The sequence below is a fragment of the Lissotriton vulgaris genome, chromosome 10 (genome assembly GCF_964263255.1).
Source record: "Lissotriton vulgaris chromosome 10, aLisVul1.2, whole genome shotgun sequence".
In the NCBI taxonomy this organism is placed as follows: domain Eukaryota; kingdom Metazoa; phylum Chordata; class Amphibia; order Caudata; family Salamandridae; genus Lissotriton; species Lissotriton vulgaris.
The window spans coordinates 425,625,042-425,913,399 of NC_141698.1; the positions used below are offsets into that span (position 1 = coordinate 425,625,042).

A 288,358-nucleotide genomic window follows, 5' to 3' on the forward strand; every position below is an offset into this window, starting at 1 on the left:
TGCTTTCTGCCACAATGAAGTAGGAATGAGTTACCTGAAAGATAACATTTCACTACAACCGCTGCAGCATTGGTTAACAATTTTGAAAAACCCGGAGGCCACCCTTTGTAGGACAATACTGATTGATTGTATGGAGCTGGATAAGAGCCTAGATATACCATGGGTAAGATATGTCAAAATAAATTTCATTAAAATGGGTGTCACAGAATATTATACAAACCCTGTCACCCTAAAGAATGTTTTGTTCACCTCTATTAAATATCTTTTCCACCAAAGTCATGAGAGGATAGATATTACTAGTAACACGACTGACCATCCAGAGCCTTTTTCCCAGCTACAAAGAGAACCAGTACTTTATTTACAAATTGATTTAAATGAAAGGCGAAAATTTCTGCTAACTAGGCTGCAGTTAAAAACAATCGATTACCTAGATGCTTTCCCTACTCAAGGTTTATGGTTCACATCACTTTCAGTATGCCCTTGCGATAGTCGTCCATGCCTAAGCACTATGCACTTTATTTTATTTTGTCGTTTTTATACCACACAGACGAAACAGGGTATTCACCCACTTTTGCTTGCTGCTTGAATCAAAAATTGGAATTGGAATATTTATTGGATTTGGAATAATTTTGGTTGTTTCTCCTTGGAAACAACCAAATTTATATCCAGTCATTTAAACAATCTTTTTACAACTTTTAAGATTTGTAGCAAATATTAACTACTGATTATAATTAAGGCTCCCTGTTTTCCATTTTTATGGATTTTCACAGATAAATACAGACAGAAAACAATGTGTTTTTGTCTGAATTTATTTTTAAAAGTGGATAAATAGCAAAAATTGTGCTTCTTTTAAGGGACTCTTCATACTATTTTTCATGAATTGAAGCCCAACAGCTGAGCAGATGGACAGCATGAGAAATGAAAATGCAGGAGGAAATTTCTTTAAATGATGGCATATGTCAACATACATTTGTGGTATAATGCTAATATTTAGTGGATGTACTGTTACGTAATATTTGGCGGCTTAAATAGCTACGTCACGACAGAAATCAAAGGATCTGTAGGCATGTATCAGTTACATATATGTGGAAATGTACAGTTTTACAACTTCAATTATACACAAAACACAAAATAAATGCTGATAAATACAAATAAAGTGGCCAAAAAATAAATATGGATACATACAGACGGAAATGCTAAAAAAATAAATACCATAAAAACCGGGAGCACTAATTACGATGTATAATTATTGTGTAAGTGGACCTGTTGGCTTTTCTTGTTTTTAAATGAAAATATGTATGTGCAATCTTTTATGGCTCTCTCGAGAGTCGAATAAAGAATTTCTTGCCTTGACCTGACGGACGATGAATTATTGGATCACTTGACCCTGTTCCAGGCAGGTCGCTCTCCACGCCGCACAGCTCCACCCAGCTGCGCCGATGCTCACACCCTCGCTGCCGTGAGTTCGAGCTACCTGTGTTGCCGCCCGCCTCCCTGATGCCGTATTTCTCTGCCTTTCCTTTTGCCCTCTTGCCTGTAGTTTTACTCCATTCTGTCTACTTGCACTGTTTTAGCAGCTTTCTGCCTTTTCTCACATTTGTCCTATCTCGGCCTACTGCCATCCACTCGTCCCACTGCTGCGTCCCTTGTGGCCCCGCCCCACGCTCACCCATTGGCCCTGCACCCGCCTCCCAGCTGCTCCTCCCTCCCAACACCCCTTCTTCATGGCGACCGTTCGCAAGCCGTTCTGCCCCCGGGCAATGGATTGACGACTGCTCCAACACTCTCGTCCCAAGAAAGAAGCCCTCAAACAGACGCACCAACAGAAGGGCTGTCTGGTTCACCGCCGACTTCCAGGCTTCCAAACAGACCTGCCGTAGACTAGAGAAGAAATGGTGCCACAAGCAAACACCGGACAACCCTGAAGCCCTCAAGAACCACCAGCTCATTCGATCCATCGAAAGGACCTCCTACAAGGAACGCATCTACAACAACGCACACAACAGCAAAGAGCTCTTCAACGTAGGAACTCGCCAACCCCATCTCCAACGGCATCCCGCTGTCACAAGACCTCTGCGACTCTCTAGCCACCTTCTTTCACCGCAAGATCATAGACATCCACAACAGCTTCAACATCCAGACCCCTGTTGTGTGTCGATTTAGATACCGTCTTTAGATTTCCCGATTTATGCCCTTATATAGGTATAATTCACATTGCCCTTATTTAGGCATTGCTCATGCTAACCAAATACAGGCATGGTCAACTACATCCGATCCTCTTCGTCATAACGAGTTCTTGGAAACCCAGACTCTTAAGCCTTTAGGACTTCCCCTTGCCTGGATATTGATTTCTCCAAGAACTCATTTATTATGCCTGAACATCTATTCTTTAGGGGTTCATTCATGACGTTCATATGCCCAACTTGTACGTCAATACAGGCATTCCTAAACACCTTTAAGGTATAAATATACCTTCACTTGCTATGGCAAGGCACGGTGCGGTTTGGCTACCTACTTGCACAACGCAGCTCACCACAGCAAGTCCCGAAGGAAGTCATCTCCGCAACTGATGCACTGACCAGACGCTGTCATCCTCCTTGTCGAGAATCCAGCTCCAGTGTTTCTGACTCCCCTTGCGGGATGTTAGAGATTGAGTCCCGGGAAGGAGATACCAACTCTCTCATTTTAAGGTATGGAGCGGATTAGAACCTAGAGAAATCTTTTGGCAATTCCTGGCAGTACTAGACTTAGGTTAGGTACACTGGGGTAGGATTATTTTAGAAGCACCCGTTGAGTATTTTAGCCTGTGTTATTTATGTATGTATTTTTATATATGTCATAGCAACAGACCATGCTATTACAGTATTATTTTATATTACTGTTTACGCTGTACGCATTATACTTTGCATTCTGTCTTACAATTGTAGCAGTTCATATCTCTTGCATGAGAAAGAAGACTGTTCAATAAACCCTTTTTATTGAAACGCCCGTCTCTCTATTTCTGTGCAACTCTGTAGAAACAAAGCATGCACGATTGACGACTGAGCGAAACTGTAATCTATTGTTTCCACGACTCTGGAGATATTGTTCAGACTCTAAGGGAAACAAAGTTGTCATGTTTATGCGGTTGTCAGAAACAAATCCTTTCTTGTTCATTCGAGAAGTTTCTAGTGACCTCTGAGTTAGCTGGCACACACAAGTAATTAAGTTTAATGTACTCGATAGAGACATACTGACCTCGGTCATATGTCAAATCTATAGTGTATATTATTCCAATGCGCAGAGCCTATCAGGGATATAGTAACTACACTACATGGCGCCCAACGGTTTGGTAAGGCATTAATTTAACGCTAGATACTGAAGTAACTCAGTCGTGCTTTTCTCAGAGACCCCTTTACTCCTATTACTCCAATAGACGTCTGGAGTGGGTAAGGGATGAGATCCGCTATAGCTGAGTAGGACGAAAAATCCTATGTATTAGCTTTTTGGTTTGTTCAACGTTGAAGGATAGAGTGTTCCAAAATAATAATATTATGCACCTTATCTTTGTTCCCTTGAAACTTGCTCTGCAATTTTCATTAAACAATGTCTAATAATGACAATAGCACTGAAGCCGATGGAGCTGCAGCTGATCTAGCCGAAACAGCTTTTAACTTTACAGGTTTCCAAAAAAACGATGAGAATGCTATAAACATTCCTCCAAATTTAAGGAGAGCCGTCACTAAAACGTATAAAACATGGCCTAACATCAAGAGGTGGTAGAGCAGTTTTTGTGATAGAGGCACATGAATATTACCAGACAAAGATATTATATTCATGAATAGTATTCCCTGAATCAAATCCAGTAACACATATGTTTCTCTTCTACAAAGAAGATGATCCACTAGAGGAATATATTCATTTCGAGGATATTGAAAATCCACTCACATACCAGGAGCATGAGCTCTGGTTTAAAGGTACCCTAAAACATTTAAATCACATTACCAGGCTCGGTCCACTAGCTAGAACAGGAGCAACATGGCCGGTTTTAGCCGGCTATACACCTCATCCTGACATTAATGACATGTCAGACGTAGAGTTACTAGCTCAACTCAATGAGATAATCAAAATGTTTAGACAATTGGTTCAATATGTCATGCGGACTTTGACAGTTTAACCTCCAGTAGTTATTCCACAACAAACCTCTCTCCAGGGAAATACACTGAAAATTACACCATAGACTTTACACGCAGTCATGTGTAAACTACCCGCAAAACGTGAACAAATTCCGTTGTGGATAGCTCAGAAATTTACTCACATCAAAGCAGTATTTCACAGAATTCTAACAATCTGTTTACCAATAGGGATCACACCACACCTGGAGGACTGTACCACTTGGGGTACGGTCTTCGCTGCAATCTACACTAAACCTCATGGTGTTACGTCCATGGCGGTAATACCTGACGTCCTGAAACAGATTCAAAATTAATATGGGTCAGAGCCTGCTCTAAATTTAGGTTTGAAACTACTGAAATTTTTTAGCTAGGTCTCATCAATAATATTATCTAATATTAAAGGAGAAGCAGCATCAGTGGCGATCCGCCAGAAATTAAGGGAATTTGATGCAACAGAACAACCACAAGAACTAGCACGAATAATTGAAAAATCCTATGAAGAATTAGGCAGAGACAGTTTGGGTGGGAAACCAGTGTAACCACAACTCTCTGAAAGTCCTGAAAAGGTCTTCACTAAAAACACTCCTATCACTTCTAAAAAGAAGTGGGAAAACAGAAAACAACCTTCCAAAGAGAAGCGTTCTCATTCCAGAGGTAGGTCTCCTCCAAAGGAGTCCTCTGAAAGGAGGTACAACCTCAGGAATAGGCATAATTTGAGAAAACCTGACTGGTATCAAGATACTGATACATGTTCTCTCGTACCTTTCAGATCTTGTCACAGACATCCGAAAGTAGGGGACAGTCAGACAACAAGGAAGAAAGCGTGAAGTCAAGATGATCAACAAGTACAGAAAAGCAAACCAAAACCTCAATACACCAAAAAGAAGGTAGCAGGTGTAAAAATCAGACATGCCGAGGATCTTGAGGACACTACTCAAGAATGGAGAATGGGCTGTCAGGTTGTCAGCAGCACAGGTATGTAGAACAATGCCTCTAACCTTTTTCTTTTCACTAGCAGAGACGATGGTAGATGCTTAATTACCCCAATTCCCTTGAATGCAACCCCCAACAGAGGAACAGGAATCCTGCTGTGTGGAATAGAATCCAGGGGAAAAAGGGAAAGGGATAAAATAATAAACTTGCTGCAGGCTCTCAGGTCTCTTCAGGGTCTGATCTAGGAGGTTGTATGGCACCAGTATAGAAGTGACCCTGCAGGATAGGAGAAGAAAACACAACAGAATGAATGGTAGCTTACTCTAATGCACAATGTCAAACTAAGACTGTTATACCCACTCACCAGAAGCTCAGCAGCTAGAATACCTATAATTAGTCACCATATCTTAGATATCAGAAATGGTGAGTATTAATCAAGAGGTCTGACAGAAAACAGCTCAATATAGAAAAAAGTCTCCAGGAAATTTTGGTCACTGAATACGTAGCAAACGGATCACTGAAATATTATCGACGGACAATATATCGAATGGCCAAAATATCGTTGACAAATTATCGACAGCAATATTATCGAGTTTCTACACTTATTTAACAAACTACTAAAATATCGAGTAAAAAATATTGAGTCTAAAAAATATCGACATACCTAATATAGACAACCAATATATCGACTACAAATATATCGTTTTTCAACTAAATAAACCTAACACTACAAAAATATCGACAGCACATATATAGACAACAAAAATATCGTCTTTTGATGATTATCGACTTAGGATTATAAACATTAAACATGAAAAATACAATATAAATCTTCTTGTAAAATACATTACACATTCCAAAATAAATATAACATGTTACATAACATTTTTTAAAGACATTTAAAGGTGTAAACATTTTTCCAACATATCATGAAAACATTGCAATTAATATATAAATATTTCTAAATCAGTCTACATATATTATCACATTATTATGACATACATTTAAAATAAATTAAATAACTAACCAGCTTTAATGCAGAACTCTTCACAGATCACCATTCCCACATCAACAAACAAACCAATTAATTGTAAAAGAAATTCAAACTAGCCAATAAAATGCTCCCTTTCCTAAAACATCCAATCAAATGAGAGAACACAAAAAATACACACTATAAAATGAGTACATGCCTACTACCATTTGTTGCTGCTAACTCTATAGAAAGAAGAAGGCAACACTTTGTCCAAGTGGTTCCTGATGAATCTACATTCCAAATCAAGATTGCTACCAAATTAATCAAGTAAGTTAAACTGTATCTTTATAATACACAGGTACTAGGCTAAAAATGTAACTATATCTCCTAACTGTTTAAATAGCATTTATTTCTCTAATTCTACATTTCTTATATAGACATCTCCTAAACACATCAAATAACCTGCTCCTATTTCTTTACCAGTAATTACTGATTGTAAGTATATGTACATGTTTTCTAATACACCACCTGCTGTTATTAAAAACTATTTTGTTATAGCCATTCATTTTTTACTCTATCTTCTTAACAGAAAATCAGAAAACATCCTAATTCTACTCAACTAAATGTAAAGACTACACAAGTTTAACAAGTAAGTATATGTGTTAATTTCTAAAAGGCCCTAAAATACTAAAGCAATTTTCTAAACACCATTTCTTGTTTATTCTATCTTCCTTACAGATATTCTAAAGACATCCTACATCTACTATACCAAAGACAAAGACTACACAATTTAAAAAAGTAAGTATATTTGTAGAATTCCTAAAAAGCCCTAAAATGCTAAAGCTATCTTCTAAACACCATTTAATATTTATTCTATCTTCTCTACAGATATTCAGAATACATCCTACATCTACTCTACCTAAAGCAAACACTACACAATTTAAACAAGTAAGTATATGTATTTTTTTCCTCAAAGTCCCTAAAATTATAAATCTATTTACTAATAAGCATTTCTTTTTTATTCTATCCTTCATCTACTCCACCAAAGACAAACACTCAACAATTTAAACAAGTAAGTATATCTAATTATTTCCTAAAATACCCTAAAAAGCTAAATATAATACAGCTTTCTCCTACAAAAAATTCAAAACATTTTTTTTAAATCGCTTATAATTTTTTACTTTTCCTACCAATAGGAAAACAAGAAGAACATACAAGAAATAAATTGTAAACACAGTTTCTGCATTTCTCAAAACAAGATTTACCAACTGTAAGTATAAATAGTGAAATATAAATGTGTAAAACAAAAACAAAATTATTTAACATTTAAACATGTATCTTTCTAATCTTTCCTAGAACAAGTAATACAAAATGACTGAAGGTGTAGAATTTGTATTGTCACAGAAAAATAAATTGTTGTTATGTTATATGGGGTATGTTTATAATCAAGAAAGACAAACAGGATGAAAAGTATTCTGGAAATGTACCAAATACTATTCAAACAAATGCTATGGTAGGGATACTACTGAAGAGACAAATGTATTATTTACCAGGGAACACAATCACCCCCCCCACCCAATGTCACTGAGATAGAGATAAGGGATGCTTTGGAAAGTATAAAAACAGCTAGCACACAGAGTGACAAACCTACCACACAAATCCTAAAAGAAGAACTATTAAAAATTCCAGCCCATGCTTCAGGGCAGCTACCCTCAATTGACTCCCTTAAACGCACAATAGCACGCACAAAAAGACTAACTACCACAACACAACCTAACCCTACAACCTTTGAAGAAATTGTAATTTCCCCAGAAATGAGCGTAACACACAGTAATGAAAAAATTGTATTTTTTGACAATGAAAGCCCCACCAACAGAATTATAATGTTTGCAACTGCTACAAATTTAAGGAAAATACAACAATGCGAACAATGGATGATGGATGGGACTTTTAAACCATGTCCCAAACCATTTTATCAGCTATATACCATACATGGATTATACCATCACTACAATATCCCTTTTATTTACTGTTTGTTACCTAACAAACAACAAAATACATATACTGAAATATTAAATGTAATCAAAAATGAAATCAATAATTATTTCCCCCAGAAAATAATTTATTGATTTCGATCTAGCTATGATCAATAGCATTTTGAAAACATTTCCCCACACAGCCATTCAAGGTTGCTACTATCACTTCAATCAAAGTATATGGAGACATCTCCAGAAATCCACCTTAAGCATTCAATACTCAACTGATAGCAACTTTGCATACCAAAAAAAAAAATTAATAGCACTAGCCTATGTTCCAGTTACTGATGTAGCGGAACACTATAACTTACTAATTGTCAGCGCATACTACAAAAAGTATGAAGAAAAACTGGCCCACTACTAGACTATTTTGAGGATACTTGGGTGGGAAGGTTACATAGATCTGGGCACCGACGCCAACCAAAATTCCACATACCTTGGTGGAATGTATATCTAAGTACATTAAACCAAGAGGCAAAAACTAATAACAGTGTTGAAGGATGGCACAATGCATTCCAAGCTACCACTAGCAGAGCCAAACCCACCTTCCAAAATCTATTAGAAGCTTTACAAAAAGAACAAAGCTACCAAGAGCTAAGGATAGAACAATCTGTTACACAAATTGGACCTAAACTAACAAAACAAACCAAACAAATGTTCAGACTCCTGCAAAGCCACGTGACACTATATCCTTCAACCAGAGGTCTAGAGTACCTATCACTAATAGCTAAAAGCCTACTATAAAGTATCAGACCAAAATTAACAACAGCTTCTGATAATTACTTAAACGGTAAAAAAATCACCATTTTGAATTAATAAAAAATAATACATATTTGTTTAACATATTTATAAAAATTTTAATAACATTTTGTTGACAAATATGCAATATTTATAATAACATCAAACATGCCAATGACATTTAAATCGACATTTCCCACCCAAATAAAATAAATTATAAACACTTACAATTTATGTAGCAGAAGAAGACGCCATCCAGCCACGTAAAATCCATCAATCCCTTACAATCCAGTACAAATTCAATTTTCTAAACCCTCAAAAACCCGAAAATAAATTACATTGGTAAAAAACGCTCCAGGAAATCCCGATAAAACAAGTGTGGACACTTTTTAATTTAAAGTGATATACACACACCTTGTAAAAAATATCTAACGCATATTCTTCTCCCAATCCAATGCGACACCCTACAAAAACCCGATTAATAGTAAAATATTATAAAATTCGCTCCAGGAAACGTGGACTAAACGAAGTGTGTTGAAATCATTTAAAATATGAACATACACACACTTATTTTAAAAAAAAACGCACTATGTTCTCCTAATCCATTCCAAACAAACAACCATAAAAACCCGAAAAATAGTGAAAAAGAATAAAAATCGCTCCAGGAAATCACGAAAAAAGGACAGAGATGTTAAAATACATTTATGAGTAATACACTCTTTTCTCCCAAAAAAAAACGCATCCTTCCATGGAATTATACTGCGAAGTTCCGGAACCTGTAAAAAAGGCATACATAAAGTAACCCATCCACACAAACCCCCAAAGATTTCAAAATACACATTAAAATTAATGTAAAACATTTAAAAACACATATAACACTAGGGGCTCCATTAGGATGTCGGGCGGATCGCCACCGCCATGGTGGCGGTGGCGATCCGCCCGACAGAAATGCCCGCCCGCCACTCTTTTCCCCCCCGCCACATTACAATGGCGTGGGGGAACGCAACAGAGGGAAACACCGCCCGCCACTTTTCCAACCCGGTCGCCTTGCGGCCGGGGCGGAAAAGGAATAATATGGTGGGGGTGTCTAATAGACACCGCCAGACATATTATGATGGTTGGTGTTCAGTGCCTTTCCGCGGCCGCGATGCCGCCACGGAAAGGCATGCGGTCTTCGCTCTGGGGGCCCCCTGCGGGCCCCCAGAGTGAAGTACAGGTGGGGGGGTGCACGTGGGGGGGGGGTACCTGTGGTACCCCCCTTCATTGTCATTTGCAAAGCGGCAGGCACCGCGCGGTGCCTGCCGCTTTGCACATGACAATGTTAAAGTGCATTTTCAGCATTGTGGCGGGCGGTGCAGAGAGCACCGCCCGCCACAATGCTGAAAATAGAGGATGTGCCCGCCACTGTGGCGGGCACATCCTAATGGCACCCCTGGGACCCCCGCCCTTATGGCGGGCGGTCCCGAATTACGATGGGATGACGGGCGGGCAAAGTCCGCCCGTCATCCTAATGGAGCCCTAGGTATCAAACATACACGACACCTCAGTAACAACAAAGTTTCACCTAAAACATACCAAAACCACGACTACATACACACAATAACACTACAAACTTCTAATATACCCTCAAGCACTACTACTCTGTAAGAAATATTAGTTAAAATTCACCTTACCTTTCTCAACGCGAAGCACCTCCCAACCGCGAGCTTCTCCAGTCCTGAATGAAGCAAAATAACCTTACGCGGTAAAAAAGTAGTCCCCTTAAACCATATTAGAACCGTAAACATACTAAATACAATGTTCTAATAAGAAATAAAATACATACCCACACTTATAATTTCTAAGTAAATTTTGTAACACAAATTACAATTAATTAGCTTAAATATCCTTTCTTAATTAATATTAAATATTTTTAGAATAATATTTAATATTAGTATTACAAAAAATATATAAACATTTTAATAAATATATATTAAATATATTAATGTTAGTGTATATTTATTATAAATAATGTTTCCTTTATTTAAGTGAATGTAGATTTGTATTGCATTTGTAAATTAATAATATAAATAAATAATAAATATTATTTATTTTTATTAATAATATCATTTAAATATGTCAATAGAAAATAAATACAATTACAACTATAACATTGAGTTACTATTTGCAGAATGTATTTTTTTTAATTTGTAAAAAATGTTATAATTAGTAAACAATTGTAAATTTATTTGAATAATTAATATAAAATATTAATTATTATTATTAATTATTCGAACCATGTATGTAAATAATAAAAATTTAATCATAAACATTATATCCAACTAAGTCATTGTTTTACTATTTGATATAGTGTTAGGAATAATGTTTTTTGCCAAACTAATTGTATACATATAACAATAATTAATGTTTATTTTTTGTTTATTAATAACATTGTATTTAATGTCTATCAAAGTATTTTACAGTGTTTTTTGTATTAAATCTTAAAAACATATATTTACTTTCTTATTAGTTTATTATAATGTATATATCAAACATGTATATTTAATAATATTAATATAAAATATATCAACATTATTAAATAAATATTTAACAGGCTGTTAAAAAATGTGATTATAATTTTTTATAAATATTACTTATTGTTGCCCAAATATAATTATGAAAACTTTTCTTATTTTTTGTATAAATACCGTGAAAAATATAATTTTGGAAAATGTACATTTATAAATCAAAATAAATGTAATTCAATACATCCTATTTTCCTAACTACTTATATTAAATGTACATTTTTTCAAATATTGTACTGTACATGTTATAAATACAAGTTGACAATAAACATTTTTAAAAACATCCATGTGTACTTATTTTTCTAAGATTATGACACAGTTATGTTAAAATTTCTGGGAGGGTGCTGGACACTGACCAATTATAATTTACTATTCCAACTCCAGTCAAGCAAATATCAGGGAAGGTGCTGGACACTGAACAATTATAATTTACTATTCCAACTCCAGTCAGGCAAATATCATGGAAGATGCTGGACACTGACCAATTATAATTTACTATTCCAACTCCAGTCAGGCAAATATCAGGGAAGGTGCTGAACACTGACCAATTATAATATACTATTCCAACTCCAGTCAAGCAAATATCAGGGAAGGTGCTGGACACTGACCAATTATAATTTACTATTACAACTCCAGTCAGGCAAATATCAGGGAAGGTGCTGGGCACTGATCAATTATAATGTACTATTACAACTCCAGCCAGGCAAATATCAGGGAAGGTGCTGGACACTGACCAATTATAATTTACTATTCCAACTCCAGTCAGGCAAATATCAGGGAAGATGCTGGACACTGACCAATTATAATTTACTATTCCAACTCCAGTCAGGCAAATATCAGGGAAGGTGCTGGACACTGACCAATTATAATTTACTATTCCAACTCCAGTCAAGCAAATATCAGGGAAGGTGCTGGACACTGACCAATTATAATTTACTATTCCAACTCCAGTCAGGCAAATATCAGGGAAGGTGCTGGACACTGACCAATTATAATTTACTATTCCAACTCCAGTCAAACAAATATCAGGGAAGGTGCTGGACACTGAACAATTATAATTTACTATTCCAACTCCAGTCAGGCAAATATCAGGGAAGGTGCTGGACACTGACCAATTATAATTTACTATTCCAACTCCAGTCAAGCAACTATCAGGGAAGGTGCTGGACACTGACCAATTATAATTTACTATTCCAACTCCAGTCAGGCAAATATCAGGGAAGGTGCTGGACACTGACCAATTATAATTTACTATTCCAACTCCAGTCAGGCAAATATCAGGGAAGGTGCTAGACACTGACCAATTATAATTTACTATTCCAACTCCAATCAGGCAAATATCAGTGAAGGTGCTGAACACTGACCAATTATAATTTACTATTCCAACTCCAGTCAGTCATATATCAAAGTAGGTGGTGGACACTAATCCAATATAAATGTTACCACATATTATTTTTTCTTACCATTTTTTAATAAATTATTTATGTATTTATATATTTATATATAATTTTGTTTGTAAAATTATACATTTTAATGATTGTTTTAATTTAAATATAATGTTTTAATAAAAAATCTAAATTCGTTTTAACTATTTGTACATTTTTTAAAAATTAATTAATTACAAAATTAAATTTTTACATTGTATTTATGAGAATTGTTTTTATTTAAAATATTGTTTACATTTTTAATTATAAATTAATATATTTATATATATATATTTTAATTTATTTGTATATTCTATATTTGAAAAACAAAAATAATGTTATTTATTTTTTTAGTATATTTATATATTTATTATTTTACGAATTTTAAATTTTTTAAATTTAGTAATATTTTTTATTTTATATAAATGTTATAATTTCTAAAAAAATTATGTAATATTTTGTTTAAAAAAAATTAAAATATATTTTTTAATTATTTTTAATGATTTAAAAAAAAAATTTAAATATTTTTTATAAAAAATTCCCATTTTTTTATATTTTATTTCTAAATTTGTGTTAATTTATTATTATTTATTTCCTAAATTGAAATACCTAAATATATATATGTTTTTTAATTTTTTTATTTTTTGGGAAATATCTAAATATTAAAATATTATTTTTCAATTTTATTTCATATTTTTAATTTACTCCCCACCCTTATCCCCTATTAACCCAACATCCCGCTCCTAAACATAGACATACATTTAATTTCCCATTATTTTTTTATATTTTATTTCTAAATTTGTGTTAATTTTTGATAGATTTATTTTCTAAATTGAAATACCTAAAAAATATATATTTATTTTTTATTTTTTTGGAAATATCTAAATATTAAAATAATATTTTAAATTTTTTTATGATATTTTTAAATTATTCCCCATCCTTATCCCCTATTAACCCAACATCTCGCTCCTAAACATAGACATAAATTTCAATATTTATATAATTAATATACTGAACAAATAATAATACAATAATATTCTTTATTATTTATTTACAATTTTAACATTTTTTATATTTTATTTTACTCATTATTTACATTTTCGATATTTTATCCTATTACTAAAAATCGATATTAATACTACGCAATATTTTTGACACGATATTTTTGTTCTCGATATTTTTTTACCATTAAATATAACGATATTTTCTTCCTCGATATTCTTACTGTCAATATTTACCTGTACTCGATATTTTTTACTCGATATTTTGTCCATTCGATATTTTGGATTCGATATTATGACTAGTTACCGTAGCAAACAGGTCTCTCCGGTGCTAATAAATGGTGTGTCTGTATTGCCAAATAAAGAATACAAATAAATATTAAGCACTGTTAGTACAGCACAGTACTAAGCATCACCAGCCGGGAATGTTACCAGGAAGATGGTTCCGCCCTCCGCTGCAGCAAAGCCCAGGTTATGAGAGGCAGGCAAGGCAAATGTAACCATGAACAAAAATAGCAATGGTATACCGGAGCAGCAGGAGCACTCTCCTGTGTTTCTTTGGAACAAGCGAAAACAAAAACAAGGAAATGAAAAACAGGAGCCGCCGAACAAAAAGAAAAATGCAACTGTGTTTTTTTTCTGATACAGGTAGCTTTGAGCAGAAGTAGCAGAGTCACTGGGAGACACGGGCATGAAGCATACGCTTCTACCCGATTTTACCTGCACCGCCCAAGTCCTCGGATATGATTCAGAACACGGGTACAACTCCGGTCCAACTTGCAAGAGGAAAAACGATCCTTGGAAGGTTTCAGGAAATGCCTAAAGTGCTACACGCTGGGATCCGGCGGGGAGTACCATCCGCCATGACGAGCAATCCAAACTTGATTGTCAAGCGGAGTGGAGAAGTGTGGCTCACTGGTTAGAGCAGGCAGACCCTGAAGCAGAGGTCAGACCCGGGACCAGGGTTCAATTCCCGACGCGGCGGGGTCTTGAGCTCAAATGTCCATGGACTCGATGATTCTCGCTTCGGTGCCTGACTTATCATGGGTTCACACTCTGCAACTCTGGGCATTAAGCTTGTTTAATCTCCACAACGGCCCCCCGCGGCGGGATGCCTGGCTTTCTCCTTGGGGATGCCCTGTAGGGGCTATCTCACAGGGAAAAACCAGGACGGGTTCCCAAGGCAAGCGCGGAGATACCCCTTCGGGGGTCGATTCTGGCGCTATATAAGAAATATAATAATAATAATAATAATAAAGCGCCGGTCTAGGACAAAGGAGGGGCTTATGAATGGCTTGCCCTCAGCCTTTCTCGAACTTGCCCCGCTGCCTGCTGGGAATTGAAGTACATTGGGCGCCTTCTTACTTTAAACCCTGGAGCTGATGTGTAATTTTTGCGGTGAATAGCCTGTCTCCCTATCTTCAGGTGGGTAATCACTACAGTACCCCCTCTCAAGGACCGTTGACTCGGCGGTCGCCAAGGTTTACCAGGATGTATAGCATGGAATTGTTCTACCAATTCAGGGCAATGGAGATTGTCTTCAGGTTCCCATGTCCTGTCTTCCACCCCAAAACCCTTCCAATCTACCAGGTATTGAACCCGACCCCTTACCAACCGGGAATCAAGGACTTCCTGCACCTCATACTCTTCCTCATGGTCAATATCAATGGGAAGAGGCCTATCGGGTAGTCTAGTGCTGGCGGGACATGGTTGGAGTAGGGACACATGGAAGACAGGATGGATACACCATGCTTGAGGTAGAGACAACCTCATGGCTACAGGGTTGATAACCTCCTTGATACTGTAGAGTCCTATGTATTTTGGTTTTAGTCTATTTACACCCCTTAAATGCAGGTTCTTTGTGGATAACCATACTTTATCCCCCACTTGGTAGTCAGGTTCTTTGGTTCTTTTCCTATCTGCAAAGTGTTTCTGTGCAATTCGAGCAGTGGCATGACTACATTTGGCGTCTGTCATTACAGCCCTGAGGTGTGCGTGATGTTCATGTATGCTGGGGTAATGGGGATCGTATAGGCCAGTCAAATGGGAGAATATTAGGATAATGACCATAGGCACAAAAGAAAGGAGAACAGCCTAATGTGGTGTGAGTAGCGTTATTTTGGACGAACTCTGCCATCCATACCAAAGTGGACCAGTCGAGGGTGTTTTGCAGAGTGAAACAGCGAAGATACTGCTCTAATGTTTGATTTAGACGTTCTGTTTTGCCATCCATCTGGAGATGGTAGCTAGATGAGTCGAGCATCAATGTCCATGGTTTTACAAAGGGCTTTCCAAAAACGGGATGTAAATTGAGTACCCCGATCAGTGACCAAAAAGCAAGGTATCCCATGGGCTCTGACGATGTGTTGGAGGAGAACCAAGGCCAGCTCTGAAGATGTGGGAAGACCCTTCACAGGTAAAAATGTCCCATCTTCGTTAGGTGATCGACTATCACCAATACTACAGTCTTTCCTTCACATGGGGGCATTTCTACGATGAAATCCATCGATATGGTATGCCAAGGTCGAGGAGGAGTAGTCAAGGATCAAAGTAGTCCCGTAGGTTTAACATGACTGGCTTTCCCTTGCACACATATTGCACAGTTCTTGATGTAGTCCTTAACATCTTTTCTTAACACGGGCCACCAAAAGGAACGTTCCACATTGCCAATAGTTTGTATGTTCCCATGTGTCCTCCCAATGCTGAGTCATGAGCCCATGTAAGGACTTGTTGTAGTGTCTTGTGGGGAATATACAGTGTGTGGTAATGGTAGGCTAATTTCCCTGTTTCTGAGCGATGTTCTGGTTCTTCTTGAATCCAGGCTTGTATGTCCAGGTTAGCCAGAGACACTCGTGCGTCTTCTAGAAAGTCCTGGGAGGAGAGTAGACCAATGGTTTGCTTAGGAAGGAGTGCTTCAGAGAGAATGTAGGGTGGTTCAGGTTGGTCTATTGAGGTTTCATCTTCTGGTTCGTCCATGCAGGAAAGGGCATCTGCTTTCCCATTTTGTGGTCCTGGTCGATACTTGATCACAAAGTCATAATCGGAAAAGAACAGGGTTTATCGAAACTGACGGGTGTCAGGGCTTTTGCGGTCTTTAAGAAGAGCAGATTTCTATGTAGAGCACCCAAAAGTTAGTGCCGCCATTCTTCACAAGCTCTTTTGATCGCCAGTAATTCCTTGTCGGCAATGGTGTGATTAAGTTCACATGGGGTGAGTTTCTTTGAGTAGTATGCTACAGGGTGTAACTGTCCCGTTTCAGGATGTCGTTGGACAACACCCCTCCCACTGCATATTGCGAGGCGTCTGTTTCTAAGACAAAAGGGAGCTGTGAATAAGGATGGCATAAGATAGCAGCCTGAGTAAACTTGTCTTTCAATAGTTGAAAGGACTGAGTCGCCTCTTCCCCCCACACGAACGGGACGTTCTTTCGCAATAAACTGGAGATGGGATGTATCAGTCTTGAAAAGTACTTGATGAATCGCCGGTAGTAATTGGCAAAGCCGAGAAAGCTTTGTATGGATTTTACATTTTGGGGGGTTTTCCATTTGGTGATTGCATCGACTTTGCTCATGTCCATCTGAAAACCATGAGCACTGATAATGTAACCTAAAAAGGCTACTTCCTGGATGTGAAAAAGGCATTTCCCGAGTTTAGCGTATAACAAATGTTGTAGGGGCCAATCCAAAACTGCCTTATCGTGGGCCACATGTTCCTGGAGTGTGGGTGAATGGATTAAAATATCATCGATATATACCACACAGAAAGATTCCAAATAGCCACTTAGTACTTCGTCCATAAAAAATTGAAAGGACGCGGGGGCATTACAGAGCCCAAAAGGCATCACCCTGTATTCAAAAAGACCGAACTTGGTTCTAAAGGCAGTCTTCCACTCATCCCCCTTCTGTACTCGTACTAAGTGATACGCTCCTCTGAGGTCGAGCATTGTAATCGCTACATGAGCTCAGACAATGCTGGACAGCGCAGCAGAAGTAACAATAGCTCGCCAGAACCTGAAGGGACTTTACCTGGACCACTGCAGTCCCTTACAAAGGGATGGTAACTATAATTATATCATGGTTGCCGTGGATTCGTGTTCAAGGTTCCTTTGGATGCTGTTGCAGCGCTCGGCTGACGCTCGAACTGTTATAAAAGATTTTCGAGTCTTTATCGGCACAAATGCAATAGGCACGCTACATTCTGACCAGGGTCCTGCGTTTAGCTCTCGAGCTTACAAAGATGCCATGGCCAGTTTGGGCGTTGCATTGCAGTACTCTTCTCCATTCCATCCTGAAGGAAATTTGGTTGTGGAAAGAAAAAACCGGGACATAAAGCAGTCTATAACAGCTAGGGTATTAGGTTGGGTCAAACATCTAATTGGGGTCCAACGTAGTCTTAACAACTTGGCAAGAAGTTCTCTAGGGGGTGTCACTCCATATGAGGTCCTATTTGGGACAAGAATGTTGGTTACGGACCTTGATTGTCACACAACAGTGGTGGATAATAGGAAATTTGATATCAAAGATCGTTTGGCTGTTTTACAGAACTTAAATGAACTAAGAACGAAACAAAGCAACGTGTTCCTGAAGTCAACCACCTCTGGGGAAAAACCAGCTGTCCCAGCAAGGCCTGTCTGGATCCCAAAGCTTGGTGATCTAGTCAGAGAAAAGATCGCGGACAAGAAGAAATTTGGGCCTTCTTACAGACAACCAGTACCTGTCCTAGCAATCCACAGTACAAGAACAGTGCTACTGCCGCCCCTTGCTGGAAAAAAGGAGAACAGGTTTGTGTCTTATCGACCTGATCAAACCACATTATGTGGCCGATACTAAACAGTAGGCCAAGTGGACTCTGCCAATATAGCGGATGCACTCCTCTAGCTGCAATCCAAGAGGTTCAAACTGAGAGACTCATCACCATTGAGGAATTTGCAGTGAGAAAAGAAGGACTATGCAACAAAGCTATGGCACTCATTCCTCTTGAGACCCAAATAACAGTTCGTTCTGATTCACCTGTCTACACAAACATAACAAGTGTTCCAGTGGTTCCAGCGATTTCAACAAATCCGGATGCAATCCCAACCATTGACAGAACTGCCTCTGGGTATTTTATTAACTTTGATACGTTTTCTGAGGATCCCAGCGAACCTGAAACGACTCCAGCAAAAAGAACTTTCAAAGAACAAGCAACTGACTTTTTTCATAACTTGGAAAAGACTTATCTGGTTTCACCATGGAATGAACTTTGGATTGTGTTGGGAATATTTTTTCTTCTACTTTGGTTAGCTCTGGTAATAACTCTGGGTATGCTGATACATGGAAGATATGTAAGAATGGACACAGCAAGTAAGAAAGTCAACTTACTCCTCAAGCCACACAAATCATCTCATCGTGAACAAAGAGACTTGTCAGCAGTGAACATCATAGCCGTTCCTATACCTGATGGTATAGCTTGGGACAAAACAGAATGACATTTTTGGCCCGTCGGAGCTGTTGAAGATGCCACACTTATTCAAGATTTCATTAAGTGAGTTTATTACCTCTAGAACCGTTTCTGATGATTGGGACTTCGAGACTGTTAATAATATGATGTCTGATCTAGAGATGTCTGCAGTATTCACAAATCATGAATATTTAGAGGGTTCATCAGACTATGAAAAAATGTATTCTTATAACCATTATGGTCATCATTTCTTGCACAAATCTGTAATGCCTAGAAATGTATATTCGTATAATCAATGGGAACATTGTTCTACACCTCCAAAGGGTAGCGCAAAAACTTTAGACAATAGGTTTCCATATTTTTCAGGGTTCAATGTATCCAATGCTGAAACATTTTACTTTAGAAATGTAAACAGAACAGGAATGAAAAGTATGTTGACCAACACAAAACAGATTTATTCTTCAGCCTTTTATGCCTAACTGCCTAGACAGGGTTTCAACTTTTGGAAAGACAACATTGAGACAAAAACTGTCTGGGGTTCAAAATATTGGCAAGTGCAGGGGGTAGAAGCTTTGTTTAGAGCCTGTATAATCCCTGAGCAAATTATGTTTTTGAATGACACTGTCCAACAAACGTCTTGCCTTGGGTTAGCCAACATTAAGGACATGAACACATCAACCATACCAATACCTGCGAGTAATAGCTCTACACGAGGGAGATCAACGTACATATTATTTTGCATCACAACAGATCAGATCCAGATTGGAACAAATGGTTGCTCTGGCCCATAGACACAAACAGCTGTCAAAATCGATTAATAACTCAAGGTTTCAAAGTTGATAGGTCGGACCCAAGATATGTTCAAAAACAGCATCCTGGGATAATAACAACATACAGTGTAGGGAAGCTGTGCCTTGATTGGCTACAGAAAGCTACACTACAGGATGTAAAACAGCACTTATCTTTACTTAAAGATGGTGCAGACCTTAGGGAATTCTTGTTGGGACCAAGAAAACTGCGTCAAAAACGTTTCATATATGCCGGTATATATGCTGCATATAACGAAATATGGAAGATTAGGCATGCAGAGACTGCAGAAGGAATACGAGAAATTGATTGTATTAATTTAGAGAAATCTCTCTCTGTAGTAGAAAATGGGTTAACGACTCTGTTGTCCAGGATATATTCATTGGACAGCATTGCGTCTTCTGCCCTAGACATCATGGAACAATACTTGGTCATGTTACAACATGGTCAGTCTCAGCTACGTTCTATCATGCTATTAGGTTGGACGCTCCAAAACTTACCTTCAGGCTATGTGCCTTGGCGTTTAATCAATACTACGTCACTGTTTTCAGAATTCAATCTCACTGATAAACAGATCAAACTGGCACAAAGGGGAGCAGACTAAATGGTGCTGAGCATTGAAAAACTGGAAAGATTACCATTCACAGGGGCAGAAAAAACAGCTACGGAGTGGATAATACATGGAACAATCACTCTGCCGGTTACAATTTTCCATTTTCAGTATTGCCTAAAACACATACCAGCAAGCAAATAAAATGTTGGGTAAAGAATACATCAAGACATCCTGGGATTTACCATACACACACAGATGTTGGAGTGGGGGCGTGAAGTGTTTCTTAGCGGTTCAAACTGTGAAAACGCACTAAGCGATACTCTCCTTTGTCAGGGTATTAACTTACACGGGGCCTCCGATGGTTCCTCTAACAACTTATCCTGTCACCTGCAAGGTTCACCAGCTGCAGTGATTGATCCAATTTTTGGACAACTTTCAAATGGAAGTTACCTCATGTTGAACGATCACAACTGCTGTGGCATGTTGCTAGGTATTCCATATCTAGTAACTGTGTCATCCAGGGTCACTTGATGTATGCAAGTATTGTTTCCACAAACCAAAGCAGCCAGGGAGTCGCCTTTATAGCCTTCACTGAACATCTCTTCTATACGAATTGATACTCTAAGCAGAATGAAAGCCATTCTTTTGCAAACAACTGTGCCACTGACCTCGGCCAAAGAAACCTATGATCTACAAGTCGCAATGACTTCTGCCAAGATACATTCTTTGAATACAAACTTCCCAATACATTTCTCAGAAATGTTAAGTCGTATCTTAAACATGTTTGATACGACCGGTATTGTACATGTATTTAAAACTGTGTTTTCAGGACGGTTAGCACCTTTTCAAGCAGTCCTAGAATAATTCCAAACTTCGTGCACTCTGTGTTTGGTGGACTGCCCCTCCTTTTGGGACTCATTGCAGGGATACTATTTTTGCTGCGATATGGAAAGTCAAATAACCATCGACACCCAATTCGCAGAGGAGAGAGCTCTGCAGGAGATGAAGTGCCGTGAGCGCATTGTCCACATTTTGGGGTTACCTCGTCGACGAGAATTAAATACCACATGGTTTCTGTTATTCAGACCAATCTGGAAGGATTTCATCTTACCTGTTCTACGCTGCCTGCTATGTGGTGAAGAATGCCTGCTAGACATCTGTCTAACACTCCCATCAGTCATGCCAACAGATGTTGATACTGTGCTGGACCCCGTAACGGCCCATGCTCTGTGTTGTCCCCAACGGGTACCAATTCTGATGACGGCATTCATTGAGATCTCACAGACGCAAATTGCAAATGCTGAGGTACGAGAGGAATCAACAGGTGCACAGGTAACATCCGATTCGAACATTGCTGATGCGACCAATGCTGAAGGCAATAGTTCACATCTATGTGCGGTTAATCTTCTAAACTAGGTATTCCAACTTTCACCTACAACGGTAGATTAATTTTTGTCTACAGAAATAGAAGATGTCATGTTTTCTCCAAGCCCTAACACTGACTTTTGATTTTGGTACACAGTGTACTGAGAGACTCTAAATTTGACCTTCATTTTTCAAAACAGGGTACTAACTTTGAAACTATTTCCTATGATTAATTTTTTTCCCCAAATTTGTATTTTTCATTTTTGGCACAAGTAATCTGCTTATAGTAGAACTATTCATATAGAACAAGAATTATTTGAATACTTCCAGAGACAATATATTGTAGTGTAGTTCCTATATTCCCAATAGGCTATACGCATTGGAATAATATATCCTATAGATTTGACGTAGGACTTATGTCAATAGGTCTCTATCGAATATACTAAACTTAATTGTGTGTGTGCCAGCTAACTCAAAGGTGACTAGAAACTTTCTCGAATACACAAGAAATGATTAGTTTCTGACAACCGCATAAACATGACAACAAAGTTTCCCAAGAATAAGAATATATCTCTCAGAGTCGTGGAAACAATAGATAACTAGTTCACTCAGTCAATCGTGCATGCTTCGTTTCTTCAGAGTTGCAGAAAAATAGTTAGACAGGCGTTTTTTAATAAAAAGGGTTTATTGAACAGTCTTCTTTCTCATGCAAGAGAAGTGAACTGCTACAATTGGTAGGCAGACTGTAAAGTATAATGCTTACAGCATAAACAGTAATATGAAATAATACTGTAAGAGCATTGTATGGTTTCTAAGCCATATAAAAATACATACATAAATAACAGACTAAAATACTCAACTGGTGCTTCTAAAATACGCCTACCCCAATGTACCTAACCTAGTACGAGGGAAGAAGTAAGTATGTTCTTTTGCATAGGTTTAGTTTTGCCAAGAATCTACCAAAGGTTTCTCTAGGTTCTAATCAGCTCCATACCTTGTTAGAATGAAGGAGGTCTGGTATCTCTGTCTTGGGACTCGATTTCCCAACACCCCGCAAGGGAAGCCGGAAACACTGGAGCTGGATTCTCGGCAGGAGAAAGGCAGCTTCCTGATCAGTGCGTCAGCTGGAGAGTCGGCTTCCTTCGGCACTTGCTGTAGCGAGCTGCGTCGGGCAAGTAGGTCTTCGAACTGCTCCGAACCACTGAATCTTGCTATAGCAAGTGAAGGTATATTTAAACCTTGAAGGTGTTTAGGAATGCCATAATTTGACTTAAAGTCGGGCATATGAACGTCATGAATGAACCCCTGGGGAATAGTTGTTCTTTGTAAAATAACTGAGTTCTTGGAGAAATCAATATTCAAGCAAGAGGAAGTTCCCTAACGGCTTAAGTTGGTTTTCCAAGAAATCATTGTGACGTTTGGTGAACGGATGGAAGTAGTCATGCCTGTATTTGGTTAGCATGGGCTATGCCTAAATAAGGGCTTGATTTCTATGCCCATATAAGGGCAACGTGAATTGTACCTATATAAGGGCATGAATCGGGAAAATTCAATTGGAGCCTAAAACGCCCACAACAATATGACCTTGTCCACATACAAACAGTTTTATGTAATCTGACATGAAATGGTTTCGGCTCTTTTTCTTCTGTATTTACGAGCCATTTCATAAATCTATATTTTCGTGATTCATTTAGTTAGCATTCAGAAATGTCAACATGTGCTTATAATGAATACATGCTTTAATGTGTACAGCACCAATGCAAATGTAAATGTAAATTGATATGTAAATGTAAATTGATACTTGTATAGCGCACCACTCACCCGCAAGGGTCTCAAGGCGCTTGTATGAATACCGCCGTGGAACCCATCCTGGCTTTCCCTGTGAGGCGTCCACTCCTGGGCACCCCCAAGGTGGAGGCCAGGCATCCTTAGCGTTGTGGGGGCCATTGTGCAGATTAAGCAAGCTATTGCCCAGAGTTGCAGAGTGGGACTCCATGATTGGAATAGGCACCGAGGCGAGAATTATCAGGTCAGTGGAATTTTGAGCCCAAGAGCCGCCGAGGCGGGGAATTGAACCCTGGTCCCGGGCTAGACCTCTGAATCAGGGTCTGCCGCTCTAATCATTGAGCCACACTTCTTATGCTTACAACTAGTTTTGATGAATTATTTACAATGTGTTTGAAACATGTTTTTCGCACTGTGTGTAGATATATATTTTGTTTTTTTTAAATAATTTTTTTTATTGCAGATGCACAGATACATGTGGGATCACTTTGGCAATATCAAGCGTACAGGAAATCAATACATATAGAAACAAAGAAGGCCAGAAACCCCCCAATTAGGCGGGGCCCCGCCTCAGCATAGAGGGTGTCCATAGTAGTCATCCGGGCATCTGCTTTTGTATCTTTTTTTTCTCCTTTCTTTATTTGTAAACCAAACCCCCCCCCCCCCCCCCCTCCCCCAGAGCACAACTGAACAATGTGAGGGAAATTAGGAAGACTTCTTCACAGGTAACACGAGTCCGGATAATCTTGAGAATAGTGTATGCGGTTCCCATCAGCCTCAGCCCGCCCTCCCGCGCCCAGTATGCAATTAGCCCCAGGACCGCCACATAGATGATGCAGGCCCAGCACAGTGGATCCATTCCAAACCTTACCCGCCGCCCGTCCCAACATTTCTCCAAACTCTGGGTCAACACGTAGGTCTCCCTACCCCGGCTCACTCTCCAGCCCATGATACTGCCTCCTTTTTGACCAAACCCTTTTAAACTTTTTTGGGCAGCCCCTCGATTTATATGTCACCCGCTCCGCCGCCATGTAGAGGTCCATACCCCTCCTCCATTCCTCCAGGGTAGGTACGGACTCCACCCCCCAATACTTTGCAATGTCTCGTTTCGCGACCACTAGGGCCAGGGTTAGGAACGTCAGCAGGGGGCGGGGGAGGTCAACATCGTTGGTCATTCCTAGGATGGCCAGTTTAGGCTCCTGGTCAAGTGGTACTGCCAGGACCTCCCTCAGCTCAGCAAAGACATGCGTCCAGTATGATTGTATTTTGCCACACGCCCATAGAATATGAAAGAAGTCCCCCCCTCGTGTAGGCAACGTAGGCACCTGTCATCTGATGTTTTCCCCATCTTAAACAACCTGACCCTATCAAAGTACGTCCTGTGGAGCACATTGTACTGGATCAGGCGGAGTCGGGACTTAATGGCCACTTCCCTCGGGTGCATCAGGATTAAGTCCCAATCAACCTCTTCGAATGCGCCCACGTCATTTTCCCATGTGGCCCTGAGTTTTGCCAGATCCCCAACATGTTGTTTGTGAGTGTCTTGTATGTAAGGGATACAGCCTTGTTGGGTATTTGCTCCTGTATCAGTCTGCCTTCCAGGGGTGCATATTCCGGGAGACCTTCTAAAGGTATAGCCTGTGCCCTCCACGCATGTCGCAACCGGATGTATTTAAAGAACTGCGAGCGGTGGAGCCCATATTCCGCCCTCAGGGTATCGAACGACTTGAGCTCCCCCCTGGCGATGACATCCCCCACCGTGGAGATCCCGATGTCATCCCACTGCTTAAACCAACAAAGTTTACTCAATTTGTGGAGCCATGCGCAATGCCAAAGTGGAGTTTGCCGTGTGGGCTTCCGTACGTTTCGTGGCCAATTTCCAGGCTCGGAGCGTGATATTAGTGGCCGGAGCAGGGGTTTTCTTCGCGGGCCACCGTATAAGTACGTAAGCAAATTATGGGGGGATAACTTTGTGCGTTCCAGCACATACGTGGGGTGGCTCGCCGGGGCATGGAGCCAATCATTTATAGGGGAGAGATGCTCCGCCCAATAATAGGCCTCCAGGTTCGGCAAGGAGATGCCACCGCTATATTGGTGTCGTTGAAGGGTAGTGAGCGCCACCCGTGGCTGTTTACCCAGCCAAATAAAGGACCGAAGATCAGCATGTATTTTGAGCAGGAAGACGCTTGGAATGGGGTAATACTCATTCTGCAGGGCGTACAAGTATTTGGGCAATATCACCATTTTGTACATCGCTGCTCTGCCCAAAAGGGTCAAAGGGAGCTGGCGCCACTGTGTCATATCAGCAGCAGAGTTCAGAAGTATTCTGTCCACATTCTTAGAGCGTGACAATTCCATGTCCAGTGTTATGAACACCCCCAAATACTGAAAGCCCTCCGTAGACACCACCAGTCTATCCGGGAGGGCGCCATCACACGTGGCCCCCCTGGGGTCAAAAAGGACAGACTTGTGCCAATTTATGGCATACCCGGAGTAGCCACCATAACCATCTATTTCCCGGAACAGTTCGGGCACAGTGGTGTGCGGGTCAGTGATATAAAGCAAAACATCATCGGCATATAGGGGCAGATTTCCTTGTGTGTCATAGGCGGGTGTAACTTTGAAGCCGGTGATACTCTGGTTCTGCCGGATCCTGGCCGCCAGTACCTCGATTGTCAGGGTGAAGAGAAGAGGGGACAGGGGACATCCCAGCCTGGTGCCTCTCTGGATCTGAATTTCGCGCGAGAGCGTCCCTTTCACCCTGGCCCTCTGGTTAGTGTAAAGCAGGCGCACCCAGGAACGGAATTTGGGGCCAAAACCAAATTTATATAAGGTGGCTTCGAGGAACGGCCAGTGTACGGAGTCGAAGGCCTTTTCAGCATCTAGGGAAAGGAACCAGTGTGGCGGTTCCCTATCCCTCACCTCCTGTAACCAGTTGTGCGTGCGACGGAGGTTGAATTTCGTGGCCCTATCCGGCAAGAAGCCCGTTTGGTCCAGGTGTATCAGATCAGGCAGAACCGCCCTAAGGCGACGCGCTAGGACCGTAGCGAGGAGCTTCACCTCCGTGTTCAGTAGAGAGATCGGACAATAGGAGGCACAATCCTCCCGCGGCTTGCCCTCCTTGTGAATAGGGATTATGGTGGCCCATGTGAGGTCGGGGGGGCAACCCCCCCTCTGCGTAAGCCTCAAGGAAGAGGTTCCGCAGGTGTGGGGCCACAATGTCGGCTGTACATTTAAATAATTCCGGGGGAAATCCATTCGGCCCCGGGACCTTGCCCGGTTTCAGCCCAGCAATGGCAGACTTTACTTCATCTAGAGAGATGTCGGCTTCTAGTTGGGGCATGGCCTCATCATCTACGCTGGGAAGATCTACCTCTAGCATATAAAGGAGTGAGTCATCGCATGATCCTAATTGCCTGGCCCTGTAGAAGCCCTCGTAGTATGTTGCGAACGTGTCTGCAATAAGCGGGTCCGAGCGCATGGTCTTCCCCTGTTCACCAGTAACTTCATCCACCCACCTCGCCAATCGCTCTCTGCCACTAAGCCAGGCTAAGAGTTTACCAGATTTATCCCCCACGTCGTAGAGGCGGTGCAGGGTGGCCAGATTCTGTGTTCTCGCTTCATCCGACACCAATTCCCGGTAACGTCTCTGGGCATCCAATAGCTTACGCAAGGTCGTCGCACATTTAGTACGTAGGCATTCCTTATCCAGCTCTACAATAGTGCGCTCAACAGTCCTAACCTCTTCCACTAGTTTCTTCCGCTCCTCCCCCAGTCTGCCACCTATCCTGTCTCTCAGCACCGGTTTCATCGCTTCCCACAGGGTCACCGCCGATTCCACCGACCCCTCGTTTTCAGCCATGTACACTCGTGTATCCGCTCTAACGCCCTTAAGGATCAATTTGTTCGCCAAATCCCAGGCGGTGAGTCGCCACGTGGCCTCCCGCCTGCCCCCAGGCCGGCCCATTGACAGCAACAAGGGCGAGTGGTCCGACAGCCCCCTAGCCAAGTATGTCGCCGTGTCCTCTGCCATGAATGTCTGTCGCGGCATAAAAATGTAGTCCAGCCTGGAGAACACTTTGTGAGCTGTCGAGTAAAAGGAGTAGGCCACAGTCTGCGGGTGTAGCAACCTCCAGACGTCAGACAGGCCCATCTCAGACATTAATTGGGCCAAGGGAGTCTGAGTAACTCGGGTATTGACCACCCCGGATCTATCCAAAGCCCGGTCCATCACGTCGTTGAAATCACCCCCCACTATCTGTATGGTATCGGGGGGATCTAGAAGTATGGATGCAAGTAGCTTTAATGCATTTGCTTGCAGTTTGGGTGGAGCGTATACTGATATCAAAGTGTAAGTGCGCCTGCGCCATGTCCCCTGCACTCCCAAGCATGTTCCTAATGGGTCCCCCCACGTGCGTGTAATGTGGAAGGGGAAGGTATTCTTGACAACAATCGTACACCCCTTTAATCAGTAGTGTATCCTGCATGGCCTAGTACCTTATACCTTCCTCTCGCTATGAATGGACAGGCCGTGCCTCTCAAGTGTGTCTCCTGCAGGAAGATGACGTCTGGGCCTATTCTCTTCAAAAAATTGTTTACCAAACCCCGCTTGATCTTGTTCCCCAGACCGTTCACATTCCATGTCAGGACCTTCAGCGTGTCAGCGGTCATGGTCACAGCAGTAGGACAAGTGCACCCCAGGACGCGGGGTTAAGTTGGCGGGCATGCATTCCCAGCGATAGAACCACAAAATTCTCCAGAGCTCATGACAGGAATCCCTCCGCAACCCCTCCAGAAACAACCAAACAACACAAACAAGCCCCACCCCCCCATCCCACCTGCACCACCCAGCCATCCCGCCCGTGCAACCATCGACGGTTCAGAATACCAGGGGGCTAGGTCTGTCGCCCACCCTTCAAACAATCCCACCTAGGAAAGACCTAGTTGTCCAAAGTCACGTTTCAATGTGGAGTGTTCCCACCCCGCAGAACAAGAAAAACAGTACTTGCGTGTCCCAAGCAGGGAACTGCCAAAGCAGTATCTCAGGTCTTTAGCCCCTCAGGAGTGAGAGTCTTGCGTTTCAGGGTCAGTGCCTTCCGTGGTGTGCGGCTCACCCTGTTCCAATTCGCGGATGGCCACAGCCAGAGGGTGAAGGGATGGCTCCGTGCGTCCTTCCATGTCCGACGCGGTTATATCGTCTTCCTGATCCGTCCCGTTACCAGACCCAGGCAGCAGGCACCGGAATCTTGATCCCCTGTCGGGGTCCCGGGTCGCCGCTGCAGCTGCATCACCCCGGCTCTCACCAGCTGCACCTTGGCGTGACGGATATGGAGTCCGTTGAGATTGCCTGTCTGCTCTCTGGTGGCGGAAACGCTGTGACCCGTTTGGGCTGCGCCTGAAGTTGGCCACCGCGAGTTCGTCCCGGATCCTACGACCCTCCTCCTCCGCCTCTCTCAGCAGGGGTCGTTCCTCCAGCCAGTGCCAGGCCTCCTCCGGTCGAGTGAAGAAATGCGCTTTTCCCTTGTAGAGGACTTTTAGTTTGGCAGGAAAGAGTAGCATATACGATATGTTCAGCGCCCGCAGCTTGGCCTTCACCGTATCGTAAGAGCGTCTCTGCTTTTGCACGTCCTGGCTATAATCAGGGAAGATCATAACAACTGTGTTCTCAAACTTAAGTTCCCCCATTTTCCGGGCTTCCCTCAGGATAAGGTCTCTGTCTGCGTAATTCAGAAATCGAGCTATAATCGGGCGGGGTCTCGCCCCTTCTGGAGGCCTGGCCAGAAGTGCCCTGTGCGCTCTCTCAATCATGAAACAAGTAGAGAAGGAAGCCTGTGGGAACATGGTCTTGAGCCAAGAGTGAAGGAAGGCCTCAATTTCATTCTTCTCAATCCCTTCCCTCAGGCCCACGAAGCGCAGGTTGTTCCGGCGGGCCCTGTTCTCTGCATCGTCCACCCGCCATAGCAGTTGCCTGTGTGAGGCCTGTAGTTCCGCCATATCTTTCTTGAGGGAAGAAACAGATTCTTCTGTCTCCGTGATTCTAGTCTCCGTTGCGCCCACCCGGTCCGACAGGTTCCGAAAGTCTTGGCGCAGTAAGAGGACTTCCGACCCCACTTCCCCGATCTTGGTTTCAAGGGCAGCTCTGGAGTCTTGAATGTCAGTTCTGGAGGCCTGGATCGCCTCCAGGAGCATGGCGGTATCCGCGTGCGGTTCCCGAGCCCCCGCGGTCGCATCTCTGTGAGTGCGTGTGGTGGTGAAGTTCTCAATGGACTCCTGCCTGGTGGAGCGCGGTACCGGATCCCTCTTGCCCATAGTGTTCACGTGGGGATCCCCAATGCCCGCAGTCCGGCAACAGGGGTGCCGGGGCAACACAGGTTCTGGGTCCGGCCTCGTGTCTCGCCAACTCCGCTTCGGTGCCTCAGCTCCCCGCCCCTTCCCGTGGGTCTGCCACCGGGTGGGGACTGCCGATCCGGCTCCTTCCCCAAAGCAATGCCTTTGGAGGTTCTCTGGGCGCCCCGGATGGGGGGAAGCAGCAGGCCCGCACGATACCAAGGCAGGGCCACTATCCAGCCAGCGGGCCTAGTTCTTCGCTCAGGGCCTCGTGTGCCATTGTCGTCGGAGTCGCCAGGGGGGGGGGGGGGGGGGGGGGATCAGAACACTCAGCAGCCCCTCAGCGGCCCCCACAGGATGACATTGGGCTCAGGCGCAAGCTCCTCTCACCGGTCTCACAGGCCGGGGTTAACGGTCGGCGGCAGGCAGCCGCAAATCCAGTCCCCGGCTTCACAGGCCCCGATCCGCTACAGCCTCCGAGGTTCGCCAGAGAGGGCCCCCAGGCGCCAAACGGAGGATCAGGATGAACCGCGCTCGCGGGGGAGGAAGTAGCTCGTCGCTCCAGCAGCCCAGCGCTTGCTTCAGCCAAGGATCTCGGCGCCGCCAGTCGCCGCCGCCAGTCGCCGCCATCTTGGGCGCCTCAGGTCTCGGGGGAGAATCTTCCGAATAATTCGCCTCCACAGCGACACAGAGTCGAGCCGGAGGGCTGTGCAGATGCCTCACACCTTCCTCCACCTTTTCATCCAAATTTCATGAAGTTTTGCGGGCTATTAGGTAGTTAGATCGCCGGATCAAATGCAGTTTTGCCGGGAGCTACGCCGAGGCACGTCTTACTCAGCCATGCAGCTGGCCACGCCCCCGATATATTTTAGATAAGTTATCATGTTTAGGATCTAGTAATGTCGTTCATTCAACAGTGGAGTAGGGGTTGTGTGTCAATTTAGATACCGTCTTTAGATTTCCCGAGTTATGCCCTTATATAGGTATAATTCACATTGCCCTTATTTAGGCATAGAAATCCAGCCCTTATTTAGGCATTGCTCATGCTAACCAAATACAGGCATGGTCAACTAAATCCGATCCTCTTCGTCACAACGAGTTCTTGGAAACCCAGACTCTTAAGCCTTTAGGACTTCCCCTTGCCTGGATATTGATTTCTCCAAGAACTCATTTATTATGCATGAACATCTATTCCTCAGGGGTTAATTCATGACGTTCATATGCCCGACTTGTACGTCAATACAGGCATTCCTAAACACCTTCAAGGTATAAATATCCCTTCACTTGCTATGGCAAGGCACAGTGCGGTTCAGCTACCTACTTGCACGACGCGACTCGCCCCAGCAAGTCCCGAAGGAGGTCATCTCCCCCAACTGATGCACTGACCAGACGCTGTCATCCTCCTTGCCGAGAATCCAGCTGCAGTGTTTCTGACTCCCCTTGCTGGGTGTTAGAGATCGAGTCCCGGGTAAGAGATACCAACCTCTCTCATTCTAAGGTATGGAGCTGACTAGAACCTAGAGAAACTTTTGTCAATTTTTGGCAAAACTAAACTTAAGCTAAAACAGCCCCTACTTCTTCCCTCGTACTAGACTTAGGTTAGGTACACTGGGGTAGGATTATTTTAGAAGCACCAGTTGAGTATTTTAGCCTGTGTTATTTATTTATTTATTTTTTATTGCAGTGTGTATAGAGAATGCAATCAGGCAAATCCACATACAGGCACTTAAAGATTAGGAGTAACCAAAATGAACGTATAGGATGTTACACAGCCATTTAGCCCACAACCCGGAGGTCGGGCGGCGTAGAGCTGCAAAGTGCCAGAAATATAAAAGCATAAATGTTTGCAACAAATAAAGGTGTATCTTCAGGTACCGCTTTTCCCCCTTTTCATACCCTACTTAAAAAGAACGAAATTCAAACAGACCAAAGGTGCAATCAAGTTATTGCAAACGCATGTCCCCAAATGGCATAGCAGCGGACACGCCAGGCGGACGAACCCCGCCAGCCAGGTCCGGGAGTAGTGTGCCTGGGCGTCCATCCCAGGTGGTTGCGCAGTATATATATAGGGGTATTTATTCTGTTATTGCCATGTCCGCCTCACTGCCTCCCTCATTCTCCCCTTCAGATCTCGCAACCTCCTCTTCTACCGCCCGCCTCCTGTCTGTGCTTGTAGTCAAAGAATAAACCTCAAAGGTTCTTAGGCCTGCTCTTGGGAGGGAGGAGCTTGCTATAGTTTTCTGATTGTGTGCAGCAGTGTGTCAAGTCACAAATCCACTACTCAGACTTAGGGAGGGGACCCCTCATCCAGCACATCGCCACTCACCTCTTAGCAAGCAGACGCCCCAGTTCCACAATCTTACGCTGTGCTTTGGGGAGTGATCTAGAGTAGCCAAGTAGCGTCAAGCAACGGCGACAGGGAAATCTCAGTTTGGACAATGTCGCTCAGTGTTTGGAACACCTTCCCCCAGAAGAGCTGAACCCCCCGGGCACACCCAGGTGAGGTGAAAGAACCCCGCTTCGAGAGCATTGTATCTAGCACAAGACACATTGTCGCGCAGCCCAAATCTGTGCAGCCTTGACAGGGTATGATACACCCTATTGACGTATTTGAAGTGTACCAACCTGTGTCTACCATTTAGGGACACAGATCTCGAACTGGAGCAACAGTAGTGCCAGATTTCATCCGAGATAGGAGTATTAACATCCCTTTGCCACGCTAATCATGCCTTATTGTACCCATCAGCTTGTTCTGACATAGTGATCTTGTAGAGATTGGTTACCATTTTTCTCAGGTCCTCTGTTTTGATGACATGCGTGAGTTCAAGTAGTTCCGGGGGCTCCAGCAATTCGTCACCTAGCTGTTTGCGCCAAGCCTCCCTTACTCTATGGAATTGGAAGCGCTGTAGCATGGAAGGGCGTGGTTCCTGCGTGTAATGCTACTCAGTGTTCTAACGGTCCCCTCCACAAACATGTCTCCCGCTGTGTGTATGCCTAGCGCCTTCAGGGCAGTAGTGACACCTTTGTCTCTGCAAGGGGGCAGCCATACCATCCACTCAATGGGCATCGACGGGGCATATAGCGGCGCCCCGGCGTGATACTGCAGCAGCGAGTGCCATGCATGTCTAGGCGAATTCAAAGAGTCTAGTAGGCCCGTGCGTCTGTCCAGTGTATCGGAAGGCAACCACCGGAAGCGGCAGCGGGGCCGCAAATAGTTTCACCAGCTTAATATATGGTGCCTTCTCCCTGTCGTGTACCCACTGATGTAAATGGGCTCCCTGCGCCACCCGGTAAAACAGCTCAAAATCTGGGGCGCCCAGGCCTCCCAGTTGATATGGTAACACTAGAACCTTCCATTGCACTCTGGCCTGTTTGTCTGCCCACGCTAGCTTAGTCATCAGTGTAGTGAGTCGCGCGAAAAAGCTCAGCAGAAGAACCAACAGGATGTTGGTGAACAAAAAGAGCAATCTGGGTAACACAATCATTTTCATTATGGAAATTCTACCCAGTAGCGAGAGGGGTAATCCAATTCATTTATCCACGTTATCTTCCAATCTATCTATAGTTCTGCCATAGTTTTCATGGAAGACCAACTCAGCGTCTCTATGCAAGCGGATCCCTAGGTACTGTACAGGCTCCTCCATCCACTTCAGTGGATACTCCATCTCAAATTGTACAGTGGACTCCGTGAGGGAGAATGCTATTGACTTATCCCAATTAACTTTTATGCCTGAGAGGGCACCAAAGCGCACCACTTCTCGTAGTAGTGGAGCAAGATTCGACTCAGGGTCGCGGGCGTAGAGGAGTGTATCACCCGCATACGTAGTTATCACTAATTTGTATGTGGGAAAGTTAAGACCCCTATGTGCGTGATATTCGCACATAGCGCATGCCAGAGGTTCCGCCACCAAAGCATAAAGGGTAGGGGACAATAGGCAACCTTGTCTTGTGCCCCTGCGGATCTTAATAGGTTCAGTGATGTTGCTGCCTATTCTTATGCGGGCGGTTGGGTCATTGTAAAGGACCGAGATCATCTGGATGAACATTGGGCCTAGCCCGAGTCTCGTGAGCACTGCTCTCATGAAAGGCCATTCCATAGAGTCGAAAGCTTTCTCCATGTCTAGAAAGACCGCGATCACTCTCGACTCCGGTCTTGTATGTTGGATTGCGCCGAAAACCGTTTATAAATTATAGGTGATATTTCTGCCCGCCACAAACCCCGCCTGCTCCGGGACTACAAGTTCCGGCGTGAGTAGGGCCAGACGAGTCGCAAGAATCTTAGCGTATATTTTCGTGTCCACGTTGAGTAGGGACAATGGTCTATAAGCACTGCACTCGTCAGTGGGTTTATCTGGTTTGGGGATGAGGGAGTGCTTCCCTCATAGTGCTCGGCATCTGCCCTGTCTCGATAATGTCTGTAAACAGAGTTGAGAGATGTGGCAGCAGGAGTTCCAAGTATGTTTTGTAGAACCCAACTGTAAGGCCATCGGTGCCCGGCGCACTGCCTGTCTTCATCCCTCCTAGGGCCTCACGGATCTCATCGAATTCTATAGGTTGCGATAAAAACTCTCGTTGTGAGTTCGTAAGGAACGGCATACATATATGGTCTAAGTAGTCCCCAATCTATTCCTCGCTTCCTGTAGGGCGTGCCGCGTATAATTTGGAATAGTACTCTAGGAATCTCCGCGCTACTCCCTCTTCCCCAGTGATAAGTGTGCCTTCCTTCGACTTGATCGCTGTGATCGATACTCTCGTTCTTTGTTGTTTCACCATGTTGGCCAATACTCTCCCAGGCCTGTCCTGTTCCCCATATGTTCTCGCAATTGTGTACTTCCCCATATGCCTGACCTCCGCAGGTGCCTCTTCAAGGTATTCAGCCAGGAGCCCTTTTAGTTCCTCAATTGCTGCAGCAGAGTCCCCTGTCAAAAGGCGAGCCTCACAATCCGCCAATTGGCGCTCGAGAAGCGCCAGTTTCTGTCGGATCGAGCGCAATGCGCCTGAATGTTTACTCATGGCCACCCCCCTGACATAGACCTTGAACACCTCCCAGATTGTCTGGAAGCTATCCACCGTGCCTATATTAGTGTCGAAATAGGTCTCAATTGCCTCATGTAACTCCTCCCGAAACACAGGGTCTAGCAGGGAGACCGGGGGTACCTCCATGAGAATGGTGGGAGGGACATCCGCGGCAGTGAAAAACCGAGGAATATAGGCGAGTGGTCCGAGAGGGTGCGAGGGTGCACCCGACAGCAGCGGACCAAAGATAACAGCCCCGGAGTAGCTAACCAGTAAGCGATGCGAGTGTGAATGTTGTGGAAGGCAGAGTAATGCGTGTATCCCCCTTGCGACGTGTGCAAGCTGCGCCAGACACCCGCCAGGTCCTCACTTAAGAGTATCCCCTCTAGTTCTCTAGCAGCCTTCGATGGATGCCTATGTGGGCCGCTCGAACGGTCCAGGGCAGGGTTCTGGTCATATTGAAGTCCCCGCCCCACAATACGTGCCTACTAGGGAACTCCCGCGTTACGCTGGCTAGCTTACCATAGAACTCAGGACAGTCAAATTTAGGCCCATAAACATTAACAACCACAACATCTAGCCCTCTCCCCGTCAGTTTGGATATGACGTATCTGCCATCTGGGTCAGCCGTCAGCTTACTAAAAGCGTAATCCGATTTCGGATTAACCCAAGTGAGTACCCCCCTGGCATGTGTTGTAAAACCAGCAGAGTTGATGTGGTCGTGTAGCCCCCTGGTCTGTAATCTGGTGCAGCCCTCCGGCAGATGTGTCTCCTGGATCAGGGCTAGGTCTACCTAGGGTCTATTTAGATATTATTCAAAATCACCAGGTAGGGGGGAGGAAATCTATGTGTCCATTCAGTTTCCTCGTGTAAGTACTCAACAAATCAAAAGAAGGGGGAGAATGGACAACTTGTAACTGCGTTACCACGGTTTTACTATAAAAACCCTCATACACGCATTAATAGGAACGTTGGCGGTACATCTTGATTCTCCGCCTACATATATGCGTTATTGCATCATCATTGGGTTTTATTGTGTTGTATGCAAGCCTGAGGCAACCACTGGAATGTGCAGTAGTGTCCAGGGATAGATGTTCTCACACACTCAGGTATGAAGTGGGATAAAAAACATCCACTCATCCCAAAATAAAAAATAACTTTAATTAAGGCCTGGATGAGGAATGTTGTTAAAAACTTTTATGGGTATGTATGTGGATCGTGTTACTGGATCCTCTATACCACTATTCAGATTTGGTCGACATGTTTCTGCCCCACTGTGCCCAGCCGGGTCTATGGGGCATTCATCAGGACATAAAAAATAGTACTTACACAATGTGTGCATTAAAATAGTGGATCTTGTGTTACCACTGTGTTTCTGAGCGAGGTTATGTTGCACCTGTAGTTGTAGAAACACAAACAAGAAATGCACAATATACACATACAACATACAATTTAACATAATTACACGCTATACTTAAGCTGTGTTTCGTGGGGCTTATATTGGCCTCTAATCTGACTAGGATATACTATAGAATTTGTGGACAACCTTGGTTAAACTAGGAAAGTGGTGACTATCAGCAGAAGCTGCTGCTGTTTATATCATACAGAGCTCCGTTAATCTGTGCTCATTTGTAGCGGAAATGTTATGGTTAAAACTAGTCCGCTATCTTAAGAGAATAAGGGATCGCCAAACGCGATCTGTTGTTGTTATCACAATGCCCTTTGCAATCTCTTGTCACAGCTGTGAATGCATGCTTAAAAGATCACTATGGCCGTTGTGACTCGACACAGTGGGGCAGAAACATGTCGACCAAATCTGAATAGTGGTATAGAGGATCCAGTAACACGATCCATATACATGCCCATAAAAGTTTTTAACAACATTCCTCATCCAGACCTTAATTAAAGTTATTTTTTATTTTGAGATGAGTGGATGTTTTTTATCCCACTTCATACCTGAGTGTGTGAGAACATCTATTCCTGGACACTACTGCGCTTTCCAGTGGTTGCCTCAGGCTTGAGGCTTGCATACAACACAATAAAACCTAATGATGATGCAATAATGCATATATGTAGGCGGAGAAACAAGATATACCGCCAACGTTCCTATTAATGCGTGTATGAGGGTTTTTATAGTAAAACCGTGGTAACGCAGTTACAAGTTGTCCATTCTCCCCCTTCTTTTGATTTTTTGTCTATTTAGATATGACAGTACATTGAGCATTTTACGATGGTCGTTAAGGCCCCGCACGTTCCACGTCAGAGCATAAGGCCCCTCATCAATGTGTTCCCAACTGGTATCTCAGATGGACCTCCCATGGTTAGGTGTGCATAGCATTATCCTGCGGGCAACGGGCATTTGCAAAGTGTAATCAGCAGTAAAGAACATATCATGCACCCCTTGGCCTCAACCCCCAGAAACACCAATACCCGAACCCCACCCTACCCACCCACAGCAGACCACCCCCAACTAGGTTGCAGAGAATACAACATTCTGACATCCACCACCCCCATTCCCACACCCAAAATGGAGAAAGAAAACCAAAGAAAGCTAGGTGTTCCCACATGAGGGCAGAGGTAGCGTTGAACCATCTAGCAAAGTTAAAAAAAAATCATAGTGTCCACCTCACCTCCCGCCTCCTGTCAGCCGGCAAGTAGTTGTCCCTCAAACCTTGTAGTCATCATGACATAGTTCTGCTAGCACAGTTTCTCAGTCCTGGTCCTCTAGTCCGCCTCCATCTTCGTCTTCCAATTGGTCCCGTTCCGGCGACTTTTTGCGTTCCTTCGCCCAGTCTTTAAGCGCTTTGTGCAGTGTCTTGGGCTCTGTAAAGAAGGTCTGACTGTTTCTGTTGACTTTTAGTTTCGCCGGGTATAGCATTGCGTAGTCTAGGCCTTGTTCCCGTAGTTGACGCTTCATCGGGACAAAATGTTTCCTTGCCTCCTGACCCTTCGCCGTGAAATCAGGGTATAGAGAAATGGAGGAACCCTCATAGGACAATGATTGCTTATCCCTAGCCGCCCTGAGGGCAGCGTCTGTCCCTCTAGTTAAGGAACTTGGCGATTATCAGTCTCGGTGGAGCGCCCGGCTTCGGGCGCGGGGACAATGTCCGGTGTGCTCTTTCAATGATGAACATGTTGGAGAAGATTTCCGTGCCGAGCAAGGAACCTAATAGGCGTTCTATGAATGTCTCCATCTTCCCGTCTCCACCGTTTCTGACAGGCCCAAAATGCGAATGTTGCAGCGTCTCGAACGGGCCTCCAAGTCCTCCGCTTTGGTCTTGGAGTACCTGCAGTACCCTACCCAATTGCTTATGGTCCCTGTCTATGGTCGTTTGAGCTTCTTTGACTTCCGTTATCCGTCTCTCCGACATGTCCATACGTTCAGCATGCTTATCCAGCCTTTCACCCATTCTGTCCATCCTATACGTCAGTTCGTCCATTTTTACCCCCAATGAGGTGATACCTTCCTGTAGGCCTTTTTCCATTGATCTCAGCATGCTCTTCAAGTCTTGGTCTGGATCCGTGAAAGCAGAGCCTCCTCCCTCGGCGCCAGCACTATCATCTTGAGATTTGGACCTGGTCTGCGTAAAGGGGAGTTTCGATTGCCCCCGGTCAGTCTTCCCCATCGTGGTGGCTTGTCGTCCCCAACCGCGAAGCAGCAGGAAGGAGCAGGCTGTCCCATCACCAGGGCCAGTGGGTACCCCCAGCAAACTTGGTGCAATCAGATGCCCAGTTCTAGCGGTCCAGCAAAGCTTTCCGTATGCTGGGGTGTTCCTCTGGGCGAGCGCAGCAACGTCAGTGTCCATACTGCACCGTAGCACTGGGAGTATAGCCCGCAGGTAAGGGAAAGCTATACCTGTCGATCTGCGCTGTGAGCCTCCCTCCACTCAACACATCACGGGCGGCCTGCTCCCCAAGCTACTGCTGTGCTGCACAGCGCTTCTCGAGGGGGGTGCACCCAAGCACCGAGATTCTGGCACCGCGAGGCCCCGCAGCGTCCCACCAAGAATCGCCGCGAGGGCCCCGTGTTGCCGGCGCCCACGGTGTGGGTGTCTCTCCTCACCGGATTGCGTTTCCGTTGATGACGCCTCCAAGTTTTGCCCCAATGATGTCTCCAGCGCCGCAGGAAAGCAGTGGCCCCTTATCGCTGGGCACCCTTCCCATACGGCCTCCAAGAGACGTTCCACAGCTGCAGCGCCGCACCCCTCTGCCTTCTGCGCGCTCCTCGCTCTGGACCGGCCGCAGCGGGCCACGCCCTCCAGTCGTGCCCGCACGTAGGGCGACGCAGCCGGATCGGTCAGCTATGCGAGGTCGGTGTCGCGAGGCCCAGCTCCGGTGCAATGTCACCACAGTTCGGATCTTCCCCACCGGGCGCACGATCGACACCTCAATTCAGCAGCCGGTGGCGGACCTCTCAGGTATACTGTGTGAGCAATTTCAGAGCGCATAGCACTCGAGGATATGTAGGATTATGTCGTTTCTTCTGCCGGCTCGACGGAGCACAGGATTCAGGCAAGCTCCGCCCCAGCCTGTGTTATTTATGTATATATTTTTATATATGTCATAGTAACTGAACATGCTATTACAGTATTATTTTATATTACTGTTTACGCTGTACCCATTATACTTCGCATGTGTCTTACAATTGTAGCAGTTCATATCTCTTGCATGAGGAAGAAGACTGTTCAATAAACCCTTTTTTTTTAAACCCCCGTCTCTCTATTTCTGTGCAACTCTGTGGAAACTAAGCATGCACGATTGACTGAGTGAAACTGTAATCTATTGTTTCCACGACTCTGGAGATAATGTTCCGACTTTAAGGGAAACAAAGTTGTCATGGTTAAGCGGTTGTCAGAAACGAATCCCTTCTTGTTCATTCGAGAAGTTTCTAGGGACCTCTGAGTTAGCTGGTACACACAAGTAACTAAAGTTTAATGTACTCAACAGAGACATACTGACCTCAGTCCTATGTCAAATCTATAGTGTATATTATTCCAGTGCGCATGAGCCTATCAGGGACATATGAACTACATAACACCCCTCCCCACCGACAGCTCCCGACACCTTAGACTCACCGCCCCCCAGACACACCGGCCTCCTGATCTGGAACCACGTGAATGACAAAGACACCATCAAAACCATGAACTCCATCCACTCCGGATCAGGGTCAGACCCCTGCCCCCACCACATCTTCAACAAAGCAAGCTCAATAATTGCACCCCAACTCCAAAAGATCTTCAACAACTCATTCGAGACCGCCGGCTTCCCGGAAAGCTGGGAACACGCAGAGATCAACGCCCTACTCAAGAAACCCAAGGCGGACCCAAAGGACCTCAAGAACTTCCGGTCCCATCTCCCTGCTCCCGTTTCCGGCGAAAGTCATCGAGAAGATAGTCAGCAGACAACTGACCCGCTTCCTCGAAGAGAACAACACCTTGGACTCGTCCCAATCCGGATTCCGCAGAAATCACAGCACCAAAAGTGCCCTCATTGCCGCCACCGACGACATCATTACCCTGCTGGACACCAGCAAAACCGCGGCCCTCATCCTCCTAGACCTCTTAGCAGCCTTCAACACCGTCTGTTACCACACCCTTTGCACACGCTTCTAAAACGCAGGTATCTGCAACAAAGCCCTGGACTGGACCACCTCCTTCCTCACTGACAGAACACAGAGAATCCGCCTCCCTCCATTCCGATCCGAAGCCGCTAAGATCACCTGCGGCGTACCTCAAGGATCATCCCTCAGCCCGACCCTCTTCAACGTCTACTTGACACCGCTCGCCACCATCGCCCGATTGCACAACCTCAACATCATCTCATATGCCGATGACACCGAGCTGATCCTCTCCCTCACAAAAGACCCAGCCAAAACAAACCTCCACGAAGGAATGAAGGCAGTCGCCGAATGGATGAAGAGCAGATGCCTGAAACTGAACTCTGACAAGATGGAGGTTCTCCTCCTCTACCCCACCCCCTCTGCCTGGGATGACTCCTGGTGGCCGACCTCGCTGGGAGCCACGCCGACACCCACCAACCACACATGCAACCTAATGTTCATCCTGGACTCATCCCTGGCAAGGACCCAGCAAATCAACGTTGTCTCCTCCTCCTGCTTCAACACCCTCTGCATGCTTCACAATATCTTCAGATGAATCCCCACCGGAACCAGAAGGACAGTCACCCAGGCCCTCATCACCAGCAGGCTGTACTAAGGCAACGCAGGAACCACTGCTAAACTCCAGAGGAGACTTCAACGCATACAGAACGCCTCTGCACGCCTCATCCTCGACATCCCCCGCCACAGCCACATCACCGCATACCTGAGGGACCTGCACTGGCTCCCCGTCAACAAGAAGATCACCTTCAAGCTCCTCACTCACACACAAAGCACTCCACCTCGCCGGACCAGCATACGTCAACAAACGACTCACCTTCTACACTCCCAACTGCTAGCTTCGCTTCGCAAACCTCGCCCTAGCCACCATCCCACGCATCCACCGAACGATCACCGGCGGCAGATCCTTCTCTCACCTCGCCGCCAAGACGTGGAACACCCCGCCCATCCACCTGCGACAGACCCAGGACCTGCTGACCTTCAGGAGACTTCTCAAGTCCTGGTTGTTCGAACAGTAGCAGTCCAACTCCCCCTCCCCCCCCCCTCCCCTCAGCGCCTTGAGACCCTCACGGGTGATTAGCGAGCTCTACAAATATCTGATTGATTGATTGCACAGGGTGAACAACATAGTTTTGGTGTTCACCACTGTGGGCTACAAATTTTAATTAAAAAATCTCAAATTGCCTACCTCAATGTCCTATTTTTAGGTTATGAGTTAACAAGTGAAGGAAAAAGACTGGCAGCTAATTCTTTTTATAAAAACGTGCACTGCTATAACTTCCAAAGACTCTGTAAGGATTACAGTCCATTTTAGGATTCCTAAATCTTGGCAAAACACATTTTGGATTACGCAGAAAAGGTACAACTTTTTTACAACTTCACTAGACCAGATTTTTCAGTTCAACATTGGACACAGGAACAAACCGAAATTCTCCATTACGTACAAGCTCACATGATCGCTTCCAAACACCTACACACATGTATAAACACCTCGAATTTGGTGATCCGTGTACTTTCAGGTAAATCAAGGTACACTTACCTAACCTTCAATGAAGGCGAAACAGTACCCACTGCATACAAATCTCATTTGTACACAAATGCAGAGATACATGTTGCATCCACTGAAAAGATACTGACAGCAGTGAGAGAAAGAGCACTAGCTCATGGGAAACGCATAATTGTCTCCACTACCAATCTTAGAGGCCGTTACTAAAGCAAGCGTTCCAAACGCAAAAGCACTGCATCCACAATGGATACAATGGGCCAATTCTCTCACAGCTACAGATGTAGACTACAAATTTGATTTTACATTAAAAACACAAGCATTTCTGCAGTATGAACAAGAATAGCCTCTCTTGAATATAATGCTTCTAGATAAGTATGAATATATGATTTACACTGACAGGTCTGCCCAGCCCGTAGGAAGTAAACAGCAATACAGAGCAGCATGTGCAATTATAAAGGGACATATACAGGACGGCAAGTCCTGTGCTAGCAATACACAGATACAGTCACTAGGAGATTGCACAGCACAGCTGGCAAAACTTAAAGCCCTGATACTGGCACTAAAAAATACAGATCTAGAATTCTCCATATACTTTGTGTGCGATTCACTTTACTTCACTATTGGGGCCAAAATGGGTTTAGAGATTCCAAAGGTTGCACAATGAAGTACAAGTTGCATTGGGAACAAGTGGCAGAGCTGAAAAGATGCTTGCCACAGGCTCATGTAATTTACACATTGAGCCATCAGCATGTTGTGGTGCACGCTTGAAGGATATTCACTGGCTGATGAAGACACCAAGGCAACAGTGAGAACTGCTGCTGTTGCTGCAATCACTCATTCTTGCATGAGGAGAGACGGACAGATCATGGTAGCTGTGAACGCTACGCGCAACTATAGCTCAGCCTTGCCAAAAGGTTTTCCACTCAAATACTCCTAAAAGTTATGTGCGTAATGCATTCCATATCCTCAAATTCCTGGAGTGGGGTAATAGAGTAATACCAAACAAGGATCGCAGTTTAGGATTCATTTAGTTGCACACTAGGGTCTGGATTCAGCACACGCAGGTATTGCTGCAACCATTTCATTACTGAAGCAGTGTTATTGGTGGCCAGGTCTCACTAAACAGACCAAGGGTTATGTCCTTAAGTGAGACATCTGTCAGCATACGAAAGGTTCCACCTTAGCACGTCCACCTCAAACACCATTATCGATTTTGACCACTGTGGCCCCTTACAATTTGACGGGGTTACAGGAACATCCTGGTGACAGTGGATTCATGCTCGAATCCTGTGGGTTTGGCCTCAGTGCTCGACTGGCGCCCAAAATGTTATAAAAGATTAATGAGTCTTCATAGGGACATACACAATTGGCACGTTGCATTCAGACTGTGCATTTAACTTACTGGCTTACATAGAAGCCGTGGGATGTTTGGGTGTTGCATTGAAGTACTCCTCTATGTATCATCCCAAGGGAAATTCTATTGTGGAGAAGAAAAACCGGGACTTAAAGCAATCCTGCACAGCTAGGGCAGGAGGCTCGGGTAGCAGTTGGGTCAATCGCTTATAAGCAGGGCATTCAATAACATGGCAAGAAGTTTCCTGGGGGAGGCGTACTCCATTCAAAGTCCTGTTCGGGATTAGAATGTGGGTACCTTACCTCAACTATGGCAGCACAGTGGTGGATGAAAAACAATTTCCCATCAATGATCCATTTAGCTGTTTTACAGGAACTCAATGAATTCTGGGCATTACAAAGCAACATCCAAGTAAAACGCACGGCAACTGGGGAAGTGAAAGCTGTTCCGGTAAGATCTGCCAGGGTCCCGAAGATTGGGAACCTGGTCAGAGAAAGCGTTGTGGACAAAAAATACTTTGGGCAATCTCACAGAGCACCTGTACCTTTCCTGGCTGTCGAAGGAACAAGAGCAGTACTTCTTCCGCCCCTTGTCAGTTAGAAAGAAAAGAGATTCTTCTTAATTGATCTTATCAAACCACACTATGTGGCTGATACTGAATAGTAGGCCGCATGGGCTCCTGGGTAGACATCGAACTCCTCTTGCTACCATAAAGGAAGTTTGAAAGATTAATAACCTCTGAAGATTCTACTCTACCAAGTAAAGGAGTTACCAACAATGGAATGAACTCATGCCGGTTGAAAATTGAACAGCAACAAAGTAAACTACAAATGAGAAACAGAGTAGCACGTGTGCTGTGTGATATTTTAAAGTTGATTACGAACTTTTAAAGTGTATTTGTGTCTAGGGCTGATGTCAACTTGCTCTTGAACATTGCTTTCTGTCTGTCCCTCACGCTCGTGATTTGTATACTGGAAAAGTTGATTCACTAACTTTTTTAATACTGATATTGACGCTGCTGCTAAATTGTTATTTTGCACATTGTCCTCTCCTTGTCCTCCATGCTCCCCGGTCCGTTGCTGCTCATTAGCGCCGATTGCACAGAGGGATGTGACTCCTCCCCACAATTGCATCATTTCCGCTTGCAAGGGGTAAAAACAGATGGGGCCCGGCCGCGCAGCAGTGAGTGTGTTGTGTGATATTTTAAAGTTGATTACGAACTTTTAAAGTGTATTTGTGTCTGGTGCTGATGTCAACTTGCTCTTGAACATTGCTTTCTGTCTGTCCCTCACGCTCGTGATTTTTATACTGGAAAAGTTGATTCACTAACTTTTTTAATACCGATATTGACACTGCTGTTAAATTGTTATTTTGCACATTGTCCTCTCCTTGTCCTCCACGATCCCCGGTCTGTCGCGGCTCATTCGTGCAGGGAGGGACGCGACTCCTCCCCACAATTGCATTACTTCGGCTTGCAGGGGGTAAAAACAGATGGGGGCCGCGCCACTGGCGCGCCGAAGGTGCGCCAAAGGCAAGCCCGTCTGCGACCAGCCATTCTGCCAATGGAGAGAGAGAAGCTGAGAGGCTTGGCTGTTCTAGAGCTGAACTAATAGCCTTTAATAAGGATAACCTCTGCTCATTACATCATATTGATCTCGCAGGTAGGGGACTGCCTCCCTACTGCCCTTTATGCGGACAGAATCTGGGTGCAGTCCTCGACAAAACATCTTCTACTCCACAAATTTTTACGGAGGAAGAGCACCCAAAGAAGACCACAAGGCTAGAACCCGGCGAGCCATTCCGAGCAGGCCTCGTGAACTGCAGATCCCTCCCTAGGCATGCTGATGATATCTGGCTGACGCTGGCGGAATCATCATGGGACACGTTGTTTCTTACTGAAACCTGGCTGAATGAAGATATTATGGCATCGATAACTCTAGCCATTCCGCCGGGTTTTAAAATGAGTTTCTCAACCAGGGTAGACAACAAAAAAGGAGGCGGTGTGGCTATTATTTATAAAGAACTATATGCTATGACCTCCTCGAGACCCCTTGATTTACAGGGAATAGAGGGGCTCTACTTTTGCCTCCAAATCAATTTGAGGGTGTCTCTAACAGGTCTGCTTATTTACAGGCCTCCGGACTATGCAGCTGCTATCACTCTTGATCTTTGCAACTACATTGTACAATATTCATTAGCTCATACACATTTTCTGGCTCTGGGTGATATTAACCTCCATGTTAACAAATCCAATTGCCCTCAAGCATCCCAATTTATTGCCACAGTAGAAGTTGCTAATTTAGCACAAATAATTATGGGACCCACTCATAGGGCAGGCCACACTTTAGACTTAATTTTTTCTAATATTCAGGCTATCACAGCAGAGGCGCCGCAACCATTGGTCTGGTCAGACCATTATTTGATCCCATTTTCAGCTAATCTGGCCAATTTCAGCTTGGCTAGAGGCAAGCGTTCCACTAGGAAGAGAAAGTGGAATAATCTAACTGCTGAAACTTTAGGTCCTATCTTAGAAAGTGCCCCACCTGCCCTCACCTCAGACCCTAATAACGATGCCCTGACATTTAACCAATGGGTCGCGTCGGCGGTGGATACTGTCGCTCCAGCTAAATTGGTGATATCACGTAGACTATCCCCAACAGCACCTTGGTTCTCAGAGGCACTTATGGAAGAAAAAAGGAAATGCAAGAGACTTTAACGTCTGTGGAGACAAAAGTACTGCGACACAGCAAAGCGGTGCTACAAAAACGCCTTGAAAAATCTACACAAATCGATAAAAATGGCGAAAGGCAATTTTTTTGCTTCCTGTATTCAGAAAGCAGATCAGCCAAGCAAAGAAGTCTTTAAAGTAGTGCAATCATTTTTTAAGCCCAGAGCAATTGAGATGGAAGCGACCTCAACACCAGTTTTGTGAGAAGATATCTCTAATTTCTTCGAAAACAACATTTTAAAGGTGTATGACACTTTCTCTGCCCCAGTCGCGACAGAGAAGTCGGACCTTCCTGTGGTCCTTAAGCTGGTCTTGTCCTTGGTTCACTTCTCCCCTACCTCGCAGCAGGAGGCTCTGGCGGAGATTGATAGGTGCAAATCAGGGGCCCCGGATGATCCTTGCCCACCCAAACTATGGAAAAGGATATCTCAGTTTATGTCAGATACACTCACCCACATCTGGAACACATCACTCGCTACCGGAGTTTTTCCTGATGTTTGGAAGCATGCCACATTGCTGCCCTTGGAAAAAAAAAACGAATGGAGCCATTAATGATTTTAGCAATCTGACCAATTTCCCTCCTCCCTGCACCAGGCAAAATGCTGGAAAAATTAGTTCAACACCAACTGAACCATTTTATTGAAAGCAATGCCATCTGGCATGAAACACAGTCGGGCTTTCAGCCTGGTTTCAGCACCAAGACTGCTCTCATTGAGGTTGCAGAGTCAGTGAGGTGGGCACTAGATTCAGGGGCATCAGCAATGCTGGTGCTCCTGGATCTATCCGCAGCCTTCGATACGGTCGATCATGCCAGACTGCTGCAGAGATTGGAAAGCATTGGCCTGGGTGGCAAGGCACTGGCCTGGACGCAGTCCTATTTCTGCGACCGTTCCCAGAAGGTTGCTCTCCGCCCTTTTACATCCAAACCCAAACCTCTCTGGTGTGGCATCCCTCAGGGCTCAGCCCTTAGCCCCTACTTTTTAATGTCTATCTGGCCCCTCTTTTTACCTTAATAGCAAACTGGGGTATCAAAGCAATTTCGTATGCTGATGACACACAGCTGGTTTTCTCCTACACAGAGCAGTCAGAGGAAGCCTTTGGCAATTTTAAGGGTTGTCTTCGTGATATTGCCATCTGGATGAACACTAACAAACTAAAATTAAATGCAGGGAAAACGGAGGTGATCGTCTTTGGAAAAGGTCAAGTGCCTGCGTCCGATCTGTGGTGGCCCACCGAAATGGGGCCCTCACCGCTCCCTAGCACTAGTGCAAAAAACATGGGAGTAAGATGGGATGATGGTCTTTCCTTCTTAGCTCATATTCAACAGGTAACATCGGGGTGCTTAAACAAACTTACAAATCTTTGAAAGTTTTTGGATTTGCTGCCGGCAGATTGCCGTAAAGCAGTAGTCCATGCTACCGTAACTTCAAGATTGAACTACGCAAACGGCCTATATCTCGGTCTGCCGAAGTATGCAATCCAAAGGCTACAGATGGTGCAGAATGCGACTGCGAGACTGATCAAGCATATTCCGTTTAAGCATTGTGTCTCTCCGCATCTATGCAATCTTCACTGGCTTCCAGTGGTAAGCAGGATCGAGTTCAAGACCTTGACCCTGGCTTACAGGGCACTCCAGGGCAAGTGCCCTAACTATCTTAAATTAAGACTCCCCCGGCATCAGCAATTGGGTCCCTACGCTCGAACACGCTCAACTTGCTCTCTGTCCCCAGATTTGCAAAGGTTCGTCTTGGGGGGAGAGCTTTCTCGGCGAGAACAGCCAAGCTGTGGAATGCCCTTCCACTTGCTATTCGCAATGCCAATTCTGAGCCCTGCTGTAGGAAACAGTTAAAAACATGGCTTTTTTAATCAGTAATCTCATCTACTGTTGCTTTCTTTTCTGTATCACTTAGTTCACGTTTGCTGTTCACTAAGCGCCGGGACACCTCCGTGTGAGGTAGCTGTTCGCGCTCTACAAAACTCAGTATTATTATTATCTCAATTCGGTCTAATACCGACATCAATATGAATATGTCTCGAAACGAAAAACGAAGTCCCAGGCACACGTTAACTCGGTGAAGGATCTTACCGGGATAACGGCGATCCATATGTACAAGCGCCTGTCAATAGTATTATGATGGGTTCGCGTAGGAAAGATTCTGGGGAGAACAAATTATGCAAAGTTTCCCAACTATCGACAAATCAATGAATAATGTAATAAAAGTGTAAGGAAACAGCACAGGACCAAGGGGTTTACCTGTAGTGGGTGCGCTTGAGAAAAATGACAGGCACGGGGACACCTCTGCTTCGGAAGTGGACAGAGAGTGAAACCGGAAGTGCCCTTAAATAGTATGGAAAAGAAAAGACTAGTGCGTGAACCGCTAGTTCCGCGACTTAATGGTGTGTTCCTACCTCCAATTTCCTTTGGGCCTTTCCCTAGTGGAGTTGGGCTTTTGCATATAAAATATGTTTATATTACCCTTTTGTATCCTTCCCAGCCCTGAAGAAGTCACAGGATACTTACCAGTGTGACGAAACACGTGTTGGCTGGTTGTGTTCATAAAGATTAAATAATTTGAAGAACAGTTGTGTCCATCATATCTACTAAACACTGTTAAATGCAGTAGACTTTGGCTAACAGAGCAATCACTGATAAAGGTAAAGTATTCCCCGACACAAGCTAAAAACAATAAGCGCATATTTGAAACATTAGTGGGGATACTTCACTATTGTTTTTAACAAGCCCAGATTAAGTAGGATGCGAGCAATGGGATCCTAAAAGGTGGGATTGGTCCATCGCACAACAGCAGGCTCATTCAAGAGATTCATACGAATTAAGAAAATTCCAAACCTCATCTATCAATGGGAGAGCCCAGAGATTAAGAATGATTATGTAACAGAGTGCCACACCCTTTACCTGCTTATTAACTTTAAATTGTCGGGAATACATAATATTACAGTCTTGATCATGGGTACTCACAAACTTTCTCTTGGGGCCAAATTTACAGTGTGGTTTGTGGCCGAGGACTGCACCAGTGGGGGCGGGGTCAGTGGGGGAGGGGGAAGCGGGGCTAGAGCAAAAAAAAACCTGTGACCATGAGGTTGAACACAGGCCCCTGCAGCAGACGCCTTTGTCCATTGAGCCACCAGACCCGGCATACACACATCTTTCTTTCTCAGTCTCCCTCCCTCTCTCTATCTCTCTCCCTCCCTCTGTCTCTCTCTCTCCCTGTCCTCCTTCCTCTGTCTGTCTCCCTCCATCTGTCGCCCTCCTCCCTCTGTCTCCCTTTCTCGGTCTCCCTCCCAGTCTCTGCCTCTATCTGTCTGTCTGTCTGTCCCTATCTCGGTCTGTCCCTGTCTCCCGCCCTCTGTCTACCTCTCAAGTATTGTGAATGTGATTAATTGTTTGTAACATAATTTTCATGATGACCCTATGGATATAAATGGTTTTAACTTGAAAAAATTATTTTTTAAACTTTGTAAAAAATAATAAACGGTTTTAATAAATTACAATCATTACTTCATGAACAATAGGTGTTTGTGCCAATACATTGTAGCCACCAGTTGAGCGGTGACCTTTATGAGCGGCGCGAGTGTGTGTATGTAGTCGGGTTTGGTTGTATGAGATAAAGTGTGAAATGAAAAATATAAAAAAGAATTCCAGAGGACGTAGTTTTTAAACTCTTTGTTGAATGTTTCCTTTATAAGGTTTGATTCTGTGAGCAGACTGAAAGCCATGCTTTTTCTAAAGGGTGTGGCCTTAACTGCAGCCCCAAAGACTTTTGATCTCCAGGTTGCAAGGTCTTCAGCTGAGATGCATGCACTAGTCCGAACATCCTGCTCTATTTCAGGGAAATGGTACATCGTATATTTAACAGGTCTGATACAAAGGGGATCGTGCACCTATTTAGGAGCATAGGTTCTGGACTACTGAGCACCTTTCAGACAATCTTCGGAGTTATTCCAGCATTTATACACTCCGTATTGGGAAATCCGCTGGTCCTACTACTTGTAGTGGGTATCCTGGTTTTAATTTTCCTGCTACGCAATGGACAGCCCAGTTCCCAAAGAGATGGAAAAAGCACTCCGGGTGAGACGTTGCCATGAATGCATGGTCCACCTCAGCTTTGGGAGCTCAGCAAGCATTGGTTTCCATCAATCAGACCAGTCTGGGTTGACTGCATCTTGCCTGTGCTCCTCTGCCTATTCTCCAGATACGAATGCGTGTTGGACATAGGTCTGACCCTGCCATTGGTTGTGCCGCCGGATGTAGACTTACTACAGGCCCCCTTAAGGTCCCACGTATTACAGTGTTCTCCATGTATTCCCATGTTGATGACAGCATTCTTAGAGCCTCCACAGGATGTTTCAGCTCCTGTCAGAACGGACACACGGGTATCAAGTGTTTCCTCAGCAGCTGCTGTGAGAACTGAAGATGATCACCTTTGGTCCATTGACCTGATACAAGAGGTGTTACAGGGACCATCATCTGCGAATGTGAGTGACAGTGATGTTGTGTGTCCCACACAGGACACAAACATTTGGCTCACATGTGATGGGAACAATTCAGCCCTTTTTCGAAACAAGCCAAATTGGAATGCAAAACAGTTTTGTTTTATTATCTGCTCTCACTGAGCATTATGACTTTCAGCCTGCTCAGTCAGTCTGATCATGTATTGAATTTCTAATGGACTTCTAGAACTTTTTGAAAATGTTATCGAGCATAATTCTTACATGTACCATGTTTTTAATTCACTGATTTTTACATAAATGTTTTTTTGCTTTTACCAGGAATATTTCAGCATTACTTGATCTTATTGACCTTCGGATGAGGAGTGGGTGTTATGAACCCCAATCTAGGCCTGTCTAGCTACACAACCGTTTATATACATTTGTCCTACCTTGCTCTGCATAACGGTTCTAGCACTAATCTTTTACCCAGTATGGGCTGAATAAATGTCAGTCAGTTTCTTCAAAACTATCCTCATTTACTATGCATGAGGATTCTTAGACAAGTCCCCTGCACGTGACATACAACACATCATGAACATACGCTACGTAAAAGTCATGGTCATCTTTATCCTATGCAAAAGAACTACTTTGCATAACTGCAAGTATTGATTTAGGCTTATGTAAGGGACCCTGAGGCTTTTCTTTTGGTATTAAAGAACCATACTGAACAATGAATAGCTAGGAGAAGCTTTCACGCTGACACAAGACCTTGAGGTCCCTGCACGCAGAAACTCCAGCATGCAGTGATCCAACATCCCTTGCAGGGTGTCCTACTCGAGACCAAGACTGGGTCCTTCGTTCCCTCCCATCAAGTAATAGGGCTGGCTCTTTCTTAGGGGATGAAAATGATAATAATGATAATTACGCACTTATATAGCGCACGACTACCTGGAGGCATCTCAGCGCTTTTACGAATACCGCCGAGGAACCCTTCCTGGCCTTTCCCTGTGAGGAGCCCACTCCTGGGCACCCCCAAGGTGAAGTCAGGCATCCTCAGCGTTGTTGGGGCCGTTGTAGAGATTAAGCAAGCTATTGCCCAGAGGTGCAGAGTGGGGCTCATGATCAGAATAGGCACCGAGGCGAGAATTATCAGGTCAGAGGAAATTGAGCCCAAGACCCGCCAAGGCGGGAATTGAACCCTGGTCCCAGCCAGACTACTGCATCAGGGTCTGCCGCTCTAACCATTGAGCCACGCTTCTCTACAATGTGGGATGTGTGGCTTTACACCCACATACATGCTAGGTACACTTTTGTAGGGTTTGCATCGTAGGAGTGCACACGATTACTGCCATGTATCTATATGCCTGCATATATTCACTGTTTTACCATGGTAGAATTCTACCTTTTATTTACTCTGTGGGTGCTTGTAATCTTATGCATCAGTTTCTCTCTAATGATTGTCGCAGCAAACGTTTTATACTAGAATGACGCTGGTTCAATAAATGCTTATTGAAAATATCCCCATTGTTTATTCTGTGCATCTCTCTGAGACCTCGTGAGCACAAACTGATTGAATGAAAGGTACTGTACTGTTTCCATGATCCCTGAAGGATTGTCATGTTCTATTGTTGCCAAATACTTTTCACTCCATTGTAAGGTTAGGGTGGCACTGTGAGGTAGCTGGTCTAAAGGCTAACCTATCCTTTGGGGGTGTCTGAAATTAGTTTGAACACCAATCGCACAAGTTACTACTTGTGTAACAATATATCTGTAAGAGACATAAGTTAGTGATAGATTCCTTACCGTAGAATATCCCCAGGCGTCAGACTGGTTCCGGAAAGTTTTTCATCAGCTGTACCCGTAGCATTTAGACAACCTGAGGAGTTGTTCGGTTGCAGGCTGCGCTAGTGCTTTACTGCTCACTCTTTTAACTAATATCTGCTTTTAATCCTTTCACGATATATATTTTCATGTGCTGTGCGCACCATTTGTAGTTTCTTTCCGACGGCCTCCCCGGTCCACCCCAGCTCATTTGTGCTGTTTGAGTGGAGGGAGCGTCAGCTCTCATTACAGCTTAGGGATTTTCACCTACTTCCGATTGGGGCACACTAGAGCGACTTCTGTGGCAAGGTGACGCTCTAGTGGTTGTGGAGCCCCTGACTATTTCTGGACAGCATGGGTCCGACGCACAGTGGGTGCGCCGCAGGCACGACAAAGGCAAGCCTGTCTGCGGCCAGACGGCGGTCAGGGCCAGAGATGCTGCTTGATCTAGCACGGCTACGAGGTACATCTATACACAGGTAGAGCTGCTCTGCCTTGGGCCCCACCTGTACCCATGCCTGCCCCCTTCAAACCTCGTAGACACCACGGTGGTCTACACTTGTTGCCACTGTGATTTCTCCATTAATGGGGCTAGTCCTCATAGCTGCACTCCACCGATGCCTCTTCAACTCCCTCCGGCCCTACAGGTAGCAACTCTCAAGGCCGGGCAGATTAATTGCAGGTCCCTGGTCAAACATGCACTGGATATTTGGCAATCCATCACTGATAACAATTGGGACTTGTTATTTTTGAGAGAGACGTGGCTTAGGGAGGACATTGTTTGCTCCAATAGGCAGAATGGGAAATGGGGGGGGTGGCCATTATTTATCAATCTAAATGGGAGATTACAGCAGCTCCCTTTGAGTTAGTGGATTCTATGGAGGGGCTAACTTTTTGTATAAAGTCCTCTGCAACTTCCTCTTTCTCAGGGCTCCTGCTATACAGACCACCTAGCTCTAGCATGTCTGAAATAGCAATGATTTAAGATCACATCGCGCAAGCAAGTATATGCTACGCTAACTTTACTGTTTTAGGGGATCTGAATTTACATGTGGACGATTCCTTATGTCCATATGGCTCTAATTTTTATCGCCACTTTAACAGGATACAACATGGCCCAACATGTCTTGGCCCCAACTCACAAAGCTGGCCCTATGTTGGGCCTCATTTGTTCTAATTTGCCTGATATCACAGTATCTGCGATCTGGTCGGATCACTTTTTGATCCTGTTTCAATTAAGGGGGCTTAGTCTTAAGAAAGTTGCCTCCTGCTCCAAAGAATTCAGAAGGAATTGGAATAACATCACTTTAGACTCAATAACGCAACTCACTCAGAATTAGAAAATCATCCCCTCCACTCATCTTGAGGTCAGCATTCTACAAGTGGGTCAGCAGGGCACTGGAAGCCCTTACACCATTGAAAGTAGTAAAATCACCTAGGTCCTCTCCTTCTGCACCATGGTTTTCGGAGGAGCTTAGACAAAAAAAAGGCGGAATGCAAAAGGCTAGAACGTAGATAGAGGCAGACGTATTCTGCTGAAAGTAAGATAGGCTATCGGATAGCCCTTAAAGAATACCGTAGATTACTTATAAAATTCAAAAGAGAGTTTCTAACAGAAAGAATAGACAATGCTAGAAACGCTTCCACTGAGATTTTTAAAACTGTCAAGTCCTTTACCGATCCTTTAGCTCTTTCCCACAATCATTCCCCCTCACAGAGCCTTTGTAACAAGTTTTTTTAGGAAAAGATTGCCGCAATATATGCATCGTTCCCGGAGCCAGGAGATTACTCCCAAATCTCTATTGATTCTGGCCCAGGAGAGCCTCCTAGCTCAGTCCTTTCTAAGTTTGCTGAGGTTTCAGAGGAAGCCTCACTCTTAGAATTACAAAAATGTAAATCGGGCTCCCCGAGTGACCCGTGGTCAGCCAAACACTATAAATCTCTAGCAGGGTTCCTTAACCCTCACTTGAATCCCATTTGGAACTCATCACTAAAGCTGGGAATATACCCAATGGCTTGGAAACATGCCTTTCTTCAGCCAATTTAAAAAAAGGTAAATGTAGATCCGGATGTGCCGGGCAACTATAGACCCATCTCCCTTCTGCCCGCCCCAGCATAGATCTTGGAGAAGCTAGCTTATCAACAACTGGCTGGCTTCATTGAGGCAAATGATCTCCTTCATGAGTCACAATCCGGCTTTAGGGCCGGCTATAGCACAGATTCAACATTAACTGAAATGGCCGACTTAATACGATGGGCGGTAGATGGGGGTTCAAATGCGGTGTTAGTGCTGTTAGACTTGTCTGCAGCATTTGACACAGTCTCACACTCTATCCTTCAGAAATGACTTAAGGCCATAGGAATCCAGGGCACGGTACTGACTTGGATTACGTCCTACCTCTCAGACCGTAAACAGCAGGTCCGGACTTATCCTTTTACATCGTCAGTTAAACCTCTTAAATGGGGTGTGCCACAGGGTTCTGCCTTGAGCCCGCTTCTTTTTAATGTCTACCTAACCCCGCTTGCAGAGATTATCTCTAAAACCGGGATCAAAATCTTTTATGCTGACGATACCCAGCTGTTATTCACTTTCAAAGAGGTATCTGTCACTACTTTTGATCCCTTAAAACGTGTCTTAAGAATATTGCGGCCTGGATGGACAGCAATTTTTTGAAACTTAATGCTGATAAGACGGAGATCTTATTCTTTAATCAACCCTTGCCATTATCCCCTAATCTTTGGTGGCCTGCGGATTTGTGTATGCCCCCTGTTCCCAAAGAATCGGTTAGGAATTTGAGTGTCAGATGGGACACACAGTTATCCCTAGGAGTGCAGGTGCAAACAGTGGCAGCTGTCTGCTTTGGAAACATCAAAACCATCAGAAAATGTATTGACTATCTGCCCAACTCTGCGCGCAAAACTGTAGTCCATGCCTTAATAACCTCCCATTTGGACTACGCGAATGGCCTATCCCAGGGGTTGATACGCAGACTACAGACAGTACAAAATGCTGCTGCCCGTTTAGTCTGTGGTGTTCCTCTCAGACAACCTATCTCCCCATTCTTGCGCCACCTCATTGGCTCCCCATCGCTAAGCGAATCAAATTCAAGGTCTTGATGCTGGCATTTCGGGCGGGCAAAGGGCTAGGTCCCGTCTATCTCAAAAGGAGACTTCGCCCTTATGCCCAGACCAGAACGTTACGATCTAACACCCAAGGCTTGCTGATTACACCCAGATTCAAAAAAGTCAGATCTGGTGGAAACTCATTCGAGGTGGGGGCCACTAAATGTTGGAACAAACTTCCCATGCACCTACAACACATCCAGGTGGAACCTCTGTTTCATAAAGCCCTTAAAACCTGGTCATTGAGCCGTCAGGACTAGTCTAGCCGGGCTGGCCTGCCCTCCTCACTGTCTGCGATAGCGCCGGGACACCCTGTTGGGGTAGCTGCGCGCTTAATAAGCGCCTGTTAATTATTATTATTACCCCTGCACATCAGAAGTTGGCGTTTCCACCCCAAGCTGTTGTGTGCACAGCAGAAAGGAGAGCGCATGTTTTGGGTCCACACGGTGGAGCCTCTCTTCCTCTTTTGAAGGATGCGGAAAGAAGGTGGGCAAGTGATGGTCTGCCCGATGTGGAAGGGCGTTACAACCTTTGGCAGGAAAGAAGGACGGGTCCTAAAACCACCTTGTCCAGATGAACAGAAAAGAAAGGAGGTTTGAACAAAGAGCCTAGCGCTCACTCACCCTTCTGGCAGAAGTGATAGCTACTAGGTAAGCCGCCTTGAGAGTGAGAAGACGTAAGGGACAGTTATGAAGGGGGCTCAAAGGAAGCGCACATCAGATAAGTCAAAACAAGATTGAAGTCCCATTGAGGCATTATGTAAGGCACAGCAGGAAATGTGTGTAAAGCCTATGAGGAAGCGATTAACAACCGAGGACTTAAATAGAAAAGGGTGATTTGGAAGTCGTAGAAAGGCAGAGATGGCCAAAAGATAACCTTTGATAGTGCCCAGAGCAAAACCCTGCTGGGCCAAAGAGAGAAGGAACAGAAGGACCTCCGAAAGAGGGACAGAAAGGGGATCCACAGCCTTTGCTCTGCACCATGCCACAAATTTGTTCCACCTCCAGGCGTATACTGTTTTAGTGGAGGGATACCTGGCTGCCAGAATGACATCACAGACTTCGAGAGGACGATCAAAAGCTGTCAACTGTCACCGCTCAATCTCCACACATGGAGGTTGTTAGACCTGACATCATTGGCTTGAGTCTCTCCTCCATTTTTTTCTGTTTGCCTCCTCTGTTTACAATGTTTTTGCTGGTATATTGCTTTGGGCACTGTGCCACTGTTGATCAGTGCCACAGTGCAAGTGCTCCCTATGTAAAATTGCTGTATTGATTGAATTCCATGTTTGGCTTATTTGGTTTACTGTCAGTCCCTAGTCTAGTGCACCAGGAGTGCCAGGGCTTGCAAATGCAAATGCAAATGCTGCTCGTGGGCTTGCAGCACATGTTGTGCCACCCACAAGAGCAGCCTAGTAAAAGTATGTCTGAAGGTCTGCCATCGCTAGACCTACGTGCAGTCTGGTACTGTTACGCTGACTGCGCAAGTACACCTAATTGCCAGTCCCCAAACCTTCTCTTAATTTCATATTAGTCACCCCTATGGTAGGCCCACGGGCAGGGTGCATTGTAAGCATAAGGCAGGACAAGCCTGACCAAGTTGGCATGTCCTAATAGTGAATTACAGCCATATTCATTTTTCACTATTGTAAGGTAACCTGCTCTCCATTAGTTAGAATGGGCTGCCAGGATTATTAATGCTATAATCCTAGCTGGCTCTGTGAGCATGGTGCAATGTCGAGTTTGGTATCCCTGAACTCGGGTTTAATCATGCATCCGTTTGTGTGGATGGTTTTTGGACTCTGGGTTTGAAAATAGCACTTTTTAGAAAGTGGCTATTTTCTTGTCTAACTATTTCTGGTTTCTGCTGGTTTGGTGTGTGTGTGTGTGTGACAGGAGCTGGGTGGCTCCAGAGGTCTGAATGAGTCAGTGTGGGGTGAGTGGTGCATTTGCATTGAGAGTAGGGGGGAGAGTAGTTCCTGATAGCCTGCCCTGCCTGATACAATGCTGGCTCCACCTCCTACCAGGCGACTGATGACTCTGTGCCTGCCAGGAACGATCCTGGCCCCACCTCCTACCAGGAGGCCGATAGCTCTGCTCCTACCAGTGACAATGCTGGCTCCACCTCCTGCTGGGCGTCTGAGGACCCAGCCCTGCACAGTGAATAGGGCAGGCGCCTCTGCCTGGCTACACTCACAACAAACCCAGGATGTGGGGAATTCCCCTGCGTGGACAAAGGGATCAAAGCCAAAAAGGGGTATAAGAGAAGGACCCCTGAACCAAGACTTTAAATCACTTCTGACAAGGAACCAAGGAAAAGAAGCCTGCTGATCCAAGGACTTGCCTACCCCTTCTGCCAGTGTGCTGTTTGCTGGGGGGAATCCTGCAATTGCTTCTTTATTTTTGCCAAGGAACCAGGAGAGAGGAACTGTGTGTGTACTCTTAAGCTTTGCTAAAGAAAATCTCCAAGGGCTGGAAGAGTGTCAGCCTCCTGTTGAAGTCACAGGGCTAAAGGACTTCATCTGCTAAAAGTGCTTGTTGCTGGAACCTGAAAGTCCAGCACCTCTGAAAGAAACCAGCAATCTCGATGCCGACGGACGCCGCCGAATCCAGCGCGACATCGTGAGTAACGGCTCCAGTGTCCCGCTTCCTCGACGCCTGCCCCCGGGCCCGATCGACGCCAGCAGCAACGCCAGTGAGTAGCGAGTTCGGCTCCAGCTCCAAGTGACCCCGTGTCTGCACCGCTGCTGATCGCATCGACTCCGAGCCCACTCGACACCGTGAGCGCTGCTCACTCTTGCAACATCCTCATTGATATCGACGACAACGCCGTATCCTGCTTCGCCTCGGGAGTGCTGCTCCTGCCTGACATCTGTCGACGCCGCTGCAGGTTGCCCCAACTCCGAGGCCCGATCGACGCCAAAGACGCGACGCCAGACATCTCAACGCCGCTGATCATCGTGTGCTTCGCTTTTCCAAGGTACTGTGTTGTGGGGGTCCGTGTGACTCCGGGCTCGACGTAGTGCTCCTCGCGGTCGACGCCGAACCTTTGGATTAACTTTGCCTCGACGTTGTGTGACTCCCGTGTGGGTTACATTGTTGCCAAGAACTGTGATTTAAAGAAGAAGAGTTGCTTTTGTTACTAAAGACTTTTGTGCTAAGAAGAAACTACACTTGAACTATTATTTTTCCTTCCAAGAGTCAGAAGTGTATACCTCTGCCAACTAGAGACCGCCAAGTCTAACAGAGGTGGAGGCTGGACAGGTTCGGTGGAGGACCGTCCCCTCCTGCTGCGACAGAAGATCCTCCCGAAGAGGCAGTCGGATCGGGAAAATCGATCGCCATGCTGAGTAGCTTGGAATACCAGTATCTGCGTGCCCAATCCGGAGCCACAAGGATGACTTGGGCCTGGTCGCGCTGAACCTTCTTCAGCACTCTGGGCAGAAGTGGTATAGGCGGAAAGGCATACAACAGACCGCAACTCCACTCACGACGAAAAGCGTCACCGAGTGAGCGCCTCCTTGGAAATTCCAACGCACAGAACTGATTACATTGCATGTTCTCTTCGGTGGCGAAGTGATCTAACCAAGGCTCTCCCCACTGCAGAAAGAGATCTTGCACCATGTCCGAGTTCAGAGGCCATTTGTGATCCATCATGCACCGACGGCTGCCAGGTGTTGAACCACCAAGGTAATGTCTTGATGTTCCAGCCATGTCCAGACGCGCAGAGCCTCCTGACATCGAGTCCACGACTCCACCCCACCCTATGTGTTGCAATACCACATGGCGGTGGTGTTGTCCGTGAACACCTGCACTACACTTCCCCTACAGAGGGAAGAAAAGCTTTCAGTGCAAGACGGACCGCCCAAAGCTCCAAAAAGGTTGATATGGAGCTGAGACTCCGCCAGAGACCAGAGGCCTCTGATCTCCGCCTCTCCCAAGTGGCTGCCCCATCCCAGGAGGGACGTAACCGTCACCACTGTGTGCTCCAATTGGGGAAGGGAGAGGTATCTGCCATTGACCCAATTGCGATTTGTGAGCCATCACCGCAATTGTTCTGCAGTGCCCTCCGAGATCTGGACATGATCGGACAGGTTGCCCTGATGCTATGCCCACTGGAACTTCAGGTCCCACTATAGAGCCCGCATATGCCATCTGGCATGTTGCTCTAGCAGGAGGCAATCAGGCCCAAGAGCCTGAGGGTCATCCTGACTGAAACCAGGGATAGAGGCTGAAAGATCAGAATCGTAGCCTGAATATCCCGGACTCGCTGCTTGGGAGGATAAACCCGAAACTGCATGTAATCCAGAACTGCTCCGATGAAGGGGAGCTTCTGAGAGGGACTCGGTGTGACTTTGGCACGTTGATGGAGAACCCCAACAAATGCAGGAGGACGGACGTAGTCTGGAGGAGGGAGACAACTGCCTGGGGCAAGCCCGCCTTCAACAACCAGTCATCGAAATAGGGGAAGACTGGACCCCTGATCTGCGCAGATGAGCTGCAACCACCGCCATCACTTTCGTGAACACCCGAGGGGCACTGGTAAGGCCGAAGGGGAGCACGGCCAACTGAAAATGCTCTTGGCTTACCGTAAACCGCAGGTGACGCCGGTGGGCCGGCAGGACGGGGATATGAAAATATGCGTCCTGCAAGTCCAATGCTACCATCCAGTCTCCAGGGTCGAGGGCAGCCAAGACCCGAGCCAGAGTCAACATCTTTAACTTCTCGATTGACGGTCCTGAGGTCCAAGATGGGGTGTAGGACCCCTTTTTCCTTTTTGGGGACCAGACAGTAGTGGAAATAACAACCACGTCCTACGTCTGGCCCAGGAACGCGCTTGATGGCCCCCTTGGCCAAGAGGGCCGTGACTTCCTGTTGGAGAAGTGCAAAGTAATCCCCTGACATGCGGTGGAACTGAGGTGGCATGGCTGGAGGGGCATACTCAAAGGGGAGGGAGTAGCCCCTTCAGGCGATTTGCAGCACCCACCTGTCCGAGGAGGGGAGGTGATGTTGAATCCTGCCGCCCACCGATGTGGGGTGCACCCCAAAGCTCGGACTAGGAAGGCTTTAAGGAGGATGCGGAGATGGGCTGACCCACACGCTGGCCCCCTGTGCCGCCGCAGCGGCCACCACATCCATGCCGAGGTTGGTTTTCGTGTTGGGGCACCCCTTCCGTGGCCACGAGAGGAACGAAAAGTAGACGTGGCCTGGCGTGTGTTGGAGAGACCCAAGGACTTGGCGGTAGCTCAAATCCTTAAAACGCTCCAGCGAACTGTCTGCCTTATCGCCAAACAGGAGAGTACCATCAAAGGGCATGTCCATGAGGGAACTCTGAACATCCCCTGAAAACCTAGTGGACCACAACCAGGTGTGGCGATGGAGGGCCACTGTTGTGGAGATCGCCCTACCCAGGGAGTCTGCGGTGTCCAGCCCACACAGAAAGGCGAACTTTGCTGCGTGTTTCCCCTAAGCAACAAGTTGAGAAAGCACCGTCCGATCCTTCTCTGGACACTGAGGCAGCGTCTGCGCAACCATGTCCCACACAGCGCGAGAGTAGCGGCCAAGAGGCATGCGGTGTTAACCGAACGCAGCCCCAAACTGGCAGAGGAAAACAATTGCTTGCCAAACTGTTCCAACTACTTAGATTCCTTATTCGGCGGGGCGGTAGGGAACGCGCTTTGGGAAGTGGAGGCTTGGGTGATCAGGCTCTCTGGAGTTGGGTAGGTCGTTAAAAAAGGCAGGGTCACCCGGTGCCGGGCGATGACGCCTGGCCTTGTTCTTATCCACAAGAACCCCATTGGCTTGTCAAGATCAGGTGCCCATAAACACATCAGTTAACGCCTCATTGAACGGTAGAAGAGGCTCCATAGAGCTTGCCGTCGGCTGAAGGACTTCAGTGAGGTTAGTTTTGAGTTAATGTAGGCAGATCAAGGTCAAGAGCCTCAGCTCCTCTACGGAGCACCACAGTGTATGTGGCTCTCTCCTCCATGACCACAGCAAGAGAAAGAAAACCAGGTTCAAAAAAGAGTTCAAGGCCACCTGCACCTTCCGACTCTTCCACCCATTCCTGTCCCGACTCGCACTGTCGTGCAAGAGGGTCCTCAGACCCCTCCCAGTTGTCGTCCCCTCCACTGCCTGTGGCACAGGCTGCGGCGGCAGGGGAGGACAGGGGAATATAAATGGTCACACGGCGCCGGTCGGCGCCGTTAACAGCGCTCAATTAGGGTCCCAACCTGGAGCAAAATTGTCCAGAAAACCGGGCAAGGGCGGAGGTGGAACGAATGGAACCCATGGCGGTGCCGGAAACTGAGCCTCGGGAGGCGCCGGGGGAGGACCTTGCTGCGCCGGCGGCAAGGGTGGGCTCTTAGCTGGCACTGTTAGGGCCGGCGGGAGCCCGAGGCCCGAAAAGGCAGTCCATGGCAGCAAGAAAATCTTGCACCAGGGCGAGAGTCGCCGACGGATCTGGATAAGGTGGGTCGGCAGCAGGACGCATAGACTCAAACAGAGCCGAGGGGAGGTACCGCCGGCCCCCCTCATCCGGAGACCGACGGGGGGACGTCAGAGCATAAACGCTTCTTGGACTTCTTCTTATGACGTCTCTTACCCGATTCAGAGTGTGGAGACTTCGACCCAGAGGAGCGATGGTGATGGCTCCAGCCCTTTTGTAGACCCCCGGACCTCAAACGGCACGGAGACGACTGCCGGGCCTCCAACAGCTTACGGGACTGCTCCCGCAAGGCCTTCGGAGCCATGGCCAGGCAGGCGGAACATGACTGGGAGTCATGGTCGCTCTCTAGACAGTAGAGACAGACGCCATAGGGGTCGGCCACCGACCTCGTACGGCGACAGGCCCCGCAGGATTTAAACCCAGGCATCCCTACGTGGCACCAGGAGTCAAGAACTCAAAAGAGAAGTAGAGACAAAAGACAACTAGGGTACGTGCTCTAACCGGATCTGCGCTTGATGGAAAGAACAAACTGACTTCAGCGCACATTGGTGACACCTAAGTAGTCTCCGTGGCATCATCTCGGTAAATGCGATGCCAGCGACGGAGCAGCACAACGCCACCTTCCGACGCGCAGGAGTATGGCTGACTAAAAACTTTCCGGATCCAGTCTGACGCCTGGGGATATTCTAAGGTAAGGAATCTATCACTAACGTGCCTCTTTCAGATCCTTAGTTTAGGTTATCCAAACATGCAGATCCTATGTATGATTAGGAACTACATGACACCTAGCTGCAGGTCTTATGTCAAAATGTTCTTCAACCTCAAGCATTGTAGCACACCAGAACAAAGTTGCTGTCACAGTTTGTGGCAGCAACTTTGTTCTGGTGTGCTACAGTGCTTATGAGGTTGATTAAGTTTTGGGACTACATTGTAGTCTCGAAAAGTGTAATACTTCAGGTGGATAAGTATTTGGCATTGTATTAACACCCATATTGTAAGGTTAAAAAGTGAGATATTAGAATCTTGATGACTTGTGTACAGATGATGTGCAGATCAATATAGCATATCTACCCATTCGCTTTACGTAAACATCAAAATGTTCTTCTTTACTGCTATAGAAGAGAGCTGAAGGTCCAGGGCATAGCCTGTCCTTCACACCACCATAGCACATGATGCCACATGATGCACCATAGCACATGATGACACGGTGCTCTTTATCAAGCATGTACAGCTGTCTAAAATCTTAAAACTTTAAAGATTTTAGGCAGCCGTACATGCTTGATAAGAGCACAGTCGCCCGACACACCCGCACATGTCAGCGTACATTTTTGATTTTTTTTTGGTTTCGTATGTCTGCACATGTCAGTGACTCAGTACAGTACGCGGTGCACGGAGGTAGGAGACCCCTTAGTGGAGCGTGTGCATGCGGCCTCATTCCTTCCTTTGGCGCGCGCGTGTTGATCATTGACTATGACTGCACAGTTCATGGAGCCGCCTCTGCTCCTCATCTCAAGTATTTGGTACAGCACACTTTTAGTGGAGGCAACACGGAGACAAGGAGCCCTGCCCGAAGGCTGCTGAGGGGAGCCGAGCTACGGCGCTGTCTGTTTGTGCTGCGGAGATGCCCAGGAGGTCCCACCACCATGAAATTCAGGCAGGCCTGCCTGCCTGCTGTAGGTAGGTAATTACTTTGTATTAATTATTTGATTGCACTTACAGCGTAATGTTATATTATGTTTACTGCGTTTTACATTCCGGGGCAGGAGGTAAAGTGATAGTAACTATCCCTTCACCTCCTGCTCCTCCGCGCTGGAACGTGTTGGACATATGGGACGTGTAGTTTTACTGCCGCTCATGTCACTGTTTTAAATGGCGGCAAGGGGGGTTACTTCCAGAAAAAGTTAGTCGGGGATTGAGTGGCGGGGGTGAGGGGAGACGTCCCTGGCAGCGCAAGGAGACTTTGCAAAATATTATGTGTATGGTGGTAACTTTTTTTTATGGAGGTGTTTATGAGTGGGGAAGGGGCTCGGGTCAGGCGATTGTGGAGAGTTTTCACAGACAAGGTCCTGAGACTGGGAGCTGGGTAACAGTGCTGATGGCCCCTTCAGTGACTCAGAGAGCCCCTGGGAAGCTGGCCCGCCATCTATCTTTGTGCCCTGATAAAAGCCCCGTCTTCTTGCTAGGCTGCACTCAGGCCCATAAATACCTTTGTGGGCATGTGCCTGTGAGAGGACTGGGGACACGGGCGATAGGGGGATTAATGACCCTCAAGGGAGCGCGGTGAGTGGCTTCTTTACTGGCTTCATTAGCAGTATTGACAGCTGCAGGATATAAATTTGCAGTCCATGAAAAAAAATCCCTCCCAAGCATGCTTCTTCATCCAGCAGACCAGTACAGCTTGTGAATTTGGATAAAATGTGTTTTTGCCTTTGCAGCAGATGACTTCTTTCTGACTTTAACACGCTGTGGCACTGTTAATTGCTTCAGGCATGTATCGGAATTTGCTTTTATGTTGGAAAATCTTGGATCTATCTTAGTTATCTTGTAATGGTGGGCTTGTCAACATATATGGCTGACTGTGAGGATGTTGGAGGTGTTGGCATATATAAAGTAGTTCAATGTTTTAATAAACTGTGTCAAACGTTATATTACTCTGATGGTGAGAAGAATGGGTCAATTAGTATGGTGGGGTGGGTTGGGCCCACGAGGTAAAAGTAGCACATTTCCTCATTAATTTTATTGCTTGTTAATTTTTATGACAAAGGCACTGTTAATATATTAGTCAGCCTTAACAGGGAGTACACCCATTCAACTGAAGTGTTTTTTGGGGGGAATTTACAGGAGTTTTGTTGTGATTTGTTATGTGAGGTATGGTGGTGTGTGGAGTATATCATTGTTGCTTGTGTTGATGCATTGTGTTCTTTGTGTGGCTGTATGAAGGGGGGTGTTGGCGTAACTGCTGCTATCCATCTGACTGTCTATCACTTCCCAACAATCCCTCTTTTAGCACTAAATCTTCCTGAAGCGCCAATGAGAGATGTTGTGTCCCCATACATTTTTGATATTTACAATTTCTATGGGATATGTATTTGTCCTTATATTTTACTTCCAAGGGCTGAATGGAAAAAACATATGACTCATCATGGGCGGCAATCTGAGGGATAGCCCCGGGCGCCACAAGCTCTAGCTACGCCCCTGCTCTGCTTTCGTGGATAAACTGCAGCTGTTCTGGAAACAGCAGAGGAATCTCCACCAATACCTGTGCTCCAGCTGTCAGCCTGAGAGGACAAGGAACTGCCACCTGTTCCAGTGTCTTTTCCGGCCTCCTCCACCCCCGTGGCTGCCTTCCCCAGCCAAACCATCTCAACGTAGAGAATCCCTCCTGCCGATGCCCCCTTCTCCACCCTTTCTCTCTCTATCCAGGTGTACCTCGACTTCTCCATACCTCATAGCGCCTCTGGTACATTTTACAAGCGTCACTGAAACCCATAGCTCATGCACAACATGACTCAAAAGCGCCAAACGCAGACTTTATCTGTATATAGGCATAGAAATCATAACCATATTTAGACTTGGCTCTGCCCCGTCCGGACCCCCTCTTCCGGGGCCCCCACCTACGCTCCCTGCACAGGGCCACCATGAGCCTAGAGCCGGCTAAGCCGCAGCCTCACCTACCCCCAGTACGTTCCCCTGTTCGACAAGGCCAAAGAGGAACTAGAGTGGTGGCTCTCCGATATGAAGGAGAGGAATGGTCGCAACATTTTCAGACTGCAACCGGATCTCGTGATAGTCCGATGCCAGCAGTTCCGGTTGAGAAACACGCTGTGGGGAATTTACCATCAGCAGGATGGTCCGCCGCTGAGCAGTCCATACATACCAACATGCCTGGAGCTGATTGCAGGATCTTTTCCAGTCATATATTGGGACTCCTGTGTTCTGTTGAAGATGGACAATGTAGTGGCAGTCTGCTTTATCAATCATCGGGATAAGCAGTCCAAGGCCCTCTCAAATCTGGCCAAGGACTTTTGGGAGTAGTGCCTGGAGCACCATGTTTTGGTGAACGCGAAACATCTGGGGTCAGCCAACCAGGTGGCACATTGGCAATCTTGGGATTGGAGGCTGTGGAGGCTTTTTACAGTAGTGTTCCAAGCCCTTTTCTCCCTTTGGGGACCATTCACAATCAACTTAGAAACTGGGTAGTGTTTTCAAAAAAGGAAGAAGTTTTTTCCTTTGATTGAAATCAAGATCCCTGCATTGGGGTGAACTTTGTTATGAATCTATATTTTCTGCACAAATGCTCAATTCTTTTGGAAAGCACCCAAGAAGCCACTGCTGCATTTTGTGGTTATGTTTACATATTTCTTTGGAGATTGTTATCTTCTTTTCTAGACTTCTCAGATAAATTGGAAAATGCCACTTTCCTCTGAACGGTTAGTGCTCTGATTTCATATAAAGTACTGAAATACTATCCTTTATGCATCCTAATAAACCTTCATATTCACACTTTCACAATGATATGCCTATTGGGCATATATGTTATAGGCCATCAATATGCTAGAGTAACTCTTGCACATTATAGTATGAGAACAAATATATATAATTTTAGGTAGACATTAGCACACAAGAAACATTCTTTACAAAAACATTTATATACAAAAAAAGACAATACAAAGCTTTTCATTGTCTCTGCAAAACTGAAATTACTAGGAAGAAAAAGGTTCTCCAGTGTTTCAATATTTACAGTCACCCATACACCACTATTTCAAGAAAAGTACTTGGTACTCAAGGAAAGACATGAACAGGAAATCACAGATAGACAAGGCACAGAGTAACAGTCAATGACAGTCAGAGACAGGACAATTAAAATAATTGTGATGAACATACATTTGGATTCACATTTTAAATGAAGGCAGCAAATAGGTGGGGTTTTCAAACTATAGAATCCTGGATTAGACCTGCAAGTTTTCTTTTTTTTTTTTTAAATTGAACAAATGGCACTAGTATTTTGTTAATGGTTTTTGGTTTCTGTTTACAGCATGTTTTGTAATCCAGTCTCTAGAAAGGTTCCTGATAAAAGAAAGTAAACAAAATTACAATAGAGAGAGAAACACAAGCTGCCAACACAGAGTTGCAGATATTGATCAGAAATCGTGAACTGTTTCCCTTTAGGGCAGATATCTTCAAAAAATAAGTCAGAGGTGTGGTCTGGAAGAAAAGCAATACAAATGCTATTAATTCGCCCATTCAGACTGAAATTCTGTTCAGCTCTTGGCCATTGCGACCACTAATTAAACCAGAAGCTGGAGGAAACGGTGAAGATAACACTTCATACATGTGTGAATGTATGTAAAGACTACATTTTCAACAGTTGCCGCAGAACATCATTCAGATTAAAATATGAACCAGACTCGCACAACTCCCTACACCAAGCAAACAACATTGCATGATAGCAATGTTCCGATCTGCTGGTGAAAACTGGTCCTGAGACTCAAACGATCTAAGAAAAGGCTCCATTTAAGGCTAAGCAGCAGGTAAGACCATACGGTAGGCAGAAAAGGCTAGAAAAACTGTTCTTGCTTCCGCCCTCCTCATGGAGCAGGGAACAGTGACTGATAACTTCTTTTTTCAATTTGCTTGACTTTCTACCATTTGGTAGAAATAAATGTCTAGTGAATTCAAGCTGCCTTTGAATAAGCTACCTGCCTAATTCATATATTACAAAATATTACGCAAGGCCAGTATGAGTGCAGCCTGATCGGTACCTCTAAAGAACACTTAAGGCACAAGTGGTATCTGAACTCTTAAAAACCCCAGATTCACAGAACAGTTTGCTCATGAAAGAGGTCCAAGACTTCTGATTGATACATTTCAAAGGAGAATTTGAATTAGTGTAATAGCTAGAGCTTTTAGCATAGCCAAGCCTCAAACATCCACAGGGAAAGCTTTGCACCTCCTGAAATTTACTAAAGGGCCTATCTTTATCCCCCACTACTATTCGTTGATGGCTGTAGGATGGCTAGAGGGAGGCCAGTCTCTAGCTGCCAAACATATTGAGTAAGAAGGAAATTACCCACCACATGCAATTAGCCATCCTAATCGATAGACAAACTGACCATACAAATCATCTGTCAACAATAGAAACAACAAACACTTTGGTTCAGTGGATGGGTATGGACAGATCTGACAGCAATGGTATGACTACTATATAGTAGACAGGAAGAGTGCCCAGCAATACAACATTCTCATGTATGCTCCCCAAAGGAACCTATATTGATTTTTAAGCCAATCGCCAAATAATTAATGTCTTACATTGGAAACGTGGGAAAGAGACTGAGGGCAGTGTACTCTGAATGAATTAGCCCACATGTAATGAACAGTACAATACAAATTCTATCACAGTTCAAGGATATAGATTGCAATTCATTGGCTAACACTGCTCAAGTCGCCAGTAGAATTAATTTTGCATGAAGTTTCCACACAAAGTCCAATCTTGAGTAGTTCTTTGCTTTAAGCATTGATTCATTCCATGAAGGTAAATAGGTCTTTCAATACTTCATTCATGAGAAGGATTGGTTCACATTTCAAGTCAGTCATAAGATAACCGGTGTTGCTGTGTGTAAAAAAAACAACACAAATCTCCACACAAACTAAAAAAAACAAATCTGCTTTGCTTCGTAACATTCTGTGCATCTGGTTCTCTTCAGGACAAGAAAGTTGGGAGGTTCAGTGATCTCATCTTGGGGGGGTCTGTTCTGCTGACTAGCCAATAGCACATCTGGTAAAAAGTCCAATTAGTGGACCGCTTTCCAGAACTTAGTAACAGACAGCAAAGTGAGATATGACCTTCCTAAAACAAGGTGCAGTACCCAAATGCCAACCAAAGCAGCAAGCTGCTTTGTATAATAAAATGAAGGCACAACTACTGTAGAAGCATACATTGTGGTGGCCCAGATGACCACTTGCTTTGTTTATATTAGGTCTACTACCAGCCTTAAAGTATTTCAGTGATATTTCTAGATTTAACTATTACAAAAATCAATGGCACTTCTTTCACTGCCCACATGAGAATAAATGGTTGAAGTGACCAGTCTACATAAACATATCCCTGAATGTTTCATTGATTCAAGCAGGTGCATTCATCCATAGTGCTAATCTAAATATGCTTAAAATATGAATGCCCTTGTGTCAAAAGGTCACCACACAAGAAACCTGATCAAAAGAAATTTGTGATTTAGTATATACACACTGTTTGGAACATTTTTTAAATAGCAGGTGCTCATAAGTAAAATGAATGGATTTTGTCAAATTAAATCCATTAAAGCTGAAACCCCACAATCAAGTAAAGACGTCATTCTCCTTTGGTGGCTGGTGCTTTGTATGAGGCAACATGTATACTCTTATGACTGTGCTTAGCGTGGATTGCTTGTGTTTCAGTCAATCCCTGGGCAAAGTGAAGTTCATTTGGCCATTTTGACTGCCAATGTCAATATAGAGTGCTTCTTCAGGCTTCTGTCCAAATCCTGGTGAATGAGCAGATTCAGCAATTTCAGGGAAGAAACTGGAGTGAGGCCTAATACTTAGTCTCTACACTCCAGCTAGAAAAGATGTGCAGGCAGGATACAATACAAAGACATGAATTGATTCTCCTCTTTTTAAATCCTTTGAACTCCTTTCCAAAAGGAGGATATATACAAATACTGCAGAAATGTAAACTTTAAGGCCATTTTTTCAACATTAAATTAAAGGCTTAAAACTCCTACTTTTGTGTCCTCTTCTTCACTGTGTCCTGCTATGTTTTTGCGCTTCACTTGCCGCCTGTGACCATTGTCCTCAGTTGGACTAGTGGGGACAGGGTGTAAAGATGGCTTCAAGTATTGGGTGAGGAATGGCCAGCCCTTGCCGCTGGTCCCTTGGGGCAGTGCTGAGGTAGCTGTAGTTGGTGTGGCGCAGCTGGTCTCTATAGACGATGTGGGACTGCCACTACTGACAGATGAGTAGCCAGAGGTGGCTTGGTCAGAAGGTTCCTTAGGTGTGTGGAAGGTAATCCATGGCTTCAATGAAGTTCCACCACAGACAGATATAAGGTGGTCTGGCTTTAGCATACTTGGCAAATCATGTTTCACTGGGCACTCCTCATCACTGGAGTCCTCACAACAGTGCTGGTCAGGATCAACATGTACGACTGTGATGTCCAAGATGCCACTGGGTCCTGTAACTGAACAGACAAAAAGTTAATTTTATTATTTGACTCTTATGACAGCATACTGACGGGGAAAATAAAGATTTAAAAAACAAGGTGAAGCACATTCTAGCTAGTCATCATCCAGTCAAACCTTTGCCAACAACGAAAAAATTTGAAAAGCAATGGAACTTGAATCTGAGCATAGAACCATTTCACATGGTAAACAAGATAAAACTTAACTTGCAGATTCAACCCCTGAATGAATATGCAGTCACATGTAAAAGTTAGTTACATCAATCCACTCAAATAGCCCATCAGTGAAACAGCCATGAACAATGTCGTAGGACCAAGTGATATGGAGTATTCAATACTCCCCAGAGACACAAAAGCTAGAGGAAGCCTGCACTTGAGAGCCCAGATGCAGAGGATCCCCTGCCTGCCGCTGGATGTCAAAGTACCTGCTAGGAAACTTAATTCCAACCTGCCTAAAGGGTCCCCAAGTGCATGGGACCTGTAGCAGACGTTGAAATGGACCCAGGCCCTCCTACAAGAAAGACTCACCGGTGGACAACCACCGAAGACCACTGTAACCGGAGACCAGTTGACCAGTAGCAGCTAGACCTGCAAAAGACTTCACAGAGGCATTGTGGGAGAGTTAGGAGGCGACCCCTGAAGTTTGTGGACTGCGGTGACGCCCAGGAATACTAATCACATTGCTGCTACTGCTCCAACATCTTTCCTGCATCCCCTGCATCAGGACCACTTCTTGGCTACAACCACAATCCAGCTGAAATCTTATGTAAGGACTGGAGACTGCTGGACCAGGCAAGTAACAATCTCCCATCCAGTTATTGACAACCACACCATATAATCCAATGTTCTACACAGTTGCATTGATGGACGTTAACGTGGTCTCTGTCCCTGATCTGCTCTGTGGAACAGTTGCATAAATGACCACCATCTCCAATTTATGTCATAGTGGTAAGGATCTCATAATTCATGATGAAGTGATGTACTGAAGGACATGTGGTATTTCCCTTGATAGAGGGTAGGCTCAAAATCTGCTCCCAGCTCCAGAAACCTCTCAGACTCTGGTTCAAGACGCTGTAAGCGATTTGGTATGCTTGACAATTTGGAAATAATGTGTATGGATACAAGGTACTAAGAGAGCAGACTTTCTTTCTTATGCTTTTTCAACACTGGTCTTGGCCTGATGCAGTGTCATGAATGAGCATGATCTGTAGTCATCAGGCCAAACTCAGCCTAGGCCATCAATTGTCCTGCCTTACAACACTGGAGGTAAGCCCAGGACAATCAACACGTTCACCTGGATTACTCTATAGCACCACATTAAACGGGCATGGGCACAAGCAGGTCAATAAATGTAGTGCGTTAAAAGCAGCACTTCAAACCTGAAAACCTGGCTTATGTCAAGAAAGGAACATAAAAAAACTGAAAATAGCCAGACAAGTTTAGACTGAATTACTTAGTTACAGATTAAACAGTTTGGCACAACTCTGAATGGCTACAGTTAAGACAGGTCTTGAGAAGATCTGCTAGTATCCGGTGTGGACTTCTGTACAGTGAAATATGAAGTCGGTTGGCAAGCAACCGAAGAAACAAATTGTGTCTGAATTGACAGGCTGGCTAACAGCGTCCTAACATGTAACAACCACTTGTGTTGTGGGTGATGGTGTGGATTCAACAATCTGTTTGGCAGCAATGTTACCTACATAGATTTGCATTGAACCCTTAATGGTACCAGTTTAGCTGAAGCCACAAGTTTGACCTTACTCAAGATCAAAGAAGCTGCAAAGATGACTGTTAAGGGAGGACATCTTGTCAACTGCAGAGAACGTCTGTGGGGCCATACACTATTTCAGCCGACCATCTTTTTGGTGCTGAAGATGATGCAGCAAACAACATAAATGACAACTAGGTAGTCTTGACAATCAAGAAGACTGATATCTTAGTTGAAAACCAAGAATTTCTATCACAGGCCTTTTACAGGTCTCCAATCCATGCTTTCTCGGCAGGCATGGCTGGCTTTGAAAGACCACTCTTGTCCTTAGCTGAGTGTAAACGTGACTGGCTTGAAGCCTTCATCAGAGACAATGTTGCTGTGCCATCCTTATGGGTCATCTTTGAATATGTGCCACAAATGTTTGTGGATGAGATGGGTGCCAACTATTAAGGAAAATGTTACTTGCCTTAAAGCATCTGTTTGGAGCGTGTAGTGCTGTAGATTCAAGTTACTTGGCAGCACACAGAAATGTATCTCAAGAGCAGTGTAAAAATTAAGATGAAACTGGAATAATTTGGAGAATTTTCAGCAACCCCCACCCCCGGAGTTTTATATACCCCAAACCTGACCCAATGGTATCGGAGCGCTTTACACGAGCAGCAGGTGTATTAGACAGACATTTATTTTTGTTGGGCCCGTGGAGATCAAGTGATTAGCCCAGAATCACAGGATGCTGAGCGTCTCTGCAGAGACTAGAACCTGGTTCACCAGTTTCGAGGTCAACTACTCTAGCTGTAAGGCCACATCCTGTCTTCACTTGCAAATGAAAGTCGAATTCTTCAGGAGAGATCCTGAGAATTTACACTAAAATGCAGTAAAAAAAAACTGGCTGGCAGAGCCTTATAGAGGGGTCGCTGGCAAGCCATCAGATTGATCAGACTTTGGCACTTTATGCACAACTAAATAGGTCTTACAGCTGGATCGGGTCACCAGCAATACGGGTCTAGTCTACAAACAGGTTGTTTTAGTAGGATTCACAGAATTTTAAGAGATTTAACTATGGAATTCATTGAATGGGGGACTTTGATACCTTACAGAAGCAGGTTTCACTGAGAATACAGAAAATACCATACATGCACGGGCAGAGTATTACCACAGGACGCAGGGTTACAGATGAACGGAGGGAACTTGATGGAACAAAGCAAAAATCCACTTTTTGAATCGAGTGGGGTACAGAATAATGGATAGCTTTATACAGAGAGCAGAATGTGCTAAACGCAATTTGCATCAAAAAAGGGGCACCAGGTTAGACGAAAAAATAAATAGCAAGCATTATAAATGCAATAAGTCTCGGATTATTTTGAGTTAGAGCTAATGGAATTGTAAATGGCAATGTCTTTTAGCCATGTGTTATGGAATGTATGAATGTGGTGTGTAGTGGAAATGTGTGTTGGATTGGAATGGTGGCATGCTGCGCTTTAGATGAATATGTTTAAAAGTAAAGGGCACCATATTGCGATTGCTACAATAGTTAATTGTGGATGCGTTAACAATTGATGTGTGCACTGTTGGGTGGTGGTGTGTGTGACTGTAGAAATTGTGCACTGATGGCTGGTGGTGTGTGTGCCTAGTGAAAGTGTGCACTGACGGCTGGTGGTGTGTGTGTGTTTGGTGAAAGCATGCACTGACATTTGGTGTTGTGTGTGTGGTGGAAGCCTGCACTGGCGCATGGTGGTGTTTGTGCTTGATGAAAGCGTGCACTGACGGCTGGTGGTGTGTGGTTGTGTGTACTGGTGAGTGTGTGGTGTGGTGTTTTGTGTGTGGTCTTATGTATGTGTGTGGTGGACTTAGTTTGAGTGTTCGTCTCTTGCACACTCACACAGTGCCGCTACTCACACACACACACACACTGTTCACCCTGCATAGTCGCACACGGTTTACCTTGCACACACTCACTCTGCACCTGCACTCACTCTGCACTGACACTCATTTTGCACTCACTCTGCACTGACGCTCATTTTGCACTCACTCTGCACTGACGCTCACTCTGCACTGACGCTCACCCCTGTCACTCTGCACTGGCAGTCACCCCTGTCACTCTGCAGTCACCCCTGTCACTCTGCAGTCACCCCTGTCACTCTGCAGTCACCCCTGTCACTCTGCAGTCACCCCTGTCACTCTGCAGTCACCCCTGTCACTCTGCAGTCACCCCTGTCACTCTGCAGTCACCCCTGTCACTCTGCAGTCACCCCTGTCACTCTGCAGTCACCCCTGTCACTCTGCAGTCACCCCTGTCACTCTGCAGTCACTTCTGTCACTCTGCAGTCACTTCTGTCACTCTGCAGTCACTTCTGTCACTCTGCAGTCACTTCTGTCACTCTGCAGTCACTTCTGTCACTTCTTGGACCTCTGACTGCCTTTGATTGTTTTAACTGAAAACAATGTGCCAGCATAGTAAAAGGAATCAACTTTCCAAGTTCCTGAGATACCACAGAAAACTGTTCAAAGCGAGATTGTTTCATATTTTTCACTAAAGCACACCGGGTGTGGGTCAGAGCCAAGCACGAATAGATCTACTTTAGTGTGTACTCTATAACAATGATCAGTCTAATTTCACCTAGTCACTGGCATGTCTACACTTGTTAGCTGCCTCTCACAAATCGCTCTCACACCTGGCACAAAATTTATCATTGTTCAATGCTCTGAACGCGACCATGGGGAGGCTGCCATCTCATTACTCATAAGGGACACCACCTGGAAACACTGGCTGTGAATTCAGAAGATCTAGGTTCTAATTTAGACTTCTCTACTTGAAAGCACTGTGTACTCCTAGGTCTTGGGGATGATAGAAGATTTACAGGCATGTTTTATTAGCACAGGGTCACAGAATCTACACTTCCAAGTATTGATAAACCAGGAGTCATAGCGTGGCCACTCTGGAGGAAGGGTATGCGCGCTGCTGCTCCCCCAAGACATGCGGCTATGGATCTGTCACTACGATGTTTTGGTTACACCAGTCGCCTGTGGTGTTTTAAGGAATTCATTCATCTCTGGGAGTAAGCTCCCTGGAATCCAGCAGCTGTGCTTTGTACACACTCACCCTCCCCCACGGCTAAAGCAAGGTGGGTCACCGTGAACGTGATAGAGACCCTGCTACGGTCTGACGTCTTCCACTAAATACAAACGCCCACAGCCCCTCGATGATGGGTACCACAGCGCTAACTTGCAAGAAAACGTGCATCCGTTCGGAGTACGCTCGCCACAAAGGTGTCAGTCTCATGAACCCGGTAGTTGCCTTAAAGGCAGCGGTCTGTCTCCCTTCGCACTCGTTGCTGGCCAAGGTACTCTCAGGGTTCATAACATTTCTGATACATGTAGTAAAAATCCTCATACTGCATACTCCATCTGATGTATGTTGGAGGAACCCTCCGAGTATACATAGTGTCTTTTATATGTTGTAGTAATCCTCAGGGCGAGTACTATGTCTGATATAATATTCTGTAAGACACCTCAGAGGACATACTACATCTGATATATCCTGTAAGAAGTCTCAGGGCACACACTATGTGAGGTATGCTGAAATACCCAGAGTACACACTTATGGTGTATGTTGTTGGAACCCTGATGGTCAGTACTTTGTTTGTCCCGGTAGAAACCCTCCGAGAACATACTATATAGATGAGGCTTTCAATGGATTTTGATTCTCAGACACTTTTCCAGTTATTGAAGGTTTTTAGGTCTCGCCTCTCAATGCGCATGCGCATTGAGCCAGACTATAGGCGCTTAAACAAGGTTTACCCAAGGTTTACCTAGACTGCCGATTTGATGCTGTGCCCGTGCGCTTTTAGGTCAATGCGCAAGCACATTGACCTAAAATGCGCGTGCACATCATCAAATCGCCATCTGTTCCCCAGCAGCACTCCTCCCACTCCTTTGAAGTGAAGCTTAGCTTCACTTCAAAGGCCCCTGCTGCTTCACACTCTGCCGTGTCTCTCCCTCATCGCCGCTCTTCCCCCTGCTGCGGCCGTGTCGCATTTCTCCTCCCCCCCTCCCCACATTAATGCCCTCCGTCTTGTTTGTTGCAGTCTGTCTTCCTTTTGTCTCTCCCTATCCCTCTTACTTCACCTCTTTCTCTCCCCTTCCCTCTGCCTCGCCATCTCTTCTTTCCCTCTCGATTCCCCGTGTTTCCTCCTTTCCCCCGCCTCACTCTCTTCACTATATGTCTCACTCCTTTCTTTCTCCCCTTTATCTATTTTTTCCGTTCTCTACTTCTCTCTGTCCCTTACCTATGAGTTATCCCCTCTCCCCTTTCTATCACCACACACCGCTTCCCTCCACTCGTTTGTTCTCTCCCTGCCCCCTCGGTTTCTCCACCTGCGCTTCTGGTGGTCTCTTTTTAAGGTCTCTCCTCCAAAGGGGCACAGCCCTTGCTCTGCTATTGCCATTCCGCACACCTGGCCACAGAGGCCTGCCTGCCCCCCTCCCAGGGGCCCGCATTAACACTCCTGACACTGGTAACTTGTTATATTGCGCAGACATCACTAAAGGTGCTAGAGCGCCTTACTTACATCGAGCCTACTCCTGCACAGAAAGCGGAAACTGATTTAAAATTGTAGGGGGAAATGGGTTAATATAAGCGCCGGAGTTTCTCGCACATTAGGTGGTAATTGAGGAAAGAACGTATACTTTAATAACGTAAGTACTCTGGTTATATTTGCAATGTACTACGACAATGCTTTATTTGCGTGACTTATCCTATGTGAATTGGCAACATGTTTACACTACTTATGTGTCCATTATTGCACTAAAGAAGATACTAGTTGTGTATCGTGTCTATAGGTCGTCGGGCTTTTTTGTGGTCCTGTAAGTCAGTGTGTATACGTGCACGTGAGCTAGATCGTGACGTAAAAGAGGTAGCTGGGAGATGAAGTATTGATGTGGAGGGAGGCCCTTAGTACATTATACTGAAAGACTCGGAAACAAACTACGAATGGCAACAGGTTCATCTACGCATCAGCGCATATAAAGACGAAGTACCTCACTCCACCAGCCACATAATGCTTGGTAGTCACGATTTCTCACCTGACAGCAATCTTTGATCGAGGTGGGTCGAAACGAAATGTCGCCATACATTAACATGCAGCGACGCTTTTTTTCACATGTTTTCTTTGGGTGCTGTAAAACTGTTCTTGTGGTTTTTTTTTGGTGGGGACGCATATTTTCAATTTCCATCAGCTTCAGAAAACATGCATCTCTGATTCCTACTCTTCGGATAGGACAGGAGATCGGGCCCCCATTACAGAGAATGCACACGATTGCTTCGCCGAGTTTCCAAAACTGTTAGTTGTTTCATCAGACATTTATGGTCACTAAGCCCGTTTCAGGTAGTTGTTTGTGCACGTGTATGTCACACCGATGTACGGTTTAATGTTGGGTTGTGGTTTCTGTTCAGCAACAGTCCAGTATCTCCCCCCCCATCTTTTTGGGTCTAGCATCATATAGCAAACTTTATATCAGTACATTATGATCTGCAATGGAACTTATTGCAACATTTTACTTACGGTGCTCATGCCAGGTTACAGTGGTTTCGCAACTGGTTTACATTGCTCAGTAACAGTCATAATTATCATTTAAGAATGCGGAGTTTGTATCTAACGTATTTTGGGATTTAGTCAAGCGCAAGAAATCCTTGATTTCATATTCCTCAAGCATCAGGCTTATAAAATAATTGAATTTTGAATGACGTTTTGAAGAAGAGAGTATGAATGTGCAAATTTATAATGTTTCACATCTGGCAAGGGTAAACCCCCTCCCGTTGTTGGTCTATACAGTATGTTATGTGCCAACCATGGTTCTTTATTAGCCCAGAAAAAATCCAGGAAAATGTACCCCAATATTTTGTTAAAAAAATATTGTGTGCAAAAAACATGGAAGTGCAGAATATGTATCTATAAAAAATGGAATAGTGGTAAAATCGACATTCTAATCAGATTGGATTTACTTAAACTGTGCATAATCTCCGCTAGTCCAAGAACTTGTCACTCAAAATCTAATATCTGTTCTGTTCTCACTCCTTTTCTGATACTAGTAAAGCAGTTGGTGGGGAGGATTAGGTGGATCAGCCTCTCCACCCGTTTTATTTCTGATGAGTAAAATGAGAGTTGTATCCCACCTTCACTGCAAATTAGTTTTTTTTAAAAAAAAATTGTTTTGGTATCCATATGGAGTGTGGTGCTTTCAATTGGGCTCATTTGTAGATACTTTTTTGATAAATAGTTTTTTAATGCTCATATCATAAACAGCTGAAAACTAGAATCGCTAGGCGAGCTGGTTGAAATAAAGGGTCCCAGTGGTCAAAACTCTTGATCTGGCTAGGTTTGCCACCTGGCCTTTTTTTAATTGGCATTGCCGTTTTTTTTAATATGCAGTCTGGTACGAAAATGAAGAAAATCACACAAAGTTGGTATTTTCGCCTCAGATTCATAAATACTTAAAACTGTAAATGTAATGTGAAAGCAGTATAAAATGTGGTCTAAATCTGCTTTAATGATCCGTGACTGATTAGTTAAAACTAAACAAAGCACCCTCACACACCCTCTCACCCACCACACACCCTCACCACCCCCTCTCACCCTCACCACCCCCTTTCACCCTCACCACCCCCTTTCACCCTCACCCTCGCACACCCCCCCTCACCCTCACGACACATATTGTGTCACAATAGGTGTCTCATTTGCGAAAAATAAAACTATTGGCATTGTAAATAACAAAGCTATTCATTTAGCTATTTTCAAAACAAGCACATAAATAAAAAATGTGTCCTTTACAATACCAATAGCTCAAACTTTCGTAATGCGAGACCTATTGCATTGCTGTGCTTCTCTCACCTGCTGCACTCTCCTGCTCTCTAGAGAGGTGCCCTAACGACCAGAGCTGCCATTTAAGTCACGTAAATACAAAACATGTTGCATTCCTAATGCTATACGTGTCACATTCGCGAAAGTTATAACTATTGGCATTGTAAATGACAAAGCTATCAATCTAGCTATTTTAAAAACCAACAAATAAATAAAATATTTGTCATTTACAAGACCAATATCTCCAACTTTTCTAATGCGAGACCTATTGCATTTCCAATGCTTGTTTTATGGCCGGTCATTAACTGAACCATATCCAAGGATGAATGGATTTGTATAGCGCAGGCGCTAACTTGCGAACCGCTTAAGACCACTCACCCATGATTCCTCTGCACATTAAGATTCAGTGACACTCGCACATGTCTATATTCACAAATGCAATCACGACAGAGCTTTCCTTTTCATCAGTATTGCCAGCAATAAAACATCCGCGCGGAATAAGTCTAAACCCTGTGGAAAGTGTTGCTTTTTCTGAGGTACAAGCGATTTTTGAATTTCTTACCTGAGATTTTAAGCGTCATGTCTGGCACACCTCTGCTGTGCTCAAAGCTTGTGCATCGCTTGCTTTCAGACGCCTTAAGACAGCTTGATCTGCTTTTCTCATTCGTAATTTGCATAACAGAACGCGGACGGGGCGGGAACACCCAGCTGTCAACAAGCAGCTGGAGTTTGCTATGCTCCGCATTTAGTGGGTTTGTTTTCGTGACAACTAATATCTTTTCCACTTATACTGAATTGTAAGCATATTTCCCACAGGTAGAAACCATGAATTGCCTTTTGGCGGATGTAAAAAACGTTTATAAATATAGGGAGAGACACATTTCCCAAACTCGCGGCTGCCTGCGAGAGTCAAACAGTCTTTTTTTTTTTTTAAAACATTGTGGTTTGGCAGCCGAGCATGGCGGCAGCATAGAGGGAGAACTCCGCGAGTAGGGCGGCCTTCTCCAACAATCCGAACATCTATCCGGTGATTTTCAAGCCTTAAAGGAAGATCCCGAGGCCCGGGACAGGGCGGAAGCAATTGCAGAAGAACCGGTACTGATCCGGGTGGTGTGAGGAACGTCCAGTTGTGGCCTAAATAACATCGGTGAGCCCCGTGCTGTGTTATTCGGAGAAGCCAGGCGGATGTTCATACTGCCCGGGAAGAGTCCACCGGAAGTTCTGTTGGTCGTGACATATGAAGGCGGCAGCGGAGGTGAGAGACTTCGAAATCCGGGAGCTGGTGTTGCAGCTGCAGAAGGTTTGAGCACTGTGTAGGAGAAATCGGCGGAGGGGAGGACGAGTGGCGGCGAGACCAGACTGTGGGACACGGCGACGCGAACAGTGGAGCACGCGTGCGTGAAACCGCCGGCACTGGGGGAGACGCACCAGCAGCAGTTACTCAACCGGCACCGCTTCCAGGTACAACGAAAATACATACAGGCGGTGAGACGGCGGAAGTGTATAGCCACGACCACACACAGCCCTAGAGGCGGCATAGCGTGACGCACGAGGCTCTAAACGGGGCAAGATCGACATTGAGTGCCTGTGAGGATACCTTAGCGAGAACACGTCTGGCCCATACCCACGCATCCAGACACACCAAGGGCACCCGCAAAGCGGCGAGGCAGCAAGAGACCACGGAGGCATAAGGCACAGCACAGCACAGCACAGCACAGCACAGCACAGCACAGCACAGCACTAGAACCGACACAAAGGGACAGCCGAAACGCTAACAGGAGCAGGATCTCCCTAAATACATGAAAGGGAAGACCCACTAGTATACAGTCCGGCCTCAACTGTGCGCAAGTGCACGATCTGACAGAGGGTGGCCTCCCCTAGCTTGAAAGGCGGACGCAGGTGGAACAATCCGTCAGGAGCGTTATAAGCAGCAACACCACAAAGGACCCCACAAGTGATAAAGGGCAGTGCACCCGAGTACTGTAGAACACGTGGTGCGGCGACCAACGCCAACTGAGGTCGGAACAAGTGTGGTACAGTCTAATCGGGTCCGTATAAGATTGGAGAGAGCCCTACCCCTCGCCCCATCGCTTTCCCCCGCCCCTGAAGATGGTGAACTACTCTGGTGGTAGAAAGGCTCTGCGCTAAGCATGGCGGGCAGGGGCGCAAAGGGCAACACGGCGCAGGCCCGCCTCGACAAATTCGCCTACGACAAAGCTAGCTCACCTCACGCAGAGTCAAGGACTTCCTCGGGAAAGCAAGCAGACGGACACGGTGTAGAAAAGTAACATTGGAAGATGTTATGGAGGCACTGACAAGTACAGGCCACTGCGGGTTCGATATCCACTGAAGTTACCCTGATACGCGCAGACTTTCACAAAATGTCCGAACGTGTGAAATCACTTGAAGTGGTCACAAAATCGTTAGTGGAAGATGTGGCGGAGTTACATACGGCGATGGAGAAGATGACGGCGGAGAACAAATCCCTGAAAGACAAACTGGACGACCAGGAAGGGCGCTCGAGGAAGAATAACGTCCGAATTTTTGGGGTTCCGGAGTCGGAAGGTACAAGAGCGACGGACCTATTCGTGGAAGACCTAATCAAAACGAAACTACAGCCTAAAGGCCAGTCCACTTTCTTCTCAGTCGAAAGGGCACACAGTCCCGGGAGGACGACCAAAACCGGGTGCAGCGCCAAGACCCATACTGGCGAGACTCTTCAACTTCTGCGACAGGGACGCAATCCTTCAAGCGGCGAGGGTGTTTCCTCCCATCAAAATTCAGAACTCTACACTTGCCTTCTTCCCGGACTACACGGCGGAAGTTGCCAGTCGCCGGAGAACATTTCTAGACATAAAGAAGGAGCTAAGGGCGAAAGAAATTCCATATTCAATGTTATTCCCGGCTAGGTTGCGGGTGGTAGCGGACAATAAAACCTGTTTTTTTGATACACCTGATGTGGCCCGAGACTGGTTAGATGGGTGGAGAACGGCCAATCAACCACGCCGTTCGAAAAGAGGTCCACATGGTCAGGATCCGAAGGTAGCTCAGGATCACAAATGTCAGTGCCTGAAGATGGGGAGCACTCACCGACAAGACAATGATCTCACCGACGAAACTGAAACAGGATGATAATCACCCGGTACTTACCTGCTAATTGATAGACATGATACCTGCGGGCAGACTGCTTCTGGACACTGGGCTAAGGGACTCCGAAGAGGGAAAGAGGGGCCGCCGACTCCGGGGGGTCTTTCGCCCCAACAAGCAAGTATCTTGTGTGAAGGGTGGGTTAAGCACTCTGCTGGGGGGGGAAGGGGGGTTCAATGTCCGTATAGCAGGGAGGGGGTTTAATGACAATGTGCAGCGGCACGACTCGACGGCGGCGACGCACTAATGGCGTGGCTAAGGGATAGGCCATGCGCGCTACCATCCGGAACTCACTCATGTACTCGCACTCTAATTAGGTATGGCACAAACACATCACACAGGTTAACACCCTAGATGACAGTCTCCAAGAAGCACAGCACCCCTACAGAGAATGTCGTGGAACGTAAGGGGTGGGTGACAAAATTAAGAGGGGACTAGTTATGCAGAGCATAAAGAGACGAGGCCCAGCACTGGTCCTCTTACAGGAGACGCACCTTACGGGTGCAGCTATCAGGCTTTAGATAGACGGGGCTATCACATGGTAGTACACTCGGAGTTCACTTCTGGGTCACGCGGGACGGGCTAACTATTGCGAAAGTCGTCCCCATTTATACTTAAAAACACCAAAACAGACGACCAAGGCCGCTTCGCGGCAGCACACGGACAGTGGGAGGGCAGACCTCTGACCATAGTATCAGTTTACATTCCTCCTGCGCTACATGCAATTGCTTCGCCGTCACTAGGGAACTTCCTTTTAGAACTACCAGAGGGCGACCTGATCCTTGAGGGAGATTTCAATGCGGTGGCTCATGACACACAAGATAGATTCCCGGTCCGGACATAGACACCTGGGCCCTCACGGTTTCACGACTTTCTAGAGGCACAGGGGCTCATAGACATATGGCGACGACTGCACCTTACGGCGCAGCAATATACCTACTACTCTGCACCGCAAGGCAGTTTGTCCCCGAATAGATTACTTTCTCACCTTGGGCGAGGGCCGCCTCACTATTAACGATGTCCATATTGAACCCAGGGGCATATCCGACCATTCCCCCTAAATATTGACACTGTCCTGTCAAGAGAAGACTCGTAAAAGAATATACCCGATCTACCTGGGATACCTAAAGGTCCCAGCTATACGGAAAGACCTGAAAAAAGAGACCCGGTACTATTTCACAGAAAACACAACATCAGTAGAATCCCCCTCAGTCCTGTGGGAGGCTTATAAAACAGTCCTGAGAGGGCAAGCCATCACATCCATAGCGGGTCACAAGCGTACACAGAGAAGGGAATTAGTGGAGCTGGAGCTCACCTTACAAACGGCGAACACAGCTCACATGGCGGATCCCACACCGGATACGCTTCATTCACTGCAGCTACGCCAACAACAGCATGATGATCACCTGAAGCGCTGGACTTTAGACAACATAGCAGCGACTACACATAGAATATACGATGTAGGGGACAAGGCAGGTAAACTGCTGGCCTGGTTAGACAAGAAGAGAGGGGGTAGTAAGAAGATCTTGCAGTTGTGTGCTACCGATGGAACACCCCTCACATGCCCGGCAGATATAGTTGACGAACTAGCGGATCACTTCCAAACAGTGTATACCCCAGGCGAGAAGGTAACAATAGGAATGGCTCTGACTGCCCTCCACAATGTGGCGACACACACTCTCTCACAGGAAGCGATGGCCGAGCTGGAAGCTGATTTAACAACGGAGGAGATACAACTGGCCATCAACGCAATACAATCCGGCAAGGCTATGGGCCCCAACGGGATCCCTATTGAGTGCTTCAAGATGTCGGAGGTATTGAGTGCGTCCCTACTGGCCATGTATGTCGAAAGATTAGAAAGGGCAGTTCTCCCGCTAGACCAACGCATAGCGACAATAACAATTCCAAAACCGGGCAAACCGCCGACAGAATGCACGTCGTACCGCCCGATATCGCTCCTAAACGCGGAAGCCAAAATACTGGCGAAACTTCTGGCTACCAGGTTAATGCCCACCTCTCAACTTGATCCACCCAGATCAATCAGGCTTTATGCCACCCAGGAGCACTGCCTTAAACCTTAGACGAGTACACGGAGCGGTGGCGCGTGCACCACAACTACAAGTGTCGGCGGCAATATTATCCCTGGACGCCAGAATGGCGTTTGATTTGGTCAAATGACAATATTTATTTGCAGTGCTTACCCACATGGGGTTCGGTCCCAAGTTCATATCTTGGATAAAACTCATCTATGTGAGTCTGATGGCGCAGGTGTCGGCAAACGGACATATCTCCCGCATGATACCGCTGGCTAGGGTTACGAGACAGGGTTGTCCACTGTCGCCCCTACTATTTGCACTGGTCCTGGAACCACTAGCCACCTTAATCAGAACTACGCCATTGTTGAAAGGGATCCACTGGGGGGGGGAAGGCTGGGAAGACAGTCTCCCTCTACGCTGATGACATGTTGGTCTATCTGATGGACCCAGAGGAGGGGATACCGGAACTTTTGGCGCTATGTCATTAGCACACGTGAAATTGAACAGAAGCTGGTACGAAGGAGGGATAGCCTTGCCAAACATACAGATATACTATTGGGCAACACAACTTAAAATCATTAACCAATTGTTGCACGTCCCCCAGGACGATCCAGCTTATCAAGCAGACAGAATACAATTGGGCACGCTTAGCTTACTGGCGACGCTGTACCACATGGGGCGGGCAGCGAAGTAATGGGACCTACAAAACACACAGTGGCGCTGTGGTATAGAGCACAGATGATGGTGTCATCACGAAACTCACCCCTCTATGGGACACTAAGGCGTTGGGTCACCTGCGACACAGCAAAGGGTTCACGCAGTGGGACAATATTGGTATCTCCACGGTGGGAGACATGTGGGCAGATGGGGGGAGGGTCCCTTTTCCCAACTTCAACAACAGTACGACATGGGCCCCAATGAGACTTACAGATATGTCCAAATTAGACAAGCAGTATTGACAGCCATACCTGAAGGCACAGAGGTCCCTGAAGCCTCCCCACTGGAGGATCGCTTACTCACTGACTTCATGCAGTCCAGTGCCACCTCCCTTACATACCACAAGCTGGTAAATAACCTACATGACCCCATGGACAAGCTGCGCGAGAAATGGGTGGAGGAGCTGGGAGACATGGACGAAACGGACTGGAATGGGGCTCTGGCATCCCCGAAGGAAGCAGGCATCTCGGCTAGGTTCCGACTGGTGCAGCTTAAGATACTGCACCGGATCTATTACACAAGGACCACACTACATAAGCGCCACAGGGCAGACCACCCATACTGTCTCCGTGGGTGTGGGGAGGAAGGCACTTTTCTACATACAATCTGGGAATGCCCGGTTATAATTGAATACTGGAGGCAGGTGATGCGCACCATCTTCCAAACACTAGAGGTATCCCTTTCACCGGAACCCCACGCATGCTTAGTGAATGTGTGGGAACCTAACAATCTTACACGCCAAGGTCAGCTTCGGGCCATAGTGGGTATTATGGTTGCGAAAAGAGACATAGCACAGAAGTGGGGGGGGGGAGGCGGGGGGGGCGGCAGACTCGCCTACTTTAGCGCAATGGTGTAGGAACATGGATACGATCAGGATGACGGAAAGGGCGGTGTACAAGAGGAGGGCGAACCCTCGAAAATGGAATAAAGTATGGCTACCATCTACCATGGATTAGTTACCGAGGAGAGCTGCGTGATCCATTGATGGAAGATGATATTGATAGCTCAGGTGACGAGGGGGGAGGAGGAGGAATAAATGTCTCTACCAGGTAGACATGTGAGGTGCTAGCGCAGCTAGTAACTGTTCAAAAGCGATGAAGGGCTGTGGCGACGGAGTGTTAAATGGGCCTATGCCGAGCAACCGTACATATACACATTATCGAAATCAATGTCGAACCGTCGTCGACACGGCCGCAGATACGAGTCGACGAATAGCTAAACAATTGAGTCTTTTGGTTGTTGTTATGATTGTTATAAAATAAAAGTAAGACGTACTTTGATGCTAATTGAGCGGTGCCAATACAATCGATGCTTATCCAAGGTTTCGCCGCCGGACCCATGGTTGTCGCCTGAAGGGCCGTGTATTTTTGTTCAATCATTGTTATTTTATTCTGTCGCAGCCGGCCTCAGGGTTGTAGGCTCAATGCTGTGTATCGCTATCAATTGTTAATAAAGGTCTTACGGGGAAAAAAAACAAAAAACAGGAAGTTAGTGTGATGAAAGTTTGTGCAAGTCAGAAGAGAATTTGGTTCTCTATTGAAGCCAAGAGTAAGGATGCAAGTGAGATTCCATTGCCTAGAGAAGAACAATAGTTACTTACCTGTAATCTGTGGTTCTCCAGTATTGGTGTCTTTCATAGATTCACATGCCTGAATCATTCCCCGTCGTCGGAGTGGGAGCCCAAGGTACATAAAAAAAGTAGTAAAATATACCCTTAGTACATAAGAAATAACAATATACCCAACCAGGAAGTAAAGTAGCCCCAGCTACAGTAAATAAAACTTCCACATTAGAACCTGTCCAGGTCATTATGTATGGACCAAACTGCAGCCAATCAGGCCACAGCTCCCACCAGAATGCTCTCCCCAGAGACCCAGGCTCTCAGATTTTTGTAGCACCGGAGTGTACCGGAGTAAAGTATAGAGAAACAGCCTGAGTGAGCCTCTGAGGGGAGGTGGGTGGGTGCATGTGAATCTATGAAAGACACCAATACTGGAGAACCACAGATTACAGGTAAGTAACTATTGTTCTTCTCCAGTATTAGGGGTGTCTTTCATAGATTCACATGCCTGAATCAGAGTAGTGAGCAGTAATAGCAATAACATATACATAGCTCTTGGACGCCAAGGCACATAGCAGTAATGCAAGAAAAACACAATGCAAAGCAATAACACAATAGGCGTCAAAGAGCAAGAGGAGGTGGGAGAGAAATAGCAGAGGCTCACCTTATTGGAAAAGATTACGCAGGACTGCTCTTCCCACCGAGGCATCGGTATCGCTCGAAGCTTCCAGACAGTAATGCCTCGTGAATGTGTGCCTGCTGGACCAAGTTGCAGCTCTGCAGATATGCAGGAGAGGCACACCAGCAAACAAAGCAGTCGAGGAAGCAACTGCTCTCATAGAATGTGCTCTGGGCAAGGCCTGTAAGGGTTTACCTGCCTGTTGATGGCAGAGCCCTATCGCTGAAGAGACCCATCTAGCGATAGTTTGTTTTGTCACTGCACTGCCCTGACGTGGTTTGCCATGCGCAACAAATAATTGATCAGTCTTCCTGATGGCAGCTGTCCTGGAGAGATAGAATTTGAGACACCGCTTAATATCCAGCGAGTGTAGAGTTCGTTCCGCTGGTGACTGCGGATTTGGAAAAAACGTTTTAAGGATGACTGGCTCATTCAGGTGGAAATCCGATGGTACCTTGGGTATGTACTTCGGGTTGGTGCGCAGTATCACCGAATCATTTGTGAATTGCAAGAAAGGTGGTTTAGATGTAAACGCCTGTATGTCACTGACCCTTCTGGCAGATGTCAAAGCCAGTAGTAAAGCAACTTTCCAGGTGATGAATTTTAGATCAGCTTTATGAATTGGCTCAAAAGGATGGCGCATGAGTTGAGCTAATACAATATTCAAGTGCCAGGATGGAGGTGGCCTACGGACTGGTGGAAACATGCGGAATAAACCTTTAAAGAATTGCTGGATAAGTCTTGCGGAATACAGAGAAGTTTTACCGTCCTGTCGGTATCTGGATATTGCGGCTAAAAACACTTTGAGTGTAGAGTGCGCCAAGCCCGATTTAGCAAGATGTAAAAAGAAGGGCAAAATCTTGTCTGGTTCAGCATGGATAGGATGTAAATCCATAGTCTTGCACCAAGCACAAAAACGCTTCCATTTAAGCTTTTAAGTTCTATTCGTAGAAGGTGCTCTAGCATTGTTCAGGACTTCCTGACAGTCCTGAGGAATGTTCAAATGTGCGAACTCATGGTGTTGAGGAGCCAAGCTGACAATTTTAGAGAATGAGGGTCTTGATGATATATTTTGCCGTCCTGAATAGTCCGAAGATCCGGAATTTGAGGCAGCTGAACTGGTTCGCACTCTGAGAGGAGAAGAAGCTGTGTGAACCAGTATTGTCTGGGCCACAGTGGAGCAATTAGAATCAGACGACACGGTTGTCTCCTCATTTTCTTGATGACTTTGGGAATTAGAGGAATCGGAGGGAAGGCGTAGGCAAAGATTTGTTCCCAGTTCATAGAGAGAGCGTCCCCACAAGACTCCTTGTGAGGAGTCCAGCTCGCGAAATGGATGCATTTCTTGTTGTGGTAGGTCGCGAATAGATCTAGCTCGGGGCGACCCCATCTCTGAAAAATGTGATCCAGTGCTGGCTGATGCAGTTCCCACTCGTGAGTGCTGCATTTGGATCTGCTTAGGGAATCTGCTAGTACATTGGCTACTCCCAGGACATGAACTGCTGTCAGGTTGATGTTGTGTGCCAGGGCCCAATTCCAGATTTCTTGAGCTTGCTGAGATAAACGGGCTGATCTTGTGCCCCCCTGTTTGTTCAGGTAATGCATGCTCGTCGTGTTGTCTGTTCGGATCAACACGGACGAGTTTGACAGAGTCGCTTGAAATGATTTGAGGGCGAGGAAAATGGCCCTCAACTCCAATAAATTGATGTGCCATGTCTTTTGCTGTGTGTTCCATTTGCCACTGATTGTCATCCCTTGAAGGTGAGCGCCCCAACCTTCCAGCGAGGCATCCGTGGTTACGATGAAACTGGGGACTTCTGCTAGAAAGGCGCAGCCTACTTGCAGGTTGCGTGCTTGAGTCCACCACCGAATTGCGTGTTTCATTCGAGGTGTTAAGACGATGACATCTTCGAAGGAACCGGATATTTGCACCCATTGGTGGCCGAGTTCTTCTTGTAGTGGTCTCATCCTCAGATGACAGTTCGGAGATAGGAGGATGCATGATGACAACATCCCTAGGAAAGACTTGAATTTTCGAACTGAAACGCACTTTTTTCTGAGGAGTGCTCTCGCCAGTTCCTGGATCTTTGCTTGCCTTTCGTTTGAAATGAAGACTTGAGCTTTTTTGGAATCCAGAGTCGCTCCCAGGAAAGAAGTCCTCTGAGACGGTGTTAGGTCCGATTTTTTGAAGTTTATTGAAAAACCCAACTTTTGAAATAGGGACAGGCATGTTTGGACATGACTGCTTGCGGTGGCATAGGAATTGGCCTTGATAAGGCAGTCGTCCAGATAAGGGTAAATCTGGATACCCTGCAACCGTAAGTGGGCCGCCACCGGTGCCAACATCTTGGTGAATACCCTCGGGGCTGAACGTAGCCCGAAGGGAAGGACCTTGAACTGAAAGTCCCTGCCAGCCACTCTGAATCTTAGGAACTTCCTGTGCCTGGGGAAGATGGGTACGTGGAAGTAAGCATCCTGAAGGTCCAGGGTTGCGATATGGTCGCCTTCCGTCAGAAACTGGAGGATCTCTTGGAGTGACAACATTCTGAAGGTCAACTGCTTGATAAATTTGTTGAGGGCACGCAAATCGAGGATGGGGCGCCACTCCCCCGATTTTTTGCGTATCAAGAAAAAACGAGAGTAAAACCCTTTTCCTCTCTGATGTTGAGGTACTTTCTCGATTGCCCCTTTCCGAATCATTGCATTGATTTGGACGAACAGCTCTTTGAGATGTGCTGGGGGTGGTCCTTTTGGGGGTGAATTTGGAGGGGTTTTTTACAAATTCCAATATGTGACCTTTTGAGATTACATCCAAGACCCATCTGTCTGTTGTAATATTGGACCATTGAGAGTAATGCAGGGATATTCTTCCTCCAATTCGTGGCTGGCGTAGGCAAAGTGGCGGCAGGACGCTTTTTTCACTTCTTGTTGGCGTTGTCTCTACCCCGATAGGTAGTTTTACCTCGGGATTGTGTAAAAATTACTCCGTCTTTGGCCATAAGGTTGTTGTTTGTAAGGCTGGTACCTTTGGTTGTTTTGGTTGTTCGAATATGGGCGTTGCTGGTAATAACCTCCTCTGCTGGAGAAGTTACCTCTTCCTCTTGCACCACGAAAGGAAGATTTACGGTACTGCAGAGTACCTAATGAACGTGCCGTTTCTGTATCCTTCTTAATGGACTGTAAGGCTTCGTCCACATGTGAGCCAAAAAGGAATTCGCCGTCATAAGCCATATTTAAAACTTTGGCCTGTACTTGTCGAAAGGACGTAGATTTTAACCATCCCTCTCTTCTGAGCACTGCAGCTCCTGCCAATTGTCTAAAACCTGTGGCCGCTACGTCCACTGCTGCGTCGATAATTTCAGACGACGCACATTCGCCTTCTTGTAGGATCTTGGTGGCCTCAGAGCGGTCTGGCTCAGGCAATTTCTGGATGTATGGGGATATGTCAGACCACATTTGTCTGTCATATCTACCGAGAATTGCTAACGAATTAGCAGCTCTTACAGTGGTGGCCGCGATAGTAGATACCTTTTTACCAATGGTATCGAGGCGTCTGCCGTCTCTGTCCGTTGGAATGGAGATCTGAGTTGAGGGGTTCCTAGCCCTCTTTTGTGCTGCTTGCGCAATGACTGAGTCCGTCTTTGCTTGGCCGATGAGACAAGCAGGTGAAGAGGCTGGCGCCCTATATTTCTTGTTGACTCTCGGCAATACCGCGGGAGAAGAATTTGGCGTGGCCATTATCTTAAGCCCCTCCTTCCAGATAAAGTCTATAATGGGAATAGACCAACTTTGCTTTTGAGATAAAGTCTTAAAATCATAAAGAAAGCACTCATCTTGCTTTGCTTCCATTGAAACTAGAAATCTCTTAGTGGCTTTGTCCATAATTCTATGGAAGTTCGCTATATCCACCGGCGGTGACTCAGCCTTTGGTTGTTCCTCTGGGGATGGCGTCTCAGCCTGGTAGTCTTCATACTCCGACGAGTCCGACCTAATCAATTCCCCTTCTTCATGGGTGTCCTCATCAGAATCGTCAACATCCTGTTGGTGGGGAGATAATGGCGTGGCAGGTCGGGTAGTCTGTGCCTCTTCCGACCTACTAGATCTTGGACCTCTACTCACTTGAGGTTGTGGGGAGGTAATATGTGAATCGCCCGACTCCGAAGGCGGGAATCGGCGATAATAATCGCTCAGCATATATTGCAGATTCTCGTAAAGTTCCATTGGCATCTGCATTCCTGGCGTAGAAGTGTTCACCGATGTAGGTGCCTGAATTTGCTGTTCCTCTTCCTCTTGATCCTTAACCTGTATCAATAAGTCAGAAGGACTTTCAGCCGCTTGAAACATGTCATCCCCAGATTCTGCTTCAGAATCCAATAGCCTGTCTGGCATTTGGAGTGGCGACAATGGCGTGGTTTGAGAAGACCTCTTTTGCAATAAAGCCGCAGTTGTGGCTGGAGATGGAAGAGGTATGGTAGTGGTCTTTGCTGACCATACTTGCAGGTCTGTACAAGACGACAATTTTGGTGTAGGTGGATTGTCTGGCAAATCCGAGCTCTGTGTCGTCGCCTTGGATGTTGAAGACGATGGTTCTCTCGATTTCAGAGGTGGTGTTACCTTCGTCGACGTGTTGGATCTCGCCGCCGACGAGGGAACCGTCGACGGAGCAGTTTTCATCGTCGACGGGGCCGTCGACGAGACAATCTTCACCTTCGTCGACGACGCTCTCGTCGACGCGTCCGTCGACGGGGTCTTTTTCGTCGCCGATGGGTCCGTCGACGATATCTTCGTCGACGATGGTGTCGACGACAGCAAGGTCTTCTTAGTCGACGGAGCAGCCGTCGACGACGACGAAGATTTCTTCGTCGACTGTTTCAGTGTCGTCGATGTCTGATCGTCGACGAGAGGTGTGATAACCTTCGTCGACGAGATGGGACGAATCTGAACATGAACAAAAGTTGGAGAGGAGGCTGAGGACATCACCATGGTCGATTTTGGTGAGGAGAAAGTCAATGTAGAAGTCATGGCAGAGGCAGCCTGACTGGAAATCGGCAACGTTGTTGGTGCCTTAGTCACAGGTCTCACAGGAGACACCAAAGACTCCGTTCTTTTTGAGCTTGGAAGCTTAACAGACTTCTCAGAGGATTTCTGAGCTTTTGAAGTAGAAGGCTCCCCAGTCTGTGAGGCGATCTGGTGTTTAGCCACCTTAGCTTTCGGAGTAGGCACAGCACTCTCAGCTCTCCTTTTCTTAGACCCCTTAGTAGACTCTGAGGCAAAACTTCCTACCTCAGAAAGTGGCTCATCCTTGTTCTTCATTCTCTGCAGCCACAGCAGCAGGCGACCCTCTCTGTCCCTGAGTGTTTTAGGAGAGAATTTGACAGATGCTACACTCCTTAACCTGATGGTCAGGGTACAAACAGTAGATGCAGCGAGTGTGTGGATCTTCCTTAAACAGTCTCGCCTTTCCACACGAGTCACAGGCCCTGAAAAGGGACTTAGAAGTAGACATTTTAGGAGAAATAAACTCGATCCAAGAGAAGAATTGAGCAGAGCTCAGAAGGACTCCCTATCACACGACGTGCGGTAAAAAATCTGAGAGCCTGGGTCTCTGGGGAGAGCATTCTGGTGGGAGCTGTGGCCTGATTGGCTGCAGTTTGGTCCATACATAATGACCTGGACAGGTTCTAATGTGGAAGTTTTATTTACTGTAGCTGGGGCTACTTTACTTCCTGGTTGGGTATATTGTTATTTCTTATGTACTAAGGGTATATTTTACTACTTTTTTTATGTACCGTGGGCTCCCACTCCGACGACTGGGAATGATTCAGGCATGTGAATCTATGAAAGACACCCCTAATACTGGAGAAATTAAAGTCTCTACTTCTTGGATATTACTACAGGAAGTCTTATACACATTCATGCCTAACAAAACTAAAATACCGCTAGCACTCTCTTAGAGGGTTTCTGCTGATCCAAAAAGTTTGCATTATTTGTTATTTCAGTGTCGCTTGCATATCCTATGTAAATCCATGACATTTCTTGACTATCAAATTTAAGTAGCCTTTCAGTGGGAATGCTTACAACTGTAGTATTTCATTAGTTGAGCTCAATGAACCACTGCTGCATAACATAATATAAAATATGTATTAGCACAAACTTGAATCCCCATTCAAAATGGGCCAAGATTTTAGTTTCAGTGGTACATTTAGGTCATCCTTTAGCTGACGGATGCTCAGAAAACAATATGATCATGACTAAGGTTGCCATAGATAGACTGACCATAGAAGAACAAACGCTTCGATGGTTCTTAACCTATGCACCTGGGTATGCTGAAGGGCCCTTTGTCAAATGAGGAAAAGGAAATAAGACGTGCAAATGTTTTATATTTATTATCTCAAATTTGGACATATTGTGAAAGACTGTGAGAATGACCCTAAGAATTCTTAGCATCAAGCATTCAACAGTTGGGGGAAGTTTCATCTTGCAGAAAACTGGATTTGTCATCATGCAAAATAAACTGTCAGTTCCAAAATGGGTGGAAAAAAAACAACAACAAAAAAACATTGTGGTTTCCAGCGTCTGAGTCCCTTTAACTATTTTGTAGGAAGCTACGAACTTTCACTTTCCGCCGCTTCCACAGGCAGAAAGTGCAGCTTCAAACTTGCGCCCAGCATCAAACTGGAGAGTGGTGCACGCGCGCCCAAGAGGGGCCTGGGGCGAGTGCAACAGGGGTGGCCACGCAGTCATCGTGCTCAGCTTTCCACTACACAAACCAGCATGCACGCACACACAGCTGAAAAATAAACTGGAGAGTGGTGCACGTGCGCCCTGCATCGGTCTTCAATTACCGCGGCCCCTGACAGCTGGTAATTGAAGAAATATGCCCTTCTGCTGCGCGTGTCCGCGCGGAATGTGCACTAGGCGGAGCAACTAACGCCTATTGTGTGCTCTCTTGTAGAAACACACGCATGCGAGGGCCAATTGCCATGCAGCTCGCAACAAAAAACAGCAAAAATCACGAGCTTTCAGGAATTCGGTAGGTACAATTTTCGAAGCCCTCATAAAAGGACTCTTAAGCCTCGCCCACTTCGTGGGACGTAGGCCGAGCCCTAAAAACTATGCTATTCTAAATGCTTTGGAGGTGGTGAGGGCATTACCACTGTCAACTCTGGGGACAACGAACCCGTGCATCACCAGTTTGACTTCAAAGCGCGTATAGGGGAGAATCTTGTTCAACATTTTGAGAAGAAAGTAGTGCAGTCTTATTTACTTGGTGGAATAGGGAGTTCAATATAAGGAATCATCAAAAAGGATATCAAATTTATAATATGAACTGTTAGAATGGGAGAGTTGGCAAGCGCTAGGTTGGAAGGGAACCATACGTCACATAATGCATTGGGGCAACCTCCTAGAACTAAAATCTTTCGGTACTTTAATAGTATGAAGGGCATGCAGTAGGCTACTACAATTATTCAGTCTTGAAAATGATTCTCCCCCTGTGTTATTTCCAAATCACTGAATGGAATAGGCGAATCCACAGAAACAGATAAGTTATCAGAAGCCTCAAAACAAGCCTTAAAAAGAGCAGGCATAAAATATACCCATGAGAAACCAAGGTTGCAGTACGAGGAGAAATAGGGAAAAAGGACGATAGCCTGAGTTACGATAAGACCGGACTTATCCCCTGGAGCCTAGTGAGGCACAAGATGATCGAAGGCTCATAAAAGGAATTAGTGCTACAACAGAAATAAAGATATTACCACCAGCCAGATTAAAATCAGACTGAGCAGGAACAAATGCAGACATAATATAAAGAGGAGTAGAAAGCAGAGGCTTCACATCATTCTCCAGGAGCTTGGCTGAGATAACTAAATATATTGGGGGCTCCACTATCTTTGATCAGCAGTCAGTTTTTTTAAACAAGGCAATCATCGTTGATAAGGGAAACCAGTTACTTACATAAAACAATGGTTTTGCAGTTGAAATATTAAGCCTGGAAGTTCATTTAAATAGACCCCAACCCTCCTGGGTGTTGACCATGGCAAAGTCTGGTGGACTGTAAGCCCACAGTGCCCCAATAAATTACTTTAATTTTATATTCATTTTTCACCGCCAGTGAGTTTAGAGGCGTTCGGTTAGAGACCAAGGGTGGAAGAGACTTGATCCTTTTCGGTTTTAAGTATGCAAGGTAAAACCTACTAATAATATTCCCAAAGACAATTTTTTGGGCACAAAACCCAGCAGACCAAATACAAACACTTCCTGTATTTATAGCTTGTGCCATAAGGACTAGCAATTGTCTGAATTTATGAAACTGTGCAGAAACCCTTGGAGAAATTAGAAAGGACAGCTAAGTCTCTTCTATATCAATTGCCATCACCATGTCCGTAGGTTGCATAACAGCTTCAGAGCTGGAGTGTAAGTATGTAAGAACTTCATAATTTTCTTTGCACGACCAAGCATACTCTTTCTTGCAGTGGAATAAGAATTCCATTTTGGAGTGGATCAGACTTACCATCTCCTTCCTTTTCGCCCTCGCTTTCTCGGTCACCTTCATATCCTGTGCAAGAGGAATCCAGGCTCCAGTCAAGAAAGTCTCCAAGCAGAGTTTCTTCCTGATTGGATAGCTCGGCTGTTGGTGTGGTTACAAAGCTGCCTCGATCTTCCTGGATACTGTCCTCCCTCCTCCTAAGAGATAAGGTTCAGTGGTCAGAATGATAAACCTGAAAACACTGATCTAAAAGAGGACTACAGCAAATACCAATTGCAGGAATACTCATTCAGCACATCTCATTACAATCGATCCACCGAAATCGCCTTCAACTGCCTTAAAAATTAGGAGGGTATAGCTTCTGGTGTTTATTCAAGGGAATTGTTTTTTGTGTTCTCCTATTCAGTACTCTGATTTTACACCACACATCCATTATCAACTTAATTATTCCTTCCACTACCTTATTACTTTTTTTTTTTTACCTTACTACACATAGAATCTGGTAATATTTGTCTTGACAAGTTAGGAAAACCAATTTGATTGAATTACAGCTGTGTAACAAACCAATTATTTCAGAAATATTGTATTGTGATTCCATTTATTTAGCGCTTACTACCCCATACGAGGCGCTGAAGCGATTTTTCGGAGTCGCACGCTGCTCTGGAACACAAATGATTAGTGATGAATTAGTATAATGAAATATGAAAGTAATTTGAGTGGTGGAAATGTTAGTCTGTCATTTGGATTGAGAAGGCTAGCGGAGGGATAGAAGAGGGAAGGAAAATGCTACTTACCAGTATGCATTTGTTCTTGGCATGTAGAGCTGCTGAGTTACACACTGTGCATAGATGGCCACCTAGTGCTGGGACCGGATGTTTGCAGTTTGTTTTTGTTGTAGAAAAGTCTTTGGAAGTCAAGGGACACGTGACTCCTCCTTTGGATCATACTGCGCATCGGCTCCATCCCCAGATTGTTGATGTCCATGTGATTTGTATCTGATTAAGATAATACTGGAACAGATAAAGGCAGCCGGGGAGGCGGGTGGGCGTGTGTAACTCTGCAGCTCTACATGCCAAGAACAGATGCATACTGGTAAGTAGCATTTTCCGTTCGAGGCATATGAGCTGCAGATTACACACTGTGCATAGATTGTATAGCAGTACCCACCTTTAGCGGAGACTACCTGAATCTGTTGCAGTTGTTTGAAACAGGGTTTTTAGTACAGCCTGGCCCACGGTGGCTTGTTTAGTTTGTACATCTACACAATAGTGTTTTGTGAATGTGTGCGGTGTAAACCATGTAGCTGCTTTGCATATATCATCTAGGGGAATGTTCCCTAAAAATACCATTGAAGCCCCTATTTTCCTTGTAGAATGGGCTTTTGGAGGAATTGTTAACGTACGTTTGGCTTTCTGGTAACATATTTGTATGCATTTGACAATCCACCTAGCTATCCCAGATTTTGATATGGGATTGCCTTTATGTGGTGGCGAAAAAGACACAAAAGGATGTTTAGTTTTACGAAAAGTTTGTGTTCTTTCGATGTAGTACAGTAATGCTCTTTTGACATCTAAGGTGTGTAGAGCTCTTTCTGCGACTGCGAAAAAAATACGGGCAGCTCAAAAACAGATTGATTTAGATGGAATGGTGAAATTACTTTTGGAAGGAATTTAGGATTAGTACATAGAACCACTTTGTTATGATGCATTTGCAGAAAGGGTTCTTGAATGGTAAATGCTTGTAGTTCACTAACTCTTCTGAGAGAAGTAATAGCCACTAGGAAAGCTACTTTCCAAGTTAGGAATTGCAATTCACATTTATGTAATGGTTCAAAGGGAGGTCCCATTAACCGTGTGAGAAGGAGTAGTTTGTCCTGTAACTCCAGTTCTGTAGTAGGGGTATCTCGATTAGTCATAATCTAGTGAAAAGTCCCGCCCATGTGCGTGGACCCCGGAGCAATCAAAAATAATCTCTCAAGTTGTCAAAACATGCAGAACTGCAAAGACACTTAAGAGAGAATTTAAAGACAGATAATGCAGCCTATATCCACATACTATACTGTCCAGTACTCCAACTAGAAATTCCACCAAAATAACCACACAAACAGCACAGCTTGCCCAGTTTCCTCACAGAGAAAACTTGCCTCTACCAGCAAAAGCCTCTGGAATGATAGAGAGGAAGGTATGGACAAACAAGCCCCATAGGCTGCCATTATGTGGCTCAAATAGGACACTGTGCTTTTAAGAAAACTTTCCAGAACTCTCTCAGTATCCCAGAATGCACAGCAGGTCCCTTTTACTTGCAGTTCTTTTTGAAGGCGTAACACGCCAGACCTGTAGCATTCCTTACATAAATATCTTACTCCACCGGGGAGGAGGGCGGGCGCTTATGACTAAAACAGAGATACCCCTACTACAGAACTGGAGTTACAGGACAGAAACTACTTCTTCTGTAGTAGGGGATCTCTGTGTATAGTCCTAATCTAGTGAATAGAATGGCAAGCCCATCCCCACACCAAAGCGGCGGTGGAGAAAAAGACAACACCACTACTGTGCAAACAGATTTCGCAGCGAAGCCTGCCCAACCTGAGTGTCTGTGCTGGCATCAGTGTCCAGACAGTAATGCTTAGCAAAGGTATGGACCGACTTCCAAGTGGCCGCCTTGCAGATTTCTGCAATTGGAACATTACGTAGCAAAGCAGTCGTGGCAGCTTTGCCCCTGGTGGAATGAGCCTTAGGTTTACGCCCTAAGGTCTTATTAGCCTTTTGATAACACAATTGTATACAGGACACAATCCACCTAGAGATGGACTGCTTGAAGTTAGCAAGACCGGTCCTGACTGATCCATAATTGATCAACAATTGGTCTGACCTACGAATAGCTTTGGTTTTATCCAGATAAAATTAACACCCTCCTAACATTCAGGGAATGTAAAGACCTTTCTGCTGGAGATGAAGGATTCTGAAAAAACGTAGGCAAAGTTCTAGTCTGGTTGACATGAAAATCAGAAATAACCTTGGGAAGAAATTTAGGGTGACTATGCATAACAACCTTAGCAGCATGAAATACAGTATAAGGTTCTTGGCAACACAATGCCTGAATTTCACTCACCCTGCGGGCGGATGTAATGGCCACGAGGAACGCCGCCTTTCAGGACAGGTGCTGCAACGAAGCCTTATGAATAGGTTCAAAAGGCTCAAGTCTTCCAAAAAATATTTGATCACAGGGATCTGGAAGAAGGAAGCCTGTGAAGGGCATTTCCTGTAGGCAGTCAATGCAGCGAGATGAACCCTAATGGAATGAAAATTAAGGCCAGACTGCGCCAAATGTATAAGATAAGTAAGGATGAAATCCTCCTTACACGTTGTAGGGTCATAGTTCTTGGACTTGCACCAGATGCAGAATCTCTTTCACTTGTAAGCATAAGAAGTCCTAGTGGAAGGTCGCTTAGACTCCTTCAGTATGTCCATACAATCTTCGGGTAGATTCAAATGGCCATATTGCACCATCTCAGGAGCCATGCCGCCAAACTCAAGACGAGAGGTTCGGGTGCACCATCTGCCCCCGAACTTCGTGAGAAGGTCCGGCCTGCACGGCAACCGTATGTGAGGAACGAGAGACCGGTGAAGTAGGTCCGTGAACCACCACTGTCTGGGCCAATCCGGGGCGATCAATATCATCCGCACCCTGGACCGGGACAGCTTGATGAGCACAGCCGGAATCAGGGGTATGGGTGGAAAAGCGTACAGAAAGCTGTTCGACCAGTCGATCCATAGGGCATCCCCCAACGTCCCCTGTTGGTAGTACCTGGAGGCGAAGTCTCGGCATTTGCTGTTTTCGGTGGTGGCGAACAGATCTACGTCTGGAGTCCCCCACCTTGCGAAGACTTCTCCTAGCACTTCGTCGTTTATGACCCATTCGTGGTTTTCCTGAATCAGTCTGCTCAGTGCGTCCGCCTGAACATCCTGCACACCTGGCAGATGGGTAGCCGTTATCGTCAGTCCTCTGGCCAGAAGCCAGATCGCCTGCGCCTCCTGCGACAAGAGTGCGTGATCTCGAGCCTCCCTGCTTATTGAGGCAATACATCGTGGTAGTATTGTGTGTCTGTACAAGCAGAGAGTTGGTCTGAAAGGAAGGATGAAAGGCCTTCAGTGCCAAGTGAAAAGCTCTGAGTTCCAGGAAAATGATGTGGTATGTGGACACCGACGGAGACCACGTCCCTTGAATCTGTAAGTCTCCGGAGTGTGCTCCCCAGTCATGGAGAGACGCGTCGGTCACGATCGTCTGTGCGGGAATGTCCTTGTGGAAGGGAACCCCTCTGAGGAGATTCTCCGCTGAACACCACCACTTCAGACACTGAAGAGCATGCAGAGACAGTTGTATCGTGTCATCCCAAGTACCAGTCCTCTGATCCCACTGATCTCCAAGCACTCCTGCAGAGGTCTCATGTGCAGCCGGGCGTGAGGAAGATACAAGAGGCCATCGACCCCAGTAGAGAAGACACCGTCCTCACTGTTGTAGATGGAGCGGTCATAAGAGCCTTCGCCTTCCGAAGGAGTGAATACCGTCGCTCCTCCGAAGGAGACACGCTTGCTGACAGCATATTGACGGAGGCTCCCAAGTACTGTATGCATTGGACCGGAGTCGGGACAGACTTGGACATGTTGATGTGCAACCCTAGCTTGTTCAATAGAAGGCACGTCTTCTGGAAGTGTGCTTGGGCTTCCGAGAAGGAGGAGGCCTTGATCAACCAGTCGTCCAGGTACATGTAGACAAACACCTTGTTCTTCCGGAGGTGTGCCGCTACCACTGCCATGCACTTCGAGAACGTCCTGGGCGCAGACTTCAGCCCGAATGGCAGTACTGTGTATTGATAATGATTCGTGCCGACTTGAAATCGCAGGAACTTCCTGTGTTTCTGTGCAATGGGCACATGGAAGTACGAATCCTGTAGGTCTATAGCACAAAGCCAGTCTCCCTGCTGCAGCGGAGGGTAAATCTGCTGCAACTACAGCATGCGAAATCTCTCTGCGAATCCACTTGTTTGCTTGCCGCAAGTCCAGAATGGGCCTGAACTCGTTCTTGTCCTTCTTGCGGACAAGTAAGAACCTTGAGTACAGACCTCTTCCCCTTTGAGGCCGAGGTACGTCTTCTATCGCCCTTTTCCTTAATAGGATGTCGGCCTCTGCCTGGAGCTCTCGCAGCTGAAACTGCGAGCTCACCGGCGGAATTGCTTGAGGCGGGCTGGTGAATCGAAGACTGTATCCTTGCAAACAATATTCAGCAACCACTTGTCCCGAGTAATTTTTCTCCACTCTGCCAGAAAAAATTGAACCCCCCCCCCCCCCCCCCCACCGGAGTGGGTAACGGATGTGGGGGAAGTAGACGCTCAGGGCTTAGACCCGGCCGGGTCTTTGGTCGCTGCTGCGGACGGTTTGTTTCCTCTGCCCCTCTGGCGCTTCTGGAAGGGCTTCCGGAATTGCTGCTGTTGTTGCTGCTGTCCGGAAGTCTGCCCCCGCCCTCTGCCTGAATTTCCAAACCGTCTCTGGAACGGGCGGTGATTTTTTCCTCAGGCTTCTCTAACCCGACCGCCGTCAGGGTTTCGGCTTCCGCCTTCATACGGGCCATCTCATCATCCGCATGTTTGCCGAATAGGGATTCCCCCGAGAAAGGCAGGTTGACCAACTGCTGTTGCGCCTCCGGTTTGAGTGAGGTGAGGCGAAGCCAAGCGTGGCGCCGTTGATCGATGCCATGGCAGTATCCGTGCGCTGCCAGAAGATATACATCAGCAGCCGCGCTGATGATCTGGTTAGACACCATCAACCCCTCGTTTAATATCTCCAGAAAGTCTTCTTTCTTGTCACGCGGGAGGAGCTCAGCATACTGCTGGAGGACTCCCACAGGGCACGATCATATCGCCCCAGCAGAACCCCGGCACTTGCAGCCTTCATGGTGGTAGATGCCGTCACACAGACCTTTCTGCCCGCCGAATCCAGCCACCATGCGGCACTGTCGAAGAAGGAGTGGTGGCATGCTGCTTCTTAGCTGCTGTCACAATCACAGAGTCTGGTGTTGGGTCCATTCGAAGGAAAGCCGGGTCAGATTCCGGAGCCCGGTTTTTCTTGAGGAGCCTGGAGGGGGCTGCCTTCGTCACCGCCGGAGTGAGGAACAACTCCTTGGAGGCTCCTCCAATCCGGGTACCAACGGCAGCAGCGGTCGAGAAATGTTTTTTGTGAAGTGACTCGAAGATCACAGACGTCATAGGTGTTGGCACCGTCACCGTGATCCCTAGCTTAGTCGCACCCCTCAACAGTACTTCCTGGAAGGAGACAATATCATCCACGGGCGACACCCTCGTCCCTGGAGACTCAGACAGCGTCAGTGAATATTCCCTGGTGGAAGAGCCTGTGCGGGATCTGGATCTGCGCCTCCTGTGGCGTCTAGATCGAGATGACGACCGGCCACGGCTACGCGATTTCCTCTCCGGCTGGAGCGGGAGCGCAATCTTCTCGGCCGATCCGCAGGCTTCGCAGTAGCAGGCGATGTCGGCCTGGCCGGGGCCCTCAGTCGAGGCTTCCCCTTAGGAGGAGTTGGATACCGTAGCAACGAGGCCGTCCTGGGTGGAGGCACAGGTGGAGAAACGGAGGGAAGAGGCGGTGGTTTCTGAGGCTGCGGTGACTGACGAGGAGCCAGCCCACGAGGCGACCGTGGTGGAGGGGGTGGGGTTCCGCGGAAGCGGACTCTTCGGCAAAGGAGGAGTAGGTGTCCAAAGTTTAGTAGGCGTATACACCACTGAGTACACCGTGCCCGGTGACTGTCTTCTTCCTTGGCGACGATGGCGAACCAATCGGCGACCTCCTAGCGCCAGGACTCCTCCTGCGCTTCCTTGGCGTCAAAGAACGCCTTCTCGACGTCGAGGAACGTCTTCGACGCCGACCAATAGGATCCCCTCAACGCCGATCTTCTCTTCGCATCCGGCGAGCGCAGATGCCGGGCCTTTCCATGACGTCGATGACTCGACGATGACGTCGACGAAGATGCTGTCGACGGTGGTCTTTTCAGCTCCTTCAACGCTGAACGTCGACGCCGCTTCTCCCCAGAGATGGGGAACAGACCGTTGTCATCCCCTCGACGCCGCAGTCGACGCTGGCGGACAATGGAGACGCTTGCTGGACTTTCGGCCCCTGGGGAGCCCCCCAGAGGCCTCAGCATGGGCAGATGAAGCATGCTCTGACCCACCTTGTGCCTTCTGACGTCTCTCCTCGAGGCCTTGGAGCCTGATCTTCATCCTCTCTCAGGGTCCTGGCAGAGAGGGTCTTGCAGATTTCACACTCCTCTGGGAGGTCAGAAGGAGAGGCAGACGATGCACACTCCATGTGGGTCGGATTTGGCCTTTTTTCTATCACACTCTGGGCAATTGTCAAATAAGCCAGGCATTTTGACAATATAGTGAAGAAAAAGGGCTTAGTACTTAACAACAAGCACTACACACAAGAAAAAGTGAAAAAAATCTCTAATTAAACCCTTGAAAGGGAGAGCTCAATGCTTCAGGGTCCTGCTAGCAGGAGCCGGGAAAAAGAACTGAAAGTAAAAGGGACGTGCTGTGCATTCTGGTCTACTGAGAGAGTTCTGGAAAGTTTTCTTAAAGGCACAGTATCCTATTTGAGCCACATAATGGCAGCCTATGGGGCTTGTCTGTCCATACCTGCCTCTCTATCATTCCAGAGGCTTTTGCTGGTAGAGGCAAGTTTTCTCTGTGAGGAAACTGGGCAAGCTGTGCTGTTTGTGTTGTTATTTTGGTGGAATTTCTAGTTGAAGTACTGGACAGTGTAGCCTGTGGATATAGGCTGCATTATCTGTCTTTAAATTCTCTCTTAAGTGTCTTTGCAGTTCTGGATGTTTTGACAACTTGAGAGATTATTTTTGATTGCTCCGGGGTCCACGCACATGGGCGGGACTATTCACTAGATTATGACTATACACGGAGATCCCCTACTACAGAACAACGTTTAAGTTCCACACTGGTGCAGGCGGCATTCTGGGAGGGATTATTCTTTAGAGTCCTTCCATGAAAGCCTTTATAACTGGTACTCTAAAAAGAGATAGATGTTGTCTATTCTGCAAGTATGCTGCAATGGCAGCAAGGTGTAGTCTGATGGACGTGTCAGCTAAATTACACTTTTGAGGGTGTAGTAGGTGTCCTATGATGTGTTGAATAGACAAATCTAAAGGATTTATGTGGTTGTTTTGACAGTACATCACAAACTATTTCCACTTAGCAGCATAACATGCGCTAGTAGTGGGATGTCTAGCTTCTTTGATAACTTTCATACATTCTGGAGGAAGGTTGAGGTAACCAAACTATGTCTTCAGGAGCCAGATCGCTAGGTTGAGCCGAGCTGGGTCCGGGTGTCTGATCTCTTCATGGTTCTGTGTTAATAGGCGTGGAGATCGGCTTAGTTTCTGGTGTAGTTGCAGCAGCGTGGTGTACCACGTTTGTCTGGCCCAAGTTGGAGCAACTAAAATGAGTGTTAGGGAATGTTGCTGCAGTTTGCGTACCACTAATGGAAGTAGTGGGAGAGGAGGAAAAGCATACGCAAATTGTCCTGACCAGTTCATACATATCGCATTGCCTTTGGACAGCAGGTGTGGATATCCAACGGCAACGTTTGGGCATTTAGCATTTTCGTGGGTGGCGAAGAGGTCTATCAGAGGTTGTCCCCACAATTGAAAGAACGGTTGAAGAACTTGCAGATGAAGTTCTCACTCATGAATCTGCTGGGTTTGTCGACTTAGCAGATCTGCCATGGTGTTTTGAACTCCTGGAACGTGTTGGGCTAAGAGGAAGATCTTTAGTGGTATAGCCAGAGAGCTGCAGAGAGTGTTGCCCCTTGTTTGTGTGTGTAGTACATGGCTGTCATATTGTCTGTGCGGACTAAGACAGCTTTGCCTGATACTGGTTTTTTAAATGCTTTTAGGGCTAGAAAACAGCTAGTAACTCCAAGTGGTTGATGTGGAGTAACTTTTGTTGCGGTGTCCACCTGCCTTACAAAGTTACTATCAAAGCAACAGAAGATCCCTCGAAACCGTTGGTGTCAACGAGGCGGAAAAAAGGGAACCGATGTCATCACGCAGGCGTAGGCCTATTATGGAATCGGTGACGTCAGCGGAGCTGCGTGCGATGTCGTGCTCCTGTGACGTCGTCCACACCGGCGAGCTACAAAAGTATTTTCCGAACGTTGCCGACGCAGGAGGATATTCACAAGGTGAGGAATCCACTGGCAGATGTATCCATCAGAAGCCATACTTCCTATGAGCTGCATGAACACTCTAGCTGGAAGCGAGTGTTGTAGTTTGAATCTGGTTAGGAGAGTTTGTACACTTGTTACCCTGGCTGGAGAGGGCTAGGCTAGTGTTAGTTGGGTGTTTATTGTAGCGCCGAGATATTGTTGTATGTGTGACGGTTGCAGATGTGACTTGGTGTGATTTACTGTGAATCCCAAGTCGTGGAGCAGTTGAATTGTAGCATGAGTGTGTTGTACACACTAGCTGTATGAGCTGGCTTTGATGAGCCAGTCGTCTAGGTATGGGAAGACGTGAATATGCTGTCTTAAGTGTGCTGCTACCACTGCTAGGCATTTGGTAAACCCCCTTGGTGATCTTGTGACTCCACATGGGAGCACTTTGAACTGGTAGTGCTGCCCGTCCACAACAAATCTATTTTCTGTGCGGATAGGAAGGTCAAAGTAGGCGACCTTGAGATCTAGAGTGAAAAGGAAGTCGTTTTGTAACAGGAGCCGAAGGACTTGTTGGAGTGTGACCATATAAAATGATTAGACTATGTAAATGTTTAGAGGTCTGAGGTCTAGGATAGGTCTTATCCGTCCTTTGGGATTAAGAAATATAGGGAGTATATCCTTCGCTTTGTTGATGCATTGGGACTATTTCTATTGCATTTTTGTGCAAGAGGGATATGACTTCCTGCCTGAGCAGTGACAAATGTTCCTGGGACATTGGACGCTGCCTGTGTGGTATGTTGCGGGGGATATTAGTTCTACACAGTAACCGGATTGAATTATTTGAAGCACCCACCTGTCTGATGTGATGTTTTACCAGGCTGGTAAGTATTGTTGTAGTCTTTCCCCGACAGGAGTGGAATGGGGCTGGGGAAGGGGAGGGGAGTCATTGGGCAGGGGTAGAGGCAGAGCGGGAGCCGTTTTTAGGTCTCGCGACCTATCGATGCGCGCAAGCGCATTGAGCGGAGCGAGAATTCATGTCTCGAAAATCCTCGTGAAACCAAGGGCTTCTTGCGCTGCGGTTTTCATTGAGTTCACGTGAATCACGTGACCAAACAAGCAAGCGCATTCACGGCCTACTTCTCCTCCCCTAATTATTCATGGCCGGCCGCAGGCCGGCCTTACTTTCAGTTTACCGGCCGCTCACAGCACATCAAAGGGCTTTACCCTTCATTCTGCTAAAGTCTAACCATTTGTTAACAAGCGAGACATTAACGCCCCGTTGTGTATGCCGAGATTAAATCTTGCCACCAGCGCGAGGTCACAGCTAAATGTTGCTTTTCAGTTACTGGAGATAAATATTCTCAATATAGGCAGAAGATTCTCAATATAGGCAGAAGATGTTAAAACAAATAATTATAATAACCAATGTTGATTCCGAGGCTAAACATCTCTCCAATGATGGTTCGAAAATTGATTATAAAACAGAACGGCAATACTCTTGTGCAGCCCAAGCAGATTTCGGCTTCGCAGCATTGAACAAGTAGGGTGCACGAACTTTACGAAGACTGGGCATGCCCCAGGCATGACCTTTGCTGGTAGGCGGGACATGCTTTACGTGCTCACGCACTACATGACGACTTTTCCCAGAAATGCAGTCAGCGCAGAGGAAATTGGCCACGGCATCGACTGCTAAATACAGTGTCCAAGTCTTACCAGTGAAGAGTGGGGTTCGGCATAAATGCACTTGCAAAGCTATTCGCACCGTTCCCTCCAACCCGAGTGCATCGGCCCGTGCCATGTCACATCACACCACTAACTTAATTTCTCCACACATTATAGATATTGTAATACATGCGTCACCCTCTTGTCATCCTCAGTTCTTGCATTCTACAATAAGTAGATGCAAACAAAGCTACCATAAAAACCCAGGAATCCCTTTGCACAGTATGCCCTTATCAGACCCTATATCAATACATGAACAATGTGACCTCAGAATCCTACATAGCGGCTGCTAAATGTGCAACTTTACTCAGTGAATGTGGTGTTTTCTCGCGGCCTTAATCAGTCGACATAAAAGCGTGCTCTGATTGCCGGACAGATTCTGCACACAGTGCCCCCTCACACAACCCATCACGTGAGAGTCAATGCACACACACAACCCTATATCAGGAGGGGGTCAATGCTGGAGCGGGAGCCGCGTCTTAATGAAAGTGAAACCACAATTCCTTTGCGTTCTTGCGCTAATTTAACTACAGCCATGGAAAGGCAAAGTGCGAGAAATGCGAAAGATATCTGCACTCGGCGATTAGCCTTCTCTCAGGCCTGGGTGCTTCTTCTTAAAAGACTGCAAGCACGGCTGCAAAGTTTCTCCTTAGCCATGGGCGCATACGACGTGTCCCCAGGTTTCGGTCAATACAATTTCCGCTCAGACGTGGGGCTGCTCTGTCTGTGTGCACTCATGGCTGAGGGGACTGTGTGCACCCACTATAGTTCTGTGCACACGATATATTCACAGCCACGGGTGCACACAGGCTCCTCAGAGGAATGGGTGAACGCATGTTCCTTCCTCAGAGGCATGGGCGCACAAACTGCAGAGGTATGGGTGCACAAAGGCTTCTCAGAACCGTCAAGGGTGCACACACTCACTCCTCAGAACTATAGTGGGTGCACACTGTCATCTCAGAGCAGCGGTTGCACACAGTCCCCTCAGAGACATGGGGGCATACTGTTCCCTCACAGCCTTGGATGCACAAATCCTCCTCAAAGCCTTGGCCGGCCGTACTTTCAGTTTCCTGGCCGCTCACAGCACATCAAAGGGCTTCGCCCAGCGTGTGCTCTGCGGCTTCTACTCCCCTATGCCTTTTCTTTCACATGCAGCCTCCTCTCGCCCCCTGCAACGCTCATGCCTCCCCCCTCACCCACTGTCTTCCTAGTTATTTAAACAATCCACTCTCTACCCAGCTCCCCTCTTGTGCCTACTCCCCTCCCAACTGCTCCTGTTGCTCCCTGTCCCCCCACACATCGTTGAGTTCTTTATTTTCTTAATTTTTTCTTTGTTAGAGGGCCAAGCAGGTCCGATATGCTTTTGGGTTACACCTTACTTTTAAAATAATGCACTTTTGGGCACTTGTGATATTTTTAACATTTTCTGCTGTGGTCCGCCTTATTGTCACTATGCGCTCACGCGATGACTCATGCATTTGTGTTTGTCATTACGCTTTCGTTCTTTTGCCCATACTGTTCCACATCAGCAAGCAAGATTGTTTTGTCTTTTTGAAAGGGCGGAACAGCTTCGGTAAATACATAGGCTAAGCCAATAGGTCGGGTTACGCCATTGAAAGGTGGGACGAATTTGCTTTGCCAATGCTTGTTGCTGTCTGCTGTGCCTTGCTATCTCTTCCATGACGTGTTTCAGCTCTATTCAGGGTGATGTTTGTTGGTTCTATTTGCACTGGTGGCGTGAGCTAGAAAAAGCCTCTGAGTGCTATTGTGACGCACACAAACAACTGAAAGTAAAATAATACAACCATGAGAGAACTATGCAGTGTGTTGTGTTGACAATGCTATTTCTATTTGTACCCTCATTTAAATGTGCTTATTTGCAAACTAATATGTATCCAGTCTCTTTTTAGAGAAGATGAAGTGTAAATTATTTTTAATATTAGATTTTATCTCGAGTTTTACCAACAATCTTTAGAAACGTGTATTTGTTTCTAAACAATCAAATGCTTTACACCTAGTCCAACAAGGAGTAGATCCTTCGCTGAGTTAACACCGTTTCTACAGAAATTCGTCAAAATTATGAAATTGCGAAACCTCTCCGTATGTGAATTGAGTAACAGACAGAGGTACAACACGCCCATTGACACGCCCAGGAATATATCTAAATTGTACCCTTTTTTTCCAACACAAGAAAATAGCAGAACTGCTTCATAATAACAACTTCCATGAACAAAAGTACTACCAAACTCAAAGGAGTACAGCAGACCAAATGCTACTACCAAACTGTCACACAAACCACACACCCCATTACCCTAAATAACAAGCACTGGCGTTGCCAATAGGTCTCGCAGTAGGAAAGTTGGAGCTATTACAATTGCAAACAACAATGCCTTTTATTTTTGTTTTCATTTTAAAAACATAAAGGGCTTTGTCATTTACAAAACAAATAGCTCCAACTTTCCTACTGCGAGACCTATTGGCAACGCCAGTGCTTGTTACCTTTGTCTTTATTGTTGTTACCTCTGTAACCACCCCTTTGGTAGCCCCTACTATAGGTGGATTGTGTGGGGGCTTTGTACGAGGTAGAAGGTGTATCTGAAGAGTATCCCCTGGTGGCACCTCTGTAAGATGAGCAGCAAAAGAACGTCTGCGAGCTTGCGACTGCAGGGCTCCCATAGATTTGGCTGTATCTGTATCCTTTTTCATCTTTTCAACGGATACATCTACATTGGGCCCGAATAAGTGTTGCTCATGGAAGGGTTGGTTAAGTATAGCACTTTGGACTTCAGGTTCGAACCCTGAAATGCGTAGCCAGGCATGTCTACGCAACAAAACACTGGTGTTAACTGCTCTGGAGGCAGTGTCTGCTGCATCAAGTGCACAACGAATGGAGGTGTTTGTAATATTTTTCCCTTCTTGGATGAGCTCATTTGCTCTATCTTTGTACTTATCGGGGAGGTGCTGCATTAAGGATTCTAATTAGTCATAATGAGCCCTGTCATATCTTGCCAATGATGCTTGTGTATTGGCAATACGCCACATGTTTGCTGCTTGAGACAAAGTTATTTTCCCCGATGTGTAAAGGAGCTTAGACTCTTTATCTGGTGGGGGAGCTTCACTTGATGTTAGTGAATTTGCTCTTTTGCGTGTATTGAAAACCACAAGCGAGTCTAGTGGTACTGGGCCTTTATTATATGCTGGGTCTGAAGGGGCAGCTTTATATTTCTTCTCTATTCGTGGGTCTATGACCAGAGTTCTAACTGGGTCTTTGAAGACTTCAGGAGCATGCTTAATCACTCCTTTAAGCATGGGTAAAATGGATGAGGATCTTTGTGCATTATCAAAGGTATTCATTAGGAAGTCTTCATCTACAGGGCCTGTATGCATGTCACCCCATGATACCCCGCAGCTCTGTGTACTAATTGATTGAAGCCCATAGTGTCTTCTGGTGGGGAAGGCCTAGAGGGGTATATGTCGTCTTGAGGGACATTTGGGATGTCTGGGGTGTTATAATCATTCCACGGGTCAGGTGAGCCTGGAGGAATAGATGGATCATCTGCATTACCCCCTATATCATCAGAGCTATCATCCCCCCCTATATCATCAGAGCTATCATCCCTGTTGTCATCATCTGGTATGATAAAGGATGTAGGGGAATGTTGTGGTAGGGGCACGGGTGGTAATGGCATAGGTGGAGGAGAAGGGAAGGAACTCTTAGAGGAGAGGTAGCCATGTCCTTTTTGGGATGAGGAGCCGGTGCAAGTGTATCCAGCGGTCGTTTTTTGGAACTTTGAATTAATCGACCAGTGATTGGATCTTTAACCAGAGTCTTTTGTGCAGGGTCTGGGTGAAATAAGTCCTCTGCAGGAGGCCGATCTTTTGGTGCGGAGGGAGGTTTCGGCACCGAAGTAGCTTCTTTTGGTTTCTTGGCAATGTCTTTAACAGGAGACGCAGGAGTCTTTTTTGGCTCCCATGGTTTTTTCGGCTACAATGATTCTCGGTTCCGGTGCATTTTTCGGATCCGATGTTTTTTTCGGTTCCAGTGGTCTTTTTGAATCCGAAGCGCTTGCTTGGTTCCGACCTCTGTTTCGCTGCAGAGGGACTACCGGTATGTTTCGGCACGATTCTTTCGATGCCGGCGTGGTATGTGATGTTGTCTTTTTCAGTGCCGGAAGGTATGCGCCGGCACCGTGGGGAGGCAGACTCGAGCCAGAGTCGCCAGAAGGCTTAGCTAGCTTCTTAGCCGGGCCCGAAGGTGGGGCAGTAGAAGCAGTGTCTCGGTGGGCACCCGAGGGAGAGGGTGTGACCGAAGCCTTCTTCGGATGTGTCGAGGAAAGGTCGGGTCGACGGTCTTACTTACGACCGACCCGCTGTGCTGGAGTGCATCTGCAAGATGGTGGGCACTGAAGAGTGGGCTTCACCTCTTATACCCCACCTGAGGGGTGGGGTTGGAAAAGGTGGGCACACCTTCTGGGCTGGCTCATTTTCCCCGCCGGTCTTCCGGCCGAAAGGAGGGGAGACAGTAAGGGGGCCTGCTCCTGATAGCAGGGGAGGCTGGGGTCGCATTACAAAGGCTGCAAGGCCATTGAAGCTCCCCTGCCGCAGATGGCTATTCCTGAACTGGGGGAAGTGCGAACACCTTGCCCAGGAAAGGCTTTGTTTTCTGGGCTCAGGGAGTGAAGGCACCCACCCTAGGGGTCCAGAAACATGTCTTGTGGTGGCAGGCTGGTGTGTACTAGTCAGGGAACCCACCAGAGGCTGGTCGTTTTTCAGAGGGCATCTCTAAGAGGCCCTCTGAGTGCATTTTTCATTAAATCCCACACTGGCTTCAGTGTGGGTTTAATGAGCTGATAAGTTTGATGAAACAAGTTACTTACCTGTAACTTTAGTTCTCCAGTATTGGTAACTTTCATAGATTCCCATTGCTTGTATCATTCCCAGTCGCCGGAATGGGAGCCTCGGTATGTGTGTATGTATATATATATGTGTGTGTATATATATATATATATATATATATATATATATATATATATATATATATATATATATATATATCCACCACCACTCCTACTTCTTGACAAGAAACGGGACCGACACATGCGTTTTGGAGGGGTCAGGAGATTTATTTTGCCACCTTCTTGACAAGTAGGATTAAAAACACCTGGCAGACGCGTTTCGGCGTGTGCCTTATTCATTGCCAGATCCGTGTTCTAAAACCATGTTGTTACAGTTTGGGACTTTAACTAGTGTTCGTGATGTTCCCATTGGTGCCGATGCACCCAATCACAGGCCAAAGATTTCCTTTGCAAGCAGTGTTCGCTAAGCATGCTGGTGCATGTAGTCCCAGTGAGTCAGTTAGGGTCCCACAAAGTCTGGTCACAGCCTCATATACATATATATACACACACATATATATATATATATATACACACACACACATATATATATATATATATACACACACATATATATATATACACACACATATATATATATACATATATATACACATATACACACATATATATATACACACATATATATATACATATATACACATACATATATATATATACATATATACATATATACATATACATATATACATATACATACACACACACACATTTATACACCTAGGTAAATACACTCTAATAGGTGTAAAAAAGTAAAAATTAGGCCTAGGCCTCATATTTTGCAGCCTATTGGTGTCATTATGTAAAAAGACCCAAAAGTCACATTAGCAACTAATCAGATCAGCCTCACCCTGTGGAACCTTCCTGAGAAAGCTCAGAGCCTCAGATTTTCGTAGCCGTTGCTTTGCCACCTAATCACCTAGCCCCAAAGTGAGCTTTCCCAGGGGAGGCGGGTGGGCGCATGGGAATCTATGAAAGTTACCAATACTGGAGAACTAAAGTTACAGGTAAGTAACTTGTTTCTTACTCCAGTATTGGAACTTTCATAGATTCCCATTGCTTGTATCAGAGTAGATAGCAATTAGCATACCTCAAACATTTCGTGCATAGTTACAGAACCATTATAAACCAATGATATCACAAATTATAACAACCATAAATCAGTAACCATAGCATAATAAACAAAATGTTTGAAAAAACAGGAGGAGGAAAGAGAGGAAAGCTCACCTCTTATTGGAAGAGATTTCTCAGGACTGCTTGTCCAACCGCCGAATCCTCCTTTGCAGCCGCCTCCAGGCAGTAGTGCCTCGTGAATGAGTGAGTACTGCTCCAGGTGGCCGCTCTGCAAATATCCTATCGATACTCCAGCAAACAGCGCTGTTGACGCTGAGATGGATCTTGTGGAATGTGCCTTCACCTGTCCTTGCAAAGGCTTGCCTGCCGCCTGGTGGCAGAAACTGATCGCACTTGATATTCATCTAGAAATCCCTTGCTTTGACAAAGGAAATCCTTTCCTTGGGGCTCCGAAAGCCACAAACAGCTGGGGTGTCTTCCGAAATCCAGCTGTGCGTTGTAGATAGAATTTCAAACATCTCTGAACGTCCAGAGAATGAAGTGTCCTCTCAGCCTGGGTTGAAGGCCGAGGAAAAAAGGAATTCAGAACCACCGGTTCATTAAGAGGAGTCTGTCGGTACCTTCGGAATGAACTTGGGGTTCATTCGTAGGATCAATGTATCATTCTTGAACTGCAAGAAAGGTTCTTTGATAGTTAAAGCCTGAAGTTCTCCTACTCGCCTTGCAGAGGTGAGTGCCAGAAGAAGCGCCACTTTCCATGATAGGAACTTCAGGTCCGCCCTATGTATTGGCTCAAATGGCGATCTCATCAGTTGAGCCAGGACCACATTCAAGTGCCACACCGGAGGTGGGGGCCGAACTGGCGGAAACAGTCCTTTCAGGAATTGTTTTATTACTCTTGCTGATAATAGAGAAGGGCCCGATCTTGTTCTTCTATACCTGGAAATAGCTGCCAAGTGGACCTTGATGGAAGCATGAGCCAGACCTGCCTGTGCCAAAGATAGAATGTGTGGCAAGAGTTGATGCGGAGCTGAAGAGAATGGATGCACTCCTCTCTGGCACCATAAATAGAACCTCTTCCATTTCGCTCTATATGTCTTATTAGTGCTAGGAGCTCGTGCCTGCGCCAAGATGTTCCTGCATTCTTCTGAAATGTCTAAATCCTTAAACTCTCTGTATTCAGGAGCCAAGCTGTTAATTGAAGCGAGCTCGGGTTCGGGTGGAGAACCTGGCCTTTGTACATTGACAGAAGAGTCTGTTGGGGTGCAGATGAATGGGCTGCTTCTCCGATAGAAGAAGCAACTCCGTGTACCAGAACTGGCGAGCCCAGGCAGGCGCTATTAGTATCATCCTGCACTTGTCCATCTTGAGCTTCTTGAGGACTCGAGGAATCAGGGGAAATGGCGGAAAGGCGTAAACAAACGCGCCTGACCAAGACATCGAAAGGGCATTCCCCAGTGACCCTCGATGGTGTTCCCTGCTTGCATAACACCGGCATTTCTAGTTATTTGGTGTTGCAAACAGGTCGATCGCTGGGGTCCCCCAAAGGGAGAAGATGTTCTTGACCACTGTGTTGTCCAATTCCCACTCGTGTGAGACTGCCCTCAGGCGGCTTAGCGTATCTGCCTTCGTGTTGCATACTCCTGGAAGGTGTTCTGCCACGAGCGTGATGTTCTGTGAGATCGCCCATTCCCACAGCATCTGGGCTTCCTGAGAAAGCAGTGGCGATCTTGTGCCTCCCTGCTTGTTGACGTAATGCATTGCGGTGGTGTTGTCCGTCCGCACTAGGATTGCCGAATTTGAAATCCTTGGAAGGAAAGCCAACATTGCCAACCGAATAGCCCTTAGCTCCAGAACGTTGATATGTAAGCGACGTTCTCCCGGAGTCCAGTGACCACTGACTTGGAGGTCTTGCATGACCGCTCCCCAACCCTGAAGGGAAGCGTCCGTGGTAATGACGCGAGGAGCCGGTGCCGCCCTGAAACTGAGACCCACTGTGAGGTGAGATCTTTTCATCCACCATGAAACCGTCCGTTTCATCTGCTGGGTAACCGTTACTCTGTTGTCGAACGACCCGTAAACCTGTCTCCACTGAAGGTCCAGTTCCTCCTGCAAGGGGCGCATTCGCAGCCTGCAGTGCGGAATCAATTGAATACAGGATGAAATCGACACTAGAAGAGATTTGTACATCCTGACTGTTATCCAACTTTTCTTCTGCAATCGAGCAGCTGAAGACATAAGTTTCATCTGTCTCTCTTCCGATGGAAAGGCTTTGCACACCTGAGTATCGAGTATCGCTCCCAAGAACTTCACCGTACCTGCCGGCTGAAGAACCGATTTTTCCTTGTGGAGTTGCAAACCCAGATGAATTAAGAGGTTTAAGCATGTGTTCACTGCTTCTGATGCCTCTTGTAAGCTTGGAGCCTTCAGCAGCCAGTCGTCTAAGTACGGGAATACTTCCAGCGACTGTCTTCTCAGAAATGTTGCTACCGGGGCCAGCACCTTTGTGAATATCCGAGGAGCGGATTTTAATCCAAATGGGAGCACCATGAACTGGAAGTGACTCTTGCCTACTGTAAAGCGAAGGAAACGTCTGTGAGCTGGATGGATCCGGATATGAAAATAGGCATCTTCCAGGTCTAATGTAGCCATGAAGTCGCCTGGATTCAAGAGGCGCAATATGTCCTGGAGTGAAATCATCCGAAACGACAGCTTCACGAGATAGGTGTTGAGCTCCCTTAAGTCCAGGATCGGACGCCACTTTTGTTTCGTTTTGCGGATCAGAAAAAATCTTGAATAGAAACCTTCTCTTTGTGATAGGGGAACACGTTGGATCGCCCCCTTCTGAAGCATTTGTTGAACTTCCAATTGCAGAAGGTTTAGATGTTTTGAAGTAGTGGCGTGGGGAGCTCTTGTAGGTGGAAATTCCTGGAATTCTAGCGTATGCCCATGTCGGATGATGTTCAATACCCACTGATCCGATGTTATTTCTTCGTAGCTGCTCAGATGTTGTGATATCCTGCCGCCCACTGGAGATCCCAGAAGCGGAGGAACAGTTGGCAGAGTCAGGAGGCCGCTATTGACGCTTGCCAGCGTCCTTGCCCTGACGCCCTTGTCTTCCACGAGCGTTCTGACGAGAGAACGATTGAGATTGTGACTGTCGCTGATAATACTGATTGCCATACTGAGGTCTGTACGACTGCGACTGCTGCGAGTACCGTTGCTGCGGATAGCCTCCTCTTGGTGAAGTGAAGCCTCTTCCTCTTGCTCCACGGAACGGTGTCTTTCTATATTGTAGGTTTCCCAGAGCCCTTGCTGTCTGTGTCCTTCTTTATTCCCTGTAGGGTCTCATCGACATGTTTCCCAAATAACATGTCCCCATCAAAGGGCAAGTCCAGAATCCTATTCTGGACCTCTGGTCGGAAGTAAGTCGCTCGTAGCCACCCCTAGCCACCCCTGTTGCTGAAGAACCGCCGCGCTGCCCAGAGCACGGAAAGAAATGGTGGCGATGTCCATCGCGCAGTCAATCATTTCCGAAGAAGAACGTTGTCCTTCTTCTAGAAGTTTCTGTGCTTCAGCTTTAGGGTAATCCGCTAGAAGGTCCACATAGTGTGCCACATCACTCCACATCTGGCGGTCGTATCTTGCTAGAATCGCCAAGGCATTTGCCGCTCTGACCAACAAGCTAGCCATAGACGAAAAACGCTTCCCCGCGTTGTCTAACCTTCTACCCTCCTTGTCTGGTGGAGTTGTGAGGGTGGCCAAAGGATTCCGTGATTTCTTCTGCGCCGCCTGCGATATGACCGAGTCTGGTCTAGGTTGTCCAATCAAGCAGGCGGGACGGTCATCAGGAGCTTTATATTTTTTCTCCAAGCGTGGAAGAGTTGGAATGACCGTCGCTGGGGACTGCATCACCTTCTTTCCTTCCTCCCATATGTGCTCTACAATGGGAATCGAACACACTGCCTTACGGTATGCCTCTTTAAAATCGTACAAGAAACAATCCGTAGATGTTGCAGGCATGGTTAGCTTAAAGCGTGCCGTGGCTCTTTCCATCAAACTGAAGAAACCTCCCACAGCAACCGGAGGTGAATCGACCTGGTCTGGCACTGGAGAAGCCGGAGCTATATACTGATTCCATTCGTTATCAGGATCCTGATCCTGGTTGTCCCCTGCTTCATCCTCATCCGAGGTATCTACTTGGACTTGTGTCTGCCGAGGATATTCCCTCTCCTCTTCCCCCTGTAAAGGAGGTACCGATTGAGCTGCCATCACCTGTGGTTGAACCTGCGCTTGACCTTCCACTGGTCGCAACCCTTGTCTGCTCCTATACTCTCCAGCATTGCTCTTAAGTATGTCAAAAGACTCATAGGCATCGTCACCATGCCCTGCTGTGCCTGGGTTTCCTGCTATGCGACCTGTTTTTGTGGACGCTGCTCCTGCCGATAATAATACTCCTCATCTTGGTCAGAATCATGGTATTTTAGATTCAACTGAGATGGACTGTGTGCATCCCCATACATCTCATTCTCCTCCTCCGAGTAATCCTCTTCGTCCAACAGGGCTGGAGGTAATGATGGCACCTTTCTAGGTGAAGTCCTATCCGGAGTTATCATCCTCTTCCTGGTGCCTTCTGTAGCACCTGCCGTCGACGGCGTCAAACGAATCCACCATCTCCATATTTTGAATCGTCGTCGACGGGATCGTCGACGAGAGTACCTTCACCGTCGACGGGATCGTCATCGTCGACGGATTCATCATCGTCGACGGAACTGTCATCGTCGACGGGCTAGTCTTCGTCGACGCGATCGTCGAGATTGCCACCGTCGACGGAATAGTCATCGTCGGATGGCTCGTCGACGACTGAGGAGACAAATTCACCACAGAGGCTTTAGAGCCTTTTTTGACCACTGTAGAGGCCTCTACAGTTGGTTTTTTGAAGGACTTAGATACTTTCTCCTGATGTGAAGGCCCAGCCGAGCTCTCATCCAGTTTAGCCTCCTGCACCTGAGGTGCTTGCCTTTCCCTCTCCTTTACACTCTCGTGAGGAGATTCGCTAGGCCCGGACCTATCAGAGGTCCCACGCATAGCCTTTGAGGGGGGTTCAGATGAAACCTCAACAGATGATCCACCCCTCTTCAAAGATGTCTTAGATGATGATGATCTGGCATCTTCCTCGTCACTAGATACCACTACCTCCTTCCTTTCCAATTTCCTGAGCCAAATAAGTAGCCTTCCTTCACGATCACGGGGGGTCTTCAGAGACATCATCCTGTATATTCTACAACCCTCTGCCTTATGGTCGGGGTATAAACAGTATATACAGTCATTATGTTTATCCTCAGTATAAAGTCGTTTTTTGCCATAAGTGGCACAAGGCCTGAAAAGGCTCTTTTCCTTATCAGCCATAGTAAAGCTGAAAGAAATCCTGTCAAAAAACTGCTTAAATAGTACCTCAAGTAGAAGTTAGAGCAGAGCTCTAAGGAGACTCCCTGTCACCAAAGATGCGGTAGAAAATCTGAGGCTCTGAGCTTTCTCAGGAAGGTTCCACAGGGTGAGGCTGATCTGATTGGTTGCTAATGTGACTTTTGGGTCTTTTTTACATAATGACACCAATAGGCTGCAAAATATAATGAGGCCTAGGCCTAATTTTTTACACCTATTAGGGTGTATTTACCTAGGTGTGTGTATATATATCTATATATATCTATATATATCTATATATATCTATCTATATCTATATCTATATATATATATATCCAGACTTCCAAGTTTTCAGTAAAGCCACTATGGTGCTGTGGAGTTCGTAATGACTCACTCCCAAACCCATATAATTTTAATGGTATTACTGCACTTACAATGTCTAAGAATTGGCTAAGACACTGTAGGGGTACATGGCTCATGCTCCTTTACCCTCACCACTGGTATAGTGCACCCAGCTAGAGGCGCGGCTGACCTATGCCAGGGCAGTGGGTTGTAGGCATGGGACACAGGGATGTGTGCCATGTCGACTCTTCACTATGTTCTGCACCAAAACAAGCAGCCTGCAATGGCAGTGTGTGTGTAAAGGTGCAGGGCCTCTAAGGGTGGCACAATAAGTGCTGCAGCCCTTAGAGGCCTTCCCTGTCCACAGTGCCCTTGGTACATTTCACAAGGGACTGACATATGGCCACAGAGGTCCAATCAGGGTACAAGGTAAGGTTTTGGGAAAGAACACAGGCCCCGGGAACCTGATTGGCAGGTCAAGTCAAAGTGCATTAGTACATTAGCAAACCGTGATCCGGCACTCCACTCAATGATACATAAGCTTGTAAAAAAACACATTTTCAGAAACAAATCAGCAGGTCGTTGTATAACTTCTTTATTCAAGGTTCTTTTTTTTTTTTAATTACCCGAAGTAGCCATCGCGTTTCATCCTTACGAAGCTTTTTCAGGGCCAAATTATTCTTGTAACGCCCTTCTCCAATCTCTAAGTGGAATTTTTTTCAAACGATAAAAGCCGTGGAAAGTACAAAGTGTCAATCGCTTCCAATAGCTCCCTCGGTAGAAAGGATGTAATGACAAATGCTGTGCACTATGGTGGTAAACTCGGAAGTATCGTCCATCAATGTTTATGGTATTTATACCCATCACAATTTGTAAAACAGCACCATTTCGGGCCAAGGCTGTGAACGTTCCGGACGTATTTCGCGTGCTAGTAGCAAAAAAATTCCAAGCTTATGCATCATTGAGTGGAGTGCCGGATCACTGTTTGCTAATTATTGTTTTTGTGGAGTGTTCCATAGGAGACGTAAGCGTATTGCGTCTCAGGTCCTAAACAAATGACTGTAACCCTTTTAGGGGATAGGTGCAGTCGCAATTGCCCCATACCCTGTGAGCTTTATTATTATTTTAAAATTGATTAGTAGTCCGGCAAAAAAAAAAAAAAAAAAAAAAAAAGAGGGGGGTGAAGAGTGGTTCTGCAACAGAAACCCTGCTTCCTACATCTGCAATATAAGAAACCCAAATATGGCCCTCTCCAAACAGAACAAAAGACGAGTCCGGCGTCCTGTGTCTACAATGTAGCCTTGGCAAACTCCTCCAAATTGCCATTCAATTCCTTACTTCCATCACAAGGATAGGATCAGCAGTGACACTGCAGATTGTTTTGAACGCTCAAATGTTAAAATATACACTGATTCAACCATCAAAAATACTTAAATTCTTAACTGAATTAACAGCTCAGACGGCCTTCACTGATGTGTTGGTTAACAAGAAAAGAGACGGTCATTAAAATGAGCACTCAAGCAAGATACAAGGCCTTTTTACCGTAGACCACATTTATAAAGGAACAGAGGTTCTTCCAGATATGGTTTTACTTGACTCAGTATCTCAAAATTCAGGATTTGAAAAAAATTATATATATATATATATAAAACTTCAAAAACTCTGCCCTTTATACGCAACCTCTAACAGTTATACCAGCCAAAACGAGGCAATTGCATGAACTAAAATCCCCAAAAAAAACCAGTTGGACAGAATGCAGAACAAGGTCATACATTCACCCCAGTAGTAGTAGGATTTTTTTTAATTGATTATTTAAAATCATTACAAAAAATAAAATTGCGAAATTCACCCCAGTACAGAGATCTGAGCCTTAATCCATCGTTCATTTGCTCACCCAGCCATTCCAGTTTGGTCCCAGCCACCTGCAAATCAGCCTTGACCTTGCGCCCAATGGGAAGAATCCAGAGGTCCCAGGATGCTGGTTTCCGGTCCAAGGAGGACCTGGCTTGGCAGTTCGGGCTGGACTGTTCCCACAAGGAACAGGGTCAAGACTGATTTGCATATGGCTGGGTCCAAGCTAGGATGGTGTGGTGAGCAAAAGAACAATGGATTAAACCAAGATCCTTGTGACAGGGGCTGATTGTTTGCATTGTCAAGCATTCCGTCATCAGCTGTTTTTTTTGCATATGAACTAAAATCCCACTGTAGACACTAGGTGTTCAGAACAAAAAGCAAACGCTGCAGATGGACCAAATTTTTTTACTAAATAAGTCAGACAATTGCTGTAGCCCATCTCAACTGACTTTACTAGAAGAGGGTACACTCTAGAAAGCAAAACTACTATCGAGGGTACACTCTAGAAAGCAAAAATACTATCAAGGAGAATTTTTGCAGAAAGACTGGTAAATGGATCATCCTGAGGCACATGTCCACAATAAAGAACATTTAAACTGTTGCCGAAATTTAAATGAGGCTTCTCGGAGGGGCAAACCAGAATAGTTACAAATGGAACATCTTAACAGCTCTGCAGGTTTTTTTTTTTATTTAATAGAAATTCTATCATGACTTAGGAAATCCTTCAGTTAAGAAGATAGGTTAGCAGGTGCCACGGAGTTACAGCTCATAGTCCTAGTACCCAATTAGAGAGAAACAAATTAAATGGGTTACAATGGGCACACATATGCAAAGGTTTTATTTTAATAAGAAGTGTTTCTTTTTCTGCTAATATTTTAGCAGAGCTCTCAAAGGGAAATCCGCCACATCAACTAACAGTAAATACATTAAGGTGGGTCTAGGGAAAGGAGTTAACCACCATTATCTGCCATTTGGATGAAAAACAAGGTTGTGACTACAAATTTTAATTCTGCAGTTTGGAAAATTATCAGGGATTCCCAGCCGGTATGGGATTAATGTAAGAATGCAAACAATGCTTCTCTGTAGCTTGGGCTGTGCCTTTCTCCATCCAACTATAAATGCTAGACTGAAATGCTGCCTAATAGTCACTTAGAACTTTTTTCTACAAGAGATGAGCTTTCCCCTAGTTTTTTCTAGACTCAGTTTAGCCTACTTTAATAGCACTTTGTGATATTAAGTGACAGCAATATTTTAGACCTTAATGAGCAGGAATGATTGGTTCTATTTTAAAAAATAATCCTGGTGTGCAACTTTTAAGAATAATAACCGACCTAAGCTGAATAAGAACATTTAGTCTGGTTCACATGACAGCTAAGAAATAAGAAGGCTCTTTAAATCTCCCAAAGTACATATTACTTGTTCTAAGAAAAACTTTGGACTGATTAACTTCAGTTATCAATTTATTAACCGCTTTTGTGACGGAACGGTTCCAGCACAGCCCAACCGACGCCGATGACGGAACCGTTCCGTCATGAGCGTCGAAGGGGTTAACACACTGGATCCTTCGATAAATCCCAATAAAGGGAAACTGCTAACAGATGTTACACAAAGTGGGTTGAGGCCGCAAGATCGTTAAAAACAAAACGGTAGGTATGGAAATGTGAACATAACATCTCCATATTGGATGATAACCAAATGGAACATATGCCAAGGCGATGTACAGTTGTGGTTCCCCGTCCAAAAAAGGGGCCAGTTCAAACTGCTGACCCATGCCTACAAGGCGCTGCACAATAAAGGACCAGTCTACCTCAACCACAGACGGAACTTCCACCAACCCGGCAGACAACTACGGCCTGCCTCCCTCTTCCTTGCATACATGCCCCACTTCCACAAAAGCAGGAGAGGTGGCCACAAATTCTTGGAAATGGCCTCTCACTCCACCTACGGAATTCATCCACACTACAGGTTAAGAAATGGCCCAGCAGCAGCTCCCCTGCAACCACAAAGCGCCTGGATACCCTCACAGGTGATAAGCAGCGCTCTAGAAATTGCCGATTGATAATCTTACCACCATATTTAAATGAAAAGAAGATACAACAGCCTTGATAACTTGAGTAAACATTTCTCAGATATTCACATCATTGAGAACACTACATCGGATTCCATAGCCTATCAACGTTTAATTTATTCGAAACTCATTTGGGCGGTTTTGATTCATTTATTACCACTGTACTGCATTTCTGGTTTTATCTTGACATTTAATAAAAATATTATTTAAGAACTACATTGTACATTTGAGTGTCTTTGATGTGTTACTGGTATAACATACCTAAAAGTTGAAAGAAAATCATAGAATTACACCTTGAATTAACAGTTAAATGCAACTTTGGTTGCAACAATGAAAAACCATATGTCCAAAACCAATCATGGCAGGCTGATGGGTGTCAGAAAACAATAGACAATGCACCGAAGGATCGATGGAGCCCTAACCAAGTTGTTACGGTTCAAACTAAAGTAAACCTTTACACATAGGTCTTAAAGATGTTACTAAAACATGGTCAGAATTCCAAGCCCTTGATCTCGATTTATGGAATTTGCTACAGCAAAAAACATTACATAAAACCACTGCTGAGAAAGTAGCCATCACCCGTCATTGGGCGTTGGTAGAAGACAAATGCAAAGTTAAAAAGCTTTTCAGAATGAAATACACATTTACTTGCCTTTTGGTTTTCTTTCCGGAGGGAGAGCAGAGGAAGGCCTGTACGTCAAAGGTGCTGGTGAGCGGTGCGCTGGGCTCCGGTTCCTCTTCCTGCTTTACACCAAGCAATGCACACAGCTGGCTGTAATCCATTACCTGGGCGACAACACCACAGCCCGGGTAAGCAACAGCTTTACATCAGCCATGCTCTCACTCCTAGCAAGGTATACAGCAGGCTGTAATTCATCACCTGGACGACGACAATACAGTCCAGGTAAGCTCAATCCTGCGCTAAGGGCCAGGAAATGCCAAATTATTCCCCCACCTCATACCAACATAATACAAAGGAAGACAAGCAAACTCCACCAGTGGAAGTAAACACTGCTCTCCATTTTATGCACTACACACAAATTAAAGCAAGAGTGACTATTATTAGAGATCATAATAGTAATACACTTCCTCAGGCGAAAGCCCACCCAGTCTCATCTTCCACAGCCAAAATAATGGGGAAACAACTGCATAACAATTTAAAGTAAAGCTTCACCATCTCATTTGGTGGGTAGAGCTTATGCTAAGAATATGTAGAGAACTACCAGTCTGACTTAAAGGAAAAAGGTGAATCTTTTAAATAAGAGATACATAGCAAATAACATTGGTACCACTTGTACCTTGTGAGAAAACTCCTGGGCTTTTATGGAGGATGCCAAAGCCTCCAAGTGCACCATGCGCCAGCCCAATTGGCGCACATCAAGTCTGCAGAAGCAATTAAGCTAAAAATCAACAATGGATACGGAAGCCCTGTACTCAGTTGTGTGGAGGGTAGCATTCGACAATTTAGACTTGAAGTGAGGTGTCTTGTGGAGAACACAGTCCGTGCTGTCTTACAGCTAAGGTTCGTATTTCTGCACCGTTTTATCACTAGGAGTGCTGAGAATCACATAATGTAAAGCAAACAAAGATGATGGACGGAACAATGAAACTTTGCAACACTCACCGCCTTGCTCACTTGGCCACTGGATTCAAGCTAGACTGGATTCAAGCTAGACGTTAGCCCGAAACTGGTCGCAGGATGCTTGTTTCCGGTCCAGGGAAGACATGGCTTGGAAGTTCGGGCTGGACTGTTCCCATGAGGTACATGGTCAAGTCTGATTTCCATATAGCTGTGTCCGAACTGGGGTGGCAAAGTGAGCTAAAGAATGATGAAGGATTCAACCCAGATCTGCGACTAGGGGTGAGTGTTCGAAAAGTTTCAGCACTCCGTTCATCATCTCCTTGTAATTACATAATGTAGCCTGGAGTAGTGGCCTTGCTCCACACACGAGATTTCCACATAAGTATACCATGGCAATTCTTTGTCCAGCACGTCTGTTAAAAAAAACTAACACATGTGGACTTACTGACGATTCTACATTGAAACCTGGTCATAATGCACAACATAAGAGCTGGACCATGGTGTATCTGGAACACAAGTCAGATCGATCATCTTGCCATCCAAATGAAGTCCAGCAGACCCCTCATGCCTCTCTCCCAACTTAGATTGCACAAGGTAATTAACCACATACGTCAAATTCAGCCCCTCTCCTCCCAAGCACAAGGCAGATGATCAAAGCATGCCACTAATAACCGTATTCCACGAAGGGCATTTTCAGATCAGTGCCTCCAGATGAACCTGATCTTTAGACTAATTGAAGACAGAGTGGAGAAAGGGAACCAGCAATCATGAACCAGGTTAACAGGGGCACCAACTCGCTAGTTTGAAAGTCAACCAAATTGACAATACATCAGGAGTTCTATAAAGGTTGAAGGGTTAAGAAGTTTTCACTTGGCATCTGATGGGGAAGCATATCAATACCATGAACCCAAGAGAATAATATAAGCCTATTTTAAGCATGTTGCATACAAAAAAAAACCTTTTAGGGGTGGGAGGTTCTCAGGCGCACATGCAGAGTATCCAGTAGCCAAAATGGGAAGGTCCCATTCCGAATCTAGAAGGGGCACTAGACAGTATCAGTAAATGCCCCAAAGCATGCTCATGAGCAAACTGGAGGGATGTTTGCAGCCATGACTGTACTTTGCAGATTTTGCCATTAGAAAACTACAGAATAGAACACGGGATAGGGGAAAGACATTGAGGGAGGCATGCCAGACTCACTGAGCAGGAGTTGCTTAGGCCCATGAGGGCACCTCCTGTAAAGTCTAGTACAAGACCTTCAAGGGAGCCTCAAACTAAAAACTTAGTTAACAGCCTTGACCAGCGTATGCCTGCAAATAAGCATGCTGTACGGTAACATAGGCAAATCTTTATGAAAGCCCATAGGAGCATTCAGGTCTAATTAAAGATCCAGAGTGGCCCTTGGGGTGAGACCTGAGAAACCAGTAAGGACAATGATGTCATTCTTAGAAACAAGCCTGTTGTAATAATAATTTGCCAAGGAACAGAAGCTCTATTTATGAGCCTTGAGGCAAGCAATGCCTGTGCAGTACAGTGAATAACTCAAAAGGTTAAAGAAAAAAACAGGAAAGGAACAAATGGCAAAGGCTTTTAACTTGAGCACAGAGAACTGGAGACAAGGACTAGCAGTGGCTGGGACGTTGAGTGGATGTGTGGTGGAGCCATACAAGCACCTTCTGTTTCAAAGTGTATATATAAGTACTTAAGCCAGATCATCAGAACTAGTAGTAGAGCACAACCAAGCTAGATTCATCACACCTTTTCTCCACCTCCAATCAAATCGACTAATTCTTACTGGCCCATGCTGACCACAAATTTGAATTCCAATTACCTTTTCTTTGCTGATTTCATCATAGCAATCGTCTTCAAAGCGCTGTTTTACTGCAGTCAGAGACACTTGACGATAATCTTTTGGAGCATCATCATGAAAGCTGAAAAAAAGATCCATGTGAGTAAGTCCGCTTTAGCAATAACGAGTTTCTCTTCCCAGAGTGCTTCATATTGGGGAAAGTAGTGAACGTTTTGCCTAAGTATCTACTCAATACCATTCAGAAACAAATACACTGTTTATTTGCGATTTGAAAGTCTGTTTGTGGTATTCCCAGGTATCTTCTGCATGTATTTCAAGTTAACACCCTAATCATTCATTTCTTGGACCACAATAATACCAGGTCTATGGTGAAAAAATAGTAACACATGCCTATACTCCCCTTCAAAGTGTTTAATCATCTCATAAAATGGCCCTGTAGCACAAGTTACTTTCGATAGCGCCTTACTTTGTAGGAACATGAGCTAGCCACAGATTGCCTTTAAAGTTTCCAGGCACCAGAGAGGATCTGGGAGATTTTTCAACGAGCTAAACCCATGCACACCGATAGGTGCCGTTGATAGGCTCAAAGTGGCGTTGTCCACATCATCTGCACCGGAAGTGACGTCTCGGTCACCTGTAAACGCATTAACTCAGTGAGGCGATGTCAGTTACTTTTTCACGACATTCAATGCCAGAAGTGTACTGAAATTGGTGTTTGAAAACTAGGGCCTTAAAAATGATCAGCCCTGACCCTAGAAACCTGTTTGCAATGAGTGAAACATGGGTGGGCCGGTGAGGAATCTGCAGCTAGATCATGTACCTACCAGATAAGTCGCTACCGAAGGGGAGTAACTTGTTTATCTGATAGTGACAGTCGCAGATGCCTTACCTTTGAATAGATACCCAAAGCAATACCATCCCAAGAGGTGGGACTGCAGACCACTTCAGACTAGAAAATCCTGCAGAAATGAACAGCCAAAATGGCCGTCCTGCGCACTTCACTGCCTAGGCAGTGATGTTTGGTAAACATGTGCAGGGATGCCCACGGTGCTGCCTGTCAGATGTCCAGGAATGGAACAACACAAGCCAATGCAGTGGTAGCAGCCTTCGCTCTGGTGGAATGAGTCCTTAAGCCTTAAGGAGACTGCTTTACTAGAGCGTAACAAATGTTTATGCAGTGGACGATTCATTGTGAGACGGTCCACTTCTGCACTACCCAACACTTCTTTACTCCAGCGTACCCCACTAAAAGTAGATCATCCACCCAAAACTCTTGTGCTGTCAAGGTAGAACGAGAACGCCCTTTTGGGGTCCAGGCGGCGGAGACGTGTTTCTTCTTTAAAGGGATGCAGAGGCACATAGAAAGTGGGCATGGTGACAGATTGTCCCACATAGTACGGTATAACCACTTTCAGGAGGAAAGAGGCCCTAGAGCGAAGCACCAACAAGAAGGGAGGCTTCTGGAAGGGATAATTATGCAAGGGCTCGAAAGGAGAACACGGAGGCATAATAAAAGGGGGAAGTGGAAACATATGTACGGGCGATTTAAATAATTGTTGGTTGGGCAGTCGATGAAAGGCAGACAAAGCCAAAAGATACTATTTCAGGGTGCCCAGAGGGGCAAGGGTCAAAATAAAAAGCAACACATCAGAAAGGGAAGTAGGCCGAAGGTCAGACTTTTCTGAACAATATGATCCAAATTTATTCCACGGGCAGGCATATACAGCATTGGTAGAGGGACGCCTGGCTGCCAAGATAACATTGCTGACTTCGGGAGGAAGGTCGAAAGCGGTCAACTAAGATAGTTCACTCTCCATGCAAGAAATCAGAGTTGACAGGTTTGGGTGGAGGACCCTACAAATCTGCTGCAATAGAAGATCCTCCTGAGGGGGCAGCCTGATTGATGCTCATTTGCAGAAGCTCAGGATACCAGATTTTGTGCCCAATCTGAAGTTACATGGATGACTTGGGACCGGTCGTTTGATCTTCTTGAGAACTCTGGGTAGGATTGTTCTTGGTGGAAAGGCGTACAGGATGCCTGAGCTCCACTCGAGACAAAAAGTGTCTCGGAGCAACAGCTGCCTTAAAAACTCCAGCATGCAAAACTGCTGACATTGTGCGTTCTTGGCAGAGGCGAGCATTTCTAACCATGGATCTCCCCACTGTTGAAAGAGACCTTGCACCACCTCCCGATGGAGATGCCACTCGTGATTAGCTAGGCACAACGGCTAAGTCTGTCCACCCATGGCATTCCGGGAGCCTGTCAGGTGTTGAACCACCAGGGAAATGCCCTGCTGTTCCAGCCAAGCCCAGAGGCAGATCCTCTTGGCAAAGGGTCCACAACTGCACTGATCTGCACCTCTCCTAGATGGCCGTCCCATCCAAAGAGTGATGCATTGGTCACTACTCTAAGATCTGGTTGGAGATAGTCTTCCTTGTACGCAATTGCGGTTTATTATCCACCACTGCAGGTCTTGTGCAGTTCCCTCCGAGATCTGGACCAAGTCAGAAATTTCCTATATGCTGTGCCCATCGGAACTTAAGTTCCCACTGCAGAGCCCACACATGCCATCTGGCATGTTACTAGCAGGATGCCATGAAGCCCAACAGTATCCGTCTCTTCGGAATTCAGGATAGAGGCTGAAACATCGGTATCATAGCCTGAATATCCTTGACTCGCTGCTCGGGGGAATAAGCCCGAAACTACGGTGTCTTCAGAACAGCTCCAATGAAAGGGAGCATTTCAGAACAAGTCAGTTGTGACTTTGGCATTTTGATAATGAACCCCAGCGAATGCAGGAGGTTCGCCTTAATCTGGAGGTGGGAGACAACACCTGGGGCTCACCCTCCGCTGGCACGGCTGAAAACCAATTCAATAGACACAAAGCGAGCAAAAGGCCGATGGGGGAGGTGAGAGGCCCAAGGACTTTACCATAGCCTAGGATTACTTAAGGTGCTCTAGCACCATGGCAGTTCCACAATGAGCCAGGCATCAAAGGACATGTCTATGAGCGAGGCCTATACATCCCATGAAAAGCCAGATGTTCTCAGCCAGGCGTCCAACAGCCACTATCGTGAAATTTCGCTCTGTCCAGCAAGTCCGTTGTGTCTAAACCACATTGAATAAAAAACGTTGCTATATCTTTTCCAACTGATACTGCTTGGGAGAAGATGGACCGGGAACCTTGGCAGCACTTGAGCAACAGTTTTCCACTGAGAGTGGGAATAATGGCACAATAAGCATGCAGTGTTCACTGACCAAAATGCAAGGCTGGTAAGTATCCAGCCTCTTCAATTCACTGTCCGGGTGAGTGGCAGGGAACGAGCCATGGGAAGTAGAGGCTTCGACCACCAAGCTGTCTTGGTTGGAGTGGGTAGTGAGGAGGTTTGGGTCACAGTGCAGTGGCGGGGGTGATTGTCCTGTTCAGAAGAGCCTTGTGGTGGGCTTGGACCAGGTTGCCAGAAGTATGTTTGTGAGGAGTTCAATGAATGGGAGTGAGGGTTCCAGAGAGGAAGCTCCCGGTTGTAGCGCCTTGGTCAAGAAGTTAAGTCTTGACTGCCACAAAGGGTAGCTGAAGGTTAAGGACTTCAGCTGCCCTGCACACCACCATTGCATAAGAAGCACCCCCCTACGTAGCCATGGTAGCAGGAGTAAGCATTTAAGTGTCTTTGGAGGTATCCAGACCACTGGCTTCAGCCAATTCCTCATACCAGTCTATGTCTTCGTCATACTGCTGGTATTCTAAAGGGTCCAGTGACACCCTCATTCTTCTCCCCAGCCTGGCCTTTCAGAATAAGTCTCAGAGAAGAACACAGGACCAATGTGTCCTGCCGACACCAGAATTGATGTCAGGCATTGCAGTGCTGGCTCCTTTTCACCAGGTATCAGAACAGGGCTGGTTGCAGTGGTGGGTTCATGGAGCATTAGGACCAGCATTGGAGAAGGTTCAGTGGAACAACCAGCGCAGGTACGGATCCATGCCCGGACCGGGGGAGGAGGGGTTTTGTGGCAATCAATACCAGTGACACTGGAGTCCCCACTGACCCAGTGGGGCCCAAAGGAACGCCAGAGGGGCCAGATCGCTAAAAAATGAGGCACATGGCCTCATAATTCTTTACATTGAGCAGGGGTTGCCTAGGCTCCCGGAAAGCAGGGAGGCGTGGAGTTGACGAAGGTACAGGTTCTGGAAAAGGCACCTCCAATGCCAATGTTCCTCCATCGCGTCAGCAGATGGACGAGGAGAAATCGGACCACACATCAACTTCTTTTGCTTCTTATGGCTATTCCTGAATGTCCAGAGGATTGTTAGTGGGACAAAAAGGACTTAGAACTTCAGGAGCCTTCTTCTCGACCGGGATTGCGGTCTAGCGTTTCCTTATCTACAGGGCTGCAAGCAGCTTTAGGGATAGCTCCCTCAAAGTCTTCAGAGCCATGGCCCAGCAGTTGGAGCATGACTTGGAGTCTCTTAAAGAAATAACTTCAGGACCCAGTCTGATGCCTGGGAAGTTCAAAGGTACAGAACCTGCGGCTAAATGTCTATCAGATAAGCATATATAATATAAAACTGTTATCAGTGTACCGTCAAGACAACTCTAGCCATAACCTATAATCTGGACTACTGGGGTACCCTCAAAGGAGATCTCTAAAGTACAACTGACCCTTATATATTCGGTCACTGGGCCGGGATGGACAAAAACGACATAATACCGGTCTGCTGAGCCTAGATTCATTCAAAGGCAATTGAAGGTAGTTATGGAGGCCAACATGATTCTCTACCATAACGCCACTATCTGGTTGAGCTTCACACCTAGCAAGACTAAAGGGATAGTCGCTTTACAAATCTGCACTAGAATGAAGGCTTTCTTCAGATTCCCCCCTCCAATCAGCATTCACAGACATTCAGATAAGGACTAAAGTATCGGTATGTGCTGGAATAACTCATCTATCCCATCTCATTTAGGTCACCTTGGCTGGTACCATAAACACAACTGCTACATGTTGCGCCTTAGAAATACCCTCAATAATAACATGCATATCCTTCCATGTACCCTAGATCAAATGCATGGTTATTTACTTATTTCCCATCACCCTGCAAGAGAGAATCTCTAATAGAACAGAGCTGTGGGACATCACAATTGGTGCCACCTACCTCGTCCAAACTACAAGTTTGAAGTTGTAATCTTGGCAGAGTCCTCTGTACGTTAGTCCCCAATTTGTTTCCAGTAGGTTGAATTGCGTAATTGTGCCACATATTACACGGAGCCTCCAATTTCTTAAATTTAGGGTTGAAGTGGGTGCAGGGCGATGATAGGTAGAGGAGGGGAGAATGGGTTAAGAGGCTGTGCTCTCATTACAACTGTTATATTTGTAGGCACCATCAGATTGTTCCAGGAGTGTATTGTGTCTGGAATGCATTTTGTTGGCATTGCTAATCTTCAATCAATATTGATACGGTTTCCACGAAAGATCTGGGTGGGACTGGGGGTCGGAGTTGTTCCTCAGGAAAATCAGTAATCAGTAAAGGCCCTTAACTATGTTGCCACTTAATAGAAGGGAGAAACGTATAGTTTCTTACCTGTCGGTGTAGTTTTGCAGCTTGAAGATCTTTCTGGATTCACTATGCTGTGCATATTCCGCGGTCTTGTGGTTGGGTCCGGATTCGTAGTCTTTTCTTTGTTTTTTTTTTTGTAGCCCTTGTGGGCGTCGGCGTCACACCTCCTCGGGTGCATTTCCGGTGACGTCGGCATGCTTCCTGCGGAAGCTCCCACTCTTGGGCGCCATCTTCGGATTCTTTTTTCCGTGTTTCCTTCTTTTCCGAAGCAATGGCAATGTTCTATTCAGGTGATAATTTCTTTACCACTTGTCCTTATATTCTGTTACTTCTTCTCCTCCTATCTCTTTTTTTTTTTTCTCGACCACCTCTTCTCTCTCCAGCCTCATCTTTCTGGCGGAGGTGGGTGGGTTCGCTAGTGAATCCAGAAAGATCTTCAAGCTGCAAAACTACACCGACAGGTAAGAAACTATTAGTTTTGCAGCGTGAATCTTTCTGGATTCACTATGCTGTGCATAGATTTCGTAGCGGTTTCTCATTTCCGTGGTGGCTTGGTGGAAGATGAGCTCTGGTTTCTGAATATATGCTGGAGCACCCTTTGTCCGACTTGTGCTTCCTTGTTCATCTGAACATGCACGCAATAGTGCTTCGTGAATGTGTGCACCGAAGCCCATGTTGCCGCCAGGCATATGTCTTGTATGGGTGTATTGGCCAGGAAGGCTATTGTAGCCCCCTTTTTCCTAGTGGAGTGGGCGCGTGCCCCCTCTGGCAGATCTTCTCCTGCCCTTTTGTGGCACAGTTGGATTGTTTGCGCGATCCATCGTGCAATAGTGTTCTTAGTGACTGCCTTGCCCATGTAACTGTTGGCGAACGACACAAAGAACTTTCGTTTTCCTGTGTCCTTTCGATGTAATGCATGACCGCCCTTCTGGCGTCCAGGGTATGCAGAGCTCGCGCTGCGCTAGTGGTCGGTTTTTGGAAAAAACTCGGTATCTGTATGAACTGGTTCATGTGGAACCTGGACACCACCTTCGGCATGAAGTGTGGGTCGGTCCTCATCACCACCCTGTCATTGTGTATTTGTAAGTAGGGCTCCTGTAGCGTTAGCGCTTGCAGCTCGCTCACTCTGCGTAAGGACGTAATTGCAACCAGGAAAGCAGTTTTCATAGTTAGCATCTTCAAAGAGGCCTTGTGAAGCGGCTCGAAGGGCTCCTTCATGAGTTCCGTCAGGACCACGTTTAAGTTCCATGCCGGTGGTGGCACCCGCTTGGGTGGTGCAATCCTTTTTGCTCCTTCCAGGAACCTCTTTACAACTTGTGATGTGAAGAAGCTTCTGCCCATCTCACCCCTTGTGTATGCCACTATAGCCGCCAGGTGAACTCTCAAGGAGGACGAGCTGAGCTTTTTGTCCAGTAAGTGTGTCAGGTACTTCAGCACCGTGGAGTCTTTCTTCATTTTATTGTGAAGTCTCTCCCTCCTGCACCACATCGTGAACCTTTTCCACTTTGAGACATAGCACTTCCTTGTGCTGGGCCTTCGTGCCTCCCGAAGGACCCTGAGGGTGCTCTCTGGTAGTTTCAAATGTGCGAATTCGATGTCCTCAGGAGCCATGCTACTAGGCTCATGCTCTCTGGTTCTGGGTGCAGCACCTCTCCGTTCTGCATGGAGAGCAGGTCCTTTCTCCTGCTGAATCTGTGGGGCGCACACTGCGCCATCTCCATGATCTGCGAGTACCATGTCTGCCTCGCCCACTGCGGCGCTACCAGTATCAGGGTCATGGTGCTCTCCCTGCACTTGCTCAGTACTCTGTGTATCAGTGGTATCAAATTTCCCGGACCAATCTATCCATAGGGCATTCCCAAGGGACCCTTCTTCGTGTTGTCTGGATGCGAAGTTTCGGCATTTCGCATTCTGGCGTGTTGCATACAGGTCCACTGATGGTGTTCCCAACCTGTTGAACAGCCTCCTTGTCTCCTGAGCATTGAGCTCCTACTCGTGGGATGCCGAAGTCTGTCTGCTCAGCCAGTCTGCCTGAATGTTCTCCTTCCCTGGTAGGTGTATGGCTAGCAGGTCTATCTGGAGAGGGATGGCCCACCTCCATATCTCCTGCGCCAGCGTCGAAAGCGTTGTGGACTGTGTTCCACCCTGTTTGTTGATGTAGAACATCGCCGTGGTGTTGTCTGTCTGTAGCAACACCCTCTGCCTGTACAGTCTTGTCTGGAAGGCTTTCAGTGCAAGGAAGATTGTCTTCGGTTCTAGGTAATTGATGTGCTTTGTCGCATCTGCTGGCGTCCAAAGACCCCTCACCTTGAGTTCCTCCATTTGAGCGCCCCATCCCTTCAGGGGTGCGTCCGTGGTGATGTCACTGTCGGAGTTGGGAGTGTAAGAGGCTGCCCCCTTGTTAAGTTCTCCAGGGTCCACCATGCCATCTCCTTCTGCACTGCGTGCGTCACCACCACAAGATCCTCCCAACTGCCCGAAGCCTGTGACCATTGTTCCTGCAGCCATTCTTGCATGGGTCTCATGTGGAGCCGCACATTCGGCACTAGGTGGATGCATGATGCCATCATCCCCATGATCTTGCTCGCAGTCCTCACTGTCAGAGCTTGCCCCTTCCGGTATAGGCGAGTTTCCTTGACTAGTGCCCTTGCTCTCTTCTCGCTGGGGAACACTTTGCCCTGTAAGGTGTTGATCTCTGCCCCCAGGAAGATCCTCACTTGCTCCGGCTCCATTGATGATTTCTTCCAATGGACGGAGAACCCCAAGTTTATGAGTGTGTTCGTCACTGTATGTGCGTGCTGCTTGCACTTCTGGTGCGAGTTTGCTTTCACCAGCCAGTCGTCGAGGTAAGGGTATATGTGTATCCCCTGTCTTCGTAAGTGCGCTGCGACTGCCGCGAGGCACTTCGTGAATACCCTTGGTGCTGATTTCAGTCCGAAGGCCAGCGTTGTGAACTGGTAGTGGCCTCCTCCGATTGCGAACCTGAGCATATGCTTGTGCTTCTTGTTCATCGGTATGTGTAAGTAGGCGTCCTTGAGGTCTATCGTGACCATGAAGTCTCCGACCTGCAACTGCGGCAGGACCTCCTGCAATGAGGTCATTTTTAACTTTTGTGTTCTTATGAATTTGTTGAGGAACCCTCAGGTCTAGGATGGGTCTCATTTTGTCGTCGACCTTTGGTACTAGGAAGTACGTTGAGTATATTCCCTTGTTCCTTTCCCTGAAGGGAACTCTTTCTATGGCCTTTTTTTGTAGAAGTTCTTGCACTTCTTCCTGAAGCCTCGCCAGCTGTTCCTTTGCTGGTGGCTTCCCCCTTGGTTTTCTGTTTGTTGGTTCTCTCCAACTCCAAGCAGTATCCGAATTGAATGATGTTTAGGATCCATTTGTTTGATGTTATTTCTCTCCATTCCTGGAGATAGAACTTTAATCTTCCTCCCACTGGTGTCATGTGGTCGTAGGTCATTAGATTGTCCCGACCCTATCGTACGTGGTGCCCCCTGGGATCTTTTCTGTGGTCGGGCACCCGGGGGAGTGTGAAGTCACTTCGAGGTGGGCTGCTGCCCCCCTCTTCTATTCTGGCCACGTCCATTTCTCCCTCGAAAGGACTGACCCCTTGGTTGGTATTGCCAGGACTGCTTCTGGTGACCTTGCTGAGCCTGCGAGTCTGCCTGGTGCGTCTGCTGGAAGGCCTGGTGCGATGTACCTGGCTGGTTTCCACCTCTCCCGCCGGGCCTCCGTGCCGGGGTGCCTCTTCTGTTGCCTCTGAACTGCAATGCCCCCATGGATCTTGCAGTCTCGTTATCTTTTTTTGAGTTGGCATAGTTTGTCGTCAACCGTTGCTCCAAAAAGTGTTTCGCCGTTGAACGGTGTGTTCAGGATACTGTGTTGTACCTCGGGTTTGAACCCTGGGATCCTGAGCCAGGCGTGTCTCCTTTCCGTGACACCCATCATCATTAGCCTGCTGGCGGTGTCTGCTCCGTCCAGGGCCGTCTTAAGGCAAGAATTTGCCGCGTTCTTCCCTTCTTCGATCAATTTTTCGGCCTTCTGCCTGGCATCTTGGGGTAGGTCCTTCACCAAGTGCCCCAGCCCCTCCATGATCTGGTACATGTGCCTGTTTAACAGGGTGTTGGAATTAGCCATGCGCCAGTGGGTCGCGGCATTTCGCTCGATCCTTCTCCCCACCAGATCCATCCTCTTGCTCTCCTTATCCGGCGGTGGGCCTGAGGTAGTAGATACGCTCGCCCTCTTCCTAGCTGTGGCCGTGATAATGGAGTCAGCGGAGACCTCGCCTCGAATGTAGGCCGGGTCCTTAGAGGAGTGTTTGTATTTTTTCTCTGTTCTGGGAGTCACCGCCTTGCATGTTGCGGGCTCTTTGAACGCTTCCTTTCCCTGCGCCAAGACGCTCTCGAGCATTGGGAGGAGCTGGCTTCTTGTTTGTGTTGGGAGCAATGTCTCTAGCAGGAAGTCTGCTTTCTGCTTTTCTTCGTCGAGCTTTAACTTGAATGCAGTCGCGGCAGATTGTATCGCCGAGTTGTATGCCCCGATGTCCGGCGGCGAGGGTCTCGAGGGGTATGAGTCGACCGCCTCCTCCGGGCTCTCGGTGTCGACATCTAGGTAATCCTCCTCACGTGGGTCAGAGGTGACCGACTCGGCGGCCACTCTACTGCCCTCTTCGTCCTCGTAGCTGTAATCCTCGTAGGGATTTTCTTCAGCTTCCCGGTCGTCGACCATCTCGTCGCTAGGCACATGGTCGTCGACATGTTCCTCTTTCTCCTCGGCCAGATCTAGCACGGCGTGCTTGGTCTTGTGTGGAATCGTGAAGGCACTCATCTCGGCGGCGACCTCCTTTCTCCGCTGCAAGAGGCATGCCATCTCGGCCTCCAGCCGACGTCTTTTCCTTTCCACCTCGGCCGCGTTTTCGGCTTCGGAACGTTCGGCTCCTCTCTTCGGCGCCTGGTTCGGCGTCGAGATTTTCGGCTTGGACGTCGAACTGGCTTTCGGGTCCTTGGGCGCTGCCGAGGCTTTAGGGTCTTTCTCCCTCAACGTCGATCGGTCCCTTTCGGCGACGATCTTCGACGCTTTCTGCTGGTCAACAGCCTTCAGCGCCAGGGACTCCTTCTCCGAGGATACGCTGGGCCTGCTCGTGGTCGCGGACGGCAGATGTCGCTGCATCGGCGCCTTCGGGCTCTTGGCCTCGTGCTTTCGAGACTCAGAGTCTCTCGTGTTCTTGTGGGACGTCGAGTCTCCTACCTTATCAGGTGTCTTCTTGTAATCGGTCTCTACGACCGTGTAGCCGTCGTCTTCGGCGGCAGCGTTGTCCTTCTCCTCTGAGGACATCCCCAGCTCGTACAGCGATGGCGTCGGGGATTTTCCTCCGAGGGCGGCGTGTGCTACCCTCTGTCTCTTCCTCACACGGAGGGTCTTCTGGGCGAAGACGGCGCAGGCGTTGCAGTCCTCGCTTCTGTGTTCTACCGGTAGGCAGAGGTTGCAAACCGGGTGCTGGTCCTTCTGTGCGTACTTGTGTCTGCAGTTCGGGCAGAACTTGAACTGCGTGTTGTCCATCCTCGTGCGTTCAGGCCTCCCTGAGCGCGTGGACGTCGACGATCGTCGAAGTTCGAGGTTTTCACCTTCTTTCCTCTTCATCAATGTTTTGTTAAGTCTTCTTTAGTCTTCTTCTTCCGATATCTCCTCCAACTTCCTCTTTTCAGTACTTTCTCCAAAAATGTCTGGAGCCCAACGGGAACGATCCAGACCCGACCGCGGAAAAAAGAATCTGAAGATGGCGCCCAAGAGTGGGAGCTTCCGCAGGAAGCATGCCGACGTCACCGGAAATGCACCCGAGGAGGTGTGACGCCGACGCCCACAAGGGCTACAAAAAAACAAAAAAAAAACAAAGAAAAGACTACGAATCCGGACCCAACCACAAGACCGCGGAATATGCACATCATAGTGAATCCAGAAAGATTCACGCTGCAAAACTACTGAAACTTTGGTATTCTTCATCCTGTATATGCAGCATTCGTAGTTCAATTGAGGACTTTAGTATATACAATTAAAATCACCCACAATAATAATGGGAAATTTTTAGCTGCTCAGTCCCAGCAAGAATTTAGCAAAGACTAGAAAAACCCGATCTGTATTTTCAAGATTTCTTATCTCCACTATTGCTCATCTGTCAGCAGAGTATGCCTTAAAGTTTAGAATTTAAAAGTTAAATATTACAGAGATCCCTCTATTCCCCGAATAATATGCAGCACTAGTTAGATCATAGATTCTTGGCATAGTATAGCCTTTGCAGCACTTTAATACATTAGAAATTGTAGCCTCCAATTTAGTAAGGCGTTTCCCCTGTAAGGCTTCAGAACATACTTTGGCTTTTTTCTTCCCTTTTTAATGTCATATATATTCCAGGACAGAATTTTAACCATTTCCCTTAAGTTGAATTTTTCATTAACTTTTGCTGCTCCTATTTTCTTCTTTGTAGCCCAATATTGCCCCTCTCTTCCTCCTTCACCCACCAACCCTCCTCTCTTGGTCTCCTACACCACCATGGTTCAGTATTAACAGAGTGTAAAGTCTCAGCCACGTTTGGATGTCAAACCTGACATGTTGGCAATGCTTGTGAGTGGGTATCTCCCCTCTACTCCCCATGTATAAGACCCCTCAGAAAAAGAGGAGAAGACTGGAAAGCTGGGAAAGTAAATTGCTAATGTTTCAAGTTCAAGACAGCTGGAGTTTAAGAGAACTAATATCCATCGTCCAAGGATTGGCGTGCCCTTTTGGGATCAGAAAAGATAAAGCCTGGTCAGTTAATCTTTAGGAATGCTATGCCTATGAGAATACTGGAATAGAAACCGCTTTGGATCCTGGTATGAGAACCCTCATTTATCTAACCCTGGAGGCAGTTTCCCAGGCTCAGTCTTTAAAGATAGGAACAGAGTAGCATTCTTGAATGCTAAATCTCCAACATTCTTTGGCAGTCTTTAAAGACTTTGTCCTTCATGTGCAAGTCTTGAAAAAAGGCAATAACTGTTCTAGGCTTACCATTTTTTATGGACACTCAGCACACACGGCGTCAATTCTTCTAAAGTGAAGCCAGTGCATTCAGCCAGATGACTGGGCCATGGGTGAGCTGCAGAAAATAGGAGGATCACCAACTGTGTTAAGTAAGACATCGAAAGAGGACAAAGACTATCACTGGTCTAACAGCTTTCATATTATCAATTCATAGGAAGCATCACGATAAGATGAAAGACAATACATTTCTTCAGTTCACAATATCATCCTATCCATGGATAAAGAATACAAAGATATTTAGCAGAAAAAGAAAGCCATCACATTTCTGGATACTGTCATCCAAATAGGTTAAAGTCCTAATGTAAAAGGATACTTGCTGAGATCCTCCAATGAGTATATACTATGGCAAAGTAAGGTATAGTGTGGAGAGTCCAATGGCTGCCCAAAGGCTTACAGAGGTAAAAGTAGATAATACCTTACTCTCTATTTGTGGTAGGATGGGCGAGCAGTAAGGCTTTATCAGAGGGTAGTGTTAAGAATTTATTGCACACACTCAGGCAAGAAATGTCACACTCAAAGATCAAAGACTGAACTCAAACCAATTGTTTGTATAAAAAAAGTCTTCAGTTGTATTTTGTTTGTAGAACCAAGCAGGACTTGGTACAGGTAAGTCAAATTGTATTTTCAAAACAGGCTCGATCAGATTATGCAAGCTGAATAAGATTGACTGTCACAGGTTAGTGAAAATATTTAAAGACAGTTGATACTTGTAATTACTTTGTGATTACTTTTTAGATTACCTTTTCTACCTCAGTGTGACATGCCTAGATATCACACAGGGACATTTCCTAGACAAAGGTAAGTAAAACACTTGCATTAAAACACAGTTCCTTAGGTTTCTATACAAATACAACTCAACACTTGAAACTTTTTCAAAGGAAAACAGTCAATGAAATCATATGGAGGAAAATGTGGTTATCGGTTTGCAGGTAAGCAATTGGTCTAGAGGGTTGTGATTCTGGGGTTAGAACGATTAACTCCAAGAGCGCCCTCAATGCCACTAGGGCAGCTGAGTGCACAGTACTGAGTCCCCAAGGGTTGAGGGAGTAAAGCTCCTAGGGTTATGTTCTGGGCAAAGGGGGATCAGAGTCAGCACACAAGTTGAACTAAATGGCGGCCAGGTGCTGTGTGCTGAGTTGCCATTGGGCATCCTGTTTTCAATAGGAGAACTCTGGTCGGAATAAACACTGCAGGTTTGGGCAAGGAGACTTACTGGAGACAGCCACCAGTTGGAGAAGTAAGTTGGGTTGCCTGGACATCGTCAGTTGGGGCACCCAAGGCTGTTGGGCGTAGGGTGCAGTTGAGTCTTTAGGCATTAGGTTCCCTTACCAGCTACAGTCGCTGCAGGGGAGTGGGAAAGAGACCCTCCAGAATGAGGCTGCGGGCGTTGTCTGGAGGCAGGCCAGGAATCAGCAGATCCCAGGTCAGGCGTTGGGCTACTAGGGCTATGGGCATCAGGTGCAGACTTGCGGATTTGGCCAGTGCCAGGGTCTAGTTCTTGTGCACGTCTGGTGCGCATGTGAAAAGTCTTTGCAGGGAACGCATGGCAGGTCCTCCAGGTTCTGGGAGGCTTCTGGATGCAGGGCGCACCAGGTTTCCGCTGGAGCAGGTCGAGTTTGTGACAACCCATTAGGGTAGGGCCAAGTCAGTTGGTGTCTTCTTCCTCCAGCACATCTCTCCTATCTTGGTTTCCCCACTGAATCTCTTTCCCAAAGTGGGGGTTAGAACTAATGGGGGACAGTTGCTGAGAGTAGCAAATGGCTGTCCGCTCACAAAGGCACGGGGAGGAGGCTTGGCACCTCTGACTAGATGTGCTTTGTTTCAGGACCCCTAGAGATGGAGGCTCTCGGCCCAGGGGTCCAGAAGCATGTCTGGGTGTGGCAGCTAGGGGGCAGTCACTCAGCCAGGAAACAAGAGTTATCGTTTTTCAGGGGGCATCTTTAAGATGCCCTCTGCGTGCATTTGGCATTAAATACAGCACTGACATCAATGAGGGTTTAAATTAGCTGAGACGTTTAACACCAAACTTCCCAGAATTCTGTAAAGCCATTATGGGGCTGAGGTGTTCGTAATGACAAACTCCCAGACCATATACTCTATGGCTTTACTGCACTTACAATGTCTAAGAATGGAGTTGGACACTGTAGAGGTAAAGTGCTAATGCAACTGTACCCTCACCAGTGCTATAGTGCACCCAGCTAGAGGGGTGTTTTACCTATACCATAGGAAGTGTGTTGTAGGCATCACACACAGGTATGTGTGCCATGTTGACTTCCCTTTTCTCTGCACCAAAACATACAGACTGCAATGGCAGTGTGTGGTACAATATGTGCTGCAGACCTTAGAGGCCTTCCCTGGTCACAGTGCCCTTGGTACCTTTTACAGGGTACTTACTTGGGCCAGAGAAGTGCGAATTGGTGGTACAAGTTGCAGTTTTAGGGAAAGAACACAGGCCCTGGGTATTAGATTGGCAGGAACCCAGGGCACGCTTAGTCAAGGAGCATCAAACATCAGGCAAAAAGTGGGGGGCAACCATGCAAAAAGGGCACTTTCCTACAATGCCTCCAAATTGCAAACTGAATTCAGTATTAACAAATCCCATATGTGAAGGTAGGGTGTAGTGAAGGGGCAGCGCTAGAAAGGGAGAACTAATAGTAATCTAAAATTGCACAGGGAGATACATTTTTAATGTTATTAAGTTGTTCTCACTGGCAGGATTAAAATGCAGTGAGATGAACAGTATAGATGTAAAACTGTTCGTTGAATTCGGTCCTAACTTAGTTTCCCCTTTCTAGCGCTACACCTACACTACACCCTACCTTCACATATGGGATTTAGCATCCCGGGTACACTAGAGATCATTTAAAAAACATCCCTGAGCTCCTCCCTCACAGTGAGGGAGTTGTAGCCCCCAGCAGGACTAGGATTTCCTGCTGGGAGGAGGAACCCATATGATGAAGCATGTCACCTACGGGTGAGTGAGGGTTCTAGTGCTTAAGGGATAATTCGCCCTTACTGGTTATATTTGTTTCACAATTCTGTTGAGAGAACACACACATTCATCACACACTTCTCACGTGTTGATTTCGAGACCAGAGGTAGTATAGTGTTATGACATGGATCTGTGCCATGTTGACTGTTTAGTTCTGCCCCAAGACACTCAGCCTGCAAAGGCAGTGTGTGAGAGTCAGGGTACAGGGCCTCTAAGGGTGGCACAATAAGTGCTGCAGCCCTTAGGGGCCTTCTCTGGTCCGAGTGCATTTTGCACAAAATCCCCACACTGGCATAAGTGTGGGTTTAATGTGCTGAGAAGTTTGATTTCGAACTTCCCAGATTTCAGTAAAGCCATTATGGTGCTGTACAATTCCTAATGACAAACTCCCAGACTATACAACCCTTATGGCTGTACTTGCACCCGGCCGCCCTAGTGCCGCTGTAACAAAGCCAACTACATTCTACTGTATTCAATTGTATCATCCATGAAAAGTACTATTTTACTTCTGTGCACCAAGTCCTGCTTGGTCCTAAAAATAAAATACAACTAAGAAATATTTTTACACAAAACAATTGGTCGGAGTTCAGCCTTTGAGTGTGTGAAATCATTTCTTGCCTACGCTTGTACAATGATTCTTAACAATACACTCTGATATTGCCTTACTGCTCATCCACACTACCCACAAATAGAGAGTAAGGTATCTACTTTTACCTCGAAGTCTTTGGGGAGGCACTGGACTCTGAACACTATACTTTACTTTGGTATAGTATGTACAGACTCAGCTTCCTACACAAGTTGGCTGTTGTCGGAGTCTGATCCGAAGCGGTTGTGAAGTGAATGCCTGTTCTGAGGCAATGGCAGAATTATGCCCAAATCATAAACCGGCTGTATCAATTGAGGTAAAATTGGAGCAGGGCAGAACTGCAGCCAAGGTTGTGCCGGGTTCTATATTGGATCAGAAAATGTAATATGTTCTTCCTCTTGTGTTGGGCCCGGTGTTGACGTAGGAGGAACCGATGTATGTTTTGTTTCTGGTGTTAGGACAAGCATCTGGTGTAGAGCTTGGCCAGGTTGAGTGGCATGGACAGTCCGAGAGAGATCGGCAGGAAGTAGTCTGACTGGAGACCTCCACAGATATCTGGGCCCGAAGGCACACCAGACTAAACCAGAAGGGTGTCCAAGATACAACATGGTCACCATAAAGGCTTTCATCTGTTGAGGCATCTTCCCGGAAATTGGACTTAAAGAACGAAGTTGAGGGAACCAGTTTTCGAGTAGGAGTCCATGACCAGGGTGGCACCTTAGCATCCATGCTGCTTCTCGCAATGATAGTCGAAGAATGAGAGAGTCCCATTTAAGTTCTTATGCTTCTTTTTTGACTTTGACTTAGCCAAAGATCTCGAGTGGAAAGACCTATTGTGGGAACGACCGCGGAATGGGACCATGCTCTTGACTTTGATTGGGAAATGTTTTTTTGGGTTTCTGGTGATGTTCCACTAGGTATTTTGGCTTGACACTGCAGAATCTCCTTCAGATTCATTCTCGACCAGTCTTTGCAAGCATTGGAGGCGTTAGAGGGTGAGAGACAAAAGGGACATGCCTTGTGAGGGTCTTTAACAGAGGTTTGCGACAATCCTTACTAGTCTTAAGCCCTGCAGTTTTAAGAGGAGGCCTATCCCTGGCACATTGCAAAACGTGAAGTTTTTTTTGGGACAAATGAGGGAACAAGCTCCGTATCTGAAAGCGTCAGAATAAAGGAACAGCCTATAGTGTGCAGGGGTAGTGATTATATGTGGCTCCAGTGTCCCTTCCAGGGAAGGACTAAGCATAGCCACATGACACCACTTACTGGTGAGCAAGGGGATTGCTAATAAACTCTCCGCATCCAGTCAGGTGTCCGGATGTGCTCACAAGATGACAAAAAATGCAGTTTATAGTTACCATCATAAGTCATAAATCACTAAATACTACATTCATAATCATTTCTTCAACATTAAGTGTAATGCAACATTTAATGTCATCTAGAATGTTTACATTTTTAATAGCATCTGTCACATCAAAGGTGAGGTCATAAGCGTTGTATTTGATGTACAAGCTACATTTTCTTGGCTGTTGTGCAAGTTAGTATAGTATGCATGTTATGAAAAGGAATAGTAAACTGATGTGATACCACCTGGAGAGGTAAAAACTGATTCATAACAGATACTATCTATCTCTGACAGCAATCTGAGAATCTCGCTGGCACAAAGGCTTACTACTACTTCATAATCTGCAAATTATGATATGCTGTGGAATATACTATTTGATAGAACTTGTGTTGATTTAGTACTGCTCACATATGTGTACAACCACTTAGTTACTGTTTTTCAACTGAAAAAATAAAGTTAAAAAAAATGATGCTATGCGGGAGAATGGATTGTGAATGTGCCAACACTGATGGTTATTGGCGCACTGTGCAGTTCTAGCAAAAATGATGTGACAAAGAATTGATTGCATTGCACCTTACCTTGCCTGTGCAATATCTTCGCAAGCAGTAGAGCAGCAGTCGCAAGCTGTGCAGGCGAGTAAACAGAGAGCTCGGTATAGAGCAGAGAAAGCTCGCATATATAACTGCAAAGGTGTAAAGTTTTTCTCTCTAGAGATGCAATGTTTGACAGGACATCCTTGTAGTCCACCAAGGTAGGAGTCTAAAAATAAACATGTGAACGTTAGTAATTGATACGTTAGTTGGAGGGATGATTCAAAAAATATCCCAGAACACAAATATTGAACCTCCGCCACCCTGTCAATTCAGTCATCTTAATATTTTAGGAAAAGGAAGAGCAAATTGATAAATCTGTACCCCGCAATAAGCCAGCGGAAAATAAACTTACACGTATCTTGCCCTCCAGAGCAGAAATTATTTCTCCCATCATTCGTACCAGGTCCTCATACTTGTAGGTATTATCTGTCAACCACACAGCTTCTCTGATAGTAAGAATCTCTTTGCTGATGAAGCTGCAATGAAGAGGTACATGGTTGAAGCGCATTCTAGTAACTTAAAATTATTAGTCAACCAGTACCCTCCCTGTCACATGCTTAGACAACCTTGCCTCTTCACGGAAGAGCAAAAAAATCCTGCTATGCAGTACTGCTTTCATTCTTTTTACCAGGTATATGGATGAAATCTCGTAAGAGCTCAGCAAGGATCCCATGTCAAACCATTGCAGCTTCTGCAGACTGACAGAAAATGGTCACTGCATTAGATTAATTTAACTATCAGTTTGGGAACATAAGGAGTAGTTTCTGTCCTGTAACTCCAGTTCTGTAGTAGGGGTATCTCTGTTATAGTCAATCTAGTGAATAGTCCCGCCCATGTGCGTGGACCCCGGCAATCAAAAATAATCTCTCAAGTTGTCAAATCATGCAGAAACTGCAAAGACACTTAAGAGAGAATTTAAAGACAAATAATGCAGCCTATATCCAAAGCCTACACTGTCCAGTACTTCAACTAGAAATTCCACCAAACAACACCATACACAACACAGCCTGCCCAGTTTCTACCATTGAGAAACTTGCCTCTACCAGTAAAAGACTCTGGAATGATAGAGAGGAAGGCATGGACAGACAAGCCCCATAGGCTGCCATTATGTGGCTTAAATAGGATACTGTGCCTTTAAGAGAACTTTCTCCCAGTATCCCAGAATGCACAGCAGGTCCCTTTTACTTCAGTTCTTTTTGAAGGCGTAGCACGCCAGACCTGTAGCATTCCTTACATGAATCATTATCTCCACCGGGGAGGAGAGCGGGCGCTTATGACTAAAACAGAGATACCCCTACTACAGAACTGAAGTTACAGGACAGAAACTAATCCTTCTGTAGTAGGGGATCTCTGTGTATAGTCATATTCTAGTGAATAGAATGACAAGCCCATCCCCACACCAAAGCGGCGGTGGAGAAAAGAAATTAACACCACTATTGTGCGAACAAATTCCGCAGCGAAGCCTGCCCAACCTGAGCATCTGCCCTGGCATCAGTGTCCAGACAGTAATGCTTAGCAAAGGTATGAACCGACTTCCAAGTGGCCACCTTGCAGATCTCTGCAATCGGAACATTACGAAGTAAAGCTGTTGTGGCAGCTTTTCCCCTGGTGGAATGAGCCTTAGGTTTACCCCCTAAGGTCTTATTAGCTTTTTGGTAACACAACTGTATGCAGGACACAATCCACCTAGAGATGGACTGCTTAGAGGTAGCAAGACCTGTCCTGACCGATCCATAATTGACAAATAATTGGTCTGACCTACGAATATCTTGGTTTTATCCAGATAAAACTTCAACACCCTCCTAACATCCAGGGAATGTAGAGACCTTTCCACTGGAGATGAAGGATTCTGATAGAACGTAGGCAACGTTATGGTCTGGTTGACATGAAAATCAGAAATAACCTTGGGAAGAAATTTAGGGTGAGTACGCATAACCTTAGCAGCATGAAATACAGTATAAGGTTCTTGGCAACACAACACCTGAATTTCACTCACCCTGCAGGCCGATGTAATGGCCACGAGGAACGCCGCCTTCCAGGACAGGTGCTGCAACAAAGCCTTATGAATAGGTTCAAAAGGCTCCTTCATCAATCTGGACAGCACCACATTCAATTCCCATGAAGGCGAAGGAAGCCTGACAGGAGGGAACACTTTCTTCAAGCTTTCCAAAAAATCTTTGATCACAGGGATCTGGAAGAAGGAAGTCTGTGAAGGGCATTTCCTGTAGGCAGTCAATGCAGCAATATGAACCTTAATGGAATGAACATTAAGGCCAGACTGCGCCAAATGTAGAAGGTAGGGAAGGATGACGTCTTCCTTGCACGTAGTCGGGTCATAGTTCTGGCACCAGATACAGAACCTCTTCCACTTGTAAGCATAGGAAGTCCGAGTGGAAGGTCTCTTAGACTCCTTCAGTATGTCCATGCAATCTTCGGACAGATTCAGATGGCCATATTGCACTATCTCAGGAGCCATGCCGCCAAACTCAAAGACCAGAGGTTGGGGTGCAACATCTGCCCACCGAACTTCATGAGAAGGTCCAGTCTGCACAGCAGCCGTATGTGAGGAAGGAGAGACCAGTGAAGAAAGTCCATGAACCACCACTGTCTGGGCCATTCCGGGGCAATGAAAATCATCCGAGCCCTGGACCGGGCCAGCTTGATGAGCACCGCCGGAATCGGGGGAATGGGTGGAAAAGCGTACAGAAAGCTGTTCGACCAGTTGATCCACAACGCACTCCCCAGCGTCCCCTGCTGGTAGTACCTGGAGGCGAAGTCTCGGCATTTGCTGTTTTCGGCGGTGGCGAACAGACCTACGTCTGGAGTCCCCCACCATGCGAAGATGTCTCTTAGTACTTCGTCGTTTATGACCCATTCGTGGTTTTCCTGAATCAGTATGCTCAGTGAGTCCGCCTGAACATTCTGTACACCTGGCAGATGGGTGGCCGTTATCGTCAGTCCTCTAGCCAGAAGCCAGTGCCAGATCGTCTGCGCCTCCTGCGACAAGAGTGCGTGATCTCGAGCCTCCCTGCTTGTTGAGGTAATACATCGTGGTCGTATTGTCGGCCTGTACAAGCAGAGAGTTGGTCTGGAAGGACGGATGAAAGGCCTTCAGTGCCAAGTGAACAGCTCTGAGTTCCAGGAAATTGATGTGATACGTGGCCTTCATCGGGGACCACGTTCCTTGAATCTGTAGGTTTCCGGAGTGAGCTCCCCAGCAGTGGAGAGACGCACCGTCACGATAGTCTGCGTGGGAATGTCCTTGTGGAAGGGAACCCCTCTGAGGAGATTCTACGCTGAACACCCCCACTTCAGAGACTGAAGAGCATGCAGAGACAGTCTTATCTTGTCGTTCCAAGATCCTTTCCTCTGATCCCACTGGTCTTCCAAGCACTCCTGCATCGGGCTCATGTGCAGCCGTGCGTGTGGCTTCAGGAAGATACAAGAGGCCATCGATCCCAGTAGAGAAGACACCGTCCTCACTGTTGTAGATGGAGTGGTCATAAGAGCCTGAGCCTTCCGAAGGAGTGATAATCGTCGCTCTTCCGAAGGAGACACGCTTGCTGACAGCGTATTGATGGAGGCTCCCAAGTACTGTATGCATTGGACCGGAGTCGGGACAGACTTGGACATGTTGATGTGCAACCCCAGCTTGTTCAGGAGAACACACGTCTTCTGGAAGTGTGCTCGAGCTTCCGAGAAGGAGGATGCCTTGATCAACCAATCGTCTAGGTACGGGTAGACAAACACCTTGTTCTTCCTCAGATGTGCTGCTACCACCGCCATGCACTTTGAGAACGTTCTCGGCGCAGACTTTAGTCCGAATGGGAGTACTATGTATTGATAATGATTGGCGCCGACTTGGAACCGCAGGAACTTCCTGTGTTTGTGTGCAATGGGCACATCGAAGTACGCATCCTGTAGGTCTATAGCACATAGCCAGTCGCCCTGTTAGAACTGAGGATAAATGTGATGCAACAACAGCATGCGAAACTTTTCCCTGCAAATCCATCTGTTTGCCTGTCGCAAGTCCAGAATGGGCCTGAACTCGTTCTTGTCCTTCTTGCGAACCAGGAAGAACCGGGAGTACAGACCTCTTCCTCCCCGAGACAGAGGTACGTCTTCTATCGCCCTTTTCCTTAACAGGATATCTGCCTCCGCCTGAAGCTCGCGCAGCTGAAACTGCGAGCTGACCGGTGGAATTGCTGGAGGCGGGCTGGTGAACCCAAGACTATCCATTGCAAACAATATTCAGCACCCACTTGTCCGGAGTAATTTTTCTCCACTCTGCCAGAAAAAAAAGTGAATGCTTCCCCCTACCGGAGTGGGTAACAGATCCGGGGGAAGTAAGTGCTCAGGGCCTAGACCCGGCCAGGCCTTTGGTCGCTGGTGCCGACTGTTGGCCTCCTCTGCCCTTTAGGCGTTTCTGGAACGGCTTACGGAACTGTTGATGTTGCTGCGACTGCCCCGAAGCTTGCCAACGTCCTCTGCCCCGCCCACCGAACCGGGCGGTACGATTTCTTCGCTTCTTTGGGCTTCTCTAGACCCACAGCCGTGAGTGTTTCGGCCTCCGCCTTCATGCGGGCCATTTCGTCCGCATGTTTCCCAAATAGGGTTTCGCCAGAGAATGGAAGGTTGGCTACCCTTTGCTGTGCGTCTGGTTTCAGGGACGTAAGGCGGAGCCAGGCGTGACGTCGCTGGTTAATCCTATGGCAAAAGCCATGTGCCGCTAAGAGGGATGAATCTGCCGCAGCGCTGATAATTTGATTCGCTACCAGCATCCCTTCGTTTAGCACTTCCTGGAAGTCTTCCCGCTTCTCGCGAGGCAAGTGCTCCGCAAACTGCTGGAGAGAGTCCCAGAGGGCGCAGTAGTAGCGCCCCAACAAAGCCGTGGCACTCGCAGCCTTCATAGAGGTCACCGATGTTCCGCATACTTTCCTTCCAGCTGAATCCATCCATCTAGACTCTTTGTCAGGGGGGGCCGTGGATGACTGGGTGGTGGCATGTTGTTTGCGGGCCGCCGTCACAATCACAGAATCCAGAGGAGGTTCCACCCTTAGAAAAGCCAGGTCCAAATCGGGAGCCCGGTACTTTTTCTGCAATCTCGATGGGGCCGCCTTAGTCACCGCAGGGGTGAAGGTCCATGGCCGGTTCCTCCAGGCCCGGCACCAGAGGTAGTAGTGGACGAGACAGGTGTTTCGGGTGCAGGGTCTCGAAAATGACTGATGTCTCAGGCGTGGGCACCGTCAAGGATATGCCCAATTTGGCAGCGCATCTCAAAAGGACATCATGGAACGCCACCAGGTCATCAACCGGCGACACCCTCGTGTCCGGCGATTCCGACAAAGTCGGAGAGTAGTCTCTGCTCCCTGAGGACCTCGTGCGAGACCTGTGAGTCCTATGGCGGTGTCTCGACCGCGTGGACGACCTGTGGCGCGATCGGTCCTTCCTCCTGGAGCGAGAGCGTGATCTCCCGGCACGTGGACGCTCCACTGGTTTCCGTGGGGGCGTCTTCCGCGGCTCCTCCTAGGGCCTTGGTCTAGGAGTCCCCTTAGGTGGTGTAGGAAGAGGGGGTAGTGACGCCGACCTTGGCGGAGGGACAGGGGGTATCTCCGACCGAGGGGCAGGCCCATGCGGTGGAAGCTGTGGTCGTGGTCGTCCTGGTGGAAGCGGAGGGTTGGTCGGAGGGTCCTTTTTAGGTACAGGAGGAGGGGGCAACTTAGGCCGAGGTGGTGTATATACCACCGAGTACACCGAGCCCGGTGACTTCTTCGGGGAAGGGGACTGCGACCCAGCCCCTTCAGCAGGCAATCGCTTTCTCCAGCGCCCTCCACTAGATCCAGCCTGACTTCTGGTGCCAGAACTTCTCCTGCGCCGTTTAGGAGAGTCGGATCGACTCTTAGACGCCGATCTCTTCCTTCGCGACGCTGAGCGTCGCTTTTCCAGCGCCGAACGTCGCCTCTGCGACTCTGGCGTCGAACGTCGCCTCCGCGACGTCGACCTCTTCTTCCTCGACGCCGCCTCCGCGACGTCGACCGTTCCATTCTCGACGACGAGCGTTGACTTCTTCGAGGTCCTTGACGTCGAGGATCCCCTTGACGCCGATCGTCGCCTCGACGGCGACCGGCGGTGTCGCCTCGACGGCAAGCGCCGAGGCCTGTCGCTCCTCCTTCGACGTTGATAATCCGACGCTGACGTCTACGACAAAGAGGCAATCGACGGTGGTCTCGACGGTGGCCTCTCCAGGCCCTTAGACGTCGAATCCTCACACTGTCTCGACCCGGAGCCCCGGGGAACACACCGTCGTCATCCCTCTTAACGTCGGAGACCGGGACAGTTTGCTTGTCTTCCTGCCTGTGGGGAGCCCCCCAGAGGCCTCAGCAGAGGCAGAGGGAGGGAGGGAGGGAGCCTTCCCGGTCTGCCCAGACCCACCTGCAGCCATCTGTCCTCCAGGCCTTGAAGCCTAATCTTCAGCCTTTCCCTCAGAGTTCTTGCAGAAAGGTTCTTGCAGATGTCACACTCTTCAAGGACATATGCTTCAGGAAGGCAGATGATGCAGACCTCGTGTGGATCAGTCTTGGCCTTCTTACTCCCACAGATAAAGCATTTGTCGAAGAGAGCAGGCATTTTAGAGCCCTAAAACACCTGAACAAACACACAGGAGTGAAGGGAACACACCAACACAAAAACTGAAACACTTAAATCACAAAGAGCACAAAAAATCCAATAAACCCTTGAAAAAAGGGAGAGCTCAATGCCAGGGTCTTGTTAGCAGGAGCCGGAAAAAAGGACTGAAAGTAAAAGGGACCTGCTGTGCATTCTGGGATACTGGGAGAAAGTTCTGGAAAGTTCTCTTAAAGGCACAGTATCCTTTTTAAGCCACATAATGGCAGCCTGTGGGGCTTGTCTGTCCATGCCTTCCTCTCTATCATTCCAGAGTCTTTTACTGGTAGAGGCAAGTTTCTCTATGGTAGAAACTGGGCAGGCTGTGTTGTGTGTGGTGTTGTTTGGTGGAATTTCTAGTTGAAGTACTGGACAGTGTATCCTGTGGATATAGGCTGCATTATTTGTCTTTAAATTCTCTCTTAAGTGTCTTTGCAGTTTCTGCATGATTCGACAACTTAAGAGATTATTTTTGATTGCCGGGGTCCACGCACATGGGCGGGACTATTCACTAGATTATGACTATACACAGAGATCCCCTACTACAGAAAAAGACTTTCCCCAGTACTGGTCCTTAAACTACACTCCATGGTATTTTTGCAGAATGTCTGTACCTCACTCTTAGATGAAGATGTTGCACAGATTTGAAAAGTTGTATATTCTTAGATCACATCAATGCCAAGATTCTAATGTTGGATACATCAATTGAAACTTGACAGACCTTGACTGAGAAAACCCTTAAGCAAGAGTTAAAAAATAAAATTTAAAAAAAAGTAACCTTAAATCTCCCCAAAAAATTGTCCTCCGGGATTCCTTTAGAAAAAGTGTTGTCACAAGTTTGGCTTGGAGGAGGACTGCAGTGATTACCTTGGTGCATCCAGGCTAACTACATCATGCATGCACCAAGCAAGCAGATGCAGGGTTGGTTGACACTTTAGAGGCCATCTCAGGCTTGTGCCCATCCCCTTCTAATCGGATGGAAAGATAAGCACTTCTCATATAGTCCCTCCTGCACAAAGCATAAGCAACAGACATTTGATAATAGGTGATGTACAACTGGTGGTAAGCCGAAATTGCATGACCGCATGCACAGCAGCATATACTTCAAATGGAACATTGGCACTGTGTCACCTTCAACCTCAAGGAAGGACTTTCCCCTAATACACTTAACTTTCCTTGCAGAATGCACTAGGTAGATAATCAGGCATTCTCTAGAATCAGCACAGAACACAGCTTCCCCCTATGGCATACTCTATGAAAATTCTATAGTTAGTACTCGAAAAGCTGTCTCCCATTGATAACCAGTCCGTAGTGAAAGCAGGTGATTTCCAGGAAACATCCATCATGCTCATTACAGACCATACTCTACCCCAGGGGTGACTTCTGGAATGTTTAGGGATATCAGATGGCCACCTGGCAACTGGAGCCAATTACTACTAGCGATTGTAACTTACTTTGTCCAAAAGACTTGGGAAAAGCCTACTTTGGCATGTTCCCTACCAACAGAAGGGGAATACCAGTGTATGAAATTGTTTTTTTTGTTTTATTTGCCAAATAACATTGATCAGATGTACAATTCACCAATGTTTTGAATTTTATGACAGAATATTTAAATCATAACTGTACATTTTTTAATACATTTTGTATTGACGTCTACTTTGGACACTCTTTTTAGCTTATTGTTTGGGCCTTACTGCCTGCTTATTTTCTATATCTGTTTGAATGATATTAAATGAGATTGAGGGATGTGAAATTGTGTGTTTAGAAAACCAAGGATAAACTCTTTGTTCTACTTTGGTATTCTGTCAGCCAAGAGATAAAGACTGAGGATAATGTTAATTATGAAATCCTTCAGCCATGTGCATTTCAGTCACATACTTTAGACTTATTCCAAGTCATGAAGTACCTGCCAGAGAGCTACCCGCATAACAACCTAGAATATTTGGTTTGGTGAGATTTGGAGGTGGAGGCGAAAGCTCCCCACTAGAAAGGTAAGTAAGCCACTGTACCCATAGGGCCACTCCATTTCATAAGCTCTCTTCGTGATGTAGACCTCTCCTCACAATAACCATGGAAAAAGTGTAATCCTCCGGTGACAGTAAGTGATCAAGCCGAAAGCCATAGCTCTAAACCCTTTGGTCTGTAAATGTATGCCTCCTGGTATAAGTGGATCTCTGCCCTGTACTGTGTGAAGCAAATTAAACAGACAAGCAACAAAAGGGTTTAAATAACTGCCCCCCCCCCCCCCCCCAAAAAAAACCCTCTTGTTCACCTCCTACCACCCCTTCTCCTCTTCTGCCATCTAGATACATCACTCACCGTGTACAGATGACCATGCAAGCAATTCCCACCAGCTGAAGTTTGGCTCGAGGCACTGAGCGAAGTTTTAAGTATCGGTCCACACAGCCCACCGTCATGTGAAGGCAAAGGCTGGAGAAATCCTTCATGGTAGCCACTTCCACCAGCCAATCAATAAGAATATACCTGAAGAGAAAAACCATGTTCTAGCTCAGAATGCAGCTTGTTAAGTTCACCAACATCCCAGCTCACAGCATCATATTTTTTATGGTTTAAATCTTTTTTATTAGCATTTTGTAAACAAAGGCTAACAGTATGATACGCATAACTTCTCCAGTGCTGATCCGATGAACCAACAAAGAAATGCAAGTATATGAGGGAGCCAGACTTGCCGGGTCAAGTGGCCAAAAAAGTAAACTTATTCTACCCTCCAAGCCCATCTCCCGCCCCTCATCCACCAACCAAGAAACTTGTACAAAACAGGTTTATTTCACCTCCTTAAGCGAGGTATTGAATATGCTACTTACCAGTATGCATCTGTTCTTGGCATGTAGGGCTGCTAACATTCACATCTAGTGCATAGATCGCCGCCTAGTGTTGGGTCCGGATGATTGCACCTTGTTGTCCTGGAAGAGTCTTCGAAGTATCACGAGATAGGTGGCTCCTCCCCTGGACTACAGTGCGCATGGGCATCGACTCCATCCCCAGATTGTTTTTAGCCATTGTGTTAGAGATGGAGTGAAATAGCGTAATTGATGTCCATGCTAATGAATGAATGCAAGAATGGTCTGCAGCCGCTACGGGTGCCGGGGAGGAGGGCGGGCGATGTGAATGTTAGCAGCCCTACATGCCAAGAACAGATGCATACTGGTAAGTAGCATATTCAGTTCGAGGCATGTGGGCTGCTAAATTCACATCTAGTGCATAGAATACATAGCAGTTCCTCCATTAACGGCGGCCGCCCGTGCCGGCTGCAGAAGTTTGAAAAAGAGATTTAAGAACAGCCTGTCCTACAGCTGCCTGCTGTTTAGAATGCACATCCACGCAATAATGTTTAGTAAACGTGTGTGGTGTAATCCATGTGGCTGCTCTACAAATATCCTCCAAAGGAATATTGCCCAGGAAAGCCATGGAGGCCCCCAACTTGCGTGTTGAGTGGGCCCTGGGGGGGACCGTTAAGGTGCGCTTAGCCTTATGGTAGCAAATCTGGATACACTTAACGATCCACCTGGCTATTCTAGCTTTGGAAATGGGGTTGCCTTTGTGCTGGGCTGAAAAGGCAACAAACAATTGTTGTGTTTTCCTAAAGTGTTTTGTCCTGTCAATGTAGTACATTAACGCTCGTTTGACATCAAGCGTGTGAAGCATTCTCTCTGCCACTGTTTCGGGGTTCTGAAAGAATGTGGGCAGTTCAATGGTTTGATTAACATGAAACCGTGACACCACTTTAGGGAGAAACTTAGGAGTAGTGCGCAGCACCACCCTATTATGATGAATCTGAATGAATGGCTCTTGTACTGTGAGCGCCTGTAGCTCACTGACGCGCCATAGAGACGTGATGGCAATGAGAAAGGCCACTTTCCACGTAAGGAAGTGAATCTCACAGGAATGAAGGGGTTCAAACGGTGGTCCCATTAATCTGGTGAGGACCACATTGAGGTTCCACACAGGAGCTGGTGGGGTTCTGGGGGGATGACTCGTTTCAGCCCTTCAAGGAAAGCTTTAATGGCAGGCACCCTAAAAACAGAGAGGTGCTGCCTGTTCTGGAGATAAGCCGCTATGGCGGATAAGTGTATCCGAATGGAAGCATACGCCAGATTACATTTGTAAAGATGTAACAAATAGCAGATGATATTAGGAATGGATGCATCTAGCGGGTTGATATGATGGTTTGTACAGTAAATGACAAACCTCTTCCATTTAGCTGCATAGCAAGCCCTGGTAGTGGGCCTCCTTGCCTCCCGGATAATGTCCATGCATTCCGGGGGCAAATCAAGGTAGCCAAACTCTAGGACTTCAGGAGCCAGATCGCCAGGTTGAGCTGTTGCGGATCCGGGTGCTGAATGTCGCCATGGTTCTGCGTCAAGAGCCTGGGTGTGAGGCGTAGTCTTTGATGCGGTACCACGGAAAGCTCCAGGAATGTGGTGTACCATGGTTGGCGTGCCCACGTTGGAGCAACCAGGATGAGTGTCATCGAGTGTTGCAGCAGCTTCCTTGCCACCAGCGGTATGAGAGGTGCTGGGGGAAAAGCGTACGCAAATTTGCCTGACCAGTTCATCCATATCGCATTGCCCTGCGATTGAGGGTGTGGGAACCTGGCGGCGAAGCTTGGGCATTTTGCGTTCTCCCTTGTGGCAAACAGGTCTATCTCTGGATGACCCCACTGCTGGAAGTACGGGTGGAGTACTGATGGATGTATCTCCACTCGTGCAGTTGGTGGCTGTACCTGCTGAGCAGATCGGCCATCTGATTGTCCTTGCCTGGGAGGTGTTCTGCCATGAGGAAGATGTTCCTCTGAATGGCCCACTTCTACATGCTCTGAGCCAGATGAGACAGCTGTGTAGAGTGTGTTCCTCCCTGCTTCTGGATATAGTACATTGCCGTCATGTTGTCCGTTCGGATCAACACGAACTTGTTGCACAGATGTACTTTGAATGACTTCAGTGCCATGAAGATCGCCATCAGCTCCAAGTAGTTGATGTGCATCCTCTTCTGTTGTGTCGACCATAGTCCCTGCACCGTGTAATGGAGTACATGCGCTCCCCATCCCTGGAGAGACGCGTCCGTTGTCAGGATAATCTGTGGGATGGATGGAGTGGTATGTGAAAGTAAGCGTCTTTGAGATCCAAGGTTGCGAGGAAGTCTCCCTCTTTTAACAGTGGAAGGACTTGCTGCAACGTCAACATGTGGAAGTGATCTGAAAGAATATACATGTTGAGCGGGCGTATGTCCAAGATGGGTCTGAGTGAGCCGTCCTTTTTTGGTATTAAGAAGTACAGGGAATAAACACCTGTGCCCTGTTCTTCTACTGGCACGAGCTCTATGGCGCCTTTTTGCAGCATCGCAAGAACTTCTTGCTGCAATAAGTGCAAGTGCTCTGCTGACATAGGACGGTGCCTTGGGGGAATGGTGGGTGGAGTGGACGTTAGCTCCAGACAATAACCGAACTGGATAAGTTTCCTTACCCACCTGTCCGTGGTGATGGACTTCCAGACAGGCAGGAACCGTTGGAGTCTCCCCCCGACAGGTGTTAGATGGTCGGGGGGGCAGTGACAGGGAGTCACTGTTTGTTGGCGGCAGAGGAGCGGGAATTGTTGTTGCCTCTGCCTCTGCCCTTGGTGTTGTTTCCTCTGTAACCACCCCTACTCTGTTTAGTGTATGAGGATTGCGCACCACCCGTAGTAAATTGCGCCTGCTGTGCCACGTGTCCTCTGGTAACACCTCGATTGCCTGAGCGACGAAAAGTGCTTCCCCGAAACTGCTGAGACTGAAGTGCACCCATTGATTTCGCAGTCTCAGTGTCTTTCTTAATTTTTTCAAGTGTGGTGTCCACCTCTGGGCCAAATAGTCTGTCTGGATTAACAGGCTGATTGAGAATAGTCGTTTGTATCTCTGGCTTAAACCCTGAGATGCGGAGCCATGCTTGGCGTCTCAACATCACACTAGTGTTGATGGCTCTTGCTGCCGTATCCGCAACGTCTAGCGCACACTTAATAGCAGCGTTGGAGATGAGCTTGCCCTCTTGGATGAGCATCTCCACACCCTCTTTAAACTCATCAGGGAGGTGTTGTAGAAGCTGCTCTAATGTATCGTAGTGTGCCCTGTCGTATCTGGCCAACAGAGCTTGTGTGTTCGAGATGCGCCATATATTGGCTGCCTGCGCTGCCACCCTTTCCCCCGACGCCTCCAGCACTTTAGACTCTTTGTCCGGGGGAGTAGCTTCACCCGTTGACTGAGAGTTCGCCCTTTTGCGTGCATTAGAGACCACCAAAGAGTCCAGAGGCAACTGGCCCCGAATGAAAGTTGGGTCCCCAGGTGCCGGTCTGTACTTTTTCTCAATTCTAGGGTTCACCACTCGCGCCCTAGTAGTGTCTTTGAAAATGTCAGTGGCATGTTTCATCATTCCTTTAAGCATAGGAAGTGTTTTTACAGTCTTTTCGGTAGTAGAGAAAGTGTTGAATAGAAAGTCCACCTCTACCGGGTCAGCATGCATTTCTACATTGTGGTTCGCAGCTGCCCTTTCGATTAAGGCATTGAATGCTGTTGAATCTTCTGTTGGAGAAGTTTTAGGCCCATAGGCTTGCGGGTCAGATATAGGCTGGTGGTCCCCTTGATCCCCTGAGGGCAACCATGAGTCCTGTTGTTCATCAGGGTCAGTGTTCCCAGGAAAGGTATACTGTTCTTCCTGGTCGCCCTCGCCACTATCTGAACAAGTGGGTGACTGTGTTGGACTTCTGGTTGGTTGGTAAATAGGCTCCACCAGTTGAGGGGACCCTAGGAGTGGCTTCTTCTTTAGAGGGATTACAAACGGCTCCAGAGGCTGTGAAGTAATCTTTCTCTTCTTGAGGGTCAGTTTCCCCGTCTCAGCATCGATAAAGTGTTCCGACTCGTCATCCAACAAGGGCTGACGATCAGAACCGCCACTTGGTTGAGTATGCCTCCCTTCGACAGAGTCCTTGGGCACCGATCGAGGCGCAAAAGCCTTTGGTGGTGCAAAAGCCTTTGGCACCACCTTTGGTGGCAAGGTAAAGTGAAGCAGCATCGAGGCTTGCTTCTTTGGTACAACCGGAGTAGTCTCCGAGGGCGTCTTCGGGCCCGATGTGGATTATTTGTCCCGAATCCGTTTGAGGGAGTCTTGTACCTGCTTCGTAAAAGAAGCGGACGGCTTCGTCGATCCGACTGTCGATTTCGATCCACCCCCTGGGGAAGACTGGAGCGTGGATGACGCCTTCTTTGGCGTTGGAGCTGCCGATGCGCCGTCGGCCGAGCTCTCGCCACCGCCTACGGCTCCATGCGTCGCTGTTGATGTCTTCAGATCGACCAACTTTCCTTTTGGTGCCGGGACACCTGGCTTCGGCACGGCGCCCCTTTTGGCCTCGCCGACCGGTTTGTCGGCCGACGCGGTGGGCTTGACTTTAGGCGGCACCGAGGCCTTCTTTGAGCTTTGCTGCTCAACCACTTTTGGAACCTTAGCCGCACTAACAGTCTTTTTTGGCCTTGAGGTATCCGAAGAAGATGGCGTCGACGTAGCAGACGCCTTCGAAGATGACGGCGTCGATGACGTAGCCGACGTCTTCGGTGTCGATGGAGTGGCGTCCATCTTGGTTTTGGTCGAACCCGAATGTTTCACTTTCGTTTTCGTTAATGGCGGCTCCGCAGAGGTGTCCATAGCCGGGCCGACAGGCGGGGCGGAGGATCGAGGCGTATGATCGTGGGTAAGGCCATGTGGCGATCCCGTGACCTGAGCCATTGTAAAAGTTGGGACGGGGCATAGCTCATCCTCCGAGCTATCTTCCATGGCCCCAAAAGGTTCTCCGTCGTCCCCTACCTCCTCGAGGTCGTGGTCCTCGACCGCTTCTCCGTAGTCGGTCTCGACCTCCGCCGATGCCGGCGAAATCTGCAGGTAAAGCTCCTGCTCATCTGCCGCGGGGTCGCCGAAGATGTCCGATGGCGCCGGAGCCGATCGCTGGGCCTCAAGGCGCGCCACGCGCCGAAGCTTGATGGTCTTCTTCGACCGGAATCTCGAACAGGCCATACAGTTGGCCTCGTCATGGTCCGCCGACAGGCACTTGTTGCACACTGGGTGCACGTCGATGTGTGGGTACTTTGAACCACACACGGGGCAGTACTTGAACGGACTCCGTTCCATCTTATCAACGCCGGGGTCTTGCTGCGTCGCCAGGGCCTCGATCGAAGAGTCACCGACTCACACGAAATCCCACTCTAAGAGTAGGAATGAACACGAGACCGAACGCGAACAATACCGACGAGAGAGTAAAGCCTTTTGGCCTTAATAAAGTTGTTTTATCGATTCCGAACAGGAGACGTCGAAATCACATCAGAACCCAATGGCGGAAAAAAACAATCTGGGGATGGAGTCGATGCCCATGCGCACTGTAGTCCAGGGGAGGAGCCACCTATCTCGTGATACTTCGAAGACTCTTCCAGGACAACAAGGTGCAATCATCCAGACCCAACACTAGGCGGCGATCTATGCACTAGATGTGAATTTAGCAGCCCACATGCCTCGAACCTCAGGGTTTCCCCTCAGGCGCAGCAAGCGAAAGTATCTCGGGCAGGTGAGCTCCTTAAACTCAGTACCCAGTAGGGCGAGAAAGGGCTGCCAGAGGTCTACAAACTTAGAACCCTTACCAGCCAGAGTACAAGTGATTTTTGTCCATCCCCAAGATCTGCAAAAGACGCTGCAACCAGCCCTCAAATGTGGGGATGCGTGTGGACCTCCAGTCAATCAGGATGTTCTGTGTGACCAAACCAAGGGCAACCGCCATCTGGCGGCCCGCTGTGATCTGAGCGGGTAAGAGGGTTCGGGAGACACAGAAGAACGTAGTTGGTAAAACGTGGTATCTGAGTGACAAAGTGTTTGTCTATTCAATCAATAACTCACGTCCAATATGTGTGCAAGTGTTCAGAGACCCATAATGGGAGCACCAGTGTGCCCTGCCTCTCACAACCCAGTCAGCACTCAGTTGGGGATCCATCAAGTGTAGGCGGTCAGGTGTGTAGTACCAGTAGGAGGTCACCTTAGTCAGGGTCTTGGTCAGTCCCATGTTGCGTGTGGAGTGACGGGCTCTCTAATATATCCCTTCCCATTCCTTGTTGCTGAGGGCTCGTCCTAGGTCCCGCTCCCAGCGCTATAGGTATATGTATACCTGGCTAGCAGCATCCTGTATAGATCATAAATTAGCTTTTTATTAGAGGAGCGCGTAAGTAGGCATTTTTTGTAGGGTGTGAGAAGGCAATGTGCGCCCGGTTTCACCAGGGGGTGGAGGGCCCAATGCCAAAGGTGTAGGTAGTGGAATCGTTCAGATCCCAGAATCCCCTATAGAGAGCTGATCTGGGGTAAGGCCAGAATCCGGTTGAGATCAAACAAATGCCAGAGGGCACGACAGTCTGTTATTCGCCAGCACGCGAAAGAGGTCTCACCCATCCCTGGTCGAAATTCGGGATTATCAAAAAGTGGGATGAGAAGAGATGGGTAGGTATTCAAATATTGATTCACACTAGTCTGGCCCAAGGCCTCCAAACATCATCTTGGTAACGTGGGAGTCATATAGATTGGCGGGCCTGTGGGCTTTACACAAAAAGGGGATCCTCTGCAGGATCGTAGCAACCACCTGATCTTGAAACAGCCCATGTTTCTCAGGTTCCGGCTTGCTTAACTCGACCAAATGTCAAAGTTGCGTCACCTGGAAATAGAGCTGAAGGTCTGGGAACCCCACACCACCTTTCTCAGGAGGCAGCATTGTGAGTACTCCCTTCATGCGCCAGATGAACTGTGACTGCACCGATAGCACCTGCTTGATCCAGCCCATGGGTGGCTGCAAGGGCAAGGTCTTGAAATATAAAGTATTTGAGGGAGGAGTGTCATTTTTATGGCAGCCACTCTCCCTAACCAGGAAATCTAAAAATACTTCTACCGCCGCAACTCCGCCCGGATCGAAGTCTGCAATTTAGTGTAGTTGATAGTTGCCATCCCTGGCAGCGTGGGTGCCAGCTTGATGCCTAGGTAGGGGACAGGACCATCTGCTCATATGAGGGGGTGCGTGGAGCGCAAGTCGCCAAGGTGGAGGGCGACATCGAAAGATTGAGCGCAACTGATTTATCTACATTAATTTTAAAGCCTCACGCCTGGGCAAAATGATCCAATTCCACCATAAAAGCCTTCAGGGCTGGGACAGGATCCAAGATGTTGTCGGCATATAGGCTAATTGTGTGGATTGGAGTGTAATACAGTAAGTGATGACCATGCCCGAGAATGATTCTGAGTGCTACAGCTGCTACAGGCACCGGGGAGGAGGGCGGGCGATATGAATGTCAGCAGCCCTACATGCCAAGAACAGATGCATACTGGTAAGTAGCATATTCCATTCGAGGCATGTGGGCTGCTGAATTCATATCTGTGCATAGAATAAATAGCAGTTACCTCCTTAGCGGTGGTTGCCCGTGCCAGCTGCAGCAGTCTAAAAAAGGGTTTTGAGAACAGCCTGTCCTACAACAGCTTGCTGTTTGGAGTGTACATCCACGCAGTAGTGTTTGATAAATGTATGTATGGTGGTTGCGTGTGGAATGCGCTCTTGGGGGTTTGTGCGTTTTGGCTTTTTGAAAACAAATTTGTATGCACTTAACAATCCATCTGGCTATACCTGATTTGGAAATGGGGTTGACTTTGTGTTGTGGAAAGAAGGCAACAAACAGTTGTTTAGTCTTTCTAAAGTCTTTTCTCCTGTTGATGTAATACAGGAGAGCTCTTTTAACATCTAAGGTGTGCAGCGCTCGGTCTGCCACAGAATCAGGATTTGGAAAGAAAACTGGCAGTTCTATGGTTTGATTAACGTGGTACTGCGACACCACCTTAGGCATGAATTTAGGGTTGGTACATAGCACTACCCTATTAGCATGAATTTGTATGAAAGGCTCTTGAATTGTTAGGGCTTGAAGCGCACTAACTCTTCTTAGCGATGTAATGGCCACCAGAAAAGCCACTTTCCATGTAAGAAACTATCTCGCAAGAGTGAAGAGGTTCAAAGGGTGGTCCCATGAGCCTGGTGAGAACTATGTTTAGATTCCAGACAGGTGAAGGAGGGTGTCTAGGAGGGATCACTCTTGAGTCCTTCCAAAAAAGCCTTAATGGCAGGCACCCTGAAAAGGGAAAGATGCTGCCTGTTCTGAAGATATGCTGCCATGGCGGCCAAATGTATCCTGATGGAACTATATGCTAGATTGCATCTGTACAGATGCAATAAATAACATATGATGTTTTGCGTGGACGCATCTAGCGAATTAATGTCATTATTGGAACAGTAGATGACAAATCGCTTCAATTTGGCCGCATAGCATGCCCTAGTAGTAGGTCGCCTTGCCTCCTTGATGATGTTCATACAGTCAGGGGGCAAGTTGAGGTAGCCAAACTCTATGACCTCAGTAGCCATATTGCAAGGCTCAACTGTTGTGGATCTGGGTGCTGAATGTCTCCATAGCTCTGAGTTAGGAGACTGGGCGTGAGCCACAGCCGTTGGTGAGGCACCACTGAAAGTTCCAGGAACGTGGTGTACCAGGCCTGCCTTGCCCACGTTGGAGCAACCAGGATGAGCGTCATGGAGTGCTGACGAAGTTTGCGTGCCACAAGCGGTATGAGCGGCGCTGGAGGAAAAGCGTACGCAAATCTGCCTGACCAGTTCATCCATATCGCATTGCCCTGAGACTGCGGGTGTGGGAACCTGGCGGTGAAGGTTTGGCATTTTGCGTTTTCCTTTGTGGCGAACAGGTCTATCTCTGGATGACCCCACTGCTGGAAATATGGTTGGAGCACTGAGGGATGTATCTCCCACTCGTGCATCTGATGGCTGTGCCTGCTGAGCAGGTCCGCCATCTGGTTGTCTTTGCCTGGGAGATGTTCTACCATGAGGAACATGTTCCTCTGAATAGCCCACTTCAACATGCTCTGGGCTAGATGAGACAGTTGCGGAGAGTGTGTGCCTCCCTGCTTCTGGATGTAATACATGGCAGTCATGTTGTCTGTCCGGATCAGCACGACTTTGTTGCACAGATGCAATTTGAATGCCTTCATCGCCATGAAGATTGCCATCAGCTTCAACCGATTGATATGCATCTTCTGCTGCTACGTCGTCCATAGTCCCTGCACGGTATAATGGAGGACATGTGCTCCCCAGCCCTGGAGAGATGCGTCCGTTGTTAGCACTATTTGTGGTACAGGCTCTTGGAACGGTCGTCCCCTGCAAAGGTTTTGTGTGTTCCACCAATGCAGAGAGTTGTATGCACGACCGGTCACAAACACTAGGTCTTTCAGATGCCCATGAGCCTGGTTCCACTGTTGTGCTAAGCACTCCTGAAGCGGACGCATGTGTAGCCTCGCGTGCGGGACTATGAAGATGCAAGAGGCCATCATACTGATCAGCTGCATGAACACCTGCGCTGGGAGCGAGTGTTGGGGCCTGAATTTCCGAATTAGCAATGGCATGCTGTGGACTCTGGCAGAGTTTGGCTGCGCTGTTGCTGTCAGAGTGTTTATTGTTGCACCTAGGTACTGTTGTACATGAGCGGGCTGAAGGTGTGACTTTGGGTAATTCCGTGAAAAACCTAGACTGTGTAGGAGGTGAATCGTGCGGGACATGTGGCTGGCACACTGCTGGGCTGACTTTGCTTGGACAAAACAGTCGTCCAGGTAAGGATAGACATGGATGTGTTGTCTTCGAAGGTGTGCATCCACAGTCGCTAAGCACTTGGTGAACACCCTGGGGGCAGTAGTGACCCCGAAAGGCAGGACCTTGAACTGGTAATGCTGGTTGTTGACTGTGAACCTGAGATACTTCCTGTGACCTGGGTGAATGGGAATGTGGAATATGCATCTTTCAGGTCTAGGGTTGCCAAGAAGTCTCCCTGACTGAGCAATGGTAGGACTTGCTGTAGAGTTAACATATGAAAATGTTCTGACAAGATGTACTGGTTCAGGGGTCCGAGGTCTAGAACGGGCTGCAGGGAACCGTCCTTTTTTGGGGATCAAGAAATACAGAGAGTACACCCCTGTACCTTGCTGTTCTAAAGGCACAAGTTCTATTGCCCCTTTTTGCAGCATGGAGAGTACTTCTTGCTGCAATAAGTGCATGGGCTCTACGGACATAGGACGGTACCTTGGGGGTATGTTGGGAGGAGTGGAGGTTAGTTCCAGACAATAGCCTTATTGGATAAGTTGTCTCACCCACCTGTCTGTGGTAATGCCTTCCCAGACGGAACTGCTGAAGTCTTCCCCGACCGGTGTTATATGGTCTGGGGCAGTGACAGGGTGTCCCTTTATTGGGGGCGGAGGATCTGGCATTGTTATTTCCACGTCCTCTACCATTGGTGCTGTACCCACGATATCCACCCCTGTTATTTTTGTTATAGGCGGTCTGCGTGCTCCCCTTGTTGCATTGGGCTTTCTGCAATGCTTGACCTCTAGAGGCTCCTCTGTTACCGGAGCGACGAAAGGAACTGCCCCTGAACTGCTGTGACTGTAGAGCCCCCATGGATTTTGCTGTCTAAGTGTCTTTCTTAATCTTTTCAAGGGTTGTGTCTACATCAGGACCAAAAAGAAAGTCAGGGTTAACTGGCTGATTGAGCAAAGTTGTTTGGATCTCTGGTTTGAAACCAGAGATGCGGAGCCAGGCATGACGTCTCAGCATTACACTAGTGTTGATGACCCTAGCTGCTGTGTCTGCTGCATCTTGATGGATGCATTTGAAATCAACTTTCCTTCCTGTATTAGCATTTCTGCTCCCTCCTTATAAACATCAGGCAGGTGTTGCATTAGCTGCTCTAACGTGTCGTAGTGAGCCCTATCTTAATTGCTAATAGGGCCTGTGTATTTGTGATCCTCCAAATTTTAGCCGCTTGAGCAGCTACACGCTTGCCAGAAGCTTCCAAGATTTTGGATTCTTTGTCTGGAGGAGGAGCGTCACCACTAGTCTGGGAGTTGCTCTCTTGCGAGTATTAGCCACTACTAAGGAGTCCAATGGGAGCTGGCCCTTGATGTACGTAGGGTCCACAGGCGCAGGCTGATATTTTCTTTCGGATTGAACCGTTTACAACCCTTGCCTTTGTGGTTTCCTTGAAAATGTCAGTAGCATGTTTCAGGACACCTTTTAGCATAGGCAATGTCTTTACTGATCTTTCTGAGGTGGAGAAAGTATCGAACAGAAAGTCCTCCTCCACTGGGTCTGCGTGCATTTCCACGTCATGGTTAATGGCCGCCCTTTCAAGTAAAGCGTTAAACGCCGCTGTGTCTTCAGTAGGCGAGGTCTTGACATTATAGGACTGAGTATCAGGAGTAGTGTGTGGCTCAACAGGGTCAGTCCAGGGTTGAGGTTCCTTCTGATCTGCGTCAGCATGATAAGTAAATTCAACCTGACAGTAACCCTCTCCCACATCCTCATTGCTGCGTGTGGGAGAATAGGCATAGTGTTGTGTATACGACTCCACAGGTTCGAAGAGAACAGGTGAGGTGGCTGAATCCCTTTTCCTTTTGGGAGGGATTCTGTATGACTCCAAAGGATGTTCTGGAGCGATTTTCCGTTTGTGAATGGTGAGCCTGCCAGAATCAGAGTCGATGAAGAGCTTCGACTGATTGTCATACGAGGCTGCCTGGAACACTACTTCCTCTGGAATGGACTGAGACTTGGAAGGTCCCGACACCTTCTTGGACATTTCGGTGCTCTTTTGTGGTTCGAACGCTTTGGGTCAAGCGGTCGGGGGCAGTCCGTATTTAATTGGAGGAAGCACCGGAGACGAACCGACCTTCTTCGAGATTGACGTAGTCTTCGATCCGATCTGCTTCGGTGGATCACCAGCATTCTTGCGGCCTTGCGTCGACTCGAGCCCATGGTGCGCAGCAGGTACGGCCTTGGGCTTAGACGCAATATGCTCTTTCGGGTCGGGTTTGGTCTTCGACTCGAGGGCTTTGCTTAACAGTGGCGTGGGGGTTGCAAGCGTCGGTTCAACAGTCTTTTTAGTCTGGAGTCCTTTGGCAATGTTGCCATGTTTGGACGTCGACGGCGTCAGAGTGACGTACGTGACCGTAGAGACCGGCTTCGGTGCCTTGCTTTTCGGGCCGACGCCCCCTTGTGGCCCCAAAGGGTCGATGACACTTTTAGACTTGACTGGAGCCGAGGAGTCCGAGGGAGTTGATCCGAGGTCGGTATTGAACAGTTTCGGTTTAGATTTCGCCTCTGTTGGTTTCAGTTTTGATAGATCGACCGATGGCTCCTTAGAAGTATTCTTAGCCGGGCCTTGACGAGGGGCTATAGAATGTGGAGTAAGATTTCAGCTAAGGCCTTCCGGCGATGCCTCGACCTGAGCCTTAGAGAGCACAGTGTCAATATTAGGCCCCGCGACTGCGGGTGGGCCTTGGCTCATCGCTCGAGTCGTCATCAACGGCTCCGATGGCCTCTGCGTCATCTCCTACCTCGACGTCTTCATCATGGACATAGTCTTCATAGTCGTCCACACCGAAGTTAGAGTCTTGCTCCGACGCAGGGTCCGACTGCTGGTCAGGATCCTCATCGACGCCTTCATCGTCATCTGCCTCTAAGATGTTCTCCGGGTCAGGCGCTGCTTTCTGCGCCGACTGTCTTGCTGCGCGTCGAAGTCGAAGAGTCTTCTTCGACCGGAACCTGGAACAGGCCATACAACTGGTCTCGTCGTGATCCGGGGATAAACATTTGTTGCACACTGGGTGCACATCAATGTGAGGGTATTTTCAGACGGGGCATCCTTGAACGGGCTCCGTTCCATCGTCGTCGTAGTTGGGGCCTTTGGTGTCGAAAAGGCAAACGGCCTTCAACGTCCTGTTCGAAGAACTGGATGAAGTATAGGCACCGAACGAGACAATACCGACGCCCCGAAGGCCTTTGGCCTTGCGCAAAGTGTTTTATACTGATTCCGAACTTGAGTCAAGAAAGTACATCCGAACCCAATGGGGGAAAAAACAATCTGAGGATGGAGAGGATGCCCATGCGCACTTTAGTCCAGGGGAGGAGCCACCTATCTTGTGATACTTCGAAGAATCTTCCAGGAAAACAATGTGCAATCATCCGGACCCAACACTAGGCGGCGATCTATGCACAGATCAGCCCACATGCCTCGAACATATTGTACATCCTATTAAAAAAAACGAGACAATAGTCTAAATAACTTGTGAAAATGTCAACTTTATAACCCCATTTGAAACGAAGCCATGGCTCTCTGTAGGACAACACTTTCCCCAGAACCTCCAGGAATGTAATACAGAATATAAGCAGTAACCAAGGTTGGATGGGGCTGATTTCAAAGTTCCCAGATACTTTACTGTGATGTGTGGGAAGGTTTAGTAAAATGGTCAGCTTTGCTGCTCCTTCTCCAACACTTACCTCATGGTATCATTCATGCCCTTCTGTACAGTAAAGATGCTTTGCTTGTTGACTGGATGAGAGGATTGGAAGACTTGTGCCACTAGATCGTTACTAGCTCGGGGCTCCAATCCAAGCTGGTTGCCATTTCCACAGGCCTTGGCTAGTGACAGCTGTAAAAGGGGCAAAAAACCTAGTCAGAGCGTTGCCCAAATACAAACAAGTGTTACCGCAAACAAGAGTTGCCACAGTACAAACAATTCTTCCAATAAACCGCTGGGACAATGTGTGGTTTACTGATGTCTTATGCTCACAACATGGTGTTTTTGAAGCCTGGTTTTGGGTCTACATTTTGCAAGGGTGTCAAAGCAGGAATCGATATGAATTAAAGATTATAAAAGCATTCTGTAATCCCATGAAATAGAAATATAAAAATATTTACACATTAACATCTCAACTGTACCATAAAAAAATGAATACATATTTTTTTTTAAATCAATAAGATTTTAAAAGTGTTCTGTAATCCCACAAAATAGAGATTAAAATATTTAAATACAACAATCCTGCTCTGGAGGGGAGCAATTATGGCATTAAGGACACTAACTGAAGGCTCCACAGCCCTAGGAAGATATGGCTCAAATTGTGGTTACTGACCGCAACATTTACAGTTGTGAGCCCCCCATCACCTCCAAATCGTGGAGGTGGATCTCAAGGCCACACTAAATCTATCTCTAAGGAGCATCAGTGACTGGATCCACTTAATTGGACCAGTGCAGATTTATTCACTGCTGCCCATGCCGCACGCTAGTGTTCAGAGATGTCCACATAATTGCTTGCTAACAAGCCAAATAATTCACCTTTTAATGTTCTGCAAAGCTCACATTTTGAAAAAGTAACTACAAGACTAGCAAAACCAGTTCATGCCTATATAAATCATGTTCCCAAATCTTTATTATCTCGATTGTACAATTTAGCACTTCACTCCCCCTTTGATATGTAATTAGTGGTTCTCCAGAAGAGCAATAACGCAACTAAGAAATGCAAAACCGACTGCAAGAGGAGTCTCACCTGTGCTTCCCAGCATCCTTTAGCAGCATAATCTCGAAGTTTCCGAAGGCTCTGAAGGTACCGGCCAGGATCACTGTTCTACAATCCGCATCCAACCCAAAAAAACAAGTTAGTTAAAAAGGACGCTATGCTTTATATATAAAGGGAAAAGGGTCATATCTCAACAATGGGGTGAAAATAATGCTGACAAATTGGATTTTGATTAAACAAAATGTAAAAGTAATGAGTTTTCCACTTAGAGGTCACAACTTGAGTACCACTAAAATGGGTAATAAGATGTAATATGCATTGCTTAGAAAATGTCTAGTGAAGTGATATACTAAAAAAAAAAGTGAAGGAAATGTGAAATTGCAGGAGACATGCACTAGAATGTGAATGTGTACACCAACTACCTATTAACTTTATATCCAGTCTCTTTTTGGTAATAGGCTATGATCACAATGCGTGATATAGGAGGGACAACATTGTAATGCCCAGAATTGTTCAACAAGCATTTACAATGCAATGGTCTCGGCATTATTAAAGGTAGAGCTATTGGCATTGCTCATGACTTTTTTTTAAATCATAAATAAATGGCATTGTCATATACATTGCCAATAGCTTAATCGTTAAATAAATGGCATTGTCATTTACAATGCCAGTAGCTTAATCGCTTGCAAATACAAACCTATTGCATTTACACCCACACAGAGCCACACACAGACACACACACACAGAGAGCCACAGACAGACACACAGACACACACAGAGAGCCACAGACACACACACAGAGCAGCAGACACACAGAGCCGCAGACACACAGAGCCGCAGACACACAGAGCCGCAGACACACAGAGCCACAGACACACAGAGCCACAGACACACAGAGCCACAGACACACAGAGCCACAGACACACAGAGCCACACACACACAGAGCCACAGACACACAGAGCCACACACACACACACACACACAGACAGACAGACAGACAGCCACAGACAGACACACAGAGCCACAGACAGACACACACAGAGCCACAGACAGACACACACAGAGAGCCACAGACAGACCCACACACACACACAGCAGAGCCACAGACACACACACACACAGAGCCACAGACAAACACACACACACAGAGAGCCACAGACAAGAGCCCCACTCAGACAAGAGCCCCACACAGACAAGAGCCCCACACAGACAAGAGCCCCACACAGACAAGAGCCCCACACAGACAAGAGCCCCACACAGACAAGAGCCTCACACACACACACAGAATGATGGACCTATGTGTACCTCATGTGTGAGAACTATGAGGGAAAACACTGCAGTATGTAATAAGAAACATAGGTGCGAAAATGTAAAGCAGAGAGAATATGCTGCAGAAGACAAATAGGCACATATCTAAGCACGGTCCAAGCTGTAGAGCACTACTAATAACGAGATCACAAAGGCTCAAGGAGAGGGAAATAAAAAACACCCGGGGGTGGGTCGGGGAAGCTAAGTGTGTGGCCGCTTAGAAAGACAGAAATGGGGGGGGGGGGGGGGGAAGAGGATGACAGCGCCGAGCGTCGTGGTGGGGGCCTAGTGGGGCTGCATGAGCCCGTGTGATGCTGAGTACACAGTGAGACTCTCACTTGAAATGAAAATAGCTAAGCGGGCCTACAACATGCAGGGGGAAGATAGTATGAGACTGAAGCTCAAGTTAAGGGGCAGGCAGGGCAAACGCCTCGGGCAGTGCTGGTAGGAGCAAAAATGGTGTTGGAATTTGGCCTTGGAAGTGGGGCCATGAAGAAGCACAGGATCCCGGCAAAGATATCTGGGACCACTTCTCGCTGGCGTGTCAGCTTTTCGGCATACCACTAAATGTCAGTGATATTTCGGGGAGCCGGTCACTTCTTCCACAAGGTTAAGTCAAACACAACTTGGTTGCCGGGGGAAGAAGAGCATCAGAGCTTGAACTGGACCCACGTGAGAGCAGGCTCTGTGTCCCTCTCTGAGCAGAGCATCTCCAGCCCGACCCCCTCCGCAGCAGTGATAGAGGTTCCGGTGTCCCGCCTGGGAATCATCGTCGGTTCTGAGCCGACACTCGCAGCGGTCCTGTCAAGGAATGCAACTGCCTCCTTCAGGCGTACCACTCAATTTCTGCTACGTGGGGACAAGGCAAGCCACGCGCGTTGAGGCAGGAACACAATGAGGTGCAAAACAGGAACAGTGGAGCCGGATCCGGCACAAATCCTGGTAGGGACGATCAGCACGGTGCACCCTTCCAGAAGAAGTTCACTCTCACCGCTCCTGCTCTCTAAGCGGCAAGCAGGACCCTTGACGGAAACAAAAGAAGGACAAAACATGACGTGTCTCCAACGCGGGCATCTTAGAATGGTTAATATCCCTCAGTAGAAGACGTACATCGTAATTCATCTATTCTCTCTCGCTCACTCAGTTCTCCTACACGTGCATTTATACTTGCAAGCGATCGTTCGAATGCTAGATATCATGAAGTCGGTAGTAATATAACTTTCCTTAACAGTAGAAAGAATGATAGGTATTGAAATGTCAAATGTTTTCTAAAATGTGATGTGCATGCGTGCCAAATAGTGCTACAGTATAATTTACATTTTTCTTTCCTGTAGTGGCAAGAGCACTTTACTTTTTTGTTGAAAATCACTGCGTCGTTAGCACTATGCCAAGCATGCCGATTTTGCTCAAGTAAGAATAGCAGCTGCCTATTCCCATTCCCATATAAAAGTAAGGAAAGCCTTGTCCTGGCGGAGGGAGAAGGCACGAAAAACTGCACTTACCTGGAGTGCCAGCGAGGCTGTTCCTGCAGCAACAAAAAAATGGCGGACGCAACTCCGAAAATTTCGGATTCGGGGGAGTGTTTTTGGCGTTCTGAGTGACTGATGACGTCACAGTCGAAAGAACGCAAAAAAACACGCCCCCGAATCCGAACGAGACAGGGCTTGAACTGACTGATGCCCCTTTCATCCAATGGCTGGCCTCCGTTTAGGGAGCCAGCCAATGGAAGAGAGGCGGGTTCAAGACCCATACTGCAAATCATTAAATCTCCCACCGGAGACTGCACAAGCGCAGCCTTCGGTCCTCGACCTAAAAAGGTTGACAGGAGCGTCATGGATGTGTCCTTCCCTTTGGAACAGACTCCATTGTGAGGACTAGCTTCATCAGGGACACTGCCCATTGTGTTTTCGAAAATGATGCGTGTTATTGCTAATCGCCAATTTTGGAATCGCATGTTGCCGCTTTTCATCTAGGGAGCAAGTTCAAGATATTAGACAGCAAGTTTAAGACACTGTTGTCAAACAAAAGGGAATGTTCTTCCTTTAAAGTCTGGGTATAGGGGAAAAAAAAAACTTCTTTTCACCACCATGTATTCCTGCATTTGAGAATTGGCAGGACTTTACACACTTTAGTGAGGATACACTAGGCACCATGATACCTGATGGTTCTTTCAATTCATCAGACCCCAATTGGAAGGACTGAAAAGGGTGTCAATCTAGATTCCCAAGTAAAACCGAAGGGTTTAGGCTCAATAGGCCTGATCAACGAAGTGTACAATCGAACACTCGGGTGGTGCCATCATATAGAGTTGGGAAGTTATGCGAAGATTGGCAAAAAACCTCAATGCTCTCCCAGGGGAAACACTACTCCCTTATTTCTGATGATCTGGATCTCGGAGTTTTTTTTAATATGTCCCGGAACCCACGTCAAAAACACTTTATGTACGGAATATACAATGAGCTATGGAAGATTTCTCAACAGGAAGCTTGCCGAGAGATAGATAGGCTTAATTTAGAAAAGCCGTTGGCTGTGGTTGACAATGTTATGACCACATTATCATCCAGAATTTATTCACTGGGCAACATTGTGTCTTCCGCAAAGGACATAATACAGCAGGACAGGTCTATTAAATTTCACTGTGGCTGAGACACCTTCCACTGACTGGATAATTCATGATTACATCAGCCTACCAGTCACTACCTTTCAATTCCAATATTGACAGAGACACCAACAGGTAGGCTGATATGAAGCACTTGGGGAAGGATATATGCACGAGTATTGGGAATTACCGTTGAGGTTTAGATGCAGGAATGGGGACACAGAGGTTTTAGTGGCTCAGACTGAAGAATCCTTGAGTGGCTCCTTGATATGCAAGGAATGTTCTCTCCACAGGGCAAGCAATGCTTAAATGGCAGACTTGTGATATCTGAAGGGTTCCCCAGGTGTCATGATTCATCCTGTATTCAGGCTGCTCTCGAATGGGCAATTTGATTCCTTAAGCAAACTGAAAGCCATGCTTTTGCAAACAGATGTGGCCTTTACTTCAGCCAAAGAGATGTTTGATCTTTAGGTAGCAAGGTCCTCAACAGATGCACTACTCCATACTAACTTGCCGGTGCATTTAGGGGAGCTGGTCTATCATATCATTAACCTTCAGGCCAGTCTGTCTTGACTGCATACAACCTGTATTCCGCTTTCAGCTCTGTAGCCACAAATGCGTCTTGGATATATGGGTTTGATCAGAATTGCTTATTGCTGTCCCTGCGCATTACATGGATGATGGATTCTTATAGGCACCCTGGGATGCTTCAGCCCATAGCGATGTGAAAAGCTTGGCGGAAAACTTGTGTACGTCTCCCTCAACAGCTGCTGTGGGACCTGGATGGAATCACCTTTGCTTCATAAACATGCTACGAGGTGCGCTTCTGGGACAGTCTGCGGAGGTGGGCAACAGTACTGTTTTGTCTACCACTGGGAACACAAACAATTGACTATTTCCTTGTGGGAACAATTTGTCCTCTTTAAAAACCAAATGTACATAAAACAGCCTTTTCTTTTTCTAGGCACCATGGCTTGGAGTGCCTAGGATCCCAAATGATACAAGGGCATTAAGACTTTTTTTTTACATATGTTACTGGGAAGCTCACTTTTAAGAGTAGTTTTTGTAACGTTTTTAGAATTATCAGTTGGCTTTTTAGATAACTTTTTAGATATTGACCCTTAATATGAGTGGGTGTTATATTCCAGAGTTAGGTTCATGTAGGGAAGCATCTTATTTCCTACTGTGTCCTCACAAATTTTCAGCAGTGACTTTTTGCACACATTTGCGTGCATAACTATGTTGGATTACTTTCCCTGAACCTAAACACATCTAGCTTTGCACATCACCGCAATGCCCTGAACATTATGTACAAGGACTCTTTTTGCACGATGTACAAATGTCATCACTACCCATATCCATGGGGTGGCAATGCTATCTAACGATCCATTACATCACTAATCTATACGCATATTGCAAGGCTGCTTTTTATTATAAAAGATGAACATCCCTATAGATTAGTAGAGGAGGTACTTCCACTGACACGGAGGGTCCTTACATGCTGAGAAATCAACACGCAGCGATGGGGTCTAGCTCATAACCAAGACTTTGTCCTTCACTCTTCCCATCAGGTAAAGGGGTTGGATCGTCCCTGGGGGGGGGGGGGGGGGGAATTCACGGCTTCACACCTACACACACACTCAACACACGTAAGGCAAGGTTTGCATAGTAGGAGTCCACTAGATTACTGCCTTATATGCGCCTGCATATATACATGGTAGAGCTAGACCTACAATTTATGCTTTTGGCGTTTGTAACCATGTTTATCTGCTTCGGTCTCCTAATCATCGCAGCACATGTATTTTATGCAAGAATAACTTTGGTTCGATAAGTATTATTGAAAATGTCCCACTGTGTATTCTCTGGGAAAAGGTGAGCACGAGTGACTAAGCGAACAGCCCTGTACTGTTTTCCTGATCCCTGAGGAGACAGGGTTGTCATGTTCAGTGTTTGCCAGAAACTATTAGCTCCTTGGTAAGCTTAGGGGGGCTTATGGTGACACTGTGAGCTTAGTGGTCTATAGGCCATTATTTCCCCTGTGGAGGTATTCAGAATCGGTCTAGACAAAGTCCTTAGTCTTTGTTTCCCAAACAATGTGCAGATCCTACGGATTGGTAGGAACAACAGGATATATATTTCTTGATGTCGGCATTATCACCATGGTCATTGAGTCAAGAGAAAAATATCTAGGAGCTTTAGAAAACCGCCTTAAAGTGGAAGCAAACTACAAAGAGGGCACCAACCAGAGACATGGTAGTTCTAGGCATGGTGTAATGGAACCTGCAAACCTCTTTCCACACCAGAAAGTGGAATACATGGAAAACAAGCATTATCAGGACCCAGGAAAGAACATGATCCAACAGTGAAATGAAGGAGTAGAATAAATCAGAGACAGAATTAAAACATGTCTGAAGAACAAACAACAACAAAAAGACCATCATAAAAGTTAAATCATAGCAAGTGCACGAAGCTCCAGAGCAAGCAGGCGGCATACCGCAGTTTTTCGGTTCCTTTTCCACAGAAGGTAGGAGCTGGCTAAACACCCCTGTTTGGATGACTCTTCAAACATTCCCTGAGCAGCCATCACCAAAGAATACTTCAGCATATCAGAGCCATCGTTAACAGTGATAGCAATTACCCCGTGGCAAGGCATTTTGAAGCAGTCCATGATAAAAAGCTGAAGGACTTGCAATACACGGTCCTTTGCTCAGTGCCTCAACCCAGTCGCGGTGGGGACCGTGAGAAATTACTAAGACAGCGTGAATCTCAACTCATTATGTCCCTCGATACCAAGGCCCCTAATGGGCTCAATCTGAGTGAAGATTTGAAAAGTTTCCTGTAATATCTGTACTGCAGATTATTTTGCTCTTGGTCCCTGTCGATCTTGCTCTATACCTGTAATTATTTTGTTTCTTTCACTTTCTCTTGTTCAGTCAATGCGTCACTTATTGGCCTTGGCCTACTGCTACTCATTTGTTTAGATGCCTTTTCATAGTCACTTTATGCAAATGTTCGGACTAAGCATTTATGTCACTTTAACTTTTTCTCTATCTATACACTTCTCTATTTCGCCTCATATGCTACTACTTTCCTTTTGCTTCTTTCTGGATTTCTTTTTATTATTACACATTTTCGGTTGGGCTCCTATGTCTTATCATTTTCTCACTTTCAAATCTATTACACAGTTATTTTATGCTTTGCACTGTTTATGCAGTACATGACTTGTACCATCGTTGGTTTTTTCTGCCTACATGGCGGTTTTTTATTTAGCAACAGTGGCATTGTTGTGGTATTCAGGCACTATGTCTTGAGTTGCTGGCGCTTTAGGTTTTCATTATGTTGCTGGCGTGTATAAACCTCTTTTTTCTTGATTGGAAAGCACATCACATGGACTATGGCACTATGCCATCACACTTGCAATTTTGCTTGTTCCTGTGCTTCCTTTATTACTTTTTACTATGTTCTAGCCAGTCTTTTGAAGTCTATTTGCCAATGGCCAATGCTTATATTTTAGCAGCCCTTATTGTGGAATCCTTGTTATATGTTTACCCATCACACTGTATATAAAGCTGTTTACAATTGCCATGACCAGTATATAACCTGAAACTTTAGATAAGGTGCATGTTTCTGCATATGTGAAAAAAACATTTTTTACTTTTGCACTGTTTCTTTATTTTCCTTCTTTTGGGCGTGTTTCCCCAATCAAGCCCCTCCCAGTGTTATGTATATATACTCCTATTTTTTTGTTGAGTGCTTATATGTGAACAAGCTCCCTAGTGGAGCGAAACGCGTCATTTATTTAATAAACGTTTATTCCTGCTACTCACTCGAGTTGAATCCTTTGTGAGCTCCGTTTTGACTGTCTGCTGTGGCGTACTGAGGTCTGCACCCTGATCTTGCCTGTCATCCACTGACGGGTTGGGATTGTATATATGTATATGTATATGATATATATATATATATATATATATATATATATATATATATATATATATATATATATATATTCTGCAAATACCTCGCAGCAGCGCTCCTTTCCAAAGGAAACTCGAGGCAAGGACCAACTTTCTTTCAGCATTCTTTATTTAGTCATCAGGTAGTCTGTCATGACGCGTTTCAGCCGTCAAAGCGGCCTTGGTCACATCATATATATATATATATATATATTTCTTGATGTCGGCATTATCACCATGGTCATTGATTCATGAGAAAAAAATCTAGGAGCTTTAGAAAACCGCCTTAAAGTGGAAGCAAACTACAAAGAGGGCACCAACCAGAGACATGGTAGTTCTAGGCATGGTGTAATGGAACCTGCAAACCTCTTTCCACACCAGAAAGTGGAATACATGGAAAACAAGCATTATCAGGACCCAGGAAAGAACATGATCCAACAGTGAAATGAAGGAGTAGAATAAATCAGAGACAGAATTAAAACATGTCTGAAGAACAAACAACAACAAAAAGACCATCATAAAAGTTAAATCATAGCAAGTGCACGAAGCTCCAGAGCAAGCAGGCGGCATACCGCAGTTTTTCGGTTCCTTTTCCACAGAAGGTAGGAGCTGGCTAAACACCCCTGTTTGGATGACTCTTCAAACATTCCCTGAGCAGCCATCTTCTTTTCATCATCCTAAATGGATAGAATGAAACGTTAATGCTGGATACTGCAAAATAAAATATCGCTGTGAACAAGTTGCTTGTCAATGGCATACAGAATTTGCTAAATGAACCAGACTTACCTCAAACAGACTCAGTACTTTAGCCAAGCAATAAAGAACAGATCCTTTCTGAACCTGTAAACCAAAAACGCAATTGCCATTAATAGGAAACATGTTTAGTAGACCTAGGTCACATCTTTAGATAACATTGGAAGAGATAAAGACAGAAACCCCCGGTTTGTAATCAACAGGAAAAGGATGCACTACAAGTTGTTACTAGACAATATTGCACTCAAACGTCAACAGGCTTTAGACACTAAACATCATTTGCTCTTCTGAACAGCATAAGCTAGAAATGACAGAACGGAAAAGAATTTAAACACTACAGGACAATGTTAATGTGTACAATGCAATTTATGAAGCTCTTAAACTCTTGTAAATTTCTAAAAGGATTGAGAAATTCAAAGTCCTTGCTTCAAATAATTGTTTAAATAAGCTCCTCCCAGGACAGGAGGGAAATTGGAAGGTGATTCAGGGGCACGAAACCAGGAGGGGACAACTACACAGCAGAAGGTCACACTTACAGTCTGTGCCTGACATTCCTCCTTAAGGCTCTCATAGACCACTGCCTTGCAACAGCTCCCAGTGACAGACCATGGAGGGCGGATGAACAACCAGATGAACGGATTGGCACTTGAATTCAAGCGTTCAGTCAAACTGAAGAAACGGGATGCTTTGAGCCCGTTCACTTCTGCACGACCCTCATCGGAGATGGAAACTAGAAGATAAGACACCAAAAGTTGCATTAAGACATGTAAAGCCAGATGCCAAGATTCTCCATTGTGATATATATTGAATCCATGGAGGAAAACCCCATTAAGTGCACAAGGCCATAACATTTCTAAAGCAGTTTTAACCCTTAAAGATTTTTTTGAATGCCTGAGACATTTTGATTATCATTCTCGAGGAGGGAACACTAACATTAAGGCAGACTAATAAAACAAAATAAATACATGTGCTGCAATACATGCTCTACTCTGCCTTGAAAAATCAAAGCAGGAATGCATATGAATTAAAGATTTTAAAAGCATTCTGTAATCCCATGAAATATAAATATAAAAATATTTACACATTTTTAACATCTCAACTGTACCATAAAAAAATACATATTTTTAAAAAAAATCAATAAGATTTTAAAAGCGTTCTGTAATCCCACAAAATAGAGGGATTAAAATATTTAAATACAACAATCCTGCTCTGGAGGGGAGCAATTATGGCATTAAGGACACTAACTGAAGGCTCCACAGCCCTAGGAAGATATGGCTCAAATTGTGGTTACTGGCTGCAATATTTACAGCTGTGTGCCCCCCATCACCGTCAAATCTTGGAGGTGGATCTCAAGGTCCCACTAAATCTGTCTCTAAGGAGCATCAGTGACTGGATCCACTTAATTGGACCAGTGCAGATTTATTCATTGCCGCCCATGCTGCACGCTAGTGTTCAGGGATGTGCACACAATTGGTTTAGGTTGCCTGGCCATGAGGAACGACAAGTCAATGGACTGCCCTGGGTGTTATTCTGCTTCGTCTACAGTTATAGGCCAAACAGGCCTGCCCAGTGAGCTCGGCAGCCATCAATATAACTTGCCATCAGAATAACTGGACTGCCTCGAAACGATCACTTGGTGGAGAAATTCAGCATGCACTCCAGCATTCTTGTAAATGTTATGCAAGACCACAGAATTGTCCAAAAGAGCATATGTTTAATATAAGAGAAGCAGGAAATAAAGAATTGCACTTACGCCCTTCATTGTAGAGGTATGCTATTCCTAACTTCACAGCAGCTTCAAAGTTTCCACATTCGGCAGCTCTAAATGAAACCAACAAATATTTGAAAAACATCAGTTTCACATGAACTTTGATGACTCCCATACTGCACACGAGGTAGTAAACCATATGAGAAACAAGGTTTGAAATCAGCGGACTAGAAAAAATTACTTGTATGGATTCAATATATGGGATAAAATGGTGACAAAGAAAGTCTGGCACGCAATAAAGGGAGTAATTTAAGAGACTACAAGCATCACATACTCAAACAAGCATTTTCAATGCAATAGGTCTCGCATTTTTTTAGAGTTAGAGCTTTTGACGCTGTAAATGACAGTGGTTTACTAACGCGTTTTGGTATAGAGTGAAAGTTTGTGGGTGGGGTAAAATTATGTGGGTTTTGATTGGAAATGTTAGTTGTAGAATTCTATGTGGGGAGGAGTGGATTTGTGTAGTGAAAACATGTGGCAGGGTGTGCAGTGGAAAAGGAACATGGGAATAACAGACACTAGGACCTGGCAGGACAAAAGAACACCTGGAAGCGAGAATGCCAAGAAAACAAAGGGGTCACCAGGCATGCGGAGATGGCGAAACCGAGAACATTTGTCAGGGAGAGAGAGAGAGAGAGAACACGGATGTGAGGAGACGGGTAGATAGATATCGGAAGTGGTTGAAGAGCATTAAAAAAAATATGGGAATTGTGGTGCATGCTATGGGGCAGGGGAGCTTGGGGGTGGAATCTAAGTTGTTGCTCAAAAACTAAATATTTATATATACAAGTTTTTTTGTGTGCTTCCCTTTTAGGTTGCTACATTTAAAATAATGTGCATCTTAAAAGAGAACTAAATTTAAAAAAGATTTTAATCTGTGGGAAATGCACTATACCGGCTGTACGTAAAGCACTCAATCCATCTGCGTATTGTGTTTCTATCGAGATGATGTAGAGATCACATAAAAACTAGTCAGATCCTGCTGCTACTGTAAAGAAGAGGGCAGAATAGTTGCCCTTCATGAAGTGTGACACTCACATTTTCATATAAAAAAAAGTACTGAAGTCCAGTAACTATATGGTTCAAAATAAAAGGGTCAGAGTCTATCCTCCAGTGAGGAAAGAATTGTTAAATAACTTTCCGCTTTCACGTTCCAACTGTTCCTTATGGAAATGGTTCTCTCTCCGGTCAGCATTCCAAAGAAGATAGAAAATACTAAGTGGGACCATTTAGCAGACACCTATGTTGAATTGAAGACCAGCTCGACAAACCAACAAGAAAATAAAAACAACCAGCGGCGCAGGAAGGATTGCAGCAATGACGGGCGAGAGGGGGTGCGAGCAAGGAGGCAACAGATGAACAAAATGGAACAATGCCTGAATTCTGCTGGGAGGGATCAAGCACTCAAAGGCAGGATAGATGTACACCATTCAACGACCAGAGCAAAAGAATTTCAAAAGGCAGGCCAACCAAGCAAAAGCAGTGGGTGAGTTCAAAGCCCATAGACTGAATACAGCATATTCTGCAGACAGTGTATTCGCGGTTTATGGCCGACAGAGTAAGGCGTAGAGACCAGAGGCAGCCTATTCTCTTTAGTGTCCCTATAAAACAGGTGACCATCAAAAGGCATGGCCGACCACAGTGGCTAGAATGCAACAGACAACGGGCTCAATAAGATATTTTTTTTAATGATTTGTATAAAAACACTCGTACTCGTTACTACACAGGTAACAATAGGATTGAAGGGAAAGGAACCTTATGTAAACTGAAAATTAAGCTGGTATACCACATGTTCCAGATTGGCGGCTGAAGAGACCAAAAAGTATACCTCAGTGTAATGTACAGCTCTCAATGACAGCCACTATTGTCAATACCATACTTTAAATATGGTTATTCACTGCTATGACATAGCACTATTGGGGAAACAAATTGCTGCTCTGCCAAATTAATTCTCGGTCAGGACCAGAGGTGAGGTTTAGGCCTCAAATTTCTCCACTTCATTAGAACTACATTTCCCATAAGTTCGGGGGGAGGGGGGGGGGGGGAAATCGGGGTTGGTTATTTTCTCACTGTCTGTATAATGACATTTACTAGATGCAAACGCTCAATATCGGAGTTTAATTCTATCACATTGTAGTGATTGTTTTTTAAAACTACTGAGCTTACTAATATGGCTTTCCTTTTCAGCGCGGCCAAGGGAACGCTTCTCACTCCTTCGCGAATGCTCCCACACTGTAAGGCTCTCAGCGCAGTGTGTGACAAGAATGCCCCTCGAGATTGATGCCAAGATGGCTATCTTTTTAGCACAGTTTGTGAGAGATCCTAAAAAAAGAATATACCTTTCTTGGCAATCAAGCCAAGACAAGCTATTGGATGGGGCAGGACATTGGTCCAAAGCCTGGCAATGAGAGGATGCCAAGCATCCGGTTCCTTGGTCTCTCCCAATTTTCTGTCCAGTTTGGCTCAAAGGGCCATAATATTTTTGGGGAACACCAATTGTGCGATATCCACAGAACGTCACAGTTCTCTCTTGAATAAGACAGACCCAGAGCTAGGAGAACTCTCAACTTCGAAGGTGGGGCCTAAAGGAACTACTTAGAAATGCAAACAAACAAGATCCATCAATTAACATGGAACATGACAGTCCATCCACACACGACAGTCCGAGACTGTACGACAACGCAAAACATGAAATAAACTCCACCCACCAAGATGTTCTGACCTCCCGCTCCCAAATGAAAACATTAATCCAAAAACTTAAGCCAGAGGGGGCTCCTGGACCAAACGGTCTCCCAACAGCAGTATATAAAACCAACGTAGACTTCTTGGCTGAACATCTAACAGTGCTATTTAATCATATTTTTATAAGGGGAAATCTACCAGCCACATGGAAAGGGAACATCATCCATCCAATTTAGAAGAAAGTGGACCAAAAACACCCAGGGAACTACAGTTTAATCTCTTTAATAGATGTCGAAGCCAAGCTGTATGCCTCATGCCTACTAGAAGAGCTGCAAGACTGGGAAAAAATCAACCAACATAATCGCTAGGTTCGAAATCAGCTTCAGACGAGGGATGGGGACAACCACAAACCTGACAACCCTGGGCCTACTAATGGAAAACGCCCCCCCCCCCCAAAAAAAATCACCGACTTTATGGTTGTTTTGTCGATATGAAATCCGCATTCGACTACATAAGTAGGCCAAGGCTCTAGAGCAAGTTAAGAAAATGGGGGATGCTAGACAATCTAACAAACGCAATAGTCAGCCTATACAGCGAAACATGGGCAAAGGTTAAACAAGGGAACGGAACCAGCCTTACAAAAAAAAAATCGAGACCCAGGACGGCCTAAAACAAGGCTGCGTCATTGCCCCTAGGCTTTTAACCTATATTTAGCAGATATTGGTCACAATCTTGAAGCAATAGAGAGCCACACCCCGAAACTCGGCAAGGTTTCCGTTCCAATCATGCAGTATGCCGCCTACATAGTATTACTAAGCAAAACTCCAATTGGTCTGCAACGCTTAGTTAACATGTTATCGTCCTATCTTGAAAACCTGGAACTGAATAAAATAAAAACAAAAGTGCTTCGGCTTGTGGAGGGGAAGAAATTGAAATTCAGATGGTCAATTAACAATTCAATCCCAGAAGAGCAGTCCTCGTACAAATACCTGGGGATGACACTTGAGCAGGGAAATACAAAAAAAAGGCACACGCTGGCACTAAGAGGGAAGTCGCAATCATTAATTTACGCATACAGCCAACTGCAAAAGACAGTGGGCGACCCAAATTACACGCATCTACTAAAAGTAATGGCCGCTCAAATACTACCTACCTTATCATACGGGCTAACAGCGTGGCTAGGAGGGGAATCGAACATTCTAAATGAACATTCTAAATAACTTACAAAATAAAATATACATAGCAGTGTTCAACCTGCCGTACCAGCTCAAGTCCGCTTAGAATTTGGCCTGCAGAAGCAACAAATCAAGTCAATGGCCATGTTTGCAAAGCTGTGTCACAAGCTCCGCGCCGCCTCAAGCGAGTCAATGGATACCATCTGCTGGAAGGTAATAAAGTATCAGGAAGTCCAGTCCAACACCACGCAATGGGGTAATTATCTTAGTACCAGTATGACAACACTGGCCCTACATGAAGTATGGAAAAAAAAAACAGACCAAGAGCACTTCTGTAAAGTAGCCAACGCGTCAGCAAAATGGATCTCCATGCTGGAAGATAAAACTACCTTAACGAAACGACGACATGCCTCGACAGTAGTCAATTCTTATATCTACCAAAAACCACAAGGATACCTAGCTATGCACTACAGTCAACATCTAAAAAAAGCATTTATTGCGTACCGAATGGGTAGGCACTATTCAAAGGATTTAAGGCCCTCCTGGAAACAACAAGGCGAAAGTCCAAACTGCAGACTATGCGGATATCAGCGTGTCCAGCCTTACTGGCCTTAAGAAGGCATCTACGAGCAATCTTCATCACACTAAAAATAGGCACCTGCAGGCAAGCGGTGATATGCTGGCTAGGAGGTGCCTCACCCGTTCGGTCATGCCGGGGAGTCAAATTTATGGCCAGGGTACCAAAACGGCTACAAGAAACTGAACAGATAAAGGTACCTACTGTCTAGTATAAACAGTGGTCCATGGAAGGAAGTTTGCGGGGGTAGAAAGACCATTCAGCGAAAAACATTGTTAAGGAAACATTTATTGCATTTTAATGAAAGAATCATGACCAGAGAGGTCCTTTTCTGGGACAAAACATTTTCCTGATTCTTATCGTCCCAGAAATATGTCATTTTACTTTTTTATTCTTTTTTCTCATCTTCTCTTTATTTTCTGTTTTTATCCCGTTCGAATATAGTAAAGATTTTTATTAATCAAACAATAAAAATGAATGAATGGATTGCATAGAACAGCTGTAAGGAGATGGTTCCAAAAGCTGCAGAGGGGCTCAGCTCATGCTAGGGTACCCTCTCACATAAACCCAAGCACTCTGCCTCCAGGATTGTTAAGGCCGGTCATAGGAGTGACTTATATATGTGTGAATATATTATATATATATATATATTCATTAAAACATTTATTTAAACATTTATTCTTCCATCGACCTTTACATATACATATATAAAAAATATTTATTTTTCAGAAAGATACACATTCACTGGATGGTGTCATCAGTGATGTCATGAGTGATGTCACTGACCATGTCATGAGTGATGTAATATGTGACATCAGCAGTGCATTACACGCGCAAGTTATAGTGAGTCCAACTAACTATAACGTGGAATTTCAATGGTTTTATGTCAGTAAAATTTGCAGCTAACTATAACTGGTGTGAAACCTATGGTTTTTTCAGTGAATTTCATAGGTTTTTTAAATGCTAATTCCTAACTATACATAAGGCCCCAAACCTATGTTTTTTTCTTTGAAGTTCAAAGTTTGGTTAATAGCACATGTCTATAGCTATGAAAAGTAATATTTTTGAAAATGAATGAATCCTATATTTTATTTGCATTTTAAACAAATGTTTTTTTGACCCTGGAGCGCTCCCGGGGCGTGCCCCGGAGAGCGTAGTCGTTTGAAGCGCCCCGGTGCTCGAACCGGGAAGCGTCCCGTTAGCGCCAATGTCGCGAACGAATCAGAAAAGGGGGTGGTGAACGAAAACATGATCGTGACGGATCGAGTAGCCGCGTCCGTGTGATACGCACGGCGTAAGCTCACCCGCAAGCACCCGAGCGAATACGATCGCGCAAGGTAAACTTCCGAAGCGCCCGCCCGTGGGCTCGTCGCGTAAGCGCGTCGGTCATGTGACCTGAAAATAACACTTAATTGGTGCAGAACAGTTTTACTTTCATAATGATGAAATCCCTGGTCTTGTGACCTGAAAATAACACTTCTCATTGGTTCAGGCCTTTTTTTCCCAAATGATGAAAGACCCCACCTTTTTTCCTTATTCTGACTTTGTCCTTTGACTGAGGAAGACCTGTTTCAGTAATAGAGAGAGAACTATTTTGTACTTTCTAATGGCTACTGTAGCTACATCAGCTGGATCATCTGCACCACCACTACAAAGAGGACCACCACAACAGTACATTGGTGGTCAAGAAGAGGAGGAAGAGGAGGATGGGAGAAGATGGCTGCCTGAACAAAATACCCCATACAAGCCCAAGTCACACATTGTATGGGAGTTTTTTTTCACTCCGAGGGAAAGAAAAAAGTGAATGCGGCCAAGGTAACTTACCTAATCTGTAAGGAGCAACTCTCAAGGGGCAACCTAAACAAAAAGTATTCCTTTGGTAACAATACCATGATTCGACATATGATCCGGAAGCACCCTAACCACTATTCTCGTGCAGAGCTCAGGGAACTGGCCAGTAACCTCCCCCAGTCATCAAGGACCACCTCCCAAAGAAACGAACCAACTTCATCAGGACCAGAAACATCAGAGATGATGCCTTGGATTCAGCAACGATTTGCTGATTTTAAAATCACTTGTACTGCATATGGCAAGCTTATCGCCTATGGTGAAAAGAGCGTAAAGCTCATCGTCCTTGCAGGTGACAATCACAAGTGCCCCAAAAAGAAGCACTTTTTTTCTTTTTTGTTTTTTTTGCTCCAGTTGAGCCAGTTTCAATTCCTTTTTTTGTTTCTCCCCCTAAAAAAATACAAAAAAATATAAAATTGTTTTGAAAAGCCAAAAAAGTACAAAATGTTCAAAAAACATTAAAAAAATATAAAACAACAAAAAGAAGAAAAAAAACAGTTCTTTTCAGAACTACCTCCAATTATAAAAAAAAAGGCTTCATTTTTAAAAAACTCATTCTTTTTTCCTCATGGTACGCTCACCGGTCCGCTACCCGGTGCGCATACCAGCCCCCCCCGCGCAAAACGAAAAAAAGAATTTTTTTTTATTCCCCGTGGGCCCTTTTATAGCCCCACATCAAACCTAGGGGGTCGGGGGGGGGGGGGGGGGGGGGGGGGTCTACCCTGCCCCCTTATGGTCATTCCCCCCTTTGTTTTGGCCACCTCTTGTGTCTCGATCCTACCGAGCCACAAGATGGCGGCCGCTCCGGACTGTTTCGAATGTTTACAGACACCCGAAAGCCAATCAGCTTTCCGTGCGCAAGTCGTGGGTCGCGCCCGGGGCGCACCCCGGTGCGCGTACCGGGGCGCTGCCATATATATATATTTTTTTTAACCTAAATTACTCAAAATCCACTGGAGCACATATCTTGAGACATAGCAAAGGCACATCGGGCTACCAGTCCCTACAATTTTGCCAAGTTTGGTGCAAATCCATTCAGCCGTTCGGGCTAAAAGTGAGTTCGACCGCCCTATGGGGAAAACACGTTTTGGGACCCCCCTTATATCTCGGCCCCCGCTTGACTAATCCCCCCGAAACTTTCAAGGAAGGACCGGAGCTCCGCGAGGCAAATTTGAGGAAGTTTTCAGGCAGATTCGTCAACCGGCGTCAAAGTTATTCCATATAGAAGTTTGAGATTTTGCATTGAAAAAAATCCTAACTATAACTACCTACTGGCGACCGCCAGTAGGATATATGGATATATATATATATATATATATATATATATATATATATACACACACACAATCCAAGAGTTGCCCCAAGTGAGGAAGTCACACCCGGAGGGGTAAACGCACACAGCTGCGGGCAGCAACATGCGCAGCTTCTCTCCTTCCTGCCACCCTTGGTATTAGCCAGACGCGGACTCAGTAAGGAGCGGAGGGGGCCTAGCTGTGAGGAAATATTGGCAGCAGCGCAGAGTTTCTTCTATGTGCCATCACCCACTGGGGGAGAGACATTGTTCAACACTCCACGAGTGGCAGCTGCACCCACTGGGGTGCATTATGGAAGTTAAAGTTGGGGCAACCCTTATTGGACTACTATATCCAGGATGCCATGCGCCCATAAGGGCGGGACTGTAATTTGAAATAAAAAATCTTCCACCACACGCAGCTGCTTCTGTGTTCATGTAGCCACTGAGGAAGAGCGATAACCGCTTAAAACGCGTCTGGCTAATACCAAGGGTGGCAGGAAGGAGAGAAGCTGCGCATGTTGCTGCCCGCAGCTGTGTGCGTTTACCCCTCCGGGTGTGACTTCCTCACTTGGGGCAACTCTTGGATTGTGTGTTTAGCGGCAGGTCCGGCCGCGAGGAGGTCCCGCCGCCTTAACCGGGCGGATCCAGAAGCTCGCAAACGCGGACTCAGTAAGGAGCGGAGGGGGCCTAGCTGTGAGGAAATATTGGCAGCAGCGCAGAGTTTCTTCTATGTGCCATCACCCACTGGGGGAGAGACATTGTTCAACACTCCACGAGTGGCAGCTGCACCCACTGGGGTGCATTATGGAAGTTAAAGTCGGGGCAACCATTATTGGACTACTATATCCAGGATGCCATGCGCCCATAAGGGCGGGACTGTAATTTGAAATAAAAAATCTTCCACCACACGCAGCTGCTTCTGTGTTCATGTAGCCACTGAGGAAGAGCGATAACCGCTTGAAACGCGTCTGGCTAATACCAAGGGTGGCAGGAAGGAGAGAAGCTGCGCATGTTGCTGCCTGCAGCTGTGTGCGTTTACCCCTCCGGGTGTGACTTCCTCACTTGGGGCAACTCTTGGATTGTGTGTGTGTGTGTGTATATATATATATATATATATATGTTTAATTTATCTAAGTATGGGGTGATTACACCACCATACCCAGGCTGTGTGAACAGACCTGTGGTGTCAGTTTGGAAGGCAAACAAGGGGTGCATAATACATGCTGCAGCCCATGGTAAGCCTAGGGTGCACCTATGCCCTGGGTACCTATGGTACACTATACAGGGGCTCACAAGGGTGACCCAGTAACCAATCTGGTATGCACCTAAAGTACATGGTATCAATTTAGAGAGAAGTTGAGTTGAGTGGGGGTCACTCTTGAAAACTGAAGACTACCTAGGCACCTGCCCAACCACAGAGCCAGGCCTAGTGTCAACGTTTCTTAGTCTCGCCAGAGGACGCTATGTCTAAGATCTTTACGACTTTACTTTTCCTCTTTTTGTGGGAGCTACCCAAGCAGCCAGACAGAGTGCAAAGAAAACCTCAAACTCAGACAGCTAAAGGAACCGTCCTCCAAACCCAGAACAGGAGTTATGGCGTCACACGTCGAGCTGCCTGTTACCCCAAATGTAACAGGCATTCAGAATGTCATACTACACCAGCATGGCATGCATTCTCTACCATCTATGCCTGCAAGCTCTAAACAGTAACTCTTTAGCAATAGGGCACTACTGTGAAAGAGCAGCACAGTGTGTGCGTTTTTCCTCTGTGGGTTAGCAGGCACAGTACATTATAAAAGTGGCACACAGATGAATTTGCAGTTGCAAGAAAGGGAATGTAAATCTGACTAAAGTTTACTTCCTTTCCCAAATGTTGAAGACCTTCTGAGTGGGCCTCCTAAGAGATTGAATGAAAAGTTCTAGCCTAAGGAGTAGCAGGCATGTGCTGGGTCGGTGTCATGTAACTTCAGTATACCACTGAATATGCAACCAGTGTACATAAACAAGAATCAGCCAGCCCATGCAGCTGAAGTAACCGTGAACCTACCCATAGTCTCATCAGAATAATAAAGCTTCCAATTAAAACAGAATATACTAGTGATAGAGTAAGAGCAAAGTAAAAACAAAGCATTCGAGGCATCATAGATGCAGTACACTTAGAAAGTCTACACCGTTTTGGGTTCATTCAAAGAGACACTGTGCTAAAAGTCCAAATAGGTACTAAAATACGCCAGTACTCTGCCACGTACTGCTGCTACAATAGAAGATCCACTTATGCCCACTGTGGTCTAAAGTCATGAATTCTAACAAAATACTAGATGGTGCATAGGTATTCAACAATACAAGAAGCTTTATGGTGACCAGTTTTTTTTTACATATCCATTTAGGTGGCAGTCATTTGGGTAGCATGACTAGATGAGGTACCCTGTACAAGTGATCACAGAACCAGCCCTATACAAATTCTCTAGTTGCTTTCAACTTCGAGATCTGAGAACTGACTGCAGGGGTATTCTCGAAAGAAATAACTCCAATCAATAAATCGACCAACATCCCTCTAACTCTGGTATCCCTAATTTCAATCCTCTTTCTGCACACAAATCAAGCACAAACTACTACCAGGGTATTTTCATGTTGGAAAAAAAGAAAAATCAACCCGGTAAACTACCATTTTTACACTGTGAGAAAGGGGAGTAAAATATAATGCCAAGAGTCCTTAGACTAATGTCAAGCAAACGGCAAATGAAGCGAACAACCTACTCATTTAAATAAAAATAAGTGCAGATGGTTGAGCTCTTATAGAATGCAAGACATTGAGGGATGCTACTGCTGCTAAAGTCACCCAAAAACTGACTCAATGCCATTTTTTCCTCAAAAAGGTATTTTCGGGAATAGCTGGTATGCAAAGGAGCAATCAGTTACAGAAATGCAGTATAATTACCATGATCCATCGACTGGAAAAATCAGAGCGGTACAGATAATTAAGACCTCGGGGACGTGCATCTGGAGTAAAATCTACAGAGCCTGCTTTTAAAAATCAATGGTCGTTACTGGCTACAGTTATGCCAGGAAGAAACTAAATTACGTTGACAAATGGTTATTTTTTAGCATTCAATAAAATCATGGTAGCCTTACCTTTCAAAAAGCTTCAAGTTGTCCAGAGAGGGCCAGGCATCCTGGAAACAAGCACTGGCCCAGACACTAGTGTGATTATCCACAAGGGATTTAAAGTGTGAATGCACCTGAAACATAAGTGTACATGTAATTAGTAAGGTACATTTAACAGATATATAGATCATCCCTGCCCCATACCCTATCAATTTCTTTAGAGCAGGTAGGCTATGTTGCTACGCCATTAGCAGTGTACAGCTTTATCTTCCTCTGGAGATTCATTCTACCTAAAGGGAGGATACAGAGGCTGGGCCTTAATGGATGTAGTAGGTGAACTAACATCTTCTGCACGAAGTAATGAAGTTGCAGTTAACAGTGAAAATGTGACCTGTGTGCAAGTCCACTAGAATAATGCAATGTTGCGGCTGTGGTGTATTTTTCTGCTTAATTATTGATTTTCGGCACTTGTTAGATAATCCATTATCTGTTGCATAACTCACAAGTTAAAATATTATGCTCCCAGCTGAAATGGAATAAAAAAGTGGTGTGGCTCACTGGTTAGAGGCGGCAGACCCGGAAGCAGAGAACGGCCCGGGACCAGGGTTCAATTCCCGACGCGGCAGGGTCGTGGACCAGGGTCAGCGGACTCGATAATTCTCGCCTCTGTGCCTACTCTAACCAGGGATCACACTCGGCAACTCTGGGCATTAGCTTGCCTCATCTCTACAACGGCCCCCCACACTCGCCGGGGATGCCTGGTTTCACCTTGGAGATACCCAGTAGGGACTATCTCACAGGGATAGCCAGGACGGGTTCCCCAGCGGTCTACAGTGCCACGACGCCTCAGGGCAGCAGTGCGCTTTACAAGACACATACATTTACATTTCAGTTGCAGATTGCTACATTCAGATGTTAAACTGGAAATAAGGTGAAACATTTGCCCATGAGCCATTAATGAGCACCTAAAGTGAACATGCTGAATAATCTGAACGTTCTTGCAGAATAGTCAACCTGGTGGTAATTTGGTTCTCCAATACTGAATAATTTAAGTACCTTAATCTTTGAATGCGGTCTAGAGAAAGATTTGGGCAGTAGTGAGAACTCCAGAACCAGGTGAGAAGCCAGCCAGAAGACATGGGCCAAAGTAGAGGGAATGAGTGATGAAGGATTCAGACAGCACATTAGAATTTCAGATTACAAAACCATAATTCTAATGTCTCAAATGTCAGTTATACAAGCCATACATTTTTTCCAATATAATGGGTAAGGGTAAACGTGGATCCCTTCCCTCCTTAGGTGCGCTGCGACTGCTGCGAGACACTTTGTGAAGACCCTTGGGGCGCATTTTAGTCTGAAGGCTAGGGTCGTGAACTGGCAGTGATCCTTGTTGATGGTAAATCTCAGCAGATGTTTGTGTCCCCTGTTCATTGGGATGTGGAGGTAGGCATCCTTGAGGTCTATGGGGACCATGAAGTCTCCGTTTTGTATCTGAGGAAGTATCTTTTGTAGGGACGTCATCTTGAATTTTTGCGTTTTTATGTATTTGTTTAGGAACCTTGGGTCCAGGATGGGTCTCATTGTTTCGTCCACCTTTGGCACCAGGAAGTAAGTTGAGTACACTCCCCTGTTCCTTTCTCTGTAAGGTACTGGTTCGATAGCGTCCTTTTGCAGGAGTTCCTTTGCTTCCTTTTGAAGTAGTTCTAGCTCCTTCTTTGGCAGCAACCTTCCTTTTGGTCTTTTGTTTGGCGGTGTTCTTTCCAAATCTATGCAGTACCCGAACTGAATGATATTGAGTATCCATTTGTCTGTGGTGATTCTTTCACTCCTGGAAGAAAAGGTTTATTCTTTCTCTCGCCGGTGTTACATGCTCGCAGATGTTTAGTCCGTGCAACTCCTTGATGTTGTAGCTGTGCTCCACCCTGGGAGTTTTTGAATGGGAGTGCACCTGTTGCATGACAGTCACTTAGAGGCGGGTTGTTGCCCACCTCTTCTATTCTGTCCACGTCCATTCGCCCTCCTGTGAAAGTACTGGCCCCTTTGCTGGTATTGCCAGGGTTGCTTATGTTGCCCATGTGATTGGGTGTCACCCTGGTGGGACTGCTGGAATGCCTGGTGAGACGTGCCCGGCTGGTTTGCCAATCTCCAGTTAGGTCTCCGTGACAGGGTGCCCCTCCTTGCTCCTCTGAATTGCAATGCCCCCATGGATCTTGCAGTTTTGTTCTCTTTTTTCAGTTGGGTCAGCTTTTCATCCACTGGTGCCCCAAACAGTGTCTCTCCATTGAACTGGGTGTTCAGAATGTTATGTTGCACCTCCGGCTTGAAGCCGGAGATCTTGAGCCAGGCTTGTCTTCTCTCCATGATGCCCAGCATCATTAGCCTGCTGGACGTGATGGCTCCGCCCAAGGCAGTCTTGAGGCAAGAATTTGCGACATTCTTCCCCTCCTCCACGAGTTGTGAAGCCCTCTGTTGGTATTCTTGTGGGAGGTACTTAAGTAACTGGCCCAGCCCGTCCAGGATTTGGTACTGGTGCCTGTTCAGCAGAGCGTTGGAATTCGCCATACGCCAGTGCATTGCGGCATTCCTCAATTTTTCTGCCCGTCAGGTCCATCCTTCTGCTTTCCTTGTCTGGGGGTGGCCCTGTTGTAGTTGGCACATTGGCCCTCTTCCTTACGGTCGACGTAGTGACCGATCCCTGAATGTATGATGGGTCCTTGGAGGAGTGCTTGTACTTCTTCTCCGTTCTCGGAGTGACTGACTTGCAAGTTGCAGGCTCCTTGAAAGTCTCTCCCCCCTGTGCCTTGATGCTTTCGAGCATGGGTAGATACTGGCTCCTAGTTTGTGTTGGTATAAGTGTTTCCAGAAGGAAATGCGCCTTAGGCTTTTCCTCGTTGAGTTTCACCCTGAAGGCTGTTGCTGCATTTCTGATGACTACATTGTATATTCAATGTCATCAGGCGACGAGGGCCTCGTCGGATACTAGTCGACGCCTTCCTCTGGACTTTCGGTGTTGAGGTCCTACCACTCCAGGTCCTGTCTCTCCGAGGATGCCAAACGAGTGTCGTCCTCTGGTCATCGCCTACCTCCTCCTCGGAGTTGGGGGCTTCCTCCTCTGGATCTTCGTGATTCTGGGGTTTCCGACGCTCTTTCGACGTCGTATTCTTCCTCGTCTATCTCGACGAGCAATGGCTTTGGTTTAGACGGCATTACAAAGCTCTTTATCATTTCGTCGAATTCTCTCTTTCGCTGCAGGATGTTCTCCATCACGGCCTCAAACCGTCTCTTCTTCTCCATTTGGGCGGCCTGTTCGGCGTCAAATGGTTCTGCCGTTCTCTTCGGTGGACACGTCTGCGTCGAGATGGGCTTCGGGTCCATTTCTTTCGGCGTTGAACGTTCTCGTTCGGGGACGCTTTGACGACCACCTCCGCTGTTCGCCGGTGTTCGGCGCTTTGGAGTCCTTCTCGGAGGATCCACTGGCCCTGGGTGCAGCCGCGCAGGCCAAAGTTTTGGCGCTGGTGCTTTCGAGGTCTTGCCCTCGTGTTTGAGAGTCTGGTTCAGACTGTCGAGAGTCTTTTGGGGCTTTAGGGGCCGTCGAGTCTCCTACCTTTTTAGGAGTCTTCTTATCGGTCTCTACGTCCGTGTAGCCGTCGTCTTCTCCGGCGACGTGGTCTTCCTCGTTGGTCGAGCCCCAGGTCTCAAAGGGACGGTGGCTGGCCCTTGCCCTGCACGCTAAAGTCAGCTCTTCCCTGGCGCTCTCCAACCCGGAGAGTCTTCGGCGTGAAGGCGGAGTAGTCGTTGCAGTGCTCTCGTGGTCGACCGGAAGGCAGAGCTTGCAAACCGGGTGCTGGTCATTCTGCGCGTACTTGTGGTGGCAGTTACGGCAGAATTTAAACGGAGTGTTGTCCATGTCTTGCGTTCAGGGGCCCCCCTGAGCGCGCATTCTCCGTCGGGCATCGAAGTTCTTCTTTTCCTTCATCGTCCCCTTCGATGGTGTAGTCTCTCGTCGTCTTCACAATCCTCTTTGTCCAATAACTTGCTTTTTGGCTTCTTCTTTTCTCCAAAACTCTGGAGCCCGCTCAGGAACAATCCAGACCCAACAGCGGAAAAAAGAATCTGAAGATGGCGCCCAAGGGTGGGAACTTCTGCAGGAAGCGTGCCGACGTCACAGGAAGGACACCAAAAGGTGGGATCTCAACGCCCACCTGGGCTACAAAAAAACAAAAAACAAAGAAAAGACTACGATTCCAGACCCAACCACTAGACCGCGGGATAATGTACAGCATGGTGAATCCAGAAAGATTCACGCTGCAAAACTATTGGCTTTGTCGGTGTTTTAAGCCATGATGCACAGCTGAAAGCTTTTTAAAAAGCGCCTACTAAGTCATAGCGAAATAATTTGTATTGCTGGCTGGAGGGAGGTGTGTAACTGGAAGGTGTATTTGACTCACCCACTTCATTGCCAGCAATTATAAAACGGACAGACCATAATTATGCAGAAAATGGAGTGGCTGCAAAATTGCATAATTCCAATAGCCCTGATCTTATTATGCACTCACGTGCCCTTGCCTCATTTTTCTTGCCCCTCTCCTCTCTCTCTCATTGACTGCCACAGTCAAGACGCAGACAGACCCACAAGGAATAGGGGGTGGACTTGCTATGTAATACTTGAAGCTACTCCGGACTTTGTGCCAGCAGAGTGTTGGGGGTTTCAGGCACCTGCATTGGACTGAATCATTCTTCCCTAACCAAATTAAAGTAGTAGCTTTAACACAAACTTGTGTGTAGTGCAAATAAAGTTTAGACCCATCCCGCTGAAAAGGTGAAACTACAAATCCCAGAATGCAAAGTCCCATTACTGGGTGAAGAGGTCTCAGTGTAACGAGCGATCACTTTGCAGCCAGGGCTATTTCCTTTCTGACACGGATACTCGGCCATGTTACAAGAACCAGAATTCTAAGTTTAACCCGTTTTATGCTCATGACGGAGCCTCTCCGTCATGAGCCTCGGTTGAGCTGTGCTCATGATGGAGCGATTCCGTCACAGCCCGCTCGGCGCTCCTGCGCGGCGTGAAGTTCGCGCCTGCGCTGAACGTTCCATTGAGCGGGGCGGGCCATGACGGAACCGCTCCGTCACGAGCACAGCTCAACCGCGGCTCGTGACGGAGCGGCTCCGTCACGAGCGCCGCTCGGCCCCCCGCCCCCTTAGTAATGCAATAAGTGTAGTATATATATCAATTAGATATATGAATATTACAAATAACAGTGGCTTTTAATTTTTTTTAAAAATAATTAATACTTAAATAAAAGTGTCAGGATTGTACTTGTCCTTTAGTGACGTAGGATAACCAATCTAGCAATGCCCAATTCAATTGCAAATCTTACATGTCTTGTTCGTGCACATAAAAATGAATCATGCAGCAGCGCCAGGCAGTCAGCTTTCAAACAGCCCCATACCTAAAGCCAGTACACGTCAAGTTTCGTGCTTTCACACAGATATGCACCATATTACTGTTTTGTTCCGCACCTCTCCAATGTCTGAAATCATGACAAAATTTAGCCCTGCATAGTTTCTCTGGCGACCAGAGCCAGCGGCGGACAGTCTTCAAAAAGCGATATTTAAGCAAGCTTCACTGAACCCTTTGCCGTAATCTGCTAGTCTGGTTTCCCACCCTCCTTCACGCCCTATCATTTTTTTCATATCTAACTTGATAATTAATTTAAGGAGGACAGGTTTGCAGGATGTGGGAGGTTGCGCCTCTCCACAGAACTGCAAATAGTTTCCCTGGTGTCAGTTATTGAATCTTTTGGCTTTGTTCTTCGTATAATAAATACAATAATTCATGCTACTCGTCGAAAAGCGCTTCAACGCCTCGTCAGGAGTTGTAGGAGCTATATAAATACAATTACAATATTTTTGTGCCTACAAAACCACTCACAAATGACGCTCTGCGCGTTTTGCGGCGGTTGCTTTTTATTATTTTTTCGATTTTGTGTCTGTACACCTGGTTGGGCCTAACTGTAATAAATGCCAAACATGTCCCTGGCCAGGCGGCCCCACCCCCTTCCTTTACCCCATGTCAGATGATGTTTCTACGGAATCTCTTAAGTTGCCTGGTCCCACCCGAATACAACATTAAGTTGCACCAAAACACCACATTTTTTAAATAGGAAAACACATACAAAGAAAGCTTTTTTTTGCAAACTACAACGGCAAGCATTTGGTAACGACATCCCCTGTCCGAGCGGGCTTCTGTCAAATGATCAGAGGTCGATGTGACTGCAGATCTTTTGACTGGGGGAGTGTGTGACATTGATCCACATTCAGTCCATCACTTGTTGTTTTTGCAATTGCCGCCCTAAGTGCGCTGGGGATGCCCAGACGTGGGTCCCAGGCACTCCACACCCCTTGGAGTCAAGCTAGCCGGGCTGATGAGAGGTGTTACCTCGAAACCGGTCCGGTCCTCGGATGCTTGATTCCGTTCTGGGAAGGACATGGCTTTTGTAGTTCGGACTGGACTGTTCCCATGGGGCAACAGGGTCAGAGCTGATTTGCATATCGCCATTGTCTAACCCAGGGTGGTGTGGAGTGCAAAAAAACGATGGATTTGGGCCCAGATCTTTTGACTGGGGGAGTGTGTGACATTGATCCACATTAAGTCCATCACTTGTTGTTTTTTTAAGTTAAACCCAGGCTCATGGCTGAGAGACAAAATGCACGTTTTAAAAGCATAATAAAGGCAATTTAGACACACCCGGCATCCAGCAGTCCACGGGTGCAAGGAATTCAGAACACCTCCCTGGCAGGTCTGTAAGGTGCGCCCCTACAGACATGTCTGTGAGTCTGCCTGCCTGTGCGCATAGATGTGTTCCTGCGTCTTGTTTATCTTCGCAACACAGGGCAGCGGATACTGTGAATGTGCATCTTTTATGAGTTGAGCAGATCTGAATATTTGAAGGTATTCGCTGTCCCTAGCAGTAAAGGCTGTAAAAAAGTGGGGTGTGCATAAAAAGGATGCCTGCATTTACATGAGGAGACATGATTGTGTTCGGCAAGCTGCCTGGACTGGAGCCTGAACACGGTGTCCTTCCGGGGCTGTGCCACACGCGGCCGCATCGAGGAGGTGGTGGTGAGCGACGAGTGCAGCGGCCGGCAGCTGGGCAAGGGTGTGTGTGCGCACGCGTCTGTGTGAACAACACGCCGGAATCGGAGTGCGTGTTCACGCGCGCGACCTGATCCAATTCCGGCATGCGCGTGCCCATCTCTTGTCTCCCATAGCTCCTTGTAAGGGGAGCTGACGGCAAGGGCGAGACCTAAAAATTACACGATACAATCAATGGTTTGACAGCTGCATATCAAAAAATGCATGTTCGGAGCACGTGATGTAAAAGGTGAACTGTGAAAAACAATAGTCAACAGTGGGAGACTAAGAAGAATTGAACTGGTTGTATTTATGTGCTTTCGGCCCACAGTCCAAAACCTAGCTGCCTCACACAATTTGACGAGTAATAATTTAAAAACAGGAACTTAAAAATGCTGTCTACTCTAAAAACAAAGTATATCACAACAGTCAGTTAAAAAAAAAAAAAACAGATCTGCGAAAAAGGGGCTAGGATCTTGAAGCCAGATCATCAGCTGACGTTTTCCGGATTTATTTTATCCAAGTTATTTTTGTAGAGGGAAAAAAAGTGGCGCCAACAAGAGCCAGTCCTGCTTTACTCCTGATGTGTTTAGTTTTTTTTTTTAGGATATGCTCTTTTTGGCGAAGTCTCACCTAGAAGGAGGTACAGCATTTGAATTAGTGTCAAAAGTCCAGGTTTTTATACCACCATACACAATTTTTCCCATAGACTTTCTTAAAACCCGATCAAAAGGGGGATGAGCAGTATAAGAATGCCACATACAGGAGCATTTTTGTTATTGTGCTGGACTTATGGATTAAATGTAAAAAGGTGAAGACCTGATCTATCATGGACAGTCCTTCTCTGAAGGCTCTGTGTATTGGTGAAAGGATGTTTTCATTAGTGACCCTCAAGTACGGGGCTGGCAATACCCGTTTGGAAAATATTTTAGTCTGTATCAATTAGTCTTATCGGTCTGTAGGACTTTGGATCTCATCTCTATGTCCCTTCTTATATAATGGTACAACAATGTTGTTTAACCAGGAATGAGGGCAGCTGTGAGTCACTGCAAGTGACCCACAAGAAAACTTCTGCAAGTATTTCAGCCCACCGCTGTAAGTCAGCTAGACAAGTCTCCAATGGGATCATATTAAGGCTTGGAACCTTTTCCTTGTGGAGACCTTGAGACAAGGAAGAGAGGAATTGCTAGTGAAATATTAGTACACAACTGCAGGCATTGCTGCAGGAGCGCAACCAGGAAAGTTTGTTTTTTTATCAAGAATTTTATGTAGATAAAGAATAAAGTGTACAAGGACACCAATTTGAATTGGGGCTAATTCGAGCACTGAAGGAGAATCTACAGAGTAGTAGCTACTTTGACCCCGGAGTGCAACAATTCTAACAATTACTATACCAAAACACAGTTTTAAAGTTATCAATGTGCAGAAAGATAACTCAACGCAAACTGACTACTTACAGCTCTCACAGAGAGGATATCTTCGGCGGGAAGACATTTTAATATGTACAAAAGTACATCTTCAGGAAGGCTCAGCAAAGTCACCAATCGCGGTCTTTTCCGTAGTCGACGCTTCAATGGCAGTGAAAAGCATTTTGAGCATCTACAGTGCAGCACTGCAAGAGAAAAAAGTACCGGTAGGTAAAACACACAGACTGAACCCTCCAAATTGTCACAAAGCTGTGGCCTAAAATAGTACGGCAGAGTGGCACCGCAGTACTAGGACTGTCACAAATATTGCAATGTGTGCAAATTTTACTAACTGCCTGTTAACACAGTGCAATTCTTATTTGGGGGGGGGGGGGGGGATTTTTGGGGTTCGGGGGGTAATTGGATTTACATATGATAACCAAATAGTACTTTAAGTTATAAAAAAAACTAGGAATTCACTTGTACTTATTTATAGCTGGGGCCCCAAGTTAACTATAACTTGCACCATAGGCATAACATCATTGATAATATCACTGCAACATCAGCAGTTAAATTGTTGATAAGGACACTGCATGGCGGGGGCGCGAGTTATAGTTACTTGAGAGAACTATAACTGGTTAATTTCAGTCGTTTTAATTGTTTAAAATGGAACAATGTTACTTTAAACTTTGTTTTTTCAATATATATATATATATATATATATATATATATATATATATATATATATATATATATATATATATATACAAATTCCCAAATACAGACCGGACAACAGAAGGCTTAGTGTAAATTTCTGTACCTCTTTATTGTTACTCGCTGTGTGCGCTATATAAGTCGCAATACATTTACATTTATCCTCTGCCTTGCTCACAACAAGGACAGTCAAAAAATGAGCAACACATCACAAAATATTTCTTTCCTTGAGGCATAATTCAGCAATATCTGTGTTAAATTTGATGGTGATTTGTCAAACACCCCCAACCCGAGGAGGCTTATACCAAAATAAACGCCCTGGACATAGTAACCATTAAAACCTGTGGCGTATACATTTGTTGGTCTATTTTATACCTTGTGTAGGGAATCGAGAGGTACCCCTTGAAACACCAAGGGAAATAGGGTTATACAACCGAGAAAGGGAGGATTCCCCTGGGGACGAACTCAGTACAGATTGTAATACCAACCTTACAATGTCACAAATACATACAACAAAAGCAAGGAAATACTTAAAAATACACCATGAAAAAAACTTAAAAACACAGTGAAGGGTTTAGGTGAGATCAGCTAAACCCTTCACTGTGTTTTTAAGTTTTTTCATAATAAATGCAGGCGTTAGCCCTCCCTTTGCCATGGATGGGGTCATGGGATCCCTATCATGTGTCACTTAGGAAGACTGCATGCACCAGATGTGACCACAGGATCTGGGTCAGGGGTTATTGGGTACACGCTTATGGCCACGCCCTGTTTTCCTCTCACGTGGGCAGGTATATTGGAACAAATGGGAGCACCTCTCAGGAAACTATGCAAAGAAGGCCACAACATCACCAGAAGTCAAAAATGTTTGTTTCATGCGCCTTTATTTTTTACAAATCAAACATATAAATGAATGGCAGTGCTTCTCTGGCTAAGAGGCGTCTTCACCCTTTTCAGTGTCTGCAAAAATCTTCACCAATGAGCAATTTTAAAGGACAGACAATGTTAGCTATGCACTATCCTCTGATGAACTGTCGACTCCTATTACGACTGACAGCATGAGAGACGTGTGTGGTGAGGGTAGGCCGGTCCAACGCATAGATTTTCGAAGGGCTGTACCTACTTTTAGGCAGAATGTTCACAGATCTCCCACCTCTAAAAAGACTTTCAGGCATTCGCCAGAGAAAGTGTTAATTTCTACCAGTACTGCAATAAACAGTGGAAAGTCTGCCATGGGCCATGTGAACTCAGTTTTTAAAAACAATTAAACTCTGCCGCTGTGCACCCCCTTGCCAAGGCAGTATGAGGTTCCCGCTGCATATGACTGCAGGTGCAAGAAAAGCCCCAGAGTGGCTCCGGGGTACGGGGTCAGGTCTTGGCGCATGCACCTGTTTGAGTTGAGGCGGCAGGTGCCATGTGCACCTTGGATGCCCAGAGCCATACGGCAGAGGGGCACAGCTTCCAACCCCCTTTAGGAGACTCCAGTGCCGGCCCAGTAGCTCTTTGGCTGTCCAGGTAACCTGACCACTAATAATTATATTTTACACGTCTGCTAAAGTGCCTCTTGTTTATGCATTCCAAAGAAGTTGGCACATGGTCCCGTACCAGGTTTCCTTCTACACACAGACAGCTCTCGGTGACTCGCAGAGGGGCCTCAGCACCCAAGGCAGCTCTCGCGCACACCCCTGCCACCTGTGCTCCTCCGGCAGCGCTGACAGCTGCAACATGCTTAACCCCTTCCATGCTCATGTCGAGCTCAGCTCGTCATGAGGCACACTGGAGCTGTGCTCATGACAAGGTGAGCTTGTCATGAAATGCTGCTTTTCAAGGTTTTTCAGCACAGGACGGGAAAAGCCATAGCATGGAAGGTGTTAATGAACGGGGGTCCCGGGCTGCTTGGCACCCTGAGCACACACCGAGCCTAACCACGCGCCTGCCATATGCCTGTGTAATCCCCTGTAAACATGTGCGCGCTCTGCACGCTTCCAACAGGTATGCAGCCTTAGGTACTCCCTGGGCTTGCCAGCGCCAGCACTACTTCTGAGACACGCAGGAGAGGAGATGGCGTGTGCATGGGGGTGCCATGCCCTCTCCAGGGTGAACAAGGTCACAGCGCGAGCACTGGGGCTGCCATGTCAGGGCTCTGTAGCATTAGCTCCAGAAAAAATTATGTTACTCCAGCTTCCTCCGCTCTGTGCAAAGGAGGCATGACTTCTGGAGCATTGCGGCACACGTGCAAAAAAGCAAATGCACCTGTTCCGCTGCCTTCCCTTTCCAATTATGTGCAACAAGCAATTTACAGACCCGCCTGTCAAACAAGCTAAATATTGTTAGGCAAGGGAGCCTCAATTCAAGTCAGTCTTAGTCAACGTCACTAAGCAAGTTTTATATGAAGACAAACAAGCGCTGAAACAAGCGCTGAAACAAGCGCTGCACCGCGGTCGCTAAATGTAATTGCTGAGAGAGAGTGGGAGCAGGAGGTGAGCCCGCAAGTGGTGTGTGCGCAGTCTGCTCATTTTCAAGCACTGCATTTGTGCTTGTGGCACGCCCCTAACTCCTGCAAGGTGGATACCGCCACAAGCACAAGTGTGTGCTTGAAAATTAGCAGAGCGACGGCTAAAGGTCACCTTATGCAGAGCTTGCGCTCTGCGTGGGCGAGACCTAAAAAAGTCTCCCGTATGACATATCTATATACTTTTTTCTGGAAAGCTAAACTACGTCTTTTGAAGAAAGGCCATACAGCTGCTGAGCGCTCTAATATTAGGGTCACTGGATTTATGTGGCAGAGGAAGACCAAATTATGCACCAAAGTTGCCAAAACAAATGTGGCAATAAAAGGCAAATAAAGTAGCACATTTTGTGATAGCTACAGTAAGTCTGGAAAAAGGATTCTGCTCATTAGTACCAGTTTAACACCAAAATAAAGCAATAGAAATTTGAGTAGTCAACGTTTGCAAAAGGCACTATGCGGCAACACAACCTGTAGCCATGGTTTTAAGTAACTTGATCAGTTTGTGCCAGAAACTATTCTATTAAAATCTGCAAATGATGAGGCAAATTGTGGTAAACCCATAATTATGATGGAAAACACTTCAAGTAAGTTGCCTTGCATATTATGGAACAAATATTTTACAAAACCGATTTGGGTATAACAGGCTATCAAGTAGCCCAATAGTACTCCAGTAAGAAGAAAAAAAAAATCAGAACAGGTTAGTGTCCACTCTTGCTTTTAACCCAGGATTGACATGTGGCTTACAACAGCACTAACCACAAAAAACACACATGCTTAAGACAACACGGACAAAAACAGCTTGTGCACATCATATATTCAGATATCACCGAGCTCAAAATAGCACTTACTCCATGAGCCACACACGCTCAAAAGAATTAATATGCATTCACCAAAATCCAAACTAAACTTATATAAAATATATATATTATACACACACTTTAAAAACACATACTTCTCTGGTTTAGTGAAGATGACAGCACACCATTATCAAAAGTCGAACCTTGTCTTGTCAAAGTTCAGATATCAGGTTCTCGAGTCCAACATATAAAATGGTTCTAAATCCATATTACACCCCCGGGTGTTATATATATATATATATATACACATACATATATATAGATATATCGTATTATGACCTATTGAAAAATGTACCCAACAAAAAGAATAAAAAGTTGGTTACGAACAGGTACTTAAAGTTAATGATCAATTAACTGTGGTAATTTGTAGATATTACTGGACAAATAAGGATTGGGGACAGGAAGAGAGTTATCAAATTGTAGCATAAGGCTACAAAAGTTTCAGTGCATAGTCTACGGAAATGCTAGGTAGTAAACCACTATTCAAGAATCGTTTTCAGTCTAATAAAAAGTTTACTTTAAATGGAAACAAATATTAACCAGTTTGAAGATAAGGTGAGGGAGACATACACCAGTACAACGGTCCACTGTCTTTTAAATACCCACTTACACCCATCCGGGCGTAGGTGTGGCTCCAACTGCTGAACGCATTATTTTCTAGAGTAAAGGGCATGCCGAATAACATGCAAATGTTTTACTCACGGGGCGGGACATTAGATTTAGCACCCTGTTTACTTTCAAATTGATCATATATCCCACAAATCAAGCCTGTAAAAATCCATCGAAAATATGCTGCTTTTAAGTTTCAAAGGGCTGGAGCTGTGGAATTAACTCAATCAATTGGCAACTTTGTACGCAAGAGAGCCTGTGAATTTCCCCGCCTAGTTATCAGAAACATCTGTAGATCGGGATTAAAGAGTACTGCAAACGAGCAGTGGCACCAGTCTGGAGCGTGAGAGAAAGACCGCTGAGCGCTTTAAACTGCATTACAGGAAGTAGTCAGAAGAGCCGGTGGGATTTAAACCAATGGATGCACATGGTGTTTAGAATGTAGTGGGAGAACAGGGATGTTCAGCAGGTTTCAGTTTTTTTCTATTGGACATACACTTGGAGACATCTACCCCCTACGGTTGATCAGTCAAGTGATCAATATTCACGGGTGGAAAAAAGGGCCCAGTTGGAAAGCTTTTCGCTAAAGCCATTTAAATTAGAACCACTGTATACGGAAATGTTGAACGTTAGAGATACGCATGGACCAAGGGAAGAGCCTATATATAACACAGCTAGAGAATCAAGATTAAGGACCCAAGAAAATGTTATATATATATATATATATATATATATATATATATATATATATATAGTACAGACAACTTTTTGGGGGATCAGGTGGTCTAAAGCATCTAAGGGCTGCAGATGCCAATATCATATATTGAAACTATAGTAGACCACATAAATACAGCGGTACCTTCTGTTAAAACGGCAGTAGTCCATATTAGTGTACAATACTGTTAAGACATACGCTTTGACACCTTCCAATTTAAACAAAACAAGTATTTATACGCGTGTGTAGATGGACGAAAAAATGCCAATTACCATAAATATGTAAAAAGGATAAAGAGATTTTTTTTTTTTTAAGAAGTTGGAACTGTGTGAGAATGCCATGGATATATTAAAGCTAAGGGACACGCGCTGTCTAGACTCACCGCCTGATTTCATGATGTGGGTCACTCGTACTGGAGTATGCTTCACAGGTAAATAAACGTAGTGCTCAATGAACCGTAGGGACCGCGGCGGCTAGCGCTCGCAGGGACAACCGCGTCCACACACGGGTAGGATACAGCGGCTCTAGTCTCCAGAGCGCGGACCGTGCACCCATAGTGCACGCCCCCTCCGCGCGTGACCAACGGCAGTCCTCGGAGCCGCCTTCTCACAGGTCAAAGGGGGAGCTAAGCGCGCGAGTACGCCCACCGATAGGAGACTTTTTCAAACTTCTCTCAGACACCAATTGGGCCAAACTGCATTTGCACCGCCTATTTTTTTCACCGCCAAAGCGAGGTTTGACACGCATGAAGACCACCGGAATGAAAGCAGACTAAATTGAGTGTGCCAAATTTTCCGCACAACCCGCTTTTCTGTAATCCGTGTCTTCGATATGAATTTGGCTCTAAACAGGACTAGGAGTGGAAATGTACCTATGCAAGTCCCCTTTTCACGTCAGAATCGCAAATGGGCGGTGGCGAGTCAGCCATGGGGCGTGGCTTCGGGAAGTAGGTGAAGTGAGGATGGTGGAATGCTTTGGAGCGCTCTGACGCCATTGGATGCCGCCGGATGCGATTTCGAACCACGCAGGTTTGCCATTGGATGAAGGTGGGACCTACGAACAAGCGGTGCTTCTTAAAGCACGCCCATACGGGAAGTGCTGCACGCTGGTAGTGGTACACACGGTGTAGGGAACTGGTGAAGGATCGCGAAAGAAACAAAATTTGACAGTCCAATGGGTTATGTTACATCAGCTAACCTACCCCACCATTTTGTTAGGTTAGAATGCGTAGCTGCAGTTTCTATGTGTTTTGTGTGCCTAAGTTGCTTGGGCACTTGACATCACTGCATGATGTTCCACGGGTGGTGAAGTGGCATATATGTCAACAGTTTCGAACAGGAAAGTGGGAGATTTCAAAACCAAATCGGGTGAATGCATTTTCCCTCAATGACATGTATTGAAGCAGAGGCAATTTAAGGTGAGAGCAAGCTAAAGTAGTCATTTTTGTCTTTAAAAATCGAGTCTCCCGCCTGAATCACGTCTCTTGGCATGTATGCTCTTACGTCTTCCTTACCTCATATGGTAATAGAGACTACTGTACCCCAATTATTTACATTTTTTAAAATTTAATGCAATTTTATATAGTGCAGTCTTCACCCAAAGGTTTCAGAGAGCTTTACAATAGAACCAAGTACGTTACATGAGGAAATGTACATACTTGCACGTTACAGATACAAACGAGATAGATGAATAAGTAAAATAAAACAATAGATGGCAGTCACACAAAAAACAAAAACACAATAGGATTAGGATCGTACTGGCAAAGATTACATATTTACAACATTGTAAGAACTTCCTTGAGGGACATGAGAGGGGATGTATTAATTCTGGAAGTGTCTTTGGAAGAGAAGAGATTTAAAGTCAGTTTTGAAAGTTCGGGTAGAGGTGGTGGTACGGAGTACTGGAGGAAGCGAGTTCCAGATTCTGACCGCATTGCCTGATCAGGATTGAGCCATTGATCTTTCCCTTTTCAAGGATGGGGGGCTCAAGCAGTAATTTTTCCGCATTCCATGATGGTCTAGAGCCTCCAGAGATTTTAAGTTTATTTGCCAGGTATCGAGGGGAGGAAGTGTGCAAGGTTTTGTGGGAGATACAGTCAGTCTTGTAGATTGATCTTGATTTGATGGGAAGCCATTGGAGAGAAATATGCATGGGTGTGATGTGGTCTCTTCTTTTGGCCCCAAAGACAAAACGAGCCGCTGAATGGAGAACTGATTTCAGAGGGGAAACATGAGATTTGGGGAGGCCAGTAAGCAGAGCATTGCAATAGTCCAATGTAGCGAAAACCAGAGAATCTATGCCCAGTGCATGCACATACTGGGATCATACAGCGAGCAAAACGGGTATCATGGGGGTAGCACAGTGTTGTAATGATGTCATGTGGTGTGAGCCCATCTGCTTTGTAACGCACTACATTCCAATGTCCCCTATTGGCATCCTATGTCACGCCATCCCAAATATTCCTCAGCTGACGGTTACAGTTGTGAGTGTACAGAGTTGCCGATTAGCCAGCGCCTCACTAGGATGTGTCTGGGGCTTTACCTTATTAAACTTCTTTTCTTTATACTTACAACTATGTGTTATCTCTACAAATTGGCGGCAAGCGGAGCACAGCCCCGGGAACCTTTCGAAGGAATGAACCCGCATAAAGAGCAAACATACTAACACATTGAGTTTGCTGATAGGCAGCGAGGTATCCTCTGCGCACGGTTCTGTGTTTTTAGTATTTGAAGCTAAAGAATTGCAGAACTGCATCAAAGAGAACACAAACAGCAAAATACATTTTCTTATATAAGATCAAGTTTCAAATCATTAGTCTATATATGTCATTACATTTTAAATCATTAGTCCATATACATCATTAATATCAGATGTTCCTTCTGGTCTTTATTTCATAATCCATACTCTCAAGAAGACTTGTTTATACACAATTCAGTTATTTGATGACACAGATGTTTAGTCTATAGGACAATACCCTTAGACTTCCTCAGGGCTGTAAGAATGAAAATGAGTACAACGCTAGGTTGTTAAACAAGGGGAGTGCAGTTACTAGAGAGGGGATGAGAGAGGAAGGGGAAAAGACAAAAGTTTTGTCTTTTCCCCTTCCCCTTCCCCTCTCATCCCCTCTCTAGGAGCTGCACTCCCCTTGTTTAACACGTTCTCCTCGGAGCCACATGTGCAGGACCTGTTTAAGGATTGGCTCCCGGTTCAACCCCTCTCTCTCTCTCAATACAACGCCAAGTTACAATTTACCATATATATAAACCTATGTTAGGCCTAACGTCCACCATTAGAAAAAAAAAAGAACAGAAGCAGAAAATACAAGAGACACCCAGTGTATCATACCAAACCTAAGCAACTAAAGCCTTATTGCCCTTGCTAAACAATAACATTTTAATCACCCAACGGCACAAATACTATTGCACCTTAAGATGAAAGAATCCCAATCACCAAAGTGATTATGCAAAACTTCAAGAAATCAAGAATTAAGTTCTGAGGAAATTACACATCTGTGACTAACATGCCTATACCACCATAATCCAATTTGTGCTGCATGTGAAAACGGACTAACCTTGAACTGTTCTCAAAATTGGAGATTCTCGCAAAATCTTCCCTTGACAGCAGTAAGAACAATATCTCAAAGTACCAGGAGAAACAAAACCTGTATCAGAATCGAACCCACTGCCTACTGCAAGAATTGTCTTATCAGTAAAATCCAACATTAGCTAACTGTATTAATATCATGGGATGCACTCACCAGAATCCAATTACTATAGTAAGCGATGATAACATACTCAATGATCGCAATAGATTTCTCCTTAACACATATCTAGAACACCTCTATCGGTGCAGGGCCGGGTGACACTGCTAAAGATGGTGGCTTTGCCCAGGTTGCTCTACTACTTTCGCACATTGCCGGTGTGGGTCCCCCAGCGGGTCTTTAGAGAATTGAGAACGATGATTATTGATTTTCTCTGGGGTCATGGGAGGCGTAGGGTGGCACTGAATACACTGATGAGACCCAAGCTTGAGGCAGGGATGGCGGTCCCCGATTTTGAGTTATATTACCTTGCGGCAAAGTTACAGATACTAACCCAAAACATTGCTAGAGAATTTAGAGAACCAGACCAAGACAGAGGGAAAGGCATTAAAAGACATACCCTAGCATATATAATTAAGCAACAGAAATTAGAGTTGAGAGGCTTGACCATGGAGGAGTGGTCTCTGCGGATGTGTTGGCATAGAAGCTTGAAAAGAGCGAAGGCGGCGCGCCCATATGCGCCGGAGATTCCTCTGGGGATGCTGACAGCGCTGCCACATGGAGGAGACTGGTCTCCTTTATTGGAGTGGGAGGATCTGGGCCTTCAGGTGGTGGGAGACTTGTATATTGATGGGGTGTTGGTCCACTTTAGAGCACTTCAAGATCAATTTGGCCTCCCGGATGGGAGCTACCTGTTACATGCGGCGGTAGTAGCGGCGATGCAGAAACACTGGAGAGGGGGGTTGGCAGAACCCAGCACGACTATGGCCTGTCAATATGTAGTAATGGCTGCGGGTACAATTAAGGCGGTTACATGCCTCCACTCTAGAATGCTGCATGAGGGGCTGGAACCGCTTACAGCCCTGAAAGAGAAATGGGAGGAGAGCATAGGGAAACCCATACCGGACACAGTTTGGGGACATATTTTGAAGAGACCATGGAAGGGATGCAGAATTGCCCGCTTTCAGCAAGTGCATTTCTTTGTACTACACAGGGCTTATTCGACCCCGGGAAAGATAAGAAGGTACTTCCGGGTACAGGATGCAGCATGCCCGCAATATATACTTCCTATGGCAAGAGCTATCTAAACAGTATTCACTGCTATTATTCCTATAGCCAAAGCTATCCATATAGTGTTCACGGCTATTATTATGCCTCTACATTATTACGGGGATGTCACTGTAAATCACGGCATGTGAAACAAAAGAAGAACCCTGACCGTAATTCAGATATTTAGATAATTTAAAATATCCCATTTCTACTGAGTACTCGACTAAAAGGCTACCAGCAATCTCTGACTATATATAAGTTAAGCAATAGCGTATAAATCAACAAATTAAATTTTTTAAAGGAGACAAGAAATTAGGGGAGAACAATGAAAAGAGGAGGGAAAGAGGAAAATATATATGTATAACACAAATTCACCCTTGAACCTTATACATGTTACTAATATTGAACTTCCCAATCATTTTGTACATTATAGTAATATTTCATTATAAGTATATACAGTGGGGGTCGTGGCTTGGATGCCGAGGGAACAGGCAGCGTAAGCCCGGAGCTCCGCGCCCGATCCCCGTAATTATCCTGTTAAAGGCCCGAATTCCGTCGTGTGCAGGGTTCTCAGAGCACCAGATGGACTCGGAACAGCAGCGGACCCCCAGGCACGGATTTTCAGGCTTCTCTAGCGGTACATCGGCCCGGCAGAAGAACAAAGGAACACTGAGCGCGTTGGCTCAAAATGGCGGACGGGAGCCGGAGGGGATAGAGGCTAAAGGAGCGCGGCGATCCCCCGGCGACGACTCGGGGAGGAAGAGGTGCCGCTCAGGTTCGCCTGGACTCCTGCGGACACGGACAGCGGAGCCGTTCATTCCTGCAGGCTGGGGCGTTCTTGGTCACTGAAGGACTGCGGCTACGGAGAGCAAGATGGCCAGTGTATCATACCAAACCTAAGCAACTAAAGCCTTATTGCCCTTGCTAAACAATAACATTTTAATCACCCAACGGCACAAATACTATTGCACCTTAAGATGAAAGAATCCCAATCACCAAAGTGATTATGCAAAACTTCAAGAAATCAAGAATTAAGTTCTGAGGAAATTACACATCTGTGACTAACATGCCTATACCACCATAATCCAATTTGTGCTGCATGTGAAAACGGACTAACCTTGAACTGTTCTCAAAATTGGAGATTCTCGCAAAATCTTCCCTTGACAGCAGTAAGAACAATATCTCAAAGTACCAGGAGAAACAAAACCTGTATCAGAATCGAACCCACTGCCTACTGCAAGAATTGTCTTATCAGTAAAATCCAACATTAGCTAACTGTATTAATATCATGGGATGCACTCACCAGAATCCAATTACTATAGTAAGCGATGATAACATACTCAATGATCGCAATAGATTTCTCCTTAACACATATCTAGAACACCTCTATCGGTGCAGGGCCGGGTGACACTGCTAAAGATGGTGGCTTTGCCCAGGTTGCTCTACTACTTTCGCACATTGCCGGTGTGGGTCCCCCAGCGGGTCTTTAGAGAATTGAGAACGATGATTATTGATTTTCTCTGGGGTCATGGGAGGCGTAGGGTGGCACTGAATACACTGATGAGACCCAAGCTTGAGGCAGGGATGGCGGTCCCCGATTTTGAGTTATATTACCTTGCGGCAAAGTTACAGATACTAACCCAAAACATTGCTAGAGAATTTAGAGAACCAGACCAAGACAGAGGGAAAGGCATTAAAAGACATACCCTAGCATATATAATTAAGCAACAGAAATTAGAGTTGAGAGGCTTGACCATGGAGGAGTGGTCTCTGCGGATGTGTTGGCATAGAAGCTTGAAAAGAGCGAAGGCGGCGCGCCCATATGCGCCGGAGATTCCTCTGGGGATGCTGACAGCGCTGCCACATGGAGGAGACTGGTCTCCTTTATTGGAGTGGGAGGATCTGGGCCTTCAGGTGGTGGGAGACTTGTATATTGATGGGGTGTTGGTCCACTTTAGAGCACTTCAAGATCAATTTGGCCTCCCGGATGGGAGCTACCTGTTACATGCGGCGGTAGTAGCGGCGATGCAGAAACACTGGAGAGGGGGGTTGGCAGAACCCAGCACGACTATGGCCTGTCAATATGTAGTAATGGCTGCGGGTACAATTAAGGCAGTTACATGCCTCCACTCTAGAATGCTGCATGAGGGGCTGGAACCGCTTACAGCCCTGAAAGAGAAATGGGAGGAGAGCATAGGGAAACCCATACCGGACACAGTTTGGGGACATATTTTGAAGAGACCATGGAAGGGATGCAGAATTGCCCGCTTTCAGCAAGTGCATTTCTTTGTACTACACAGGGCTTATTCGACCCCGGGAAAGATAAGAAGGTACTTCCGGGTACAGGATGCAGCATGCCCGCAATATATACTTCCTATGGCAAGAGCTATCTAAACAGTATTCACTGCTATTATTCCTATAGCCAAAGCTATCCATATAGTGTTCACGGCTATTATTATGCCTCTACATTATTACGGGGATGTCACTGTAAATCACGGCATGTGAAACAAAAGAAGAACCCTGACCGTAATTCAGATATTTAGATAATTTAAAATATCCCATTTCTACTGAGTACTCGACTAAAAGGCTACCAGCAATCTCTGACTATATATAAGTTAAGCAATAGCGTATAAATCAACAAATTAAATTTTTTAAAGGAGACAAGAAATTAGGGGAGAACAATGAAAAGAGGAGGGAAAGAGGAAAATATATATGTATAACACAAATTCACCCTTGAACCTTATACATGTTACTAATATTGAACTTCCCAATCATTTTGTACTTTATAGTAATATTTCATTATAAGTATATACAGTGGGGGTCGTGGCTTGGATGCCGAGGGAACAGGCAGCGTAAGCCCGGAGCTCCGCGCCCGATCCCCGTAATTATCCTGTTAAAGGCCCGAATTCCGTCGTGTGCAGGGTTCTCAGAGCACCAGATGGACTCGGAACAGCAGCGGACCCCCAGGCACGGATTTTCAGGCTTCTCTAGCGGTACATCGGCCCGGCAGAAGAACAAAGGAACACTGAGCGCGTTGGCTCAAAATGGCGGACGGGAGCCGGAGGGGATAGAGGCTAAAGGAGCGCGGCGATCCCCCGGCGACGACTCGGGGAGGAAGAGGTGCCGCTCAGGTTCGCCTGGACTCCTGCGGACACGGACAGCGGAGCCGTTCATTCCTGCAGGCTGGGGCGTTCTTGGTCACTGAAGGACTGCGGCTACGGAGAGCAAGATGGCGGCCGACCCGGGACTCGGCAGCCGGCCATAATCCTGTGAGTAGCAGCGGAGTGGAGAGGTGTCAGGCGCGCTGAGCGACGGAGAGCCCCGCTCCGAGCTTCACTGCGGGACGAGCGGCGAACTGGACCTTCAGGGGTTAAATCCCTTGGATAAGAGAGGCTGGGGCTAGATGAGCTCGAAGGGGCCACGCATGGACGAAGAGCAGCAGGCGATGGCCGGGTGACCGGGGGCCTTTCCTGGCACGCTGTGGAGACGAGAGTACGGCACCTGGGCTGCGCCTCTGGTGGAGCCGGGTCTGTGAGCGCTGTACGAGCCGATTGCGGGGAGAATCCAGCGGAGGAACCTGGGACCCGGTGGATGTGGGGCTTGGCTGCCGGCGGCGCTGGCTGCGTTGGTGCGACCTGAGGTGGGCGCCCTGGGCGGAACTGAGACGGGTGCTGCAGGGCTAGCTGTGGAGTCCTGAGATAGCCCTAGGATAGCGCCGAGGGGTCCCGAATCTCACTACCAGCTGGACCTGGGCTGCAGCGGTGCTGGAGGGCCCAGGAAACAGCGGAGCATAGAGAGGAGGATAAGAGCACGAACCCGGGCGCTATGACGACCGGAGGCCCCGCGAGCAGTGCGCGAGGCGAGGAGAGCGCAGGGGATTGAACGGTCCTCTGAGGCCTGGGAGAGCGGCCACTAGAAAGGAAGACTGTCGACCTGATCGGTATACTGGGGCTGGCCGGGTCCGAGAGAGAACAACCCTGTGGACCTGATGTGGAACTGACCCATTGGAACGGGAAGCCGAGACAGCGCAGCGCTTGAAAACTGTTGGGATTTTGGCGCTAACTGACGCCTGCGATCTGCGGCCTGAAGAGTGTTGGAGGCAACCCGAGATCTGGCACACGCCACTCTCTAAACCTGAAGAGTGAATCCGCTCGATCCCAGTATCCGAAAGAGAGCGGGGAGGAAGCTCCCCCTCCCCTCTGCGTTAGCGAAGCAGGCGCTGCCAGCTGACACACAGCTCAGAATGGGGAAGCCCAAGGGGAAAGTGGAGGAGGCTGCGAGCTCTGAGGCATCGGATGGCACGACACAGGGCCCTGCGGACCTACAGCAGCTACAAGCTTGTATCTTGGAAGCTATCAAGGCCACGAAAGAAGCGCTGCAGCAAGATATAGCCCGGGTGGCGACGGGGCTGGGGCTTCTGCGGGCCGATCATGATAAACTGAAAGACAGGGTTAAAAGTACAGAAGACACCCTGCAAGAGATATTGCCTGAGCACAAATCTATGGAAGGGCGGCTGGCAGATGCGCTTGATCGTATACAGGCACTGGAGAGGAGAGCGGAAGATGCGGAAAACCGTGGCAGGCGCAACAACGTGCGCTTGGTGGGCCTTCCGGAGAAAAAGGAAGGTGATGACATGGTGGGATACCCAGAAAACTGGCTGAAGACGGAATTAGCGCCGGAGGGTCTTTCGCCTTTTTTCACGTCGGAGCAGGCGCATCGGGTCTCAGCTAGACCCCCCAGACCGGACCAGCCACCCCGACCTGTGGTAATAAAACTGTTACATCACAAAGACAGAGACTGGTTGTTGCAGAGGGCCAGAGACATGGGCCCTTTCCAAGTGGACAACAGTAAAGTAACTCTTTTTCCTGACTATATGTTCGAGACCCAAAAACTGCGTGCCTCCTTCCTGTCACTTAAGCAGGAACTACGAGCCGAGGGCATAACATACTCGCCAAGTAAGTCTAGAGAAAATCCCTGGAATAGTAGTAGAGATTACAGCGAGTAGGGGACAGATGTTCTTTTTATGTCCACAGGACCCGTAGGTCTACTGTGAGGGGACACACCAAATACCAAAGTATGACGTTTACAATCTTTTATTAAAAATGAAAGTCTAGTATTAAAATTTCAGAAAGAAATCAATCAATTCTTCTGAAAACATACAATTCTTTTGAGAAAAATACAATGTCAACAAAGTAAATTACATTTCATACTAAAAATTTGTTAAAAAGACACATAAATAACATATTCTGAATTTAAAAAGAAAGTCATATAAGGATCTAGACATGAAACATATACAACACAGTACAGAAATAGCAATAACGCAGAATACACAGAACAAAAAAAAAACCTACTAGTAACACTTGCTCGAATATTGTATCAACTGATCTATGGGATTCAATAGCCTTACTAGGTTTGCATTGTTATACCACAATTGTTAGGTTTTGTATACAGTTGGTATCTTCTAGGCTTTATTGGATTCTCAATCTTTTCCGGGCGTCGGCGCGTTTCGGTTTTAACATAACATACTCGCTCCTTTTCACAGCCAAACTCAGAGTAGTAGTGGATGACAAGACGCTCTTCTCCCCTACATCGGCGGACGCCTGGGCGTGGTGGGATACTTATAAGCCGGAACGGATGGAGCGAAATTCAGAGCTGAGGAAAAGCAGAATCGGCAACCAATCCGGAAGTCGCAGAGGCTCCGGAAGCACCGGCAGAGGTCTAGAAAACTACAGAATCACAAACGGAAGGCGAGAGGAGGGCAGCGTTACAAGCAGTAATTGATTTATCGGGAACTGTGAGAACTCGTTCATGCGGGAGCTCAGACTTGGAGGGCCATGTCACTGGCTCGGAAACGGACCTATCGGAACTTAATGGTGCCAAGGGCCCGGTGGTGACACCGCAGACATCGGGAGGATTGATTGATGCTTGATAACGGAGATTATCCATGCTGGATTTGTATGATGCCTGGGGGGGCCGGAGCCAACCGATGTCGAACTATACAACAAAGCAAGATGGATGTTCGTAAGTTTTGTAGGGGATTGTGGGGCGGGGGGGATGGGAGTTGCAGGACGCCTGGCGTGTGCAACACCCAACTGCGAGGGATTACTCATACTATTCTAGCCTGCACGACCTTCATGTTCGCCTTGACGCCTTCCTGTGCTCCCCACTGGTGTTTCCGGCGGTGACGAATACGGAATACCTAACCCGCACGTTATCCGATCATAACCCCTTGCTGCTAACGCTGAATTGGATGACAGAGACCTCGTGTGTCTCGGTGTGGCAACTGAGGCCTGACCCACTGGATGACTTATTGTTTCGAGAAGCGTTGGGGGACAGGATCACACATTACTTTGCAGAAAACGGTGGCATCATGACGTCCAGAGCGATGGAGTGGAACGCCTTTAAGGATGCCGCGCGAGACGCTGCAACCTTTAACGGCACTGAAAACTGCATGGGAGTCAGATCTGCAGATAGAGATCCCAGATACTACTTGGGCGCAGATAGTGAGGCGGGCGAGGAAGAGCACGAGAAACGCACGCTTTCAGTTGATACATTTCTATGTCCTAGATAGAGCCTACCTCACACCAGGGAAAATCGGGAAGTACTTTGGGGTGGAGAATGTGGCATGCCCTAGGTGTAACACAATAGGAGCGGACCTGGGACACATGCTCTGGGACTGCACACACCTATGGGACTATTGGAAGGAGATTGCCGAGACATTGAATAGTGCGACGGACGGGGAGTTACAATTTACCAAGGCTGTGGGAGTGCTGCACTGGTTTCCACATACGCCCAGGAATAGGATTTCGAGCAAATTTATAGACATGGGTCTGATCCTAGCCAAAAGGGAATTAACAAGAAATTGGAAATCAAAGAAGAGTCCTACGCACGGACGATGGCTCAATGAGGTTCGTAAGTGGGCAGCGAGTGAAAGTACACTTCGATACCAGCTAGCTCGCCGCAAGTCCGATGACTTGGAGGCGGCAATGGAGTGAGAGATGCTAGTGCAGGCTTTGCGAGACAGCACGATGGACGAGGAGGAGGAGGGACTTTCTGATTTAGGCGATGAGGCTCCCTCACACACACCGGGAGCACATTCTCAATAGTACATTAGTTACTCCTGACAGTACCAATCCATGTACATCTGCGAAGAGCTCAGGCGCAGGAGGGGACACTCGTGGGTGGGAGGGAGGGGGATTGGGGTGGGAGGGGCGAAAAAGTAAAAAGCGGAATAAGGAACTCCGAGTAAGTAGAATAAACATGCTCAAAGTTGTCGAGAAAGGGGATCCGCTGATTGACGCCGCCCGACCTACGGGTTGTGGGCTTATTGGCTGTGTGCGACGTTTAACTGATGTAAGAGCTGCGCATTTAGCGCCAGCGGGGCAGAATCGTTATAAAGATATGCGGTGTATTGTGTTTCTGCAATAAAAACGGTTTAAAAAAAAAGTATATACAGTGTGATCTTGAGTTTCTTACATAGTGCTGGTATACAGGTTGAATTGGAATATATTCTCCAATATTTACCACATAATAATTTTACATCAAGGCCCGAAGGCTAATATTATGCATCTTCCCTTTTATTGCTCCCCAGACAGCAGCAACAAACAAGCATTAGAATTAGAACTCTTCCAACTTCTAGAACTCTGAACATTCATATACACATAGAACTGGCAGCCATCATCCTCTTTTGTTGCTGCTCAGTTTCAGATAAGTCATGTTTTAAGCTGTCGCATTATTCCATAGACTTGAATTGTATTAGTATGTATTAAAATTTAATTCTTGTATATTAGATATACATTTTAAAGAATGATGAGGGCTGAGAGTAAGTTTGTTTTGAACTGAAATAAAATAAAAAAGAAAATTAGGTTTTAATGTTTGAAAATCATTTGTAATAATTTAATATGTATGAGTTAATATTTTTTAGGATTTGCGTGTTGTTTCTTTTTCTTTGGAATATAAACGACACATTTATAGAATCATCTATGTTATGGGTACTCACAAACTTTCTCTCGGGGGCCAAATTTACAGTGTGGTTTGTGTCCGAGGGCCGCACCTGTGGGGCGGGGTCAGTGGGGAAAGGGGCGGGGCTAGAGCAAAAAAAAACTGTGACCATGAGCTTGATCACAGGTCCCTGCAGCGGACGCCTTCGTCCACTGAGCCACCACATCTCTCTCTCTCTCTCTCTCTCTCTCTCTCTCTCTCTCTCTCTCTCTCTCTCTCTCTCTCTCCCCCTTCCTCTCTCTCCGTCTCTCTGTCTCCCTCTGTCTCACTCACTCTGACTGTCTCACTCCCTCTTTTCCTCTCTTACTCACTCTGACTGTCTCTCTCTCTCTCTTCTCTCTCTCTGTCTCCCTCTCTCTCTGTTTCCCTCTCCCTCACTCTATTTCCCTCTCCCTCACTCTATTCCCCTCTCTTTACTTCCCTCTCCCACCTTCCCTCTGTCTTCCTCTCTCTCCTTCCCTCTCCCTCATTCCCTCTGTCTGCCTCTTTCTGTTTCCTTCTCCCTCACTCTATTTCCCTCTCCCTCACTCTGTTTCCCTCTCCCTCACTCTATTTCCCTCTCCCTCACTCTATTTCTCCCTCTCTCCTTCCCTCTCCCTCCTCCCCTTTTTCTCCTTCTCTCTCCTTCCCTCTCCCTCCTTCCCTCTGTCTCCCTCTCTCTCCTTCCCTCTCCCTCATTCCCTATGCCTCCCTCTCTCTCCTTCCCTCCCCCTCACTCTGAGCTCTCCCTCTCTCTGAGGTCTCCCTCTCTCTCCTTCCCTCTCCCTCACTCTGAGGTCTCCCTCACTCTGAGGTCTCCCTCTCTCTCCTTCCCTCTGTCTCCCTCACTCTCGTTCCCTCCCCCTCACTCTGAGGTCTCCCTCTCTCTGAGGTTTCCCTCTCTCTCTCTGTCTCCCTCCCTCTGTCTCCCTCCCTCTGTCTCCCTCGTTCTGTCTCCCTCGCTCTCCCTCCCTCGCTCTCCCTCCCTCCCTCCCTATCGCTCTCCCTTGCTCCCTTGCTTGCTCTCCCTCCTTCGCTCTCCCTCCCTCCCTTGCTCTGCCTCCCTTCCTTGCTCTCCCTCCCTCGCTCCCCCTCCCTCGTGCTCCCTCTCCCTCCATTGCTCCATCTCTCTCGCTCCCTCTCCCTCCCTCGCTCTCCCACCCTTGCGCTACCCCCCCCCCTCCCTCGCGCTCCCTTTCCCTCCCTCGCTTTCCCTCTTTCTCACTATCCCTTGCTTGCTCTCTCGCTCTCCCTCCCTCACGCTCCCTCTCCCTCCCTCGCTCTCCCTCCTTCGCTCTCCCTCGCTCTCCCTCGCTTGCTCTCCCTCCCTCCCTCGCTCTCCCTCCCTCCCTCGCTCTCCCTCCCTTGCTCTCCCTCCCTCGCTCCCTCGCTTGTTCTCCCTCCCTCCCTCGCTCTCCCTCCCTCACTCTCCCTCGCTTGCTCTCCCTCCCTCGCTCTCCCTCCCTCGCTCTCCCTCCCTTGCTCTCTCTCCCTCCCTCCCTCACTCTCCCTCCCTCGCCCTCCCTCGCTCTCCCTCTCTCCCTCCCTCCTTCTCCCTCGCTCCCTCGCTCTCCCTCGCTTGCTCTCCCTCCCTCTCCCTCCCTCACTCTCCCTCACTCTCCCTCGTTCCCTCGCTTGCTCTCCCTCCCTCCCTCGATTGCTCTCCCTCCCTCCCTCGCTCTCCCTCCTCACCCTGCCTGTGTGTGCCCGGGCTGTGACAGCTTCCAGGCGTGCACACACAGCCGCACCCAAGCACTTGACAGGTCTTTAAAAGACCATTGGCATGTTAATGAGGCTTTGTTCACCTCTCAGCGCCCCTGCAGCCCCACTCTGACTATGACGGGAATGCACGGCCCGGCACCCACGGAGCAGCAGAGTCTGAGTCGCGCTCAGGTTGCAGACACTTAAAAAAAAACAACCTCGGGTACGATGTCTGCAAGGTCTGCGGGCCGCCAGGGAAGGCTAGCCGGGCTGCCACCGGCTTGCGGGCCGTACTATGAGTACCCCTAATCTATGTTAACCACGGTTAATCGTTTCTTAAGAGGAAAGTCGTGTGTAGGCTTTGAATGTTTCTTTATTGTTTTTTTATCAAGGCTTGATTAAATTGTCAGTTTTGGCATATTTTGGTAAAAAGTTAGTCCGTTTACCGTGTGGGGATGACGGTTGGGCGGTTGAGGCGAAGCACGAGGCAGTGACTCCTTTTGTCTCGAGCTGACGTTTGTTTACCTTGTGCGTGTGTAGCATGAGCATTTGGAAGGAGAGTCTTATGATCAGGGAAGGCCGCCGTACGCATGCAACCATTTTGAAGGATTGGGAATGGTTTAGCTTCATTGTATGCCTTTGAAGCAGACATATTTTGGGCACGATACGAGGTCTGTCAGAACGTGAGTCAGTTTCTGACAGACTTCGGTTGGAGAGTTCAAGAGGAGGTCGAGTTGAGGTTTTGAGAGAGAATTTGGTGTTGAAGGAAAAATAAGATGTTTCAGGTTTGAGCAAGAAATTTGGTGGAGAAGTATTTTTAGAGTTTAGGCTTTGTTTTTAGGAAGTTTTTTTTGGGTAGAATTTCAGTTTGAAATTGATTAAAATTTGATTACATGATAGAAGTTGTAACGGCAAGTTTTGAGGAGAGAATGAAATCCTACATGGAAAAAATGTTTGGGGAGATGTCTGCATCTCTAGATAAAAAAATAGAAAATACATTGGAAAACATTATGCAAAGGAGACAGAAGTCTGGAGAGGGTCAGACTTTCTGGACCACTGAGGAGATTGAGTTGGTTGCAGGAGGTTCTAATCAAGAGAGTAATAATAAATTCTTTCTTTATTCGGTTTTTATCATAGTAAAACCATAAAAGCAACAATAAAAATTGTAACACAGTACATTTAGTAAGATTTTCCGAAAGAGAGGTAAATTCGCTCAAATTTAAAGATTATTCCGATGCCTGATAATACATTTTAAAAAGTTCAGTACATGGTAACAGGTGCGCTCAGAGTCTAGCATCTGTAGGGATAGCATAGCCGGGCGACATTGTCTGAAACCCCAAGACTTTAGCAATGGGAATAACCAAATTTTTCTGTGAGAGTGAACATATTTACAAAACAGTATCGTGTGCATACACGTCTGTAGAGAAGTCTCGTCACATGGACAAAAAGTCAGCTTTGGATCCCAAGTGTTCTTTTGTGGGGAGGCCACTAGTCTGTGGAAAAGGTTGAGTCTGAATCTAGTCAGAAGCATCTTATCATATGTGCTTATTTCCAGTATGAGATAGGGCTGAATTTGTGGAGTAAGCTGTACCATATTTGCGTGTTGTACAGATTGTTTAGTTGAAAGCAGAGTAATTCTGAGAGTCTCTAGATGACTCATGGCTTTCTGTTTCAGCTCTTTCTTAGTTATCTCAGTTAGAGTTGCTGGAGTGAGATAGTATCTTTCCAGGCCCAGGTCTGTGAAAAATCGCCTGACATAGGTGAGCCAGGCTATTTTGTGCGCACGATCCAATGCCATTGAGTCCTCTAGGATGTTTTTAGTCAGCATGTTCTTGTCCGATAACCAAATGCGTCTCCAGAGTAACAATGGCTGAAATTTTATCAAATCCTCTATGTAGGGGATTCCCAGTTACGAGTGACATGCGTAGATGGAAGAACACTTTGGGGAAGATAGAAGAAATCTCATAAACGAGTTCTCAGCTATTTGGAGAGATCCAACGTCAGCGTGTCCCCATACACCGGCCCCATATAGAGCGATGGCTTGGCATTTTGCGGTGTAAATTTTTAGCAGCTCAACTGGTGGTCTCCTTCCGAGTCTTTGTGAAAAGTTCGTCAAAGCAACGATAGCTCTCTTAAAAAGATGTCTCCTGGACTCAATGGCTGCTTTCCAATTTAGTCTTTCGTCAATCATTATGCCCAGGTAAGGGTACTGGGGAGTTCTCTCAAGTTTTTGTTCATTTAGGAGGATGTTCTTTGTGCGTTTTCGCCCTCCACCAGCCACCATTACAAAAGTTTTTTTGACATTTATGTGCAGATCTAAAGCGCGCATAAATTCTGCATATTTGTTCAGGGATTTCTGGAGTTCTATTGGTGTGCGGGCCAGGATAACTGCATCATCCGCGTAGAGCAGTGCGGGGATCAGGCGTTGTCTTAGTCTTGGCAGGTCCTGCCCCCCCTCAACATCTTCTCTTCCAGCCCATTTGTATACAGGGAGAAAAGGAAGGGGTCAAGGACGCACCCCTGCCTGACTCCTCGCTCTACTCTAAATGACGCAGTAAGCTCTCCCTTTGTCCCATAGCGCACTCTCGCAGAAGCATCCGCGTATAGTTCTCTTAAGAAATCCAGGAGTGGAGGGTCCACCCCCATGTTTCTCAAAAGGGTCCATAGCTTCGCGTGGGATACGCAATCGAAAGCAGAGGACAAGTCCACGTATACCATGTACATTGTCCCCTGCTTCGCATGAATGTACTTGGACACGATTAGGCTTAGGTTTTGGGCCTGTTCTACGGTTCCAAACCCTTCTCTGAACCCGAATTGTAAGTCCGATAGGATCTTTCTTTCGTCTGCCCATTGCTGGAGTTGTTCTAGGACTATTCTACCAACTACTTTTCCTAGAGAATCTAATAAAGAAATGGGACGGTAGCATTTAACATCTTGGCGGTCCTTCCCTCTGTCTCCCTCACTCTCGTTCCCTCCCCCTCACTCTGAGGTCTCCCTCTCTCTGAGGTTTCCCTCTCTCTCTCTGTCTCCCTCCCTCTGTCTCCCTCCCTCTGTCTCCCTCGTTCTGTCTCCCTCGCTCTCCCTCCCTCGCTCTCCCTCCCTCCCTCCCTATCGCCCTCCCTTGCTCCCTTGCTTGCTCTCCCTCCTTCGCTCTCCCTCCCTCCCTCCCTTGCTCTGCCTCCCTTCCTTGCTCTCCCTCCCTCGCTCCCCCTCCCTCGTGCTCCCTCTCCCTCCATTGCTCCATCTCTCTCGCTCCCTCTCCCTCCCTCGCTCTCCCACCCTTGCGCTACCCCCCCCCTCCCTCGCGCTCCCTTTCCCTCCCTCGCTTTCCCTCTTTCTCACTATCCCTTGCTTGCTCTCTCGCTCTCCCTCCCTCACGCTCCCTCTCCCTCCCTCGCTCTCCCTCCTTCGCTCTCCCTCGCTCTCCCTCGCTTGCTCTCCCTCCCTCCCTCGCTCTCCCTCCCTCCCTCGCTCTCCCTCCCTCGCTCTCCCTCCCTTGCTCTCCCTCCCTCGCTCCCTCGCTTGTTCTCCCTCCCTCCCTCGCTCTCCCTCCCTCACTCTCCCTCGCTTGCTCTCCCTCCCTCGCTCTCCCTCCCTCGCTCTCCCTCCCTTGCTCTCTCTCCCTCCCTCCCTCACTCTCCCTCCCTCGCCCTCCCTCGCTCTCCCTCTCTCCCTCCCTCCTTCTCCCTCGCTCCCTCGCTCTCCCTCGCTTGCTCTCCCTCCCTCTCCCTCCCTCACTCTCCCTCACTCTCCCTCGTTCCCTCGCTTGCTCTCCCTCCCTCCCTCGATTGCTCTCCCTCCCTCCCTCGCTCTCCCTCCTCACCCTGCCTGTGTGTGCCCGGGCTGTGACAGCTTCCAGGCGTGCACACACAGCCGCACCCAAGCACTTGACAGGTCTTTAAAAGACCATTGGCATGTTAATGAGGCTTTGTTCACCTCTCAGCGCCCCTGCAGCCCCACTCTGACTATGACGGGAATGCACGGCCCGGCACCCACGGAGCAGCAGAGTCTGAGTCGCGCTCAGGTTGCAGACACTTAAAAAAAAACAACCTCGGGTACGATGTCTGCAAGGTCTGCGGGCCGCCAGGGAAGGCTAGCCGGGCTGCCACCGGCTTGCGGGCCGTACTATGAGTACCCCTAATCTATGTTAACCACGGTTAATCGTTTCTTAAGAGGAAAGTCGTGTGTAGGCTTTGAATGTTTCTTTATTGTTTTTTTATCAAGGCTTGATTAAATTGTCAGTTTTGGCATATTTTGGTAAAAAGTTAGTCCGTTTACCGTGTGGGGATGACGGTTGGGCGGTTGAGGCGAAGCACGAGGCAGTGACTCCTTTTGTCTCGAGCTGACGTTTGTTTACCTTGTGCGTGTGTAGCATGAGCATTTGGAAGGAGAGTCTTATGATCAGGGAAGGCCGCCGTACGCATGCAACCATTTTGAAGGATTGGGAATGGTTTAGCTTCATTGTATGCCTTTGAAGCAGACATATTTTGGGCACGATACGAGGTCTGTCAGAACGTGAGTCAGTTTCTGACAGACTTCGGTTGGAGAGTTCAAGAGGAGGTCGAGTTGAGGTTTTGAGAGAGAATTTGGTGTTGGAGGAAAAATAAGATGTTTCAGGTTTGAGCAAGAAATTTGGTGGAGAAGTATTTTTAGAGTTTAGGCTTTGTTTTTAGGAAGTTTTTTTTGGGTAGAATTTCAGTTTGAAATTGATTAAAATTTGATTACATGATAGAAGTTGTAACGGCAAGTTTTGAGGAGAGAATGAAATCCTACATGGAAAAAATGTTTGGGGAGATGTCTGCATCTCTAGATAAAAAAATAGAAAATACATTGGAAAACATTATGCAAAGGAGACAGAAGTCTGGAGAGGGTCAGACTTTCTGGACCACTGAGGAGATTGAGTTGGTTGCAGGAGGTTCTAATCAAGAGAGTAATAATAAATTCTTTCTTTATTCGGTTTTTATCATAGTAAAACCATAAAAGCAACAATAAAAATTGTAACACAGTACATTTAGTAAGATTTTCCGAAAGAGAGGTAAATTCGCTCAAATTTAAAGATTATTCCGATGCCTGATAATACATTTTAAAAAGTTCAGTACATGGTAACAGGTGCGCTCAGAGTCTAGCATCTGTAGGGATAGCATAGCCGGGCGACATTGTCTGAAACCCCAAGACTTTAGCAATGGGAATAACCAAATTTTTCTGTGAGAGTGAACATATTTACAAAACAGTATCGTGTGCATACACGTCTGTAGAGAAGTCTCGTCACATGGACAAAAAGTCAGCTTTGGATCCCAAGTGTTCTTTTGTGGGGAGGCCACTAGTCTGTGGAAAAGGTTGAGTCTGAATCTAGTCAGGAGCATCTTATCATATGTGCTTATTTCCAGTATGAGATAGGGCTGAATTTGTGGAGTAAGCTGTACCATATTTGCGTGTTGTACAGATTGTTTAGTTGAAAGCAGAGTAATTCTGAGAGTCTCTAGATGACTCATGGCTTTCTGTTTCAGCTCTTTCTTAGTTATCTCAGTTAGAGTTGCTGGAGTGAGATAGTATCTTTCCAGGCCCAGGTCTGTGAAAAATCGCCTGACATAGGTGAGCCAGGCTATTATGTGCGCACGATCCAATGCCATTGAGTCCTCTAGGATGTTTTTAGTCAGCATGTTCTTGTCCGATAACCAAATGCGTCTCCAGAGTAACAATGGCTGAAATTTTATCAAATCCTCTATGTAGGGGATTCCCAGTTACGAGTGACATGCGTAGATGGAAGAACACTTTGGGGAAGATAGAAGAAATCTCATAAACGAGTTCTCAGCTATTTGGAGAGATCCAACGTCAGCGTGTCCCCATACACCGGCCCCATATAGAGCGATGGCTTGGCATTTTGCGGTGTAAATTTTTAGCAGCTCAACTGGTGGTCTCCTTCCGAGTCTTTGTGAAAAGTTCGTCAAAGCAACGATAGCTCTCTTAAAAAGATGTCTCCTGGACTCAATGGCTGCTTTCCAATTTAGTCTTTCGTCAATCATTATGCCCAGGTAAGGGTACTGGGGAGTTCTCTCAAGTTTTTGTTCATTTAGGAGGATGTTCTTTGTGCGTTTTCGCCCTCCACCAGCCACCATTACAAAAGTTTTTTTGACATTTATGTGCAGATCTAAAGCGCGCATAAATTCTGCATATTTGTTCAGGGATTTCTGGAGTTCTATTGGTGTGCGGGCCAGGATAACTGCATCATCCGCGTAGAGCAGTGCGGGGATCAGGCGTTGTCTTAGTCTTGGCAGGTCCTGCCCCCCCCTCAACATCTTCTCTTCCAGCCCATTTGTATACAGGGAGAAAAGGAAGGGGTCAAGGACGCACCCCTGCCTGACTCCTCGCTCTACTCTAAATGACGCAGTAAGCTCTCCCTTTGTCCCATAGCGCACTCTCGCAGAAGCATCCGCGTATAGTTCTCTTAAGAAATCCAGGAGTGGAGGGTCCACCCCCATGTTTCTCAAAAGGGTCCATAGCTTCGCGTGGGATACGCAATCGAAAGCAGAGGACAAGTCCACGTATACCATGTACATTGTCCCCTGCTTCGCATGAATGTACTTGGACACGATTAGGCTTAGGTTTTGGGCCTGTTCTACGGTTCCAAACCCTTCTCTGAACCCGAATTGTAAGTCCGATAGGATCTTTCTTTCGTCTGCCCATTGCTGGAGTTGTTCTAGGACTATTCTACCAACTACTTTTCCTAGAGAATCTAATAAAGAAATGGGACGGTAGCATTTAACATCTTGGCGGTCCCCCTTTTTAAAAATAGGTACCATGATGGAGTTGGACCAAGACTCCATCAATCCCACTTTCGCTGCCGCAGTGCACACTCTTGTCAGTATGGGGGCCCAGAGATCCGGAAGTTGTTTGAAAAGATCTACAGGTACCCCATCTGGTCCTGGCGCTTTGCCCCCTTTGCTTAAGTTCAAAGCCTGCACTACCTCAAGTATATCAAATTGTAGGCTGATTGGAAAGTCGACGGGAGGAAGGGGATAATGTGATTCTTCCTCCCGCTGGAAACGGGAGGAGCGAAATGGGGCGGTAATTCTTGAGTTCGGTGGGGTCCGCTGTGGGTTTCTTGAGTAGAGCGCTGAGTTCGGCGTGCTTCCAGCTCTCAGGGAAGGTGGCGGTGTCGAAGGATGTGTTGATGATGTCTCGCAGGTGGGGTGCGATGACAGCGTCAGCCTTGTTGAAGACGTGGTGAGGGCAGGGGTCGGTCGGTGATCCGGAGTGGATGGAGTTCATCGTGCGGATGGTGTCTTCGGTGCTGATCGGGGTCCAGGCGTGGAGGGTGGTGGTGGGGGGTGGTTGTTCGGTCTTGGTGTGCGTTGGTTGGTTGTTGAAGCTGTTGTGTATGTCCGCGATCTTGTTGTGGAAGTATGAAGCGAGGGAGTTGCAGAGGTCTTGAGATGGGGTGATGTCGTTGTTTCCTGCGCTGGGGTTGGATAGCTCTTTCACGATGTTGAAGAGTTCCTTGCAGTTGTGTGCGTTGTTGTCCAGCCGGTCCTTGAAAGCAGTTTTCTTGGCGGCGCGGATCAGCTGGTGGTGCTTCCGGGTGGCCAGCTTGAAGGTGGTTCTGTTGTCCGGTGTAGGTTCCCTTCTCCAGACTTTCTCGAGGGCTCGGCAGTTCTTCTTGGAGCTCTTGAGTTCGTCGGTGAACCACGGGGCTTTCTTGCTGCCGGATCTGCTGGGCGGGGTCCTCAGCGGGGCGAGTTCGTCCGCGCAGTTGCTGATCCACTTCGTGAGGTTGTCGGCGGCCTGGCTGGGGTTCGCTGAGCTGGCAGGAGGGTGCTGGCTCAGGGAGGTGGCGAGCTGGTCTGCTGTGATCTTGTTCCAGCTTCTGCGGGCGGCCTGTTGCTGGTGGTGGTGGGTCGTCGTTCTCTTGAAGGTGAAGTGGACGCAGCTGTGGTCCGTCCATTGAAGCTCTGTGGCGTGGCTGAAGTCGATGTCTGTGCTGGAAGAGAAGACTGCGTTGAGTGTGTGTCCGGCGAGGTGGGTGGGGGTGGACACCAGCTGCTTGAGTCCAAGATTGGCGAGGTTGTCGAGCAGGGTGCTGGTGTTGCGGTCGTTGTTGTTCTCCAGGTGGAAGTTGAGGTCCCCCAGGAGGATGTAGTCGGCGGAGGGGAGGGCATGCGGGCTGACGAAGTCGGCGATGTCCTCGCTGAATTGGGTGCGTGGTCCCGGAGGTCGGTAGATCAGGGTGCCTCTGAGGGTGGTGTTTGGGTCGGTGTGGATCTGGAAATGCAGGTGTTCGGCGGTGGTCAGGGTGTTGTCGGTGCTGGTCGTGAGACGGATGGTGTTCCTGTGGATGATGGCGATGCCTCCCATCTGGTTGGCGTTGCGGTCCCTCCGGACGATCTTCTAGCCCTCTGGGATAGCGATGGCGATGTCGGGAGCTGAAGAAGCGTTCATCCAGGTCTCTGTGAGGAAGGCAACGTCCGGGGCTGTGGTGTCTAGGAGGTTCCAGAGTTCGATGGCGTGTCTGTGGACGGAGTGGGTGTTGAGCAGGATGCACTTGAGGTGGGTGCTGCTGGTGTTCGACTTGGCGGGTGTTGGTGCAAGGCAGGTCCGGATGCAGGTGAATTTGCAGGCGTGGCAGCTGAAGGGTCCGTGGGTGCGTCGTGGTGTGGCTTGGTGGCACTCTGGGCGTCGGCCGGTGTTGAGTGCGCTGAGGGTGGCGGCGGAGTACGTCAGGCGGGTAGGTCGGGGTCTTCGTGGGCCAGGGGTCCTGGCGCTGGTCGCGATCCGGTCGCGGACGGGCGCAGACGGGCTTACCTTTGGCGCGCCTTCGGCGCACAATCGGCGCGCCCGCTGCGCGTGACCGCTGCGCGTTTGCACGGTCGCCATATAAGGCGAAGTGCGCGGGTGGGCGGAGCAGCTGGGAGGCGGGAGCGGGGAGGGAACAGAAGGAAAAAAGGGGCGGGGTCAGCGGTGGTGGCGGGAAGCGGGGAGCGGGGAGGGAAGGCAGAGGGCGGCGAGGTAGGCGGGCAGACAGGAAGGAGAACGCTAATACGGGCAGAAACTGACAAAAAATAACAGGCACAAATGGATAACAAAAACGCTAACACGGGCAAAAATACTGGTTAAACAAGCACAAATGATGAACAAAACAAAACAAAAACAAAACAAACAACAGCGGCGTCAGCCGGCAGCGAGGCAGGCAGCGAGGCAGAGGGCAAGGCAATGGGGCACACGCAGCAGCTGGTGGCCGTGCGGCGCGGGGGTGTCCCACAAGTGGGTCACCTGTGTCAGAGTAAAGGCGAAGAAGTGCAAGACAGGAAAAAAAAGATACAGCTAGAGGTGCCCCGTGAGACAGCGGTGACGGGCACCCGGACAGCGGGAGTCACAGGGGGGGCTGGGGGGGGTAACAAAGACACGGACAGCGGGAGGGGGGACGGACAGCGGGATACAACCATGCGGGACCAGGACGATCGAACAAATGATGAAAAAAGTACACGCCCACAGTGGACACGTCTTCATGACGTTGCAAAAAGCCTAAAAATCGCCGGAACGCCCACGAATCTGCTCCGGCATTGACGGACAGATCTCTGTTTCAATGGCTAGCCTCCATTTATGGAGCTAGCAATGGAACAGAGGGGCGGGACAACACACATATACTGTACACATAAGATTTTGCCTGCGCCGAAAAGCTGCTCTGTGCGCAGCTTTCGACAGGCAAAACCTAAAAACTGGGCACATAATCAGTCTACTTAATGAAATCTTATCTTACTGTGCAGATTTAACCCTTTGAGAAACACCTCCATGACACAGAATTATTATTTTTCTTATGGAAGATTACTTTTGTAATTACTGGAGGATTTCTATGAAAGCCTCTGCAACATGTTAAAAACACAACAACCCTCCTTTTTATTGATCCTGCATTATTTACTGGGCCGAATGCAAGGGAGGGTGAGCAGCAGGCAGGAGAGGTACTTCTTTCCTTTCCTATGTGGGGGGCCACTTGAATTATACGCCAGGGGATGGCTGAATTATGCGGCAGGGTGTTAATTATACGACAAGAAAAGGCAAACTATAGGAAGCAATACGGCACATTTTGAGGCAGTGTTGCTACATTATTTTGACTTTTTTTTTATACCTGTTAACACTGTCTGGGCACAGTTTGCACCACAATAGTACCAGTTTAGCACCCAAATACAGCAATAAGCAACAGAAAGGTATCAAGTCAGCATTTGAAAAGGGCATTCCATTGTGTGGCAACACATGTCGCTGCATTATTAGTAACTTTTGAACTGTTTGAGCTAGAAACATTTTTGGGGGTTAAAATCTGCAGATTATGCAGCAAATGGTGGATTATGTGTCAAATGCAGTAAATCCGTAATTATGGGGGGAAAGCCACGACTGCATAATTGCATAATTACAGTGGCTCTGCCTTTGTGTGACAACAAAACAAACAAAATGTGTTTCCTTCCTCTTCTATGTACATGCCCAACTCAGATGATTCGAGACCCATAAGCAGCATGCCGCCCAAAATTCTCATCCATTCTGTCTGCCCTCTGCCTCACACCTGCCTTGGCATCCCACAAACTGAGCGCAGCTGGACAAAGATTCAGCTGGAGGCAGGTATACAAATGTTCCAACCTCCTATGGCAGCTTTCCCAGCATGACACTCTCTGGTATGCAGCCCCTTCTAGTACATTGCCCCATAGCATGTTTCCCTCCCCTGTTGGCATCCATTTGCCCTGCCATCATCTCACCTTCTGTAGCAACCCTGCAGACTCTGGTCTCAGCGGCTCTCTTGGTGACTGGTCTCTGGCAACATCTGGCCTCTTCTTCATCCATGGCATCTGGCTTGTTGTGCTCCTCTGCAGAATCCAGAATCCAATGGCACCCTCAGCACCTGGCATCCAGCATGTTTAACGCTGATGGGTCTGTTCCACTTAGTGGGTGAGGAAGCTGCAGTAACATTAACGCCCCCCTTCGACCCTCCCTTAATTGAGTTGTTACTCAGCATGTCTGTCCAGGTCTGAGCTTGCTTGACTAGATGACTCCATGCCTCCATGCCACCACCAACCTTGTTTCCAGGTCTAGAGTTACAGTGATAAAACCATTGCATTGTGATCCATATAGTTGTAATCCAGACCTGGGGGCTTTGTGCCCTAAACCACATCGAACCATACTGGAAACCAACATGGAATTACGCATAAAATGAGTGTAAATCAAAAAGTTAAATAGCACATAAATGCTCCCAAAAATATATTCTGTGCCACAAAAATGTTTTGTCTTATGCCACAAAATGTGTTACTCCATGCTTAAATCTTCTAGGAGTTTGGAACCGCTTATGGTATGGTTCTGGCTAAAATTAATGTATAACGTCTGAACATAGAAAGCTGCAAGACATAAGCCGTAAACAGAACTGCCAAAAGTACTGTGCCATTAAATTAACAAAATTGAGGAAGGAAGCGCCTCTGTGACACCCTTGAGGTTTCAACTCTTGTGAGTCAAGACATCTCTCCTCACACTCAGAACTGGTAATAAATAGCATATTACATATTACACTTCTAACATATTCATATATTCCATCCTCACACTACCACTCACCTGCCCTGCATTTATGTGCCTTAAAATAATAGTAATAACCAATTGTAACCAAACATGAACCTGACAATATGTTCAAACACTGAATTGTCACCCAGTTTGTACTTCCTATTTCAGCCCACGTTTTCATACAATATCAAAGAGTGACTTTGAACAGGTTATGCCAATCCATCATCGTCTAGCATAAAACATACAATGGTGGTAGCAGTTGCCAAAGTTAATGGCATAACCTTCAACCACTCCGATGGGTTCAATTCCAAATAAAGCGCAGTAGCCTAGGATTAAACAAATGACAATACACATTTAGGTAAGGATGTTTATTATCACACCTATAGATTAACATCTTCAGAAAATTCCTTATGGGATCTGAAACGATGATAACATTAAGATGTAATTGTGCACTAAATACCACAGGCTGCAGAAAATCCAAATGAAAAGATCCAAATGAAAAGACAAGTACAAGATCACTGTTCAAGAGAGGCATTCTGGGTAATTCCCCACCCAAAGTATACAACACGTGGACATAAAAACACACACCCTCATTGGCAAAGAGCACGTTCATGGCAATGTGTCTTTCTTCATTAACTAAATATGTTCTCCAGGCCCACACGACTGACCAATGAATTAAAGGATTGTCCTCGGTGCTTAAAATGGAAAAATAGAGGTGCAGGAAAAATAGAAGGGCTTGTTTCTGGGAAGTGCGGCTACTTTCAAATTAAAAGTATTACGTTTCTCTTGAGAAGAGCAGGTACGCTCTCTCTCAAAATAAAACCAAGTGCAGGTGCACAGTACCGTACAGTACCGGCCCATTTAAAGCACTGTATTTCTATACCTGTGCTGATTTTGTGGTGGCTGGGAGTGTCCCTTATTATGGGTTTTCTTCCCTTTTCACTGTAAGTTTATTGTGCCAGGGCCTCGTTGTGAGGGCTCGTTTTACTTAGTTGTTTTTTTTTTTAAATATACAATGCTCCGGTTCACGTAGGTTGAATGCTTAGCCTGCCGAGTTTGGGTACCACATTTCTCACACCCAAAAGGGTGTCCGGATGAGCCGAGCCAGGGTGTGGCGAGCACCGTGGAACGACTAGCAGTTCTGGGAAAAGGAGAGAAAATAGTTGATAATGAATGTATGACGTTACAACGAATTCCGTTGCAACGCATGCCTTTACCACGCATGCGTTACAACGGAATTCGTTTTCCACGCTTAACCTTTACCTCGAATATTCCTTTACCACGCATACATTTACACCGTTTTTTGTTGTAAATGTATGCATGGTGAAGGCATACTCTAGATAAAGGTTAAAACTCTCCACTTACATTCCCTCAGCCTCACTCCTTATATTTACCCTTAACCCTTAATATATATATATATGTATTTTTCTAAAATACCCCTTACCTTTTAACTCGCCTTCCCTCCATCTTCTCTGGTTACGTCGGTCGTACGTCGTTAAGAGGAAGCGGAAGTTACTTTCCGTTTCCTCCCTAACAACTTTGATTGCTTCAGCTTCGGTTTCGGCTTTTTCTTCGGCTCCTCAGGTTAGTTTTGTTTTTTGGGGGAGAGTCCCCCCCAGCCCCCCTTTTTATCCCAGACCTTTATTTTTTTTTTATGGGGAGACCCCCCAAACCCCCCTTCGTTTTTCTTTTCATTTACCACACATGCCTTTATTACGTATTTCGTAGTAAAGGTATGCGTGGTAAACCCTTTCGTTGTAACCACGCATGCGTTGTAGTGCATGCGTGGTAAATGATTTTGTGGAAACTGCTTCGTTGTAGAGGCCGTTTCCCGTTGATAATGTGGCATTATCCTGCCGCTCGGGCTCACACCACCGGGATGTTGTGAGAATGTCTGGGTGAGCTGATGTCACTTCAGAGGTGCGTCATTGGCTCGAATGAAGCATATTTCGAGAAAAGGGGAGGGGCGAGCCTAGTGGAAACATTGGTAATTAGCAGTGGAAAGCCTGGAGGGGTGTTGTTTTTTTTAAATGTGACTTGCACCCTATCAAAAACCATCAGGAATAACAAACATTCATGTGCAAAGAAACGTCATGATAGCCTATTTAGTTGTTATAATCGTATTTTTTGCCAGCAGACTGATTTAGTTGCAGCATGAACGTTGGGGATGTTGAGAAGCTTGTCCGGGGTGGGAAACAGAGGGGGAGAAAGGGTGGAGATATTGGGGAAGCAGGGAAAGAGTGAGGTTAGGCACACCCAAGTGGGGATAGAGAGAGGACACGCAGATGAGACAGAGAGGAGAGACTGGCAGAGTCACTGCAAGTTTAGATTACTAGATCTGTTTATATTAAAAGGAAGAAAGCGGAGGGGGCAAAGAGACGAGAATAAAGAGAGAAAGAGATTGGGTGGAGTATACTGCAATCAGCTGATAAACTTGTTTTTATTACTGTATGATAGTTAATGTTTGTGGGTGTGCGCTCGCGTGCTTGCGAACCTCGTTGTACAACAATAAATTGGTGTGTATTTTTTTTTCAATTTCTGTACCCACCCCCTCTTGCCTAATCTTTCAAACCAGTTTATTATCACCTGGCATACATGATTTGCAACCGTGTATTGTCACAGGCGAGTGCCAAATTGATCAAAAAATAAAAAGTAGTGGTTAAGGGGAAGACCCCACTTTTATCACAATGGGATAATTTAATAAAGGACGTGCACTTGAATGGCTCCATTTGATACATTGCTGAAATCCCAGCCCACGACCCCCGAGCTCAGCGGCCAAGTGAAGGAGGAAGGGCGAGTTGGGCGGCCTGTGTCACCCGAGCAGCCTGCAGCTGGACTCCCGGCTACCTACCCCTGGACGGGCTCTGAGCCTGGGCCACAATGCGGGATGAAAGCGTGCTCTCCCTGTACCGAAACGGATAATGTGCCCCGCCCCCTCCCCCTTCTTGACATAACACACTGAGACTAATCGCCCATAATTGAGGGGGAGGGCGAAGGGGACGGGCGAGGGGTCATCTATTGTGCCGAAAGTGCAAATGGTCAGCCCATGAGGCGTCACTCCCTGTGCTCCTGATGGAGAAAAGGTACCACAGGAAAAAACAAGTGGAGTCACAGATGAATATATCCCGTATTTCCATTCGTCATTTGGGTCCGATTGTGGTTGTACCCTTCATTTACACGTAAATCTCGCATACATTCCACGAACGAAAAGTCCTATAAGCCTTACACAGATGATCAGTCGCGGGCTACGAGTTTCCCATATGAGTGAGGAATGGACTTGTAACTAGGATGCACCAAACGCTTCGACTGACCTGATCCCTTGGCTGTGCCCGCTCTGGGATGCTCAAAAAATGCTGCCGAACCCCTGCTGCGTTTCGTCTGAAGCGCAGTCTCCACCTGTGAAGTTACCTGCACCTGTAACTGGACTGCAGAGCGCTATCTTCATTCACCACGAGTAACTATGCAGCTCACATGAAACTAGTCTCTCCTTGCACGAGCCTGGAGTGACAGCCCGCGTGTGGATGGGGCGGTCTTTTCCGGGGTAGCCGAATAATCTTTTCCGGGCCGAATGTTTCTTTTTTTTTTTTTTTTTTTACCCAACCTATTGTAATTCAATATTTAGACTTCCCTACCTGTCAATCACGGTACAAGTACCGTGGTTTGCTTTCACTTTGTTGAAGACGCTTTGAATCGAAACCAAGAAACGAGCAAATGCTTTTCAATCCTTGGTGTACAATAAAACAAATAACAGTGTTTTTTTATTTGAATTTGGAGGCATTTCATTACAACAAGAACTACACGGAGAGATGCACTTAAAACGTGCGTGCAACTTCGTAAGCTGTCCTTACTCATAGCCGTCTCCCTCATATACATATAGCCGGAGTTCACCAGGCAGAGCCCCATGTTAGAACACAAGGTTTAACCCTTTTTTTGTACACACAAGTTGGTAAATCAATCTCCACATTTTGGGATTCGGGGGCGTGTTTTTCGCGCTCTCCCCTTTCCATTGGCTGGAAGGTAAAATTCCAGCCAATGGGAAGAGGAGAGGGCGGGACTTAAAAAAAGACACGGAAACGCCCCCGAATCGCGTTCCGACGGGGAAAGAATGATTGACAGCCACTCTCTTCCAATGGCTAGCCTCCATTTATGGAGCTAGCCAATGGAAGACAGAGGCGGGACGAAGCCCCATACTGTCTCTAACATTAGATTTCGCCCTGGGCAGGGCACTGCTTCGCAGTGCTACGGCCAGGCCGAAACCTAAAAATTACATTTTGTGGTATGAGTGAGCATTTTGCAAAAATGTGCAGAAAGAAAATTCGAATTCAACAAAAAAAGTACAATGTGTGCAGAACGAAGAGGAAAGGAATTCTGTGGATCCCAATGAATCGGATTCCTCAAATCTAAATTACGTATTTTGCATTGACTATGAAATTTTGCATGTCACCCTTGTTAAAGTTAAGAAATCCATGTGTGAAGAGAATTTGGGATGATTCTGGGTCACCGGTCACTATTGTAAGTGAATAGGTTTGGTAAAAGAGATTTATGGGGGTACTAGGATCACATCTTAATAAAGTGAATGTTATTGCTAAAAGCTATACTGGTGATAATATCAATTGTATTGGATCAAAGACCCTTAATTTCTAGTTCAAGAATAGAAAAGCACAGTGTACGCTTTTTAGGTCTCGCCCTGGCGAAGCGCGCTCTCGCTGCGAGACCTATAGTCGTCAGCTCAGCTTACAACGAGGCAAGAGGAGACAAGAGATGGGCACGCACTGCCTGCCATAATCCGATCAGGTCGGGCGCACGTTTACCATCTCCTGTCTCCTTTAACCTCCAACACACACAGGCACACCTCCCCCTGCTTTTGCACATGCACGCACACACACACATACACAGAGACACACACACGAGCGCACCTACACTCATACACACGAGCACACACATACAGAGACACACACCACACCTCCCCCCATACAGAGACACACACACCACACCTCCCCCCCTCCGCCCTCCCCGCACCCACACACACACGAGCGCACACACGCACACATACAGAGACCCCCCCCACAACTAACCCCACTCACCGCATCGGCGCCATTCAGGACTCTGCAGCCTCCGCGGGGCTCTCCCTCGGGCATGGGAGCCCCGCGTCACCACTGCTCCTCTCTGGGCCAGCCACTCCGTGGGCGCGAGCTTCAGAACACGGACGTCCCGCCACACAACAGGTTTTGGTTTCGCTCACGTCTTGCGGATTCTGCAGAGTTCAAACAGGAAACCGAGCGAGGGGGAGATTAAAGTGAGAGTCGGTGGAAGGTGGCGCTCCGCAGAGAAGGGGAGATGGGGGCTGCTGCTTCGGATGGAGGAGATCTAGAGAGCTGAGGCTGTCTCAGGGCGGTGCGAGACTTTCTCACGGGGAGAGTGCCGGGCAGTCTCTGGGTTCTTTGGAAAGGAGAAGGAAGTACAGTGCTGGCCTGACTGCAGGGCTAAGCTGAGGCGGTCGCCGAGGATCACACAGCTGCAAAGGGAGCGCCGAGAGCGCAATCCAGGTTTCAGTGGTTCTTGCAGCCATGGCCAATACCTGGTGCCATGGAAACATCACCCGCTCGAAGGCCGAAGACCTCCTGTCCAAGTCTGGCAAGGACGGCAGCTTCCTGTTCCGCGTCAGTGAGTCCATCAGCGGGGCCTACGCGCTGTGCGTGCTGTGAGTACATTCCACCTCGCCGCTTCCACCCACACAGGTCTCAGCAGGTGCAACCCTTCCAGTAACAGCCTGTCAGGAAAACTCTCAGACGCTTTCCCCACAGGAACCGTTACAGACTGTCACACAATGTCAGACAGACCACGAGACACTCTCGCCACAGAGACCGACTGTCGCTGTGTCAGCAAACCTCACTGTGAGACCCTCTCACAACAGAGATAGACCGCTAGGCTCCATCCTACCGCGACTCCCCCACCTCTCCAACCGCTAGATGCCGACTGTCAAACAGATTGAGAGACCGACTCTCAACATAGAGATGGCCCGAGGGACGGACAGACGCACACTCACACATGCTTTTGTCAGCGAGATAGCTTCAGAAAGCCGAGATGGACTGTAAGACATTCTCATCAGATTGTCACAGTGAGCCTCACTAAAATAAGACACAGAAACTTAGAATGAAAGGCTCCCTCCAAGAGGTAGAGACAGTGAGACACTTCTACCATAGAGAGGCAGAGACACTTTGTGAAACCGACTGTGAGACACTCTCATCACAGAGACAGACTGCAAGTCACCATCCCTCACCACCATCCATCGACAGGTGGCGAGGTAGGCTGTATGACACTCTCAACACAGCGAGACACCGACAGACAGGCACAAACGGACCTAGACAGACTGTGAGGGCACTGTTTATAGTGACACCCTGCCACACACAGAGGCCTAGAGTATGAGCCCCTCTCTGACATTTAGAGACAGACTGTGAAACAGACCGAGAGATATTCTCACCAAAGAAACACACTGCAAGACACCTTCTTGCACACCGATGGTTAGTCTGCGAGACAGCTGCAGAAAGCAGAGATGGGAAGAGAGACATATTGTGAGTCCCCCTACAAACACAGAGGTCTAAAATGAAAGGCATCCTTGGTGCGGCACATTGTGAGGCGCTTCTACTCACAAAGGCAGACTACAAGACACCCTCCTACCCACAGAGGCCTACAGTGCAAGACACCCTCATACCCACAGAGGCCTAGAGGCCTACAGTGCAAGATACTCTCCGACCCACAGAGCCAGACTACAAGACACCCTCCTACTCACAGAGGCCTACAATGCAAGACACCCACGGAGGCCTACAATACAAGACACCCTCCTACCCACAGAGACCTACAGTGCAAGACACCCTCATACCCACAGAGACCTAGAGGCCTACAATGCAAGATACCCTCCTACCCACAGAGGCAGATTACAAGACACCCTCCTACCCACAGAGGCAGATTACAAGACACCCTCCTACCCACAGAGGCAGACTGCAAGACACCCTCCTACCCACAGAGGCCTACAATGCAAGACACCCTCCTATCCATAGAGGCAGACTACAAGACACCCTCCTACTCACAGAGGCCTACAATGCAAGACACCCTCATACCCACAGAGGCAGACTACAAGACACCCTCCTACTCACAGAGGCCTACAATGCAAGACACCCTCCTACCAACAGAGGCAGACATTCAAGACACCCTCCTACTCACAGAGGCCTACAATGCAAGACACCCTCCTACTCACAGAGGCCTACAATGCAAGACCCCCTCATACCCTCAGAGGCAGACTACAAGACACCCTCCTACTCACAGAGGCCTACAATGCAAGACACCCTCCTACCAACAGAGGCAGACATTCAAGACACCCTCCTACTCACAGAGGCCTACAATGCAAGACACCCTCCTACTCACAGAGACCTACAATGCAAGACCCCCTCATACCCACAGAGGCAGACTACAAGACACCCTCCTACTCAAGAGGCCTACAATGCAAGACACCCTCATACCCATAGAGGCAGACTACAAGACATTCTCCTACTCACAGAGGCCTACAGTGCAAGACACCCTCCTACGAACAGAGGCCCACAGTGCAAGACACCTTCCTACCCACAGAGGCAGACTACAAGACACTATCTTACCCACAGAGGCCTACAGTGTAAGACACCCTCCCACCCACAGAGGCCTATAGTGCAAGACAACCCCCTACCCACAGAGCCAGACTACAAGACACCCTCCTACCCACACAGGCCTACAGTGCAAGACACCCTCCAACCCACAGAGGCCTACTGTGCAAGACACCCTCCTACCCACAGAGGGCTACAGTGCAAAACACCCTCCGACCCACATAGCCAGACTACAAGACACCCTCCTGCCCACAGAGGCCTACTGTGCAAGACACCCTCCTACCCACAGAGGGCTACAGTGCAAAACAGCCTCCGACCCACATAGCCAGACTACAAGACACTATCCTACCCACAGAGGCCTACATTGCAAGACACCCTCCTACCCACAGAGCCAGACTGTGAGACACTCTCAACATTGTGAGGCAACGTCAGAAAACAACGAGGACATTCTTGTTATTTATGTTTTAAAAACCACAAGTAAATAAAAGACATTGTCATTTCCAATGCCAATAGCTCAAACTCTAGTAAATTCAAGACCTATTGCATTGCAAATGCTTGTTGTTACAAAGAAAGGACCATCTGTACTTGGCTGGAGTGAGTCAGGGCGAACTAGGTATTATTCTTAAACCTAACAGTTGTGAGTGGTTCTCTCAGTTAATGACGTAGATAACACATGTACAGAACTGAAGAAGAGGTTTCCGGGAGTTTGTTCTGGTAAAGTTGGTCAATGTAATGATTTCCAACATAAAATGGAATTAAAATAACACGCTATACTATATATATATATTAGTCACACCTGTTATTTATTTTGCTGAAAACATTGTAAATACGATTTGGTTAAAAATGTATTTTACAGTTATTAGGAAACTTGAAATGTAAAACGATGTTGAGTGCATCACGCAGTATGTTTTCTATGTTTATTAGTGAGTTTGCACAGGTGATTTTAGTTAACCACTCGCTTTCACTATAAAAGGTGTACCTTGCTAAGAAAACGCTGTCATGTGATCAAGGCTCCGTTGAGCCGAAACGTCGGTGACTCTTTCTGCGGAATAAAATCTTTCATACACCTCGAGGTCCGTGTCCGGAGTCTACTTGCTGTGCTGTGCGAGCGCGCGAGCTGGGAGACAGACGGTGTACAGGAGATATAGCCAGTGGGATTCGTCCTGGCTTTACACGGGACCCTCCTTGAAAATTGGTCGACGCTTCGAAATCGAATTCTTTCTCTGAACGGCGTTCAGGGAAGTTACAAGCCCCGGTAGGAGTACGGCGTCTGACCCCCGGCTTCCGGTAATTGACCGGAATATTGAGCGAAGGATTTTGAGCGCCCTGGGCTGTACGCGACTCTGGCTCGAGTCTGACGGAGGAATACAGCCTGGAAAAGCGAGGACGCCCAGTCAAGTAAGCTCACCAGTAATTCTCACAGCTGGGAAAGGGGAGAGGATAAGTCTGGAACCTAGTTTTGTCTGCCGGCAATTTAGAAACGGCCAGCTAAACGGCACCAGCGTGACATTTGAAAATATTGCAGAAAGATGTCGGGTGACAGCGTAAGGGAGCGGGAAACATTAGCTGCAACAATGTTTTCCGATGACACCCCTATCCCTGACAACATACAAGGGAAGAAGAACACAGAAGCTAGTGGCAGCAGCAATACAACCAAAATCAAGGAATTATTCAAACTATTGGAAAAAAAGTCATTTCAGGAACAAGCTAAGTGGTGGGAGTCGAAGTCACTACAACGTTATATTGAGGTAAACCGTATCCCACTGGGATTGAGAATATTAACAGCCCCCACTTATGAAAACCCAAACGCCGATTTGATGAAGGAGTGGGCAGAAATTAACTTAGAGGCATCGCGACGCCAGGTGCAGGTGCTCATTAAATATGCGGATATTGATAGAGCCAAACTCCTCACGGAAATAGCTAATTTGCAAGAAGAAATTGATGGCCTGGGGGAAGAGGAGGAAAAAAATAGACTTCTAAAAATCATGCAAGAACGCCTAAAGAAAGAGGAGGCAAAAATCGTGGCAAGGAAATCGTATAAATTCCAAAGGGATAGGAATGACTACGAACTGGGCCAGATTTTTACTTTTGCGCGAAAATTCGACACTCTTCGCAGAGGTGGTGCCAAACAACAACAACAATCTAATAGAAGGAACCCCCCGAGCCACCTCAACCCCGCAAGGAAAGAAGTAAGTGGAGCAAGCGATTCCTCTAATGCCACAATTAGTTCAGATCCGGACTCTGATTTGGAAGCAGACCGCCGCAGACAGGCGGAAGCGGCAACACTACCAAAACTTACGCCTGGCCAGGAGATTGTTTTTTTAGGCCAGGACAGGCGGAATACCCTGAGATCCTACACAAAAGGCAGTCAAGAAAACACAGGGCAAACTACAGGCGCCGCCAGAGGTCGCGGATGGCAAAAAAGAGGAAATCAAAAGAAGAGAGGTGGGGGAGCCGGGCGGAACAATGCCCCACAACAAGAATAAAACCAGCCACCAATCGCACTATTGTCAACCTTACTGAATTGAAACTTACAGAAAATGAGGAGAATATTCTTAAACTTGGCTTATCATATGCACCCCCATGCGACTTTGATTATACCAGTACCAGATGTAATGTTTATAAGGCAGTTAGAAAACTGAAATTACGCAAATTTTATGCCTTAAGAAATAAAGATGGAACAATATCAGACATGGAAATTCAGCAACCTGAGGCATCACAAGGAACACGCATTATAAGCGAGCTTTGGGAAACAGAAGGAATGGGATTTGACGCAACCCGCAGTACCAATGAAACCAACAAAGGGATGGATGAGAGTGGGAATAGAATAACCACAATCACAGAATTCAGAGCACCATCCACTTTCTATCCCATCCTCCTACGAGATAACATAGATATTTTCCAAGAAAATGTGGTAACGGATCTTAAAAAGTTGCAAATCCAGATTGGGGGTACAAAACGCAGATACTCAGCCCAACAACAGCAATACAAAGCATTGACTGAGAAACTTAACAAAGAAAAAAATGTGGTAATCAGAAGTAGTGATAAAGGGGGAAATGTGGTCCTCATGACTAAAACAAACTATGATAAAGAGGCTTATAGTCAACTCAATGACAGTGAATGCTACGAAAAAATCAACAACCGTGAGCTCCTGACCATCAAGGGAGAATACCATTGAAAGCTATGTAAGTGGCGGTCAGCCAAACTCATTACTGACAATGAATTTGATTATCTGAAGGTTGAACACCCTGTAACACCGATTCTGTATTTTTTACCCAAAATACATAAAGACCCCATCCATCCACCGGGAAGGCCAATAATATCAGCAAGGGGGAGCCTTCTTGAACATACCTCAATCTATATAGATTATTTCATACAAGGTTATGTTCAACAATTGGGGTCATATATACGTGACACGGGGGATTTCCTAGTTAAAATCAAGGATGTACAGATTCAGGAGGGGGATTGGCTGATAGCCCTAGATGTGACAGCCCTATATACCAGTATATCGCATAGTGATGGTCTTGATGCAATACGGTATTATCTATCGAGAAGGGAACCAGGCAATGAAAAGCACACCAAAATGCTGTTAGACATGTTGGATTTCTGTCTTTCAAACAATGTGTTTTTGTTCAACCTACAGTTGTACCGCCAAAAACAGGGGGTAGCAATGGGGGCCAGTTTCTCTCCAAGTTACGCATGTCTGCACATGGGGGCTTGGGAGGAACTGGTCTTGGGGCTTGGTTTTCAGCATATCATTAAGAACAATCTTGTAGCATGGTTCCGCTTCATTGACGACCTGTTCGTCATATGGAGAGGAAGTCAGGAAGAGGCCCTCAAATTCATTGAAGACATCAATGATAACCCCCTGAACCTCAGATTTACTGCGACACTCAGTCAGGAAGCAGTTACTTTTTTAGATGCTGAACTCTACACCAATGGGTGTCGTTTGGAATCCAGGGTTTACAGAAAAAAGACAGCAGGCAACAGCATTTTACATGCTGCTAGCGCTCACCCGGTCCATCTCATTTCCAGTATCCCATACGGAGAAATGCTGCGGTTAAGACGCATATGCAGCAACCCCGTGGAACTGGAACAGGCACAAAAGGAAAGTAGGGAGAGATTCCTTGAAAGAGGATACTCCGAAAAAGTGATAGACAGAGCTGTGCAGAAATCCTTGTTAATGAGTAGAGAGGAGCTCCTAATCAGGAAAGCGGATAGGGAGCCGTTCAGTCAAGACACACCTAAACCAGATATAGTTGAGCCTGAATGCTTCAGATTAATAACAGGATTCACTAGACAACATCAGCAAATAAGGAAAATAGTGAATAAACATTGGCCCATTGTGCTGAGGGATAATGTAATAGGCAAGAGTCTACCAAAGTCTATTTCTTTGACCTACAGCAAAGCCCCCTCTTTAAGGGACCACATAGTTAAAACCAACCCGGATCCCTTTACAAGAACAGAGTGGTGGCAAAGAAATAAGGGGTTCTATAACTGTAAAATCTGCAAAGCGTGTACTCACGGTGAAAACACCAAAACTTACAGGGATGGATTCACAGGGAAGGAACATCTAATAACCCAAGTACTAACATGCAAGACGGAATACGCTATATATGTTTTGCGTTGTCCTTGCGGCCTGCAGTATGTGGGCAGCACCAGGAATGCTGTCCATAAACGCATTTTGCAACATCTGCGAGCAATAACTAATATGGATAGCACATATCCTGTTGCGCGCCATTTCAAGGACCACCACCAAAGTAACAACAGTGGTCTTAAATACTGGGTTATTGATTCTGTCATCAACACCAAAAGAGGCGGAGACAGGGAAACCAGACTTAGAAAGCTGGAGACAAAATACATCCTCCTGCTCAATACTAAGGTGCCCCATGGGTTAAATGTGACTGAAGATCTCCACACTTGCTTACTCTAGAAGACTTAATGTATCAGGAGTGTGTGCTCTCCCCCACGTGGATAATGTCCACGGCACTCACCCGGCTGGGAGATGGCTGGGACAGATCCCGTGGGGGCTGCGAGCAGCCACAATTCTTAATAACCATCACTGAAAGAAATCATGCTGCTATAAGAATTGACAATGTTTGCTCTATTATTATTATTTTTCACTGTGCACTGTTTTTTACAACCAGGTTAATAACCATTGAAATGTAATGAACTGTTAAGGTTTTTTAACATTAGGTTGTTTGTTTATTTTTATTTTTTGGACAAGTTTGGTTTTGGGTTTCAGGCCCCTGGTGGACCTGGTTTATTGTTTTAACTCGTTCCAGCACATGAACTTTTTTAAACATAGGAATTTTGGCACTCACACAGGAAGTTTCAATATAGTTCTGTATGACTCTTGTGAATATAAACTTATCCGTCTAGAATTAGAAGCCTTAATAAAACACTTTGTAAGGAGTATAACCAAAAAAAGATACAGCAACTCACCCCCTCAAGAGTAATCGATATATTTGCAAATATACATTGTTTATGAGTGAAACGATTAGGACCTTGGTATACTGTAATATGCGTATTTGCACTATGCTATTTTTGCACATATGGACGCACTTTTTTAAGCACTATTTGCACTTTAAAAAGTAAGCACGCAGCACTTTATAAGGATTTAACCATCATACCGAGGTTCCTTAATGAGGAAGCAAAATCAAAGACTATGTTTACAAATATTGAAATATAACGATTAGGGGTTTTATGTATACATTTGTAAATAGGGCTTTTATGAGACGGGTTTGTGTAATAGATTTATGTATTTTACAATGATACTCTTTTAGTCACACCTGTTATTTATTTTGCTGAAAACATTGTAAATACGATTTGGTTAAAAATGTATTTTACAGTTATTAGGAAACTTGAAATGTAAAACGATGTTGAGTGCATCACGCAGTATGTTTTCTATGTTTATTAGTGAGTTTGCACAGGTGATTTTAGTTAACCACTCGCTTTCACTATAAAAGGTGTACCTTGCTAAGAAAACGCTGTCATGTGATCAAGGCTCCGTTGAGCCGAAACGTCGGTGACTCTTTCTGCGGAATAAAATCTTTCATACACCTCGAGGTCCGTGTCCGGAGTCTACTTGCTGTGCTGTGCGAGCGCGCGAGCTGGGAGACAGACGGTGTACAGGATATATATATATATATATATATATATATATATATATATATATATATATATATATATATATATATGAAAGATACAATCTTCAAGAACACCACACGTCTGCTGTGGAAACGAAGACACGGACCCAGTGGCTGTAGTAAAGGAGATTTTAATAGAAACCTCTCTGGTTACGCGTTTCGAGCAACAAGTGCCCTTGGTCACACATCGCGCACCAGGTCAGCTACAAATTTAAACCATTTTTTTTTAAGTGAAGCTCCACCCATAATCGTGAGTCACAAGGTGTAGACATAGAAAAAACACGTGTTGAATTATAAAACACGTGTACACCTATATTTACTGTCTTAACAACAGTGTAGTTGACACTGAGAAAAATACTATCTGCATGAATGCATATACCCTAATATGATACATAATGTACATGTACAAAAATATGTATATAGGTCCTGTGTGAAAGCCATTTTGATATTTGGGTCACATAAATATATATACATTTCGAAAAAATACACTATCTATATACAATATCAAAAACCTGTATGAAAAAATATATATATATATACATACATAAAAATATATATATCTATATCTCTATCCACATAAATACCATTTCCAACTTTATATACAAAATTACATACATTCTATATACAGTAATGACCTTCAAGATGACTTTCGTAATCTTATGGACCTGTCCCAGAACTTAATTCATAATAGTATGAATAATTTATGACTGGGATATGTACATTTACATTTAGCGTGCCAACAACCAAATTGAAAAACCCAGTAGTGATTGATCCCACTAAAGCCTAAAGTGAAAATGAAAAAAATGTGGGCTAAAAACAGTTATTTGGTTGATCTAGAATTCATTAATCACCAATTTATACTTTGAATGGAAAGAAAGATAATTATTTACATAGAGCAAAATGTACATCAGGATTTGTTATATATAAGAATCCTGGCTGGACTTCCAAACGGTGCCTTGTCGGCGCCCTCAAGTATCAGTTGTTAAGTTCAGAAAGACCTTAAAGGGAAAAATATGAGAAAAACCACAAGTGAATATTTTCTGGATATTGTTTCCAAAAATTAATTTTAGAAAAACCAGAAAAAGTGCAAAATGTAAACATGCTACAACAGATGATGCAAGTCTTCAGTAGTGTTTAACCCATTTGGGTATTTGCTGTCTAGTTCGATGATATATTCGGTTTCTTTTTTTCGAAGCAAATTTTCTCTGTCGCCACCTCGTGCGAGGGGCGCCACCACATCAATAACATAATATGATAAGTTGGACAAATCATTGTTGTGTGTGGATTTGAAATGACGTGCTACCGGGTAGGTACTGTCACTGTTTACCATGGCACGCAAGTGTTGCAAGATCCTGGCGTGCACCTGTAGCTTGGTACTGCCCACATAACGAAGGCCACAGGTGCACGTCAGGACATATATTGCAAACTCACTGTGACAGGTAAAGTGACCTCGGATAGCTTTCCTCCTAGAACTGAAAGGTGTGAAATAATGTGACATATTCACACCGAATTTACAAGCCCTACAGGAGGAACATTTAAAGAAACCTTTTTGATTTAGCCAGGTACTGCCACTACCTAGTTCCGGGCTATTTTTAACTAGACAGTTGTGCATGCTTGGTGCTCTTTTATAGGTTATGGTGGGAGCACAGGGGATAATGTCACCCAAAACACTATCGGTTTGCAGGATAGACCAGTGCTTTCTCACGATAGACCTAATTTGTCTCTCTTGTTTGCTGAATGCCAATATGAGACGAGGAGCAGGGTTTTCTGGCTCAAGTATTGCAGGGTCAGGTGTCAGGAGTGTTTCCCTAGGCTTGGTTCGACACCGCCTAAGCGCGCTGTTTAAGACCTTGTCTTTATAGCCCCTAGCTCTCAGTCTTTTCATAGTGATTTGTGCCTCCTGTTAAAAAATTTCCGGAGTGCTGCTGATCCTTTTAACCCTCAGAAGCTCTCCGTATGGAATATTGGAAATTACGTGTTGAGGATGCTTGCTACTAGCGTGTAATATACTGTTACCAGCCGTGGGTTTGCGGTGTAACGATGTGGTGACAGTATTATTAGCAATGGTGACATGAACATCTAGGAAGTCTGCTTATATGGAGCGAACCGAGTACCTGCTACGTGAGGCCAGAGCTTCGAACTTTTCAGAGCTGGAATGGCACAGCGCTCCATACGCACCAATAGCCTGACCAGGGGCTTTGTTACCTACTCAAGGAAATAATGAACTTTTAATTTGAAACTCATGCTTGAACTTACGGACTCCATGCCCCATAAATCATCAGTGGATAAGTATTTACCTTCCGCTTCCTGGAAGGTCATGGAAATCAATAAAAACCGGAAACAAAATGAAGTTTCTATTGCATGTTTATTCGCCCATGAAGAAGGGGCCATCTGGCCTTGAAACGCGTCGGCAGTCAGAGAGAAATGAAAAGCAAAGTTAAGTGAAGGCTGCGTGGTAAAGCTGGAATGCAGGGCGCTGTCAGTGTGCCTTTCAAATGCGCAGGGCATTTGTATTCTATTTCTGCACGGCAGCCTTGGCCGTGGAAAGTGCACCATCACCGGCAGGAGCGAACCGAGTACCTGCTACGTGAGGCCAGAGCTTCGAACTTTTCAGAGCTGGAATGGCACAGCGCTCCATACGCACCAATAGCCTGACCAGGGGCTTTGTTACCTACTCAAGGAAATAATGAACTTTTAATTTGAAACTCATGCTTGAACTTACGGACTCCATGCCCCATAAATCATCAGTGGATAAGTATTTACCTTCCGCTTCCTGGAAGGTCATGGAAATCAATAAAAACCGGAAACAAAATGAAGTTTCTAATGCATGTTTATTCGCCCATGAAGAGGGGGCCATCTGGCCTTGAAACGCGTCGGCAGTCAGAGAGAAATGAAAAGCAAAGTTAAGTGAAGGCTGCGTGGTAAAGCTGGAATGCAGGGTGCTGTCAGTGTGCCTTTCAAATGCACAGGGCATTTGTATATATATATATATATATATATATATATATATATATATATATATATATCAAAGCTCCATGGGGTGACCAAGTCGAGCAGCACTCACACCACGACACGCTTTTCCCCAAACAAGCGATTTTATTCAGGTTGCACAGCTTAGTTCCTCAGTTCTTAAAAGCATACGTCTGCCGCCTGACGCGTTTCGTTATTCACTTCTTCAGAGGCGTTGCAGTCGAAGGACGCACAGGGCCACACCCACCTCCTTAAGTCCCATCGCACGCTGATATGCAGCTGCTATGAATTAGACTATGCGTGTGACTGCTTTATGGGAGATGTAGTCCATCTTGCTTCCTTGAATATTTGCCACGATGAACGGCTCCACATGAGCCCCAAGGATTTGGGCTACGCTTATCCTTATGTCGTGTGCCACTACAAGCCCCGCATCATCCAGGCTAGTGGCCCCCTACGCTTGGGGTGGTGCCCGCTCAGGTATGATGTTAGGTAAGATATATAAAGGGGAAACCCCACCAGGAGTGGCCTCCTGCCACTCAGCCCACATTCATCTGCCAGACATCCACACAGAACATTCTAACAGGCTCTTGCATCAGACATTCTAAGCTGGGCAGCAGGGACAAGTATAACACATCTCCCTTCTTTAATTTGATGAACGAGAGAGATGAATAGAAATTGCGGAGAGTGAGATAATAAGTCACATCACGCAATTTCAACATAAATGTAAAATCAGATAAGATTGGCAATTAACAACTTCACAAACCAATCTCGCAAACTAATAAATAACATTCACACCACCTTCTCTCTTCCTTAAACAAACATTACTCGCACAACGAAATCACAAACACACTATCACGCCCACGCATCACATACTCAACCCAGAAACCAAACAAACCGACTGGCCAGGTCAGTAAGAGGCAAAAAGGTCCCAACTCATGGCGTAACTGTACAGTGGAACTCCAAGCTCCCTCAAACTCCATGAGAGTATTTAAAAGTGGAACTCCAAATTCCTACAAACTCCATAAAAAAAATATTTAAGAGTGGAACTCCAAGCTCCCTCAAACTGCATGAAAATACTTAAAAGTCCAAACTCCACCAAAATATTTGAAAGGGGAACTCCAAGTTCCCTTAAACTCCATAAAAATATTCAAAAAGTGGAACTCCAAGTTCCCTCAAACTCCATAAAAATATTTGAAAGTGGAACTCCAAGTTCCCTCAAACTCCATAAAAATATTTGAAAGTGGAACTCCAAGTTCCCTCAAACTCCATAAAAATATTTGAAAGTGGAACTCCAAGTTCCCTCAAACTCCATAAAAATATTTGAAAGTGGAACTCCAAGTTCCCTCAAACTCCATAAAAATGTTTGAAAGTGGAACTCCAAGTTCCCTCAAACGCCATAAAAATATTTGAAAGTGGAACTCCAAGCTCCATAAAACTTCAAGTAAGTATTTAAACTTATCACTCCACAACCCAAAAGCAACAGAGCACATAATGCCCTGTGACATTTCAAACACATAACTCCCATAACCTTAAAGAATAAGCACATATGCAATATACAGTGACAAGAAAATTAAGCAAACAGGAATTATTTAACTCCGGTGAGCGATGTCTCACCCGAGGTCCTCATAGGGGTAGAGATGTCAGTCCTCAAACTGCCGGAATCTGTCACAATCCAAAGACCATAGAGTCCATTGACAAGCTTTCTGAGAAACACCGCCTGCGCTGACAATATCATCTTCTCCACATCGACATGCGGGTGCATAAGGTTAATTGCAGCAGAAGTAATCAAAACAGAATCTTTTCCTGAAGTGTCCCACGTGAAACACGAAGCATTTTGACACTTTAAAAATGTCACATTTATGTTCATGTTAACACTTCCTTGAATGCGCTGCATCTGTGCTCCACAATGTAGGAGCTAAGAAGGTTTAGACATAGGTTTGTATGCCTTCAATCCGACAGCCGATCTCCGAAAGCCTTCTCTTTTATTTTTTTTTACAAGTGACATGTGAATGGACTTATGTTGAGTAATTACCGGCAGAGCGCAATTTCTTTTATCCCCGATGTGCACGCATTACAAGCCGCACCGTGTGGCTCTCGGCACGCCAGTGCTGTCAAGCGTGTATGAGCACACCGAGAATGATGCATCATAGAGGCTGCGTAGCTGTAGCTCGTGAACCGGTGAGTGCATGTCGACTTTGAATTTCAAATGGTATGGCATCCGTTTGAATTTGCCACTCACCATGAAACCAATGTTCAAATATAACAACATGAAAGTATTTATGTAATGTTTCTCCGTAGTGCCGATCTGCCGCATATGCACAAACTTGTTAGATCACACTGAGGAGGGGACAATTGTCCCGGAAGTGGTCTCATGTGGTAGTGGACTAACGCTCCAGTGCCTCAGTTAATCTGGATGGAGACTCCTGTGGTTTAAGGGGACATATGTTTTTTAAAAAAAGTGACAACATAGTAAATTCCAGGACTCTCTGAACCAAGAGATGGGTGGGGACAGGAAAATGTCCCTGGACTGGTAGAGAACAAAGCAAATTCCAGGACCCGTTGAACCAAGAGATGGGTGGGGACAGAAAAATGCCCCTGGACTGGAAGAGAACAAAGCAAATTCCAGGACCCGCTGAACCAAGAGTTGGGTGGGGACAGAAACATGCCCCTTGACTGGAAGAGAACAAAGTAAATTCCAGGACCCGCTAAACCAAGAGTTGGCTGGTGACAGAAGAATGTCTCTGGACTGGAATGGGACAAAAGTTCCAGATTTAGGACCGGGAGAGGACAAAGGATGCCCCTGGACCGGAGGAGGAGTACCGGGAGTGGACTGATGACATCCCAGGACCGGTGGAGGACAAAACTCCCATAACCTGTACGGGGAGAGGATGAAGAGCGTCCCAAGTCCGGCAGGGTTCACGACCGTGGTTCGTGAAGGACTAGAGCTTGAAAAATGAAATTTAAGAGATTTCGGAAGCCTAAATAACAATCTGAGGCACTTAACCCGAAGGAAAGACCCAGATCCTGTACACCTGGTTCAGAAATACCTTTTGGACTGAAAGAAGTCTAGATCCAAATTTTCTTCGGGAGTATTCTTCCAGAACTGTTCTACCTTCAAAATAGCAAATATCTGCGATGGACAATTATTATTGGAGAAAGTAAACTCTCTATTTCTGTTTTTGGTGGTCACAATGATGGAACGTGGAGAGTGGACTGACTTTTCATTTTTGTCTTTTGAAGGGGAGAAGGTGGTCATAGTGATCTTTATCTTATTTCACTACTTGATCCTGATTCTTTTCTCCCTGTTCTGGAAGTTCATACGGTCTTCGACCTCATAAGTGTTATATGTTTTCTTCTTTGTGTTTTCCATGCTTTATCTTCTTATGTATTTGAGGTTTTCATATGTGCTGTTTGTAAGGGGGGAAGATGTGTTGTAAATTCATACTTAGCTTTATATGGCTTCTTGGTTTCTTTAGTCCTTTCTTTGTGTTTCTATCTTCTCACCTAGCTGTGTTTTATCTGGTGTGTGGGGATTCTAGCCCTGGCAGTTGGTCTGGTCAGCTGTGAGGCTTTGTGCTCTGCTTTCTTAACTTATTCTTTGTAACTTAATAAATCCAACCTAACTACTAGAAGACGTGTCCTGCTGCCTACTTAATTTATGTACAACATATATATATATATATATATATATATATATATATGTCGCTGCTACCACATTTCTTTCACATTCTTATGTGAACCAGAAACAGCACTCTCAGGGGGTGTTATCAAAGCCAACAGTTCTTTATTTGGCGAACCAGCACGGGCAAGACGCGTTTCGGCGCTTAGCCTTTGTCAATTGCGAATGCGAACGCGCCGCCATTCTTTTTAAACCACATTACTTCAATCACAGTATGTATGGCATGAACATAAAGAAAGGACAACAGGATAGCAAATATATCGCCATCTTTGAATGTGCAATTCTAACATGAAAAGAAAAAACATACATTTCAATAATCATGATAGTTCATAGTGGGGTAGAGAAAGTGAATACTATTCACTAGTCGCAGTTTTACAATATTTACAATACTCTATTAAAGCCCTGGATGGGCTGGACCCCTGTACAATTCATTAATGCCCACAGATGGGCTAAATCATTAAAAATCATACTGTGTAAGAAAAACAATGTATTTTTCAAAGTTTCAGTTCATCAAGCTTATGTTTAGAAAATAAGAACAAATGTTATTAAACGACATCTAACAACCAAACAGTATCTCTCAATATAGAATATTAATATTCCAAATGGACTGCTAGTTCCTCATGTGTATTGAGCCCCAACGGACTCTTACTCTGTAAATCTATAATATAGCGTGACTCTAACCGCCGTAATTTTTGTAGACGGTCTCCACCTCGTGGGAGGGGTGGAACACTATCCAAGCAAAAATAGGCCAACAGGTCCCTGTTGTGCCCATGTAATTTGTTGAAATGTCTAGCCACGTACAGGGGTCCAGCCCATCCAGGGCTTTAACAGAGTATTGTAAATATTGCAAATACTGCGACTAGTGAATAGTATTCACTTTCAAGTCAAGTCAAGTCAAAAGATCTTTATTCGGAATAAAAACATCCATAAAAGTACATGCAATTGCAGTTTCAAAACAGTACAGTACAATAATGTGACAGCTGGCATAAGACATAAACCAATCAATCAATTTCGCAGTAACTCACAGAATGTCCCTCCTTGCTAAAAACAACATTATATACAATTAAAAGTATTTTTAAAAAACAGAATAAAAAATGGATGAAAAGTAGCAGCAACGTTAATGGGTCCACTTCAATAATGTGCAAAAATGCAGAATGTGCAAAAGAGAGTTATAAAGTGCATAAAAAGTGCAATGTGCGGATGTTATACATCAATATGTAAAGTGGCTCGTGATCGAACAGCAGCTTTGAAAGAACAGCTCACTCTGAGCCCAGTAGTAAAAAAGACCTCAGTGCTATTCTAAAATTAGTCAACTTGCATTTTCTGCAATAGGGCATTAAATAATGAGCGGAAAACAATTTGTAGAAATCACAGAAAAACAAAAAGTACATAAGACTGTTTCATATTTGGGTTACAAGGACAATACAAAGTTTCCAGATGTTTGTTGTAACCTAGAGGGAAGTTTAGTAAGTTTACTATACTCCCATCTCGAAAGCGAAACAGTAGGCTCCTATTCCATCTGCCAAGGTGTAAACGTAAGTACCTGTGTGGAGGGCCTGGGTGTTTAATTTGGGGTTCAGAATAGCCCATGTATTTTGTAACAGTACACTTTGACAGGTTCTTCCTTTCCCGCTCCTCTCTATACAGGTGATATAGTGCCCTATGAATAATAGTCTTATGTGAGCGATTTATTAAACTGGGTGAAGTAAACAAATAACCATGTCCTACGCTATCAAGGCATTCTTTTACAGCTTTTAACCATGGTATATAGTGTGCCCTATCACATTTTAAACAGTCCAAGATTATATCGCGGGTCAAAGTGGCAGCTGGGTTAATCCATATCCTTAGCCAGAAGAGCGCTGGTCTAGATCTTACAAAATCTTCTATATATGAGATGTTTAATTCACTATGGCATATATAGTGTGGGGAACAAATAAACCCACCCAGCACCTTCCGACAGAACCTATTTTCTTCGGTCTGGATATGGGTACAGTTTGTATAACCCCAAACCTCAGCGCCATAGGTACCAGTTGGGATGCATTGGGTTTGGTAAATCTTTACTAGTGGTGTAATCACATCTGCATGGTTGGGTTGTCTTAGAGAAGTGACACAGTTTATCGCTTTACCCAGCTTATTCCTAGCGTAAAAAACGTGTGGTTGCCACGAACCAGTATTAGAAAATAGCAACCCCAGATAGGGAAAAGTGCAAGTGCTTTTCAGGACATTTGACCCTGATTTAATCTCAACAATTTTATATTTTTTGGGACCACAGCTCATAATGAGAGATTTTTTGAAATTAGTGGTCAAGCCTAGGTCTGCCATAAAACGGACAAAGCCTGAGATTAAAGTGCGAAGTGCCTTTGGTGTGCGGCCCATTAGGACCGCATCGTCAGCGTAAAGGAGGGTGGGTATGGGGACTCTATTCACATGGGGTACATCATTTGATAAAGTACTCAGCGAGCAGCTCAAATCACTAATATAAAGAATAAAAAGCAGGGGGGCCAGCACACACCCCTGTCTGACCCCCCTGCCAATGCTGATGTTGTCGGAAACTTCGCCAGATTGGTTAATGCGCACACGTGCTCTTAGATCACTATGTAAAAAAGCTAAAAAGTGGACCAAATAATCATCCAAACCATAATTAAGGAGGGTGGACCATAAACGAGAACGGTTAACAAAATCAAATGCAGAACTTAAGCCCATGAAACCAAAATATAGGGGGGATTTTTTAGCGGTGTTATATTTTGCCATAATCAAACTCAAGTTCAAACATTGTTCCACCGTGCCAACATTGCTGCGAAAACCAAGCTGGCTGGGATGTAAAATCTTGCTCTCATCTGCCCAGGTTCTGATCCTTTTAAAGATGACCCTCCCCAGGACTTTTAAGGTGCTATCGATTAACGATATAGGGCGGTAGCACCCGGGATCCAGCCTGTCGCCTTTTTTAAAAATGGGCACGATAGTACTACATGACCATGTTTCGGGGATGTGTTCATTCGTTAGGTTATTGAAGACGTTACATAGCAGTGGGGCCCAAAAGTTAAGTTCGCACTTTAATTGATCAATTGAGAGCCCATCGGGACCAGGCGCTTTGTTTCCTGCGCTTTAAGCTATAGCATCCTCGACCTCAGACACAGAGATGTTAAGGGGGCTTAAGGGGAGGGAGGTTACAGCGGGGTTGTCCGGTGTAGCATAAATTTTAGCAAAGTGTTCAACCCACGCAGATCCAGTGATATTACAATTGATTGCTGTTAAGTTCGAACCTATGGATCTTAGGTTCTTTACCTCCCTCCAAAACCCAGTAGTATCTTTCAATTCGGCCGTACGTGCCAGGGAATCCCAGTGGGTCTTAACCAATTCATTAGTTCTAATACGTAGGGTAGATTTATACTCTGCTCTGAGTAGCCTTATTTGAGGAATGTCCCTGGGTTCAGATTTTAGAGCAGCCCTTAGCTTCCTGTTTGCCCTAGAGCAAGAGGCATCGAACCATCTAGGTGTTTCCTCAGATTTCCTCGAGGCAGGTCTGGAAATCTCACTTTTTATTGCAGAGCAGAGTTCACTAAATGATTTAATTACATTACCCCCGCGGTCATCAATGGTGGTAAGGCAATTGTCAATCAAAGCTGGATGTTTTTTAATAACCTTTGCCAGGACTCCCCTGTTATCCACGCCCCTCCAAATTACCCTCAGTTTATCCGTTGAAACTTCCAAGTTTCTTGCACCTATTTCATTTTGTGAACACTTACCCCCCCGGAAGTAGTAGGTGAATTACAATAGGGTAATAGTCACTATGTACTTTGCACACTACCTCAGCCTTAGTTAGAACATTAGCAATGGAAGGTGAAACAAATACATAATGAATCGTAGTACCGCTCCCATGACCAATAAAAGTGGGAAACGGGGCAGCGCTCATTTCGGTGCCGGCATACTCCATGCAATTTACAAGTTCTCTAGTTGCAAGGAGATTCGACAGTTCTATACCTCTTCTACAGGGGGGGGGTTCTAAAGTGTATGTGTGCATTGAAATCCCCTCCTAGACAGATACCGTCAAATTTCCCGTATTTCTGTCCATCCATAATTTCATCAATAAAATCAAACAAAAGGATAAAATTACGATTAGGTTGGGACAAAAAGTCGTTATTGTAGAAGTTAATCAAACATAGCCTTGTCCTCTTAATGTATGTCAATGCCATAAAACTTGGGCAGTTAGTTTGGAGTGTATCGACTTTGGCTTCTGCAGATATTTTGACCCAAATAGAGAGGCCCCCGCTAGGACGGCCTAAAGGGGGGGCCAAAACAGTCCTGTTATGACAGCTGTACCCCTCAAATAGCAGGTCATCCGTGCACCAGGTTTCTTGGAACATTAACACATCATGACAGTTAACCCAGTCCTTCCACAATTTGATTTCCATCTTTGCCTTCAGGCCGGCAATGTTCCAACTAACGATTATCAAATTTTTATCGGGCCTCAAGCAAGGGTCCTGGTCAGTTCCTAGGGTGAGTGCTGTTGTAGTATTCACCTGTTGTTCACATGGTGTTTCAAACAGAAAGGTTTCGGGTAATAACGAGGGTACCTCGGATGATGTTTCCGCTGTGTGGTCAAGGCCCGGACACACAGAGACAGGTTCTTCAGCAGTGGATGACAGTCAATCCAGAGTGCCCAGGTCACGAAGTATTGAGAACCTGTTTTGCAGTGGGAATACAGGTGGTGGCTGCATCATTCTGTGTGGGGGTCGATAAAAGTAACTTAGCGGTACAGGGGTCACCACAGTAGATGGGCCATGTTGGACAAAGTTTTTGTTTAATAGAAATTTCACAGTGCCAGGGTTCCTGAAATTGACTATAATACAGTCCCCGTTAATGTTTTTAAAAAGAGGACCAACCCAGGTTACTCGCCGTGTAGATATAATTTCTTTGGAAATGTCGTAGCCGACCCCCTTATGCTTGGTTAGCCAGTCAATACATTTATTGTGCAATTGAACCCACAATTCTCCTTGCCCTTCCCTAAGGGGTGAAATGCCTGCCAGAACCAAGACATAAGGACACGCCTCAGGTGGAAGATGTAAGGCAGGGCCTTGATGTTTGAAGGGCCTAGTGTCCTCATGTGGGGTCTTATTCTGGCGCTGGCTGGAGTTTGAAGAAGCATTCTGCTTTGTCGTGCCTATAGCAGAATTACATTTATGATTGCTCTTAGGGGCACTGATAACAGTGGAGGGCAGGGAAGACAAAGGGGTGGATGATGTGCTTGAGGAAACAGGGGGATTACTTTCCCTTGTACTTGTGGTCGCTGCAGATGTTATAGTCGTGGGCGGACTGATGGCAGCCTGTGGTTCCTTAACCCCATTTGTTGTGGGCAAATTGCAGTTTTTTGTATAATAGCCGCTAGTGAGGGCACGGGTGGTAGATTCCAGGTCTTTTAACAGACGTTCGCCTCTTAACTTATCCAGGCACACTGTGCCTTTTCTCTTGGCATCATCATTTTTGATTAAATTTTCCAGTCTGTCAAGTCTCTTAAAAATTTTATTAAATTGTCTGATCATTTGACCTTCGAGTTGTTTAAAAATTGTATCCGCAATGGTCTCAATAAGATTCCCCTTTGATTTAGAATGGGGACTATTTTCCTTGGAGAATTCCGTCTGAGTGGAAATAGTCGTTGAATTTAAATCATCATTTATAACAACGACATCACCCAGATGAGGTTGGTCCGGCAAGGATACTGAATGTTGTTTTTGTTTCTTCCCCCTGGTCCACATACTTTGTGGTGTTGGTTGATTAGTGCTCCTAGGGGGCTGCTTCCTTTTGTTGTGTGCTGATTTTACTGGGCCCCTTTTTCGCTTGGCTCCTGTATTCTCGGTGATCTCCGTGAACTCAGTGGTTGGTAATAATGAGGCAGGGTCCGGAGCTGCGACTGGGACTGTGTAAATGGTAGTGTTTCTGTCTTCAAGGACAATGGGCAAACTAACAGCAGATTGTGGTTTTACCACGATAACTTCAGGAAATATATGCGTGTTACCATTTGAGCTACCTGTTGTACTTAGTTGGTTAGTGGTAAGTGAACCCATGGAAAGCCTCCTCTCAGTTTCGGCAATCTCATTGAATGCAGTGTCTATTAGTGTTTCAAAAGACGTTATGAGAGATGCAGAGGTTTCAGCGTCCTGGGTGACTAGATTTGTGGTGTTGCTTGTAGCGTTACGTTTGCCCATTTTATCAGCCGTAATAAATACTCACCTTTAAAGGGGCACGTTAGATGGGTGGCCCACCCGACCACTGATGACCTCTGAGGGCCTCAGAGGGCCCGCCCTTTGCCCAGGCTTCGCCCGGCGCCGTCCGCGCGCGTCCGCGACGCGGAGGAGATGCCCTGGTTAAGTAGCGCCTCTGGGCGCGCAGCGGCAGGAAGTGGCTGGCCGGAAGTGGTCGCTCTGCCCTCTGGGAGCTGTAGTCTCCAGCCGCCGCAATGGAGTAGGGCGGCGAGACCACAGCGTCAGGGCCCCAGGAGCGGAGTGGCGTCCAGCGGTAAGTAGGTCTCCCTTTGGCTGGTGTGCTGCCAGGAATGTTCCCCGCTCCACCGAGGAGATGCGCTGGTTAAGTAGCGCCTCCGGGCGCGCAGCGGCAGGAAGTGGCCGGCCGGAAGTGGTCGCTCTGCCCTCTGGGAGCTGTAGTCTCCAGCCGCCGCGATGGAGTAGGGCGGCGAGACCACAGCGTCAGGGCCCCAGGAGCGGAGTGGCATCCAGCGGTAAGTAGGTCTCCCTTTGGCTGGTGTGCTGCCAGGAATGTTCCCCGCTCCACCGAGGAGATGCCCTAGTTAAGTAGCGCCTCCGGGCGCGCAGCGGCAGGAAGTGGCCGGCCGGAAGTTGTCGCTCTGCCCTCTGGGAGCTGTAGTCTCCAGCCGCCGCAATGGAGTAGGGCGGCGAGACCACAGCGTCAGGGCCCCAGGAGCGGAGTGGCGTCCAGCAGTAAGTAGGTCTCCCTTTAGCTGGTGTGCTGCCAGGAATGTTCCCCGCTCCACCGAGGAGATGCCCTGGTTAAGTAGCGCCTCCGGGCGCGCAGCGGCAGGAAGTGGCCGGCCGGAAGTGGTCGCTCTGCCCTCTGGGAGCTGTAGTCTCCAGCCGCCGCGATGGAGTAGGGCGGCGAGACCACAGCGTCAGGGCCCCAGGAGCGGAGTGGCGTCCAGCGGTAAGTAGGTCTCCCTTTGGCTGGTGTGCTGCCAGGAATGTTCTCTACCCCACTATGAACTATCATGATTATTGAAATGTATGTTTTTTCTTTTCATGTTAGAATTGCACATTCAAAGATGGCGATATATTTGCTATTCTGTTGTCCTTTCTTTATGTTCATGCCATACATACTGTGATTGAAGTAATGTGGTTTAAAAAGAATGGCGGCGCGTTCGCATTCGCAATTGACAAAGGCTAAGCGCCAAAACGCTTCTTGTCCGTGCTGGTTCACCCAATAAAGAACTGTTGGCTTTGATAACCCCCCCTGAGAGTGCTGTTTCTGGTTCGCATAAGAATGTGAAAGAAATGTGGTAGCAGCGATTTGTTCGGGTGGCACACCCCGCCTCGAAGAGCACCCGCTCGAGTGTGCAGCAGGCTGGTGGTTTTTTGGAGCAATAAAAAATATATATATATATATTCGTGAAACATGCTCGCTTCTTATCACGAAAGTAGACGGCACTCCGAGCTGTGATTTAAAGATGATTTATTGGCAGACCCCCTGCCCCCAAGACAACAGACGCGTTTCACCGTTAAGGCTTCATCAGTGTCTATATATACACAAAGTCAGACCTTTACCCATCTCCATTAGGGATGAAGCACACCAGGAACTTGAGAAGTTGGTTGCAGAAATGATAATTGAACCTGTGGAGTCTGCTGAGTGGGTTTCTTCATAAGTACTTGTTAAACGTTCCAGTGGTAAGGTCAGATTATGCATTGATCTTAGGGATCTTAATAAAGATAGATTGATTAATTCCATCACCACGCATTAATGAAACCTTTTCGGCCACAAAGGGTATTGATCCATTGATTGATAGGACAGGACAGGACAGATGACCTCTACTGGATTTGACGCCTGCGTCTCACCCCTCTCTGATGCTAACTTCCTCCTTGATTCTTCCGCGATCTTCTTCTAATTCTATTACCTCCTCGATTCTTCTGCGATCTTCTTCTAATTCTAATTTCAGTTATTCGATCAGCATTCAGACAGCATCCTGGTCTCTCATTGTTCTGGTCCATGTGTATCTAATCTAACTAACTACCCCAATTATACTTTCCTAATGGCCTGTACCACCTCTAAATGTTTCAAACTTATGAAACTCTTATTTCTTATTGGACGAGCTGAGGGGATGATCATCACACCATTCTAGGTTTTAATACTTTTCTCAAGTTCTTTCTTTTAAGTTCTTGCCCATTAATTTGTTCTCCCAAGCTTTATTTCCCACCCATATTTGTAAACTTTATCCACAACAATGTGTACAATTTCACAGTTGTTAATTGAATCTTAGGATGCTCAGCTGGTTTCCAGGACATGTGTGGAAAATGTCCTTGAACGAGTCCCAAGACTTGAGCTCATTGCTCCGGAGTTGTCTTTCTTGCGCATGCGGCAAACCCATGTGGGTGTCAGACTTTAGCATCTTTATGAGGCCCATAATATGAACTAATAGAGAGGTCAAAAAGACAAAGTATTAAATTCAAATAAAATGATTTCACTGTATACCACCTATCTCTACTCTAATCCCAGTTACTTATAAAGTCTATTTATACATTAGCTCTTAGTATATAATACAGTTTAGTTTCAGCAAAGCAGATGCTTAGCACGTGAGTTCTCAAGCGGCCATATTAGATGCTATCGTGCAGAAGCAGAATTTTCCCTCCAAGCGTTAAGACATCATGCAGCTGACGCATGCGCAGTACATTTTCCCGCGTTAGCAGCCTTCTTTAATTACACTCGGGTTATATGTTAGTAAAACACATAGGCAAGCTTCCCCTACCTAGAAATATATGGAATTTTGTGCATAATTAGTATTACAGACATTATTAATACTTTGTTACGGGATCATATGAGAGGATTGCTTCCGAGTAAGTCTCTTTTTCACGAGTCCTTGCTCCATCAATCCCATAACTACCCATACCCAAATCAAATGCCAACTATAGCACATCTCGATTCCCTTCTCTGTCTTTTGAATTTCCACTTCATCTTTTTCTCTCATGGTCTTCAGCTTCTTGTATAATTCTTCTTTTAATTCCTCAAGCTTTATCTCTTCGTACCTTCTCTTCTTTTCTTGTTTATTCACCTCATACCTTCTTCTCTTTCTAGAACATTTGCACTAAATCATTATTATTAAACCTATCATAGTTACTCCTAGTATAGGCTGTATTACTTGGGCTACAATTCCTTTACCAAAATTAGCAAACCCTGACCCTATCGATGTTAGGCTATTTGTTAATTTCTTCTATACACTGTCAACTTCCAGTGGTTTCATGTCCTCTCCAAATTTGTAATATTTTTAATGTATTTCCCAATTTCTACACTTTTGTCAGGTATGTAAGGGCAACAATGTTGTGCTTTCAGCATTTTACAGACTCCACCCTCTTTTGCGAATAAAATATCAAGGGCAAGTCGATTCTGCAAAACCATCGATCTGGTCGCAACCATTTCGGAATCGATCATTAGAAAAACTCCAGCAGTGTCAGTTGATAAACGATCAACTACTATGGACAATTGACAAATTCTTTGTGAATTCAGAATTATTCTCACTGAAGGTATCAATGCACTAAATACGACTCCTACTATTTCTGAAAAACTAGCTCTCTTATTATGGATCAGTTCATTATTGTTTTCATTGCTTCCAGTGATTCTTTTCACAATAGACTTTAGGGAATACTATTCCAAAATAGCAGCACACATACCATCTTGCAGGTAGCTTGAAATAAGCTTTATTTCCATGTATGTAATAGATTCCAGGAAATACTGGATGAGGTCCCCCTTTTAGTCCATATCCTCCAATTACCAAGAAGTTATGATCACATTCACTGGAACCAATAAATATGTTGTTATAGTCAGTCTTTAATCTATAGAGACAGATTTTCCCTTTCGTTTTGAAATCGAGGGCCATCACATCTTGAGTCTAGCCAGATGTATAAATTCTTTCTTTCTCTGCCCATATGACATTTCTGTTCGTTGGCCTTCTTCTGGAAATCATGTCTCCTTTCTTCTACTAAATTCAAAAATATCTTTCCTTCTTCTTTTAATGAACATGTTAAAATATGCCTGTGAGCTTCTGCTATATCTATTGTATTTTGTGTTAAGAAAAATTCACCCATAAACTGCGCTGCTAGACTACTAAGTACTGGATTAATATTCTTTCAAACAGGAACGTCTGGAAATATTACATCTAAGTTTTTGCCTGTTTTAAAGAACAGACTTGGTAATACACTACATGAAAAGCCATATGTTAACGGTAAAAGGTGATATGTAACACCTTCTGCTACTGAAGTTGGTAATTTCATACATACATAACAATCACTAATCTCCATAGTATCTACGTATTGAAACAATAACTTGGTGAAAACATTTAAATCTGTGTTATTATCTGTTACTATGTGATGTATTTCTGACTTGTCTGATGCTTCTAGTTCTACTCTATCTCCTTTTATGTTAGATATTTTTCACATTTGTCTCTGTACTGTTTCTCTTTTCTATGTTCATTAAATAAGGTATTGCTATAGTTAAACATCACCATACTATAATCACTAATAAGATGCTACATATGCATACTCTACAGCATTTCTTTAAACAATTTTGGTTTTTCAGCAACTATATCCTTAGCCATTTTAAGAAGATTTCTCTTCTTTCTTTACCTTGAAATTTTAAATTTCTGGTTTTGTTTCAAGGCGGTCTCACTTCTCCTTCGTCAATGTGATCTGCAATTATTTCCTCATCACTTTCTTCATTTAAATCTAGGTTCTCAAGTTCTTCAAGAATCACATAGGTCCATTCAGGACCTTTGAATTTGTTATTCAGTATTTTTAATCTTTGACTCTTTCGCCTGGGGTTCTCGTTTGCCTGTCGTGGCTTTCAAGTGACTTCATTCACCTTGTCAGGTTCTTCATTTATTGTTTTTAGATGCTATCTTAATCTTTTGACATATCTAGGCCAATTATCACCTTTCCTAACCCTTTTGGCTTGCACTGTACTTTCACTTTCTTAATTTAGAAAAACATTCTAAACCAGAGGATCTGTAGACACCCTATCCCCCTGGGTGTGGAACTCCATTAGATTTGAAGGCTCCAATATAAACCGTTAGCAAGTAAGATAATTCTCCTTTGCTAAGAATGTGAAACGTGGTAAACCTGCAATAGCCTTTGTACTGTATTCTGTATTCACCTAAAAGAATATATGATTTTAATTGTATGCATTTATTTTTAGATTGAAGAAACTTGGTTTTAAATAAGTCTGTCCTGAGGAAGGTGTTATAAATTCTGTAAAGCACCGAAACGCGTCGACAAAAGGACTCACTCTGACATCATTTTTAAACATTCTTGTTAAAAGTTGTAGAATTTACGTTTTGTTTTGCATGAAATGATTTTTATTTTTATTGTTACAAGTGTATTTTAATTGTATGTAACTGATATATTCTGAACCAGTGTGATGTGTTTACAGTAACCAAATGCAACAAATGAATTTATATGTAAAACTATTTTTAAAAAAATAAAATTTGTGAAATGAAAGATATGGTAGGTTTTTGTGCAGATTTAATATCACCGTGTCATCATATAACATTAGAAAGTTACAGTAGATTGTACTTTACAAACCCTAAGAAGTGATAGTAGTGTGCAGACCTTGTGGTCATGAATTTGAAGCCATAACACCAGAAAGTTATAATAGGTGTAATTCACAAACACTAATAAGTGATATTAGTGTAGTAGTCCTTCTGGCCACAAATCAAAAGATAACCATACATTATACCCAGTCCTTTCTGTAACTCTGGCATACTCTCTTTGTTTCGTCACTCTTGAGTGTTCTTTTTTTTATATTATGTTGTGGCACAATATGATTTTCTTCGTCTTCTGAGTCCCTCTCTATTCTCTACAAGGCATCCTTGTTTAATGCCTGCTCAGATGGAAACACAAAGAGACCTAGGTCACATGCTTTCACTGGCTGACCCCGCATTCTGCGGGGTCGCTCTTCCCTCACAAGCGCTCCCCGAAGCACCCATAGCTGTCACCAGAGCAAATAATGAGTTTTTAGCGGCACTTGCGACCTTAGGTCTCACTCAACGAGTTAAAAAAATCTGAAAGTGGTCACCGAGTGAATGTTCGGTGTGTGGGATGAGACTGCAAGGAAACAACGACCAGGCAGCCTGTGGGGTTTGTAAGGGTATGTTCACATTTATATGTCCAATGTATTTTAAAGGGTTTACAGCAAATAAGCTTACAACATTTTGCGCAGTATTGGCACTGGGTAAGCCCTGCAGCAGCGCTTAGAGTTATTCATGGCCTACGCAGCAGGACAGCGTGGTCGTGGTGGCCATTGGGAACAAGCGCTCCCGCAGCAGCAGGGGGGAGGGATTCACTCGCGGGAGCGATAATTGCGAATAGATGGGCCGCGCGCTCTCGTGAGTGGATCTCCTGACGTGCACCCATTGCCGTTGAAGGCAATGGCAACGCGTGCACGTGCTTGGCTGAAAAGCCTAAGCGCTAGGAAAAGGTAGTTTTCCTTTACAGTGCATGCGCTGCGAAGACTTGACCTAAAAATTACCCCATAGTGGGCGTGTCAGCCTTAGAGCCTTAGAAGTTTAGAGGGAGGAAATGAGAAGAAGAAGATGAGACCAGACATCATATGGGTTAGGTACTTGAACGTCGCGGGAGCAGCCTGGGAGGAGATTGCGTCCAAGGAGAGATAGAGGGAGGAGGGGGGCAGAGAGGCATAGGCTAGCCTTGCACATCATATTTTTGGTAAGGCAGATCACATTCCCCTGATGTCTTGTGTAGGGAGGGCAGCCTCTCTCAGATGAACAGTCCAGGGCAGAGAGTGCAGCTGATGGAAAAGGTTTAGATTTAAATGCTAAAACTATAAGTTTATGCTTTCACTAATTAACTAGTATTGAAAAGATGTATTTGTCATATGCATGTATTTCTCTTTATGGGTGATTTTTGCCAATTAATAATTTTTTATTAGGCTTGCAAAACTCACTCATGAATTATATTTCCCTGAACTCTTTAAAGAATTCCTTTATGGAATGCCTTGTATCCAGTCTGTAATATGTTCAGTATTAATTATATTTTTCCTATTTTCAATTCTGTTACCTGATTGATATTTGACTAATGAATAAAGGGTCAGAGAACCTTAACTGTTTAACTAGAAAATAAAACCCTTTAAAATTCTCACAACTCTCTCTATTGGCTTAAATATTAATTGCATTTTGATTATCATGTTTATGTTTAGTGAAGTAGTGTGGCTCACTAGTGAAGTAGTGTGGCTCACTAGTGAAGTAGTGTGGCTCACTAGTGAAGTAGTGTGGCTCACTGGTTAGAGGCGACAGACCCGAGAGCAGAGGACGGCCCGGGACCAGGGTTCGATTCCCGGCGCGGCAGGTTTCTGGACCAGGGTCAGCGGACTCGATAATTCTCTCGCCTCGGTGCCCACTCTGATCTGCGATCACACTCGGCAACTCTGGGCATTAGCTTGCCTCATCTTCACTAACGGCCCCACCAGACCGCCGGGGATGCCTGGCCTCACCCTGGAGATACCCATTAAGGGACCATCTCTCAGGGAAGCCAGGAAGGGTTTCGCAGCGGTCGAAGCGCCTTGGGACCCTACGGGTAAGTAGTGCGCTATATAAATAAATGCCTATACATAAAGTCTCCTGAAGGGGATACACGGTGGCAAAGGTCCATTCACCTATACAGCGGTAAAATAGAGGTAAATGAGGTTTTGCATTGAGAAATTACTGCGAAATTACCGCTGGATCAGTTTCTGGTAGCATGGGTATGGTTAACACCATCAGTTTCTGGTAGCAGAAGTAAGGTTAACACCATCACCAAAAGGAGCATAGTTTTATTTAAAAAGCCTAAATAGCACTAGAAAATAATTGCCCAAGTTAGATAAATGTCCAAGTCCTGATTCCTGACTCCAATACTCAGAACCTGAAGACTGGCAAAGCAGTAGTTGAAGGTGATGCAAGAAGGCGATTGCTGGAGTGGTGTGAGTATCAATAGGGTTGTGAAATGTTGTTAATGGGCTAGTAGGTATGTTTTGTTATTTTTTGAAGTGTTGAAAATAGTACGGATTTTGACTGTTGGTGAAATTCTACTCATTTTGACTTGATGGTTTTATTGATTATATTGGTAATTGCATAGGACAGAATTTTTTGATTATATTTTCTTAACATGAAAAGTTAGTGTCTTCTTTTATGTTGTCTGGAAATTCCGGGAAGGAATAGCAGGTGGTAAATGGAAGCAACACTGCAGTGAAGTCACTCGTCTGTTGGAATAGCACTGAGAAGCTACGCAGGGCTGGCAGTGTTAAATTAGGGACTATTATCTGTGTAAAAGTTAGTGTGGTTGATGGCAAAAGAGAAAAAAAGTTACAATGTCCCTAAAGTCAAAGATGCCCGTGGGAATGATCACCTGGGATTTAGTACCCACTACACTTAATTTGATTTGTAGATGCAACCACCAAGAATATATAAAGATGTTATCTAAATCACAACAAATCAAGTATCTATCAATCTTAGACTGAAAAACAGCATGCAGTTATAACAATCACTCAGAAACAATTTCATGTGTATTTGTGACAGGTTAAAGCACTACAACAAAATTAGTTTAAAAATTGAACATAAATTTATTATACTTCTGGACAAGTTAAAATTTTTGGTTTTCATACAATTGTTGAATACATCATGTTTTACAAATATTACAAAATATTACATAATACATTAAAAATGTTCTTGAGAACACAAGTCGACACGGCGTTTCGGTTAAAAACCTTCAGGACAGTTTCTATAAAGAAACACAAAATTACTAGATAATAATTGAACATACACACAGTACCTTTAAGCATTTGTCCAATATATCTGACTGTCACAAACTATATAGGAAATAGTTTTTATCACCATAGGCTATAGCATCTAAATCCTACTACTAAACGTTGCTATTATTGACATTTATAAAAATCAGACATTTCTGCAGTGTCCTATAGGTAACATTTCTCGTGCATGCCAACATTTACGTATACAGTGAAATCTTAATAAACAATACTTTATACTGGTGGTTGTGCCAATAATCTTGTGGGATTAGAATAATTTTCTCATTCCCCTGGTCCCAGACCTCATATTAGGGGGCCTCCTATACTTTCTCTGTGATGGCAAAAGAGTTCACTGATGATACTTACTTTGGTGTTATATCACCTTGAAAGGGTAACACTGAAGGATTAGCAGGTTATTCAGAGCTTGAGTGAAGGGTAAGCAGAAGGGATTTACTCGCAGTGTTTGAAGAGTAAACGGAAGTTCTTACTTTGTGAAGAGTAAGCGGAAAGTGTAACTCGCAGTGAAAGAAATCTATCTTTTATTTAGTGCAACAGGCAGAGTAGCAAATGTTTTTATGTCGTGACTAACAGAATTTTGATAAAGAAAAACTCTGAAAAATATTGCAGTTGAGAGGGTCAGTAGTAGGAGTTAAAATGACTGAAATTGAAACTGACAGCGTTGGAGAAAAGAAATTGCATTGAACTATTGTTGAAATAAAAATGTTTGAAGGTTTAAAGAAACTGTTGGGAGGAAAAGTGAACATTCCGTTATTAAATGGTGATGTTCCTGAAGGAACACCTGTGCATTTTATGTCTACCAATTTGGGACAACATTCATGTATGTGGGTTCACCAATGGTGCAAGATTACTGAAAAAGGATCCTCTGAGGTTTCCAAAATATGGTAAATTTGAATTGCAAATTATTGACAAATTAAGGGAAGTGTTATGTGAAATAAAGACACCATCTAGAACTGCACAATTTGAAGCTTTAAGCATGTGGGAAAAGACAGCACGAGATAAAGCAGGTGAGGATAAAAAGGTAAAGCACCAGATGTAGGAGAGGGAATTAATGATGACAAAAAGCTTCGAATAAATAACGATTCAGGGGATTACATTTTGGATGCATTGGATACTGAGTGTCCGCCACTTTACGTGGTTCCCATTAAAAATACAAGTAAGTACTACAGTGGCCACTGCTTCTGTGGAACAGAGAGAAACACAGATTGAGAGAACTGTGCAGACATTTCAGATTGACCCACTACCTGTTGATTCAGCACTAACAGTGATATATCCAGGTGTTACTGCTTCAAATGTGACTGATTTAGTCCAGAAATTACAAACTGCAGATGCACAGGCAATGCCTAGAAAAATTATGACTGTCCCAATTAATGTGGTCCCTAGTCAAAAGGTTCAAAGACCTGCAGAAGGAGTGATTTTGTTAGGGTTTATTTCAGAAACTCAGAATTCACAGATTATTGAACAGAAATGACCCCAGACAGTCCAAGCACTGAAAGGTGGGGGGAAATGGTCTTTACAACATCTGCATCCCAGGATAAAATGAATATATTTGAAGATGGGATTTTTCAAACCTGCTTTAAGGAAGCAAATGTGATTAAAAAGATAGAGAGCATGGGGAAACAAATTAACACATACCATGAAAAAGAGAGACAGGTTAGTGTTTTAAATTCAACATTTGAATACGAATAAATTAACAGTCCTTGCTATTTAAATCATGAAAATGTGAACCAGTGGCAGGAAAAATAATTAATTTCCCTTTGTAAGGAAACAGCTACATGTGCAGTAACTACGCATGATGGACTGACAGATTTGGCTCAAAATTATGAAATTGATGTTTCAGGAAGTTTTCCATTTCAGGAAAAGTTTCAGGGTACATGTGGATGATGAAGCAAATGAGAAAATGTGTTCTTCAGGAATACAAGTGCACATTGCAGAAATAATAAAACATCTTTTCAAATTCAATGGGTTTGAGAAATTAGTAGACAAGTGGGCAAAAAAACATGAGAAGAAAAAGAAACCACCAAACCACCAGACCTAGTTGAGGAAAATAATAAACAGGATGAGGGAGAAGATTTTGCTTATTCATTGAAAGAAAAGGTGGTAGAAGAACATGTTCATGTGCCAAGGAACAAAAGTGAATTTGCAGCATTCCCAAAATTGAGAGACAAACTTTTGCTGTGGTACCCACAAGTTGATGGATTTGTTGACATTTTTAAAAGAGTTGTGCCTTAATTTGGAAATGTTCTTTTAGATTGCCATGCAAACTGAATTGTGGTTTGATTCTAAAGTTGTTGTACAAAGGCCAGGTGAGGAGACAATGAAAAGGGTTTGCATGAATGCACCATCATTTTCTGTTCCTGGAAAAAAACGTAGCAGTGAACATGATGCACAAACACAGAGAGAAATGCAGGTGCAAAATATGCCAATTAAGCAAATGCAAATGTCAGTTCACAAACAGGTACCAATGGCAGGGATTTCTAAAGCACGGATGGTCCAACAAAATATGGTAAATGCTCAAATTAATTTAAATAAGTTGTCCAGAGCAAATGTGAATTATTTCCAGAAACAAAATCAGAACCCAGTTCAACAGGTTGCTGTATTTGAAAATGAGAGTTTTACCCCTCACAATTCTGAATTTACCAAATCCATTGTGAAAGCAGTGGAAGGTCCAGACTTAGTTGTAGGAATTTTAAACAAAGAAATTACAAACCCAGTTTTAGAAGAATTTGCACCAAAAATAGGCCCATTTGAGGAAAGTTACCAATTTGTTGTTTGTGACTCAGGCCTAACCGAAAAACAGTTGTTTTGCAAATTAAACAGCACAGATTACTGTACACCAGATAATGCTAATTATCAGATTCCTGATGAGGATGTACATTTTAAAATGGCCCAACAAGGGACAGCTGTAACATTTTTTTCAAAAAAGACAGTTGAAAAATTATCTTCTGATTTGAAAGAAATAATAAACACAGAAGTAAGGGAGTTCACAGAGAAGGATGTCAGATTAATAAAATGTGCAGAACATGTCTTATTCAAATCAGAACCAGATGGCATGTATTCAAGAACACTGTCAGTTGCAGAAATGTTACCAACAATTAGAGATACACTGAGTAAATATTTTTTGGTGGAATTGATTGGAAGTTTATGTAACTTTCTGATCAAAGGTTCACAGAAACTAAATGAAAAGAATAGATTAGTGCAGGAGATTAATAGCATACCTTTTTCATGTTGTCCTGTGGTACCGAATCCAGCCAATATATTTTTTCACATTCCATGTGCTGAAGAATGATTTACTGTTATTGATTATTGCCAAGTTCATGTCACAGTGCCATTGCATGAGAATAGTCAGGAGTACTGTCAAAAAGAAAATGAATGTCTGGGACACATAATTGGAAAGGGAGGTAGGAAGGTGTCACCAGAGTGGAAATAATTCACTAGATTAATCCACCTCAAATTCAGAAAGAATTCAGGACATTTTTGGGAATGGTTAGCTGCTATTGGGAGTGGTTATTAAACCTTTCCCTAGTGGCTAAGCCTTTACTGAGGCTGACACACAAGGATGTGTCTGATCCGCTTCCATTGGACAACTAAACAGGGAGAGTGGGGTCAAAGGGAAAAGTTTAAAGACCTACTACTGGTTCATTTCCCCAGTAACAATATATGAACAACAGAAAGGAACTTAGGAGGTCTATAAGCCAAGCATCTTACTGGCTAAGAACTGGCAAATCTAATATGTCAGTTAGTGCTGCAGTCATCAAATAACAGTGTCAAAGCAATAGAGAGAGAGCGAGAGGCACATGTATGAAAAAGGAAAAAGAGAGAACCAGAGTCGTGATATCTAAGACTCAATTGGAAAGTCTGGTCAAACCAAATCCAGCACACATAGTTTGTGGATAACCATCAAACAAACCAGGTGATCGGTCCTATCATTTGGCCGTCCACACTGTGACCTCGCTCTCTCTCTAATGCTTTGACACTGTTATTTGGTGACTGCAGCACTAACTGACATATTAGATTTGGCCCATATTTGAAAATTTAAAATGACACATTAAGAGCAGCACATGCTGTACTCGTTATACATCATGTTGTCAAAGCTTCATGGCTTTCAGTAGTTACCTTTGCCCAAAATTCAAAATAAATTGCCCTTACCATAACATGCAGTAGATCTGCTCAAATAGGATTCACTGTTGTCATGGGAGAGAGAAATGGTAATTCAGTTGCACAAAATTTTATTCTGTAGGCCTACACATTCAGTGGGATTTCCACAGGTGAATATGAAAAGAATACTGTTTATTTTGAGAAAAATGACAACTGCATAGTAGCAAATGTGTTATTTCAAAAACTGATGCCCAGGTATAGATTGCCAGTTTCTCTGAAATCAGATCATAATGAGGTCTCGAAGATAATGTGTGCAGAACAACAGATTTTACAAAGATTGGATTGTACAAAGACGCCATGGAAGACCTGCAGATGGTAGATCTGTGGAGGGTTCGTCACCCGGGGGAGGCAGTGGCGACACACATCAACGCGGCACATAATAGTTGGTCCAGACTGGACTACTGGCTGGGCACGCATGAAGTACTAACGTGGGTTACACATATCAAACACCTGCCAAGAACACTGTCTGACCACAATCCCGTGATGCTGGAGGTTACCATCCCACACTACGAGCCAACACCTTTCACTTGGCATTTTAATGCAGCTGCGTTGCGAGACCCCTTATATGTAGACACAGTCCAAAAAGCAATTGTAGATTATTTTGACCTGAACTGCCCCACAACTGAGGACATCCTAAAGGATATAAGACAGCAACTACACACACGAGAGAGGGCCATACAAGCATTGGAACAGGTCTACACGGAGACAGGAGACACTAAGGTATTGGGAGAGATTCAAACTCTGTTGGTGGAACATAGACAGTTTGCCTCTGACAAACTTAATTATGTGTCCAAACGAGCAACCGCTCGGCGATACGGGGAGGGAGGCAGACCGGGCAGGGCACTGGCCAAAAAAATATGCTCAGGGAGAGCACCACAACACGTTACATCCATATGTACACGGGCAGGTGAGGTGGTTAGAGACATTAAAGGGATACTAAAAGAATTTATGACAGCTTATAGTACACTTTATGAAGCACGTCCATCCCCCCCACAGGAAGAGTTACTGGCATATATGGCAGACGTCGAAATTGCATGGCTGGCGGACGGTCACAGGGAATATCTAGCACGCCCTATCACAGTGGAAGAGGTCAAGGATACAATTAAGCGGTTACCTAACGGCAAGGCACCGGGGCCTGATGGCTCCGTGACAGAATTCTATAAAATGTTTGCAGACTTGCTGGCTCCGCACTTAGTGAGGCTATATGGGGCAGCACACGAGGCCCAGACATTGCCAGGGTCTATGAGGGAGGCCTTGCTCATTGCGTTCTTAAAGCCAGGCAAGAAGGAGGATAAATGTGACTCGTATCGCCCCCTTTCACTATTAAACGTAGACACAAAGATAATAGCAAGCTTGCTCGCAGATAGGCTTAAACCGCTTATGCCCCTGTTAATACGACCTGATCAATCCGGCTTCATCCCGGATAGGTCCACCACACATAACACGCGCACACTGTTTGCTTTGGCGCACTATCTGGCTCCTGAAACGAGAGCTGTGGCAGTGTTGCTGGATGCTGCTAAGGCATTCGATACCATCGGCTGGTCCTTCATCCAAGCGGTTCTGATACGTATGGGATTTCCCCCTATCTTTATGGGATGGATTTCGATGTTATACACCAACTTAACAGCGCGCATTAGAATAAACAAGTATATTTCAGAGCCCATTCAGATATGCCGCGGCACCAGGCAGGGTTGTCCACTCTCGCCGATGCTCTTTGCCTTAATCTTAGAACCGCTAGCTTGCAAAATCAGACAGCATCATCACTACTCTGCCATACAAATGCCTACACGTCCCATACACATCTCGCTTTACGCGTATGATATGATGCTATATGTTAAGAACCCAGAACAACACTTAAATCCGCTTTTAAGGGAGTACATAAAATTTGGTCAACATTCCGGATTACAGATCAACTGGGATTAATCCCTTATCCTGTCACTAACACACGCCCGACACCCTTAGATTACCCACTGGAATGGCAGGATGACCCGACGAAATATTTAGGGGTATGGTTCCATAGGGATCCTGAATTGGTCATCCGCACTAATTATGGCAGAACCATAGCGTCCCTCGAAGATAAAATTAGACGATGGAATAAACTACCCCTCTCCCTGGCGGACAGAGCAGCTGTAGTTAAAATGGTACTCTTGCCCAAGTTCCTATATTTGTTCAACAATATACCGATAAAACCCCCAGCTGAAGTATTTCGCAATATCAAAACACTGGTGCTCAACTTGCTCTGGGCGGGAAAACAGGCGAGGATTGACCTACACACCATGACACTGCCATATGCTAAGGGAGGTTTCAAGGTTCCGGATTTCTATCTTTACTATTTATGCGCTCAGGCGCAGTTCGCGCACTACTGGTACCACGAAATACCCTTTTTAACACATGTGGCAGTGGAAGCAGGAGATACACACCCGATCCCACTAGCTAACATTCTACCACATAAACGCCCTAGGCTGCACGACCATGACATCAATCCCGTTAACACCACCACGGAGGCGTGGAGACTGATGGGGAAAGCGGCGGACAGCCTACCACTGTACGCACCTGCGCTTCCGCTGGCTCACCACCCTGCTATTTCGGTCACACAAGAACAGGTTGGCATGGATCTGTTGAGGTGGGCAGGTATAGACAGACTAGGCGACTTATACATCAATGGTGTCTTTCAGACACTGGACAAGCTGAAGTATATCAGCAACCCATCTCTACTTTTCAGTTTTAATTACTACAGGCTGCAAAGGGCAATTAAAGAACACTATCCTGCATACCCAGACGAGCCAAAGACACTTGCACCATTACAACTGATCCTCACTACGCCTACGGCTTCTCACCTGGTATCCAAATTATACACAAGCATACAATATGCAGTGGGTGGAAACACTGACAAGGCTAAGGACAAATGGAGTGCTGTACTGGAAACACCTCTATCTGATGATGAATGGGCTACCACTTGTATGCTTACTGGCATGTTGACGCCGAACGGTAACTTAAGAATCATTCATTATAAGTACATGCATCAGGTGTATTATACGCCGCAGAGGCTGCACAAATACGGCTTAAGGGAGGACTCTAAGTGCAACAGGCGTGAGCAAGATAATGCAGACTTCATGCATTTAGCTTGGCACTGTCGTAAAGTAGCGGGATACTGGCAGCAGGTAGTGCAAGTGCTGAATGAAATGCTTGGGGCTTCCCTGATGTGTGAAGCGAAAATCTGTCTGTTGGGTATTGTCCCGCACCTGAGAGCTCAGAAACGCAAATTCTGTGTTGTTGCACTGTTATTGGCCAAACAAAGGGTATCACTTCATTGGAACAGCAGGAGGGGCCCAGAGGTCAAAAACTGGCTAGAAGATCTGACGTACTGTTGAGACACACTGGCAACATACGAGGAAGAGCTGCCGGTCAGATCTCGGCCCAGAGACTACTGGTCGTTCTTGCGTACCTATTTGCTGGAACATGGCGCAACAGAGACAGATGACGGTTAATGGTAAGGTCTAAGGATGTATGCATAGAATGGAGCACTGGACTGTAAAGTGCTGATGAGGAGGGAGGATGCTGTGACGCAGAGTACTTGTCACTAGAGGTTACTTTTTATTTAAGTCATACACTGTTATGTTTTGTTATCTCATGCAAAAAATGGAAAAAAGTAAGAACACTAACATGCATGTAAGCGAGTATAGCACTGATCTATATTTCTGAGGTTATCACTCACAACGCCGCCGGTCCAATGGATGTCGGCTGATGGGCCGTGTACAACTATAACGTTCATTATATGATGCACGAGAATGTAGCCGGCCTGTTGAGGTTGTAGGCGAGAGACTATGTAATAATTTCTCTGGAAAGTGCAATAAACTTCTTACACCAAAAAAAAAAAAGATTGGATTGTAGCCATCTGCCTGAAGTTTCAAGCATAATAAAGCAACACAAAGGCAGCACAGAGTTACACTTTTCAAAAGACTGTGTTTCAGCATCACCGAAGTGGCTTGAAAATGCACATGCAAATGCACTTGTGAAAAGCACTGATGAAAACACTAGCTATTGCTGTGTAGGTCTGGTTGATGTAGAGCGTGCAGTTTCTCACCAGATTGTAGTTGCTACACAAGATCTGCATAATGGATGGTGCAACGACTTTGATCTGAGAGATGCTGTGCTGAAACATCTGAATCTCATCAAAGTGAAATAAAAGTGAAAGGCTTGGGTTGAAAAAGTGCAATGAATTGATGGTGCTCTGTCAGACTTTCTCAGCACCTAAGGGGTCACATTTGCATGGAAAAAGTACAGAATGCCACACTGTATGAGCCATACTGATGGCAAGCTTATGACAAAGAGCAAAGAAATGCTGAAAACTGTCCTGTTGAATTCTCCTTTTATTATTTTAGTTACTTATTTTAGAGAAGACTAACTGTTCCAAGAAGCTACTTATAGAAATCTGCACTAAACATTTGAGCTTGGCTACATATTACAGACAAAACATGTGTTGCCTTAGAAATAGAGGTGAAATTGTTATATGCTCATCTTTTGAAATAAAAATGTCACCTGTGAGATTAAATAAGTGCGATGATTTACAAATCATTTGAGGTATCATGATTTGTGATCATCAAAGAGGGTTGATAGAGCTAGATTTAATCAAGATTAAGCATAGATCTGTTTTGTGTTTCAGAAAGACTGCATTTAAATTGGCACGCAGATTTTGGTGCAAGTGAAAACAGATAGCACATGAAACATGAAATGAGGCTTGGTCAAAATGTTTTCAGTCTTAAATGTTTTCATTTAAAACCCTGCTTAATTAATTAATCGTGGATGTTAATGTGTTGAGTTTAGATAATTGTGCTGTGTTTTTGCAGTGTGGAAAAACTTGTGATTTCAGTTTCTACTTTAAGCTTTGAAGATAAAATGGAATGTGTGTTATCACCTCCCAGCTCCTTTTCCCTGTAATCTACATTCCTTGTTCCTGTCTCAAGAGACTTTGGCTTTGTTGTATATTTAGACAATGCATATTCAGTTCATAACACATCTTCTTATAATGTGTATTTATTAATCAACCATGCACCAACACTACATGTGGGGCAGAACCAAGTCCCGGGCACACGTTCAGAGTATTTGGTTTAGAGTTACAACCCACAGTTATAGTACTTCTTGGGAAAAAATGTGAAGGTCGATACCAGCAAGTTCTTTATGTTGAATTTGTATCACGTTCTTGAAATGGGTAAAGAAAGAAAAACCAGCCAACACATGGGATTTAACCCGTGACTCCTCAGGGCTGGGAAAGACATAAGAAGTGTTGTATAAAACAAAGAAAATGGCAAACAATATATGGAGCAAGAGGGTAGACATATGTGTGGTGACGTAGTAGAAAGCACCCCTCTAAGTCTTGAAACCCTATGGGAGTCATGAAAAAAGGTCAAAATAAGTGACTTCACAGCAAACGGTTAAGAAGCGTCTCGTGGAAAAGTGAGCTTGACTAATATGAATATTTAGAAAAAACAAAAGAAACACAGGATGGTCATGGACGTATTCAAAGCATACTTAATAACATGGAGACAATGGTGAGGTAACGTGTAGGTAAGTGAGAATAATTGTGACTTTAAAAGGTTATTGGCATCATCATGACAATCGTAACTCGTACATGTGTCCGACATGAGTTAGATAGGGAAAGAAAGAAACAGGAGCAGGTTGATTTAGCACTAAGAAAGTTGAAACCATGTAAATGTCTAAATGTCACATGCAGTGAATCACCGTAGACAGGATATCTAAAGTGTTTAGACAAAGTCAAAGATCTACCTGTAAGACGAGAAAAAGTATCATGCGATAATCTGGGGAAATAGAATTGGGAAAGTGGGCTGGAAGGAAAGGCACGCCGGTAATCTAAACTTGAAATTACAGAAGATCGGGTTTGGTTTTGCAGTAAAAAAATCGGATAAAAACCAAGTAATAGACTCACCGCTGGACCGGTGATAATTCCAACCCGGTCTTGACACTGGTTACTTTGTGAGTGGAAAGTGTAGAGCACACGCCACATAAGGTGAGTGGGGAGGACAGGTCTTTCACTAACCCCGAATATTCAGAGTCCCAAGGTATTAAGCGGACGGGTAAGTCCGTCTTACGGAAGGTCCTGTCGGGTAATTTGCTATCAGTTAAAGGATTCACTAGATTATTTTAAGATCAAAAATAAATGAAGAGCGAAGTTGGCTTGCTTATCCATTGATACAGGACAGACGGTCGACAGCTCAGTCTCGCTTTCCTGTAGTGCAACGCCCACGCTGGGCTAATTCCCCTCCTGTGCGGGGCGTTCCATTAAGTGGGCAGAGTCATGACGAGCTCACCTCGTCATGAGCACAGCTCCACTGTGCCTCATGATGAGCTGAGCTTGTCATGAGTACCGCGGCGCCTCGCGCAGCCCCCATCTCCCCCGCGGCGAAGGGGTTAAAGGGAAAGAGTTAGCACAACGAGAAATATTATAGAGTGACTAATCATATTAAATCGTGAAGAGGCAAAATTCAGTACACTAGTATTAATTCAAATAGTGTATTTCTGTACATTAATCAACAGCAGACAATGGGTAACCATCTTCACAGGGAAAAGCAGATCGGCATGATGTGCGCAGTCCTGATGTGGTGTGTTTGTATTCCTATTGCAGAACGCTGCTTCGGCAGTTCATGGGGCTTAGTGAGGTGCATGATGTTTAGTTAGGATCCAGGTTCCTAGTGTAGAGAGAAAAACAGATAGTTCAAACAAGCGACGGGAAAGGCATCAAGTGCCTAGGAAATTCTGCAGTTCGTGGTCAATGTTTAGTCCATGTTTTACGTTATGAAGACATATGATCCAGGTTTGCCTCCAGACGTCTCAATCTGAGTTCGAGATTTCTACCTCTGATGCTTGGTTGCATCACATCCATGCCAAAAAATGTGAATCTTTTCTGTAAACCTTGTGAGGGACAGGATGCCACATGCAAGGCCATGGGATATCTTGCATCTTCGTGTTGCATTGGCCTGACATGCTCAATGATTCATTCTTTCAAGGGACTGATAGTGCTCCCAGCGTACTGGCTCTTGCATGTGCATTTCAGAATGTACACAACATACTTTGTATTGCAGTTGCTGTTGCGATTGATTTGATAGTTGCGTTTGATGAAACCAGTGAAAGTCTTGACACCATTTTGAGCCCATTTGCAAACTCCACAGCAGCCACATTTGAAGAAACCTTTCATGTGTGGAGTAAGCCAGGAGGAAGTTGTAGTGGTCATGGAACTGTGGGGCTGAGTCTGTTTCTCCGCGTTCTACCATGCCTGTGGGTGATCTGGGGCCTTGTTGTAATGAACTCCCATAGTGTTTTGTCAGCTCGTAGAATGTCCTAGTGTTTATTGAGGCTTTTCCTTATCACAAACCTCATGTCATTATAGTCTGTGATAAGTCTTACTGGTTGGGTCTGTGATTTAGGCGAGTCTTTTGCACGAAGTGTGGTGTCTCTCTTTGTTTTCCCAATTCTCTGAGTGGCTTTGTGTATGATGTGTGGTTTGTATCCCCTTCTTGAAAACCTGTTTCTCATGTCAACCAAGCAGTTCTCAAATTATGTGTCCTCACTGTAGTTTCTCCTCGCTCTAGTGAATTCCCCGTAGGGAATGGCCTGTATTTGATGTATAGGGTGGGAGCTTTCTGCATGTAGGATGGTATTGCAAGAGGTTTCCTTGCGGTAGAGTCGGCTGTGAAGTGTGTTTTCTTTCACATAAAGTTCCACGTCCAGGAAGGTGACATTGGTAGTGCTGGAGTTACATGTGAACCTCGTGTCCATGTCATTGGCATTGAGGTGGTCACAGAAAGCCTCAAATTTTTCTTGTGAGCCTGACCAGAGTAGAAGACAGTCATCAACTCTATGTCCTGTAAAGCTCAGGTCAATAGAATCACCTCTGCCTGCTTTGGCAAACTGCGCATGATTAGGAAGATTTTTCCCTATCTCCCTTTGGTGTCCCGCAAAACGATTGTCCAAGCTCTTATCACGGCACACCTAGACTATGCCAACAGCCTGTATGCCGGCTCCCCCCTCTACCTTATTGAAAGGCTACAAGTTGTTCAGAATGCGGCGGCTAGACTCATTGGAAATATCCCTGTTCGTAACTCTGTAGCAGCCTACCGGAAAGAATTGCATTGGCTCCCCATCTCCCGTCGCATTCAAATTAAAATTCTGATCCTTGCCTTTCGTGCTATAAACAGAATTGGCCCGGCTTACCTGAGTAAAATACTCAAACTATCTGTATCCGTCAGATCCTTGAGATCAAACAGCCTTCGCCTTTTGGTGGCACCCAGATTTCGTCTCTCCAGGAGTGGGGGCAGAACGTTTGGAGTGTCCGTGGCCAAGTATTGAAACAGCCTTCCTCTGGACCTCAGGTTCATTGAGTCAGAGCAAGTATTCCGACGGAAACTCAAGACCTGGCTGTATTCTAATCCTTAAATTTATTTATCCTCTGAGGCTCTCTGTAGTTCCGGGTTATGATGGACATGCACCTGGTAGTTCCACCTCATGAATGACATGTATTTCACAGTGCCGGGACACCTCCTTTTGGGGGTAGCTGTGCGCTTTATAAGCTTCTTAAATAATAATAATAATAATCAATGTAATGTCACCAGTATATGATACAGTCTGTCCATGGGGCACCTTTCTTACCCCATATCCATTTAGATTCTAGTGAGCCCATGTATAGGTTGGCAAAGGAGGGCGAAAATCTCGAACCCGTGGCTCCACCCTTGATCTGTCTTTACCATTGTCTGTCGTACATGAAGCAGTTGTTATTGAGTATAATATCCATCATGGATACGAGCATATTCGTATGTTGCCAGAGGGTGGCTGGCCTGTTGTGTAGGAAATGCGTGACCGCCTTGAGACCTCAAGCAGGTTTAATGGAGTTATATAGTGATACCACATCCAAGGTGGCCGTGATCATGCCCGGTTGCCATTGAACATCAGCAAGGACACTCAAATGTGTAAGTGTCCTGAATAAAGGAAGGCAGGTTCTTGACCATAGGGCTAAAAAACAGGTCGACCTACTGTGCTAGTCTCTCTGTGGGCCCCCCGATACCGGAGACAATCGGTCTACCCGGTGGAAGTGTATCCTGTTTGTGTACCTTGGGGAGGGTATACATCCAAGGAAAGGTGGGTCTTACTACCTTCATATAAAGCACCTCATCTTCATCTATGAGACCTAAAGTGTGCCAGTCAGTCAGGTGTTTGTTGAAAAGGAGAGTCAGGGGGGCCAGTAGGATTTCTGTTGAGAAGTTTATAGCAAGCGGTGTCTTGTAGCTGTGTCATTATCTCATTGTGATAGTCTGTACTATTCATGACTATCACATTTCCCTCTTTGTCCGCCTCTCTAATGATGATATCCTGGTCTGAGCTTAATGTTTTCAGGGCCAGTCGTTCACTTCTAGATAAGTTGTCCTTCGTTCTCCGTTTAGTTTTGACAGTCTTGTTTTCATATCTGTCTTTGTCCTCTAAAACCAAGTTGTAGAAGGTGTCTACAGAGTTACTCCCTGGTAGTGTGGGTGTCCATTTAGATTTTATTTTGAGATAGTGGAGATAGTTAAGTCAGTGTCTATGTCTAGTTTGTGCATGAGATGTTCCAAGCTGTTGGGTGGATCATCCGTGTCCGTGAGTGACAGCAGTAGGTGTGTGCCCTTAATGTCTTTGTTACTTTGGAGGTTCGAGGGATTATCACTGTAGATGGTCATGATATTGTTGTTGGCAGTGAGTATCCCAGAAAAGTGTTTTTTTGAGTTTGAGTCTCCTGATGAATTTAAATAGATCAATCTTGGATCTGCATAGGTCACCTGATTCATGGGGATTAAAGTTTAAGCCTTTGCTTATCAAGGAGATCGTGTCATTGGTGAGTGGTTTGGAGGAGAGATTGACGACCTGAACTTCTTCCCTGTGGCTTTTGTTTCTTTCCGTCCTCGGACCTCAATTTACTTTTGTACTCTTCCTTGTCCAGATCTTTTCCCTCTGCTGGTTTTCTGTCTAGTGTACCTTGTCTTTGCTGTGTTCTGTTCGCCCGTCTTATGGTCTGTACCTCTCGTAAAAAATTGGATGTGGTCAGTCCTGGTCTCTGCTGATTTACTATAGTTCTCCGACTCGCTGTCACTCGGGAGAATAGTATTGAGTGAGGAGGAGCTGGAGGAGATGGAGACTGTTTCTACTCTTATTGTCTTGTCCCCACGTGCTGCATTGTGTACTAGTTGATCATACTTCCTAGCAAACGTAAAGACTCGTCCCTCTCTATAGTCTGCCTCATCCCTCTTCAATTGTCTCGTCTTCCTGTCTTTGATATCATTCTGGTGTTTGGTGAGAATTTAGTTGAGAATGGTGTAATTCGTCTCAGTAGCTTCTTTAACATCAAGATCTTGGATTTCTTTTTCTCAATTTAAAATTTCTGACTGTTGTTTAACTAGCTTGCGTTCAGCCTTTTCAATAAGTATGTGAATGAGTGTATTTGAGTTCACTGAGAGGGCCTCCTCCCATTTCCCTAGTAAGTTGTCATCAAGGTCGTCAAACGTGGGAAAGATCTGTGAACGGAGTCCCCTGGGGGCCCTGTTAAGCCTCAGGTACTGTTTAAGGGTGGCACTATCCCACCATCTAGAGTTTTAGGTCTTTTTTAATCTTTCTAATTTTATAAATTTCTCCTTGAGTCTTTCTCTGCATTGTGGATTTCCACTTGTGGATGCATTCACTATGGGAATTCCTTTGGCTAAATTGTCAAAAAGCTCTGATGCAACCTCATCCCTATCCATAACCAAAGTTGAGAATTTGTGATATGTACGATTATGCACTGTGGCTGCCCTTCCTGACACAAAAGTGTACTGGTTCTATGGAGGGTTTTGATTAGGACAGGAAGAAATGGTGCTCAAGCAGATTCGCAGTAGAGTATGGGATGCACGGAATAGTTACAGTGCTGCCAGGTCAGGGGAGACAAACCCAAGCAAAACCCCTGAAAGTGTGTGGGTGCAGACCCACACTGTAAATTAGAACCAAGTCCCGGGCACATGTTGAGTATTGGGTTTAGAGTTACAACCCACAGTTATAGTACTTCCTGTGAAAAAATGTGAAGGTCGACACCAGAAAGTTCTTTATGTAGAATTTCTATCACGTTCTGGAAATGGGTAAAAAAAGAAAAAACAGCCGACAACTGTTTTGTCACATGGGATTTAACTTGTGACACTTCAGGGCTGGGAAAGACGTAAGAAGTGTAGTGTAATACAAAGAGAACGGCAAACAATATATGGAGCAAGAGGGTAGACATATGTGCGGTGACGTAGTAGAAAGCACCCCTCTAAGTGTGGAAACCCTATGGGAGTCGTGTTCTCACCTCCCAGCTCTTTTTCCTTGTAATCTACACTCCCTGTTCCCATCTCAAGAGACTTTGGCTTTGTTGCATATTTAGACAATGCATATTCAGTTCATAACACATCTTCTTATAATGTGTATTTATTAATCAACCATGCACCTACATTACATGTGGGGCAAACCCATGTTGCATAAAAAGCTATTTAATACTTTAGAGCATGTTGCTAAGAGTATGTATTACTTGTTTGCGCTTTGAAAATTTGCACTGGTGCATGTTTATGATATGTTGTACATTGCACATTTTTGCATGATGTGCACAAATATTAGAAAAGCTGCTTTAAACTAATAGCTTTTGCTAGGTAATAACTAATACAGGGTACTAGTATGGGGGAGGTAAACATAATGGGTTAAATTTAATAAATTGATACTCTTTTGTGTTTGTTTTGTTTTTAAGCCTACCATAAAATGGCTGCCTGGGAATCCAGCATGGCTGAGAATTGTGCTGAATGAGAGATGCATGCGCAGACAGAAGATTGTGCCAGCTGCTTGAACTGCCAAGTGCGTCAAGTGAGGACACATGGGTCAAGGCCACAATGAACTGTACACTCCTGTCATTGTGCCAATGTACCAGTATTTGTAGGAAAGTGTCATCCCTGTGTGCTTTGTGAAAGAGAGACAGGAAATTGAGTGATACATTTTGTTGCAAGAAATATTCTTACAGAGACATGTTATGTATATTGTTCTTAGCATTAAGCCATTATTGTCAGAACTGGTATGGGGTGGATTTGCAATGAGAACAGGATGGCGAGACCCTCATGTCTTCTATGCTAACCAATCAAAGTGTGAGTTTCTACTGAAACTGCAACATAATTAGTATAGCCAGCCAAGAATTAGAGTATAAAAATGACCCCATAGGGGGGCGTGTCAGCCTTAGAGCCTTCAAAGTCTTAGAGGGTGGAGAGAAGAAGCAGATGAGACCAGACATCATATGGGTTAGGTACGTGAACGTCGCGGGTGCAGCCTGGGAGGAGAGTGTATCCGAGGAGAGATAGAGGGAGGAGAGGGGCAGAGAGGCATAGGCTAGCCTTGCACGCCATATTTTTGGCAAGGCAGATCACATTCCTCTGAGGTATTGTGAAGGGAGGGCAGCCTCTCTTAGATGAACAGACCAGGGCAGAGAGTGCATATGAAGGAACAGGTTTAGATTTAAATGCTAAAACTCAAAGTTCATGCTTTGACTAATTAACTTATTTTGAAAAGATTTATTTGTCTTATGCATTTATTCATGGGTGATTTTTGCCAATTATTTATTATTGATTAGCCTTGCAAAACCCACTCTCGAATTATATTTTCCTGAACTCTTTTAAGAATTCTGACTGACATTTGATACCTCATTCCCTTCCTTTATGGAATGCCTTGTATCCAGTCTGTAATATGTTCAGTATTAATTCTATTTTTCCTATTTTCAATTTTGTAACCTGATTGATATTTGACTAATGAATAAAGGGCTAGAGAACCTTAACTTTTAACTAGAAAATAAAACCCCTTAAAATACTCACAACTCTCCTTATTGGCTTAAATATTAATTGCATTTTGAATTTTCATGTTTATGTAAAGTCTATTTAAGGTGATAGACGGTAGCAAAGGTCCATTCATCTATATAGCGGTAAAATAAAGGTAAATGAGGTTTTACATTGAGAAATTACCGTGAAATTACCCCTGGATCAGTGTCAGACTTTAGCATCTTTAGGAGGTCCAAAATACAAAGACAAAGTATTAAATTCAAATAAAATTATTTCACTTTATATCACTAGTCTCTACTCTAATCCCATTTACTTATAAAGTCTATTTATGCATTAGCACTTAGTATATAACACAGTTTAGTTTCAGCAAAAGCAGATGCTTAGCACATGAGTTCTCAAGCAGCCATATTAGATGCTATTGCGCAGAAGCAGAATTTTCCCTCCAAGCATTAAGACGTCATGCAGCTGACGCAGGCGCAGTACATTTTCCCCGTATTAGCAGCTATCTTTATTTACACTCTGGTTACTTGTTAGTAAAACACATTGGCAAGCTTTCCCTACCTAGAAATATATGGAATTTTGTGCATAATTAGTATTACAGACATTATTAATACTTCGTTACGGGATTATATGAGAGGATTGCGTCCAAGCATGTCTCTTTTTCACGAGTCCGTTATCCATCAGTATGTGCTGGTTCACGACTATGGATTTACAATTCACGTACCACCAAGTATCCTTACACCCTGACAGCAAAAAAATTACAACTTTCATCACACCATTTGGCTGCTTCTCTTTTACAAGGGTACCCTTTGCACTTGCATCCGCCCCTGCCCTGTTTCAAAGGTGCTTGACTAATATTCTTGATGTTTGGCCAGTGTGAAATCTTATGGGGACAACATCCTGATCGTGGGGAGCAATAGGAAGAACATGATACTAGACATGGGCACGGTCTAGAGATATTAGGACAGACATGTTTAACAGTGAAATTTAACAAATACAAGTTTGCTCAAAACGAAGTTGTGTATTTAGGTCACAGCATTAGCAGGGAGGGCACTACACCAAAACAGGGTCTAATCGATGCTATTGTTAATGTACCAAGTCCCACTGGGAAATATGATGTAAGGGCATTCCTGGGACTAACTGAGTATTATTCCAAGTTCATAAAAAACTTTACAGAGCAAACTTATTATATTCGTCAGCTGCTGAAAAACAAAGCAAAATTTGAGTGGTTAAGGGTATGCCAGGAGTTTTCTGAAAGCATCAAAGTAGAGTTCATCAAAGCCCCGTTTCTTAAAGGTTTTGATCCCACATCTCAAGTCATTGCAACAACTGATGCCAGCAACAAAGGACTAGGCACAGTGTTGTCGCAACGGGACAAAGAGAGTAATGAATGGGTGGTAGCCTTTGCGTCACGTTCAGTTACTTCAGCTGAGGAAAAATACTCAGCCATCGAACAGGAAGCATTAGCATGTACATGGGGCATCAATCATTTCAGGTTATATGTATGGGGATTACACATCATGCTACGTTCAGATCATAAGCCTCTCATTAAAATATTGTCAACGGCAGGTCTAGATAATGCCTCCCACAGGATTAGTAAGATGTCCTTGAAATTACTTGACTACAACTATGACGTAGAATACTGGCCTGTGGTCAAGAACAGAGTTGCAGATTTTCTTAGCAGGTTACTGTTACCCATGGAAGAGAACTATGGACAATTTAGGGAGAAATATGATAAAGCTTTTTAATTAAGCTCTAGAAGGTATTACACTCAGAGTGGAAAGAGGAAGCAGCCATGGACAATGTATTACTGAAAATTTGCAAATTCAGATGTGGACTATGGCCTCAGAAATTGAATCTCAAACCTGAAGAGAGAATTTTCTTGAACGTCAGAGATGAGTTGTGTGTCGATGACTGATTATTATTTATATCTGGTAAAGTAGTTCCTCCATTCAGTTTATGTAAAAGGACTTATGACTATGCCATGAGGGACCCCTAGCCATTTAAAAAATAAGGGTTAAGAGCAATTACTGGCGGCCTGGTCATGACAAAGACATTGAACCTTTTGTTAGAGAATGTGTGGCTTGTAATGATTCTGACAAAAGCCTTAAAACGTCCAAAACTGCCATGTGTCCATTTGAAGCGCCAAGCATGTCATGGGAAAAAGTTGGACTGGACATTGTGGGTCCAGGTGAAAGTCAGTATAGTATATAAATACATTTTGGTGCTTGCAGATCATTTCTAAAAACATCCTGAAATAATAATTGTTGACAATGCTGAATTCTCGAATGTCATCATATTTCTTGACCAGATATTTATGAGAGAAGGGCTTCCCAAATGTATAATAACTGATAATGGGTCACAGTTCATGTCCTCAACCTTCAATGCTTTCCTTCATCGCAACTATATTAAGCACAATGCCATGTCACGTTATCACCCCAAAGGTAATGGCCTGGTCGAGCGCTCTAACAGAGTGATCGAGGGTTTCATACAATTGTCAAAGAACAGTAATGTGCATTGGGAGACTGAGATTCAAAAATTAATTTGGGCTAACAGAATAACTCCCAGTTCAGTCACTGGCAACAGTCCTTTTGCTATGGTGAGGGGCAGACAAGCTTTGAGCAAAGATCTTAGTTAGATGCCTGTCTCAAAGCAAGTTGAACGGTCACCTGAATCTGTAAGGAAGAAAATGGCCTTATCACAAGAATGTTACAAAGAATGATATGACAGAATACATGGTACCAAAAGTTAGCCCTATAAAAATGGGGAGTGCGTCAAGGCCCGTTTGGGAAAAATACCCAGGAAGGGTGAGAATAAATTCACGGGCCGATTACATATTTGTGAAATTTACCACAATTCAGTCCTACTCGGTGATGGAAAGGTCTGGTACATGAATAGGGTAGCCAGATGTTCATCCAAAGCAAATCCAGTAACAAATGAATGGAATGATTATCGTGATAGAAATACGGAAGTGTGGTTAGACTTTGGCATTGGTGAAAATGAATTTGACACTATGTTGTATGACACTGGAAATGTAAATTATGATAGTAATATTGAGGTTCGAGAGAACACATCCTCAAGGGACTTATCATCTAATCACATGGCTGCTCACGGGAGTGATCCCTTGGCAAACCGATTGTCAGGAAATTCTGTGACCAAGCAAGGCTTGGCAACTATTTGGAGACAAATAGCCTTTTGCGTGCCTCTCAGACAGGGTTTCGCCCTTTACATGGGACTGAAACCGCCCTCCTAGCGGTAACAGAAGAAGCAAAAGCAGTGTTAGACCGGGGTGGAAAAGTCGCCATCATCCTATTAGACCTCAGCGCCGCGTTCGACACGGTAAACCATGTCACGCTGTTACAACGATTGGCGGACATGGGCGTGTCGGGCCCGGCCCTGGAATGGCTGACATCCTTCCTGGCTGACCGTTTCTTCCAGGTCTTTGAGGGTGAGGCGGTGTCACCTAAACATCCACTCAGGTGTGGGGTTCCTCAGGGCTCTTCCCTGAGCCCCACCCTGTGTAATGCCTACATTGAACCCCTAGACAGGATAGTCCATCCCTTCGGTGTGCGTATTGTCACCTACGCGGACGATACCCAACTGATGGTCTCCTTAGACCACTCGGAGGGATCGTCCAACACCTTAGGCCCCTGTCTGGAGGCTGTCGCCAGATGGATGCAATCCTCCTGTTTAAAACTTAACGGGGAGAAGACAGATGTCATCTTATTGGGTAACCCTTCTCCCTCTGCCTTTGCATCCATCTGGCCACCATGTCTGGGCCCGCCCCCCGTTCCCAAGCCCCAAATAAAAAGCTTGGGGATCTGGTTCGATACAGCCTTGAACTTCTCGGCCCAAGCCACAAAGACCGCAGCTACCTGTTTTGGATTGATGAAGATGTTGCGTAAGGTGCTCCCTCTGCTTCCATTTCAGGCAAGGAGGATCCTGGTCCAGGCCCTTATACTATCTCGCCTGGACTACGGGAACGTCCTCTATATGGGAGCTCCTTCCTTTGTCACCCAAAAGCTCCAAGTCACCCAAAACAGTGCGGCCCGCCTACTCCACAATGTTCCTCGCTGGCAGTCAGCAAGGAATGCCCTGAGGGAGCTTCACTGGCTCCCCATAGCGGCCAGAGTACAATTCAAGGCCATGTGTATTTTACACAAAGCCTTCCATCGCTGTGGCCCTGCAATTTTACAGCCCTTGGTCACTCCCTATGTCCCGTCCCGCTCCCTCCGATCCTGTACCCTCCAGCTGGCTACCTCCATCAGAGTCAGGAAAGCCCGCTTGGGAGGCCGCCCCTTCTCACACACTGCGGCTAAGCTCTGGAACACCCTTCCTCTATCCCTTCGAGGAACTACCAATCATCTTTCCTTCAGGAAAGCCCTGAAAACTCACTTGTATGCTAAATCCTGCTGATCTGCCCTGAGCCCGCGCTAAGTAAGTTTTCAGTCATAAGCGCTACGAGGCCTCCGGGTAGATAGCGCTATACAAGTGCAGTTTCAATTCAATTCAATTCAATTCAATTCAAGGCATTACTGGCAGGTTTGATAGACCCATTATCAAGTAAAAAAAATATGATGACTTTGTAACAAATGTATAATACTTTTCATTTTCCTTGTTTTCCTTTTTCCCCCCGCAATGTTCCTCCTCTAAATGTAAAGGAGGTAGATGTGTTGTAATGATGTCATGTAGCATGAGCCCATCTGCTTTGTGACACTCTATATTCCAAAGTCCCCTATAGGCATCCTTTGTCACTCCATCCCCAGGGCCAGACTGGGAACCGAAACCAGCCCTGGCAAACTGCTCGGCCGACCCCCAGGGGGATGAGAGGGGTGCGGCAGAGCTGTTTGCTAGGGCCGGTTTTTACTGATTTTGTTACGGGGCCAATATTGCCAGCCCCGGTAACAAAAACGGCCCCAAGAGGCCTATACCCAGCCCCCCACCTAACGGCCAACCGGGGAAATGCCTGGTGCCCGCTACGGCCAGTCCGGCCCTGCCCATCCCCAACATTCCTCAACTGATGTTTACTGTTGTGAGAGTACAGAGTTGCCGATTAGCCAGCGCCTCACTAGGACATGACTGGGGTTTTACCATATTAAAATCCTTTTCTTTATTCTTACGGCTACGTGTCATCTCTACACAGAGTCATACTTCATTCTTGCAGCCCTTCAGTTTATTCAGGCAGACCGCACACAAAGTTTAATTTGTAGAAAATAGAAATAGATAGAAAAGAAATACAGAGCATGTTTAGAGCACCACCCACTGCCACTGATGTTGTCAACCAGTTTCACCACTGCCACAACCCATTAGTACCCGTCTGCCCTACAAGTGGTACAGGTTTAGGTGAAGGTCAGGTCTGGTGTGCATGAAAAGGTGCACTGAGCTTTAATTTTTATATTGGAATCTCAAACCTTGTGCCAGCAGGGTGTAAAAAACATACAGACAATGCTTTAAATCTATGAAAAAAGTATAGGAACTATGATGTGACCGAAATGAGTATAGGAACTATGATGTGACCGAAATGATGGTTAGTTGGCGTGGGGTCAAAAGGTCTTGGGTGGGACAAAATGTGTGTTCAAAAAGAGCAAAATATTCTGTAATTATTTTGTTGGTCTTTAAACTACAGGTAATGGTATATAAAATATTTTATGCATGTAAAACAATAAGTGCCAAGGGCCAAAGTTTTGCTCAGAAGCCCACAGTCGGCAGTATTGAAGGTCAGGGTGCCAACCACCAAGGCAGCATACTCCAGATTAAGCCCTCTGTACAAATACACACAATGTTGTTTTTTGCTTTCTGAAGCATAGATCATTGACATTAAATAGATACACACTGTCAGTGCATTGCTGGGAGAGTAATCTTGCAAGGACAGGAAGCTGTAACATACGGGTTACACACAGCTGTCTGGAGTAGTTGCATTACCCAACTGACCTTTCTCAATATGATTGGAACCTGTGACCAAAATGTCACATACAAATTTCTGCAGTAGGTTAACTAAATCTATGTGCTTTCGCATGTGACCGGTATCTGCACTAACTTAAAAAACAAAAGTAAAATATGTTATGCACGTGCACACAGTTCTCTTAAGACTATCCAATCAGATTAAAGCAAGATGATACAATTATATGCTCGTCAGGTCCTCAGAACTCACAATACAGGTTTCTCTTGTCGTCCTTCAAATTTACACTATCTGTAACAGGAAAAGATATGTGCACTAGCTGCACACTGCATGTGTCTTCATCAGTGTCTGGAGACACAATGAAGAGGTGGTGGAGCGGGTGGTGGGGGTGCGGGGGAGCACGGGGGGTAGTAATACATTTTTAAAAAGCCACTTACCTGAATTTGCCCGCCGCATTGCTCCTTATGCCTTGGTATTCTGCTGTGCTGCTTCCTGGTCCCAGCAGGCATTGGGGTAGCATCAGACTTCCTGTGCAATCTCCACGCTGCTCTCATTCTATGAGAGCCCCACAGGGATTGGCCTGAGTGGGCTGAAATGATGCTCCACTCAGTACTGGGAGTTGGCTATTTCTCCAGCCTAGCTATTCAATACAGCTGGGTAGAAGAAACCTAAGGGTGCATGTGTGTTTTTCCGGCCTGAGACCGCCAGCCAAACACACATGCACAATTAGATGTGCACATAGCACCACTACTCCTCCCCCTCCCATGCCCTGGCCCTCTCCTACCTGCAAAAGCTGGCTGAGAGCCGACAAGTTAAAAATATAACAATTATGGTATATCGTATTTTTCACTTTCCTGCTCTGAGCCAGTAGAGCACGCTCTTCCAGGCATTGCAAAGGAGCACTCCCTACTACGGGGCGAGGGCCAAAGCCCACTCCGCTGCAAAAGCCTTTGCATGTTCCTTAAGGACGTAACGCGAAAAGCTCGGAAGTATCACGTTCTTCCCTCTAGAAGCGGCTAACGCGAAGGGTGGAGGCCAATCAGCCTCTGCTAACAAAATGTCATACGAGGAGGTT

General features: G+C 45.7%; 1 protein-coding gene across 1 annotated transcript; it reads right to left on the reverse strand.

Annotated features, from left to right (window-relative positions):
* Window positions 1–66,791: 66,791 nt before the first annotated feature.
* CCNF (cyclin F) lies at window positions 66,792–203,459 on the reverse strand. Its single transcript, XM_086941284.1, has 17 exons — window positions 203,261–203,459; window positions 197,526–197,680; window positions 188,958–189,064; window positions 178,235–178,302; window positions 177,018–177,211; window positions 176,515–176,568; window positions 176,301–176,405; window positions 167,898–167,975; window positions 166,851–167,002; window positions 152,731–152,895; window positions 144,101–144,224; window positions 143,734–143,914; window positions 138,200–138,287; window positions 125,625–125,724; window positions 122,864–122,997; window positions 95,597–95,769; window positions 66,792–70,376 (listed from the first exon to the last, which is right to left on the reverse strand). The coding sequence occupies exons 1-17, from the start codon at window positions 203,271–203,273 to the stop codon at window positions 69,901–69,903; spliced, it is 2,367 nt and encodes a 788-aa protein (XP_086797410.1). The 5' UTR covers window positions 203,274–203,459; the 3' UTR covers window positions 66,792–69,900.
* Window positions 203,460–288,358: the final 84,899 nt, after the last annotated feature.

Coding starts and splice junctions, on each gene's coding strand:
- CCNF (XM_086941284.1), bottom strand. Junction 152,896..166,850: donor GGCATGAATGATACCATGAG/GTAAGTGTTGGA, acceptor TTTTCTCTTCAG/GTATATTCTTATTGATTGGC. Junction 122,998..125,624: donor ATGAAATCAGCAAAGAAAAG/GTAATTGGAATT, acceptor GTTGTCGCCCAG/GTAATGGATTACAGCCAGCT.